This window comes from Tyto alba, unplaced genomic scaffold (genome assembly GCF_018691265.1).
Source record: "Tyto alba isolate M040663 unplaced genomic scaffold, T.alba_DEE_v4.0 Super-Scaffold_17, whole genome shotgun sequence".
In the NCBI taxonomy this organism is placed as follows: Eukaryota; Metazoa; Chordata; class Aves; order Strigiformes; family Tytonidae; genus Tyto; species Tyto alba.
Genome location: NW_024881279.1, coordinates 7,186,595 through 7,474,952, shown reverse-complemented (window position 1 = coordinate 7,474,952; position 288,358 = coordinate 7,186,595). Strand labels below are relative to the sequence as shown.

General features: G+C 40.1%; 3 protein-coding genes across 14 annotated transcripts in view; 2 read left to right on the top strand and 1 right to left on the bottom strand.

Annotated features, from left to right (window-relative positions):
• Positions 1–202, top strand: part of HNRNPH1 (heterogeneous nuclear ribonucleoprotein H1) — a 17,431-nt gene extending 17,229 nt beyond the window's left edge. For all 8 annotated transcript variants that reach the window (XM_042790536.1, XM_042790534.1, XM_042790529.1 and 5 more), the window contains one exon: positions 1–202. This exon is cut by the window's left edge and continues 582 nt beyond it. The gene's annotated coding sequence lies outside the window, so the exon portion shown is untranslated.
• Positions 203–1,466: 1,264 nt separating this feature from the next.
• RUFY1 (RUN and FYVE domain containing 1) lies at positions 1,467–17,055 on the bottom strand. 5 transcript variants are annotated; one of them, XM_033006083.2, is made up of 18 exons: positions 16,712–17,055; positions 13,250–13,423; positions 12,812–12,929; positions 12,049–12,150; positions 11,603–11,726; positions 11,115–11,173; positions 10,332–10,397; positions 9,636–9,705; positions 8,610–8,711; positions 8,073–8,189; positions 7,233–7,400; positions 5,612–5,709; positions 5,034–5,153; positions 4,136–4,265; positions 3,229–3,323; positions 3,054–3,102; positions 2,787–2,864; positions 1,467–2,197 (listed from the first exon to the last, which is right to left on the bottom strand). In XM_033006083.2, the coding sequence occupies exons 1-18, from the start codon at positions 16,977–16,979 to the stop codon at positions 2,054–2,056; spliced, it is 2,082 nt and encodes a 693-aa protein (XP_032861974.1). In that variant the 5' UTR covers positions 16,980–17,055; the 3' UTR covers positions 1,467–2,053. The 5 variants fall into 5 exon arrangements, with proteins under 5 accessions (XP_032861974.1, XP_032861971.2, XP_032861973.2 ...); XM_033006080.2 differs by having other exon boundaries at positions 16,761–16,869; XM_033006082.2 differs by lacking the exon at positions 16,712–17,055 and adding an exon at positions 13,594–13,733.
• A 73,044-nt stretch (positions 17,056–90,099) lies between these two features.
• ADAMTS2 (ADAM metallopeptidase with thrombospondin type 1 motif 2) lies at positions 90,100–282,359 on the top strand. Its single transcript, XM_042790311.1, has 22 exons — positions 90,100–90,230; positions 91,158–91,519; positions 162,286–162,445; positions 220,785–220,987; positions 232,241–232,324; positions 242,970–243,126; positions 243,979–244,084; positions 245,757–245,900; positions 247,824–247,956; positions 249,440–249,553; positions 256,498–256,643; positions 258,069–258,244; positions 262,259–262,392; positions 263,220–263,343; positions 263,969–264,049; positions 265,497–265,660; positions 266,827–266,986; positions 267,672–267,804; positions 270,099–270,306; positions 271,571–271,700; positions 272,728–272,817; positions 277,150–282,359. Exons 1-22 carry the CDS (start codon positions 90,143–90,145, stop codon positions 277,611–277,613), a joined length of 3,561 nt encoding a protein of 1,186 aa, XP_042646245.1. The 5' UTR covers positions 90,100–90,142; the 3' UTR covers positions 277,614–282,359.
• Positions 282,360–288,358: the final 5,999 nt, after the last annotated feature.

Here is a 288,358-nt window from a genome sequence, read left to right as displayed (position 1 = left end):
TCCTGTAAGGCACGTTAAAGCTTTTTTTTTTTTAAGTTAATGGGGGAAACATGTTGAGACGCAATACGGCTACTTTAGGATTTTGGTCTTGGTGTTCGTATAAAATTCTGAGGCCTTGATTTAATCTTTCATTGTATTGTGATTTCCTTTTTAGGTGTATTGCGCTAAGTGAAACTTGTTAAATAAATCTTCCTTTTAAAAACTGGAACTCATTCCTTCTTGACCTCCAGCTTCTGTGGGGTAGCTGCACCTGCAGAAATGTTGCTGGGTGCCTGTAGTGCTCGTACCGTGCATCTGCCATGAGCGTTGTGAACTGCTCTTTGGGAGAATTCTCACCCGAAAGCTGGCCTTGGGGGATGTTAAAGTGATGCTTTGGTTCTTGGCTGAGTGGGGTTAGTGAAGAAAACCAGCATCTGGGGTGCCCTGTGCCTTGGTTTGGCGCACCCTGAGGCTGTGCCAGGGCTGTGAAGCTGCACTGGAGGGCTGAGAGGAAAGTCGGGGCTTCCTCGTAGGCATCTCCTCTTGGGGGCCAGAGTGCTGGACTTTGCAGTTTACTGCAACCAGATTGGAACAAATCCCACTTGTTAAATACCACGTTTAAAGATGTGGCTTTATAAGCAGCTGAGTTACAGTTTTTGAGCACTGGAGAATCCCCTGAAATAAGATGGAATTGCCTTCCATCTGTTTGCTGTAGTAACTTGATTTGCCCTTTCTAATTAATCATTCTTCCCTAAGGGTTAGAATTGTGAGGTCCCTTTCTGCAGTGAAGAAACCCCCATTGCGTTCTTGAGCTTGTAGGGGTAAAATTCTGAGCACTTTCTCCTCCATCCAGGGTTGGCTTTGCCACGTTAAAAACCAGCTTCATGAACAGGCTGGTGCAGAGCTGGGGGGAACCGAACAGCCCCTGGGCTGAGGGGGCTCTGCCCGGGGTTTGTGCCGTTCTGGGTGAAGCCTGGGAAAGAAACAGCCCCTGCAGCCGTGGGTGCTGCACTGCTGGGTGCTCACGGCCAGGGAGCTGCCCTGGTGCCAGCAGCGTGGGCGCTGCGGGGGACAGCGCTGCCTTCCCCCGCCCTTCCTCCCTTACCCCGGGTGACCGTGCCCTGTCCTGGCACACGCAGCCCTGGCTGCCTGCAGCCTCGCCCGGGCTGGAGCAAACGGGTTCAGCGGCCAGAGCCTGGCAGAAGCCGGCACGGCCCTCGCTGGGTGAGGCAGCATCTGCCCCGCTGCGGCCCAGGAGTGTGTGGGGGGGGAGCCGGGGCAGCTGCTGCCTGGGGAAGGAGTGAGCGAGGGCTGCAGAGCTCAGGCCCTGGTGCCTTCCAGGAAAACACCACGTGCAGATACACGTCAGCCAGTTATTTCTGTGCATTTTGGTATCTCCCACTTAAGGCCTCGGCGTGCACAGCCATACACAGTCTCTGCCACGATCTGTGACTGCCAGCTGTTACAATTCCAACCTTCAAGAGCACTTTCAGTTTTTGCAAAAGGCTTTATTGTGTAACTACCGTACTGTGGTCACAGCGACTTTCAGAACAAGTACAAGGTATAGTTTTTGACTCTGCAGTGAACAGAAGGCACATTCATTAACACTCATAAAACTCTTTCTATAGACAATTCATAAATTGACTTTTCTCTGTACTTGGAGCAAATACAAAACTGTACATGAGCCTGTGAAACAAACTGCAGCACCTACAGTGAAGCTAGAGAAACTGAAGTTAATGTGCAGGACAGCGATGGCTAGAGGGATCAATAAATGTAGAAATGCCATATACAAATTTTAATACAAATATCTATAAAAATCAGAAAAGGGAAGTTGCAGTTTAGTTTCAAATAGAACTTAAAGGGAAATTACAGTTGATATAATTTTCTTATTTATTCCAGTTGGAGAAACATAAGCTTCCATAATCCCTAGAAATTATTTTACACTGCTCTGTCTTACAGTGGAAGATATTAGAGATCAGACAGTCTGCTGCACAGAAGATACCTGGAATTCAGAATTAAAAAAATAATGGCTACTTTCCAATGTTAAAGTGGTCCTGTCAAGGTTACGAAAGCCCTAGGAAGAATTAGATGAGCACCGCTGAAGGAGTAAAGTGTGACAGGTATCGCAAACACGGACAGGTTTAGGGTACGATGGCAGTGCAAGTTCATTACTGGAACAAGTGTTGCAGAAGATGTCCCCGCAGTTTCTGCAGTGATGCTACAAACAGAGAATTACAATAAGCACAGCTGCCTAAAAACAGCACCAGGAAGAGAGAAATCAGCGCTTCTAACAGCTTTGGAGACCACTGCATCAGCTTCCTCCAGCTCCCAGCAGCACTTCCTCCCAGCCCGGGGCTGTGCTGGCAGGTGAGGGGGCCTGGCCGGGCCCTGCTGCCCCCCTGAGCTTTCAGGAGAGCAGGGGCAGGCCCGGCCCTGCCCGGCGCCCCGAGCCAGCACCCCGCACTGTCCCGAGGCGCGGAGCGGGACCCTGGCAGCGCTCCCCGGCACTGGAAGGCACCGAGCACGGGCTGTCAGCATCCAGCCCCTGCTACGCCCGGCTCAGCGGGGAAGGGAGATGAACCACAGCACGAGAGAACACGGCCCGTAGCAGCTCCCTCCCAAGGGAAGGGCCCAAACAGATGAACATTATTTTTAGGATGGTAAATGCCAAATTACTTCTCCCTGTAGTTATCATGCCAACGCCATCTGGCACTGAAGCAGTATCAGTCTTCCCTAACAAACTCTGCAACAGCACAATTTTTGTTTTCCATGGCAAAAGGAAAATCTAATTCCCTGAACAACACTACCTTCCTTCTTGAGATAGAGAATTCCTTTTCACATTGCTTGCAGTGTGTTGCTTCGTCATCCTTCAGCCAGGTATGACCCTAGAAAATTGGAATGAAAACCTCACTGTAGATACAAATAAATTTATAAAATAGAATTCAAAGGCAGTTTACCAACACTGTTGGTATTTTTCAAGAGCCATCTTTTAAGGTTGGACAACTGTGGTGAAATTTGAAGGTGTTAAATGAAATACACATGTTTAGTCAAAACATCCATGAGATGTAAAGTACCTTTAGTGCTTTATTTACTTCTTTAATATCTTCCATCTTCAATTTCGATCTGGAAAAAGAAAAATTATTCCCTCTGCATGACTTTACATTTAGTTGTGTTCAATTTTACCTGTCATTCCACTGTCCAGCCTCTGAATCTAAACTCTAATTCTTACATTCAGTTCCTAGAACTTACTGGCTGAGATGAAGTCCCATCTCTTGAAGAGCTTGCTCCTGCTCCTCACAGACTTTCTCTAACTGCTGCTTTTCATCTTGTAGTTTTCTCAGTTCCTATAAAATCAAGCACAAAACCAAACTTTTTTGTGCACTGTTTGACCTATAACCTGGATAAGTCTGTCCAAACTACCCAAGCACTTCACAAGAATAAGCTCCCTTACAAAGCTCTACCTATTTCTAAGGCTTGATTTTCAGAACTACACGGGTTCTGCACAAACAATGAAATCATTAAACCATATTTACCAGAAGGAGGAAGATTTTCAGGCTTTAAACATCTTGAGCATAGCTAGAATGCAGCAGTCCTATGCTTGCACGTGAGCGTACAGACAGATACTGCTGCACAATTGTGCTGCCAAAATCTAAACTGCTGGACACACAGGAGCAAATTCTCTTCAGGTTAACAAGAATGTTAACACTTAAAAATTAAATCGCATTCAGTTGTTTTGAATGCTTGAAAACGTGTTCTTATTTTATTACACACAGTTGAAAGACCTTACACAGTCACTGAAAGCCCTGAACTTCCCACTTCCTACCTGAGCAGGGGTATCTCACCATGGGACAGCTGATGAGTTTTTTGTCCCCAACTACCCCACCCCGGCTTCAGCTGCTGGCTGCCAGGGCTCAGATGCCCGTGCAGCTAAGGCAGGGCAGGCACCCAGAGGCAGCTGAGGAGGTTGCGGAGCTGTTTTCATTGCCTGAGCCCTAGATTAGCATTTCATGTGCACACTTGTGCCACGTCAGCCAAGCTTTTGAAACCCCTCAGAGGGGAGCAGTCCAGAAGAAATACTCCACTGTGGGTGCGAACACTGCACTGGTTCTCAGTCAGCTTTAATCCTGAACACGGGGGATGTCTGCATGGTGCATACCTTTTTCAGTCCTTCCATTTGTTGCAATTCTGTTTTAAGCAGAGCAGTAGCATCCTTCTCTTGGTGTAGTTCTCGTTGCAAAGTTTGTCTCTGTTCCTTTTCAGATTTTAACTCCTTTTCCAGAGTTGAGCTATTTAAAAGTAATTAATTCTAAAAAAACCCGTAACAGAAAAATATCCTATAGCACTTAAGGATAGCAACAGTATGAGAAGAAGAAACCTTGTCCTAAAGAAGGCAAAAACTAGAGTGGTGTTCTGGTAAAGGAAAGAACAGGGATGTTATGGCAGCAGACATCAAAAACTGTATTAACATTTTCAGGTCATAGAAAACAAGCAGCAATGAATGGCTAGAAGGAAAAAAAACCAACCCCCCTAAGCCCCCAAACAAATCCCCACAGGTACATATCTGACCACCTGGGTTTAGACAGCTATGACACTCTACCCTCAAGTCTGAACAGTGAAAGAAGTATTTTCTAGTTATTAGAAATCTTTAGAGGATTAACATTCCCTAAGAACACACCCCCAAGCCCTTCCAAAAACCCCAGTCCATTTGGATGGCAGTCACTTATATGATCAGCCTACAAGCATGACCATACCTATTTCCTGATTTAGTAAAAAAGCAATTGAAAGCTCCATTGCCAGTCAGAATGGCCAGATTTCTACTGGCATTCTGTGCTCTAAATAGGATGTTCTGGAAAAACATTTCAAAATACTCATGCAAACTGTGCCCTACACAGAAGTGCTGTGCTTCCCTCGCTCTTGCGTACTTCTGTCAATCCACGCTGAACCCAATATAATGCAAGCCTATCCCTCTTTAGACCTTACCACAAAAGGAGTAGAATAGCACTTCTTGAGTGGCAGAAGATGGGAAAAAAAAACCACCTGATGAGATTAAATACCATTTGCTATCCAGTTGGGACATCTGTTGCCGGCAAGTGTCAAGCCTGCCAGCAAGGTCTTGCTTCATCTTGTTGCATCTTTCTTCCGCAGCCTGCTTTGCTTTTTCTGCATGCTGCAATCTACAAAGTAAGGAACATGTACATTTATTGGCAATTCACATACTCCTTACCTATACCCTCTCATTCTGTTCTTTCAGATTTACCACACAGGTCTTTATAAAACCTTGAACTGAAAATGCTAGTGGAGAAAAAATAAAGACTTTTGAAAACAACTGTTTCTGCAAAAAAATCCCCAAAAGTGGGCCTCATACACTTTCTTAAACTAAAGTCAACACATTTTTAAACAGCCTGCTGATGGAAAGAGCTATGGTTTTCAAATGGGTCAATTATCAGCATGTTTGCCTGTGAAAAGAGAACAGGCAAGTGCAGAGGGTGATAAGAAGGAGAAAGGAAAAAGAACATCATGCAGGCATGCATGCCCAAATGTGTATAGGAGATGCATGGAAGGTCATCCTGTAAAGGTTTCAGTTGGAAACTTTCTACTGACTTCAGTGTTGACTTCTTGGCCTTGTAATTACCTCTCTTCCATTTGTTTCATAGAGGACATCATCTCGTTCGTTTTTCCTTCAAAAGAGGATATTGCTTCTGTTTTCTGTTGTAATGAACACTCTGCATTCTGCAGGAATAAGTGAATAGATAGTCCAGGTAATACATTTTCTAAAGCACAAAGTGTTAGTGTTTAATGAAGGTCTGCCACTAGATAATGAACATTCAGCTTGTTACAGGCCACACCTGGGTCTAACTGGAATGTACAAACAAAATGCTGATAATACCAGACTGAGCAGACACTCCTCAACTTGTTAAGAGCTCAGAAAAAAAAAAACAAACGTAACTGTACTAAAGTTTTGACCTATGCCATCAGCTACAAGCCAAAAGTCTTCTCTTTAGAAACAAGCTGGAAGAAAGAAATTAGCACATTAAATTGATAGGGTAAGAATATCAATTATGATTTGAATGCAACAACTGTACTCAGCGGGCACGGGACCAGGAAGCAAAAAAAAAAAAAAAACAAAAACCTGCTTTTGAAATCAAAGGCGTACCTCAGCACTGGGGTTTCACTGGCCATTGCCTTGCAAGTTTCTGTGCATCTGTGAAGGAGGCAAAGGCCTGGATAAAGCCTGAAGAGGCACCAGGAACAGTCCATAAAAACTGAGAAAAATCCCCTTTGGATTTCTGCTACCAGGTATGGGAGGGGAAGTCTAGTTAAACTCTTATTTCATTAATGGAGACAAGCTCTGTATATTTTGTGTGAACACTACACCACTCCATCAATTCCTTGTAGAAATGCCAGACAAAACACCACAACCCATCCGAACAACAACAAAACAAACCCACAAAAACATCCCCATATGACACAAAGGATGGAGAAACGGAACACTACAAACTGCCAGGGTAAGGAAGAGACTGAGGAAGACAGACAGGCCCAGAAAGCAAAAAGTTTTTCAGTTTACTTATCTAACCATCTTATATCTGGGGAGCCAGGTCTTATGCTAAAGGGGGTATAATAAAATATCTAAACCAATCCAACAACTTTTTGGTAGCTTCAGAGGCCAGTCTGACCACAGAATTCCTCCCTCCCCAAATCCAGTGTTGACTTTCCACTGGCTATGGCACTCAGCTGGCCATTTGGGTACAGACTTTAGGAGACAGACAAAAATAACTGATGGTTTTCTTTTGTTTAGAGAAGCTTATTGCTGGTTTGTACAGTAAACAGTGTTACATGTGGTGCAGGTGAAAGGCAAGACAACACAGACAGACAGACAGGAGAAGCAAGACAGTTCTTGCTGTAGTAACTAATTTTTTTAAAGACTAATCATTCTGTGGTTAGAACAAAGGACTGTTGCAAACACCTTCTCCCCTGTGAGAGCTCTCCATTTGCCTCAGCATTTGTCAGATGATCCTGTGGCACACTATGCAGCATACCCAAGGAAACCCCCTTTCTTCCCAAACATACCCAGTATCATACCAATAATGAAGCATAATAAAAAGAATTAAACAATTCCTTCTACAGTTTTAAAATGGATAATTGTTGCATCTAAGTATTACTTCAGATGCATGTAAGTGCATATGCATCCCCAGTGCATGATGAACATGTAAAGGCCACCACCACAACTGCTCTATTCTCTGCTGTGTACATACCTGAGATTTGTGAAACATCTGCAAGTTAATAGCCTTCACTTCTTCTAACTGCTGGCGAAGTGCAACTAAAGTGTCTTGTTTTTCATGAGTATCTTTTTCCAGAAGTTTCATGGCAATTTCCATTTCTGTTTTCATTCCAATTTGTAACTCCAACTCTTTCTCTAATTCCTTACAAAGAAATTTCCTAGTTACTGCTATGTTGTCAAATGTCAGGGACAGGCACTTCCAAAATCCATGTAACCCCATACACAAACTATGTATTACTCTGGGAAAATACCTAACTATGATTTTACAGACCTGGGTCTCAAATAATACATTAAGTTAGTAAGACCAAAATACTACTTCAGCTCTCCAGAGCAGAGCAAGGGTGCAGATCTGCCAGCATGAAGCTTAGAGCTCCTTTGTAACTTAGCAGCCTGTCAAATGAACCATTTCTCCTGGCAGCTGGAGTTGGGCTGATGTAGAGCCATGGGCTTCAGCAAGCTTGGGCAGCCTCTTCTCCAGTCAGTAGTTCACTGTGCAAGCGACTGTTGCGCATATATATCATATTTTCCTCCATAAAGACAGTTGTCTCTCTTTGCATTTTGATCTTGGTCTATGCTATAAGAACCTAACAGCATTATTAAACAGGGAAAGACCTTTTATTTTCAGCATTCCAAAAGCCCTGATTTCCAGTTCTTTATACAGCACTGTTAACAACCAGTGTCCCACATCTTGCTTGCAATTTCTTTATGAATGCTGAACAGCTGAAAAACATACACAGCATACGTCTTATATTTGTAATAAAGTATGCAGAATCCTGTATCTTTCATTTCACTTTCTAGAGTTAAGTTTCCTTACCAGCCTAATTTTTTTTTCTTCTTTCAACTGCTTCCAAACATCACTGTACATTTCATCAAGACCCTGGCGTGACTGCTTGTAAGTATCCAATTCTACTTTTGTGTCCTCTTTTGTTACCTACAATAAACATCAGCAAAAAAGCCACATAAGATCAAAGCTATGCACTTAAAGTATGCCTTAAGTTCTTGAGTGTAACACTGTATTTCTATGTGCTATTTCAAGTAAAAACCTACTACTTTACAATTAATAAGCTGGCAAATGTTAATAAGGTGAAATTTCAAAGAACAAAGTAAAATAAAAAGAAACCGCTCTAATACTTTTAATGCTTTCTCCCTTCTGCAAGTGAATGTTTAAGCATGTAGTAAAGAACAGCAAAATCCAACACCTGTGCATGCTGTACACAAAACCAGTGATCTACACAGTAGCACGCTAAACTGTGCTTAGCATTCCAGTTCAAAGTGCCTTTGAGAGCACTGACTACAGCTGATCATGAGATATCACTTAATTATCCTCATAATTTTTAAGTAGGTGTCCCACCTCTACACTTTTTTCACTCCGTTCACGAATTAATTCATTTTGTTGTTTTAACTGCTGCTGCTCTTCCTGAAGTGATCCAATTCGGTCAGTTGCTGCTGCAAGCTGTTTACAAAGAGAACATTATATTTAATCACTGTACAAACACACAACATCTGGAGGAATTCTAAAGTTAGTAGCTCAGCCTTTGTAGCAGGTGCGCTGCTCACTTCCCCTTTCATCCCTTTCATTCTCCCCAGAAGCTCCCTGACCCTTTTGCAGCCACACTCACTGTACAGACTAAACTAACAAGCCCAACAACAGTTGTTCATTTGACTTCTGCTTCACACTCTCATAAATTGTTTTTAAATATTAACTATGCAAAGAAATGCATCCTGGTGTAAAAGGTTACAATCCACCACAGATCTGCGATGGTGCTCATTCTGGTTCATTCTTGTTCATCAATATGAACAAGTAGTCCTATATAGCAAGTCAGGGTTGACATTTGCTGGTGGAACCGTACAGCATTTTCAAGTGGAGAAACCCCCAAAAGTATTGGAAATTGGACTACACAAATAAAAATGCACCATCACAAAACCCAAAACAACCACTACCATGCATGCTGCTGGATTCTATTTCAGTTCCCAGCTAGGAAAGATTTTCTAATTGAAGTGTGATTCTGTTCCTTTTCTGTGTTCTGTTTAACTCCCATGACAAATACATGCACACATGTATGTGCAGAAGGAAGAAGGATAAGTCACGTTCATTGCAGTAGTATGATTACTTTTGGGTGGAGACACCATTGCAAGACAAAAAACTTGATTAAGGAAGCCCATCTACCAAGTAAGTGCCCAAAAGCATTTTAACAGCTGACATAATGTAGGAGCTTTCCACAGAGCTTTCCACGTGTACCAACTCATGCCAGTACTACCAGTCCCCCACATTTCACTAGTATCAATTCAAATATTTTAGGTCTAAGGAATGTTCTTAGGGTGTTTTATCTATGAGGGAAAAGAGCTACCAGAAATATTTAACAGACCAGACACAAACCTCTTCCTGGAGTTTTGAATTGGTCTTTTCTAAACAGTCTATTTTGTTCTGCAGATCGGCAACCGTGCAACTGCAGCAAGGAAAAGATATGTATAAAAACAATAAAAGAAGTGACAATGTTTAACATTTATTCTTATATTCAATCATACTTTTACCATCTTGTATTTGTTAACAATTAAATACTTCAATGAGCTGGCAAAAATCCCAGAGGAAGGACAACTGTCCCTCTTAAGCGCTGAGAGGACTATGCATTTCCCCACAGTTGGCACCCTCCTGCACTAGTTGGCAGCCCTGTTTTGGCTTAGCTTTTGCTGTCTTAACACCTCTCACATTCAAGTGGGTAAGTGAGGTCTGCTGCTCCCACTGAGCAACCTAGGGGGAAGAGTAGAGACTCTTCATCTGAAGAACGAATTTCCACATGCATTTGTAATAGTTTTCTCTTTAAAAAGTAGCTCCAAAATTACCCCTAGTCAGTGTCAAAAAATAAACTGCTGTTACACAAACTTGTTTTCTGCATTGCATATGCCATCAGCAGATTAAGATTACAAAATGAAACTAAGATTTTGGGAAATAATCAGAAAAGGCATTTCAGTATCAGACAGAATCTACAAAGACTGACAGCAGAGACATTCAAAGCCATACTGGAAAAGCTAAACAGGACAAGTATTTGTACATTAGAATAGGTGAAAATCCCACCTTAGATGTCGGTTAAGTTCTTCCACATAATGCTTCTGGTCAAGGACAGCTGTAATCCTTCCATCTCTAGTTATAAAAGTGAGAATTTATTGATTGAGAAGAAATTTCTTCATTCTAAAGTGTTAGTTTGTACTAGGGTTTTCGGCAAAACTTGCAAGCTGAGTTGAAACCTTTACTCCTTTTCTTATAAAAATACTTGTGCCTGGGCTGGACTGGAAGCACTAGGGAGTTGAAGCAGTTGTTCATCTGTTTCTCTTCAGCAGCTGAACAGTAAATTGCTCTGAAGTGCCAGAAGCACATGAACTATGAAGTCCTCCCCAATCGCTACAGGCCTTCTAGATATAGTGATGCTAACAGTTGCAGTCTGTAATTCACTGAAATTATATTTTTTCCTCCATAACCAATCTCTCCCACACAGACAGCTACTTAATTGAGAACATTTTTGAAACAGTGCTTAGAAACAAAGCAGTAATTTAGTGCTGGGTAACCTGGCAGATCATGTCTCCTAAAACCAAATAAAAACACAATCTAAAATCTTAGGTGCTTTTAATTTGGTCCCAGCTCAAGACACAAACTCTCCACACTGTATTGTTAAAAATACCATGGGCTCAACCTTTGAAAATTAGTACTTTTATGTAGCTATCAAAATCTATTTTGGATTCTCTTCTTTTGATGATTAAAAGAGTCTGAGATCTCTAGCACTCAGGTGCTCCTGCAGACTGTCTGACAGGTTTGCTCTACAAAAACCGTAACAATTTAGAATCACAAATTCACCATACATACTGTTTTCCATCATTGTCCTGTGTTTCCTTAAGGTACAAGGAAAAATCAATCACTCCAACCTGAAAAATAATTTAAGATTTTAACACACCTTTACAGTGCAATTCTGTGTAGCAACAGGCATTACTTTATATTTTGGAAAAGGTAAAATTCTGAAGATTAAACTAAGTTTAGAGAGTCAAGTAATGCCTATATTCTTTCTAGCTGAAGCAAATGTGCAAGCTTGTGTTTGTCATAAAAGCATCAAAATAACCACTCAGTGTGGTCAGTTTCCTAGCAATTACTAGTTTTGACAGTTATTTCCATAAACTGCTACTTAAAGAGATGGTGATTTATGTACTTTCTTTTGATTCAACATGGGAAACATGACAAGCTTCAACAGAGGACATTCTGGACAGAATTCTGGACTCATCTTAGTAAAGTACTTCTGGATGTGCTTAATTCTTCTAGAATCTCATACTGACTGATCTTATTTACACTTTAATCTTCACCTGGGAATCCAAGTCTTCTCCTTTCAAGCAAAGGTTTGCATCAATAACATTCAGTCCAACTAGCAGACCCACAATGACTGCTCCTTCCTCCTCCATCATCAACGCATCAGGTTCATAAAATTCACTAGAAGAAATATAAGGCATCACTGCACATCAAACAATTACAATGGTACTTGCATCACTGAAATCATATAAACAGTAATGCAGCCCTTTTAAGCTCAGGTCATCAGCCCCTTTCACTGATTTACTGCACAATGCAGAAGATGCAGAACTCTCACAGAAAATACTCTCCTTGTTCCTCGTCAGGTTCACTGCAAAAACACTGAACTTGCTCCTCTGCAAGTTGCAAGAACAAGCTTAAACTGGTCAGTTAATGACCTCTTACTACTGCAATGCAAGGTTTCAGTGATTCAGTGAATAAAATCGAGATATGTCTGTATTGTTACCTTAATAAATGCTTATGGTCCAAGAGTACTTTGAGATAATCTGCCAGTTTCTTTTGCATGAGTGCTAGATAAAGCCAAGCCCTTCCTCTTCCCACAGCAGTCCTAAAATGAAAAGTTGCATGTTTTGGTAAAAACAAAGACTTTTATTAAATAGACTTGTGCAATTCAAAATTTTCTCTTTACAAAGGGAGATGAAGGTTGTTAGGTTGTTATCTACTGAAAGAACAAAAATAAAAAACCCTGGGGAAATGCAGTGTTGTCTCCAGAATACAGAAGCATTTAAGCATATTTCATTGCTTCAGCAAAGTATATTGTCAAGTCTTCTCAACTTGGAAAGACACACGTATTTTCAGCTGCCACCATAAGTCAACTAATTGATGTATCCTAACATTAAAACTAGTCTCTTTCCATCATCCTGAATTACCCAAATTAAATACTACTAGCACATGCACAAAATGACAAAACGTGAGGGACAAAAGAGGAAAGAAAATATCTGTGCAGACTTTACAGTTAATTTTAGCAAGTTTATAGAAGTTTCCAAGTGCTGTTTTTAATCTGACAGCATTGTCTGAATCAGAAGCACTGAGTATTTTGAGAGATCCTCCTTATCTCTTGGAGAAGTCAATGCCTCCTACATACCACACTATGTACCAAATTTTTCTCTTTGGGAACAAGATCTCATTAAGGAAGGTGAGACACTACACGAAGGATTCTTTTTCCCAGCAGTGTAAGCGAAATGAATCATCCCCAAGAATCAACTTACTTCAACTCTGGCAGATTTTTAACACTAGTTGCTATATCCGATGCTTCAGGACAAAGTTTTTCCACTTGCTCCAAAGGACCAAAAAACGACTTGTTCTGTCCAATAAAAGTCTTCTTCACTAAAGGGAGTATACAGAGAAGTTTGTGACGAAAAGCGACAGGCTTCCAACTCCAGAATTACACGTTAGTCTACATCTGTCTTATCAGCTCCTACTGTGTCAACGAAAAGGGAGCATTAAAAATACCTTGACAGTTTAGGAGGCACAAAATATAGGGCTTTTGAGAAGGTAATCACATAGTTAAATCGGTAACACTGATTAGCATCATGCAGTGGATGTGATTAATATTAACGTCATACAGATGTCAGACTGGAGACACAGCGAGACACGACACAGACGCATTTCTCTGCCTCTCCTCAGCATGGGGAGCGGGCGCCCACCTTTCAGCCCGTGCTTGAGGCAGTGCTCCAGCACCACGAAGAACTGTTGCAAGGGAGGGAAGTCCGAGTCCAGGGTCCGGCCCAGGCTCAGGGCCGACTGGATCAGGATTTTGATACTGAGCTTCATCATGTTCATGAGGTTGGCGCGCTCCTCCATGGCGTGGTATCGCACAGCTGGGGGCGTGGGTGGGGGGACACGGGTGGAGGAAGAAAAGCAGCTTTTAGAAACGCAGTGCTCCCGACCCCTCGCAGCGCTGACAAGCGCGGGGCCTTCCCCTCCCGGTCTCCATCTTGCAAACGGCTTGAGAGGAGGTGGTTGTAAGACACTAGTGAACCGCCCTCACCTCCCCGCCCCAACACGCTGCAGGTGCGGATGGCGGCCCGGCGCCGGGGGGAGCGGGGCCGCCGCCCCGGGCCCTGCCGCTCGCCGGGGGGCCGCGGCCTCCCCGCCCGCGTTACCGCGGCAACCGTCCACGGAACTCTCGCGAGAGACTCAGCGTGCCGAGGGCGGGCCGCGCCCGGCGCCATTTTAGAAAGGGTCGGCGCCGTGAGGCGTGGCCGCGGAGCCCGGCGCCGTTCGGCGGGCGGGGCGCGCGCTCCGCCTTCACACCTGAGGGGGTGCGAGGCAAAACGAGGCTGCCCGCCGCCGCTTTTCCTTCAGTCAACAACAGGTTCTGACAGATGCTGCCAACCGCAGGCCAGCTGGCACTAAATGATTTTTTTTTTTTTTTCTTGAGCCAACGTTGTTACGTTAGGAGAATCCTGCTGTCACCTGTGGATCAAACATGCTCATACTTGCTTGCAGAAATAATAGTTGCAGAAGATCAAGTCTAACAGGTAGAGCCCCTGTGTTAGCCACATGCAAGATTGTTAATGCTCTTCCTAACACCATGCAAAAGTCTCTTTCTGTACTAATTTTCATTATTACCTTCCTTTCTGTGCACGTAATCCTAAATTCAGGATTAAAAATGAGCAAAGATTATCAGAAGTATCAGAAGAGTGAAAACAAGTCATCCTAATCAAATTGATCTTAATAATCACAAAGCACAAAGTCCTGTTTTCTCAGCAGCCTACTGTATCAATGACTATAGTCAATGTGGATACTTCAAAATTGCATATAATGTCTTGAGACTGAGGATTAAAAGGCCTGTAATATCTTGAATTTTGAAGTCAATATGGTCAGGTTACACATCAGGAACAGGAAAAAAAAAATCTGACTGCAGAAACAGAAAATCAGTGACTTTTTTGGGTATCAGGGTCTTTCAGTAGCAACACCAACTTTGATGGTTTCCTGAATTTAAATTTTCACTTTGTCAGGAATGGTTTGCTTGTAAACCTTGAACAAGATACATACATTGTATTATCTACAAGACTTAAAAAACTAAAACAAACAAAAAACCCAGAAAAAACAACCTGTGAATGAAACGTACTTTAAGAACACAAATTTAAACAGTGTCTTAATACAAACTCTGATGTAATTAAATAATTACTTGAACAATATTTTTTAGACTGTTGCAAATTTACACAGTCAAGTACATATTTTGCAAAACTGTGTACAGGTTGGTACATTCAAAACAGGTATTAGACACATTGACAAAGCCAAGCCTCAGAGATTAGGAATCAGGTTACCTAAGTGCAAATGATCACAGACATTGTGCTGCAATCTTTAGGAATGCAGTCACAGTCTCGTATCTTACTCAACAGATCCCTTTTAACATCTTTTTGAAGCCCAATGCCTTGTTTACTGTAATTATTCAGCACACTTTCAAGTCAGGAAACACTGAAGCAGGAAGAATAGTTTTCATCTCTTAGTCTTGAAGACTGCAAGTCTTTCTTGATTTGTATTATTTAGATTTGTAGCTCCTGGCCTCTGCAAGCAGGAAATAGTTTCTTCAATGGCAGACACTGGTTTTATGTGCCTTTCTGTATGTCCAACTGACTGCATACTGTGCAGCACAGTTTACATGTGATCAACAGATCTGAAGTAACAGGTAGAGGTTATAAAACCTCTGGAAAAAGATGGCAGCAGGGAACAAGTTGATAGTTTTCTACAAGTGGTCTTATGGGCCTCAGGTTATTTCTTAAAAATACCTTCTTTAGATTGAATTTATAGTGCTTGGTCAAAGGTAATAATGAATATGTAGAATAGGTGATTTAGAGCCTGAGTTACGAACAGATTTTTCTTACGGAATTTTCCACGAAAACTCATCAATATATCCAAATACTTTCAACAATTTAGGGAGGTAGTGTTGTATTCCCTTACTTTACAAATAAAAAGCTGAAAGATGATGGTAAAAGTTCCATTAAGCACGGGAGCTCTGTTTCAGGCAGGAGAACATTTTATTCCCCACCCCTTGCCAAATGCTGTATGTTGTTTTGTATTACATCCATTCACAGCATTACTCCAAAATGCACCTGAAGAAAATCTGATATTCTGCCCTTTGTCAGGTTAGATCCCAGGTACTTAAGATGGACATTGAGGAAACCAATCTGTGAGAAGCTCGGTGTGAGACTTAAAGATGCAGAGAAAGAAAGACAAGAATCTATTTTTTTTTTTTCAGGACAGAATTAATCTTAAACTCTGAATATGCAACACTGAGGAATTGTCACAGAAGATAAAAAATGTCCATCAGCAGCAACTTATTTCACCATGCGGACACAATTCATCCCCACAGAACTCCAGCTTGAATACATAATAGCATTAAAACCAAAAAGGTCAGCACCAGTTAGCAAAACTGAGCTCTGCTGCTCTGAAACAATTAAGCGCTTGTCTGAGACTCTGGAGTACAAGACTCCAGGCCTACTTACCGCTACATTTGAATGTTTTTGTTTCCATGTTATGAATATCACTGAGATTTAATTTCCATATGAATTCAACTAAAGCCCTTTTAATTCAGTTCCCAGTGACCTGTTCCATAAATCTGTATGGTTGCTATATCTATGAATACAGATGTTTAATAAAGCAAGCTGTAGTTAATTAGAAGGCATTTTTAGTGTAGTTAAAAAGTGAATTATAACAAATCTGTATCTCAGTTCATTTGCCCACTTTCTGACACGACAGCTATACGAGCAGCATGGTATAGTTCCTTCTCTGAACCAGCACACCCAGGAAGCACAACAAATTGACTAGCTCACCGAGGAGTGCAGTCAGGTGGCTGCTGGGATCAACTTCAAGGGAGAGGGAGAAAAGAAATCAAATACAAGCTTACTGCACCAAACTAAAGTAAATTTTCCCACACATATTAAGAGTTTAGGATTCTTCCAATTATAATACATTTTGTTAGGTTCTACATCTGTGTTGTTTTTATAATTCTGTTTAAATAAAAAACCCCGCAGCATCAGATTTTAAAAACTAAATGCAAAGTGATAACTATGCACTACTGACACTAAACCACAGCACTTACGGGAGCAAACTTATTTGCGCACCATAAAAGCAAGTTTACTAAATAAGCATAACCATACTTGTTTTTGCTGTGCTGTCATTGCTGACTGGTTTGGATATGAATCCTACCAAAGCTGCAGACTTCAGAGCGTTGCCATAGCTCAGCGCTAAGTTTTCCGAGGCTTTCTTGGCCAGCGACAAGATAGGAGCAGACCACCGCGCATCTTCCGTTTTCTCTTTTTCCTCGCTTTTCAACTCAGTCGTATCAGGGATTTGTTTTTTGTCAATAATCTCAAAGTCTTCTTTTATTTCCGCGGCAGATGCAGTGCAACTCTCCCCTTCAGCCATCTTTAATGTGTCATATGACACTAGTCATGAGCAATCGAGTCGGCAGCTCCCCGCCCCGCCCCGCCCCGCCCGCTGGAAGGCAGGTACCGAAGAGCCAACTGAACGATTTTAAAGCAGCTGCACGCATAAGCAGGACTACAAGACAAGCCTTTTCAGAACTGAGCAGTTTGCTCGATGTTCTGAGTTAAGAACTCGGGGCGGGGCGAAAGATGAGGACAGAGTTTACTTCCCACAGAAGTTACAAAAGTAACAACAATACCCTTTAAAGGTTTCTACTGCTGTGTTCCCAAACAGAATTTTTAATTAGAAAATTTGTAGTGTCTTTTGACATCCCAGATTTATGCAGATATGTTGTGACAACTTAGAGAACTTTATTATTCTGCCTACAATCCAAGTCATCGTAACTTGATTAAAATGGTGGATTGGTATGACAGGTTCACTGCTGTGAATGTTGTTTGCTTGCATCACTGACATGAAAAGATAACTGTAGTCAGTAAGCTACTTTGTTAATGTATTTGGGCTGTGTTTGGCAGAAAAGACCTATTGTGAAGGGGAACTGAAATTACCCTAATATGAAAATGTGACCTTATTGAGTGTCTCAAATATTTATGTAGTCTGCTGATGCATGCCTTAATATCCATTTTTTCATTCAGCAACTGTATGTGCTTGGGATACATCACTCATTTAGTCATGAGACTGTAGACGCTGCTTATTAGCTTTTTTGCTACATAGAGGGAAGTGAGTTTTTTTGTTGCTGTTTTTTTTTTTTTTTTTTTTTTTTTTCTTTTTCCTGAGAAATGTGAGAAGGAGGAGGGAGAAGAAGAGTTGAAGATCAATTTCAGTAGTCTTGTAGCAAAATAAATCTGTATCTTACTTGTTCTCCTACTATAAACTACTTTAAGATTGATTTTGTCTTATTGGCTTCTCAGTCACTGAAAATTTAACAACTGTTCTTCCAGAAAGCACAGAGAAGCTCTTATATTTTTTTTGAGAATTCAGAGATCATCAGCCTCTTGTTCACCCATGATTCATAAGAGCGAAGTACAGGCTTTAAGCTACATTTGCTAAGAGGTTATAGAGATAAATTTTACTCCATCTTGTGGAGTCCATCAGTATTTGGCTGTGTTTCTAAGGAAGTAGTATCTGACAGCTTTGTAGGTTGCTGTTTTGCAGTTGGCTGTATGAATATACCTCTGTTTGACTTGAGTAAGATTTGACATTGATTTTCTGCCCTTTACTATCCACCCAGTATTAGAGACAGGGCAATATTTGCTAGAGAAGCAAATCAGAATTCTAAGCATTGAAATAAACTTATTTTTCAATACATCTGAAGAATAGGGCATAAAGCTTTTGTTACTGAGGAAATAAGAGCAAACCAAGATTCCTGTTTACCTCTCAATATGTTGCTTCCATAAGGTAATGATGCATTAGACTTTCCTTTACAGCCTTGAAATTAGCTACTTTGTAAAAATATTAAGTGAAACTATCACAAAGACTGTGATCATCTTTTCTTATGTTACTATTAAAGAAACATTTGATCATTTTATTTTAGGTTTCTGCTGAGATAAAATAAGAAACTTTATATTGTGTATAAGAATTTGCTAAATTTTTTACTACACAGCCATATAATTTAATTGTGCTTCACTTACTACTATTTGGTCAAAATGACTTAAATGTTATGAAGTCAACTATTGAATGTGTTAAATGGTCTGTTTCCTCACACTTCTTATTTTAAAGCAAGCAAGTTCTGTAACACTATAAGTGAGTCCTCAGTCAAAGAGGTTTATTTTGTATACAAAGTACAATTTCCCAAGGAGTCATTTGGGGCAGCCAAGGAGGATGTAGTTTATCCGGGATATAGCTTTAAACATATTTTTTTAAAAAGAGAAAAAAAAAAAAAAGTGGTGTTACTTTGGTTTTGATTCACAGATTTATCAAGGAAGGGCACTATGCATGAATAACACTATTTACTTTTACCTTTGAGAATGGACTTATTTTTATCTCTGTCTTCTGCAGATATTTCACCACTGTAGTCTTTACAGACCACTAGTCCAGCTCTTGCTACTCATGTGAAGAACAATGTTTTCTTTTGAAAGACCATTATGTGGCTTGTCTAGGTCTGCCAGAGTACATAAATGTCAATTTTGTGTAATCACAAAATTACTTAAAATTATTAGGGCTCAATGAAGAGTTAGTCAGGGAACTAAGGGATCCCCTTACTACTTTTTGCTTTTCCTAACCATAGAAATCAACAAAGTGCTTCTAAAGAAAAAATGTCATTATGAAGCTGTCTGGGCTAAGTGAAATTCAGTTCCTTCTTCATGCAGATCTTGCACAGCCTTGTTTGGTTTTACTGTTCCCCCTCTTCTGTCTTAAGAGAGGGGAGGGGAAATCACATTTGAAATATTTAAATAATGGTGAATTCAAAGTACAGTAAAAGATTATTCCCGAAGGATTCCTATTTTAATCAGAAAACTGTACATTTAAGACAAAAGTCTGGCTAGCTAAAATGGAAGACAGATAATTTTAGAATAGAAGCTACATTATTTGCATTCAGTGATATTGAAAGGAGTATTAATTTTCATGCAATGATACTTAGCAAGACAGTTTATGTGGTTAATTCCTCTTTATCTCAGATTTATTGTTTTTGGGGTAATGTTTTAAGAAACGTTTTTGCCATTTAACATTTCAAGTGAATCACACACTTTAAATATTTAAAATCAGCCAAAATGCCACTGTATGTTAAAAGGTGAACTTCCATGATTAACTGTCAGTTATACCTTGCATTCCTATATAATCTTCAACAAGATTATGATACAAATGATCTAGTCAAGTTTTTGACCTTTGAAAGGCTCGTAGTAATAAGTATCAAGTGTAGCTGTAGTTGGAATAACATAAAAAAACCCAAATCACCCGAATGCATTGTGTGTTTAGCAGCATATTGTAGAAAATTCAGAGCAATACAAATCACAGTATTTAGTGAGAAATATTCAATAGTTGCTAAATAGAGCTGGATACAGCAAGTTCTGAGCAACCACTCTGTGCTAGCATGATGGCAATACGTGTATGTAGTGCAACAATCAAAAGTCATCTTCCAGTGGCATCAAATACCAATCAAAGGTTCCATGCTTGTATTGTACTATTCCCCCCCTCCCCATTCTTCAAACCACTAAGTCATTCTTCCCCTTGTGCACTGGGGTAAGTGAATACCAGTTGAGGAAAAACAGTATTAGGAAATGATAACATGTTTCCTTTAGAAAGTCATCCAAAAAAATCCCCCAAACCCAATCCATCAAAAAATTCCACAGCACTGAATAAATTCCCCTATTACAACAGTGATTATTAGAGACAACAGTTTTAGCTGTTGAACTACCCTAATGCAGCTAATTATCTAACATCCTTTCCCATCACTTCTAATCAAAGAGTGATTTTGTAAAAAAAATCTTATTTCCAGTTTTCTTAACACTTGTACTGAGTCAAAGCAATCATTACTTCTACTGTACCAGATAGTGGCATCCTTGAAAAAAATCCTCTTCACTACTGAAAGAATCAGCAGTTTGAAACTAATTTCAAAGGCCATTAGAGTCCCTGAGGGGAAATGGAAATGTGCGTCATTGTAGTAAATATGTGTTGTTGTAGTAAATAAAGGAAAAAATAAGAGTTGTCTGGTCAAGACAGACAAAACAATGGTCGAGACAGACAAAACTACAAAACAGATTCTTCTTCAAAGCAAGTTAACACCAAAAGCCCCCCCAAACCCCCAAAAGCCTTTATTGCTCTCCTCCTTTTTTCCTTTATACTTTTTCTACAGGGTGTACAGATTTTCCGGACCGCCTACTGAAACGCCCCTTCATGTATGTGTTCATACATCGCATGTTCATGGAAATGAACCCTGGCTCTTGCCAGGGCGGGGAAGTTAACATGCATAAGCTCATCACGCAAGCATAGTAAGATGAAAAGTTCAAAAGTTCGGGCTCCCAAGATTTCTAGTATCTCTATCCACCTAAAACTAGTTCCAAGTACAGGGTTATCAGTTCTTCCGATGTGACTCTTTTCTTATTGGTTCAGAGTTGCTATGCTCTCTTACTGCAGTTGATAAGCTTGCTCATCTTGCAGCTCCTCCTGTTCTTGTTTGCTCTCTAAGGGGTAGTTTGGAATCCTTTCAAGGTCAAAGTTGCTCCTTGCCAGGGCCTTAGTCCAGCTGAGGTCCCCCACATAGACTATTGAAGAGAAACTTGCGTTAAGATATTGGCATGGAATCAAAAGAACAGCAACAGAACTCAGTGTATATTTAATCAGCCAGTCAAGACCAAATACTCACCATATAGATATTAAATGACAGTGTGAGGGAAAGTGTAGTATATATATTGTTCTACTCTGAACTATTCTCTGCTTTTTAGTAAGAAAAAAACCCAAACAAACAAAACGCTTTTAATAGCAGTGTAGTGGACTGGAATGTGAAATATCAGAAAGCAGGTAAAAACAGCACATCAATTTTCCCTTTTGTTATTTAATATGTTATTTGTTGGTGCTCTAAAAAGCGAGGCAGCAAGCAGAACTTCCCACTAGGTGACACTATGGCACTACTTTATTCACAGAGCAGCCTCTAACATACACCAAGAACACACAGAGACCAATTATCATGTGAATCATGTGAAGCTACCCGGGAAAAAACAAATAGCTCACAAGGTGTCTCCTTCCCAGCAAGCACTGTAAAAACCAGATTTTTGTGCCAGCCTTAAAAGACTACATGGATTTTAGAGACGATGTTTAGATAGTTTTCTGTTGGGAACAGAACTGCGCAACAGCACAACAATGCCTCTTTAAAAGCCTTACTCTCTTGGAACAAAGTTTTTAGAATAGGAAAAGAAACAAGCTAAGATGCTTATCTGAGCAGCTCCTGAAGTTGTAGTGCCCTGTGATATAAACTGTGCTAATAGAGACCATCTGGGGAAAAGGAAATAGTTGCTTGGCTAGCTTTTATGGGAGGTTCAACTTGTGACTGTTGAATATGTGTCCAGGAGTATTCTCTAATGTAATCCTAGCTGTTAATGAATTCAGGGTCATTTATCAGCTCTTGAGTTTCATGTGGGATTATGAAATGATTAGTATTTTACAAAAGATTTTGGTCTGTTAAGAGTTGTTATATAATGTTCCAAGCACTTTACAAGAGTTGGAAAGTTTGGATAAACGTTATAATTTGATCTAGCCTACAGACCAAATCAGAAATCAGAGCACATCTGTTTGCATCATGTAATTTGTAGACTTTATGACCTGTGTGGTTTTGGTTTACATTTTTCATGTTGTTTTTTTTTTTCCCTTTCCTTGGCTCTTACTAGCATGGCTTTTTTCTACTATTGCATGCAGATAACTTTGGATCAAGCCTAATTTTGAAGGTTTTATAAAAGTATTCTAAATCAACTCAACTGAGGGGCATAGAGTCAAAGGAATTTTAAATGTGATTACAGGCTGAGTCCTCATAAGATATGAATGCAGTATCTTTGAAACATGCTGACATTTTTGCTATTTAATGCAGTTTTCAGTTAATTCACATAGGAATACTTATATGTGACTTAATTAGCTGAAGAAATGGGTTCATATTGTTCTATTAATATAACAACAATGTTGCAAGTTGCAGAAGAAAACATTGTTAGATATTCTATGATGAGCCAATGAAATGCATTATATAGTCCCTAGACAAGTCTAGAAAGACACCTTTATGCTACACAAGAACATTGTTAGTTATTTTAGTCATATATCTTAAAAGAAAATATTAGAAGTTCATTAAAAATTCAATCTATTATCCATGAAGGTTGAAAAAAATTCAGAGTTCTACTTAAGAGAGGATTCTCCCCCCCTCTACTAACATGGCATGATTTGCTATATCATGGCTACAAAAAATTGTGAGAGAATCACTCTACATGAGGTGAGAGTTTCCCAGTACTTTTTTTCTGCCAAGTACCCTTTTGGCATCCAGCTACACTTCCAGGTTTCTCTCCTTCCTTTCCTGCCCAACTGCAGACACAAGTTTGGTTATTCTAGGCTACACAGTTATTTTCTGAAAAGCTTGTAAATTTACTGGACACAGTAGAAATATATGCAAAATTATTTTAAAATTAATAAAGAATGGTATTATAAGAACAACAGAACTCTGGAGGAGTTTAAATTTTTGTAAAGTACTGCACATAGCAGATAACAAAGTGTTTTTTGGCTCTAGTAAAAAAGGAAAAAAGATAAATTAGGCAAATAGTACTAAGTTTCCTGCAACATATTTAAGTAGTAAGCTTCTTCTTCAATAGGTATACTAAAAGAATTTTTTCTATTTAAGATACTAAAGAACACTTAGGTGCTTGCATACAATTCTAGTGACACTGCACTTATGCACTTGAGGGCAGAATGTGGCACAAACTGGCTAAGTCTTCTCCACAAATAATTGTGGTCTTATAACTGAGTCACTTCTGTAAAATACAGTAAACAAAGAGTTGAAAAAGATTGCAACAGATAGTGTGAGAAGGGCAATTCCTTTTTTTTTTTTTGGTTGCCTTTGATTTTTTTCAGTTTTCTGATTGCTTTGTGAATGATATTACACACTAATTAGTAAGATATCTAGAGAGTCTAAACCAAAAGTGAAGTCAATAAATCTTTAGCTAGATTTTTTGTTTTGTTTTAAATAGAAACAATATCTTCTCTCTCTTCTTTCCTTTCTTACCTCAGAGTTTTTATCCTTGCAGAGTTGTAAGCAATAGTTGGTTTGACACACTTAAGTATAACTCCCAGACTCTTTGATTCAATAGGAATTTTTATGGGGGGAAAGAGGGATAAAATGAACTAGGTGTTTTACAGCTGTGCAAAAGCACCTCAGTTATTGACAGAATCAAGGGGAAAACTAAGCCTTTAGGTAATGCAAGTGTATAGCTCAGCTTCACTGTTTTTCTGTTATCAGTTCTCACATTACAAGTTAGGCTGATTTCTCTTTAAGTCATTTCCATGCTTCAGGAGTAAGATGGAAACTTGAGTAGACAGGTTAGATGTTAACAGTGAGATTGCTTAGCGATCTTTCACCAACAATCCTTTAGAAATACCTTCGCTACTCCATTTGAGGGAATTAATCATATATAAGCATCTCACCTTTGGAAACAGAACTGAAAAACGTAGGACACTAGTGACTCAAGTGGTTTAAACTAATCTAAGCTGGGCCACTGGAGTGCTGCTGTTCTCCTTTTCCTCCAGCTGTATGTTCCCATTTCCTTACAACAGCACTGCTCCCCGTCTGACCTCTTGATAAGCCAATCAAAGGTAAAAAATGGCAGGAAATTAAGGCTGCAGCTCTCTAGCAGCCTAAGGCAATCTAACTGCTGTCTGCCTTGTCGCTAGCTCTTGCCTCTGGCCAAACCCTTTCCGTGACTCCCTTGGTCATTGGGTTGCTGAGCCATTTCAGTGCTCTGAGTTGGCAGAAAATGAATACAACAGAAGTGAGTAGTTTTCTGCTGATTTAATGCACCAAAACAGCTCATATTTTCCAAATTGTGTGTTGGAATAATTGCTCACTATATGGAAGTCCTGTTCAGCCTCCAGTTTTCTGCCCGCCCTGAGTTCTTCACAGAGACTCCACATAGCAGATCAGCAAAACAGATGACAGACTTACTACTGAAGTGCTTTACCTTAAACATCTTTCTTCCCATCTTTCATCAATCATAGGGGCTCCTGGCATCATACCAGCAGTAAATGCATAGGGAAAAAAAGACCAGAATTAGAAAGTGGAATCATTGCCTTGGTAAATCCCAAAAGCTTCTAGTAACCAATGAATTAGGGATTTTGTGATTAGGAGTTGCATCTGAAGTAGCCATCTTTAGATAGAATAAATAGAAAACATGATCCAAGTGTAGACTGAAGGCTTGTATTCCCAAAAGTAAAATCTCTCCAGAAGCCCTTAAGTGATTATTCTTTCAAATTTGTTCAATTCAGATCCTCAATTTATACTGTCCTGACTTATACTTTTAATCTTGAATGCTGGTGTTTTTTTCATATGGGCATATGTAACTTTCTTCATTAAAGCCTGAGTAACAGACAGAGCAAGGAAGCATTACAAATTTTCCAGCTAGAAAAGACATAGAAGGGTCTAATAATGCCAGACACATTTAGTGTGCTATAGGTGGCATTAACTAGAAGTGCATACCATGGCAAATTTCTGTTGACACCTCACCTCATGTAGTACAGATCTCTTTAAACTCTTTCACGTGATCAGGAGAGTTCCTTTTTACACAGAAGACCTCCTTCTTAGGGTGAACTTTAAAAGCACACAAAGATAAAAGTTACAGAATTTATCAAATGGTGAAAGAGCCATAATTTATAATAACTGGGGTTGCAATAAAGAAGCATAATAATGGCTTCAATGAAATGGAGAACATTAATCTTTTTAGGTGAAACTTGTTTAAAATTTTGAGCTGTGTGAAAGGAAGAGACCTCTAATTGAATTGCCACTTTGTGCAAGTGGGGAGGCAAAGACACCTCTGGTAGATGGCTGTGTTTTGTTAACAGAGAGTAGTAATTGGCATCCAGCTGTTAAGATACAGTATGTTGCCATCTTTCCTTTTCCTCTTTGTTCTATTAATTCCAGAAGATTTTACACAGTGCACTGACTGCTGCTAGGAAATATGGTGTCAGTAGCTGTAGCAAAATTTTCTAGTCCTGTATTTGAATAATCTCCCTCTTTTAAGTATCAGAACAAACCCCCTGAACCCTCATCTGAAGATGCTCCTATTGACTGAAGCAAGGGAGAACAATGTGAGGTCCTAAAATAGTAATAAGTGCTGAAGTTAAACAATGCTGAAGTTTTGTTGGTTTTCTAATAAACATAAACCAAACATGTTCATTTTTTAAGTATAATAAGAGCAATAAAAAAATCCTGTTATTCTCTGCCAATTACCATTTCAGGTTGTGATCTTGGCAGATTTCATAACCTCCAAACTCCAGTACTGCCAGGATATGTTGATATTGATCTACCTTGAGTCAATGTTTTATAATGGTTTAGGGCATAAGGCCACCCAAGGCGCTAACTTTTACATAATACCAAGGCCCTGATTTGGTCTTTAACCTTTTCAGGGTTGCCACCTGCAGTCTGTAAATAATGAAGGAAAAGATCTCTTTTGTTTCACAGTATTGTATTAGTGTGTTACCACTGCTGTGTTGGAACTCTTAAAAAAGGATGGCATTTCAGGTGAATCTCCAAATGTTCCAAATCTGATGGTTCTTTCCAGTCAGGTGTTTGGTCCCAGGATGAGCAAATCTCAGTCTTATTATTAATGTTTTCTATGTTTCTGAAAATTCCACAAGGCGTTTCAAGTAGAGGAGAAAACTGGATATGCTGCTGAAAAAGATTGAGTGAATGAGATATAAAGGCAGTCACAGGTGGCTGCATTTTAGTGTAAAATTGAAAAGTCATTAAAGAATTGCATGGTGTCAGAAAAAATAGTTGGTTTTGCTTTTTGGAGAAAGTGTTATGTTTATATGTAAGACAAATACTACTTAATTAAAAAACTGCACAGTCCAATACTAAGTCATACTGCATTTTACTCATAAGGAGAAGCCTTATGGCTAAGGCACTGGAGAAGGATTTAGAATATTTTTGTTCTGTTCCCAGATCTGTGGTAGTTTATGTATGTCCTAATGCTTATAATGTTTATAATTCAGAACTTTGCCTTACTTTTCTTTCTACAAAATAGTTGCTATCTTCCTTCATTTTGTCTACTTAGACTGCAGGCTATTTGGAATGGGGACTTCTTATTGTATTACTAAATGCATATATCATGCCTGGCACAATCAGAGCTAATGTGGTTTGGGTAAGTAGATATATATTTAATGCTACTGTTTTTAAAAAAATATTGTAAAGTGCTGCTGTTGAATTGGAGTTCTTACAGTTAAGGTTACTTTTATGTCTGGTTGTAGAGAAAATGTTGCGCAGTGAAAGCTATAAATTTTCATTAACAAAACCAAATACGTTTGCCACAGGCTTCTAATTTCAGTTCATGACATGTCTTTGAAAGGAAAGTATCTTAGTTATTTGTTATTTGTGGAAACTGAGCTGCAAAATCCACATGTGCTTGAGAAATTATGTAGATATAATGGATCCCAAAATAAGAAAGAGGAAGGAAAGAGCAAAATTTTTTCCTGAGCAGACTGGACGTGAGAGAGGATTTTGAACATATTTCAACTTTTTAATAGTGCAACTGTAGAGGACTAGGACTGTATGATAATAGAGGGAAGTCCTTATGTGTTTTCCTTATATGACTGACTTACTGTGTTTTCTCACCACTATGCCCATATTTTATAAAACCCAATTAAGGAAAAAACAGCTTGATTCCTAATATAGGTGTTGCCACAATTTTATCATAAAACTGGCTTTTCGGTCTAATCTCTGGTTAGTGGAGATAGAAAAAATAATGGAACTGTGGATCTACGCGGCAAGTTAACTATTTTTAAAAATAATTTCTGCTACAGATCTCTTTTCATTTGACTATGACACTCTGTAGAGCTTCCTAATTAGCCAGCTTCTTTTAAAATTCAGTTTTAGATCAGAATCAGAGCAGTGAGCTGTTTGATTTCTGATTTTACTCATTACATAAAATTTTACTTCTAGAGTGGCTCTGAGATGCACTGAGGGCAGAGTCCAAAGGAAAATACTTGCTTTGTGGCTAAAGTGTCTCTGGAATTTATTAAAACCAGTCTTGTGGTAGACTGGAGGTAGTGCCTATATCTGAACTTTAGGCCTCTGTGTATTCTGTTCTCAATTCTTCTTTTTCTCTCTATCTTCCTCCTTTATGTTTCCTAAGTGATCATAGTTGATGGTATCATGATCACATTGCTTTCTTAGCTAAAAATTATATTGCTTCATGAAAATGAATTTAGCTGGCATTAATTAAAGATGTGATTCCTGCTTTTGGAGAAGGAAACCATAATGTGACCAAGTGATTTTAGATCTTGCTAATCGAAGTTTCAATCTCTGCAGTGATAATTGATAGGAGATCTGAATCTCTGTGAAGTAAAAATTAATTTATACTTATGAACAGGCCAGAAGACACAGAAAGCTAGTAAGAATTTGTTTTGGGAAGTTTCCTCAGGATAGGGACCATCTTCATGATCACAGTTGTGAGGCTTATTGGTACTTTTATTAAAAATTCCAGAAAAACTTTATTGTCCAGGACAGATGTGGAGCACACAGATGCTAGTAGTGAAAAAGTAGAATGTGATCAAATACAACATGCACTGTTCTTAGGGACCATAGGAAGCAGAGATGGAATTAGGGCTGATAATCAATTGTAAGAAACAAAACCCCCTTAGTTGGAATTTTACATTATAGTTTCTGTTTTTAGAAGACCATCAATTCAGTAATCTAGTCTTTGTGAATCATATAAGCTGGCAAGCACATCTTCTATATTTTCTTCAGTTTGAGAAAGCAGCATTCTGTAGGTGGCACTTAACAATATACTTAACTTTAGCATATGCTTAATTTTGCTGATTTGAATGATCTCACTTAGGAATAAAATGGGCAGAATTTGACCCTTGATAACACAAAAAATGAGGCATCTGCAGAAATGCCATGCTCCCAGTTTTTTCATTAGTTCACATTCTGCTTAGCTGGTTAGACCTGTTAATGAACAGTCTGATTTGCATATAACTGTCTATGCAGACAGTCTTTTCCCTTTGACTGTGATAGTTTCCTACCTGTTATTCTGCAGAGTTTGATGAAAATTCAGCTGTTGTGAGAAACATGTGGCACTGAGACTCTGCTATGACTCAGTAGCTGGCAGGTAGCCCTACACATTTGCTGAGTAAGCTGTTATTCCTTGAGTTTGCAATTCAATGGCTTATATTTTGTTGGAAAAATTAATACAGTGATGTGATAGTTTTTGTGGCTTCTTTTTACTTGGCACATTTCTACTACCTATCATATTTCTGTTGTTTTAATATCAGCCTAACATGAATTTAAAAGCAGTGCTGTCTTCTTCAATATCTGAGAATCTCATACACCTGTTTCTCTGAGGTATTTCTAATATGCTGAATTATAGAGGACAAAAGAAATAACCTGATGTTATGTTCTTTTGATGATGATAATAGGAAATATTAGGAAATAGGAACTATGCCTTAATAGAAGTAGCAGTTTTTCCTGCACTGAACTTTTGTCTCTCAAAATTCCCAGACCTTTCAGTCTTAAAAACATCAAAAACTATTTTGTACCACTTGCAGAAACATTACATTGTAAAACAGGAAATAAAATACAGAGTTTACAAGGGATTATGTTTTTGTTTACCCCGATACATTCTATGTTTATCTTAATTTTGAAATGTTGTAACAAGGCATGGAATTATTTTAAAAAGAGCTCAGTCTGCTGCTACCTCCACATTTGCAAAGAAACTTAGGAAACCCAACCTAGGAAACCTTATTTTAATATAATTCTGAGTATACAGTTCATTACTGTCACTAAGACACTCAGATTTATCTTGATTTAAATGTCAGAAAATATTATTCAAGTGTGGAAGACACTAAAGATCACATCTAACTGGTATATTGAATCTTAATTAGGAGGGAGACCATATAAAACTCAGAAGCTTCTATGAACTAAGAAAACAACCCTGACATTCTCTGTTCGGCTCTGGGTATTTGTTGCTGACTTTGATCTCCAGTAATAATCTCCAAAGAGCTGTGATTCTGGCTCACCTAAAAGTTGGTTTTACTTTCAAACTTTACATGGTAAGTCATTATTGCCAAATTACTCTGGAGGGACTAGAACCTCATAAAAGGCACTTTATTTCCCATTATGAGAGTTAGAGATTAGGCAACGCTACATAAACCAAAGCTTGTTTCTTCTCTGCTGCTCAGTTTACTTAGTGTTAAATATATTCTGTACATTGAAACTGTATCCTCTTTTTTTTTTTTTTTTAAACAATTCCTATTATGTTTAGAAAATATCACAATATTTTTAAAAGATATCAAAAAGTAGTTGTGAAATGGACTAATGCATTATCCTTTGCTTGAGATAAGACCACAGTCCACATCATAGTCAATGGACTCATCTGGCAACTGGGGGGAAAAGAAAAAGCTTTTTCTGCCAGCTTTTCTTCTCTGATATTTGTTCTTGGCAGGATTATTTCTAATTAGATCGTTCCTTTTCTTAATCTTAGAAGGGACACATGCAGTGAGTAAACAAGCAGACTTTGTAGCTCATGCATCTGAACTGCAGCTAATAAAATGCAGACTCTCTTGCTGAAGCTGCAGCTAATTTTAAATTTTTAAGTCCATTGTCATGACTAATTACACAATTTCCCTTTGTTATATGAGGACATTATGGGGACAATCTGTGATAGACTCTACATCAAACTTCAAATTATTTGGACTTTTACTATGGTAAAGTTTATGAATTTACACTGTGACCTTGAAAAATACTTAAGGCACTCAGAACTCTGAGATGAGTTTAGCTTTTATTTGAGAGAGCCATGTTAAATGTTATCACATACTTATGTTGTAATTTTATTGGCACCATATCACGTGTTATAAAAAACTATTAGGATACCAGAATCTGTTTCTTTCTTCCTGACACTCCCAGTGTTATGAGAACCAAAGCTGAAATCTCATATCAGAGAAGTTGGAAAATATGCTCATGTTTAAACACAAACAAAGCAACTCAGTCCATTTTCTCATTTCTACCTTGAATAAGTAAAAATGATTACTGGTATTTTCTAGGTGGATGTCTACCAAAATCAATGAACTAGTAAACAGGTTTGCATGAAGTACTGCAAAAAAAATGCCCCAGGGAACCTTTCTGAATATTTACATAAAGACCCTGTTGCTATGCATTCTGTTGAAATGTTATGTTGTGCTGGGACAAACATAGTTAACATTTGTTGGATGCTGAAAGTGATTCTTGGAGAGGATGAGATCAACTTATCATTATAAAGTTGGTTGGTTAACTTTTTGGTTGGCTGTATCATACAAAACCTGATTGTTTTGTGTTGCTGAAACTTATGCTTATCATGGTACAGGAATAGGTGTAGGAGATATCAGTCAGTGCCGAATTGGCATTTTTATGCAGAATGGGGCTGATACAAACTTGTAATTTTCAGTCTGTAGGAAGTTCTGAAATCCATGTTTCATTTTCATCTCAGGATAGGAAGCAATGCACTTTCAAAGGCAAGTTCTTAATGCAGCTTTGTTTAAACTGACACATTGCTGGCAAAAATTGTCTACGATAGAGCAACATAATTTTTCCAATGGCTGGTTTGCTATGTAAGACTTCATTCTGGTGTATTCTGGGTATCTTCAGGTATGCAACTACATGTCAGCTGTCCTTTGGGAAACAAAGTAATAACATTGTCACAAATATACAGGACATTACAAATACTGTTCGGTTTACTTCTAAGGTAACGTAGTTGCAAAGAGTCCTTTTACCTTGGATTATTTATCACTTTCTAGTGATAAGAGTCTATGCACAAAAGTGTAGATTGTTTACTGACCAAATTCCTTTATTTTCATTGCCATTTTTTCAACATTTGCAGGAAAAAACATATAGAAGTATAAATCTTATATCATAACTGCATTCTGGTAGGTCTGCTCTAAAACTGAAAGAAAATAGATCTTGTCCCACAACTCATCATGTCTTTGTGAAGTTGTGCTATGCTGTGGCATCAGTTTGACAGATAATGATCAGCCACAATGTTCCTGTTATAGCTTAACTGGATTTATAGATTGTCAGTTTCTCTCTGGGCCCAGCTGTGTGTCTGCAAAACGGGCTGAAAACTGCTGCCCCCTAGTATTTCTCTGATAGATTGTCATGTGTAGCTCTTCAGTAACTTGGACACACCTTGAAGCCTTATGGTTTGAATGACTGTGGCGGAGCAGGTAGAAATAAGTACTAATGATTTGCATTTCACTCAGCTCAGAGCAAACACAGACTGGATACTCCAAAGGCCTCTAGAGAAGTGTAACATAATTGTTAATGACTTACAGAAAGCTTTGTTAATTGTTTTCCAGTTAACTGATTCCAGAAGATTCTGAAAGATAAGAAATCACAGTCTATGTATTTGAAGACCTCAGCCACTTTCATTGTTAAGGGAAGAGGCAAGCAGAGAAGACAATTGGTTCTTGATCAGAAAATGAAATTGTGTGATAAATACTTTTTGTATCTCTGTGTCAATATTGCAGCTCAATAGTTTCACTTGCTAGTGCATGGACGCTAGTTTTCTGTGGACTATTCTAAGAATCAATGAAAACAACCTGTTGTAGCTATGCTGAAACTCATTCTATTGGAGTCTACACCTCCATTGTGAAATGTTTCTATATATGGAAAAAAGCTGAAAATCGTTGTAACAAATCAATATTGGAGTGTTATCAGTGGGAAGGGAGGGTTGCCAAGGGGGGTGCCTGTAAGAGGTAACAACAAAGAAAAGACAAAAGGAAAATTACATGGAAAAGAAAGCTAGGAACAAGCTTGACAAGAAGCTGGTAGTCCAAATCTGAGAAAAGCCCAGAGGAAGTGTTCATGTATCTCAGTAGCATGTACAGTAACTCTCAAATCTTGCTCTGTTGGTTTCTGTTAAAAAGAAAAAGAAAAAAAGGAAAAAAAAAGCCCTTGGTAAACATGACAGGACCAGATGACTTAGGATAAAGGGAGAATGAGCGGCAGAAGGATGCCAGGTGTGTTCTCCAACTCTTTGGACTTTGAATACATTTTCAGCCAAATAGACAGTCTTTTGAATTTTAGTCTGAAAGTTAGTATCTTGTATGTGATATTCTATGAGATCAATCAGATGTTCAAATGTCCTTCAGCAGAAATCGTGGCTCTTAACACCTCATGGAATTTCCTTACTGCTGGCTTCGACAACTCCCTGGCATTTTTTTTCCTGACTTCTGCCACTGACTGAACAGAACAAGATCACAGTGAGGTTAGAAATACACCCAAGCCATCACCAGTACAATGTTTAATTTTCTTAGATTATTAGAGTAGCTGTAGTGCTTGACTTTTGCAAGAATTCCTGAACAAACTTTCAGAGATACTTATGAACTATGTACACCAGTAGTGTAATTGAGGGTGATTATCAAATGAGAAAGTCTATCTGTATTTATGGACACCTGAGCTGTATGAAGGTCTTGCTGCAGTCCTTAGTCATGCTTTTCTTAATTGTAGACAGTTGCAAACAACTGATTGTTTGTATAGAATTAGTAAAGAATGGACCCTTAGACATTTTAATCATCTAACAATGAAATTTTCATGAGGCTCAAACACCAATACTTAATGGTATAGATTACTCCCTATTGACTTTGGTATATACCAAGATATTTTAATTTTCTTCAAGCAGTCTGTTTTTGCTGTCAGTCATAATATAGCTAGAATTACCACTATGATTTCCAAGCAGGTGTTTGCGGGAAAGCTGCTTGTTTTATTGATACTCTGTAGAACTGAAATAGATTTCTATATATATTTTTCCCTAATATGCTGTTGATATGCATCATCAGCAATCCCTGTTCTATGGAAGTAATCAGGAGAATGCAATAGAGATGGTTCAGAGGAAGTTAATGTAACAGGATTACGGACAATGTAACACTGTTGTAAAGGAATGCAAGTTCTTAGAGTTACAGAATTTAAACTTAATTAAACTAATGACTGCATTGGATTCTTGTGATCAGATTCCAGCTAATGTTATTCCATGTCATTCTGCTGAAATTGATAGCATGTGCCTTGGGATGCATCTTCGATCCAACTCAACTAGGCCAATTCTACTGACTTCCCCAGAACCAGTGGTTGCATCAGCTATGGAGTGGCCCATTCGTGTGGCTCTGTTAACTATCTATTGTCTCTGTGCTTCCTTCTCACAATGAAAATAAAATAGCACAGTGCTTTAAAATTAACCACATCAGTCTGCAAGATTGCAATCTATAAACCACAAGAAGTGAGTTAGCCAACACATTTGATACAATTATGTATGCAATATTTTGTTTGCTGTACTATATATTAGGTAAAGAAATATAGCATACACTTCACTGTTATTTGTTTGAGGCTTATATAGCTTGAATAATAGTTCTGACAAAAGAAAATTGGTTATAAACCAGAGGTAGTTATAGGCCAAAAATACATGGTAAAAGACACCACCTTGCTTAGATTGATGGGTTTCTACTTGAGAGCTTAAAAAAGATTGTTGATCTTGTAGTCTTTAACTTCTGTTTATCTGGATCAGACTTCATGTGCTTATGTAGATTAAAATAATTTTGTATGATTTTTTTTAAAAAAGAAAAGAATTCCTTTCTTAAAAGCTTCCTATATAATTGGATAACATGACTTATTTTAATGGTGGGAAATAGAAACAAGAGGAGAAAAGAAGCTAGATATGCTGACTTCTATGATTTTTTTTTTGCCAAGGCAATGATTCAAATTAATTTATAATAAATTTTTATCAGTAAACATTATTTGAAAATTTTTAACAGCTCATTCTATGGCACTATACAGTAAATACTGTGACTGCCCTGGCAGTCACTGTTAATTCAACTGTACCTTAATTCAGCTGTGCTCAATAGGTTTTGATGAGAGCATAGTATTGTATGGGTGGTGATTTTTCTAAAAGTGCAGGCACTTTCATTCACTGATCTGTGTCTCAGCCTCTCACAGGGTGCTATAGGAATAAATGCCTGTGAAATGTTGATGGACATTCATCAGTTGTCACGATGACCATAGAGACAATTATTTATGTTGTGAACTTAAAGAAGATTTGATGCTCATCACTGTTTATCATACTCCTATGTTAAGACTGAAGAGACGTAGTATCTCTAACATCTGTTTGTGCTAGAATTTGAACTTTGAAAATTAGATCAGTGACAAGTTTTTCAGTGACCATATTTGATGGTAGGATGGGTTTGCAATATTTTTTTTTTTCTCATGACTATTGATTATCTTCTGGTTCTCATTGATAAATATTAGGGAAATGGAAAATAATATTTGTTCAACTGGTGTGTGGGGTGATTTGGCACATCCAAGTAGCTGTTAGGTGGTAGATGCTTATAAATAATTACCCAAGGTTTCCATTAACTTAATTTTACTTTATTTAAGAAACAGTCTAAAATGTAAATACTTCGTCAACTGGCTTCCAAGGAAGACAAAATATAGGGCATGTACTAATACTTTACATTTAGAAATCCATAGAAACATGGCTTTTCATTACAGGCTTTGTTTTCCTACTGTTGCCTATATAAATTCTTTATCTTTGAATTTCTGCTTTTTATTCTGTCTATATTTATAGAAGAGGTCATTCACTTGTAGTCAGTGACTGCCAACTTTTCCCTTCCAGAATAGATTATTGGCTATTTTCTAGTGCCTTTAGTATTATAAAACCTTTTCTTGAGCTTGCTGTCAGTGAAGAAGCCATTCAAAAATAATTTTAGTAGGGTTGGCTAAAGCCCATAAGTCACATGCTATTTTAGCTTTTTATCTTATTGAATTCAGGAGGTGAAAGTGACATAGTAATGAAAAGTCAGAAGGGGGAGAAGTGGATCAATATATTGCTAAATTCTTATTGAAATTCTCATGCTTAGACTGTTCTGGGCGGTTTTATTTCTGCTTAACATTTGCTGAGTAAAAGTCATTGCCCTAGAGATGCAAGATTTATTGACACACAGAGATGAAAATGATTAGCTAAAAGGTTTCTGCACAAAGAGAATCAAAATCAGCTGAAACACTACAGGGTGGCTCATATACAGGAGGCTGAGCTATTTCAAATAAGTTATTAATATTCAAAGCTAAAAGCTGAGCTTGGTAGTATTATACCAATTGTTTATTATTTGCTTCCTTTGCAGGGATCCTAAAATTCTGAAAAAAACTTTCATTTATAAGTATAGGTTTATATATTCTATACATGCACACACTTTGCTTGTTCATAAAGGCATTGGTATATTTTCATAGATTTATTTTCTAATTAAGTACGTGTTCGTTTATTTGCAGATTCCAGCTTTTCAAGAGTCGAATTTGTGGAATGTTCCTGCAGTCATGACACAGGTAAAGCTCTATGACAATACATTCTGATTCATTAGGAATCATTCTCACTCATTGTCCTTTTGATTTCATATGCCACAAAATAGGTGTATTGGTATAATATATTTAGCTTTTCAAACATCTGAAAGATGTTAGCATGATTTGGCTTACAGTGCATGTGAGTCTGCCAGAAGTACTAGGCAGAACTTCTGCTTTTTGGCCTACTGAAGAGCAGGCTGTGTCTTCAGACTTGACTTTCTCTTGACTTTGTACAGGCAGAGTATAGCAAAGCCTGGAAAATGTAATTGTCAGATCAAATTGAAATACAGTGTGGTTCAGTGCTCTCTGAAGTCAAATACAGAAAAAAATTAATTCTCTAACTAGGTGGCATTCAAAAGAATTTACTAATCTCACTAATGCCACTTACAATTCCAGTGTAACTGCACTCTTAGTAATAAACTCTAGTAGGCCACATCTTTGCTTCCTTCATCCAGTTGCTGAATGGACAGTCATCCTTACACATGGTCCTGAAGGAAATTTGTGCTACTCTATAAGAACATGCTGTTTCCACCCCAGCATGCCAGCACAAATGCTGCAAGAATACTTCTTACCGCAGAGCCTGGGATAAGCACAGACGGTGCTTGAAGCTGTGTTAGTGTCCTGGTGGGCCTCAATCAGAACTGGGTTTCAGGAAGGATATATCTTGCTGTTCAGCTTGTCTTGACCAAAGGACAGGGCTTTATATATCTTGCTGATTCTCCTTATTAAATCTGGAATGTTCTAAGCAAAAACTACTGAATAAAAAAGATTAAATACAACTTGTAATTCATAGAAAATAAGATGAGAAATTACTGAACACCAGACAAACCTGGGAGTATTGAATAATTATGTATCTTGTTGCAGGAAATGTATGAAATTTAATTCTAGGTTTCGTGCAGGTTTTAAAGCTCTGAGCAGGTTTTATTTTCCAATAGAAATGGTTAAATATAATTTTTCAATACTTTTACATGATTAATGTAACAGGCTGATCTTTCTTTGAGTACATCATAAATACCGTCCACATTGGTGTGCTATATATGGAGAGTTTTATTGCTGCAGCAGTTTATGAAATTATTCTTTGGGAAATTATAGATAGTCAATGAATAATTCAAGGGAAAAAATAAAACAAAATCTAATAAACTCTGTGTATGATTGAACTTTGACATCATTACAGTAATGTGTATATACAAACCTTGCTGTTATTCTGGAAAAATGATTCAAGTCAAGCTTTTTTTAATAAGAGATGTTTTCACACTTAACTTGTCTGAGGAAAAAAGTGACAATTATTAACTAATTGGTAACCTGAACACCAATCATACTTTCTTCTGTTTGCAGAGAAGTAAAGAGTAAAAGATATAAAAGATAAATTGTTGAGGAAATACTGGATTTTTGCCAGGGATTCCAATCTTTATAACAATTTCTCAGAGTCTGAAAATACTCCTGTAAATCAGAAAATGAAAAACCTTGAGGAAAGGCACATCTTACAGGATTATAACAAAATTTCTGTGCTAGGCACAAAGAAGTCAGAGCAACAGACATGGCAGCAGGTACAGAATGGCCCAGCTGGAATGAGAAAAATGAGTAATATCACTGCTTAAAGCAGCTGTGCCCTTTTCTCCCTTTGCTGCTCTGGAGAAATTAATGAGGTGAGGCAAAGGTGGTTACAACAGGTAGGCAATGGGAAGAATGGTGTCATTTTGACTGAGCTGGGAAAAACTGGGGCAAGTAGTGAGAGAGACTGAGGAGGTATCATATCTGTGTTTTCTTTTGTGTACGGCTGCAACACTCAGTTTCCTGTCTATACTAAATTTCTGGGCTATGAAAAATACATCATAAACTCTCTAATGTGTGCTTTAGACTGGTATGGTAGAGTCCCTGACTCTCACAGTTGAAGGAAAAGGGAGCAGGACAAGAGAGGGACATTTCCTAGTTAGCACCAGACTTCTGCTCTGAACTGCCCTGAGAACTTTGTACTCACCTCCTCCTAACTGCACAGGTGTTCTGTAGAGACTGACTTCCTAGCTTAGTATAGGGGCGATGTGAATGCCTATAGCGTCTTCATGTTATGCAAACTTTGACTTTGGAGACAGTTTTAGGCAAAGAACCACATAATTTCAATGGTCCTTGAGCCTGGGAAAAGGACAGAGGCAAAATCAAGCCCACCCTGTATTTCAAATGGCTACAGCAGTATCAGACTCTACATGTTAAAAATAAAGTCTTATGGTTCCCCTCCCAGCAATTTCCTACAAATATATCCAATTTTTCTATTTTATTTGGTATATAACATGCCATCACTTCGGTGGCTGTAAATCAAAGTAACCCCATTGATTTTAGTAGGAGTATATGAATTTACTCTAACTGGTGGTCTCGTGATTAACTTCAGTGGTCCCAGAGAGGTTTATGTTAGCTGGAGGTCTGATCCATGGATTTCAGTGGAGCTGTCCAGCTTACTCCAGGTGGAGAGTTGTCCAGCTCCTACTTCTATTTCTTTCAAATTGGTTAAAAACAATTGATCACAGGATTTAGGAGAAAAAAAAAAAAAAAAAAAGTGACCTTGATGTGTTGATGACTGTCATGGAGTTTCCTTGAGATGAACTGATCTTTAGGCTTAGAACTGAGTCTTGCTTTCTCCTTACTGTATAGATCCCCAGCTCTTAAATTTGTCCCTAACAAAGTAAATGAACATTGAGTGAAGCAGAGTTAGACATGTGCCATAGTGCTGTGATGCTGTTAAAGACCCTCCACTGAAGGCAGTTGACACGGTACTCAAAACTAACATCAATGAGAGTAGGACCAAGCCTTTTTCTGTTTTTATTTCCTTTTATTAGAAAAGAAAAAAATAAAAAAAGGAATGGTGAAAAATCAAGTAAGTAGCGTTCTCATTTGTCTGAGAATTCCATAGTTTATGGAATTGCCTCTTTATTGCAAAATGCTAAAATTTTTATATTTATTTTATTTTCATATCTAATCACAGTTTCACAAATATGGAAATTTGGAAGTGTGTGGGAATTGATGTGCACTAATTTTTGTTCTTTCCCCTGTTCAGTCTGAGGATCTGCATGCTGATGTATTTCTTTTGAATTAATGTTTATTTCAGTAAGCCAAGGGAATTGTTACAGTTATTATGAAAGGGCCTGGTATATATGTAAATGAAATGCAGTGAAGTAGGAGAAAGGAACTAATTTGCTATTGGAATTTGAGGATAAGTTATCTTGACCAAAGCTTCTAGGTAAATATTATTTCATATATCAGCCTTGCTTCCTCCTTGTCTTTATGAATTCTTGTATTGTAAATATGTGTAAGGGAAATTGATTTGGAACACCAGCATTAGTTTAATCACAGTCACCTTATATGTTACTGGAATATTTTCAGTTACAAGAAGTGTAACATGAGTCCACATTATTTTTAAGGAATCTAGGGAAGCAATTGTTCTTGTTGTCAGTGTGTGATGACTGGATGTTTTTAGACTCCTCTCTACAACAAAATTTGGGTTATTGTCTAGTCTAGACATTCCTTTGTCTGCAGAGAAACATATACTCCTTTTTAAAGAATTTTCAACAGTTCTTCCATTGTATTGGGACAAGTAATAAGTAACACTGAATGGAGAGTATTCATGAGGCAATGCTGTATTTGGATTTGTGTCAATTTAAAAAAGAGAAACTACCTGTGATTGTATCAAATTCAGTAGCATTGATAGCAGGTCTGAGGAAGGTTGATACTCTTCATAGAGACCAATTGTATGCAATAAAAAGTTATTAAATACATTTTTAATGAAAAAATTATGTCTATGTGGATCAAGGTCTTGAATGTTTGAGGATACTGTACATAATCAATCTGTTTCCTTCCGATTTTTTCCTGATTCATAGGAGGCAAACCGAGGCAGAGAAATGACAGGAGTTTGTGGTGTACCTGCCTGTCGGGAAACGGTGAATTCAAGTTTCTTTTGCTAAGTTATCTAGTGTGCCATTTCTCAGAGTAAAAGTAATTTGAATGCTGGGAAAAGACTTAAATATTCATTAGGCATCTCTCTTAAAATGTTTAAAAGGTCTCTTGAAATGATGTTGGGTTATGAGAGGTGGCTGATTACTGTTAACTCTAGTGAGCTATGATAAGTTAGATAAAACAGAGTTAATGTGATCAGCTGAAGATCCAGGTTTAAAGTGCAACTGTTTTTTATTTCACTTTATTTTGCTTGCAAGGATTTTACTTTGATAAACTGCTTAGAAACGTGGTGTTCTTTAGTTATAACATAGGGAAAGTGTATCTTTTTTGGTTGAAGAAATCTTGCTTTTATGTGAATTCCTTTGATACTTGCAGTATATACAGTGGGATCAGTTATCAAAAAGGTGACTTTCTAATTCAAGTTAAAGGCTGAAATGATGAATTCCACATCTGTTAAATAGACTTAATTTCTGGTGACATTATAAACTGGAAAGGGCAACAAGCTCCTTTTTCATCACACGCAGATCTCTCCAAAACAGATTACAATTTAGAATGTGTTCAGGATTGAAGGTAAAACATCCCTTAGTCACTGCTGAATGATTTGAAGAATGCAAGTTACTCTGTTAAGGGAATACTTGCTGCTGACATTTTAGAATACATTTTGTTTCACTGTCTTGAAAGATCTTGCTGGATTCAGTTCTACAATTATAAAGATGGGCTCTTGCAGTAGGTAATTGGTATCATCAACTTTCTGTGGTAACGTGAATTATATCTTACCTGATAAAGGTTAGTCTCATGTTCTGATAGGTTAATCCACTGCACAGGTAAAGAATATGAACATGAAAAATATCTATTAATCACAATTTAGCACTGAAGGACATAGTCAAATTCTGAATCTCTTATCCATGATGGGCTATGGAATTATTGCTGGTGTAAAATTTGAAGGAAGCATTGACAAGTCATAACTGACTCCATTATATTTTATACATCTGTGTTCAAGATCTAAGAAAAAATTTACAGAATTAAGTTTGTAACGCAGCCTTTTTTTAAGGATGCTGCACATTAAAATACATGCAGGTTTGATACATTCTGTAATAATTAATTTGAAACAGGACTTCCTAGTGCTTTATGATTTCTTTTCATGGAAATCTGCCCCATCTGTTTCACAGATACTTTTTTTAAGTCCATTTCCCTCCCAAACCCCTTTCTTCAAGGAAGTGATTCTAGATTTACTGTTTCTACTTTTCTGATGAGTCTGTTGTAGAACACATCTAATCTTTTTCCTTTCTTTTTATTGCTTACAAAAGATGAGATATATTCCACTGTTGCAGCTAAAATGATTTTGGAAGATAGTTTTTATAGCTGATTATTATTACATGAATTTCTAAACTGTAATCCATGTGCTACTGGTTAAAATGCTTTGTCATGGATAGACTTCCAAGTTTTTGGTTTAGTGATATTTTCAAAGAGATTATGATTGTTCAAAAGCCTTCTAGCAAAAAATACAGTTATGGAATAGGCTTAGACCATTTGTTTATCTTGTGGTTTATATAATCTGCACCAACTCTGTTCTACATTTTCAGATGAGTTTTTTCTCTTCCAAAAAGAAAATGTTTGTCTTAGGTAAGAGCCAGCTCTAGACTCTGAACCACTGGGAATTAACAAAGTAGTGTCTGTGAAACCACCACAAACCCTCTGCAGTGCATTCATCTCAACTGGTAGTTACCCTTTCACTGAACTTGGGGAAACACAGGGCAGGAAAACGTGCTCATAAAGCACCACACAACTACCTTTCCAGAAATCTATAGCTGAGAAGCATAACAAAAATTTGCAGAATAAATGTTCTTTTAAATACATTTCTACTAAATAAAAGTACACTGCAAAGTCAGGGCTAAGAAAAAGATAGAAAGAAGACCTCTACTTACAGTAGTTTACTTATTTTCCAGCATTGTTATTTTGTAGTTCTCCCACTTCATCTCATCTTCTTCTGAGTTATAACTTAACTCCACATCTTCACAGTTCCTTTCATAAATATCATCACTGATTACCATTCAGTAAAGTGCAATTTTTTCTTGACATATGTAGTTAAGGGCTCAATCATGGCATTGTTCTGCTATAAAAATGACTTCAAGCTGCTTTGAAGATTGCAGTAAACACATCCCAACATTTTGAAAACAAAGATTCAATAAAATTCTAATATCATTTAGAGGAATGTGCTGAGATCTTTGTGCCTTTTGAGAGTGGGAATGTCATCTATGGGGAAATCTGAGGGGTCAAGTCTTCAGAATGGTATTACTTTGATCATAGATTTTTCCCTAGGAAATGATTTCTTCCTTCTATTTTTTTTTCTCCTGAGGATATAATTCTGCCTTTCACCTTACACTTGTGCTTTGTGGATTTTAATTAAAACCCCTTTCCCAGAATGGAAGGGAAATGATAAATATGAAATTTTAATGAACTGCTTATTTTTATGAAATATTTATCCATTTTCATTCTAGTCTACATTTTTCTTTGTCATTTTGGGACAGCAGGTGCTTAAGGGTTTCTGCTTTGTATTTTCAACAGAAGTTTGATGCTATTTGATGTAAATAGCTTCTGACAAGCTAAGGGTATAGCTGGGTCATACCAAAGGTACTCACTCAGAGGACAGTTTCTCTGAGAAGTGCTGTCAGACTTGTTTCCCATGCAGCCAATCATTTAATAGGCAAGATGATACCACTCCTGTTTAATAAAATGAGTTTTACATTGGAGAAGCAACAAAGAATCTTGCAGTATTTGATATCTACTTTCAGGACAGAGAGAAGAGTAATGCAGTTGCATAACATCTGTGGTGTTATCCCCAGATGTCTAAGAATCAAATATTATAGCAACAAGTTTTTTGCTCCATCCTAATAATTCTTTTTCCACAGCACACTGATGAGAAGAAGCTAATGTCCTTCTGTTCAGGTGCACTTTTTAGAGTCCTGCAGAGCTTATTTCTGAGAAATTGTCTCTTTTCTGTTTTCTGAGTAGGCTGATAAAATTTTAGGCAGTTATGACTTTATAACCCATATAAAGTCATATATCCACTTAATCATACATCTGGGAGGAGCAAGGAGGATTTTTATGTAGAATGAAACGAAGCAAATTATTGAAGAGAGTCTTTTTCAGGCCAGCTGATGGGAAGACTGAGGTCTTTGTAGCCAGCCCTATATCTTGAGTTCTATCCTCAGGGTTTGTGAAAAGAAGTACCTTTACACTGTTTGTTCTGTATTTTGCCATAAAAAACTCATTAGTGTTAGAACTGACCAAGGCAGAGAATTTCTCTCCACTTTGTACTGGATTGTAAATTGTATGTTCTGAGTTGTTGTAATTAATGGAGGTGCACTAGTAGTCCATCATACATGGGGACTACAGTATGTGTTTGTAGTAACATATTCAGAGATACTGTCATAAAATGGCATTGTTTCCAAAATCTGTTTTTTATAAGCAGCCTTACAAGTGACTTCTATTGTGTGGGTCTCTCTCTCGTTCATACAGGTCTGGCTACTCAGTTTTCCAAGCACTAAGTCTGATTCTGTCAAATATCTCTCTTTGCTGCTTCTTAGACCCTGTCATGCCTTCTATCATCTAAGCAGTCTCAGTCTCTCTTGCATTTGTTCTCAATAATGTCCAACATTAGTAGAAGGGTTGGCTGAGTGAAGAGAGATATGAAATTAATTTTATGTGGAAGTTTTAAATGTTCAGTAAGAAAGAATACTATGGAACATTTACCCAGAGTGACTTCAAAATGAAAATTCACAGTACTTGTCTTTTAACCAAAAAAGGGCTTGCTGCTCTTATCAGAAAGAAATGAATGGGAGAGATGCTTCTGTGGGACCAAACCAAAGGTGAGGCATGTACTGTTTAAGACATTTTCTCCTTTGAAAGCATTGGATTTCCTCTGATCCAGGAGAAAGTGTAGAGGTCTGGGTTCTTAATCAGTCCACACTTTGGCAAATACTCATCCAAGATAGTGCCAGAACTAGTCTTCAGCCGCAAGATTGCTCTCAAATTCTCATAAAATGCACTGCTTTTTTTTTGCTCATCATATCATATCAAGACAGTGCAAACATCAATACTATTTAATGAAATGTGATGCCAGCTCATTGGTTCCAGGCAATAACTTTTTACTTAGCTCTACTATACAAAGATTAATATTAGCATGATCACTTCATCTGATTATTATTTTCTAAGCTGTCCCAATTTTATGGATGCTATATGAATAAATTGTATTTGTTCTTCTTCTTCCCCTTGCAAGCACAGTTCCCTAATATTAAATCTTCCAACATCCTGCATCCTTTCTATCAGGGTGTGCTGTTGCTGAGCAACACCAGATTTGCTCTTTAAAATTATCCAGGTTTCTTTAGCCAGCTTTGTGAGTTGGTGCAGCAGGGAAGCAGTGATATGTCTTAATGCTTTAAAAATATATATATTTTTGTGTTCAAACTATTTATTAACATTTCTTGTATTTGGGATATTATACATGGGTATGCGGCTATACATTTTAAAAAAATACAGTTTCACATAATTTTTAAATTCTGCTATGGGCATTTTTGTAATTATATAACTGTACTTGTATAACATACATTAACTCCTTATACATAGGTGCAAGAAGAGAGAAAACCTAAAACATACATGTAATTTGGAAAGTTCTTATTAGAATTTTTTTTTTCCTAAAGCATATATATATCTGCTTTCTGAATGGTGTATGAGTGTGGATTCCTTATAGTTGGAGCTTTAAGATGATTCACCCTTCTCTTTAACCCTGCTAGACCCCAACTGTCCAGATACCATAAATGTTGGCAGAATGTTCCTTTTGACCTTATAACTGAGTGCTGTAGAAATTATTTTCCTGTAGAGTGCTATTAACCATTTCAACATTGGCTATAATTTTAAACCTTGACCATAGGACCATGTAAATCCCAAATGTTTTATTCTTCAGTGTCAGTTTTTAATGACAACAGCAAAAACCTTCACCTGCAATACTTTATTGATCTGATCCTGTGAATAATATGGCCATTGCTAGCAAGGTGATAAAATGTATGTGTAAGATTTGCACATATGGTCAACAGGACTCTACTGACCCTTTAATTCAGTAAAGATATATCTGAACTTTGAGACTCTGAGCTCACAGTGTGGAGGTATATATAACTTCCCTGGACTTGAACATTTCTATAGAATGAAGCATATGCAAAAAAGGAAACTCTTCTTAACTGGACCTAAAATTCTATAGGATTTGGCATTGCAGACTTGATTTTGCAGCACTATGGTGGAGATAGTTAAAGGAAGAATTTTCTTTGACTGTAATGGGAACAGGATCAAAATAATTGTAATGGTAATATTTACTAATTTTGACAGAACAAGTAATTGCTGTCAATTTTAAAAGGACTTTTAGTAAATATGAGGTCATGGATTATCCTTTGTTATTGAATCATTTGCTCTGATTCTGTCGAAAGCAGGATCCTGTTGATTTTTATGGGAGCAAACAGGGGTTCTTTCTGACTGTTAGAAGGATCTTGCTATTGTTCACCCCTGTTTACAGTAGATGAGTTTTCTGATGAAGGGCTAAATCCAGTTGACCATTTGCATTTGCTCACTTATTTAGTTGTGAAAGTGGTATTGCAACCAAAGTCAATGGTTTCTGTGCTCTTTCTTTTCTAGGATATCAAGACATCAAGGTATATGTTATAATATCATTAAAATCAAATAACACTGTCAGTATATTTTCTTACGGATCAGTTTTTTGTCACTTGCTTAATTTTCTTGGGTCATGGGGTTAGTAATGTCTTCATTTTGTTGAGAAAGTAGCTAGGAGTCCTCACACTGAAGAAAATGGGAAGTTAATTTAATGCAAACTTCTTAACCAGCCATCTGTTGAGACTGTGCCAAACCTGTCAAGCCTCATGCACCATGAGGCACATGGCTTGGCTCCCTTGTGCTGTTTTACATCTAGTTTTGTATCTCAACCAGAACTGATGACTCTTCATGGTTCTGTATGGCAGATTGGATCTGTTTCACCTGACTCAGCACTTGCATCTGGCTTGTGGGGTTGCAAAGCAGGAGAGAGGCTGAAGTCTTTGCTTACATGGTGGAAGCTTGGGCTCCTAAGAACCCTAGTGAATATTACAAACCTCAGCTACAGTGAAGGACTGTGAGTGCCTTCCTCCTCCTGTTGCAGGACTGAACACATAGGAACGCTTTGAGAGATGAGTTTTGAGTAGTCTGCCATGATTGCATATTGCTTAGAGAGCTGTTTACCAGGAGCCAAGTCTGTTTGAAGCATGTTCTTTTGTGTGTTCAGCAGAAAGTGCTGTTAGCATGAGTCCAGACTGTTAGTACAAGGAGCTGAGAGAACAAACCAGTGGCAATAAGCTTGGAAATGGAGCTGCACTTTCAGACACAGAAAGGAAGAGACTGGGCTGCAGCTTCATACTTCCTTTCAGTTGCTTTTCAGCTCACTGTTACTAAACAGAGCAGTATCTTCAACCTCTGCACTTTACTCTCAGCTGCATATGTCCACTGTTCTCCAGTGTTAATGCTTGTAGAGCTATGCAATGAGTTGGATCAGAGAGCTAATTTGACTGAAAATGAATATTCAGGGTGGTTTTGCTGGGTTAGTTTGCAGTTACATCAGTTCCCTTATGAGACTCGTTGTGCAACGTTGAGAGAGCTAAAGACAGCATTAGACAGGCAATGAGAAGGAGTAGTTTCATAGAGAGGGGAATTTATAAGTACCCCATTTCACTGGCAGACTGGATTTATGCTGGATTAAAGCAGCTGTGTAACCATGGCCACAGATCTCATAGGATAGCTAAAGGGTTTTACAGGTGCTCTCTGTGCTTTTCTGCAAAGCTTGTAAATACCTGCTTTGCAAAGGAATAGTGCTACAAGAACCTCATGTGTGAACTTCTGGAGGTTTATGGGACTTTTTCATTGTTTGTATGATAAAGAAGAGGGAGTTCTGGAGAGGTGTCTTTGCATAAAGCAACAGTATAGCAATCAGCTGAATGTGTAAGTGGAAGAATCTACCCTATTCTCCATCACAGCTTCCTTCTTATTGGTGCTCTTCTTGTGTGCTCAAGTCAATATAATGATTAGAGATCAGTTTAAATTAAAAGGAAAGAATATTCAACCTCCAGAAGATGAAAAGAAGTAAGTGTTTGAATGCATGTGCAGAACACAGAAAGCTAGAGGAAGTGCTTTGGCAGTCATTGCAGATGAGGCAATGAAGAAGAGCACAGCAAATAATGATCAAAATGTTGGTTACCACATTTTTAAAGCTGTGAGAGCTCCTTGAAAATGTTGACCCAAGCAATGATTACACCTAGGAGAAACAAATGGTAAATACTTAAGAGCTAATAAATCCAAGAAGGAAGACAAAAATAGTGTCAGGGGAAAATGTTAAAACGATGTGCAAAGGATGAAAGGATATTTTAAGTCTAGACGTTCCTTTATGAATTTATGGGAAAGGAGCCTCCTTTTGAATAGCACTTTGAAAGCTCTCCAAGGAGAAAAAAAATGCATTTTTAAGTTCTGTAATTCTAATATAGCTGGAAGAAGTCTTTTTATTAATCAGGTCTCAGAAGGATGCCCTCAAATACAACTTTGTATTTCTCTTTAAGAATCTCATTTCCAGTGGTGCTTGTAAAAAAAAATTAAAAATTGTCTTCAATTAGGTTGTTGACAGCACAGTTTATGACACTAACAGGTAGAATTGGTATGTGCTTGCTTCACTGTGATCTGCTTGTGATTATTTATATTCACCTGTCTCCTATCTCTTTGCATGGATGGTAAGTTCCCTCTGGACAGAGATAATTTTTTTGATTTCACACATTGCGTAGCTGGGTCCTAGCCCTTGGCTAAGAATCCTACTTAGTGTCACAAGAAGGATAATGCCATTCAAATACTGCAAAACTTTACCATGTTCCAGAGCCTTCTGACCTCTAACCTGTGCCCATTACTGTGAATTTCTGCTGCCATTTCTGTGCTAAGTTTGGCTGCTTAGGACTCCTGACCCTCACTGACCCAATTTATCAAATGGAGTGACAGTAATTCCATTGAACAGCTAGTTGGAGAAGAGAAGTAGACTAAAAAGTGAACCGTAAAGACTCAAAAAGCATTAAAGCAAATTAAAATAACGCAATGTTTATTATTAAAAAGAAATCTAAGGTTTTTTAAGTCAATCTCTTTGTAAGATATTAAATGTAAGCAAATGCTACATGCTTTGCTGAATCACAGCAGTGTGAGAGAAAAAAAAAAAGCATAAATCCATGCAGTGGACCTGAGAAGTGACAGTGGTCTTGTTCCTCAGGATGAATGGCAAAATTTAGTATACTCTCTAGGTTCTAAAAATGTATTTACAAGTCAACTTAGATTTAGTTTCCTTCTTACCAGAGCATTGAAGGTATTTGTATATGGCCAAAATCTCAGTCAGTGACTTTCAAAAGCAGATAATTTTCTTGGTGTCATTTGTCTACATTTTCACATTATCAGCATACAGAGTCTTGAAGAAAGACCATGACCAGTTAATTAGCAATTTAGTAACTGGAAGAGTTAACTGAGAATGAAGGAAAAGTTTTTTTGATAGATGAGGCTGTTGGTCTTTACTAAGTTGTTAAAGGGATTTGAAGCTTCTGGCATACTCATGCACAACCTTCAGCAGGTCAGAAGAGTAGGTCACCAGTTTTGTCTAGTGTACTTCAACTCTTATGAAATCAAATTGCATCCACTCAGCTAAGTGAACTTATGCTTAACTTAAATCATATTGCAAAGCATTCAAGAAAACATCTATTTCCCAATTACATGAAAATGAAGCTAGCAAAAGTCTTGAGTAATGAAGGATTTTTTAATGATATGCTTGATATTTCAGAATCTTTAATTTCAGTTTTTGAAAGTCACAAGTAGCTATGAATGCTGCACATCATTATCTAAAATAAACACTTCATGATTTCCCTGAGCACATCCTGGAAATAATGATCTGTTGCTGCCTACAGAAGATAACAAACAACAAATATTGTACTGTAGAAAGAATGAAATTTTGCACTGACACCCTTACCCTATGCCTCTTTTAATTTGCACATTATTCAGATGGTATCTAAAAGAATATTTATTTATACACCAAAAGTTAAACTCATTAAAAAGTGCCACTACACAGACAACTCAAGATGTATATTTATTTTCCAAAATCTCATTAATCTCAGGTACTTCTGCATTTCCTTTCATAATAATGAAGCGCATAGAGAGTTTCTTTCTGTTAACACCGAACAAGGAATTTTTGTGTACAATTCTTACAGACAAAACAGTTAGGACAAATGTATTCTGACTCCCCTTCTGCTTTTGCTTTAGCGATCTGCCAACGACTCCCTTCAACACCCTGCCTGGCTCCCTGCTTCAGATGCAAGTACAACTTGAACATGTTGTAAAAGTATACATTACTAGTACTTGGAAGGGAGCATAAGAAACAACAACAAAAGCTTCAAAGTATAAAGCTGCTACTTTTATTAGTTTCTTCTTAATGTGGAGTGTTTTGGTGGTTTATATAATTCAAAATGGCTCTAGATCACAAAAAAGCAGGGTGAAATTTGTCAGTCGTGTTACTTCCTCAGCAACATCACCATTTCATCACCCTGCTTGGAATGTGTGTGTATTTGTCCACATGTGTAAGTATATGCTTAGTAGTAAACCTGTAGAAACAGCGCTCCTTCACACTGTGAGTTCTTGTAAGTGAGTCAGCTCATAATGAATTAGCATTGCACTGGATGGCGAAGGGCTCAGAGTTAAGTTTCAGGGCCCAGAATCCTCATATTCTTCTTTGGGAAAAGAGTCCTCACTGATACACCAGCTGAAATTGGCAAAGTAAATGTCCTGAGGGAGGCTTCCAGATTCTGTCCCTTATTTTCTGCTGCTTATCTTTAGAAATGATGAAACATTTGTTAGATTTTGAACTTCTAATTGTCATTTTGAGTATGTCTGTTAACCACGTTCCCCTTGTAAAGTAAGAGGGAGTTTAAACCGTGTGAGAAGTAGAAAATTTTCTGTTTGGTTGCTGCATGCCCTTTACTCCTGTTGGAGTAAATAGAAGATAAAATTTCTAGTGCATTTATGCAAACAATTTTTAACATGAAGAGGATCAAAATTACACAGAGGAGATTCTTTTCCTGGACCTGACTTTTTATCCACTGTCATCAATCAGTGGCAAAATTCCCTTAGCAGAATTTGGCTTCAGATTTCCTAGTCACTTATTATTCTTAAATACTTTTTAAAAACATCACACAAATCCATGAGCAATTGAAAAAATGTATGATCTTTACATACTTGAGTTATCTAAATGTTTTGGCCTATCCTCAAAAGGCTATCATTTTTCAAAGTTGTTTTAAACTGGAATGACATTTTGAATTCCTTTTAGTATGAGCAACCAGCCTAAAGCCTAGCAAGTATTTGTTACATTGCAAAAATGATAAATAAGGGGTGCAACTTCCAAGAGTTCTTTCATTGTATTTTTCTCCTGGAAGATTCTGTAATTTAATACAAAGAACAACATCAAAGAAGAAAAGAGTTAAATCAATCCTCTCTCCTCACTTTTAGAGACTTGTTAATGTGATGGTAATATTTATTTTTGGCTTCTTGAATGCTCTGCAGAATCACCTTAGTGTTCATTTATGATAGTCTTTTCAACAGATGTTCAAAATAGAGATGTTTAATGGAAATGTGTGATTAATACCCATATCCACCCAAAATGTCCTGGAAAAAGGTCTATTGTCTGTAACTGGTTCAAGTATCTCTAAGTTCTATAGCAAGTTTGCCAACCTCTGTATAGCTCAGTCTCCATTACAGGGGGAGAGTGGTAGATTAAGTAGTGGGAGTTACACTTCTTTATTTTCATTATTGTAATAAAATATAAGTATTATTTAATAAGTATGTGAGGATGAATTCAGTACTAGGGCTTGAAAACTAATGAAAACATTAACTTTATAATCTTCCTAGAATTGCCATTTCCATATTCCAAGAATACTTAATCAGGACCATTATGGCAGCTCTTTTCCCAAGGGAAGTACCACTAGTTGACATCACTTTCTGAAAAGTTATGGAAAAAGTTGTGTCATTATGTAACATGAATGTCCTTTATCATGTCCAGCCCAGCATCTGTGCAGACGTGATGAAAGTGTACTTCAGCTGGTGAGTTACACAGAATATGATGAGGCATCAGAATATTAACAGAGGCGAGGTCTGTTACATGCACAGGAGATGGCTCTTTCTCCTCTATATTTTACTCCCTACTAGAATGAGATACTTAGTTTTACAAAGATCATCAGACTATAATAAGGAGTTAGTGTGCAGGGCTCATGACCTTTGCTTTAAAAAATGTTATTGAGTTTCTTTCTAGTGATGAAGTATTCACTGCTAAGAAACAATCCTGAGCATGATGATAAAATACTGCAAATGCCTAGCTGGGGATGTACATCTCTAAAGGTGGTATTTTTTACAGCTGGAATATGTTATGCTAAAATACTCCCAGTTGGCCTAATTAAAACCGAGAAGCAAATGAATGCCATATTTGCCATCTTCATGTTCTTATGCTCTTAACCTACATGACGTGCATTTATGCTTCAATAAAGTTCATTAAGGACCACATAACTTAAAGATAAATGGCAGAAATGGTAATCATTGGATTATAAACCCATGACAATATTTTACAGTAGTTATAATGAATTTCAGAAAATTCCTTTCAGTAACTTTGGTTTTAATCCAAGGAGTATCATAAAGCATTAAATGGTTCTTTATACTAACAAATATTGAGTTTTCTCCCTGTTGTATAAGTGGGGTACTGCATACAAACCACAGCAACTACAGAATCCTTTTCCCAAAGCATTAAACTGGAGAGATTAGTGATCACACGTCTTCATCTGTCTGTTTTTCCTGATATGATTGCTCTGTTCATAAGAGAGGTCAGTTTAGAGATGTGAAGTTTACCATTTCCTCTTGTGGGTCTCCAGCTTCTTATGACCTCATAGACACATCATTTAAATTTAGTTCTGTGACATTGCAGGAGCAGCATGGTGGCACAGTATTACAGGCCAGATGTAAAATGAAGCAGAGATTGCCGTTTGCTGTGCTGTGTCATTTGATCTCGAGTGGAGAAAAAGGATGCTCATTCAACATTTCTCAGTGATCTATATGTTTTGCAGTGAGGTGCAGTGGAACTGAGCACAACAGCATCAATATTTAGAGACTGAAGGAGCCAGGGCAGGGCACAGGACAGTGTATGGCTGTACTATCATCCTAAACAGACCAAACTCTACTTTTTTATCTCAGGAGGAATGACTTACAGAAAATCCCATAGAGGCCTTTCCAGAAGAGAAATGTCCTTGTTCCTCTGTCTTCAGTGCAGATGACTGGAGGCAATAATCATTGTTCTTCTGTTTGGTTTGAAATTGGCTTTCACGTTTCCAGTTTCAGGACAAATCTTACTGGATGGTGACACAAAACTTAAAGCCACAACCTTTATTTTTGTTATATCCCTTGTACTCATTTAAGGCATTGCTATCAGATTCAGATCTTTTGCTGAAAGTATGGCAAAGTCTATCTTTCAAAGCTGCAAACCACTCATCAGCTCACTGATTTCCTTCTTAATTACGGCCTCTTAGCTCTCAAACAGCCAGTTCATACAAGCCTGCTTTCCTGTTTCAGGGGGATCAGGCTATGGGATCATGTAGTCATTGGGAAAAAGATTATTTCATTCAACACAATTGATAATTATTCAAGAATTAAAACTCAGCGTTAAAAAGAGAAGCATTTCAAAAACAATACTTCTTTGGCTAAGTAGTTTTCTTAATTATAAGACCATCTATTCAATACTGTATTGGACGTTTAAGATAATTGTTATATTCTAATAGATATTCTTTGTTTTTCCTGATTATTTTTCAATTTTCTACAGAGCTTGTATATCAACATTTTTTTGTTGTTGTTGTTTTAAGTAATGGCTTTTATCCTTACTGTTTATTAGGCTTTAAAATGCCTACCCATTTGTGTACATTTTTGTAAGATGAAATGTAGCTAATGGTTATGTCATAAGCAGGACAGTGACCTCTAATGGCAAATAAGCAACTCACATGATGAATTGCAAACTTTCTTCATTACAGTTGTAATAAAACTGCATTTTCTGTACCTTTCTTCAGGGCCCACATTAGGCAGAGGCAGAGCAGTAGTAACCTAAGGCAGCAAGACAATTAGGGGCAGCAAAACCCAGCACCGACCCACTGCCCACGCACTGCTGAGCTGGCTCTTGCTGCTGCCTAAGGAGAAGCCAGTGTAAATAACATGATCACTTCAGGTGTGAGTGCAGGAGACCCCTTTGAAAAATCTGTCACCCCATGTTATATCATATCATATCATATCATATCATATCATATCATATCATATCATATCATATCATATCATATCATATCATATCATATCATATCATATCATATCATATCATATCATATCATATCATATCATATCATATCATATCATATATCTCATCTCATCTCATCTCATCTCATCTCATCTCATCTCATCTCATTCCTTTGAATAGTGTCAGAAGCAGCCAAATTTTGCTCCTTTCCCAGATTTCTAGCCAGTTTTTCCCTCCTTTCTTCCCCTTTCTGGGAAAGGTGTGACCTGGTCACTCTCTCTTCAAATGCCAATATTTCTTGCTTGTGTTGCTGTGATGAAAAGCGCTGGGCAGTTTTGCCTTCACTAAAGAGACGCTGCAAATGTTTTACAGGAGCAGGCACTCTCTAGAATACAGCAGGGAAACATGAGACAGACACTGATCTGTCTGATGCCAGGGAGTGCCAAGTTGGGAAACAGCTCTGATAGCCTTTTTTTTATTTTTTTTTTTTTCCCACTTAAACATGGCAAAAATTTTACCCTTCTCTATGCAATAATCTTTCCTAACACAAATTCAACTCTGAATTTAACGTATAGAAATAATGTCTTGGTGACAATTTTGAACTTTATATATAATATTTCCCTTTAGTGTTCATAATACTAGGTAATATTGCAAAGTTAACTATTCCTATTTGAATTGGATAATGCTGTTATGGTAGGTCTTGTACAGATGTACTACGTATGGATCTTTCAGCACCAACTGCAACCTGGTACAGACAGTATTTGGCAGTGCCAACACTAACATGGTGTGTGCTTTGCACTTGCAGGGTATAATCATCAGGACAAGATGAGAAACATTTATTAAGGTGGAATCAGAGCAAAGTAAACTAGCACATTACTTCTCCACTGTGATCCTTAGCTTTCTGGGCAACAGAGTTTGAATTTTTCACTTTTAGCTGTGTGGAAACTGGAAACGGTTTGGCCAGGAAATTTCCCAGAACACTCCAAACAGGACTGCTCTGCTCTTCAACTTCTTTGGTGAAAGTTACACTGTTTCTCAGGAATTTCTTCTTTTTCTTTTTACTGCATTTCACATCTTGATTATTCTTACAGTTGGTAGAGAATTTATTTTGCCACTTGGTGTATTACACAGATATAGGCTGCAGATTTTGAAGGTTCCTGGGAACTCATTTTTTTTTTCATATTTATTTCCAATATTACTGTAGTTCTGTGTGTTTCAGTTTTTTGTTTGTTTGTTTGTTTGTTTAATTTTCATACTATTAACATCTGTTTTGCCTTCATTTAATACCAGGAAGGCAGCTGTGACAATAATATCAGTATTGACACCTTTTGATTTCATCAGTGAGATTTTCAAAGTCAATTTGAAAATCTCAAATCTGTCCCTGAATAATTGATTCTGTGCTGAAGTGAGAGGGGTCTTATTATTCAAAATTCTTTTACAATACCTGATCTTGAAGATTGTTAACATTCCAGGTCAAAATTTTATGAAAAAATCTGTGATTTGAACCTTAATTTAAAAATGGATCTCAGAGAACAGTTTCCTACACATGACACTGTGTTGGTAAGTCATTGGGAACAAGACAAATGCTTGCAGTAATATTTAAGGCTGATACTTTAAATATAAATAAGGAACCTAGATGCATTAGGAACGGATATTCAGTAGACTGAGGAATACTCATCAAAATAGCTAAATTTCTATAGTTTATTTGTTTTTGTTTTTCTGCAGTAACAATAACAATGTTATAGGTTGTTGATGGCCTCCAAAAAGAAGAGACTAAATTATGTGAAATAGTCTATGGCATTCCAGATCAGGTTTACTCTGTTTAGATTGATTAAAAAGGGGTGCACAAGTGTGGTGTGAGATTCCGAAGAACAGGACTGAAATGTGGTTAAGTTCATATTTAAGCAGTCTAACTGTTCCAGTTTGGAGGAGTCTGGATGCATAGCCAGCCTCTCCTAAATATCCTGACCATGGAGTTTCAGTATCTTCTTACTGCTGATTTTGAATTAGTACTGTTTGATTTATTTCAAAGCACTCTTGAGTTTCACCCCTCTTTCTCCTGATTTTTTTCTGTCTGAGATTAAGGATACAAAGACACTGTTACTCTAAAATAATTCCTTATAAATCTGACCTGTTAAATGTGATTTTTCTCTATGTTTTCATGGTGCCTCTACTGCTACAGGCTTTATAATTGTTTGAATAATTGTATCTCTGGGTGTTCATCGATGTCAAACTTCCTGGTGCTATAATGTTCTGCAAAGTGACCGTGATTTAACCTTCCTGCATTTAGAGTCTTTCTTATAGATTAACAGATTTTACATTTTAAAGTATTCTGAAAGCAATGGTTCTAAGTTATTTTTCAGGTTTAATATGGTTATGAATTTTTTTCTGTGATAGTAACACAGCATAAAACAAAATTAGCTAATAAAATATATCTTATATTACTAGAAAAGGTAAAGGAAATGAACTATATACAAATACATTTTTGGTGGGTGCTGTTTCTGGAAGCAGTGTTTGTTTAAGAATCAGTTTATACAGTTTTAAACTGACATATTCTGCAGAACTGTAGCTGACTTTGTAACACAGCCAAAGGAGAAGGTAGCAGAGTTTATGAGTTCCTAAAGGTATTTCTTGGTGAAGCCAGAACATAGAATATTTTAAGATTTGTATGGTGGCAGAGAATAGATTCTAGGTGTGCTGAGTGTTGGACATTGGACCAGAAGGGATGGATAAACCCACATTTTTTTAACTGTTTCACTAGTGTTCAAAGCAATTACTGAATTACCTGTGATAGGGATAATGAAAAATATATTATTATTTCAGGGTTAGTTGGATTATTTATTTTTTTTCAAAATTGCAATAAGACTACATCCTACTTCAGGCTAACATTATAAACTGAGGTTTAAGTTAAGGGAGCACAAACAGTGCTGTATGGGTGTTCCTTGTCCTTGGTATAAGCATATTAAGCTAGAGCGATTAGCTCTGACTTTTAAAATCTACATTAACTGGATTGCTTTGGGATAGAATGAAAGTTATTTGATATAATAATTAAGTCTCACAAATATATTTTTTTCCTGAAAACTACTGGAAGACTTAATTTAACAAATAAACACTCCATGACAATTTCCCAATTTTTTTTTTTTTTTTAAAATCCAATTACTGTTTCATAATCCTGTGAAAAAAATTGCAAAAGGTTAGGTTGGCAGACAGTTAAGCGGGGTTTCAACTTTAATGTGAGCAATTACATTGAGTGCTCTTGTACAATCAGTAAATGAAGATAGAAATATTTACTATTGCTCAACTGTTGTAATGCAGTTGCTTATAATTTTCTACTCTTTTTTGCCTGCAGGTTTCCATATTTTTATATGGTGTATGTATTTATTTCATATAAATACAATGCAATAGTATATAGGAAAATATTGGAAAGTAATGCATGTATTTCTATGGTGCTGCTTCTGTCAGTTCATATTTAATATTTCCTGCTTCCTGGTTTAAATACAGAGTGGACTTTAAAACTACTTGCTGAAATGGATTGTTTATACCTTGCCTTTAAAATCTGATGTGATACTTAGTGATATGGAGTATAATACTCAGTTTCATAAAAAAAAATCTAGTTTTGGTTCATAGGGTTTTTTAGATGTGACATAAACGAATATATGTTCCAGATTTGAGTTTTCACATGTCTACAAATTAGAAATTATTATGTTTTATTAAGCCATAAACAGCTAATAATACAATAATAACACATTTCATCTATGTTAGGAAATGGCAATCAGTGAAAAATCTGAAGCTAATAACTGTGTAATGTATTTGGAACATCATAATGATTTGGGGATTTGTAAAGTACCCATGGGCTTCTTTGCAATCACTTCTGGGGACACCAATGTGTGTGCTCAGCAATGACACAATGAAAAGATAAGAAACTGCCAATTATTAGCCTGTAAAAACTAATATACAGGAATATTACAAATATTCTATGTGACCTGACCAGTGAGATGCAATTATCCACTAACTGGGCTGGATTATTAGAATTTCCTGTATGACTGTATCGATCCAGCTTGAAAGTGGGCAATGGGAAGAGCAAACAGGAAAGCATGATGAGAGGTGTAGGTACGGATGCATGAGTACGTATTTGAAAAGCTATACGGAAATAGTTGGCTGCTTGTATCCTGTCTCTGTGGTGCTGCAAGCCTTGTCCCGTGGAAGCTCAGAATGTGGAAAACAATAACCCTCACCCAGTTAGCAGATGCAATTAATGAGAGCCTTAAAGGGCTATAAATTTTCAGAAGGTATCTATACTTTTCAAAAGCTGTTTACAGGAGCTGCCACTCATCACAGAGTCTGTTCTGTAACTGCAGTGGCCTATCCAAGAGGCTAGCTAAAACCCCAGTGTGCTCCCGGACCCAGTTTCATACATCCCTGTGTCACAGTGTGGAACACTCAGTGTAGAATGGTGGAGCACAGCCCCAGTGTTAAGAGTGTGACTCATGTTCCAGCTACCCACAGGTCCCATCTATTCTCACAACTCACAAAACTGGGACTATCTAGGAAGGTTTCCACAGATGAATTCTGGGGACACCGTGCCCAGGATATCCTCCTGTGTCCTCTGTAGTAGCACGAACACACAGTTTTCTCTCCCCACTTGAAGAGGTGACCTGCTGCAGTGTGTGTACTCCAGAAAGGTTGCTTCCTTGTTTTGATTTTGCAGTCACTTTGATATTAATTATTATATTGTCTCATGGGTGGCCCGTTCTTTGGAGCTTGGGATGCGTGTGGCTGGAGAGTGGGTCGTGGGTGGCTGCCGTGCTGCAGCTGTGTTCAGGAACAAGCAGTGGAGCTGTGCTGATGCAGGCTGTGCTGTTTAACCCTGATCTGCCTGCAGGAGAAAATCAGCAGTTGGGTGGCTGAGGGTACCGACAGTACCAGGTCTCTTACAGAGCTAGTTGCATGCCTGCCTCCTGTCATCTCTTCCCTTGGTTACCTAAAATCAGCCACATGAAGATTGTAATACAGAGTTTGTAGGGTTGGCTAATTTCCAACCCCCTCTACATTCTTCTCAGAAAGGTCTTCCCTGTATGGCAGAGGGCTTAAGCATGTTTCTTCTGGACAGGCTCATAGGATGGTTGGTCCAACTAAGTGCCTAATTCCATGGAATCTGGAGGAATCATTCAAACTGAACTTTTCTCTAGGTTTTTTTTTTTTTCTGAAAATAAAAGTCCTGGTAAATATTTGTTGTGGACAGTGACATCTGATTTTTTAAAATCTTTGCTATGAAGAAACTTAGCAGAGGAAGCAGTCTCCTGCATTTGTTCTATTAATATTAGAAGTTCTACATGTATCCCTGACTTTGTAATAGATGATGATCTCCTGTAAAGATTTCATAACGTGGAACTTGAATTTTCACAGAAGGTATCTTCTAAAAGAAAATTTTAAAAATCGCTAAGAAATGTTGTGACTTTGATTACTGAATTATACAACACTCTAAGACACAAATCAGTCACACAAGATTATTTAGGCAACAGGACTTCAGCATCTAAGTTCTTGAGTTTGAAAGTCTTCTATGTTGCAAGCACAGATATGTACTATTTAAAAGACAGAAAATTAATTTGTGATAAAACTTTTGTGTGGCTTATACCTTCAACCACAGATTCTGAAGACAGCATATACTTTTTATGTGAAAGGAAACAGTTCAAATTTAGGACACTAACCACTTGGAGGCTTAAACAGTCTAGATACAATGAAACTCTGATATTATCCTTAAAATCTGCTTCTGTAGAACTGCAGATTTATCAGTCTTATATCCCAATCAACCATGAACAAACAATATAGTGCATTGAACAAAAGAACAGGAGATTTCAGCATAGCAACCAGTTGGATTCTTAGTGTATCTGTAACAGGAATTTTAATCCTGTAATTCCTCAGTGTCACTAGCTTGAATCTCTTGGTCATAGTAAATGATCCCCAAGAAATTCTTCATCTATTCAAAAACCATATGAAATAAGACGGACATAAATGTCTTGTTTGACAAGTATATATTATTTAGAAACACTTTTTACTTAACTGTAAACATTGTATGGAACAAAAAGGAAATATAATAGCTGATTATTACAGAGTCACTGATGGGTTGGAAGAACTGTCAAATTTGTCAAAAGCACTCTGAGGCACATTTTAATTTTTATTATTGGTACATGCTTCCAAATTTCAATTGGAACTGAAAGAGGGACTTGTTTTGCTGTACTATGGAATAGTTATACATGCTGCATTGTCCCCATTTCTGTCATTACTCATAAAAGTAGCATTGGTCCACAAAGAAACCAATAATTGTTTTATTCCTCACAGTAACAGAAATTCAGGAATGATGACTGAGGACATTCAGAAAGGTCTTTCTCATTGTTCCCATTCTCTTATTTAAAAGTTTCTTTTATATAAATGTGCAGAGAATAGTGAGACTAACAGGAGAAAGTTTACAGTTTTTCATTAATGACATCTAGATGCCACCTAGCATGAAGTAAATATAAAACACAAAAGGCAACAGTAAAATAGAGGCATTAATATGATTCTGCCTGAAATAAAGTGCTGATGGAGATGTTCCAAAGAGTCTTTCTGTGCATTTCTGGAACCAAGCTGTGTAGTTCAGAAAAGGCAATTTGAAGTGAAGTGTTGCAGCCTAAGTACAAATACAATAGCATTCTGTTCATGGCAAAGTTTTTCTACCAGTTCCCTCAACAGCCTAACTGGTGGAATTACACCCATGGTTGGCAAATTATGCCTTCTAGTAAAAAGCATATGTGTACAGAAAACTCTAAATACAGTAGTCTGCTTCTGATCTGCCCCATCTGTTAGTACATCTGAAAGCCCCATTGACAAAACAGAGGGAACAGAACACCTAGTAATCCAAGTAGATTAAAAACTACAATTGACAAAATGGGAAAGATTTTATTTAAAAATAATTCCAGGAAACCATCATAAAAGCTGCAGTTTAAAATGTATGCAGATAAGTGCATTTTTATATACTATAACTTAAAAATTGTATTGAATTTGGAGGTGATACATTTAAGAGTTAACACTGTTCAGCACATAATGTCCACTGTGGCTCTGAAGTCAACCAAGTATGAATTTGTACATTTCATGCTGAAGGATAAGTGTGATGTGATGTAACTGGTTTTCTGTCTTTCTTCTTGAAAGAACCAGATTTACTTGAAGTGGGCGACCTGTTACATTCAGCCTGTTCACAGTAGCTCTCTTTCCTACTTCCTACTTATCTGTCATTAACATACATGGGAGGTATGCACAGAGAGAGGAAATTAAGTGTCTTAATTTTCTTGCATTTGATAGACAGCTGTACTCTAAAAGCACACCATACAGGACAGTGAGTAAAGAATAGCACTTCTTTTATATGATGATGCCTACAGTAGTAAATACAGGCTAGGGAATGAAGTATTACAATATCCAACTACTGAAAATTTTAAAGCTAAACCCCTGGATGAAATGTTTGACAGAAATTAGCTGTACTGTGTCTTCAAACCACTATCTTTTGTTTCATTGTACAAATTACTGTTCAAAACTCACTGTGGACGAATTCAAGTAGTACATGGCAGCTTGGGAACATCCCAACCATACAGCCAGTCCGAGTTATTCTGGGAAAAGGTGTTCTTTCTCTAGTCTGAGTATATTTATGGTGAATGCATGGTGTTTACATTTTTTTTCTGAAAGTGAGGCAGCAGCATCATTTTCCTAAACCACCTCTGTACCCAAGAATCTAAAATTAGTTCACCATTTTTAAGCATTGCCTGTGAGAGTATCAGATTCATAGCACCAGTGATCAAGCCTGCTGGCTCATAGAGAAAAACAGGTTAAACAGTGAGCTGGTGATGTTATAAACGGTGACTGATCTGTCCACAGTTCATTCAGAAACTTTTTCTGTATGTATGCATATTCATGCAAACACGTATTTTATGACCAAACACATAATACAGATCACAATACAAGAAGTTAACAGAGTGATCTAGAACCCATTGAAGTTAGTGTTTACTACTGATATTGGTGAATCCAACATTTTACTCAAGAGGCATTTTCATGATCAGATTGAGGTGATCTCTGTTGAATTGCCACTGATCTGTTTTACTCTTCAGCCAGCCCAGGGCAGGTGGGACAGCCCTTTTTGTTGACAGTGCAGTTTTAGATTGGCTTAAATTGATTATGAAACCACATCTTTACACTGCAATGACAGTATAATAGGGATATAGAAAGCAATTTATTACACTGTCATATGAATGAACAAATTATTTTATTCAGTAAAGATACTAAACTTCAGTTTATCCTAGCACATGTCTTTCCATGTCCTGCAGTCTGTCATTCACTGTAATACAGTTGCAGCAACATTCTTAACAACCCAGGTAGTAAGGATGTATAATTAAAAATTGTCTTTTACCTGGAAGACCCCAACATCTGATTAGGTAAAAATAAGCTTTGACCTCAAGTAATCCTTTTCATTCAAATCCTCACTCAGATTAATATGTGTAAATTCCCTCACAGAATCCCTAATTGCTTCTAAAATTTTTCATCTGTGGATACAATTTTCTTTCATTGTTGTTTGCAGTGGTAATCTCATGTTAATGTCTGCATTTTCAGTATGCACAAATAATCCTCATATTGTTGCCAATTTAGAAGTGGTCAGTCAGACTTTTCCTTCAGACAGTACTCAGCGTGTGCTATCTAGATGTCTGTAATCTTTTTTTGCAAATTATACTATACAAAGATTAATCTAAAAGGGAAAGTGGGCACTGACAATTCCTCAGAGTGGTATGTGGTTATTTTTGCTTTGGACTCAAATAGGCTGGTCCCCAGCCACAGGGGCAGATAGATCCTTGTAGTTACATAATAAATTTGTCACTTTTAATTCTATTTGGGAAGAGTCATAGAATTTAGGGCTTTATGATTTGGGACTCAGTCCATACATAGTGTTCTTTTCACACAGAGGGAGGAATAAAGGGTCTTAGTGTAAACATCTAATTCTTCTCTCACATGAGTGTCAATCAGAATAACTCCAACGAAGCTGTAGTGATTCAGATTAAAAAAAAAATATATATATATATGTAGCAGCATCAAGTTTTTGCTCTTTCCAGTATGATGCTGTGTATGGTGGGGCATGGTAAGTGATATGTCAAATTTAAGACTTTGTGTGTAACAGCAGTGGGTAGTCTCAAGAACTGAATTTAAACAGAAGTACAGCCCAGAAATGTCTTCTTCCATTTGAAAAATGGGATTATTAGTGCATTTAAACTGGCTGTGCAAAATCCATTTACTGTTAAATAAATGTTTACCATAACAATTTTGTTGAAGCCAGTTTGATCATCTTTGAAGCAGTTCTCAGTTGACTTTTCTCACTTCTCCTTGTTTGCACCATACATTTTATTGGCCCATTTTATCTTGTGCATAGTCTGAGAATCACAGTCAGCTGACAGAGATTACTGCTATAAACATTTTTTGTTTTTCATTGAGTTTCCAGCGAGTATAGCACTTCACTGCAGCAAGGGAGACCTTCCTAGAGAACAGGGCACCGCAGAGATCAAGAATATAATTGCTTGGCTGCTGAGCACCTGAATGTTTCTACAGGGATTTTGAATGCCTTGACATAAGGTGGGGTAAAACATAGGTCATGTTTACAGGGTGTTATTATTCCTCTGTAATGATGCCAGTGTGTCTCTGCTTTCCTGTGGGAATGCTCTGTTCTAGAATATTCCTTTAAATCCTTTATTTTAAAATGGAATGTGTGCAGAAAGGAGATACATGACAATACTTAGGGTCTGATACTTGTTAGTCTGTAGTTATCCTGGTCAATATAACCATGCAGACAAGATTTTAAACAGTGCGGAAAAGCCAGAAAGGTTTCTCTGTTTTGAACTTATATATCTGAATCTTACAAAGATTTTATCCCCATGTTAGAGTACGTGATGTAGTAGGTAATGCTCTTTTGAAAAATACCTTCTTGAATTCTCTCACATGCCTAATTACTTTTCTTTTTTTAATCTTACTATGAAAAAAAAAAAAGCCACATCATTATATCTGCCATCTTATCTCTCTTAAATCTCTCAAAGATTCTTTTCAGCCTTGATGTATCTTCTGGGCATCCAGAGCCAGCTGGTGAGATTTGACTGTCTTATTCATTCTTTGGTTTCTTTTACTTTTACCGCATACTATCACCTAATTCTCTTTGCCAGCTATTTGTAATACATCCCTATCAAGGAAAAAACCCTAACAGAACAAGAAGAGTACTTAATACAAATATACTCTAACTTTTCATGCTGTTCATTTTCCTGCATGCCATCACCCTGTACTTGCTTCTCTGTTCACACCTTGCTTGACATAAAAACCTTCCAAGCCAAGACTGTTTTTTATTCTTTGTTTGCATAGCACAGGGATAATTGTTCCTTGTGCTCCCAACTACTGCTACCATATGTATTTTCACAATAGTAATGAAGAAAGGTTCTATTACTCCAGAGAATAAAGAGGGAAAAAATGTAGTTAAAAGGAATGACTGTATGCAGGATTCATACAGACTGAAAGTAGAAAGATGGAAGAATATGTTTTACTTCGTAAAACTCCGCTGTTACATAACTTCATATAAATTCCAGAGGAGTGTGAATTTATGTCCATATTATTATCAGATCATTCTACTTTATTAGTCACTTTTAATTTTTTTTTTTAAAAAAAAAAGCCCCAGAAAAGCATGTTTATCCCTGCAGAGATCTTTCAATAAAATAAAAAGACAGGTAACAGCTAAATCAGTATTCTGTATCTATCAAGTCTATGCTGGTCAGAAAAAGAAAAGGCAAAAAAGGGATAAAGTAAAACTCTATCTGATCTCATTTTACACTCAGACCCGATGAAGGTTTTACATAAGATGATAAAAGTCACAGTCACTCTACACAAATATAATGAAGTTGAAGATTTTTTGTATGAATAATAAAGAGACTTTTTAATTTATATTGCAGTCAAATAGCCACTCTTACTAAAAATATCCCTCTGTCTGAGATTCACTAATACCAGATTAAAAGCTGAAGTAAAATGAGTGAAAACTAAAATAAAAATAATATTTATTGCAGTGGGATGGGACAAAATACAGTTCTTTAAAATGGATTGAAGCTGCTATAGGGTTGTGACTTGTTCTGCCAGGAACAAGTGAGCAGTGTTCATTTTCATTTGACTTCACAAAACACACTGGGGAGATGATTTAAATCAGACGAATTCATCTGAACCCAACTCTCCTTTTTATCCCTTATGAAGTTAGAAAAAAAAAAAGAGAAAAAGTAATGGACAGAAATGAAACATTTTTAATATATTTGCTAGTGTGATTCATGCCAAGCAAGTGCCACAGAAATAAGAAAGCCCTTCTGCTGATCCCATCACACTTTGGAGGCTGGAGGTAAAAGTCACTGGCCATGGTCAGCAAGATTTCCAGGAACATCACCGAGAAATTGATTGAGTTTGAGATAAAAAAAGTGAGGACAAGACTAATTCCATAGGAATTCTGTCACTGCTCACTAAACTGAGCAAATAGTAGCAGTCTTTCAGTTGACTTTCATTAAATTTTGGATCTGGCCTTATAAAAACATAGTGTTTCATCTGGGTATCACAAAACACTTAACTAGATCTGTCTTTGACATGATGTTTATACTGCTTAAAATACACTACTGACAGAAATACAGACTGAATTATAGCTGGCATAAATGAAAAATTTTCTGCACCTTATCTCTTTCATTCTGGAACCAGTTTACAACCTTAACTGAAAAGTTAACTTCTAAAAGTTTTTGAAATATCTTACAAATTTCAGTGAGGAATTATATCCCTATCAAATTCCATAGAGAAGTGAAAAGGCCCACTACAAATGTAGAATTCTCTGGCAAAATCAATAGTTCTTCAAATATATTCTACAGAGACCAGTAAAATTTCCATGGAACTTCGCTGTTTCATCCTACTTGGAAATTTTTGGTTGGTCAATTAAGAGAGCAGAACTGTTTTGCAATGCTCGTCGTCTTTCTGGTAGCTGCAACCTGTAACAGAAACTGTTGAGTTCCAAGGCAGAAATAATAGCATGTGTCCTGGTTTTGGCTGGGATAAAGCTAATTTTCTTCCCAGTAGCTGGTACAGTGCTGTGTTTTGGATTTAGTGTGAGAATAATGCTGATAACACACTGATGTTTTAGTTGTTGCTACGTAGTGCTTATCCTAAGTCAAGGACTTTTCAGTTCCCCGTGGTCTGCCAGCGAGGAGGTGCACAAAAAGCTGGGAGGGAGCATGGCCAGGAGAGCTGACCCCAACTAGCCAAAGGGATATTCCATACCATGAGATGTCCTGCTCAATATAGAAGCTGGGGGAGTTGGCCAGGGGGGGCAATTGTTCAGGGACTGGCTGTGCATCGGTCAACGGATGGTGAGTAATGGCATTGTGCATCACTTGTCTTCCTTGGGCTTTATTTCTCTCTCTTTTTGTTATCTCCCTTTTCATTACAATAATTTTTATTTTATTTTAATTTATTTTATTTTATTTATTTTATTTTAATCATTAAACTGTTCCTATCTCAACCCACGTGTTTTACTTTTTTTCCAATTCTCCTCCCCATCTCACCAGAGGAGGGGAGGAGTGAGCAAGTGGCTCCATGGTGCTCAGTTGCTGGCTGGGGTTAAACCATGACAGTGTGAAATTCTAAAGGCTCTCTCTTACAGTGACTGTCAGACTGCAGGACTCAAGTAGCTTTGAAAGCTGCCACTCCAGTCTTTAAATCTCTTTCTTCTGTAGAAACTATACCCAACTCCCAATATACCTAATTTAGCATTTTTACATGTTCTTCTGAATTGTTTCACTGGCCATTTCAGGACAGGTCTCCTAGATCACAGGCTCTGATCCAACTACTTAAATTCTTAGATTTTTCTTACAGAAAATTTATTTCTATTCATACAACTTTCCATCACTATAGCTGGAGATGCCAGCATTGGAGTAGAATTTTGCAGCACTTCTCTAGGTTTGATAGATGTTGATTTGCCCAGAACTGAAGCAATGAAAGTGGCTGCATATAATATATAAAACTAGGCTGTGCTATACTGCAGTTTTGAAAATCAGGCAGTAAAAACCTATTCTAAGAGACACTTCAAAATTGCGATTAAAAGTTATCTCATTTATTTAGTTTTTGTACAGGGCCAAAATACGGTTATATCTGAGTGTGACTATATCTCTGTTGTGATACTTACTGCAAAAGTAGTTATGGATCAGTTTAATCTCTGGTATAATTACATGGTATTAAACTCTGTCAAATATGCTTAGCACACACACACAAAAAGACAGGAGGTCATCTGTGGTATCAAAGCTTTATAACATGCAATCCTATGCAAGGGGTTGTTATTTTATAAAAGTGGTAGTTGTTACTTCAGTAGCTCTTCTGTTTTCTAGACTTTTGGCTGAAGCATCTGAAGTAATTCCTTGCTGGGCTCAGTGCTGTTTATTGACTGGGGCATTGAGTGAACATGCTGTTGCTGGGAAACTGCGAGTGAGAGGCAAAAGTGAAACACGGCAGGTGGAAGCAGCATGTGGAAATGGTGGTGCTCCCTTTCATTTTTGACAAGATCTCCCTGTTTTTTTATTAATTTATACATGTCTTAGCAGTCTATCAATAGACTGAAGAAGACGGTGCTTGGCTGTCATTGGGAAGTTAGAGTGTGGTCAAAGCACAGTGAAGTGAGATTTCAAATAAAATATTATATCATTGCCAGAATATTAGGGAAGAAAATGCTGTATGTGTTCTAAGAGCAAGAGAACTATCTAGCTAGTGATTTTATATTTTCTCTGCTTATTTTGAGTAAAGATGTGCCCTTTTAGTGGACTGTGATGTAGCAAAAGAACAAACAAAAAAAAAAGAATATACTAACTTGGGATGAAGGACCTCAGTTTTTAATGGGAGGTTGTCAAGAAAATATCATGACCGTCATTTCAGACAGAGGTCTGCAGATGCTACTGGTGCATAAATAAAAAATAATAGAAAGATAAAAAAGAGGGACAGAAGAGGTATTGAAAACTACTTATGTTATCAAGAGAAGGGCATTGTGTTGGTGCATCATGTTTGTGCTAATGGAGCAAACATTTTAAAAAAGAAGATAGTAGGAGATAAAGAAGGCAAGAATTTTCTCTTAGAATAAATATGTATACGATGGATGGCATCTTGCTGTGGACTAAATCAAGGTCCTCCAGAGAAAAGAAACTGGATAAATTTGCCTAGAAGACTAAAACACTCTGCATGAGGTTGTAGGATTTATATTCTCTACAGGCTGGACACCAAAGGAAACCTTTAATATGTGTTCCTCATTGTCAGAACCCAACATAAAATGGCAAATAACATTTTGAGGTTAGAACCAGCTGAGTTTTGCTCTCATGCCCCCAACTAATGAGGATCTACAGGGAGTATGTTAAACCTAGAAGTCAGTACATTTGTTGCTGCATTTGGAATAAAACCAGCAGAGAACTGTAGGAATGATGAACTTTAATTTTAGTTATCCATTTCCAAAGATAAAAAGATGTACTATCTTCCTAGCGACAAACTGACCTAGGATGTTATAGAAACTTTCCTCCTTTTTTTTTTTTTCCTTTTTTTTTTTTTTTTTTTTTTTAGTACTTACATAGGAGCAAATGAAAAGTTCCCTTTTCAGTGGTGGAGATTACAGTAAAAGAGCTGAGAATCTTCACATGGGAAGGAATATGTTAGAGCAGTTTAAACATACCATGACTTCCTTTGTGTACTGTCAAAGAGGTAGGCTGTTGTTTTTTGTCTTCTGAGAATGGTGAGGTAGTATGGGGTAAGCTGGCTGCTGTAACTCATTGCTATAGTCAGATGATCTGAGACAGTACTTATGCCAACATGTAAAATATAGTAGTATGTAAGAGGTATACACTGAACTACATAATTAATACTGGAAATCAGGGATGTGACACTGAAACTGATTTAAAATTACTTCCCAAATTAGTATGTGCATCAGATGACAAAGATGAGTATACATCTAGATACTGTATTAAGTAATATTGGAGGTACAATTGACTATATAATAGGGGAGCAAGGATCATAGCAGCAATAGATTTGGGATTAAAATAAAAACAAAAGTGAGGAGTGTGCTGCCAAAAAGTAAAACTTGGAAAAGAAGAAATATGCCCTGGAAACATGCTGTGTTTTATACTGTAGAGCTTTATTAGAAGGAAATATTTCATTAATGAAGTCTGGGGCAGAGAAATGGTGAAATAGGCAAGGGCAAAACTCTTCCTCATGGAAACCAAGGAACTTTTGCCATTGATTGAGTGGGATCAACATTTTCCAACAGATGTGAGTGGGAAATAACTAGGAGAGATGTCCAGATTAGATGCACTGAGGAGGTTTACGTTTGGTCTGAGAGGAGACAGACCCTTCTTTAAAAAAAAATTGTCAAACAAGACCCAGTGAATATAAATTAAGAAAGGAATTGCTTTCCATCTGCGGTTGCTAAGTCCCCATTCTGCCAACCTTATTCTGAACTAAAATCAATAGGACTATTCAAAGGGCAAGGTACTGCTCACCATAATGCAGTAGCTTGCGTAAATACATTAAAAACCATTTTTGGGAGCCTGTTTAACTTGTGCAAGAGTTGATGACAAATAACTTAGTGAATAAAATGTCATATTACATACATTTACTTGAAATTATTCTGGTTTTCAAGCTTCACTCCTTATGTAGAGTTTCTATGAGTCCCTTGGTGTATTACAAGTATGACTATAGCTTAACTAGTGTAGGTACTCTTATTCAAACTTTCCATTTCTATACACTAAGAATAACTGCAAAACAAGTTATTGTCCAAAATTCATGAAACCTTATGAGGTCATATATATTTGGAGTGATGCCCAGCATATGTATTGCAAGCTTTCAGTATGTTGGAAGTGTTAATACATGTAAAATATATTCCATCAGATTCAGCCAAGACATGCCTATGAGCACAGAATGATGCAAAAAGAAGTACATGCCAATTAAAGCTAGTAGCAAGTCACTTCAGTGTAGGCAGTGTGCTGCTTTCTTCCAGGTGAAAACCCAGCTGAATGACATATCCACAAGTCATCTGCTCGTTAGAATGTATGGCAAGAGGAAATCTGGCTTGTGTTGTGTTTTATTGGCAAAATGTCTTCAGAAAGTGAATCAAAGTGTCATAGGCAAGCATTAATGGAAACCTTTTGAGTTTCGTTTGCTTTGGCTTCTGAAACAGTGCAGCCTTGAGCCATGTCAAGGGAAGCATGTCAGAAATGTCATCATAAATGACATGGGAGTGGATATAATGCTGCGGTACAACCTTTCTGTGCCATCTAGCAAGATCATTTGAAGAAGTGGTTCCAATAGAAGTTGCGGTGCCAGGCTCAGTGCTGTGTCCCCTTCCATGTCCCGTGACCCAGGACACAAATGTGACTGGCAGATGAAGGACACAGTGAGTCAGAGAGTGGGAGAGAGGCTGTGGTACCAATTGCTTGGAGTTGCCCGAGCTATGGGACAATCTTGTTGTGAGGCTTGCACTCAGGTTAGCTGACAGGCCTTGGAAACAAAATTTTAAATTTAAATGGGCAGATATTTGAATTGCAAATATCTGCACTCTATTTTGGGAATTGAAACAATAGTATATAATTTTACCTGTCTACTTTAGTGATGGCTGTTGTCCTTTTCAGATGTAGACAGCAAATACTTGCAAAGAAACTTCAATTATTCAGCTATAGGGAGTCAGAATAATTGTCCCCCAAACTTACAAACAATGAGTTAGAGAAAGTCATAATCTTTCTAGAGAATATTTTCAAGTAGTAGAATTTTCTACCATGGTTCATAGTTTCTTGGCCTTACATTATTCTTTTAACTGAGAATTCCACCTAAAAGCTTTTGTAGGTAAAATGTGAGAGAGAAAATATCACTATCTACATTTTGCAAATGGAAAATGAAAGAATAGAGCTCTATGGCTATATTTGCAAAGTTACTTAGTTAAAATCCCCTGGAGTCAGATGTCCAGATGCCCATAAAAATCTTGCCCTGAGTGATGTCCCTAAGGTCACAGGGGAATTCTATGACAGAACAGAAATTTAAATCAGCTCTTCTGATTTCCCTAAACAACATCATATTTTCTCTGAAGTAAGCCATACTTTTTCAGCTACAGATTGCTAGGCATTTCTGGTTTTATGAAGACCCCAATTCTACAGTAAAATTCATGTTGTCTCCAGCTTTCTATATGGCCAAATCAAGAGACTAAGGTTAACCTGCTCACACCATCCAAATTTAGTTATTTAATTCAGTTGCCTGCAATAGGATCTCTGAGTCTGTATATAATCAGGAAATTATACTGTGAAGAGAGTTAAACACTAAGGATGCTCTGAGTTGCCCTTTCCAGGCTCCATTGACTGTACTGAGTGTCCATGCTACTCAAGTTGCCTAACATTAGATAGTTGCCTAAAATGAAGAGTCATTGGAAATGTGGGAGTTGTTATCTGGGTCTCTGAAGAAAAGTGAGTCAGGAAGAAAAAGAGATGAAATCTTAAAGTGAAATACGTTTTTACTCAGCATATTTTGCAGGAGCTGCCTTATCTGCCACACTCACTGTTTAAAAAGAAAATAAAATAATTAATAACTTCTAAGAGCTAAAAGAATTTTGTGAAGTCAGGCTAAAAATCTATTAAAAGTAAGGGCCATTTTTATTAAGTAACTGTTCATTTAACTTAATACTGATTAGAAAACAATTCATTTAGAGGTAAACATAGTTACCATAGCAAATTACCAAATACAAATGATGGGAAAAAAACCTCAGGGAAAGCCCTTTCAGTACTACAAAGATATTTATTCTAATAGATAAATATACAGTTCTATTACATATGGATCATTTTAGGATTTGATCTCTATTCACCACCTTTATGTATAGATATGCCATACCATGTACTGTACTTTAATTAGAGTAGGTGATTCAGTTAAGTGATCAGTCAGATAATTTATTTATAAAAACTGTTAGCCCTACTGTGAAAAAAGAAAGACATGAACAATTAGAGCTTTTTTTAGCTATTCCTTAAATGGTCTATTTTTGGATGAGGACTCTGCCGTTAAGGGAATGGTATAATTTCCTCTATTTTGTCATTAAAGGGGACATTTTACACATAATCCTCAGTTCTTTAGTAGTCTGATTCTAAACTTATTGTTGTCAATGGATCCACATCTTTGACTAATTTACTCAGATCATAATTGCAGCCAGTGTAAAGAATAAGGGAGGGGCCCTGTGCTTATTGCGGGGCTGAGAAAGGGCAGGGCTCAGGCTTGTCCATCACAATTACATGGTTCCAAAAAACGCTCCTGACAGGCATTACTCACAGCAAATTCCTGCACTGAAGTTTGTTTTTTATAAATCTAAGGTTTTAGAATGGAAAAGATGGCAGCTAGAATGACAACTGATTAGAAAACTGATTCAGTAATCAATATTCCTGTTTGGATAAATACAATACAGAAAAGTGGCATAAGCCCCCAACTGTTCATATTCTGAATAAAATGGACAAATGTAAATTTTTGGAAAGACATCTGTGCAAGGCAGTATCATGAATGCACTGAAAAGCCACCTCTCTTCAGAGAGAGCTAATGTGCATGTTTTAAACTGTCTGACTTTCCTCAAAGTTAAGCAAAATCACTGCACTGCTAGGTGGGCTGCTGCTTGCAGCCGGTTAGATGAAGTACCCAGTTAGTCACATGTATAGAAACTCAGTGCTCCCTGGAGGTACCTGTCAGTATTAGAATTTAATCACCCTGGGATCTGCCATGGGAAATAATAAGACATGAAGAGAATAGTTAATTCTATGTAAAATGTCATGGAAAAAATGAACATCAGGTGCCAGATAAAAGTTAAAAATTCACAAAGTAAAAGGAATTTCTGTACTCAGTGTGAATATAATCTCCCAAACTTTTAATCCCCGTGCTTCCATTTTAGAGTTAAATAGCACTGGAATTCAGAATATCAATACCAAACTTACAGGCTTTTCCATTTTTTTTAAGTCCTAAGTATCATAAAATGTTTTAATGTCTACAGAGGGAAAAAAAAAAAAAAAGAAGTGTGCTTGAATCATGGCTTCAAGGAACTGTCTTGTAATTCAATGGTCCCCAAAAATGAGACAGTGGAAGGATGCAGGGGCATACTTATGTTATGGGCATATGCCAACACCTGGCAGTGTTTCCTGGGTAATGGAGAGGCTTCAGATCCCTCCTGTCCCAGTAAAATCATACTTGGGCAACAGCAGCTACTTCAGATAAAATGATGGCAGCAGCCACTCTGCGTCTCTGAAGCCACACTGTGTTCCCTTCATCTGCAGGCAGATTATTTGTAGCACTAGCTCAGTTACACATGTTCCCGATGCTTCCTCTCTGCCATGGGTACATTTCCAAAAGTTTAAGACCCAGTATTGCTTGGAGTTTCCCTAGGGCACTGTGGCATTGCCTGCCCTGCAGCTGCCCTGCTTTCTAATGATCCAATCATACTCCAAACTGGCAGGTGTTGCAAATACAAGCAAGAAAGGAGAAATAATAAAAAGGGATCTAAAGAGCTCAGAAGTATGTGCAGGAAGCAAAATGAGATTCAAGCTGGAAAAGTGCAAGCTAATATATCTGGAGGAAATAATAAATTCAGTTCTGGCCAGCTCAGTAGCAGAAATGTGAAAGGAATTTAGAGACAACCAACAAAAATAATTAAGAGGCATGACAGAGTAGCTTCTGCAGAAAGATGAATAGCACCAAGTGGGCAGTCCTGAAGCCCTTACTCAGCTAATGTTAGGTGATCATGGTATTCCAGAATCTATTCCGGTTCACAGCCCAATACATAATATAATTAGTGTTCAGATGAACAGGACAACCCAAAGGGAAGGAAGGTTGAAAGATAGGAACTGACTAAACTCAAGTGCGGGAAGCCATGGGAGACACAGTATTTTCCATGGAACAAGTCTGTGTTGGCATCAGGTCAGTCTTGAAAGAAAACCAGAACATTTTATCTCTAGTTTCTGATTCCATAGGTGTTTGGTCTGCTTGTGTGTTTATTACCTAGAAGTGACTTTGTTTCTAGTGGCTGGAGGAGATAAAGGACTGTAAGTGCTCGGGTGAAAGAATGGGAGGGAAGTGTGGGGTTTTGAACCAGAAGGTGGAAGATTCTTTTGCCCATGTGATTAAAATGGCATATGTTTGACTTTGATTGTAAGGTATTGCTTGTATGTGAAGTGGTCTAAAGAGATTACCACATTTATATTTGATCTCAGATTAAAACTTGCATAAATTCCAATTTCTCATATTAGACTATGTTTATAAAATGTTTAATGAAATTGAGCACAATAAACACTTCTATAATCTTGTATACTGAGTAACTCCTTATATTTTAAAATTGCATATGGACAGTAGAAAAGTTTAGCTGCCATGGTCATTGTGTAATACAAGATAAAATCTTGGTGAATTGAAACAACATTTTCCAGGACACCTGAGCCTTGCAGGTTATTTAATTTCGAAAATTAATTTATAGCTGGGACTTTCAATCAATTTTTCAGCACCAGTGTATTGATACATGATGATAGATATATATATTTCAGAATTATATATATATATATTTTCACTATGATTATATACTTTGTTCTTGACATTTTTGTCCCTTGTCATTAAAAACATCAGCAATTCAATATACTTTTCAAGAATTTCTTTACTAAGCACATAGATAGAAAAGTAACAATTACCATCCTGTGTGTTGTGAACTATTTGAATCTATTAATGATTCCACTGTCCATACACAATGTTTTAAATACAGGCAGTGAGATATAAAACCTGCATTCCTGGAGCATGATTTTAGGTGACTAGGAAGCTGAACATCTGTTCTGTAGGTGAACAGAATGGCAGCTAATCTCATTGTCAGAAAGGTGGTGTGTTTATTCCCAAACTTTTTGTTTGATGCTTGGCTGTGTCTCAGTATGGATGATGCAAATGACATCTTTTGAGAAGTAAGTGCACACAAGTATTTGAAACACAGGCATGTCTGATTTAAAATCTTTTGCCACAAGTTGATCATGCCAGCTGTTGGGAAATGCTCACCAGTAACCATATGTTGCAATCAAGATAAGCAATTACTATATGTCATATGTGCTTTAAATTGAACAGGAAAAACTCGTGTTTTTAAGGTAGAACTCATCAGTAAAACTACTATACCACGTACTCTACCTGTACACCAGCTATTAAAGGGCACTCTTGCTAATAAATACCAGCAGCACTATTTTGCAGTAATACTTGTAGTTTGTGAGAGATCACTGAGCCAAATAACAAAATGTCATTGCATACCCTTGGGTTACAATTCCATTTCTCTGCAGGAGTAACTTACCCCAGCAAGAATTGGATGGGGTTCTGTTTGTGTTATTACTATTTCCGCTTCACAATTACTGTTTTAATTGTGAAAGAGACCTCAGCCATTTGTTAACAATTTGGTTTTTTTTTGTCAGAGGTGTGGCAGTGAATGTGAGTTGTTTTGGAAGAAAACAGTTGGAACAAATTACTTTGATTGCTCTATAGAATTAATCAAGATGCCAATAAAAACAAGAGTCCAGATTCAGACTGTTCCTGCAACAGTGGGAGGTAGAACCAGAGTGTCTTTGTGGAAGTTTTCTCCATGTTATTCTATGAAGTTGGTGAGAGCTGTGTGGCTCATGCTGTTGTTCCACCAGCCTCCAGTAAAATGAAGCACAGGCTTGCTGAACAGCTGATTCCTGCTGTTTGTGAGACTCCAATATCCTTCACCTCTACATGATTTTCAGGTTCCCTCTCTTGCTTTCCTGACAGTAGTGCACTTCTGATAGATAAAAGGAAATGTTTTAGTGCAGAAGGAAGAAACTGTACACAAATCAAATGCAACTAAAAAGAAAATCAAACTTAAGGGTGTGTGCACATTTTTAGCCAGTCCTCACCTGGATCTCCCTTTCTTCTAATGCAAAAATGTATATTGGCTTCATGATAATGTTCTAAAGAACTTGAGTAGCCACTTCCATGTGAGAAAATATGGGGGAAGTAATATTCTGCTTGCTTTTAATAAGGAACATAGACTTGGGATTGTAATGTGGGATATTCTGTATTGTACAGGATACCTAGCAACCTTCTCAGTAGCACAGTTTTTACAATAGCTTCCAACAAACAGTAGAGACTCTATGAACAAATTGTTTCTGTAGACATTGCAGTATGGCCAATACATAGATTTAAGAATCACTACTTGGTTGAATGCTGTTGCTAACAATTGGTAGTGGAAGTGGCTATTCTTATCCTCCAACCATGTACATATCTCCCTTGAGCTAAAGGAGAACTTCCTCCAGTTCATATGCAAAAGCAGGCACACTGCAGAGTTGCCTTTATCTTGTGCAAGGCCATGGATCTGGAATAGAATCAAGGCAGTACATACAAGCTACCTTCAAAGAGCTGACTGACTATATGATACAGTTTCAGCTACTAAATTACATTCAGAAGACGTATCCCTTCAGAAGGTGGTTTTATTTCTATGTGTGTGCTGAAAGAGATGTACAAATTTACCTTAAATGGAATAGTGAATACTCACGAGACCTTGTGGTCCATGGGGAAGACTGTGAAACCTCATGTCTTTTTATTTTCATAAGTGGTGAACATTCCCCCTGCAATAACTGTTTTTTGCATTTGGTATATGGTAAGTTTGGGACTTGTTTGATAAACAGCTCACAGAGCTGTTGAATTTTGCATTTTGCATTCATAACATTTCTTCTTAATTTTGAAATAATTACCTTAGATATTCAAATGGATTAGGGAGGAAACAATTGCTTTTCATACAGTGAAACTCTTTGAATGGGTATTTTTACTGGAAGAGATTGTTTGCGGGTTGTAATCAGTCAGCAATGCCTGGATTTGTTGCATTTTGCTTAAAAGGAATTGGATTACAAAGCACTTTGCCATTGCCCTGGAGAAGGCTGAGAATGTCAGGGTGCTGGACTCTTCAGAAAACATAGCTATTCCACTCAGACTGAAACAGGAACTGAACTATGCTGAAAATCCAGTTGCCTATGTAGATGCTATGAATTCCTAGAAATCAGTGCCAAAAATGTCCCCAGAATGTGGACACATTTTAATCACAACACACTGAACCCCAGCCATGATCAAATAATAGACTTTTGAACTGTTGTGTGCAGCCCGGTGCTACTGCATCCGACTACATTTTATTTTGTGGCTTCAGATAAGCAGTAGCAGAACAGTTCAGAATGAGAAGCTAAAAATGCTTGTATCAGGGATATCTCAAAAATTTTTTTTAGATAGTTGCAGAAGAAATTCCTCTCCCACTCTCCTGAAATGTGATCATTACAACAACATATATTGCAAAAGAAAGCATCTGTATCAACACCTCCTAACATAAATGAATGGAAACACTGACTTTGCCTATTATTATTATGAAGATTGTTAGGACTGCTAATAAAATGTTTCTTAAGCTCCACAGCTAGATGGGTTTCCTGTGGAATTGTCTAAACCCTTCCAATGCTAACTGTTTTCAATATTAAGAAAAGTATTTGCAGAACTGCTGTACCAGAATAAGGCCACCTTTCCCAGGAAATAGAGCTCCAGTTACAGTTGTATTGAAAAAAGGCCAAGAAGGCCAGAGCAGAGCACTTATAGACACATTTCCTTGTCATATGTGGAATGCTAAATTATTGCTGATGTGCAGCACTTGTGTTTAGAATTGCATTTGCAATGGGAAGCTTACTGCAGCAGGACCAAAAAGATGCCAGAAAAAGTGAATGAAGGCAGACTCCTACACACTTTTGCCACTCAAAACCTTTCTGCCCCACATATACACAGCACTTTATTTGCTCTTGGGTTCTTGTCTCTTTTCCAAAGCCCACAGGCTGCCTCGCCCTTCATCTTCCTGAATTCTTTACCATTTTCTGGCAGCCATCTGCTGTGTCTCAGTCGGAAATGTCTGCTCCTCTGTCTTAATTTAAAAAAACCCAACATTTTCTTCCAGTTCTTTGGAGAGGAGTGCACATCATAGACTGTTGCTCACAGTAAGCTGTATCTTTGTCTCAATAGCTGTAACAGTGTGCGCAGAGAGAAAACAGGCAGATGCAAGATCAACTTGCAGAGTAAAAAGTGGATGAGCCTCCAAACAATCTTGAATTCAAACTCAAATTGATTGCTGAACTTTCAGCTCAATTTTAATTTCCCTTGATGCCATATTTTAAAATAAATATGCAGGCTTTTTTTTCATTAGTATTATCCAGCCTTCTATTACTGCTGTTGTGATGATGATCCAAGCAGCCATGCGGTATGTGTGTGAGAGGTCTCAATATCTGCAGATTGGTTACAATAACAATCTCTCTGGTCCCTCAGTTTAAACAATTTAAAATGTCATGTCAGGAATGAAAAAATATTAATCACTGCACAGCTAAAAAGAGTTCCTAGGAAGAAGACTGAAATTGTGGATTCAGAAGTCTGTTGAGTGAGATGAGGATGGTGCTGAGAGGGAGATAACCTTTGCCTTGAAATCCCGTGTCAAGTTAGCATGATGTGAGATCCTGTAGCTTCTGAGTGCAGCTCCATGAAACTCAACATCTCTTTTGTTTTGAAGGGAAACACCACGTAACATGCAGGAGCATTTGTACATAAAGGGTAATATATGGATATTTTGGGATAACTTAAATATAAAACTAAGCAAAGTAGTTTATTTTGATTATGACATAAGTGGCAGTTTGTCTAAGCAGCATTTAATGATTATAATAGCAGGGATCAACTTTTTTCTTTCGTAATTAGCCATATTAGATTAAAGACATGCACATGGTTGACCTTGAAACAAAAATCAATATTTTTTTTGCTTTTCTCAGTGTATAAGTATTTAGCATATGATGTGTATGTTTTTCCTTTTTCTTTTCTTGCATCATTTAAAGTACTGTTTGATAAGCATCTAGCATGAAGTAATATCTAAGAAAGGATTGAATGCAGATGTTTAATATAAGTTGCATGTTCTTTCATTGTTCTGATGTACCAAATTACCAAACCTTGTAACAGTGAACAAATGTTTATCCAAGTGTAATACAGATTCATTATGGTGATGTTAGATTATGTTCTGAGGTAATAATTACATGGTCCATTGAGACTTGTGTTCTATTCTTGATTTTTCAGCTGACCTGCTGTGAATGTAGGCAAGTTATACCCTTACTCCCTGCCAGTGATTTTCTTACCATGTTTATCATGTCTTGTTTATGTAAACAGTAAGATGTTTACAAAAAAAGGAAGTAATTTAGTGTATTTAATAGGATTTAGCACAATATGATCTGGTCTTGTTTGAATCTGCTTGGTATTACAGCAATTCAAATAATTACTTATAATCATGGCTCTTAATTCACTGCAATCACCAACTGCACATTTTCTTTAGGGAATCTGTACATTAATCCTCTCTTATACTGATATTGTCGTAATGATATTAAAGTTGTAAGAGGTTGAACTGCAAAATTAAAATCTAGTTATTTAATGGCCTCAGAGAGCTTTGCAAACTATTTGGTTTAGGCCCTAGTAAAGATCAGAGGAATGGGAATATCAGTTTATGTAGTAACTCTGGTCAGCAGTAGCTCAGGTTGCACTTCAGTCCTCCCTTCAGTTTGAAGGCAGAATTTTTAAGAACTTGACAGATATTGCCCACCCTTTAGTTTCCATCAGATTTACATTCTGTTTTGAAGATTATTTCCCTTTTCCCCTCCTCCTTGCAATGTCCAGTTAAAAATAGGAGAATATCAACTTCATGAGAAGTTTTAAGTCTGTACGATATCATAGCAGTGTCTGCGCTAAAATTTCATTTAAGGGATGAAGCCAGGTAGAACACCATCAGTAAGCAAGACAGGTATAACACTGGAATACTGAAACTTCTAAACAAACTTGAAAAAAAAAAATGAAAAAACTCTTTGTCTTACTAACTTTGGAAAAGATAACATTTTAGAAATACTTAGCCTGGTCGTAAGGAGCATTTGCTTTTCTCTCCCATGGAACATGGCATCCACTAGCTACGATGCCATGCCAACTGGAGGAAGAAATACTGTAGATTTCTTGAATATACTAAAAAACAACTGGTTTTCCCTTGTCCCTCAAAACCAGAATTGCTCATATTTTTGATACATACATATCCAGTAGCAAATAATGTTTGAGTAACAACTGAGAGTGAAGAGATGAAGGAGTCATGGAGATGGTATTTGAAACTCTCTAGGAAGAGATTCTTTTTCCATGTGAACAAAGTCAGATTTGTGCATGGTTTGTGCTACAGCTGCATTTCCACTTTTGTTCATGATGTAACATATTTTATAATCACCATAATTTACAGTCAGAGCTATTTTTTCTTAAGACAGTGGGTCATAAATCTAAAAAGCTATTCAGAGACTACCTGTAGTATGGATCTGGGATTAAGCAAAGAATTGCTACTAGTGATAGTGCCTGAATGTTGTGTAAGATCCCTGAACTACAGTAAACTAGGGAGAAAATTTTTGAAAGTGTGTGCTTTTGATTAATTTCTGTAAAACAGAATAGAATTTGGGCTCTACCATTATTAGAAAATGGCTACAATACTGAAAACTATAAAGATCTTACATACATTTTAGCACTCTATATGGATATGAGAAGTCCCATGATTACCATCGTACTAAATTATTAATTTAACTACAGCCAGTTGACACGGGAAACATTACATTCCTATAGAATATTTCAAATATATTTCTAAGAGAGGATACTATTCATAATAATATTTGGTTCTTGTTAAAATATGTAACTGGAGTCACTTTTAGAACCAAAGGAGTTGATGTTTGTTCCTTAGTTTGTGCATCTGTATTGTTGTGTACACAACTGCAGTGGAGGCAGGTTTTACAAATGGAAGGTACAGAGATTAAAAACCAATTAGTTTAAAGAATCGTCCCCAGTATCATGTACATCGGTACATGCATATTCTACAGAACATGTACTTCTTGCAAAACCTGCCAGGCACAGAATGAAATCCCTTTTATGAGGACAGCTGGAGAGTTACGCAACTTCAGGAGGATTATGCAGATGTGTATATGCTGTGAAGTTGCCTGATGGATTATGAGCCTGTGTAGGTTTGATTTAAAAAGAAAAACAACTTAATTCTCTTTCATAGTGAATGGAATGTTTCCAGACAGGGCCAGAAGCCTGGAGTCTACAGAACTGATAGTCTGACTGATGCATAGGCCTATTTTGGTGTCTTCAGTCTGACCAGCAATGAGAGACTGACCATTTTTAGGTGGGAGGTGTGTTATTCTGTGCTCTATTTAATGGAAATTGTGTTCTCAGTCTCTACAGAACTTGCCCAGAACTCAGTGTAGAGAGATTATTTGTAATTTAGTCCTGTTTAAATCCTTTTGTAATATACCATCTAATGATGATGCATATGTTACAGTTTCATTAAACTGTAAAACATTAAGTAGACATGTTCTATCAAGAATTGCACCACTTGTAATTAAGAGGCAGATGTCATTTTACCTGTTGTTCCATTGGAAGAGTTTGATCATCTCCGTACTTAGGCACTGCCCTAGCAGAACTGCATGCAACAATCTTCAACATTTATAAACAGGAATGCTAGAAGCAAATATGCAGAGTGAAAGGTGCAGCTATTTCTGGTGGCTGATGGTTCTGTCCACTCAACCAAAACATGCCTTCTAGCTGGAGAAAGCTGCAGGGAGCGCTGCAGGTCTGCCGTGCTGTTTTCAGAAGTGCTTTAGAGAAATTAACAGGCCTTGCACTTGTGAACACAGACAGATATGAAATTAAAGAGTTCCTGATTTTAAAGAGTTTGTCTTTGACATAGACAAGATACACAGACTGCTTTTGAAGTTCAGTAATTCATGTATAGCACTGCCTAAAGAAGAGAGAACCTAGAAGTTATTACAGGTGGAAAAGGTTGTCAGGGAATGTGAGGCATATGCACTTTGATCATTGATACAGTATCCCTTATGTAGTATCACATCATTACTGTAAGCATGAAAACAGATCAATAAAATACCACACTGCAATTGGTTAACTATTTGATACTCAAGCAGCCCCTAAACCCCCAAATTGCCACATGATGGCCGAGGAAATAAACTGTAGGATATCACATTAAGTAGACATACTCCATGTTTTCCACCTGCTTCTGCGTTTAGGGTTTCTTTGCTGTCTGACTATAAAATGCACTTTAAATAATTGTCAAAAACTACATGTTAGAGGCTGGGACACTATAAGCACAGCGGGCTGGAATAAATCAAAAATGTGTTGCCAGTAGGTGATTCTGATTGTATTAACATCCATCTCACATGAGGGTCACAGCTCTGAGTTCAGTGAATTTACTCTTGATTTATATGTCTATAAAGGACAGAAACAATCATAAGATACTCCCTGTGATACTTTGAAATCAATACAAAGAACCAAAGAACAAGGAAGGCTGCTAACAAGCTTTCAGGTCATGGACTGAGCACTGCAGTCTACTTGTTAGCCATTGGTTGAAAGTGGAGCAAAAAACAGCTATAAATTTGCTAAATATTAGACATCTATTTGAAAGTGATTTTATTACATTTGTGAAATGAAGAAGGTCATTAGAAACATCCAGATTTTCCCTTTGTTCCCTTGGGGCACTGAAATGCTGAATGTGTGATTTGCATTTGCTGCACCAAGCCGGCTTTCTACAGCTTCGAATTTTCAGGTGAAAATTGTTTCTTATTATGCCTTCTGAATGTGTTTCCTTACATTTCCGCTTCTGTGAACTTGCTTTATTATTTCCACTAAACTGGACTTTCTTGAACTGCGACAAGTTTTTGTATAACCCAGGTTTTATTAGTCCTGTAAGGCAAACATACTGTGTTCCTACCCAAGTTAGAGCTATTCATATTACAGACTAGACCCTAACCTGTCATTTGAAGAATAAGCTGAAGAACAGCCAGAAACATTCAGTTGTTTTACTGCATGTGTTTCAGTAACAGCCCTGGGCTTACTAGAGATTTTCCATGCTATTTTCCTCTGATGCTAGTGTGACACAATTTTTGGTGCGCTCTAGGAGTGCCAGCTCACACTCAAGTAAATTCTGTTCTGGGATTAAAGAGAAGGCAAGGATGGGATACAGTTTTTACGCTACAGAGGTGAAGAGGGATTATTCTAGTCTTAGTCCTTGTCTTGAGTTTTTCTTAGTGACAATTGATGCAAGAGGCTTGCTTTCAAATATTCTGACAGAATCCTTGCCCTCATTCCTTCATCTGAGTGAGTGAGGTATTAGGTAGAGCTTCCATGGGCAATGTTGCTTAATTTGTCAGGTTTGGAGACTGGAGCTAAAAGAAAAGCACAACTCAAGTTCAACAAAAATCTCCTTTTGTAAGGTAGAAAATGCACATTCCCAAAAGTTTTGCATCTCCTGACTGCTTGAGAAGTATTTTCCCTTATTGTTTAGGCACTGTGATTGTGACCTTCCCCCTGAGTTGGCAGTTCTGACTGTGTCAAATTCCATGAACCTTCAGAGCTTGTTTGACTTGAGGCTGCAGATATTCCTTATTGGACAGGATCCCAGTAATCTGCTGTGTTTTTCCTTCTGTGTTACTTATATGCTTAAACAGCAGCTACAGAAATTCTATCGTTTCTGTGACTGATGAAAAACCTCTTAAAATATAGGATCACAGATAATAGTAAATTTTCCTTAACCTAATTTGTAAGGACTTCTCTGATCAAGCACAGTGCAAGCATATGAACTCAGAATTTCTGTCACTGCTTAAAGCTTAAACTCTTCTCTGAAGATGCAATTATTTACAGTTTTCTCCCTTTCAGCTTTATGGCTCCCAGAAACCATGATTAAGGAAAAAAAAAAAAAAAAAAAAAGGCTAAGTTGCAAATGCCTGGCATCTCTCGAGGTGGTAGTGTAGGCGGTGAGAAGGGAGAAGGGAAATAGCTTGAGACTTCTGTTGTTAAAGGAAATAATTATTCAGATAAATTGTTGTAAATGTACTGAGTAAATTCTATTTGAAAAGTGGGTTTACAAGTAATAGATAAGGATTGCAGGGAGGACTTTTTGAGATATTATGCCACCTGTCAGCATTTTGGGATGGAAATCTTTATTTTTCTACTTGTTTCACTAAACTGCTGTGTTGAACTTTGTACTTAGGCAGGTCACTTTCTTCACTGTCTTACTAACTCAATAGACCTCAGACTCCACTGGGCCTTCTAGGCATTACTTCAATACAAATATACAAATAATGATTCTAAGGCTGGAAAATCTCCTGGTCTACTTTAAATGGGTATTTGTTTTTAGTGAAGATATAAATTACTAAGATGTCCTATTATCAGAGTTGCAGCTGTGAAACAGTCAACTGGAAAGTAGAATGTGTTTTATTTGAAGAGAGAATTGAATCTGAAGATCTTGATAAGGCTTAATTTTAAAAACTTCTCATGTTTCTTAACTCTATTTTGGAGAAAATTCTGCTTTTTGTCTGTACTCAATTAGAGTTATAAATAAATATTTCAGAGGCATTTTCTAGTAGTAGCAATGAATACTTGTGCTTTGTTTCTTAATATATACTCTTTATGTGTATCCTTATTCACTAAAACAATGCCTAGACTGAACAACCAATTAATGTTGTCAGCAGTAGGTGAATCAGTGAAAATAAGTGGTGTAGTTTTTCTGGAGGGTGAAGAAATCTGCATGGCTGAAATGCTTCTGAGATGACTTCTTTCTAGCAGAACAATTTGTAAGTATAGCTGGTTGAAACTGCTCCATCAAATTTGTTTCTCAACAATAAATTAGTATGTTGACTAGAAACATGTTTTTCCTCCAGAAATGTTTCTCCTGGAAGATGTTGATTCTTCTCTTTTTAAAAAGTCACGGCACACAATATTTCACACAAAATATTTCAGCCAAACTTGCAAAACGTTTTTCAGGGAAAATTATGTTATAGCTAGATTTGTGCTGGGAAAAAAATCCCAAACCCTTGCTTGGGGCCTAGTTGCACTAAGCTTCCTTTATAGATAGAGCTGATAGTGAAAGTGATGCCCCATCTAACTTTTGTTCAGTCTCCCAGATCTTGCACAGTGACTTGACCAAATTTGTGTCATAATAAGATGTTAAATAAGGTCTGTCTTTAAGGACTGAAACATGTTGATGGGAAGGATAGGAATGTTTTATTGTCACTGCCTGTGTGTTTGATGTTTCTGAGATTTCAGACCTAGGAGAGCTATTTTGGCACCAGATTGACATGAACAATATGAAGAAGGGTAGAACAGCATTGAAAAAGTGTCTGGTATGTTCACTCTATTTCTCCCCTCAAAATAGATATCTCATAAACTGGAAAGGAACTGGTTAGTAACAAATGAGAATTCTTCAAGAGGGAAATCAAATGTCCCAGTACTAATTAGTTGAAATTAAGATCATTCAAATATTTATATAGGGAAGGCAAGTATTCTGGGAACATGCTGGGATAAATCACATGGCTGGAATATTAATAGCGAGGCAATAAATCTGCACAGAAAGAATCAAGGTGAAAACATAGGGGAGGGATTGTACTATTTATCAAAAGATAATTATACTATCAGTTAAATACAGATGGTTAGTGAAATAAGTGTTAACAATGAAATTTTGTTACGCTGGCAAAGAAAATGTAAAGGGGAATTAAAATGGAACATTTACTGTGGGCTACAAAGTCAGGACAAAGTGTTTGAACCAAATACAGAAGAAGGTGAAGGAAACCTGGATCTATCTCCCTAGTTCTGTCACTTCCTTCCCTGCATCTGAGTGCAGACTTGTGTGTGCGTACAGTTCAGCTGCAAACCTGCAGCCAAGTAGGAGCTTTGGGCCAGTGCAGAAGGAATTTGAACCCATGCTATCAATGAGCATAGACCTGAGAAGGTGTCCATGGCTGGTCCCTATGTGGCCAGCATCTGGCTCATTAATCTCGTGGCCCGTGCAATTTGCAGGCAGCCTGACCTTTTTACTGTCTCAGGCTGCGGGTGTCCGACGTGGGGAGCACTGACACGGAGCGAAGGTGGGAAGAATGCCTGCTGCTCCATTCCATCTTGGAAGATTGGACACTTGAATCTTAGATAGCTGAAGTGAGAGTTAAGTCCTGTAGTCCAACAGTGACAGGCCTCAAAACTACAGTATAACTGCGGACGTTCTTGTCAATAAATTTCATTAAGCCCCTGAAGTTCTGGGGCACATCCTGCTGGGGCCTGCTGCTCCTGTCTTGGCGGAATCAGCCAAATCTTCCAAGGACCTGCCTGCCTGGGCAGTGTGAGCACGTCTGGTAAGGGCTGAGGAGCTGGTTCTCAGAAATCTTAGGATGAGCAAGCAGAAGAGATGCCTCCCTTTTATACAGTCAATCAGTAGCTCTCCTTTTGTAGGCAGGATTTTATTAGTTACCAAGTTAAGATGTACGTATTTTTTGTACTACTACCTGATTCCTTACTCCAGGAATCAAAGTGACTAGCCTGGGTATTACTCCTTTAATTTAGTTTCTTGTCACTTTATTTTTCTTAGAATATTTATTTGGTCCTTTCTTTCTTAAAAAAGGAGTGGAAGTGAAATTATCAAAAAGAGTTTGATAATTTGGTAATTTATTAATTGTTACATTGGTCTGGTTTTTGTGTGATGGATTGATTTGTTACTGTGCTCAGGTAAAGGGGGGGAAAAGGCAGGACTGTTCCAGTTTTAGTTACTGCTCTTTAGCATACACTGCTTCAAAATCAGCATTAAATACATGCATTTTCTTCTAGGTAGTATATAATACTGCCATGTAATGGCAAAAGGGTTCAAACAATACAGACCCTGGAAATTTTAAGTGTGGAGGAAATGAACCGGCTGACTATTTTAATTTTTTTCCTTTTTATTAATCTTTATATTGTTGCTTAGCCACAAAATCTGCATACCACTTAAGGGTGAAAGCAAAGACAATGATCTGCATAAGAAACATAATGCAGGCAAGAGACAGTCCTTTTGCAGAAGGGTATCATATTCCCATAAGGAGGTCAGAAATGAGAACCCTCCTTTCTGGGAGCCTCTTGCGTAGGAGCCTGGACTCCTTTGAGTCATGGGGGCTGTAAGCAAAGTTTCCTGCCCAGGTGATGGTATGCCCTTTGGAGAAGACACAGTGGTGCAGCCCAGCATCGCCCCTCACAGCCCCAGAAACACAGGGAAAAGATTGATTTTTCCCTTGAAAACAGCAAGAGATCTTAGAAATCTCACATACAAAGTTTCTTGTTGCAGTGTGCAGTTATATGTATTTTGAACACTTTCATATCAGTAGCTGGTGATTTAAGCTTAGGATCTTTTCATTTTACCAAGCAAAATTAAATGTTGAGAGAACATCTCCACAGGGAAGGTCTGACTGCAGTTTATACAGATGTACCCTAGCTAGAACAGGAACTGATAGACCAGACTTGGTGCAGACAGGAAGATCTGTAAATCCAGGTAAATACTCAGGTAGCCTGTACTCAATTCCATATTGGTTCAGTTATGGTGCTGTTCATAGCTCAGCCAGCTTGTTTAAAGCTACTTTGGGTATTTCAGCATAAGCTGCTAGAACACCTTTCCTTCAGACTGGGTATTTGTTCAGGACACAGATCATTTTCTCCTTTCTGTATGCCTGTTTCCAGCAAAGGCAAACATCTGTGTGATTGTAGTCATGTTTGGCAGCAGCACAGGCGTACCCTCAGATCAAACTATCTGAGCACAGTTGCAATATCTAGTCCTCCTCCCTTAATTCCAGTAAAATAAACATGATGAGACTTCATTTACACCAATTAATGTAGAGGTTTGTGGACTATGAGTAATGCAGCAGTACATACACTTCATACTGAGTTTTTCTAGTTCATGCTAAAAAAAATTTGAAGCATCCTGCTGGAGACAGCCACGGCAAGGCCCTGCCGTGGAAACCCAGGCAGTGACCTTGTCTGCCCATGTCAAGAATCCTGAGCAAACAGTTTAGGAAATGGGGAAAAACTAGTTTTGAGGAGGGTGTTCCCCTGAATTTCTCTGCTATAGTGGTGTAAGGTCAGGGATGTTAAGAACGCCTCTTCTTGAATTTCACTCATTCAGGCTCTGTGGTGGTTGGCATGCTTTGGACCACCTCCTCAGGGTCAAACATGGATTCATTTTTTCTCTGAAAGGATAATGGGCCCATTGCAGTGCCATGTGGCACATCCTCAGTTGGTCTAAATTGGCATCATGAATCTATTGCAGAAAATCTTGGCTCTGTTGAAGTCAATGGCAAAACTCTCACTGACTTCAGTGGGGGATTAGGATTTATTCCAGTGAGTTCAGTGGAGGCAGTTTTTACCAACTGCAGATCTGGCTCTATTGTTTGACACTTGTTCTTGGTTTGGTTTTGTTTACAATTTCAAAGGAGGTTGTAAAACAGCTGCACTAACCCCTGGAGCCCATGGAGCTTTTGGGTCTTGGCCCCATGTGATAAGATAATAACATGTGCACATAGAACTTGGTTTCTGTATAGAAATAAACTACATGAAGGCAGTTACTGATTCTTTTTGTTTATGTCATTACTCTGAAGTACAGCTGTTATCCATATTAAAGCATATTTTCTAACCTCCAGTTTATCCAAGAATAAAAATCCATCTTAATTAGTAGAACTATTGGCTGGGTTGTTTTGTATTTCTATAATATACTCTGTCTCCTTATTTTTTTCTGGATGCATTATATAAAAAAAGGAACTTTGATTTCAAATATAGGGCCAGCCCCTCTTCTTTTCAAGTTTATGAGCAGAAGTTATTTCAATTTGAGCAGGATGGGACGGATGGAACATAAAAAAGCCACATCATCAGCTTAAAATACAAGTCCAATAAAAATGAAGTTGGAACTTTACCAGCTGTGTACCGATGAAAGTATATGAGATTTTAAGTAAGAGAAGCTGCTCAATATGGACTCACAAACAAAACAAAACAAAAAATGAGCCAACAAAAAAACAAACCAAAAGGAAGATCAGGGAGAAACCCAGTACAGCAGCAGTCCCAAGCAGAGGTCATTTGAAAAGGTAAGTAAAAGGATGTTTGAAGATAATGTACAAATTGATCTACTCCATTACTCAGAATAATATTTCCCTTTTTATCCTTAACCTAAAAAATGGGAAAACCAAACCAGAACAACAAACCAAGCAAGCAGAAAATCATGTCCTGCCATAATTGATCGGGCCTGGGGGCCATAAAACCTAGTTGCTGGCATTAAGAAGTACTAGATAGTTGTTTTTCTTCTATACCCTTCACTTGTGTGCATAATATAGGGGTGGAAGGTAATAACTGGACCTTTAGTTGAACAGGAGAAAGAATAGTCAAGGATACCCAGGAAAATTCCTTGGCAGAGGACCAGCTTCCCGCAGGAAGCCATCGCATGCAAATTTCCAGAGGGCTATAATACATGCAGGTACATTGCGGGTCAGCCCGTGGTAGGTAAGGCTGTGGACTGGCGAGGACAGCGAGAGCATGAGAGGGGTTATTAGGATTCTGCAAGGTTAAAGAGTAAAGTGATGAAAACAGCAAATGATCCTGGTAATGTAACAGCTGAGTAAATATATACATTATCTGAAGGGAATAAGCAGTATGGCATTTATCCTGGCCATATGGAAATAAATATAACTTTTTTTTTTTTCCCCCATAAAGGCCACTCTTAATTATTTAATTATTTTTTAAAAACTTCTTCTATATCATATTTATAGTATTCCTGAATGCTTTCGGGGTCTATCTCTCCATTTGCAGATATTTAACGTTTAAGGTGGCTTTGCAGCAAGCAATCTCAGTTTTATTAGCAAATAGTCCATTTTTTCCCGTGCAATGGCTGCTTAAAGTAATTTATTCGATCAGATGAAGATCCCTCATCACGGTTTGCCAGTTGTCCTCCTTTCAGCAGGGTGGTGTTTGGCTGCCGGCTGGGTTTAAACCGCGACACCGATGTTGGTGGCACTTTTTCCACTCGGGTCCTCGCTTTCAACGGCAAACCCAAGACTCCAGCAAAACTCATGCCGAGGTGCCTTAAAGTTTGCCTAGTCCGACTCTGGTTTTCTTTGACCACCAGTTTCCATGTGAATTCACAGACCGGAGGCGGCACCGCGGCAGCCCGGGGCCCTCCGCAGCAGCAGGACTGTGCCCCAGCGCCCCGGAGCTCCCCAGCCCGGCGGCGGGGTGCGTGTGTGTCTCATGTGCGTGGATGTGCGTCTGGCGATTCTTCTCGCTGCAAACCGCTTTCGGCCAACTCCCACCCCCGCTCCCACAGCCCGGCCCGGCGCGGCGCGGCGCCCCGGGCAGCGGGAGGGTCCCGGCGGGGGGAGGCCGGCGGCGGGGCCGGGCCGGGCGGCCCCCGGGGGCGGCAGGGCGGGCAGTCCCCGCTCCCCTCGGCCCGGCTGCGCCGTGTGGCAGCGCCTCTGTCAATCAGCCTGACTTCACTCCTGCACGCCCTGTGTTTCCAGTATTATACCCCCGCCGCCTCCTGGTGTCTCTGCTTCGCTGCGAGCCGGGAGCGCGGCCGCCACTGCCGCTGCGGCTGCGGCTGGGCGAATGCGCGGGCGGCGGGGCGCGGGGCAGCGCTGAGCGGCGCGGAGAGGCGCGGAGAGGCGCGGAGCGGAGCTGCCGCCTTGGCCCGCCCCGGCTGCGGGGCGGCGCGGCGCTCGGCCGGCTGCGGGCAGCCCGGGGCGCCGGCCCCCGCGTCGGGCCGGGGCCGCCGCGATGGACCCTCCCGCGGGCATCGCCTGCCTCCTGCTCTGCTGCGCGCTCTCCCTGCCCGCCGGTGCCCTGCGGCGCCCCGGGGACAGAGGTAGGTCTCGCCGCGGCCGCCCCCGCCGCCTTGGGGCTGCTCTCTTTGCCCCGCCGCCGCCGGACGGTGCCTCGCAGCCCGCCCGTCTGAAGTGGCGGCTCGTCGGCCCGCGGTTTCCCGCTCCCCTTGAACTTCTTCTGCGGCTACTTTTGCCGGGTTTCCAGTTGTTTCCTGTAAGCGGCAGGCAGGGACGGGGGCACCCGCATCGCCGGCGCGGAAGGGACGCGGCAGTGACAGCGCTGCGCCGGTGCCCGGCAGCCCCGCGGTCGCTCGCTGCCTGCCCCACGGAGGGGGCGAGCCCCGGCGGGCCGGGCTCGGTGCCTGGAGTTCCCCGTGCGGGATGAAGCACATGGCAGCTCGTCTGCCTCCTCCTCCTCCTGCCCCGGCCATCGCCGCCGTCCGAAACTCCGGGGCTCCCGCTGAGACCGCTGCCGATCGCTGCCCGTGGCGTCCCCATCACCGGTCGACTCATCCCCGCCGCACCCGGGGTAGTTGGAGGGACGTGCCTTTCCCTTGCAGGCTTGCCGCCTGCAAACCAAGCCCCTACCCCTGCCCCTCCGCGCAGTCCCGAAGTGGATCAGCGCCCTCTCATCATCGCTGGCCACCCGGGTAGCCACAAAGTCCCTGAGGCGACCCGGGCACCGACTGGGTGGGCAAACGGTAGTGGGACCCCACTGCATGGGCAGGAGCGCGGGGTCTTTGCTGGGTGGGGAGGCTCATGCTGCCGTCTGGTGTTTTGGGGAGCAAAAGTCAAGTTTGAATGAACTCTGCACACTTCATGTTGGTGAATGAAGTGCCTGTTCAGAGTGCAGTGTCCATCTGCCTTATGTAAGTGTCTGCTGTGCTAATGAATAATGGAATAAAAATCCCGCGGCATCAGGATATGTTTAGTTCTAGTATCTCCTCTCTTGTTTTCTCCCTGCAAAGATCCAATTCTGAGGAATATAGAGGAGTACAGCCTTGTCATCCCCACCAGCACCGATTCAGAGGGCAAGTTTCTATCCCACTTGGTGTCTGGACCGCCAAAAGCACGCTTCAGGAGAGCTGCGGAGGACTTGCAACATGAAGCAGCAAATGAGCAAATATTTTACAATGTCACTGTTTTTGGAAGAGAGTTTCACTTCAGGTTGCGGCCAAACTCCAGGCTCGTGGCCCCTGGAGCAACAGTTGAATGGCAGGAGGACTCTGATGAGACTCACATTGAACCTCTCTATGGGAATTGCCTCTACGTTGGGGATATCACTGATTTGCCAAATGCTTCAGTCGCTATCAGCAATTGCGATGGGCTGGTGAGTTACTTTTGTTATTATATCAAAGATAATTACATTAATTTCCTACAGTCTTTAAATATAAAATGTGTGGACTGTCAGAAACTCACACCTCATATGGTAACTGTGAATGCAAATTAACTAATGTTCCCTTGTGTGGGAATAGCTGCGCTGCACCAGGCACTTCTTTACAGGCAGTGGCACTAGAAGTTTGAGCACATGCTCTGTGGTAGCTACTCTGGAACAGAGCAGCTGAAGCCAGGATTTGTGTTGATTTGTGGTAAAGTTACTTGAGGTGTCTGATGCTTTGAAACAGAGGATGAAATGGCATGTTCTCAGCATCCTCTTCCACTTTTCACTTCCAGTCTGCAAAGGGAAATTTTAGAAGAGTTAATCCCAAGTAATGGGCTGGACTGCCCTGGAAACAAATTTGATAGGTAAAATATGGTTTTGCCCTGGAAAATTTTAATTTATTCAGAGTCTTTTCATGGATCTTTCACTCAGAGAGTTTCATTGCCTAATCAAGTGATTGATGGAAAGTTGCAAAAGAGTTTGAGTTTTACAGTCAAAACAGCTCCCTGTGATACATTTTGCAAGGCTGTGTGTTTTAAAACTTGCTGCAGCTTTCTGTTCTGGAGTGCATGTTCAGCAGTCAAATTGTAACTGTTTGTCTCTAACATCCTAAACTGTCATACTATCACTTGAACAGTAATTGCTGCACAGCAATTTGCTTAGTGAGAAAAGGGCTATATTTTTGATAATGAACAGTTTACCCAGCCAATATTTTCTTGCTATAGCCTTTAGAGTTTATAATTTTGAGATTACTTAATTTTAATGTACTCTGCTGTCTGCATAAAAAGCCAATATGAGTCAGTTGTATTTCTATTTATTTAATCATGGGAAGTTGTTCATTTGCTGTGCCAAGAAGATAGCATGTATGGAGACAGTATGTTGGCTGTCTCCAATGGAAGGGAATCAAATACTTTTCCCCTTACTCTTTCCTGTGGTTTCTCCTAGCCATGTGCATTCCTGTTTTGAGAAGCATGTTTTAATGTTGTTGTTTGCTGTGGACAGCTGGCTGAGGGCAAGAGGAACACCACGACTGAGCAAGAAAAGCAATTCAGACAGCAGAGTATGATCCTGCAGGGCTACCTCTGGTGGAGAAGCAGAAGTTAGAATCCTAGAATGGTTTGGGTTGGAAGGGACCTTAAAGGTCATCTGCTTCCAACTCCCTTGCCATGTGCAGGGACACCTTCCACTAGACCAGGTTGCTCAAAGCCTTGTCCGTCTTGGCTTTGAACACTTCCAGGGAGGGGGAAAAGTTCTTTGCTCTCCCCGTACCTAGCACAGATCATTTTGTGTAAGGCAAAATTTGCTTGCTTTAGGCATTGCAGAGCTTGGGTGGAGCCAAAGCTCTTGTTCATCTGTGCTGAAAGGTGAAGGAAGATCCAGTTGACGGCTGCTGCTTGCCTTGTGCTCATCAGCCCACGTGCTGACTGTAAGGGCAACGGGGGAGCTTGTTCCTTCTTCCTCCCAGTATTAGCCAGAGTGTGGACTCCTTATATTTGGAGAAGAGAGTTGTGATAAAATATAAGAGAAGCTAACGCCAAAATATGGATAAGACTGTAAAGGTCCAAGGCCTCACGTTGCATGTGTAAATGACAAAGTGTTTATAAAATGCTGCTCTTTTCAAATTTGTAAGTAACTTCTCAAATGCAAAGGAATGAAGCCAGGCCTCAATTCAATGGCACGCATAAATGGCTAGAATCCAGAAAGGTACCAAAAGAATTTTAGTTTTCAGCCTGTATCCACAACCTGTGTGCCTGCCTCTTTCCAGCATTCTTGTTTTCATTAGAAGAAGCTGGAGAGTTGGTCTAGCGTGGGAGCTGCTGTATTCTAATCTGGATGTCACGCTGATTCCCGCATGGCACTACAACTTCTGTGATTCTGCTGATACATTTGGAAATGGCTTACTGTTTCCTCCAATGCATATCTACATTGTAAATGTTGCAGGGCAGAGCCCACGTGTGGTTTTGTCCAGGTCACTGAAGCCTTCCTGCAGGAAGAATCACCTCAATACCTTTAAGCATCTGGCCATAATGATTTCCTTGAGATTGTGCAGTAAATCTGTTGTGGAACAACAAATTGAACTTGAATCCCTTGGGTACTATGTTCCATCTCTACCTATTCCCTCCATCTCAGTTTCTTTCCTTCTTGTGGGGGAAGAGTTTAAAACATATCAACAGAATTACAGAAACTCCAAGAAATTACACTAGTGGTTCCCCAAAAGCCACTGGCCCATGAACAGCAATAATGAGCAGCTAACTCACTGAAGTTAATACTGCACTTAACTATCTCTCAGTTTACTTTTTTATGTTTTGTGTTTGCAAAGGGCATTGAAGAGTCTCTGGAGTAATGTATTGCTAGCAAGACATTTTTAGAGACCTCTGGGCTATATGTTATTCTCAGGTTTATTGGTGTTTCAGATGTGAATGAAGACATGGACAAGGCTATTCTCAACTGGTTTTCTATGTCCATTTTTTTCTTTACACCTAGTTTACCTGAATGGACAATTTCCATAGTATCATGTATTTTCTTTCAGTTGCCTAACAATATACACGCTATGGCCAGTGTTCCTAACATACTCCAAGTAGTTTCACCTTCTTTTCTAGATTACTCTGGAGATAGGGATGGGAGAGCTCTCTGACAACTGAGTTGTCAACTGATGAGTGTTAGAGTTGTTTGTTATAAACTTGCTTCATTTAATTCCTAGTATTTTCTTGAAGTGCTTGCTTTTGAAGGTGGTTTGACATCTGTCTATGCTTCTGGTGGGCTTCCAGCTTTTGCATCCAGACATTAGGGCTGAATTAATATTTGAATTGAAGTTTTGTAGTTTGATCTTTACATTGCAAACTTCTGTTGACTGAATCTGGTTCAAGTCAGTGAATGCATCTGCCACCTTGCCAACTTCTGATGTTATTTCCTCTGAACATCCCCTTTGGTTTGCACTTTACTGCCAACTTATCTTATTTTCCAATTATTGTCTGAGAAGAGTCTGTCTGGTGGTGTTGGTATTGCCAAAATGAGAAGTTGTTGGAAGGCATTTACATGAAAATAGTAGATCTGCGAACAGATTTTTGAACTGTACTATAAATGATGAAGGTTTTTAATCTGCAATAATTGTAAAAAATTAAAAGGTACAGTGAATACATATACAGAATTATCTGCTGACCTGACTGAGGAGATACACCGTTAGTTTGGGTATTCCCAGTTGTCTGTAACAGAAGTCAATGACAAAATTAGTTTTATTGACCTAAAAATCAAATCAGAGACAGATGAAGAGAACTTCTGAAGTATGCAATCTAGGTGTGTTTTCAGAGCTGAAATGGGTCTTCACAAATCGTTGGAAAGTTAAAGCTAATCAATGACTTTTTTAACAGCTCTCTGAATTATGGAAGTGATTTTTACCATATTAAAAAAAAAAAGAAGTATTGTGAAAGCTTTCCCACTTAAGATAAAAACACTCCGGACAACTTGGTATCATCTTGGTTGGCATGATAGCATTCAAATTACTTTTCCACTGAGTGGGCAGAACCAACATGGTCAGCTGTCTATGGCCTGCAGGCTGTTGTGGAAGATTGCACTTTGAGTACGTTCTTGGTCCTTGGCCAGCTCCTTACTTGTGAATGCAGTTGGAGGATGGGGGAGCTGGCTGTCCTCTCCAGGGGGTAGCTGTGAAGGAGAAGTGGTTGGGGGCTGTAAAAATGCCATAAAACCCTAAAGAGTTAGAATTATGGTAGTCCTTCCAGATTATTGCCTTAACTATGTGAACTCCCTTTCTTCACCCCAGCAGATGAATCTGCTGTTGCAGAAGAACTCTTTATGCATCTGAATTTCTTATTTTGGTAAATACTTTTGCAGTGCTTGACGCAGATATGCCAAAAATGTCTTATTCAGGTTGACAGGATGGCAGTATTTGGTTGTGGAACTTCAGAGACATAAACTCTCTCCCAGTCTCCTCATAACATTCATAGTCTGTGGGCTAGAATATGTGCTTAAACACAAGCAGATACAGAGAAACACAATATGAACAACACATCTGGTATGGATAATGAGCATATGATTAAATTAGGCTGCAGTGCAGAGTCAAACTTACTGACAGGATCCTAAAAGACTAAGGATCACAGCTACGTGTCGAATAATCAGTATGATCTAGCACCCAGTGAAGCAAATAAAGGAACATCAGTTTCAGTAACATGACAATTTCTTAGCTCTTCTTCATTAGTATAATCCTCTTTCTTTTTTAAAAGTTAAAATATCAGCTGTCCAAAAATTATACTATATTGTCATTAAAATGGAAAGTTATTAGACACATAGAAAGTAAGCTATTCAGGACATCTGTTGTTATATTTTTTACTTATGGAAGTGTAAGTATTATATGTGTTGGAGTACCAAGCCATAGTCACCTTACTAATATAATGGACATAAGTGTTTCTTCTTATGTGATCAAATAGGCAGGGTTTTCTCTACAAAATTTCAGTCTTTACTGTATGCTGTAATAACCCTTGCAAACCATTTGAGAGAAGCCTAGTGGCTGGCTTCTTGCCCAGATGCTATTTCTTCTAGAAATGCTTGGGACACCAGCAGTGCTTTCTAGACTCATGCCCAATACTAACAGTAACTGGGCTGACCTGGGTGGGTTTGTGGTCATTCATCTGCTTTGCTAGCCTGTCGTGAATCTTCAGGAATTGACTGGTGCTTTGGCTGCTGTCAATGGAAGCGTGTGTCTGTCAGTTGTCCCAAGACTTTCTTATGTATTATTTGTGTTATTAGTATTTTCTGCACTGTTTTAAAATCAGATAATGGATTTTTTTTTTTCAGTCTTTATTTTACATGGGCATAATCATATGATGTAATTTGTAAATTGAAAGTGTAGGAGCTCAGGTGCCAGATTCAGCCAATGTTGTTTCCTAAGAGCAATTCTAACTACCCATGTGCAATGCCCACCTTTCTCCTTCCTGGGGGAATATTCCCCCCCCTTCCACCTGCCACATTCCCTGCATACCTGAAGACATTTAAAAACCTTGTAATATATATCCTTGTTTAGTATAATCCCGTTTCACTTTGAGCATGAGTTTAAGCTCTTTGAAGTCAGTGAATTTTAAGGTTATATTCTTAAATACCATCCTGACAGAGATGCTTTCTTGGAACTGGCCACAGAGCTAAAGTTGAATCTAACTCACCTTTGATGGATCACACAATTTACCTGGATAAGAGGGTGATGGATCTGCTCACAATGAATATACCAGAAGACAAACATGCTTATATAACTGTGTTATTTTCCCCTTTTAGACATCCATCTCCTGCTTTCATATGGATTTACAATTTAGTTTTGTTGCTCTTTTATCTGGTTTTTGGATTACACTGGTTTGTGATGTAGCAAAAAAGCAGAACTCAAGGTAGCACAATACTGTCTTCAAAGTCTGGTCAGGTCGAGTGCCTGACAGTTAAAACAGATGCCTGCTACAAATAATTCCAGTAATTCTTTTTTGTATGCTAAGTTCTTAGCATTTACATTATGATCAGGTTGCATCCAGTTTTAGTGGATTAAAATTTGGCATGTATAATTTCTTTTTTTGGGAGCATTTTCTCATGAAAGTAAAACAAAATCAAACCAAAGTTCCCATCTGTTTTTTGTGTAATGGCAAAAACCATTGTGGGCCTTTTACTTTTTGGACAAGTAGAACTAGAATAAAGTGGCAGAAGAAATGCAAACAGTTCCTGTGACACTGTATAGAACAAAATTTAAAAGCCATTCTCTTTAAGAAAACAGCTGCCCTTTCTCTGAAGATGATTAGAGTGGGATCCCCATTAACCCACATGGTCTTTTGAATTCAGCTGGGATTTCTACGTGTTTAAGCCAAGCATGTATATAAATTTTAGCACAGCCAGAGCCTGACTGCACATCCACATCCACACAGGTGATATAAAAGACCTGCATTGCCTGACAGAAAGCAATGGAGCTATTTTGATGCCTAACACTCAAGCACATCCATATCTTTTCACATGACAGAGACTTGGCTTCATAATCTATTCTTTGGGTTTCTGCTGTTCATGTCCCTGGTCAACACTAGCCTAGTTGGACAGCCCCTTCTACTGTATGAATTGCAGAGACTTTCCCTTTTAAAAGTTATAGTCTGAATCATAGAGATTGTAAACACTATGATTCAGCCTCTAACTGGAGTAAATTATCCTCATTTTGCTGTCCTTAAAAGAGACTCTGTCATCAGTAAGTACTATTTTTTTTTTCTTTGCATCTTCTGTGGATGGATCATCTCACCTACATTTTATCTGAGAGCAGAGTAAGTAATTTCCTACATCATACAGGTGGACACCATCTGGGCATAATATCCTCAGGCAATCAAAACTGGTATCTTTGTGGTATGTTGTAGGCCTTTGGATAAAAGATAGGTATTTCCTTATGTCCTATTTGACCTTGTGTTGCATTGTCCTCATTGTAGTAGTATCTCAGCTATATTATTCTCTTTGACCACACAAGAACTAATTTTTCAACCAGAATATTAAAGCATATACATCCAAGAAAATGTGCCTAATGGCTCCTTCTACTTTCCATCTTGAAAGACCCAAATATAGTAACTAATTTTGATAGGTCATAATTACTTTCTGGGGTAAGCAGAACATCTATTTTGAGAAGTCTGTCCCTCATCAGCTTCCAAAGGTGTGTCCCTCAAAAAATGCTATTAGCTTACTTAGCTACTAGCTCACTGATTCCTCATGGTGCACCAAGGTGTTCCAGTATTCTCTGAGAATTTAACAGTACAGACTCCTGCAAATGTCAAGGCATTCCCAAATTTCGAGTTAATTACATGTTTACCTTTTGCTACAGAAGGTTGGAAAGTATTTTTTTTGATCAACCAGTATTCCAGCTGTTGAATGGAACAGGACCTTTTCTCCACAGATCACACTAGTATTTTGTTTGACCTACTTCTGAGCACTTTTTATTAATGATGACTGTTGCTTTGTAAGCAGGTCATGCCATTACTTAATTGCACACTAGGACATTTCTCATACTGGATCTGATTAAAACAGAGAATCGGGGAGTAGGTCTTCAGTCTCTTGTAGGGGCTTGCACAACCTTGCATTTGCTTCCCATTAATAGCTCTGATGTGTACACACCCTCTTTTTCAGGTCACCTTCTCCCTTTATTGCTTTACTTCTTCCAAAGTTTCAGGAAGTTCTTTAACACATCACGTCTGGTTTCTTTAGCCCCTTTATCTGTGTGTGTTTTAAATTCATCTTTGTTTGCCAGCGTCTTGACACAGTGGGTTCCCAGTTTTAATAGTCTGCAAAATGAAAGGCCCACATTTCACATGCTATTTTCAGCACTGTTCTATTAAACTGTAACACTGAAAAGAAGACTGTCCGCTTCAAGTGCTGAAGAGCATGTTGCTTTCTCATATCTAAATTGAAGTCTCTGCTATAGATCTTCTGCGTTATTCCCAGGTCTCAAAATGTCTGGTATTTTCCTGAAATCTGGAGTTCCTGGAGTCATATGTGCAAATCTCAGCTTTTATTTTTTCTTTTTCTTCTAAGTAACTATTTTCTCTTTAAAGTAAGTGTTTTTAAGTAAGAGTTTCCCTCAAGGAAAAGACAGAGGGATGGAAATTGTGTTTCTTGAAGTCTCAAAAATCACCAGGCCAGTGAAAATCATCCCAAGTATATTGTTTTGAAGGTATCGCTTTACAGATGCATCTCTCTTAACACCTCATTGCTGCTGGGAGGAGTAATCCTCTTCCTTGGCTGCTCCCTGTCCTGTGTTCCCATCCCTCTGGCACCTTGCTTGGCTTACTCCACCATATGTTAACCCAGCAAGTGAATGGCCAAAACCAGTGAATTGCTTCCTGCCAGTTTAGCTGCTTGAACTGGTTCTCTGTGGGAGTGAGATGGACGCTTTTATAGGCAAAGGGATGAAAGCGGGAATGCCCTCAGCTGGGCTTGAGGATGAAAGTGGGATTACTTCTTTGGTAACAGTTAGACCCAAACTGTATTGTAAAACCACATCCTTATTATCATGTTTTTGAAATGGGTCTATTTAAGGGAGCTTGAGTTGTGCCTTTCAGCATCAGAAGTTTGAACTTCAGCTTTGGACAAACTTCCTGTTCTGCTCAGTGGATGATGGCTTTCCACTTTGTAGCTCTGCTTGATTTTTTTTTGTACTTTGCAATAAAATTCCACCTTCGTTGGAGGGGAATGTTATGGGATCAGAGAAGGGAGTGGAGTTTGCTGCTGTGGGGAGAAGAGTCATTCTGATGGTAGAAGGTAGAGTGAGAGAAGCAGAGGGGAGGGAAATGTGAGTTGCTGAATAGTAAAAGCAAAGCAAGAGTTGGGGATCTTTCCTGTGTTATGTGTACTGAGAGAGCTTCTCCGCTGATGTGTTACGTGGGCTGGCTGCCCTTCAAGTGGGGGAAGTTCAGTCACTAAACGTGGTAACCTCAGGATCATTTTAGTCTCTCTGATCCCACAGAGAGGACCTGCCCTGACCACTAATTTGTATACTTGCCTTTTTTTTTGTTGTTGTTCTGTGTTTTTTTTTTTTTTTAATTTTTCTTCATGTTCCTTATAGGACTGTATCTACTGCTCTATTTTCCAGAACTTTGTCTGGATAAAATTGAAGTCCCATTTGTACAACTTGCTGTTATCCTCTGGTCTTGGTGTCCTAAGTGTGTTATAGTTTATCAGCATTCCCTTCAGGTTTATATTCTTTCTTACTCCCTCTATATTGGTTTATGTCAAATTTAATATTTTGTCTCTTTATTGATGCACTTGTGACCTTTCTCTTAAAAATAAATAAAAACAATTAAGTCTTCACTTGTTCAGCTCTCCATGGAGAATTCACAGGCTGAAATTGCCCAGGGTTCGTGGTACTTTCTGACTCTTACACCTGCAAAGTACAATATTGTCACTTTTCTTTTGATGTGGTGAGCTATAAATAAATTTACTTTAACTTCCTTTCTACTGTCATTCCCTTTAACTTTTCCTGTAGTTACTGCCTCTGTGTTTGAATTTCATTATATGATCAGACCACTTTTTCCCAGCATTTAACCTCTAGACTGGTGGACCTCAGGGGACAAATTACAATCTATTTTCTACTGAAATTAAGCATGAAACCTAGTAATCCTGTAATGAGAAAGAGTCAGTGAACATCATTGGTATATTTGTGGATAAGAAGAGCTCTTTCTACCTGTAACTAGATGAAGCTGATTTAATGCATTTAAGTTATTTCTCTTCACTAGGTGTATTGACTTTAGGTAGCTGCTGTTATTGCCCTTTAATGAAGGTGAATTATTTCTACAAGATTTTTGAAGCAAGAAACTAGAAGGAAATACCTGGCATATGGTCAACATTTAAACTGGTCTTTAAAAGATATAAAAGCAAAATACCTTTCTGAGATTTTAGGGTGGCACAGTGCCATATCTTGATGTAGGCCCTGAGTCTTTAAGCCTTAATTAATGTGTTTTCTGATTTACTACCACTGTAACAATAATGAAGTTGACATGTGTGGAGAAGAACCTACATGGCTAACTAGCAGGCTGGCCAGCAGCTCTTCCTGACCTCTTTTCCTTTACCCCTTCATTCACTGTACTTACAAGAAGCAGCCCACGAAATGTCAGGAGTTATAGAATTCATATGTATAGAATTTTGTATCCAATACAGCATGTTTCTACAGGAGCTCTGAGTGTAGATCTCTCAGCCTGCTGTTGTGCCGGCTTCCCTCTGTTGCTGAGTAGTCCCTCCCTCTGTCCAGCATGTCCAGTGGAGCTCTGGGCATGTGTTAGGCCCTTTGGGCAAACCCATCCCAAGGCACCTTCACACTGTGCACCCAGGACAGGGACTGCAGATTCAGTGCCACTCTTGCAGTTTGGCATGTAGGATGAGTTTCTTTTTCAAGTTGTGCTTCTGAACATGTGTTTTTTTGGCATAATATAATGAATATTGTACAGTATAGAGAAAGTCAAAATGATACGGCAAGTGCACCAGGAAAGAAAAGGCTTATTTTCTTGGGAGTGAAAATAATTCAGGAGCTAAACACAGTAATAAACTGTCTAAATTTTAATACAAATACAGTAAAATGATAGAAATTGGAGGGGAAAGCACAGATTTTTCTCCAAAGACTTGCTAATTTTGCTGATGTTTCCCCCCATGTGCAAAAGACAGAACTAACATCCGATACCTGCCTTAAGCAGATGCATCTTACCTGTTGTCCCATGGTCAAGCATGCGGCCCCCAAGGCTGGTACAAGGGCCAGTGTCCACAGCCATTATATCAGTTGAAGGGCAGACCTGTTTGCAGGGCAGAGCCTATCGTTCTGAAGTGGAAAAAGAGCCTGCATGAAATGCAGAGATTAACTAAGGATAGGTGGCAGCACAGGCTGTGGTTACTGTTTTAATAGTGGTTTTATTTGTTTTAAATCCTGGCTTTTGGGTAAATCATGTTCATCCAAGTCATATCAGAAGAATATACTTCTTGATTCTTCAGAGTGTTAAAATTGCTAGGCATTTTCTTTCCCCAAGCAGAGGAGCTGTGGAAGGAATGTGAGAGATGTTGTTTGGAAAGCATTCTGCAAAGCAGAATGTATTTAAAAAACAGTCTTTGAGAAATAAATCACTACCTGATGATGAAGACAGCTGAGCTGGGCCAAGAGTCCTTCACGTGCCAACACTGTCTCATGTGACAGGAGTTATATTGGAAACTGGCACGCTTTGAAGCTTGCAAGGCTGAAAATGTCTAAAAAATTTTCATATACTTAAACAAAGTAAGTAATAGCTAGATAAAAATTTGTTTTTGAAACTTTTCAAAACACAACTCCATAGAACAGTGTGAACCTACCTAAGGTCACAATCCTTTACCTGTTGGGAACAAAATACCCTCAAAACCCAGAAGCACAAATTTTACACCACCTCAGTTCAACACCAATAAAGAGCTTAGGGATGAAGAAGTTTTAGGGATGATTTTGTATTGATTTCAGATTTCTAACAAATCTTGAGATCAGAGTTTCCTATAGTTCTAGGTTTCATTGTAAAGATGGCAGATCCACCATTCATCAGTAAACCAAAATATTTAATCCCCAAATAAATGCTAGAGGTGTCTATCAATATTACATTTGTTGGCAAAGTTACGGCACATTAAGGCTGACATAAGCAGTTAAGTGTAAAAATGTGATTAATCAAAGCATGATTTACCACTCTGAAAGAGGAATATGAAGCTCAGTCTGGATAAGTAATAGACAAGCAAAGAAAGACAAGACAATTTACAAGATGTTTTGAATGAACTTAAACTCCTCAGTGAGAAAGGGTAATGAATTTATTATGAAAATAAAGTCATTAGTCAAATTAAGGCCAACAATAATCATACACATCTTATAAAATAGAATAAAAATGCTGAACCTGTGAAAATATAGTATAATCTTGCATTTATAACAGAGAATCACATAGAAAAAGTAGATCTTTGTCAATTTTTATGTCATGGTCCAGCATCATTTTGCATAAAGGCCTGGGAGGTCCTAGGGCAAGTAGCTGATGTTTGGTTTTGTTCCAGAACTGTTGAATTGAGCGTGTTTAGTTTCACTGGCTTCATTTGCCTTTGTATAGGCAGGTTGATTAGCAAAGAATTTGGGACAAAAAGCAGGCCATGGAGCACTCCACATCATAACCTTGTCTTTCACCTTGTTCTCTGTCCCCTGGTGCAGTGGTGTTGGTGAGGGAGGTGAGTACGAGAGGCTCGAGTGCAGTTTTTCCCATTGCTGTTTATATCCCTTATGCTGGGTGGAACAGGACAGAACTGCATGCTTCTAAAACTGAAATAGCTCTGCTGAACCTTTTTCCCCTTCTGCCTCACACCACATCCCCACCACAGAAAAGGTGATGCATTAAGCAAGGGGGAGGGATCAGGAGAAATCCTCCTCTTGTCCATGCCAGGAAGATGAGGCAATTCCAGCTGCCTTCAGTTTGCAGGCTTATTCTGACAGCTCTTCTGTCTCCTTCTTCCTATGAAGATGGGGTCAGAAAGGAGAAAGATTTTTCTGCTTACTGAAATTGCCCCTCTTTGCTTCTGCACTGCTGGAGGTGTGACAGTGGGAAGAGCTTTCTCTGCCTATCTAAGATTATTAGCTCTGACCTCAATAAAACTAGCATCACTTGCAAAAAAACCCCAAAATGCAAACTCCAACCCCTCCAACCCAAAAAAACCCCAAGTCATGAGAGACAGCAACATGAGAAAAACTCTAATTGCACATCTGTTCAACAGACTTTTGTGATAACTCAGCAACAGCTAATTGAAACTCCTGGATCATAAATATGCTTCCAGCCAAACTGGAGTTTACTTTCTCTGATGCAATCTCTTTTCAACTCACTATTGCCCTCTGAGATTCTGGTGGTCAGGATTCCAACAATCTGTCACTAGATGAAAAAATTAGAAGTTGGGTCTATTCAATTATAATGAGCCAAATCTCTGCTAATCTGCATCATCGTGTCTCCATGGATTTCTGGGAGCTCTGTCACTTTGCATTAGCTGAGGACCTGGCCTTATGTAATTAAATGTTTTCACACTCTTCTGGTGACATGCCCTCCTCTGACAGTCTGGATTGCAGGTTACCATGGTTTGCAGAAAGAGATACACTCATTCTTGGGAGGTAGCAGGACACACAAGATCTGTGAATGTGTATGCACTATTAACATGAGATTTTGTTAAGTAATGTATTCAGGATTTGTTTACATACTTGGAAACAATTAAATGCATTAGAAGAAGAGACCAGGGATCCCAGTGTCTTTGAAGGTTCTTAGAGTCCTTGGTCACGAATGGACAGATGGGTTAAAGACACAGCTTTGAGCAGTGCTTGTTCTTATACAAAAGTTTGGTCTCACGGAAGGCCTCATGGCTTCCTGTCTCTGGATTGCCATTCTGACATAATTTTTGTGACATTTTCATGTTACTATGTAAGCCTGTAGAAATCATGGTAGCACTGGCAAAACTGTTGAATAAATACGATGTTAGTAATGTGAAATTAATCTGTGATGGATATACTTTGGTCTTTGAAGGGTTTAGCTGCTTCCGGCAATTTTCTGTTCCTTTGGGGTGACTGAAAGAGGTGGTTGCTTTGACTTGTGGATTTAAGAAATGTTTGTGCCTAGGTAACGTTTTTACAGTGCACTTCCAGAATGAACTCCATGCAGTCTTTAGCCCAAGAATGTAGTTTTGGAATATTGAATCACTGCTTGCACGTCCTGCAGTATGTTCTAGCTATCCCACTGTGGGAAACAGTTATTCTTTTCTCTTTTAATTTTATATTTGTTTATATTAAGACCACTTTTCACTGACGTCAGGGACCTATTTGGTCAAATTTAATCCTCCGTATATCTCTTCTGCACCACTGAGTCCATTGCTTTGACTTAATACAGTGTCGACATTTGCAACGAATCTACCAAATCCTTAAGTTTAAATTTTATTTTGTCATTAGACAATCACATTCTTAACTAAAAAAGACAGAGTCACAGGCAGAACCTCATATATGGAAGCTGCTTAGTGACCTATATGCTACTGGTGACAAATCGTGAGATGCTTTAAAGTATCCTTTGACAGAACGATGAAGATAGACTGACCCCTGTCTCCTCTGAGGAAGTTCTGATCTCTCGTAGGCTGCTTTATGGAGGAGTTGTTAGCACTCAGAGAGGGCAACTGAACATGGATTAGAAAGTGCTGGAACATTTTATCAAACTGGAAACTCAGAGAAGTTTTGAAATTGCATTGGGATGTTTCAGTGGAGTTGCACTTTTGGTTACTTCTAATTAGTAGAGAGTGACCTTACAGCTTTTCTGTGATGCTGCAGTGTCATCAGGGAGCAGAACACAGTGACAGAAACACACATGGAGCATCTTGTCATAAAGCTGCCCGTTTGGCTCTGTGCTACCTTGCCAGCCTTTTGTCCAGCCTTTTAAAAAAGCACTAGGCAAAATTCTGTTAAACCTCAGGCTTATATGGTGAACCACCTAGTGAGTATTTCTGGGGGGTGTTCTGTCATACTGATCAGAAAAATATCTGTCACGAGTGGCATTGGCCATAGGAGGAGTGCAGGTTGCCTGAAGTTTGATACAGAGTCCTGTTGCTATTCAGTAGCTGGTCTCCATAAGCTTCTTTAGCATCCGTGCAAGTTGGCCCTCTCCATGTTTCCCAGCCTTGTAAAGTGGTGGCAGTGGTGGCAAAGCAGAGAGACAGAAGTGGGCAGTCAGCTAGCCTTGCTCCAAACTTTTCAGGTATTGTTATAACTCAGATATCACTAAGAATCTGTCTTAGTCCCTAATAAAGAGATTTTTTTTTTTTTTCCCCCTTCCTGGACTACTTTATCTGCTGCATTTGGCCACAGCTTCAGAGGAAAGCTACAGAGAACAATAAAGTTGATTCTGGGAATAGACTTACTCTGTGAAGTTAATCAAAACACACTATCACTGGTAATAACTATACTCTCTATAATTTTTGGTGCTTCTTGAAACATGAAAGCATGAGGCAGTGCCAGAGGGCAGCATGGTGCACTGGCTAGAGTAGCCTTAATACTTGTGGTTTTTATCCTGTGTGGAGGCAGCTTTCTCCTTGTGATGGTGTCCTCCCCCAGACCGGTTCTAGGTAATGGCTGAGCCTGTGGATTCTCACTCCTCGACTTCACAGAGCCAGGGACCTTCTCAGCATCGCTCCTTTGCCGAGGAATGTGGAGCAAATGGCCATCTTTGAAATTGCTGCCAAGAGGTGGTTAATGCGCTCCACCACAGTTAACAGGTTTGAATTCCAAAGCTACACAGACTGTTTGAAAGTCTACCTCCCGACAGGCTGCTGCTGGGCTGGTGGGCAGTACTGCTCTCCTTTCCACGAGCTGGAAATATTTCCTTCACTGGAGAAAAATGCAGTGTGGTTCCTGCGGAGGAGCATAGTGTTCGGAGCAGCAAGATGACTGTCTCTACGTGTGTTTTGGGGAAAAGGATTCAGAAAAAAGGCCAAAGGAAAGAGCAGTTAGAAACATCTGATCAGTGTTAGGAGGGCAAGATGCTGAGCCCTGGCACTGGAGTGCTGAGGTGATGAGAATAGCTTATGAGCAGCCCATGCAGCAGCAATGATCAGAAAACACTGTACTTATTGGCTCTTCACAAAATCCCTGTTCAGTGAATATTGTCCTTTAACAAGTACCTCCAAAAGGCAGAATGAAACAAGAAGTGATGTCCCCCTTTTATCCTCAGTGCTAGTCTGCAGGACAGAGCTGGAATACCGACTCCTTTTGAGAGCAACCTGAACTTCTTGCGCTGACAGTTAAGTACACGTGATGGTCGGAGGTGAGTCAAAGCTGCCCAGAGGCACTGGGCAGATGGAGCAGAGAGCTGGAGACGCGTGCGCACATCACCAACGCGTCCAGCGCGCTGCAGGACAGTCCCCTCCAGAGCTGCTGTGATTGATTCCATGGGAAGTGTTCACAGTTCCAGCCCAGAAGGGACTGAAGCACCTCTCACCCTCATCTTGAATATTCTTCCTTCTCTATTTACATTCTGCCAAAGCTGTTTTCAGGGGAAGTTGTCTCCCAGCCTGCTGTGCTGCCAGAGCAGACTAATGTGAAAAAAAAAAAAAAAAAAAAAAAAAAAAAAAGCTCAAACCAACAGCACAGGTTTGGTTCTTTTGTTAGGGCTTTTAGGAATTTAAAAAAGTATTTTGTGGCTCTGTTGCTGCATCAGCACTGGTGGGATGTGATTTCTGAATGTGATTTCTGTGGTCAAACTTTGCAAAAAGTTTTGATATTTAATGTGCCAGTCAATTAAAGCATGCTGCTATGTAAGAAATGATGCAGTGGCTTTGTGCGGCTTGGTTAGTAATGCCAAAACGGGTCAAAAGTATCAGAAGAAGGTTTAGTATTCCTGTTTACATAGTATCATTTTCTTTCTTTCTGGTTCATTAATTTCTGCAGCGACTAGGGTATAGTCTAGAGCAGAAAGCCTCCTCTTTCTCTGTATGATAAAAATATCTGATACTCTCGCCAGCTAATTTGATTAAGGTGGTTATGGAAATTCAGCTGTGTTACATACAATACTGACTGCACCACCGAACAGAGCCTTCCTCAGTTGGACATTGACTGTCTTAATGCCACTTGGTCAGGTTTAGATGTTGTCTGGCCAAACAGCCTTCATGGGTTAATCACATTGGTGAAGTTTTCTTCAGAGCAGCACAGCAGACACCTGTGTTGGCACAACTAAGGTGGTGCCAGAGAAATAACAAGTGTCCGGGGCAGGACCTTTTAAATACAATTCTATTGCTAAATCTATCTTCCTGCAGGGCCAACCTTGACGTACTTGCACAATTTAGGACCCACAGGAATAGCTTCAGGAAGATGTAACCTTTTGCTGTCCTAACTGTGGGAAGGTTTTTCATGGCAAAACACTGCATACATTTAGATTCCTTCTGCCACTTTAATCAGACTGGTAAAAAAGGGCTGTCCAACTGTTTTTATGAGATGTTCAATAATGAGATTTACTTTCAAGCAAGTAAAAACCTTAGGAAGGTTTTAAGATTGTACTTTAAAGTGTAAGATGGGTGTATCTGTTCTTTTCCTAAGGGTGTTTTATTTGATTCTGGTACTAATTCAGGAGTTGGTCCAAAGCCCATTAACATAAATGAAAATACTTTTATTGACTTTGATGGGATTTGGATCATGCTGCACTAATTAAATAGTAAAGTATCCATTAGCAGTGAAGAAAACAGAAGAGAGGAGAGCCAAATACTGTTGTGACATACCCTGTGAAGTTGAGTGAACTGTAGCCAAAGTCTCAATATCTTTACAGATGAGCTTTTCTGTATTTCTCTGCCTCAGTGCTTTTGAAATAGATACAACTCTGGATTTTTAAGAAAAATAAATTTATAAAGATCCTTACATTTATCCTGCCTACTTACAAGTTTCCACAGACACATTTATTCAATAAAGGAAATAATAAGAAAAAAATGGGAAGTGAGGTGTGACAGAGGAAAAGATAGGCTTTAAACAATATTATTGAAGTGGGGTGCTAATAATTTACCCTTACTTTTCTTGAATATTCTTGTAAGGTTTTTAAGGAACCCAGATTTTCAAGATTCCAAAGAAAAGAGAAACAGTTTTTCAGGGCTACTGATGCTTTAGGTAGAAGGGAAGGGGAAAAGTTCATATACTACACATCTGGAAAGACTACATAAAAAATGGGTTTCATTTAAATTTTTTTTTTTTTTTAAAGGCTATTATGGAACTAACCACAGAATCAATCATGTACAGACAGATTAAAAATACATAAATGAATTCCTGTGTGCTGCTGGATGGATGCAAAAACGATCTGGTATTTAAAACTCAGAAATGTTGTTCCCCGTTCCTTTTTCTGTGACCCATTTTGCCTGGGTGGCAGCAGTAGCCCTTGAATTCAGTAGCCTGCAGCACTGTTGAGACACTGAGGTCAGCACTCACAAATGCATTTACAGGAGTTTCCTTACGACAGTGGGATGGTTGGAAAAAACCCCGCATTTTAAACAAGTTGGATGTGTTACTGTAACCATGTAAGCTGAAGTTTTGAGGAGACTAGGTGCCCATCTGTGTTTGGATGTCAGTTCTCCTTAGGCGTCTTTGAAAATACAACCCTAAATGAGAAATTTTCTAAAAACATCTTTCTGGCACTGTTTGCCTGCTGATGCATTTACAATGAAGGGTATCGCTCTTGTGCAGTTCACAAGGTTATTTCCATTTCAGATGTTTGTCTTCAGGCTTGCTAGCGTCTACTGAACATCCTCCTTCTTGAACTTATCAAAAAGGAGGTTTTCCCTACCTTTGCTGCTCAGTTATTTATGAAGAAATATTGTCTACAATTTGTTGCAGATTTTTATTAAAGTTATCAAGAGAAGATGTTGATGATGACAACATGACACCATGACACCATCTTCTGTGTTTGTAAGCGTATCTTGGCCTCCTATTTGCAAAAATGAAGATTACATCAGCTGCAGATTGGAAATATTTAAATTGAATTGTAGATTTGTCACTTTTGTGATAACCAAAATCCAAAACAAGTAAGTGACCTAGTAAAATGACATTTCCTAGAATACTCAAAATAGGAAATGATGAAGGAATCAGTATCAGGCTTAATAACTCAAACTTTCTTCTGTGCTTCCAAAAAGAAAGTGTCTGAAGTAGAAATCCACCTCCCCCTTTTTTTTCAGTGGTTATGTGATAGAAAGTTTCCAGAAAAAAAATTATTCTGGCTATATGTTTTATGTGAGAAAGATTAATTGGAAAGAATTTTTTTCTTTTAAGAAATGGGTGTGTGGGAATTGTGTCTTAAAATCAAGCTTTTCATGAAGCCTGCAGAGTGAAACTGTTGTTTGGGGAATTAAAAATTGTTCTTGTGCTTGTTGAGAGGTCAGGGAAATGAAGCAGAAGAGATTGTCATTGAAGGATGTATGGTCACACTCAAAGACATGCGGTCAACGGCTCGATGTCCAAATGGAGAGCAGTGACGAGTGGCGTTCCTCAGGGGTTGGTGCTGGGCCTGGCGCTGTTTAACATCTTTGTTGGCAACATGGACAGTGGGATCGATGCACCCTCAGCAAGTTCCCCGACGACACCGAGCTGTGTGGTGCGGTGACACGCTGGAGGGCAGGGATGCCATCCAGAGGGACCTGGACAGGCTGGAGAGGTGGGACTGTGCAAACCTCATGGGAGTTCAACAAGGCCAAGTGCAAGGGCCTGCCCATGGGTTGGGGCAATCCCAAGCACAAATCCAGGTTGGGTGAGGAATGGATGGAGAGCAGCCCTGCGGAGAAGGACTTGGGGGTGTTAGTGGATGGAAAACTGTCTGTGGGCCAGCAACGTGTGCTTGCAGCCCAGAACCCACCCGTGTCCTGGGCTGCACCCAGAGCAGGGTGGGCAGCAGGGCCAGGGAGGGGATTCTCCCCCCTCTGCTCCGCTCTGGGGAGACCCCCCTGCAGTGCTGGGGCCAGCTCGGGGGCCCCCAACAGCAGAAGGACACGGAGCTGCTCAAGCGGGGCCAGAGGAGGCCACGAAGATGCTCGGGGGGGCTGGAGCAGCTCCCCTGGGAGGCCAGGCTGAGAGAGTTGGGGGGGTTCAGCCTGGAGAAGAGAAGGCTCTGGGGAGAACTTAGAGCGGCTTCCAGTGCTTAAAGGGGGGACAGGGAAGGTGGGGAGGGAGTCTTTATCAGGGAGGGCAGTGATAGCATGAGTGGTAGCAGTTTTAAACTGAAAGAGGGTAGATCTATATAGATGTAAGGATGAAATTCTTTCCTGTGAGTGTGGTGAAACACTGGCCCAGGGTGCCCAGAGAAGCTGTGGCTGCCCCCTCCCTGGAAGGGTTCAAGGCCAGGTTGGACAGGGCTTGGAGCGACCTGGGCTGGGGAAAGGTGTCCCTGCCCGTGGCAGAGGGGCTGGAAGTAGATCTTGAAGGTCCCTTCCAACCCAAACCATTCCATGATTCTGTGATGCCATTGCTCAGCAATACCCCAGAAGGGCAGATGTCACCTTGAAACAGTGACAGGTTATAAAAGGGGTCTTGTACAGCAACCGAGAGCTGCTTGACTGTTCAAGGATGTAATTCTGTGCTTATCTGATCAATTCTATTTCTACATTAGATCTGTTGGCCAATGTGACTACACAGATAAGTGAAGTTACAGAAGTTACAGGATTAACTGAGATTCAAAGTTCATGAGCTTCAAAGAACATGACTATCCATTAAAGTGATTTCATTACTTATAAAAGGAAAATTAGATGGAGACTCTAGCACATGGGAATATAGAGATGGATTTGCTGTATATGGACTGCTCCATATAAAATTACTCTTTGTTCTGAGGCAAGGGAAACAATCCAAAATACAATGTAAATGCTTTCATCACATTTAACTTCATTGTTTCTAAATTAAAATATTTCTGCCTGAGAACAAATGACAAACTAATTTTTCCCCACCCAAATCCTAATCTGGCAACTGTTGGTCCAAGTTTTTTTTCTTTTTTTAATGTAAAATGTTGCCTTATGTTCCAGGCAGTACAGCATGTGTTTCCATAGCAACCTCTTCTAGTGTCTTGAACTTGTCAGCATCAACATGTGACATTTTAAACTATAAAGCATCTACATATACTGCTACCTCTTTGGACCTGAGTGAGACTTGCCAATGACTGGGTTCTTGCAGATAGTTGAAGTTAGGGAAAGGCACTGGAGTTAGCTATGTTTCATCCCTCCTGCTTGTTTGCAAAGAATAGAAGAAGTCCTGTTTCACTGAACTCAAAATAAATCAAGCAATGGGACACAGATTCCTGCTCCCAAATCAAAGATTGGTTCACCCAGGGCTAACTCAAAGTCAGAGTTTTTTCCTAGGGCTGTTTGTCTGTGGATTCTGTGTCTGATTCTCTGAACTGTGTGTTTTTGGGCTGTCTCCTTGGCTTTTGACACAAGTACCTGCTTCTCAAGCTGTACTACATTCAGCAGAGTTGTTCTTGACCATGGATGCACATAGGCTTTGGACAGTGATGTACACCAGATCTCTCTCTGCTTCTGTGTTGCTTCACCAGTAAATGGTGAACCATTTTCAGGTTAAGTGTGGTCTAATCCAACTGTCAATGTATTTGCAAAACATGAAATAAAAGAATGAGGAAGGGCAATGGAAAAGACCTAGTTGGCTAGGAGGGAATACAAGGGACGGTATTCCAGTGAGTAATAAAGAGGAATTGGTTTGACTAGCCAGACAGAATTGTAAACTTTCTCTTGTAGGTAGAAGACAGCACTGATATAATTCTATGAGATGTGCTTTTACTGTCTTCCTTTTTCTTTATGTAGCATGGTTTGGCTGCTTATTTGAGCTTCTAAAAAATGTATTTGCAGATATGGGCAAACTGCCAAAAATGTGAATAATAAAAAAATGCCTATTGATCTCTTTTTAAATCCTATCTTAACATTGCCCTTTGGAAGATAGTAATCAGTTCTCACTTATTGTAGTATTTATACAGACACCCTCCTGAAGGATAATTCTGTTTGTTCCAACAGAGAGGAATACTGCTCTCCTCTTTTGGCTGCCAGTGTGTATTTGGATTTATCTTTCACATGATTACATGGGAGAGAGCTGATTTAACCAGAAGTACTTGTCATGGCTTTAAACCCTTACTTCAATGGTATATCTCCACATTAAAATAAAACAAGGTTAACTGCTTGCTTTGACCTGATTTGTGACTTTATGGCTTGGAGCAGGTGACTCCTTTCATGGGTGGCCCTTGTGCATTCAGAAGATGCTGGTGTGGATTCTTTCCTCTGTCTTTATTGAAAATAGGTATCACAGTGATGTTGAACTAGTAGGAATTGTTCTCAAGCACCCACCCATACACTGCTCCTTACAGTTTGTCCCTGTGCCATTAGCTGGCCCACTGGCACACATGCACACACAAATCCTGTGTGAGCTGTAGCCTTGCAGTCCTCATTAGAGGTGATGGTATTTCAGGTATGGAACAAACCTTTCCCTGGGAGACCTGGGAAGAGAAGTGGTGGTGTAATGAACTTTGGTGATTTGTGATCTAGGACTGGACATGGACTCTTGTCCAGAGGCAGAGCAGGTATTGTTTGTGCTGAAGGAGTAACAGTAAAACAAAAAACAGGTATAAAACTATCTGGGCAAGTATATGGCCATATATTACATATCCAACCTATGTTTGCATGCCTGTGTTGATATCTTTATCAGGAGAGATGAGAAGTAGATGCTTGAATTTCTCCTGGACTTTCTCAGTAACTAAACTGGGTACAGTATGTTCTTGGGCCAGTGCTTTGATCCATCTGGGATATAGCCAGGGGGAAAATAATTTCATACTTTTAGTTTGCTAATCAGGAAATGAGATAATTCATATAAAAATTCTCTTTTTGGAAAAAATAAAAGCCTTCTGGTCACTTTGCAGACATTAATTTTCAGATAAAGAATTTCTATTCTGCTTCTGAACTAACCAAACCTTTAATACAAATAACATAAGGCTTTGTGTTTTCTGTGTTCCTTAAATCCAGCTTTAGACAAGAGAGTGGCCTTTCCTTCCGTTCAAAATACAGCTGGTTCTCTTGAAATTCTAGGTGTGTAAATACCCATATTGATCTCCTGTGTTAGTTTTCTGCATCTTTTGCTCACTGAGGTGTAATCCAGTAAATACCACCTTCAAATCCTCTTTGGAAGACTGGGAAAGTTCTGTTCTATTGTTACTGAGGGAATTACTGCCCTTTTTTTTTTGGTCCTGGTTGGAAAGAAATGTTGCCTATTCTCCAGAATTGTCCTTACATAAACTCTTCTAATGTGTTTGCCCCTTCTTTGATTCATCTCCTTATTTAATCTATGCCTCTTCTGCTTATCGAGTCCCAAGCTAAATATAATATAACCCACTGCATTCATTGATTCCAAGTGGAGGAAATCAGACTGCCTCTTCCAAAGGACTTATGTGTCCCAGCATTTGTGTCTGTTAGTGTGTGCCTGTTACCCTCCTTTCTTGCTGGTGCTGTCATCCCCTGAGCTGCTGAGGAACTGCAGTTCCCCAGGTTCCTTCTTCCCAACCATCAGTGCTGCGTGGCAGTTCTTGCAAGGCATTGGTTCAGCCTCCCTACAGAAAGAAGGGGTAAAGTTGGGGCTGTGGGAAGGAGAATTTTTGGGTCACAAATGGCAGGTGCTTCAGAAATGGCATATATACCTTCCTCCCTCAGTGACAGTGTTTTATCTCCTTCTTTTAAGCTTCCCCAGACCATAGATAGGAGCTTTTTGAGGAAGAGTTAGGTAAAGCATCTCTTCTTTTCCCATTTGTAGAAAATCAGTTAAAGTGGCAATGCAGTGCTGGCTCAAAAAAGTTAGCTTGGATGAGTTCAGCAATAAGTGACTGTAGTATTATTTTACTTATATAAAATAGCAGTTGCATCAATTCTGAAATTGAGAATTGTTCAATTATTTGGGCCAGTACAATTAAAAACTAACAGGTGAAAGTGAATATAGCAGTAATTTTCTTTTTATCAAGTGTCAAGTTCATCATTTTCTTCTTGTATTTGTGGTTGCCTTGGGTCAGTACTCAGATGGTTTTTAGAGAATGCTATCAGAATAATTTCATGTTAAGAGAGACCAAGAAGAGCTTAAGAGAGCATTAAAGTTCCAATTCAGCAATGTATTTGCATGCATCCTTTATTTTAATCCTCTGCATAGTTACCTTACCAAGTACATACTGCTCTTTTCTTTGGAAAAAAAAATCTTTGTAGTTTCTGGATTAAGATTTATGGAAACTACTGGAAAAGAGAGGTTTCCTGGAGTAGTCTGTGTATATCATTATATTTCACTATACTTGTAACATTATATTGTATTTTCAAGATAGTCCAAGTACCACCTTTTGCAAAAGGCAGCCGATCCTTTCTGTGGAGCTCACAGAAACTGATCATAAAATATTGATTAAATGAAATTTGGGCTGAATAGTTTAGATTATTGTATATTCAAATTCCATGAAAAACTTTAAAAATGGAATAAATTGGCAAATGGTGCTAATGCACTTCTAGACCATATGGGAAAAATGTGTAAAATAAGTAAATCTTCCTTCTTTCAGTACTTACAGGGAGCATAATATCATTAAGAAAGGAAAATGTAAAACATGTGATAGCAGATGCCAGACTAACCACAGTACTCAGGCTCTCACGAGAAGCCCCCTTTTCAAGCTGTATGCTGACTTGGCCAAAGCATTCTTTTTGGACTGAGAGTTTTTCATTCCTGGTCTTAGGCCAAAGGTAAATTCTCCTCTGGGAGGAAACTTTGAACAAACTAGTTCAATCATTTTTTGAATTCTCCCTCTCATCGGTGCTCCTGCCACTTTGCCAGCGCTGGGCAAATGGAACAGCAGCTGGGAGAGCTCTGGAGAGCATTAGCTTCTTCTGTAGTGTTTATGGTGATCAGCTGAGGCTAGTTCAGTAGTTTAAATTGTCATCAATGAATGGTTTTGCACATGTTCACAAAAATATTGCTATGGTCCTTTGTATTTTATTTTTAATATCACTAAGAACATTTATGATGCTGATGATTGATCTCTTGTACGACACAAACTGCAAAATCTCCTGGAGTTGTGCCAGTAGCCAGACTAATAAAGTGTCTGAGACTCAAAACAATTTTCTCATTAAAAATAAGATTTTCGAAACTTCCACTGATACCAAAAACTATGGTGTATTTTCTGAACTACTCCATATATACCTACCCTCTCCCTAATCCAGTCTAAAGTGCAAATTTTAGTAGATTTATGTAGGGAACTAAAAAAAATACGAGGCACCTAGTGAAACTTCCACATACACCTGAGCTATGGTTTTAATTTGCTTGACCTCCAACAAGTCTTAAGTATCTAACTCACTGGGGCTGGGGGGCTTTGCTTATCCTGCTAATTGCCTCCTTGATATGTAAATACATTTGGGTACATAACTCCATACAGCTGAGTTTCTGAAGTGTGAGTTGTTGGCTTTTGTTGGATCTATTTTGTAGACTCCTGAGTAAGTGAAAGTGTGCTGAGCTTTGCTGTCCTCTTATGAAATTGGTTCCAGTCCTTTTCAAAATGCTTTGGAGTTGTTTTAGTGCTTTTTTTTAAAAAAAGATTTGATTCTCCCCTGTGCAATAGCAGTGATGAGTATCACAGTTCTGGCAAAGAAGGAAAAGTGGAGCCAAGGACTTTGAAGTGGCCAGAACTCTTGCATGAGGCAACATGAACAAATCAGGCAATTGAAGAGGAGCTAAAGTACATTTCTAATGCTGTTTGAAGGTAATTTTCAGATTTATTAGGACTGACTTGATTGAAACATGTTCACTTGTGACCTTCCTTGAGGTTAGGCATTTCAGAGCTGTTTTCAGTTGCAGTTTTATTTGGGTGACTTGATACCTTGTTGTTGTCTTTCTGTTACGTGGACCTTCCCCTGTTTGCTTCTCTGAGACCTTCCCTAGAAGTTCAAAATGAACCTGTATGACCAAAAGAAATTCCTTTTGCAGTTTACCTTTTGGCCTTTGCTTCTCTTTTTTGGCTTTTCTTAGCAACATGCTGGCTTTACACACCTGGCTTTTTCTAACCAGGCAGGAATGGTGGATGCAGAATGGGTCAGTGTGGGATCCTTGATAGGCTTAGCTGTGTATGAGGCTGAATCTAAACAGTCAATTACTTGCTGTGGCTTACTTAATTTCAATCCTTTTTTTCCTCTCCTGATGGTTTATAAGGTATTCATACCATGTTATGCCTAATTGACTTACTCTTCCTTTTCCAAAAGGCAATATGCCAAACTATATGGTTTCAAATGAATACTGTAGTCACATTGGCATTTTTGCCGCATCTTGATTACAACATTTAGTACTGGAAAACCTGCTGATAAAACTCTATCAGAGTTTTAAGGAAGACAAAAGCTGAATGAAGCTTATGGGGGACAAATCTGGCCACCAAAGCAGTTATATCTCATGGCAAGTCTCTGCAGTAATCTAGGTTTCCATTCATGGAGTGGGTAACACAGGTAAAGAATGTTCTCTTATTCTGTGTAATAATGTGGGTGTTCATATTTTTTTTGAGAGTTCAGGTTCAAGTTCTGAAGAAATAAAGTCTTTATATCATTTTGACTGGATATTTTGGAGGTTTTAATTAAAAAAAAAAAAAAGCACCTTTTAGTCTAAACAAATAAATGCTGTCTTTCTACTTGAATGCAAAGAGACAAATGTAGTGTTGATTTTTCTTTGTTTGTTTAGTTTTGGATTTTTTTTTTTTTTTAAGCGCTTGTCTGCTGCAGGCTGTAATTGGCTCTAGAGAAGGCCTTTTACTTGTGTTTCCCAGTCGTGGATGTCTGCACTGCACTTATCTCATTCTTGGCATCCTCCCATTTCAAAGTAAGACGTGGCAGTAAAGTATTCTGAGGCTGTGCCAAAGAGCAGATTGTTGTAGGAAAAAAAGTGTTTCTTATATGTTATGCTGAACTCTTAAGCTTCTAAGGAATTGGGCTAACTCATTTTCCTTATAACATTAAAGAAGGCAGTTATCACCCAAATAACAAGCTGCTTACTGGTGTCTCTAAGTACAGCACATATTTGGGTGGAGAAAAACTTTGGCCTGTGCCTCTTTACCTGCCCCGTTCTCAGAATGTGGCTCGGTTATGTTAGAAATGCTCATGGCAGGATGCAGGGAGATGTCTGACATCACCCATGTGCGATCTGGTCTGCTTAGACTCCAAGACAGCTCCTCATGTGAGGAAGGTGGTCACCCTGTAGGAAAGCCTGTGCAAGTCAGATTTTTTTTTTTTTTTAATTTGATATTTTTGTTTTTTGAAGGCTATATTTATGAGGTGGAAGTGAAAATGAATGAGGGGTAAAGGAGGAGGAAAAGCTGCTGATTTTAAACATGTGGTAAGTGTAGATGAGCTTTCCTTACCAGCCGGCTTTGCAGAAAAAGAATCTTCTGCTAGTTTCCTGTGGAATGGATTAAGGCGGTAATTAATGAATTTGGAAGTAACTATATTCTAATGTAGTTCCTGTAGCTGAGAATATGGACTGTGGTGACAGAAAGAGAGGACGAAAGGAGGAACTTTTCAAGTTAAACCTCCTATGCGTTGATGCATAAATCCACGTATATTAATCTGTGGGAATCTACTTTGGAAATGGAATGGACTAAACCATATTTTGTTAAAGTGTTAAATCTGGGTTGGAAAAGGAGAAAGTGGTGGAAAGTCTGTAGCTGTCAAAAGAATATTTGCTTTGCTTCAGTGTCACATGGGCTAACAGCAGAGCTGGGTGTAATGCTGCAAGAGGGCAAAGTGGGACCATCTACTCAGAATTAAAGCAAAAGATGAAGGCAGAACAGTATTTTTAATCGTGTTTCAACTGAGGCGTATGTTCATTGTCTCAAGACAGATTTTGAGATTTTGTCCATATTTGAACTGGAACAAGAAAACAGTTTTTTCTCAAGCTTTGGATCTGACTTGCATCCAAAGCAGATTTGGATGGGTGCCCCACCTGAATTGTTAAGGACTTGGAAGAAATGTTTTAGTTTTGGCCTGTTTCTGGTTGAAATACATTCTTCTGCAATGGAGCAAAAGTATTTTTTTAAAAAATCTTGAAACAGACAGGAGAAGGTTATAACCTCAAGAGATGAGATTAAGATTTTAAATGTCTTTTTAAACTGATCTACCTTTTCTAGGCAGACTACTAAAACTTGATTGTTGGGCAGGTTTATTTAAACTCAAGTAGTCTGTGGTATTGAGAATACTGTACGATCAATGCAGGGAAATTTGAGTATGAACACAGTCTTTGCTTGGTTAACTTGAAAAATGTGACAGTGCACCCACTACACAAAATGGTTCTCCCTCTCATTATGTGTTTCCTGTTCTGTTAATTAGGATGTCTCTGCTCTTTCATATCTCATTTCTTGAAGTAATTACTTAATGAATCAGTTGAAGTTTTTTCAGGCACGGGAAGGGATGGGAAATTTGGTGAACTGGCTAACGTTTTCCTCTGGTATCTGTTTTGATATCAGTTATGATTCAGCTTCCAATTAAGCAGGTCAGGGTGCGTTAGCAAGCCTCCTTCCTGTTCATGGCTAAATATTACATAGAGAGATGGCGTAAGGCTAAATTCAAGATTATGCAAAATAATTAGGACAACAAATTATTTAGTTTGACTTGCTGGAAATAGCCTGACTTATTGCTGAAATGATGCCCACCTTAGTTCAGTTCTCTCTGTATTTCCAGGCAGAAGAAAGCCTTTTTCAGCAGAATGTAATTTTTAATATGGCTTCATTATGCAGGTATGTAAACTAGGATGGGGAAAGACTGGAGCAGAACTCCCTAAAATAGTATGGACTTAAAATGCGAAAGAGATGAGCTTGCAATTAAAAGGCCAAAATTACAAATGATCTGTTGGACAATAGACTCTGAAGTTTAAGAATGGTGTCTAAGAGTATGGTTTTGGGGAAAAAAGACATGTCCTATATTATTGAGTTCACTTACATTGAGTTATTAGTGTCTATGTGTTTTACCTTAATTTCTAAATAATTCTAATAGCACTATAGGCAACATCCATCCTTGTCATATTGACTTGCCAGGACAAGTGAAAATGGTATTTGCTAAGCTTTATTAGACTATGTTAATTTGGCCAGGCTGTGTAGGATGTGCTTGGAATGTAGCAATTCATACACTAAGGAAAAAGATAATTTTTTCAAATTAAGTTATGAAATTTGGCAGCAAATCTTAACATAAAATGTATGCTGAGTTGGATCTAGAACGAAAACATTACTTTTAATTTGAAAAAAATCACTTTGCATTTATCAGAGGTGCTTCATGCATCTGGTCATTATCAGAAATAATCAGAAACAAAAAAATCTAAAAAACAGAACTTATACTGTAAAGTTCCAGAGCCTCCACTGTTTTTTTTTTTTTTTTTCTGGCTTTTGTGATGACTAGAATTCTGCAGGATCAATCATATGCATTAGTATTACTCTTAATAATAGTATATATCTTTGGCTCAAGTTCTTCCAGTGTGATATAGAGCTCTTCCCCCTCCTCTCATATGAAAAAACAAAATCTGTGTCTGAAAGACTGCTCCTGTTCTTTTCTCTCACTATATTGTAGCTCTTCAGACCTTCCTTGATCACTGATGTCAAGTGAGGCTTTCCACAGTTGTCTCCAGGCTTTGGACTAGATCCAAAATCAAGACAGTGAATTTCTTGACTACTTATATAGAGGTTTCATATGTATGATACCTCTCTTTTTGTGCAGTTTTGAAAGCTGCCTTTTAAAACCATGGCCAAACATATCCAATTATATTGCCTTAAAAGCTAAGGCCCTATTATGTCCATAGTAAATTACTGGATGCAGTTCTACCAGATGTGCATGCACCAATTTCTCCTCTTTTGGAGTCTGTCTGTCTTCCTGCACATCTGACAAAAATCTCTGGACCACAGCCATCACTTAGCACTTTGAAATCAAACCATCTTTCATTACAGTTATTTCTGACCTTTAAGACCAAAATTCTGAATGTGCCCCCTTGTCAGCATTGGGTTTTATGCTGTGCTCTAGGCAGTAATTTGCTGAACTGCTCCTGTGCCTTCCAAAAGCCATTTTCCTTCTGTAATTAAAAAAAAATCTTCAGAAGAGATAGCTGCAAGGAAAGTACAGTATACAGTAGACTCCTAAGACTTTTGGCTTTTTTCTGAATTGGGTTTTCTGAAAGGTTTTAGAGAAACTTTGACTTCTAAGGCTTAAACAACAGCAGTAAGAAGTGAGATAAAATTTTATGAAAAATTGGTATAACTCATGAGAACCATGTACTAAACAAGGTGTTATCCTTGATAAAGGAAACAGTTCCTATAGATAGCACAACTTGATGCTCTGTGTAAAGTCCTTGTTAAATACATGTCACCGCATTGCTTAATTTTCATGTTCTTAAATGATGATGTGCTAGAGCTTTCTGTGATATATCCTGGTGGTCCTACTTAGCAGATATACTCATGCATAGCATATTGATAACTGGCTTTGCTTGGTGTATGTTTTGCTGTGTGAGATTGGGTGATGTTATTTTATGGAGGGATAAAGTGTCTAAGGTATTCTTAACCCCTTCTTTAATTGTCTTTGAATTAGAAGTGCTGCCTCAGATGTGACATGAGGGCTATAATCTCTTTGAGCTGATGATACTGGTAGCTGCAGTTAATGTAATGTCTAATCCAGCTCCACAATTTCAATGGAATAAAGGTAAGTTGGGTGTTCAAGTATCTTTTGGGATCAGGTTTTTTTTGGGTGTTCAAACAGGGATTTGAAGAGCCAAATTTATACACATACAGTTGAGTGTTTCATTTTGTTTAACTAGGAGTGATGGCGTTTGTTTTGTTTTCCTCACAAGATTTTAAACCATTGCTACTGTTGTGAAGAGGGTAGTAGGGGTGCTCAGGACACTGGTATGAAGACAGAAAAGAGAGGTGAGCAGGGATGTGTACAAGGAATGTAAAGCCTTTGTTCTTTTCTCTAAGGATGAATCCTTCTGGACTTAAAAAGCTTTTTTTTGTTTCTTAAGGCAAACCTTTGCTCAGATGGCAACGTTATATTTTTTTGTGCTAATCTAAATCTTCTATGATTTTCCCTGTGCAGTCTCTTTGCCATTGAATTTTTATGTCCCCCTAAGTAAAAGGGGAAATTAAAAAGCATGTATTTGTTTACACTAGTCCTGTCATCTGGAATAAATGTCCCAATTTATCCCAAGCCCTGCTTACACTAAGAAAGTTCAGTTAGATGAAGGTAAATGAACCTGGGTCATCGTTCATTAGTCTCCCTAGCTGGACAAAGCTTTCTGCTCTACCTTTTTTTTTCCTCTGACTTTGATATTTAAATGTTCTTTCTTAATCAGGATGGGTGTTTTTACTCTGTCCCCTGAGGCCCCTAATGAAAATGAGATGTTGCATCTTAGAATATCCTGTTAAGCAAAACTGCCTGTATAAAATACAGATTCGTGTTTTATGACAATAGCTGACTGTGCAGCGGTGGGGAACATGGGTCCCTCAGGACTCGCATGCTCCTTTACCTTCTCCTTTGATCATGATGAAACAGATGAAAACTTCCTTTTATTTTTAATTACCCTTCCCTTGCTCTGCTGTAGTTTGAAAGGAGATTTCAGAAAGGCTTTAAATAAATGATATTAAAAAGACCACAGAGAGGCACTGCCAAATCCATGTGTCCCTCCCATTGCCTGGGGCTGTGTGGAGCATCTGTACTATTAGCAAAAGGAGCAGGAGAGCCCCAGCTCTGCGACCTGCGTGGGAGGCACCGACAGCAGAGCATCGCTGGAGATCAGTGCTGGAATTTCTTCTCTCTCTGCTTGGCTCCTAGAGGCAAGGTCTGCCTCTTCTGTGATGATGATGCTTCCCACTGTCAAAGCCACGAGCAGATGAGAGCCATTTGCTCCTTAAATGTATTTGCATACCCTGCAGATATGTATTTTTTAAAAAAAAAAGGGACACCCAGGAGTATGGGAGGAGCATGGGAACTGAAAGCTCTTTATGTTAAGACTAATTTATGACTAGGGCAGAGTTGTGGTAGTAGGCTTAGGCAGTGGGCCTGCTGTCCCAGCTAATAGATTTGTGCCTAGAGCTGTTCTGATATATTCTGTTGCTTCTATCATGGCTACAAACGCACCATCTCTTTCTTCACTGCTCCCAGCCTACAACTTAAGAGAAAGTCTGCCTGAAATTTAGGAGAAGATGATGAAAGAAGGAAGGATTCTTCTCTCTCCAGTTATCCATTTTTTTCTTGGCTTTGTGTCTGAGTTTTTTTCTTTCCCATTGCACGGAGATTTAGTCAGTTTCTTGTCCCTGTTCCTCCTCCTTTGATCTTCCTCCAAAAGCAAAAAAAAAAAAAAAAGCACCATGCTTCTTAAAATGCTCATTTGTAATCCAATTGTAAGAACCTGATATCTTAATATCCATAAGATTCACAAACTGAGATTTCACAACCTCCAGCATTACCTATTTTACTGTACCTGCTAAAGTTTTCATCTCCAGATATTTTCCTTTGCTTCTGAATTTTGAAATAACTGCTGTTATGGCCAAATACTGCATATCACAATGCTGATATCCCATCCGTGCAGATTACTTGCACTGCACAGAATGTTCTCTTGTGTTTGGTGTTGTCCTCCAGTGTGACGCACGGAGCTCGGCTTTGCTCTGCGCAGAGGAAGTTTCCTTACAAACTACAAGAACTTCTGAAACTGGATTAGCCAAAGCTGAAGCTGGCCCTGGCTTTTATAGGAAAGCCGCTGAAGGACAGTGTTTACCATTTTGTCTAAATTTTAACTTCTCTGTATAGCTCAGCTTACTGTGGTGGAACCTCACTGAAAACTACGGACATTAGGAAAGGCTTGTGAAAGGGTTGGAAGTGGTGCCTGGAGTAATGACAGGCTGAAAATATATTCATCTTGGGTTTGTTTGCTCTTGTTTTTTAGAGCTTAATCTTTGTAGTCACAGATTAGTTTGTATGCCTACACTTTTCCACTGCAACAGAATACATATTTTACTGGTCTGCTTTGAACAAGGTAAATCTGGATAAAGTTAAAATAGTAAGAACATTAGTCAGATAATTTTTGGAAACATTAATAAGAATATAATTTGCTTCCCCTTTATGCCCCATAGGGAACTGATGCAAAATGCCCTATAAAAAGCACTTCAATTAAATAATGTTTTTAATTTAAGGATCTCGGAGAACATTACACAAATTAAATTTTTTTAAGAGCATGGAATGGAAGAAACCTCCTGAGCTGCTGTGTGCCTTCTGCTGCTGGTGTGGGCACGGTCCCTTTCCTTGCAGCACCCGTGTGAGGTTGTCCCTCTTTTTATCTCCACAAACCAGCCATCTGTGGTTTTGTGTTGCAGTTACTCTATGCAGCCCTCTAAGCAGGATATTCACAAAGTGTAGAAGTCTTCATAGTTGTTCTGCCAGTTTCTATGATCAAATATATGTTTTGACCATGGAGCGTACAAAAAGCACGGAATTGAGTTTTGCCAATTTTTTTTACTATGAATTTCTGAAACAAATGGAATAATTCAACTGAAATTCATGTTGTGATACATATATTTGTCTTAATTTTAATCTGAAAATGTGTGCCAGTATTTTAGGATGAAGACATTAGAAGGTACAACTCCCTGCCATGTGCTAAGGAAAATAGGCAGTAACTCTGCTGTGGTCAGTGGAATTGTTACATGAACATAAAGAGCCTAAGGGCTCATTTTACGATCTCGTGTCTGTTTAGGAAGCCTGGGGAGCTGGAGGATAGAGTTCTGTCTCGTAGATGTGAAGCCACAAGTCATTATGAGCTTCCTGCTCATTCAGAAACTGCAGTAACTGAAACCTGCTGATTCCAGTGCTGTGTTGATTTTTGCAGACTGTGCATTGCAAGAGTCTAACAGAAAGAGAAGATTAAATAAAAGTGGCATCCGTTCTCCTTACAGGTAACTCATTGTTGAGAAAATAGCAAAGAATAAATATCCAAATGCAAAGTAAGTGTTGACAAACATCACGGAAAGCTGCAGAGAATGAAAATGAACATGCAGTAATCATTACTGGCTGGTGTCCTTTCAAGCCAAGAGATTTACTTCTTAATTAGGAGGCTGCCTCTTGGGCTGGGGATAATTAGCAAATTTAAGTGCAAAAGAAGGGGGAGATAAGAATCTTTTGTAGTTCATTTGTTTGTTACTAGAGAATTTGAAAACAGCTGAAAACTATAATAAATTTTTGCAAAGCATTTAGTAAGTAATTTTTCTGATCAACTTTTTTTTTTTTTTGCAGCTGGTTTACCAGCATGTGTATGATTTTTTAACAGTAGTCAAAACTATTGGTAGAGCTCCTGAAGGGTTATCATTCTGACTTGTGACTTTAAGTGGATTGCTAACTTCTTAGTACAACACTTGAGTAGCATGGAGCAGGCGAGAGGAATTTCCTTAGTCTCCAAAGGTATGGATGTTGACATTGGACCTGATTTTTAGGAAGTGTGAAGCATTCTGAAATCCCATGGATGTTAATGGAAAAAATATGGAACAAAGTTTATTCTCTTCCTGCAGATGGTCAGTCTCTGCTAGAGTTGTGTGGTGCTGATTGGAAATGGGACTGGGAGGCGGAGGGGAGAGTATTGCTTCTCCAGTGTTCTCATATTAACAGAAACAGGCATTTTCAGATGGCAGTGTGACACAGTCCTCTTGCTTGCCTGATCTCAAAGGAAAGATGTGATGAAAACCATTGATTTTAAAATCCGCTTGGATAAGATGGAAGTGGTACTGAGGAATGAGTGTTTCATGTGGTCAGCAGGTAGGAGGTATGAGGAGAATTAAGAGCTCTGGAGGGTGTTTGCTCTTTTCTTTGTGGAAGGGTTATGCAGGTAATTTTACATAGTGTTTTGAAACTGTTGTGGTTTCATTTATCATGTGGTACTAGATGACATGGGAAGAGAGAGCTAAGGTTGCTGGCCCTTGAAAACATATGAAAAGATGTCTTCTCTGAGACTGATTTAACCCTGTTGAAACCAGCAGGGATGTCACTAGTGTAACTGATGTGAGTTGAACCTAGTAAGCAGGTTAATGGCAGGATATGACTTTGAATCAGTTATACAGTTGTAGAAGTGCAGTTGTGCCTGTGAATCTCTGTCTTGGCTTTTGTAGCCAGCACACACTTTTCAGATAACTTAGCTGTGTTTGCAGTGTGCTGTGTTTTGATTTGACTGGTGAGGATGATCGTCATCTGTGCCTCCATGAAGGCATATTTGCTTAGTCATATGTGAACTCCAGATCAAATCTGTGTGTGCCCTCAAGTATGCTTTCTTTCAGCTACAAGACTGAGCACAGTGTGCCACAGAAACTGTGTATTTTGAGCTCTTTTCTGTGATCTGATTTCACTTGCCAACTGATTTTTGATTATGTCCCTCTGGAACAGTAAGTCCATTGAAAATTTTTGTTGTATATTGTAAATTTTTCAGTTTGGATCATTTACTGCTATTTTAGTCTTAGAATTAAACCTGCCAGACGTGTCTTTCTGGGAAGTGTGCTGAGATCTGGACAGGACCTGGCCTACTGTCCCTTGCAATCAGGCATTTCCATTATGTCTCAGTTTTGAAAAGTAAAATATTCTCAAAGTGCAGCACTGATGTGGCTTTCTCACTACTGTTTAACTGTAGCCCAAGCTTGCATTTCTCAGTGTATCAAAATGGTTTATAAAATAGTATATAGGCTTTCCATTTTCCCTTAAATGCTACTGAGAAATTCTTGAGGGCTAACAAAATATTAAAGAATCACCAGAGGCTGACTGTATAACACACAAATACTCAGGCTCAGCAAAAGCAATCTATAAAATGAAGGGTGTGATAACTTATTTCAGATTTAGGATGAGAATCAGAGACAGCCTTCCTGAGAAGCAGTTGCACTGAGATGGTAAAAAGTAAATGTGGTTGTGTCAGTATAACAATGTTTATTGAATAAAAAAGTGTTTTTGAAGTATGTGTCAGAATTATGATGTAAGAGTATAATATACCTGTGAATGTATACGTATAATAAGCAAGTGGTATTGTAAATTCTAGGGCATGTACAGTGAATTATCCCAGTGACCTAAATAACTTTCTGTCAGAATGCTTCTCCTCTTTTTCAAATAGTCTGTAGTAAATCTTCAATGTGTTTCACTGAGATTTATTCTTAAATCCTCATACTATTTACCCCTTAAGGTTGAAAGCTTGAATTTAAGATAAGCTGCCACAGAAAAATGTGTTTCACTTTCAAACATGCAAGCTGCTCCTACTGTTTACCTAACTTTATGGGGAAGGATGTGGGAGACGTGATACTTTGCCATTTCGGCTCCATTAAACATACATACTTGATGCTATAAACAGGATGTTTAAAGATGTTCTCGCTGCTTACAGTTTGTTGTGCCTTGGCAGGTGTATTTGCTGGAGTTCTTTGTGCTGTAACCTTGTCGCCAAGGAAGTGTGAAAAATAACTGATCAAAATTGCAACACAAATGGGTGTTGTGAAATAAGCTTATTGTGGCATGCTGGTGGTATTGGTCTATAATTAAATATTCTTTTAAAGTATGCAGTTTGCATAGGGTAACAGGGGTCATAGACAGGAGCAAATTTAATGTGCATAAGATATTCCAGTACTCAAGCAAAGCATAAATGAAAAAATATGCTTAAACAGTCATTATTTAGTTGCAAAACAAATGGAATGATTAAGATTTCTCTGCTTTTCTGGCACACTGTGAAATTCCCTAATCCCTTTGAAGAACTCAAAAAAAACTGCCTTAACATTGCATTATGAACATGTTTTATAGATATCATTACCGTTAACGGCTATTTTGCAGAGATTTGGACAGAACTGGGTGTAGGAGAGGTCCTGTGTGTCAAAGTACAATGTGGCCTCGTGATATCTTCTGTAACCTTTGATCCAGACAGCTCTTGGGCTGAACACCAAGGCTTCTGGTCTCATTTGCTGTTTAAATACTTCTGGAGATGTGCTGCAGTAAAGCCAATTTAAAGCATTCTGGCTCAGTCCTACTCCCCGGTCCCCCAATTACAGGATCATGTGGAAAAAAAAAAAAAAATTTAGTTATTCACATTCTCTTTTTGTTTCTTGACCCTGAGCATGCTTTTTCTGTTGTATTTTGAAGTTATTTACATATTGTGATTGCTACTTTACTTAAATATTTTTCTTAAAAGCTCACCTTATGAATATGATAGTATATACTTAAAGATAGGATCTGAAACTTAATCCTGTCAGGTTTCTGATAAAACCAGGAAACTAAGCGTACAGTTGCTTAAAATTGAAAAGACAATAGATCTCAAATACTTCAATAATTAGAAATTGATTTAGGTCTGGGAGTCTATTATATTCCTTCTGTACCATATCCTTGTCCCACTGAAAGCAGGAGCAAGCACTCTGATACTCAGTTCCTCAAAATACTGCTGTAATTTGAATAATCAGTAAGGGTTGTAGAAGAGTTCCTTCGAGGTGATCTCCAGGGTGTGCTCCCACCACGGGCTGCCAAACACTGCTCAGTGCTGCTCAGTGCTCGACCCTGCAGGCAGGGTCCTTGCAGCGGGAGTTTCTCCCTGTCACAGTGATCTGCCAAGCTTAGTGCTTTTTAAAGAGCTCATCGATGGACAGTGACATTTCTTAGCCTGCAAGCAAATATTTGGGAGGTGGTAGGATTTTTCCCTGAGTTCTCATTTGTTTGCTGTGAATGGACAATACACAGGAAGTCCCACCATATGTTGTTTAAATATTTAATGAGGTGGAGAAAACTACCTGCTTTTGAATATAGGTGTTTCAGTTCATGTTGTGAGCTCAAGGCAAGAATCCAGTCTGATTTAGGATTTTGATTGCCTTCAAGATCCAGGGTTTGGGGATCTGTGATTCTGATCTGTCCTGATTTAAGCCTAAGATTTTCTTGTAAAATTTAGTGCTCAGAGATAGTGGTGTGTTAATCAGCAAAACCTGATTTAATGGTGGGAGAACAGAATGGCTTCATACTTGGATCTATCCCATAAATGAGACATAGAAAACATGTTTTTTTTGAAAAGCACTAATAAGTGTTGCCAGTATAAAAACCATTTAGAGTAGATACAATAGAGCTGTAGGGTAGTTAAGAGCTAGGCTCTGTGTCTAGAATTGTGTGGTTTTGTAAATGTACAGGAAAAGTCTTTTTCTCTCTGCAGTCTATCATCCATTGGGATCTGTGACCTGTTTTGAAGAGGTTCACAAAGATATTAAAACTGGCAAACTATGAGCAGCAAGGTTACTTCTGTGTCATCTGACCCCCTGTTTTCCTGGAAATTTGTTAGATGCATGCATCGGAAAATATATTGATAATAATGGTAAAACAAAAATTAATAACCCATCAGCCTTCACCAAATACTAAAATAAGCATTCTGTGCTTTCCACTGTCCTTTGCTTGTTGGAATTGATTTCCTGCTGGATCGTGCTTGCTGTGTAGCATTGGAATGAATTCCTGTAGTTTTACAAATTGACTAGATTAGAAGGTCCAGCTTTACATGTCAAGAATTATTGTCAGATTCTCCAGATAAATGGGATACTGCCTGTCTCAGGTTTTTGGCTGGTTCTTAAGGCATGTGTGAGGGTTTAGGGTTTTTTTCTTTCTTCTTTTTTACTTACAGACTTTCATGTAAATGAACAGAAACTGTCAGGGATCATAAGTTTTATCTGGCTGCTCTGGACAGATGTCTAGATTGCTTTGACTGCAGCTTGTGCAGCTACCAAGAGCTTCTAGGTGATGATATGCTGATACTTAAACCAAAGCAGTAATCCATAGGAGTGTCACTGCTGACATTTGTGGAAGATGGATAGGAGAACTCCTCTTCCTTTGGTACCTTCAGAAAGGCACACCAGGTTGTCTTTAGGAAAAGATACTCCTTTCCTTGTCCTCTCCTATCCAGGAACATGCCATTCTCCTTCAGAAAGACCAAACAGGCTTTAAAGGGGTAAAATTGAAGAGTAGACTTCCCTTTCCAAATACCAGTTTCCCCTTGACATCCCATGAAAACATCTTCATGTGAACTCTGGGAGTGGATGCAGAGAGCAGCTGTGAAATGCTGAATGCCCCCCCTTGTCTGCTGGGGAATATCCAAATGAAATGCATTTGACTGAATACATGTTGTACAGCATAGCTTTTTATAATTTTCAAGAATTGGTGATAGTATGAGTTTGGGTGTAGTATGTCAGACTGAGGATCTTTTACTTGTATGGGGGATGGCAATTTTGTATCCTGATCAAATGGTTTGGTAGTCCAGTTTCCTTGAAGGTGGGCTGTTAAGATGAGGTCCTGTTTTCCTGTACATTTAAAAGCGCACGTGATTATCCATCAATCACAGGACCTGATTAAGGATGGTGGTGTACTGTGACCTTACTTTATGAAGAACCAGATTTGAACAATTTGTGAAAGTTGCATTTAATGCCACCTCTGACCTGCAGCATTTACTCATCAGCTCACTTACTTTAATAGTAATTCATTACATATTTTTTCTTGGAGAAGTTATGGTCAGCTTCCAATCCAGCTTTTATTTTGACATCCTACCTGTAAGTATGTATACCTAAAGACTTTCTTTAGGTTATATTACAAAAAGTAAAGCAGTCTCCATCAAGTAGTGGAAAGTCTTCCTAAAGAGTTGTTTTTGTTTTGGTGGTGGTATTTTTTTGTTTGTTTGTTTTTATGCAGTCTTAACTGCTGAACATTTTGTGGCTTTTCCTGGTGAGCTGCAGGTGGGATGCAAATTTTCTGCACAGCTTAGAGTTGGTTGTGGCCTGTGGTTTCATCATGGCTTTCTTGTGTCTAGGCTGTATGGTCAGTGAGGGATCACTGAAGTGTGTTCAAGTACACAATGTTTATATTGAGGGGGGAAAAAAAAAAGCCTTTATTTTCGGTGGAACATATAGAATGTAAAAGCCTGGCATGAGAATAGGAGCTGGACAGGGTTGTCTCCTGCCAAGTCACAGTAGAGAAGGGAGGCAATTAAAATAAATGATGTGGGAGCAATGTAATGTGATCTGTATTTAAAAAAAAAAAAAAAAAATTGCTGTCTCACAGATGGAGTATTTCCTCAGAGAGCTACCTTGAAACATCTGAGGGAATTTTGCAGTAGCGTTTGTGAATGTGTTCAGACGTGGCTGGAAACCACTGAGGCCTGAATGTGGTGCTGGGGGAAGCATGTCAGTGCTTGTGAAAGTAAGCAACAGGCTGAGTTTGCCAACTCATAAGCCAGAAACAAATTAAGGGAGATGGGTAGGGTCAGTTCCCAGAGCTGGGCGCGAAACATAGCTGGTGAATGTACCACTGATCTTGCTGAGAACAATTGTAGAACAATTTTATAACGCTGTTTGAAGCTTTTTATCTTCAAACTGTGTTTTTTTTCATTGCTGTAAATAAGTTCTGTACATGCTGAGATTGTGAGATAAATGCTTGCCTGATTCAGATAAACAGGTATTTAGCTGTCTGCTAATCCATTTTGTTCAAATGAGTGCATATTGCCATTTATATTCTCAGATTGAGATGATGGATGTGAAATCTGACTCAAATTTAACTCTGTCTGTGATGAACTTTTTCAGGACAGGGAATGTTGTTCATACTTATAAAATGACCTGTATGTTTTTAACAATGTATAAAAGCTGCTAATAATAATTTGGAGAAGCTTTTGGAAAGAAATTCTGAATTAAATGTAAACAAAGTGAATACCAATTTCCTAGAGCAGCTCTTACCATTTCTAGGTTCCCATCTTATGTAAGGACTTAAAATATATAATGATTTCATACAAACAGGCACAATTACATGGAAGTTGGATACTAATTACAACATGAATTTCAGAGTACACGTGAATTTCTTTTGTAACTTGGTTCGATGTACAGAATGGAAAAGATGCTTCAGTTGTGCTCTGGGCTGCTAAACGCAACCTGGAATTGTCCTGAACTCAATTTAGGTTTATAGCCGTTGAGTCAAAGGTATGATTGCAGCTTATGTAGTCTACATGCACTAGCTTTAAAATAATTGAGTATTGGTAATGGTATTGCTGAGGCAGCAAGAGCTTGATGGAGATGCTGCAACACCCACAAAACAACCTGTAACTGCAACCTCCCCCCTCTTAAGAAGGGTGATAAGCCCGAGCTGAGCTTCATGATGAAATGAATACCCCAGGAGCCTGTTTTGAACTTACTCAGTCTTAGCCTGCATGAGCCATAGGCATGTTAAGAAGCAGACAGACAATCCGTAGTGCGTAGAGTGAAGTTCATGCGCTAGATCCAATTGCTCAGAAAATGAGATTTGGTTAAAAATCCTCAGATTTGTTGTTTAATTTCTCATCGTGTTTGGGTTTATATCTGCTGCCTCCTCTGAGCTTTTAAGATTGCATTAAAGTTCAAACATTTATTTGCAACCACAACAGCTAGAGCTGTTTTGTTTTAAATGCAGGGAGAGAATCACAGGGAGTTATGCTCCTGCCAGAATAGGCTTTAAAAGAAACCCCTGCTGGTATCATAACAACGGAGATAAAATTGTGAAATGAGTTCTTTCCTCTAAGCATGAATTGCTTGAACTTTATAGTGGTACAAAAAAGACTTCACTGGGATAGAAGAGACTGTGGTTGTGTAGGATAAACCACTAATTTTGCTGTCTGTCACTTTTCATCAACCATAGTGTTCTGTCACTGAATTATAACTTGCAAATCTTGTATTCAGATTGGAGCTTAACCTTGATTTGAGACTAAACATGTAGATGGGATCTTTGTAGCTAGTTTGAAGGAGTTATGATGTGCAATACCAAATAATACAAAACAAAGCTATGAAATGCAACGTTAATACAGAATTTAGCATGTAGAGAGGAACAGCTAGTGAGTAGCAGTGATAATACGTAGCATTTCCACAAAACTCTTCTGCATCTGAGCCTCTGGAAGGTCTGACTCTCTGTATGGCAGTATGAGAACTAAGTGAAACTGTGTTCTTGGACCCTGGGAGTGGAATGGGGACTGCCATGTACCAGTGTCCTTTTAGGACAGTTGAAGAATGATGCAAAGACCAGAAAGTTCCAGGGGAGGGGAGGCAGAAAGAGATACTGAGATATTGGGGTCTATAAAGTCATGAGTGGTCAGGAGAAAGTAAATAGATAATCACTGTCCCATGTCTCTTCCTATGTAACAACTAGGGGACATCAAATAAAACTTGGAGAAAGACATTTCAGACAAACACAAGAAAGCCGATGCAGAGCACAATAAAGCAATGGAACAATTTGCTGAGTGATACTGTGGATCCTAAAGTGTTGCGTGAGTTCAAAAACTCGTCAGATTCATGGAAGAAAAGTTAAGGACTGGGAAGGATCCAGTCACCAGTGCTGATTCAGGATCTCCCTAACTGGCACTTTGGAAGTAGGAAGTACATTCTGGACAACATAGCTACTTGCTTGCCTTACTCTTATCCTAGAATAATAGAATCATGGAATGGTTTGGGTTGGAAGGGACCTTCAAGATCATCTACTTCCAGCCCCCCTGCCATGGGCACGGCCACCTTCCACCAGACCAGGTCGCTCCAAGCCCCGTCCAACCTGGCCTTGAACCCTTCCAGGGAGGGGGCAGCCACAGCTTCTCTGGGCACCCTGGGCCAGTGTCTCACCACACAGGGAAGAATTTCATCCTTACGTCTATATAGATGTACCCTCTTTCAGTTTAAAACTGCTACCTCTCATCCTATCACTGCCCTCCCTGATAAAGACTCCCTCCCCACATTTTCTGCACCCCCTTTAAGCACTGAAAGCCGCTCTAAGTTCTCCCCGGAGCCTTCTCTTCTCCAGGCTGAACACCCCCCAGCTCTCTCAGCCCGGCCTCCCAGGGGAGCTGCTCCAGCCCCCCCAGCATCTTCGTGGCCTCCTCTGGCCCCGCTCGAGCAGCTCCGTGTCCTTCTGCTGTTGGGGGCCCCCGAGCTGGCCCCAGCACTGCAGGGGGGTCTCCCCAGAGCGGAGCAGAGGGGGAGAATCCCCTCCCTGGCCCTGCTGCCGTCACTGCTCCGGGTGCAGCCCAGGGCACTGTTGGCTTTCTGGGCTGTGAGCACACGTTGCTGGCCCACAGACAGTTTTCCATCCACTAATACCCCCAAGTCCTTCTCTGCAGGGCTGCTCTCCACCTGCTCCTCGCCCAACCTGGATTTGTGCTTGGGATTGCCCCAACCCATGGGCAGGCCCTTGCACTTGGCCTTGTTGAACTCCATGAGGTTTGCCCAGTCCCACCTCTCCAGGTCCCTCTGGATGGCATCCCTGCCCTCCAGCGTGTCACCACACCACACAGCTCGGTGTCGTCGGGGAACTTGCTGAGGGTGCATCGATCCCACTGTCCATGTTGCCAACAAAGATGTTAAACAGTGCTAGTCCAAACACTGACCCCTGAGGAATGCTACTTGTCACTGCTCTCCACTTGGACATCGAGCTGTTGACTGTAACTTTCTGAGTGTGACCATACATCCAGTTTCTTATCCACCCGGTCATCCATCTGCCAAATCCATGTCTCCAGTTTAGAGACAAGGATGTCATCCAGAACAGTGTCAAAAGCTTTGCATAAGTCCAGATGAGATGATGTCAGTTGCCCTTCCCTTATTCAGCATTGCTGTAACCCCATCATAGAAGGACACCAATTTAATCAGGCATAGTTTGCCCTTAGTGAAGCCATATTGGCTGTCATCAATCACCTCTTTATTTTCCATGTGCCATAGCATAGTTTCCAAGATAATCTGCTCCATGATCTTGCTGGGCACAGGGATGAGACTGACGGGCCTGTAGTTCCCCAGGTCTTCTTTTTTCCCCCTTTTTAAAAATGGGGGTTATGTTTCCTCCTTTCCAGTCAGCAGGATATAGCTTCTTAAGAAGCCATTACCGGACACCTTTGGAAACAGGATATTGAGCTTTTATCTTGGAGTCTCAGTGTACTGAGAATATTTGTTCTTATGTTATTGCAACTGGGGACCCTTGGGGCTTTGCAGGCAATCAGTAGGCTCACAGACACTGCTGTTGTATCTTTCTCTAGCATCATTTATTTAGACAGAAATACTTGCAAACTCTGTGTCTGTCTGTGGCCCAGTAAGCATAGATGTTTGATCTTACTCATCATATATTATGAAAAAAACCCCAAACACTTGTTTCTCCACAGTGCCATCAGCTTACCCCATTATTGCTGATAGGAGTGGCTTAGAGCTTTGATGTTAATGCAGTTCTCAGTAGCTTTCCTGTATTATATTGTCCAAATATCCCATCACCTTCCATGTATTAACCTTTCTCAGTTTCTTGTTATGCTACTTCTCTCATCTTCTGTTAGTTGGCATCAAAGCTTTTCAGACATTGGAGAAAACGTTTTCTTTTTCTAACTCACCATTTGCTTTAGCAGTATGGGGTTTGTGTTCGTTGTGATATTTTTAAGATATTTTCTTGGCATAATGACTGATTTGCAAGAAGTCGAGAAGACACAAAAAAGCCCAAGATGGGAAATTAAATTTGGTTTAATTTCTTGGCAATGTGCAGATTCATTTTCCCAGTCTCTCTAGTTAACAGTGCAAAATTTCAGCCTATTCCCAAGATATCAACATTCTTGGGTCTTTTTGTGGCTGAAAATCTGTTTCTCACGATCCATGTCATTGAGACAGGGCAAGGAGTGACTATGTAGGCTGCTCCATCCCATGCTTTTATTGCTGCTCTGACTAATGGCTGTTCAGAGACCCCTTGCTAATGGGATGTTTTGCTTATTCATAAAGTTTCATCAATGCCAATTTCTGAAGAAATTTCTTGGTCTACGTGCAGTGTTGTACCCAGAGGCATGAATTTGGCAGGCCTGATAATAAGTCTGAGTATTGAGGATTGTTATGTCTTCTTCATCAATATGTCTAAATAATGGTTCATAATTAACTCTGGCAATCTCTCTTGTCCAAGCAAAATTCATCATTTTTAATTCTCTGGGGCTTTTGCCAGCTTTCCCGTGAGGAGTGTTTGGACTGTGTGTGAAGAGGTTGTGAGGCCAGCTAAACCAGCCAGCAGACGATTCTTCCAATTAGCGTATAGCGACTGAGATGCCCGTCCTTGCTGGGAGTGTGCCTTTTCCACTCTGGCAGTGGGGCAATCATCAAAGAGCCCCTGTTTGTAGTGAATATTGCTTGGCCTCAGTGGAAAATGAAGCCATGAGGCTTTGCTGATCTTGTTTTTTGTCACGAGTGAGGCTTGAAAATTCAGTGGAGGTGGATATGAATATTTTCCTTGAGGAATACAGACCCTAGATGAAATCCCAACATGGTCAGAATTTGCTTCCCATCTTTCTTACCATCTTGTGGTTGCAGCACAGACTATGCTATGTGTTGATGAGTACTCCCACCTTTATTCTAACCCCTGCACTGGGAGTAGAGAGGGTAAGATCAGTCACCATTCTGCAGGAAAATACCAAGTGCTGTGTTGCAGGCACATTGGCCTCAGACTGAGAAGATACTGTGTGTTTCTTAGGACAGTTCATAATAGCTATATATTTCCATCTGGTCTGCATTTTTCCCAGGCTTGCTCCTGCAAAACAAAGTTACCAGGGCAGACCAGTCCCACATGTCTTTAGAAGGATGGATTGAAAAAAAGATTGCAATGTCTTAGAGTTTCTATCCCCCTTCCTGGAAATAGCCATTACAGGAAAATGCTGGACCCAGGTTCTGACCCAGGATGGAAAATCCTATGTACTTCGATCATATGCAAATGATTTGTGAGTCACATGGAATTTACACGTCACTTGCTGAACTCAAACCTTGGAAAAGACTAATCTTCTATTAATTTACGTAAACAGGAAACTGTGTTCAGCCATTCAGATGTTCTCAAGCTGCACACTCTACCCTCTTATAATGTTAGTTTTCCCTACAGAATAGCAACGTCCTGTCAGCATGCCAGTCCTACTTTATATTTCATACCTGTACATTGACTTTGCCTGCATGCCTAATTCTCCTGCCTAGGTTTGTATTATTTTATCTTTCAATTTGAAAACTATGTACATCTGTAAAAACAAAGTGTAATATGTGGTAGTGGTATGCTACTGTATTCATTTGAATTAATGTCCCTTAAAGTGCAAAGGCTGCAGAATTCATGTATTGCAGTATGGTAGAGCTCTGTGCATTTAAAGAAAACAAATCCTGTTTTCATAAAGGCCAATATATAACTGGCTCCAGGTTCATTTAATTTTGGTGGTGCAATGAGAGGAAAAGTGGTGGCAAAAACTTAGATTATCAGTCTGGATTCACAGACTGTACAATCTTGTTTTTGTTGCCTCTCTACCAACAGGAATTCTTCGTGTTCGCATTCTTGATCCTTCTCTTCTTCCTTGAGGAAACACAGCTGTGGAGCAGGAGCTGTGATTGTACTGTGTTTTTGTGGATGGCAGGGGGAGTTGGGTTACACTGTATGTAAATGAGATTGTGGTGTTTCTGCGTGTCAGGAATAAGTGCTTTATCATATCAGTTGACATCTGTTTTTCCATTAGTGAGTTTCTCTGCCCCAAAAATGGCCAAAACCAAATGTCCTAATGGCAGGTATGTGAAGATTAATAGCAAGTGTAAAGTCATCCCACTTTGAAGCTGTGAGTGGTTGTTTTTTGCCTTGAAATATGATGATTTATTTACTTAGTGTAGTAGCCTTAAATGTCTTTAACAATGCTTGAGGATTGTTTATTTGAAGAACCCCAAAAAACTGATCAAAACTCACTAAAATTGTGAAGTTGCTGGGGCTTAGCTAGAGCATATCAAGTGTCTGCCAGAATGGTCTTGTCTGGCAGTGAAGTGAGTGTAGTTGCTGTATGTTTGGTTTTTGGGAAGGATTAAGTTATGACGAACAAATGCCTGTTCCAGATGAGCACATTCCCCAGGGTTTAGTGAGCTTGAATTTACGTGCCTCAACTTTGTGGTGCTAGTTGATGCATTTACCTCTGCTTATTCTGCTCACCCTTCTAGCTTTGAATGGTGATGTCTCCTTACCTGGTAGGAAGCCTGCTGAGCTATGACTTTTTTCCAGACTACTCCAAGTACCTCAAACACCTCTCATAAATTTTCCCCCTGCATGTGTTTTGAGATCTCCTTTCATGATTGGTGCCTGCAGCCCTGTTTTTAAATCAGCTGCAGCAACATCTACTTGGTGCAGTGGAGTGGTCCTCTTGCAATGCCTCCACACTGCCCAGTGTCCACTGTCCCCCTTCTGTTGGGTTGTTGGGGCTTGGAGCCTGGTTATCTAGGGGAAGAAGGCATGGCTCAATCACAAATCAGAACACACAATTTTACGTTCTTCTAAATCTGGTTTACAAAAAATGCTGGCCCAGATGTGGCTGATGGCTGTGAATGGGGTTGTGTTGGCCTCTCACTTTTCCGCTCCTGTGATCACAAGTGAGAGTCTCCTCTCGGTTAGAAGCCTTCCCTGCCCGCTCCTTCAGGTAGCACAAAACTCGTTGCCAGAGAGGAGATAAGAACTTCATCTCTGATATGTGAAGCTTTCCAGGTAATCTTATTTTGTATTGTCAATAATGTAAGTTGACTGACTTACAGATGGTCTTTACCTCTGTCTCTACATGAACAAATAAGCCATCGAGTGTCATAATGCCCAGAGCAGATGTGTGTTAGAGCGGGAACGGTGACAGTGGAGAGTATTGACCTGAAGTTGTGAGTTACAGAGCTGATAAATAGCATGAGCTGGTGTATGTGATACATGTATGGGATCCCGTATGTGCTTTCAATTTAAATGGTAATTTTCTTCTTTTTATATATATAAGTATATAAATTTTTCTTCTCTCCTTTTGCTTTCTGTCACTATCTTTTAAAGTTCCTGGAAGAAGGTAGACAAACCATTTTCTTTGGAGCCAACAGCAATACCACGTTATTTTTTTTGCTTTTGGCAGTCTGCTAGCACTTTGGATTTCGATTTCCTTTACCTACTAGATATATTTATATATGTAGATATTAAAATAACACAAAATATATTTTGTCTGTTTCTGTTCATTTTTAAAACAATATGCAGCTGTTGAACTGCACATGAGTGTTCACTTGCCGCGGGTCATTCTTGCTGGATGTGTTTTAATGCTGCAGCCAGGCAGTGATCTTGGAGACCAGTGTGATAGACTTGGTTCTCTCTCCCTCTCCTTGGGAAAAAATAAGAATAAATAGAAATAATTACAGGAATATATGTGGTGAAGAAGAACCTTTGAATGATGTTCTTGGCTTGTTCATTTTTCATCACCTTTTATTTCCTGTGATATAAATTTCTTGTTTCTAAAAATTCATTGGTGTCAGCTGGATAGCAAACCACTTGTGACTTTTCTGTTGAAACCCTGTTTTATTCGCTGCTCGATCCTTTTCTGTTGGACCTTTTTGCCCTCTACTGTAGGTTCTGCTTTCTCTCCCATTCTGCCTTTCCTATCTCTTTTCTTTCCTCCCCTTTGTGTTTGAGTCATGAGCCTTCCCATTCCATCTTCCTTCCTGCTCACAGCAAATAAAAGATTTATCTTAAACGTTTTTTAGCTGAAAGTCTGATGAGACTCCAAGAAAAATGTTTTCTGGGGTGTTAGGTTGGCAGGGAGTGGACAGAGCAGTGGGGACCAGGTCAGGAACTTGTGGGGCCTTTTGCTCCTCTAACTAGCCTCTTCAGCCTGTCCTTGTTCAAGAGGTGTATAAGCTGTTGGTAGGTCAGAGCGTGTGCCATGTTCAGGCCATACAGTGCTGCCCTGGGAGGTCACTGTCCAGAACTTTGAGTCATCATATTGGTCCTCCAGCACATTAGTCATATTTCTTGGATGCAAACTGGAGGCTGGGGCTGCGTAGGGTTGGGGTGGTGACGTAGCAGAGGGAACACAGCTGTAGATCCATTAGCATTAGTTAGAAGATTTTGGTCTATTTTTTTATCTGAAAAGAAAGCTTTTCCTCCTCTAATCTCCCCCAATTTTCTCAGAAATGTCTATGTAAGACTTAGATTTTCCTTAAAAAATGAGGAACAGCAACTTTTTTGAGACTTGTAGAGAACTCAGACATTGAAAATGTTTTTATTTACTTGAGAACCGCAGCAATTTATTTATGCTGGCATATTTCTCAGGAAGTGGATGGAGTGCCCCTTCCAGTCTTTCAAAGAGCCACCCTTCATCTGGGCTCTCCCCTCCTCTGTTTCTCTGTCGCCTATGCACAGAAGCAGCGAGCACAGCAATCTCACTCCACTCCTCTGTGAGCACAGGCTTCTTCCTCTGTAATGGTGACCTGGAGGGACAGAAGTTGCTCTGAGGGACATCACTACCTGTCCTGGGCCCTCTTCTTTGTTCTTGGGTAATGCAGAATTGTGTTTAATTTCCTTCTTTTACATACTTCCATGGGTTTACTTGAACTGCCAACAAACCATTGACAATCTGGCTAAAATTCTGGGAAAGAGTGTAAATACTAGATTTGCATTGTGGGTCTCCTTCCTTCAGTGCTGCCTGACATTTGGGATCCCAGTGTGCCTCGAGCAGCACACGCTCAGCTTCCCAGCAGAGCAGAAGCCTCTCTGCTGACGTACAGTCCTGTCCTCTGGTATGGTACTGTATTTTGTTCTCAGGGCTGGGACTACAGCGATGCTTTGTAATGTGCTGATTTGCAATTCTCTGACATATGCTAGTTACAATGATACATTAGGTTTTGGGAAAACAGCCCTCCTAATATACATGGGAGATAATACAGCAGATGACTGTTATGAGAGAGATCTGAGACATCTTACTTAATATCAAACCAAATGGAGAAACTCTGCAGCAGTGACTGCCAGATTATCCTCCGAGGACCACAGCCTGGCTATTTGGCTGCCGATAAAACTACATATTTTTCTATTTACTAATGGGGGAGAAGTGAACTCTGCGTGGTGAGTAATACAGATAGTGGCAGCTCCAGTTCCTCTTCATTCGTCACTATACTGCTTTCCCCAAGCAGAGGTCAGTGAATATATTTGGTTTGCTTGTCTCTGTTGAAGGATTTACATACATTAATCACCAGAGGGTCTCTGATTGCATCCTGGCAGTACGGACTGAGAGTTGCTGTTCCAGGAGCCGTTATGCCTCTTCCCTGCTCTTGGAGGACAGACCCAGGTGTTGGTTTAGTGCATAGGGAAGGTCAGGAGATGGAAAGTTTACTCCCTTAGTCCATGATTCATCTTACCTTAGGCACGTTCTTTTACAAGGCAAGGGAAAAGGTCTATGATCATGGTCTTCAGCCTGAGATTTACAGCAGCCAGCCACTGTCAGGGGAGAGGCAATGTCTTTGCAGTTTGCCAGTGATTGTCTTGAAGTAGGTCAGTAGGTCATGCCCAGATATCTTCAGTTCCTTTTGAAGGATAGCACTTGTAATCCAGGTATCGGTATGTCTTTTAAACCACAGGTAAGATAATACATTCTGCATTTGTGTAAAACAGGAATTTCAGATGCAGAACACTTAGTTGTAATGACTGATCCTTGTATGCTGTCCTTCAGGGTTCAGTTACGTTAAGTTTATTTTAATGAATATGGTATTGAACTTTTCACAGTAGGGTTTAGTGAACGGATTGGAAAGTCTGAAAAAGATATTAGAACTAGGTGAATAATTCATAAAGAGTAATTTATTTTAGGACTGTCACCTTTCTCTATTTTGAATTTTCTGGGAATGAATCATGACTTCCTTGAATTTAGTTGTTAATTAAAATTATGCACCAAATAATTTGTCAGCAATCCTTACTTTGTAGCTCATTCACAAGCAATTTGTTGTGAGCAGTTGATATTCAGAAGCTCAGCTGTTACACTGGACACAGAAATTCCAGGCTTTATTTTTCCATTTTTTTTGATTAGATTATTGTAACTTGCTGATTTTTGTTTTGATGAAAGAGTTGACTAAGATTCCAGTGTATTCTGATTCATCAGTGTACAAGAGTATTGTAGTATTTGCCAAAATTTGCTGTTCTGGCCAGCTGTTCTGCCAAAATATTATTTCATTAGAAGGCAGATGAAGCAATTTCATTAACAAAAATAAACTGTTAAATTTGTTCCTGTCTTCCACCTACTCTAAAACTTAACTTATGATTTTCATAGTAACCAATATACAAAGGCCATCTCCACCATGGCAATGTTACCAGACTCTAGTATTGACTTGTTCACTCCTAAGTTTTCAGAACAAATGAAGAGGTACTCTGACTTTTTTGTCTGTTTCTCTGTTCCTAATAATGGGTCAGAACAAGTCCATGTCAGGCCCAGAGATTATAAAACTTTATATAAGTAGATTGCTGGTTTATGGGTTGTTTTGTTGGTTGGCTGTTTTTGTTTGTTTGTTTGTTTTTTTAAAAAGCGACATTGACTCAGTCCCAAAGTAGTAAGAATTAGTTACCTTCAAATATATTTTCTGTAATTTCACAAAACTCGTCAGCTAATGAGAACCATATATCTTTGCACTTTTTCAAAACTAGAAGCTAATGTAATTCTTCCAAGCACACTGATATGGAGAAATTGCTCCAATCTTTCTTTTGCCCATTATAACAGGTTTTATTAATGCACCATATTGCAATATACAAAATTAAAGGCATTAGACATGTATACTGCTGCTTATTTGACAAGGTGCTGCATATTGCCTACACCAGGTTTGCTGGCTGTAATTGCTCTGGCTGCATGTTCTTGATTATGCTGTGCTGAGGTTGGAGACTTCTGCAAGCTGGGAAGCAATGCTGACCTTATGAAACACTCTGTTTTGTTGCCTGTCTTTCTAGTCTGTCTCCTATGTCATTATAAATGCAATTTAAAATCCTGTAAGAACTTCAAGAAGTGTGTGTAATTTACCCCAACTATATTTTATGCTGGATGAGCACTGAAAATACAAGTTCAGGAAAGCAGACTGGCAGCCCACGCTCCTGGACTCAGCTCTTCCCCAGCCAGGTAGACATTTCTTGAAATAGCATTGCCCACAGGGATCATTTGTCACATTTGAATTGATAACTGGCAATCTGTTGTAACCCATGTTGCTTTTTCATCATTTTTCGCATGGTTATGCCCTCAGCCTGACATGTGCGTCCCATATGACGCCAGCCTCTGGGGCTCTGTGCCCTGGATTGAGCATATTACTGTTGGGCTCGATGATCTCAAAGGTCTTTTCCAACCTAAATGAGTCTGTGATTCTATATTTCTATATGCAGCCTGCAGCAGGCAGGTGCCTGAGCTGCAGTGTCCCGAACTCATAGCAGTGTGTAGTTGAGTGATGCAGCCTCTGCCACGTGCACCTGGGTAACTACACTTGACTTATGCAAGCTCAAGTTCTCCAGCTGCTGCATATTGGCAGATCATAATTCTTTCTGATTACCTGATGTTTACCCCACTCCTGGTTTGATTTTTTTATCTAGTCCTTGTGTACAGGGATGTAGTTTGATCATAAAGAATCTGTGGGTTGTATATTTATGCAATGCCTAACTCTTTATTCCTGAACTACTTTAGTAAAAATAAATGATAATACTGCATGTTCAATATTTATTCTCCCTTTTCCAGTGCAACAGAGTTAGAGCAATGTAATAGGATCTACTTAGCATTTGCTCATTTGCTTTGCAGAATTCTTCCTGGTTTTTCTCTGTTTATGTAGATGTCTAGTATTGCTCTTAGCTGTGGACTGCAATATGTACATTTTTGCAGAGTAAACATATACTCAAATCTGTACAGAAGATTCTTGGTTAATAATAGATGATAGGAATATAACCTGCTTTGATTTGACATTATATATCCTTAAATGGGGTAATTAGGGGAGGCACATTGTGCTGTCTGAAATGCACAAAAAGACAAAAATACAAGTATCTATATATTTTTTTCAGAGCACGGTTCCTTATACCTGGGTCAAAGGAAAGAGGAAGAACAAATTCCAGTAAACATATGTGTATTATTAATGAGCATTAGCTCACTCAAGAGGACCTAGGTCTTATCTGTATTGCTCAACTAAAAAGGTGCAGAACAGGTCTGTGGAGAACAAATGGAAAAAATTCAGCCAATTAACTTGCTCATCTTCTTCTGTATAGTAGCAGAATGAGATTGGACACCCATAGGTGTGTACTGCACGAAGGGACATGGGTTTTTAAGCACCGTGTCCAAGGTCTTTGCTACAGCATTGTCTCTTGACATTAAGAATGTTGGCTATTCTGGATTAGGCATTTCCACCAAGAATTAAGAGTATGGTTATTCCTTTCCATGCTAAGAAGAGTTGCAGGCTTAGCATATCTAGTGAGAGAGACTAGGAGTTACTGGAGGAAAAGGTGGCAGATGGGGCAGTCACTTTCTACACTTCTCGATCCATGTGTTTTCCATAATAATTAAATGCTTTTAGAAAACATTGTACTGACATTAGATAGTGTGATCACATAGTCTATGCTGATCTGTATACGCATTTGCACTGTAAAGTTGCTCTGTGGTACTGATCTTCTAATTTTTTTTTTTTTCTTCATTAGATTCACAGGGGCATCCTAATATCAGGCCCTGGCTGTTGCCAGATACCTGGCTGTTCTTTGCATGCATGCTTCACTGAGGAAAGAGTAGGTCCAGATTTGAAAAGCAAGTTTACTTAGTTTTTTATGCGTACAAATATTTAATTATATTTCAGCTCTTTTTTTAATGAGGTGTAGTTAAGAGTCCCTGCATGTTAATTTTAGCCCTCCATAAAATTTGTACAAGTACTCAACAGAAACATACAAAAGCCTGCGTTTACCTTGGCAGAATGCAAAAAGGAATTTGAAAGTAAATTGATCTTTCGGCAATTTTTCCCCTATGATTCACTTGTAAAATCGGAAAACCCTCTGTTTGTGCACACATTTCACTCGTGCCAAGTGTCTTGATTGCTGCAGTCACATGCAAGTCTTTGAGAAGAGCAGAGTCCCAAAGACTAGTTGCTGCTATGTGAATTTCGTAGTTCTTGAGGTTTTGCATTCATAGCCTCATGACTGGGCACAGGAGCTGAGCACTGAGACCTCTGGCCATAGTGAGTGACTTTGCTTTCTGAAAGGAAATGTTAGGAGAATTTTTAAGGTGTGATTTAGTTTCCTCCATGAGACAGAAGTGATAAAGAAGGATGGTGCAGAAGCTGAAGAAATGTTTGCTTCTTAATTGATTCCTTTCCAAGAAAGTTAAAAAGGAAGAAAACTTGAATAGCTGCTGAAAGGAGAGTTCTGTTATCTACTGTAACCCTTATTTTCCAAGGTTTGGCCAGTATTTATACATCTCTCTGCTGAGCTGTATTTTTGGCACCAAAATATTGGTTGTGATTTGCGTAATCATGTGATTCATTTCAGTAGCTGCCTTCAAGAAAGCCAAAGTTACTCTTATTTTAAAAATGCAATTAATTTTAAGGCATTTTGTGAATTCTTAAAAATCTCTGCAAGATGTGGAAAAAACCAAAATTTTGTTCACTCTTGAGAGATACATGAAGGGACTTGGAGAGAGTCAAGTTAAAAAAAAAAAAAAAGAATTTTTCAATTTCTGTGAGATTGAACTAAAGTAACTTTTTCTTTTCCTCCAATAAACTATAAAAATTAAGTGGAAACTCTGTAAGAAAACCCTTAAAAAAAATTGATAGGAAAATGTTGACCTTCACTAGACTGCTCTCTTTTCTTCCTCCTGTTTGCCTAGGGTAGGAAGTAGCTACCAAAGATTGTTTCTATCAGAGCTGTGGTTAAGTGTCATTGCCCGTAGTGACCAGTTTTACAAATACAACACACTTGCGAGTGTAGAAGTTAGTGAGTGGGTGAACAAATTAGTTCATGCTAAAATCACTTGGTTTCCATGAACATACTGATGGGTTTATAACTAAGGATGCGTTAGTATGTTTAAAATTTTGTCTGTATTAATGTTGGCTAATAAATTGAAGGCATCCCAAATGTAATATGTTGAGGATCACAAGTCCAATGTAAACCCAGGAGGAATCTGAGCTCTGGGACCACGCAGATGTTTTATTAATCCCTCTCTTCACACGCTATGTTTTCTTCCAATGCAAGACCTCAGGGCTAATTAACCTTCCTTATACTTCCTCTCTTCCTCCTCTGACATTATCCCATGGGTTGAAAAATGTCTTCACATTCTCATGGTAACTTACCATATTTCTAAATGAGTATTAGGCCAAATGGAAACTAAAAATGAGTAACTGAAAATTCTTTAATGGATCGAAGTAGGCTAAAGTACTTCCCATTGGTCCCTCTGAAATGAGCTGGTGATTTTGTGGAGAAGGAGGAAAGGCTGATAGCCTGGAGTAAGAGGAAGGCAGATGTCGCATCTGAGGGCTAGAAGAATTGCCATTTAATTTTAAGCCTTTGTAGGAAGACAAAGCAGAGGTGATCTGAAATGGTCTCATAGCCTACAGCTCTTTCAAATGCATGTGTGGTTACTGATGTGATCAGCTGGAAGTATGAACTCATCATCATCTTCCCTCTTATGAGGTATTTGTGCCCAGAAGAAATCTGGACCACTAACTGAGGGATGCCCCTGGAGATGCCACTGTGGGCCCTGTATGTTTGTGCTTTGTGGACACATTAAAGCCCACTTGAAGAATGAGTGGAGTACTCTATATAAGCATGATGTGACCTAGCCATACCTGGATTTTTTAAAGACTGTTTCATCCATCACCAGTCAAAACTTTCAGGGATGTCTTGCTGCATGTGTCTGCCACCACAGGAGAGCACTTGGCAGGCCAGGGGTTAATTCTCACAGCTTCTTACTCTGTGCAGGAAGCTGGGTCTGATCACAGTCTGCTGCCATGAGACTAAGTGGCCTCTGGCTTTCCAAGATGGAACAGGTTCCTTCCACATACTGTAATTCTGACTGATGGAAGGCTGCTTAAGAGGTTGAAATATGGCTAAAAATGACAGTACTTGTCCTCAGGCTCTTCTGGGAGAGTCAGTGTATCTTGTTCCTTTGTGCTCCTTATTCTCCGTACCTCCCCTTGTGCTTTAATGCTTTCCCAAGGTTTGTTATTCCCGTAGAGCTGCGGGGACAGTGGCTGTTTGTGTTTGGTTCTGGCGCTCTGTCTGCGCCCACCCGTGTGGCCCGAGTGCCAGTTCAGCTCGGGGAGATTCCGCGAACGCCTGGTCCTGCATCGCTGTCCTCGGCTGCTTGGCTCGCAGAGGCAGACTTCACTGAGCGCAGATCCGAGGGGATTAGAACAAAGCAATCACGTTTGTCCGTTTACTAAAGAAAATCTAAGTGTTGTGCTGTCTGTTCTGCAACTACATGCAACCCAGTGAGCTCTTTGGGAAAGGCAGAAAATGTGTTCAGAATCTGGGGAAAAGATGGATGTGAAAATAGAGAATTGGTAGAAGCTTGGATGACACCAGAACAGACCAAAATAACAAAACAAAAACTTGAAGTAAAAAATACAAGAAATAAAACTTCCTTAAAATGGGGAAAATCCAACACTCATTAGATTTTTCTCCTCTATCTTCTGCACTACCTTCCATGCGTGTGTTTGTTTTTTCACATTGATTCTATTCAGGAGAGCAGATCCAAATTGGTATTTAATAGTTCAGAACTGCTGTGACGCAGCAGGAGCCCCCACTGCTGCACCCCACCGTGCCAGTGAGGAGGACCGGTCCCTCCTCGCTGACAAGAAATGCTGAGTGGCTCAGGGTGATGCTTGCTACCCCAGCCTAGCATCGGGCCTCCTCCGCCTGCTGCCAAAAGTCACAGCTGTGATCCAAAGCACAGCTGTGTGTCATTTTTCAAAAGCCAGGAAGGAGAATTGCAGACTGTGTGAAAAATGATAAAATCTGGAAAACTTTTTAAAACAACCTTTATAGCTTTGTGAAATTCCTGCTTCCCCAGAGTTCAGATGAATCCCATGAAAGTCTAATTGTGTTAAGCTCCTCATTGCACTGCAGTAAGCAGCCCGGGCTGGTGGCCGTGCTGGTGGCAAGCAGCTGGAAAGGAAGGAAGTCAGTTCACCGACTGACTCTTTGCAGCAGAGTAGCAGAGGGATGGAGCGTGTAATGACGCATCCCTTACGGCTCATGCTTTGTAAACTGAAAACTGCAGTATGGTCAGAAGTGACTCTGATGCTGAGAGCCGCTTGGAGCGTGAGGTTTTGCTGGTAGGAGAGGAAAAGGTATCTTGTGGATCATGCTCTGGACTTGGCCTTCAGGACATCTGGTTTCCTGCCTCTACCACAGAGCTCCTGCATGTCCTTGGGCAAGTCATCCAGTTTTCCCGCACCCCATTTCCCCAGCAGGGGACGGGGGATTGCTTTCCTCTGGCACGGTGCTGTGAGGCTCCGTAGGGTTGACAGTTACCATAGAGATGAGGTACCTAAATAGAACTTGAAACCTGTTGGAAGGAGAGCTATGAAACCTGACGGTGTTACCAAAAGAACAGCTCAGCTTTGGTCATGTTGCGTGGGGCAGCTACAACAGGTTGTAAAACTGTCACAGTAGGTGTAAGTACTGTGAAACCAGGGTCAGCTGGAACATAGACTTGTAAAAATAAAAAGTTAGCAGTACAAACTCAACCTGTAAATATGCAGTAATATTACTAGTTAATCAAATAAACTAAAAGAGATTTTTCTCTTTAGGATCCTCTGGGCATTTTCATTTAATAAAGTCTTTTGGTCTGGCAGGAGTCCAAGACCAAGAAGTCCAGACCTGCTTCTGTTCTTTCTGGGGCACCCTGGAGCTTCTGAGGCTCCTCACTGTTTGTATTGAAGGTCTTTAATTTGCTATAAGATGTCAGCTGGAGCATGAAAACTGCGGAGTTACTCTGTGATTTGTTTTAGGCAGAGGGAGGCAGGGGAAATAATGTTTTAATTTAATTGATGCTCTCTTTTTATTGTGAAATGAAGAGATGGCTTTCAGGTATTCCTTACTGAACCATTAATTGTTTTCCTCTGTCCTTCTCATTCATATTAAAACAAATATTTAATGTCTTCAGTCTTCCTACTGAAATGAGAATAGTTTTGAGGTCCTGGTCATTCCCATTCAACTTCTGTGGAAACATTTCAGTTTGGTTGTATTTGCAGGCATTCTGAATCCAGTGTTTTCAGTGCAGCTATGCCAATGACTTGTGCAACAAAATAATAATGCCATCTGTCTTGCCTTTTTTTATCCTATATTTAAACAACCTTTTCTCTCTCTCTCTCTTTTTTTTTTTTTTTAAATTCCTTTTTTGGTGCTGGTTGACTTTGACTGTAGAGTGAGAGGAAATCTTCATTGAACTTGTAATAGTCATCCATCCTCACCTGAGTTGGAAGTAGCTAATGTAGGACTTGGTAAGATGTGTAGGTTGGTTAAATGTTCCTGCCAAAGCATTTTAGTTTTTTGTCAGTGTTAGCTTCCATTTGATAGTTTCCTGTGCATTCATTCCTGAATTATGTCTCTTGGGCTCCTGATAGTGCTATCCCTAACCTGAATTGTGTAGTTAGCAGCAAGTTGAAAGTTGAAAAGTGAGGTTTTTTGTTGACCTTCTTTGTATTGTTTCAGAAATGTTCAAGTTCATTGTGAAGCTCAGTAGCTCACTGGTCATATGGACATGTCTTACCACCAGCGTGTTCATCTGTGTGATCTGGGATGCCCATGGGTTGGTTGGAATCTCTGTTTTCTGGATGAGGGTTGTGTCACTGTCAGGCCCTAGATGCCCCCATATCACCAGTGGGTACCCTCATCAGCGTTCTGGATGCTGTCAAGAAACACAGAGCAGCTGTTTTGTCCTGTATTGGATATTTGTTCCTCCTCTAGGCAGGATTTAGAGATATGATTACAATAGCTGATTTTGGTTTGGGTGGTGGAGCTGATACAGATTACCTGATAATTTATTTTGAAAACTAATATTTTTTTAAATTATAAGGAGAGATAATTTACTTTCTTACTATAATATTTCCTTTAATCCAGATTCCTGGCTTGTAATTCTTGTAACTATATTTGGACAATTGGCTTTGAGAAGTTTGTAAGCACTGTTGTTGGCTTAAGAGCTACTAGTGTTTTTTTTCTCTCTGCCTAGTAGTCTAAATGAATAATGTCTGTTTAATTCTAAATCACGAGTTTTACAGGCAACTTTAAATAAGAAAGCCACATTGTTTTATAGAAGACATGTAAAGAACGGAAACTGCCTCTTGAAGAACTTCCTTAATATCTTTTGTGGTAGTAGTATTGTCCAAATAAACACATGCCACTTGTAAACTTACCAGAATGTGTGGTGGTGCTAACCCAGCAATACTGGTGTGAATATACTAGCCCACTGACATATGGTATGAAATTTGATTTCTAGTAGTTCTGAAAGATTTACAGGCTGATTTATGCTTCTTTCTTTGCATTTATTTTTCATACGCTCTTATTTTCAGGGAATGCATCCTTTATAGGCTCCATTTGACTCAGTGTATGTTGTGTCTAATTTCTGACTATCTTGTTGCTAGTTGCTGCAAAAAGCTTCAAGCTATATTTCTGTTTTTTTTGAGGAAATGGTCACTTTACTTTTAACTTTTGCCTAAGAGTATAGGCGCTTTTTGTTTTCCAAAATAAAATGTTATTGATAGGCTACTTTAATACTTAAGCTCTTGCTAATTTTTCATGTTTCTACAGTTATTACCTTACTGTGGTTTTATCCTTTAGAGTTTTGTGTCTGCATGTGAGTACTTTCAGTTCTTTTGTGCTGCTTGGAGTTTGGTGAAAAGTTTATGGTTACTGGAACCATAGTGTACGGAACAGGCAGAGGGAACATTCTTGTTCAATTCAAACAATATTAAATTGTTTTATTAGTAGCTGCAGCCTTGGAGGGAGTGGAGGAGAAAAATATCGAGAAAAGCACAGACAGCAAAAACCATAAAAAAATGGAGCGGATCAAGAATAAGGGAAAGACAAAATCACATGAGCCATACTGCATTGGACTAGATGTCCGTGTAAGTCCTTATCTTGTCTTCAGAACTGGCCAGTAGTGAGTGATCGTCATTGGTATTTTAGCATTAGTAACCTTCTGTTTTCTTAGTAGACACTTCCTATGGCAAGGGATTCCAAAACTGAAGTGTGTGGTAAGAAGCCATGCCCCCATTGTCTTCTGCCAGGTGTGTTGGTCTTTGTACCCATGTTCTTTTTAGGAGCTCTTCTTAGAACCTGGCTTTTAATTTGCATTCAGTCCTTTGTTCTGTATTGCAGTTTTGAGCAAACTGTGACACATGCAGTATCTCCACTGTTTCATTTCTTAATTTTGTCAGAATGAGTCCTGTAAGCTCTTTATTGTAGATTTTATTCTATAACCTCCTCTTTTGATTTTTCAGTTTGAGGCAGATCCTTCAGTTCAACCTTAGGTGTGGAGAGCTCCTACACAGGGGCGTCTTCACGGTTCTCCAAGGTGAGCATGTTTTGAAGAATGTCATTTAATTTTGCTGCTATGGTACTGTCTGAGTGCTTCTTTAAACCTATATAGTCTGCTGGCCTTACAGATAACCTGATGAGTTTTCAGCTCCTGATGTATTTCAGAAAGGTTTTATGATTAGTTTTTATGATTTTTGCAAGTTATTTCTCAGACTGTCTTTTGGCTTGCCTTGTGATTTTACCTTTAATCTGCCAGTTTATGACCCTTTCTGACCCTTTCAATTTTCCTAACTTGGGATCTTTTTTTTTTTCCCGTTTCTCTTTTTGGATGCTTCCAATAACTGTCCCTTACCTTGCTGTTTATCAGTGCTGGCTTTCATTTGCTCTTTGTGAACTTGTTTGGTAGATGGAATACACTTGCTCTGGGCCTTAAGTACATTGTCTTTAAGTTCAGTGCTCCCTGCAATGAGGTTCTCTTTTAGGTGCCCATTTAATTCTTCTTTAACAAGTTTGTTTATTTTTACGTAGTCATCCTTTCTGGGAGTAAACACTCCATCAGACATATTACAAGTTTTATTGCTTTTGCCAGAACATCAAACACAAGCATGATGTGGTCAGTGCTACTGAGTATTCTTCAACGGCAATGGTTGAAGCTCTTGACTTGCTCACGCAGTCAAGAGCTGCACCCCCTCTGCGGGGCTTGATCTCAAGAGCTTAATGAAGCAATCATTAGTGATACCTAAAAATCCATCCTCAGCACCACTCTCCAAGATGATATTTGCCTCATCTCTGTAGAGGTCGTAGACACTTTCCATTACTATGTGCTTCTCGCACCTGTAGTACTTCTGTTCTCCCTTAGTGTATCTCAGTTGCTGTTTCTGTCCTGGTCAACCAGTTGACAGTATCACCCTATACCATGCTTTTCCTATATATATGTATAAATTTAATCTAGAGGGATTCTGGATTCTTCTTTGTCATGGTTAAATGATTAATCTGAGTTAATTCTAGGCTCTCTTGTCCAGTGGCAGGCTGGTGTGTTCCTGTGTGCTTCCTATCCTGCTGCTACAGTGTCCCCAGACTGTCTTATGAAAAGAAGTGAAAACCATCTGATATGTTCTTATCAGTACTTATCAAACTTGCACTTCTGTACCCTCTTCTCCTTTTATTTAAAGTACAGCCTTTCCGGTACACAGTACAGTGATAACATGGAAGAAACTGATCTCTTCTGTACAGACTTTGTCTATTCCAGAGTTTTCCCCAATGCCTGGTGAATGCAAACTCTTTTTTCCATATCTACTGAACCCACAGCTCATTTCCTCAGCCATGCACTGTGTCTCTGACTCGTCCTTTCATAAGACTGGGAACATTAAAACAATTGCATGATGAAACTTCTGGTTTCAGCTTGCAACTTGAAATCCAGAACCTCTGTCCTCATGCCCACAATGGTCATGAGCACCAACTCCTCCCCAGTGCTTCCCAAGAGACTTCTAGACATGCTGTGAGATCCACCACATTTTCATCAGCAGTCAGATTGCCATATGGATGCATATACATTTCCCTTAAGGAATGGTATTAATTTCTATGAGAGTGTATTTTATTTCACTTGTAGCAGTGAGGAGGTTGCTTCAGGTGTCTCTGGGTGGTCTGTCTGGCTTCTGTTTTGGGGGATGGACTGTGAAGTTAGGGATGGAGAGCCTCCAGCTTCTTTCTAGCTACAGCCAAGCTCACAGTGCCTGAAGCTCCCATGTGCCTTGTTGTCTCGGTCAGGACAAAGCAGAGCCTTGGGTCAGGGTGGGCTCCCTTTGCTGGAGCAAGGGGCTTGCAGAAGAGGCCCAGCTCATGTTTGATTTTGCTTTTCCCAGGGACATGGATCACCAGCTACTGCCTAGTTCCCTGAGCCTGGTTTGGGCTCAGCTGATACTCTTTATTTTTTCTGCAAAAGTCTGTTAAAATGTGTTTGTTACTGTGCAAAGCTTAAATCCTGTTACTTGAACTGGAGGTACTAGTGCAATGTAAAAAATAAGGAATGTTAATTTAAAGATTTTTAGGAACAAGCTTTTGTTTTGTTTTCTTTATTTTTTTTTTTCCTAAGCCACATAAGACTACCTGTGACACTGCAGGTTAAAATTTCTATCAGAATTTCATTTTTTGTTGTTTGTTTGTTTCCTGGTATGTCCAAGCTTTTCTTATCAGCAATTTTTATTCTCTCTATAATTTCAAATCTTGGAGAGTTATCATATGCCTCCCTTCCTCTTTGTCATATAGACAAATGGTTCACATTAATTCTTTGATTTAATCCTTCTTAATAAGGCTGTTCCTCCAGGGATTAATTATTTTAGTTTCTGTACTGCGTCTTGCACTTTGTACTGAATCTTGCACTTTGACGTTTTGTACTGGGAGCCTACAACTGAGTGCAGTGTAAAATTGAAAGCTCATCTCTCATTAGTGTTTCATGCTCTCATTTGGACCACTCCTTTCCAGACTCATTCTTCCAATACAGGGTAAGAGAAGGAAGGTTGAGATAAACCTGTTTATAGGATGTGCAAAGAAAAACAAGCCCCAGCTGTAGCAAACTCGTGGTGCTTTTGTTTTTCCTCACCTGTATGGGCATCCAGTTTAAGTAAAACTTGCATTTAGCAGAGACGGACCCTGTCTGATTTCCAGGCCATGAGTAACTGCATTGGTCACCCTTGGACATGTGGCTGGATTTGGATTTTGAGCTGTTGCATGAACAGTGTGACGTGGGTGTGAGATGCTCTCTCCCAGGTGGGAATTTTTACCTGCTGGGGATCTTGCTTGGAGTAGCTAATGTCAGAAGCTGCGGACCAGGGAGACCTGGTTCTGCCAAGGTGCATGTCTTTCTAGGATGGTGATTTTGGGGTAAGCTTCCTGAACCTGCTCATTGTGTGATTGTGTGGGCACTGGGCTACTGTGCAAGAAGGGGTGGTGGAGCACAGTGGAGGAGGCAGAGGTGGGAATGGCCCAGGCCAGAGCTGGCTCCTGCTCCCCTGCAGCTTGCACTCTGCAGCTCACGCACTCCTTTGGAATATGAAATGTTGCTGCAGTGACATCTTCTAAAGGGAAGATTCAGGATTTCTACAATGTAATTTTAGATAGCTTTAAGTGCTAAGTTTGAACTCAGATGATTTTAATATATTAAAATTTTTTAATATAGTAAACATTTTTCTCCACTTTGGTCTGGATCCTTTTATCTTGTTTACCATAGCAAAGACCTAGACTCCGTTACCTACCCATTAATAGATTTGATCCAGTCCTGCTGAATTCAGGATGAAGACTGTTTTTGGGAGGCTGCAGTGATGCTTTGGTGAAATTCTTTGGCCTGTCATATATAGAAGGTCAGATTAAACTGCTTTAATATTTATGAATCCTGGCCTTGAGATTTATGAATGTGACATCCATTGACTTCAGTGGGTGGTGATTTGTGCCTTAAGCAAATACATTTTTGAAAAGAAACTTGTGTAGCAACCATCCCATTTTGTGAGTTTGAGTTGAAGAGCTTTCCAGTTAGACTGGTTTTGTTTTCTTGCAGAATGTCAATTCATTTTTATTGCTGAGGGTAGGACTCAGCTATGCATTTTGTCACAGTGACCTCAGAAATGCTTTATTTCAGATGGTTCCTTGTGTTAAAATTGGGAAAGTTAATCCTTTTGGATCTTGCTGTTAGCAAATTCATGGACTTGATATTCATGCTTTTCCTCCCTGAAAGATTAAAATCGAGAAGCTCTGTTGCAGGGAACTGCAATTATTATTCCCTGCTTGCAACAACAGCAATCAAGTTAACAATCCCCTGAGTCTGCAAGATCTGCCACATTTATCATTTTCATTCTTAACAGCTATTTAATAACTCACCTCTTTCCCCCTTGGAATTACACATACCTGTGGACATCAAGCCTAGAGACTTTCCAAAATGTTCTTACTTAAGCATCATTTTAACTAAAAGAACTGCTTGTGTCTGTTTAAAAAGCTACAGAATTGTAACAGCTCTTGCAGCTGAACTCTTCAGAAACGAGGTTCTTGCTGGTGGTGATGGAGGCATCCGGAAGGTGGAAGCCAACCTGGCAAAGGTGCGATGCTATTTCCTTGCATAGCACCTGCAGGGAAGCCTGCTCTGAATTTGCCCACTCCGAGGTCTCTGTTATACTTTTGAAGGCCATACTCTGTATTTGCTGCAGATACTCATTTTGCAGAAAGCCATGGATTTGTGTATTACCTAAACCTGTTGAAAGTGAAATTTCCATCTTGATTTACCAGGATTCAGAGGTGGGCGGCTGCTAGGATGGTGCAGGTTGTAGGGTACAGAGGCAGAAGATTTACTGAAGGGACATGGTTCTCAGGGCCATGGCCCTGGTCTCCTGCACTGCTGCTGGCCCTAGGCAGGCACTGAGTGGCAGAGGTGAGAATTTGGTAATTTTCTTGTAAAGGCATAGAAGTTGGAAGCAATGTTTTTAGTGTTGTCCACTGCTAAAAGCCAGACACTCTGGCCCGGATGCTTGTCTTGAAATCTGCTGGCACTGCTTTGTGAAATCACTTTAATTGTTTCTGTTTTCTTGATGGTTCAGTGAGAAAGAGACACAGCCTGTCTCACTATTGTGTCTCTTACAAACCACAGAAAACCCTTCTGAGTTTCTAAAATGAGTTATACCATACAAATGTTGGATTTGGGTCCAGATTCTCATCTGCTATAAACTAATGGAGTTCTCTTAACTTCAGGTTATATTGGCTGCAGATTTGTCCCACTGCTATTATTAATCACACCTGCAATTGTGTAGTGACTAATCTGGGCTCCAGGGACAAAACTTTATTTCTGGTAGCTGTGGAAGTGTATAGATACATGAATGGATGGATACCCGTCCTCCCGTGAGCTACAAGGACTGTAGGAAAGCAGCCTATCATGAAAGCACTCTTGGTACAAATAGCTCTTGTATGGTGCTTTTTATTAGATCTCAAAGTGAATTAAAAACGTGACCATATCCCCATTCTGCAGAGGATAAATAGGGGCCCTAAGTAGCATACAGCTTTCATAGGGTTACCCAGCAGGCTCTGCCTCTTTGTCAGTCTGTCTATGTAATTCCTATGTGTATACATAATTATTTCCCTCTTTAATTTTTTAAGGATATGTGAAAATAACGTAACTCTATTGCAAACTGACTTGGAAGAAAGCTGAAAAATACTCCTTTAGACTAACAGTAATAATATATATATACACTCAATTAAAAACTTTTTTTTCCCCTCTTCCCTATCCAGCCTGGGACTGAATAAATCAGTGTAGCTTTAGGGCAACAGCAGCACACAGCACAGTAAGTGGCAGCATGTTCCAAATGTTTGCTACGATTCCTTCAGTGCTTCTGTTCACTGTAAAGAAAGATGAATTTGCAGCACTGCACAATTCTTCCTCTGCAGTGCTTCAGTAGTTCAAGGCATGTTCTCAAGGAATCAAATGCAAATATGACATAAGATTTTTCTTGCATTGTTATCTATATGAATGTAGCTAAATGGAAATAAAATGCCAAACTCATCTGTTCCTGAATCAGTGTACTTTCTGATTGGGAATGAATACATTGCAGAACTGAAAAAGTTGAGAGATCCTATGTGGGCAGGAATGAATTTGGAAGGTCTGTGTTATGTCCTTAGTTCTACTGCAGGCTTCCTGGGTGATCTTGCTCCAGCTATCGGAGCTCCTGGTGCATCAGGTCCATTCTAATTTAATTGAACTAATAATATTTCCATACTTGACTTTAGTATTGGGAGGACACATCTATTGTTGTTTGGAAAAAGCATCTTCCTGTGGTTCTAAGATGTAGAGAAGGATCATAAATAAAAATAACATGTGGAATTTGCTTTCAAATTCTCTGCTATACTAGTGCCAGTTTTGGTCAAATGTATATAGTAGTTGTGTATTTACAGTACAGGCACATTGATATAAAAATAGAGTAAGACCTTTTTCAGTATGCTGCCCTGAAAATATAAATATTTTCTCTTTCAAATCATCTGCAGAGTATTTTTTTGGCAACTATACAGTGAAATGCAAATCTCCTCTCTCTGTTTCTCTGTGAATTGATTGTTGGGAGGATCCCATGTTGCAGATTTCCCCCTGGAGGCTTCATTGACGCAACAAGAAGTGCAGGCTTCTAACCCAGGCACTGAAGTTAAATATCATATAGTTTGAACCTCCCTTTGGTCTCAAAAAAATCACCTGAAATTCAGGACTGTATTTGGGGTTTGTTCATGCACAGGTGTGTCATGTGGCTGGTTACCTTTTTCACAATCAAATACTCCAAAAAAACAGACCTCTCTCTATTTACAGAAGTACCGTTTCAAAGAGCTTCTAAAACACTCTGTATTTGTAGGTTACTGTTTTAATTAACTAAGCAGATACTTGGATTTTTTTTTTTTTTTATATTAATTTCAGGTTTGTTCACATTTAATTTTAGCTTCCTATCTATATCCTGTGCTTGGAGATTGGGAAGTAAATCTGCCTTTATATGGCAATGAGAAACTTTGTAAAGCTGTACTAATGAGGAAGAAAATGAACATTAATTAAATGTGTGGTTACAGGATGGGCTGAGACTCTGGAGTCCTGAAGCAGGAGCTAGATGGGTTGCTTCATTACAGCCTAGAACAGGGAGCTGTGATGGGAATGGGAATGAGGAGACAATTAAGTCGCTCACCTAGTGCAGAGCCAACGAGACATTTAATTATCCACAGGAGCTAATGTTCTAAAACCTGGAGTTTTTTGTAGATCTAAATATGCCAGATAGTTTTTCTGTCAAATTAGACTTTTGAAGAATGTCTTTAGAAATGCAAGAGGGGTTGGGGATGTTGAGGAGACTGGAGAAGAGACCTGCTTTTCAACTGAGCTCTGTGGTGTGGTGGCAAAGTGTCTCCTGTGCTGGAGAGGTCTCCATCATGGTGGATGGGACTGGTGTAATTACCTTGGGCAGAAAGCCCATGTAGTCACTGCCATTGCCAGTATCTGTAGGTCCTGTGGTCCTTGAAAGCCTTGGAAGCAGGTCCTCAGGGATGCACAGGAGCCCTGTTACCCCCAAAAGAGATTAGTGGAGCTCTAAACCCCAGCTCTGTGTATTGCAATGGACTCATTTGTGGCTTATCAATGTAAGTCTTGTCATAATTAGACAGGACAGTCACTCTCTGCCTTCCTTGTGAATTTTTTCCCGTGTGGCTTTCACTTCTAAATAACAGCCTTGCTAACCTTAGCAGAGGTTTTGATTCTCTGAACTGCAGTTTCCTTTTGATTAAGTGTCTTCTGCTCTAGTCTTTAATGCATATTAACAAGTGCTAAGCAGTGCTTGACTTGAGTAATTTGCAGCTGGGATGTAAAAACCCTTGGAAGGAAAGGCTGGGGATGTCCTGCTTTGGGAAATAGTGAGATACTATAGGCTCTTTGCAGTTTGGTGCATTCCAAAGTCAAACATTTCGTCAATTAATTTATATTTTTATTAGTTACAGGAAACAGTTACTGCTGCCGTCGTTATTTAGCAATATTCCTGTATTCACTTTATTTTCAAGTTAGAAGTCCCAGAAAAGGAGGGCAAGAGGCAACAGCTCAGTGTTTTTTCCAGATTTGGGAGCCCTTTCCATGGAGGTGCTCAATCCTAGTTCTGAATTACACAGCGTGTGTGTGGCTGCAGGGTGGTAGTGCGGGGGAGGCACCACTAATCCGTAACTCCTGGAAGTACAGCGGTCCAGGGATAGGCAATGAGCAATGTAGGGTAGAAAAACACTGTTGCTAGCAATTACTTTTAAGCTCTTAGTTCATGAAAGTAACTAGTGTTCTTCTTTTCAAATCTTGGGGAAACTAATAATTGAAAGGCTTAATTCTGCTTTTGTATACCCTGCAGTAAATGTCCAGACAATGGCCCAAGGATTTTCTGAAGTCCTATTTTAACTTGTGTTGAAGGCAAGGCACAGATTTGCATGCCCAATATGGCATTTCTGGTTTAGCCATCCATAGCCGTTCTCCAGGAAATTGCAGCTACTTTAATGCTTTCTGTTGTCCTCATAAACTTGGTGGTTATCTGACAGTTGTCTTGGCATGTCAGGATGGCACAAGGGCGATGCCGTCCATGGGTAAGAACAGGACTGATGGGTGCAGGGCATGAGCAAATCTGTGCTGCTGAAGTGATGCCTTTATGTTGCTTGTTTGGCTGTGCACAACACTGGTGTTGAGTTGATGTCTAAAAGCAATCTCCTGTTCATGGTGGCTTTTTGAGGGTGTTCTGAGTAGTATCAGAAAGAATGCATTAGGCAATTCATCTTGAGCTTTTCATGTTCAGAGCACTTGGCAAAAAAATAAGAAATCAGCCATTGTAATTATCCTGCAAGACTGTTATGCTGGTTCAGAGGTGGAGAAATGGAAGTAAAGAGGTTAAATGTCTTGCTTAAAGCAGCAAGGAAGTGTGTGGTGGAGACATTCAGGAGCCCCGCATATTTCTTAATGAATCATTTATAACTGTGTGTGTATTATTAGGCAGATGGCTTGAACTTTGGATTGCTGTAGGGACTCTGCCTTGCCATCTAAATGAATTTTCTTCTTAAAGTCTTAAACAGTAATTTTTTTCTTACTTTATTTCATGAGAATGTTGGCTAAATCAAAGACTGTGTAGGATATACAATATATAAAAATATATAATTCTTTTACAGTTCAAACACCCAGTAACTCTTTCCTAATAATTCTGACCAAAAATAATTGATGTGTCTTTCAGGACTAAAGGAAAAGAGAAATTCAAGTGTAAGAGAGAAAGTTATTTTAGTCCAAGATTAAAATGAGAAAAGAAATATTCAGCTGTGTTTGAAGCTTAAATTCCTTCCTTTCTACACTCCAGCAGAATTAGGGAGGATACTGCCATGGAGATTGACAGAGTGGTGTTGTGTCTATCCGAGAAGCAGAGTGTGAAATAAGAGCACCTGATGGATGACCTGCTATTTGGCAGTATTCAGTGCCACAGGAATCCCCCTGCACACAAAGGACCAGCACCAGGCATAATGATCCGCAGGAAGCATCAGCATCTGACCGCTGGTTTTATGTCTTGGGAACCAGCATTCAAATATTTCTTTTGTTCGGTGTTACAGTCTGTCCCAGCGTGTTGCCTTCATCCTCTTGGAGGGAATCTTCATTCTGACCATGTTTGCTCTTCCAAAAGGCCACTTTGCCCTGGAAGCTAAAGGTCACCTGTAAAAGTTGTTTTTCTGTCTCATCAGTTCAACTGCTGATTGTAGAAGTTCCCTATCTGTTCATTTTCTTAGAGGATCTAAATTCCTCCAAATTCCCATCAGTATCTCCTACTGCATACAGTGTACAGCAGCCTTTCCCCCATGATCCTGAAGTATGGTCTGCATTTTAAACTAAGATCTGGCATTAGCTGATTAATTAGTAGTAGGTTTAGTAAATCCAGAAATACGTATGAACATGTGTGCAACCATGCAGCTTGCTTGCAAGAAGCAAAATCACATTTGTTTCATGTGGCAGTCAAGCTCTCTGTGTATTTCTCAGGGGCATATGCATCGTACTTTGTGCGGCTGAGCATTCAAATGCTTGCTCCTTCTTGATCTTTAGTTGTGCATTTCTCATAAAAAGGTTTCAGAATTTTTGGATATAATATTTAATATCCAGAAGATGTCTGTATATACAATTAAAATATACATTAAAAGGAGAATAACATCAATTCTGAATTTTTCATGTATTCCTCTTTATAGTAAAAGATCAGTTGCTGTCTCTCTGAGTTCAGCACTTATTTTTTTGGTTGTCTTAGCTTCCTTGAGCTGCTGAGCCTGTCTCACCTTTTTTTGTGTCTGATGTAGAATCTAAATTAGATAAGAAGAAACAGGACAGGATTTCAAATTCAGTTTCCTCTATACAGGCAGGATGGCATCGGTTTAAATTGCTTCGATATAATTTTGCTTCTTTAGTCCTTCCCCTTCAATCTGTTTTTGTATACATTTTATATATGAAATCTGGGACTGGAAATCTTGCCTAATATAAGTTAAGACATGACAAATGAACCTGACATTTTTCCAAGGAGGGAACCAAAGAACATACTGTATTTATAGCAGTAGGAATATAGTTTGCTGCTTGTAGAAGAAAAATATGCGATGTACGAGAACTTTAGTGCTGGGATATAAGTGTTTAGATGACACTTGTTTCAAGTGAGGATACTGGGTTGAAAGGAGCCAAACTGGTTTTCCTGGAAGCTTGAGGTGGGGCTTCACCCAGCAGAGGAGTTAGGTTTCCAGAAACTCAGATACCAAGGTGAGGTGTGGCAGAGTGTTGAGATGTTCCCCTGTGCCCAATCTGAAAGTGCAGTGACTCCAGGGTCATCAGTGGGCAGAGTGGGAGAGAGCATGAAGATTGGATCTGGGGATTCTCAATAATAATCTAAACAATTTCTTTCACATTAATAGTAAGACTTTCTGTTTACAATCTAAGAGTTCATTAGTTTAAATTCTGAAACACAGATGTGCAAACATATGCAGAAAAAAACAATTCAAGCCAACCATCTCTGCAAGCCAGCTACTGGCTGCTGTGACCTTCTGCAACAGGGCAAGACTGCGAGAGGATACAAATGCAGGTGATCCAGGTGCCCAAGTTGTTTCATCTGCATGAAGATGATGGAAAGACTTTTTCTTTTTAAAGTTTTCAGCCCTTATGAGGGTTTCCTCTGAACATAGTGGGAATTTCTTGGGTGATGTTCCTTTGAGATGCTCTGTACAAGTGCAAATTTCTCTTTTTCATACCAGGGTATCTGGTCCAGTCTGAGTAAGTTGTTATTTCTTAGAAATGCTTTTTTAAAACTACTTGTGACTAATTCTTGAAAGAGTATTTTGTCACCTGAATCCTTTGTGTCAAGGGAGAAATAATCACAAAACTTAGTTGCCTGCATATAAGATGTAGTACTTTTCCATCTTGCTTCTGAACAAAAAGGCTGACTGTTTCCTGACTGTTGCACTGCACATCAGGACCAGCTAATCGTGCTGAAGTGATCCTTTATTTAGCAGAGGTAGTAAACACTGGGGTGGTCTGAGCCTGACAGATAGCTAAGGTCATAAAAACTTCCATTGTAGCTGGTTTCTAGTGGGCTGTGTATTTCCTAGGCAGATTCTTAGACCTGTACTTCACTCGTGGTTTGAGGAGAAGTCCTTTTGGTTCAGGGTTGTATCTTTTGTCCTTTCTTGTCAAGTTGGGGAAACGATGCTTTGTTTTGCTCTAATAAAGAATTCACCTGGTTTCCACTCTGCATCGTAATTGCTCTCTAGAGAGCACTAAAGTGTGCTTAAGCATATTGTAACTGTTTACTCACGTTGTCTGCTGTATGTGCAGTAACACAAAATGTTCGATCTCTGCCCTGTTGCTGCAGGCTGGCATGATTCGCACGGACAAGGACGAGTTCTTCATTGAACCTCTGGAGAAGGGGGCCCAGGAGGAGGAGGAGGGAGGAGGCAGAATGCACGTGGTCTATCGCAGAGCAGCTGCCAAGAAGCAGCTTCCTACTGAGAATGCGGATACCCTGTATAAAGGTAAGGCAGAGATGTTAATGCCAGCTGATGTATGAAGTGTAGGTGAAGGCATGTAGCCAATGTGATCGCCTATCTGGCTTTTTTTATCCTTGAAAATTGAAATGCATTCTGCCTCTGTGGCTGAAAAGGTAGGGAAGGAGTCGAACGTTTTACTTGAGTAAACAATCATTGTAGCAGCCAAAATCATATCCAGGATGGTGGAACTGTGTATGCTTTAAAGAGTCTCCTTGGCGATGGAGATAGCTAGCATAAAGTTGTGTGTCCCACAGAGTCCCTGTGTCAGAGCAGAAGGAGGGGACGGTGGGTGAAGCAGCAGTGCAGGGGTGCCTGTCCCTGCTGGCGCTCGGTAGCAGTGCTGGCTTTGCAAAGGCTCTGTTGGAAGGCTGCAGGAAGGTCTCCAAGGCTGACCTGGTACGTGGGCTTCTCCTTGATGGTATCTTCTGTGGGATGGATTTAATCCCAACAGGGAAATAATGGTATTTTCAAATGTGAACACAAACTTTCTTGATTTATTTCTTTGTTTCCAAGTGTGGAATTTAACATATTAAATACGTGACAGACAGTGATGGAATAACAGGAGCTAAACATAAACCCCTGTTCTATGCCGTATTTTCTATTTCTCTGGTAACTGCTTGGGTGTTGCACATTTTTTTCTGGGGAAGTAAGGGATACAAATCTGGTAAGTGGATGTTTTGACAGCAGATGTTAACACTGAGATTAACTGGGTCATTTGAATAGAAACAAAAAAATAGCTACATTTTTGTTCCAAATGTGTGTACCAAACTGCAGAGTTATTTGCCACTCATACCCTAGTATTATCCTATTTCAGTATAATAGATTTTCAAGTATATTGCAGTGTGTTAGATTGTCCTTTGTAGAAATCTTCCCAGTGATCCTCATCCCTCTATTGTGCCTTAATAATTTTCAAAAGATATCTTACATATAGAAAGCCCCAACAGGTAGTCACAGAGATGAGGCACTGAAATTAGGGCCAAGTGAACAGTATAAATTTCTCAGTGTTCAAGTTGGAACAGGAATTAAAAAAGAAAGCAAGCAATAGCATTCAGCTAACTTTTTTCTTCCACTTTGGCCATCAAAATGACCCATGATTTTTTGTACTGATGCAGTACTGTGTTAGGCTCTTCTTGTTGCCTTTGTACTCGTTCTGGAGCAGAGCTAGAGGTGCAAGAGTCTGAGTGCCACAATTTCAGAATCACAGGATGGAAGTTCCTCTGTTAGGGGTTTATAAAATTATTGCAGTGTTGGAAGATATCAGGCAGTCACTGTGTTTCCTCTTAAACAAAAGAGACTTGATTTTATTCACACCTTATGGCAGTATTTTTGTTTTTGGATGGTAAATATTTCTCAGGAGTAGGAGTCTGGTACACAGAAAACGGTAAATTGTAGATCAGCTCCAGTTATTGGCATGCGATACCTGCTAGTGGAAGGCTCTGACAGCAGTATCTGAAAACACCTCGCTGAAATGCAGCACTGTGCTGCGTGGTTGCTTGTGCGCTGCCCACCGTGACTGGCAGCAAAGCTACATGTGGTGTGTGATGCTACCAGACTTCTGCGCCTGTCACCTCGCCCGCGCTGTGCGCTCGCCTAAGGACTGACCTTTGTAGGCTCTGGTACAAAGGCGCAAAGTATTAACAGCCATCAGCTAGCACTGTGGGATTAAAAAGCAAAAGCGAGGCTGGACTCGTGCAGGCCAGGCTGAGACGTAGCACTGACCATGTCTGGAACAGCAGGTGTCAGTGATAAGTAGGGATACTTGTGATTTTTTTTTTTCATATTTCAGATTTTAAAATAAGGAAAAAAATGCGAAGAGTAGTAATCTTCCCTTCCATCCACCATATTTTGATTTGTAAGATTGGTTAAAGATTAGTTTTTATTTTGGAAGAAGCTCCATTATAATGTACAGGGTTTATTTTCCATGAAATTCTCTTTGCTTTTAACAAAGGGAGTGAACGGCTGCTCCAAAACTTGTCTGTTCTCCTCTACTTTTTATTAAATCTGGCTTCCCACCTATGATTTGCTCTAGGCAACAGGCATGGAAAGGACATGCTTTCAAAAATTGTAATTTCATTTTCCAGTTTGTCTTTTTCCAGAATGCATCTAGTTTTGGGTAACAAACGTCAAAATATTTAGTGACTGGGCGTTGATAAGCACGCTGTGCTGCGTGTTTCCATAGCACTCTAAATTAATCAATGGGCTTATTTAGGAAATACTTAGTGGGGCACTTTCAGCATGCTGTATCTATTTAAAAAAAAAAAAAAGAGGTTAACCAAGAGCACTCCCCTTCTTCCACCATCCCTGGAGACAACTGCATTGTTGCCAAGTCCCATAAATTTCCATGTGATGAATTGTAACACTTGGACTATTTTTAAAAGTCCAGCCTCCAGGAATCTTATGAATATGTGATGACTTTTTTTTTTCTTCCCCTAGGTGAGCTTCTGGCTCTTTTAACTGTTAATAAAAACTTTGTAGTTTCTGATTGTGTAACTATTTTAAAGTAATGTGTAACACAAAGTATATAGCATTCTATAATTTTTAAGACAACATCTTTCAAAATCCCATGATATGTTAATTTAATCCCATGATTTGGGAGGAGATTATGAGTCATGTTTTTTGAATGTTTGGGTTTGGATAGATAGATACAAATTCCTTATAAATATTCCTATCTCTGGCACTCTTTTCACAAGAAATAGGGACAAGCTGTTTTCTCTCCAGTGAAACAGGAGTTGAAGGAATTGAAACCTCCATGAACTTGGAGTTGGGTGGGTCAGTCATCATTTCAAGGATTTGGGATTTATGCTGGGCCTGTCATGGCGTGAGGGCTTTGGGATTTACTTCCACAGTTGGAGGGTCTGTTAGGATGCTGCTGCTAGGGAAATCTCTCCAGGTTCTCCCTTGATGAAGTGGGGCTGGGCTTGTGGAGCAGAAGATCTCAGCTGGGCACAGAGGACCTCCTGCAGTGCAGGGCATGGGGCTGTGCAGTGCTAGGGGGGCTCTTCACGCCTCCCATCTCCATGCAGAAGGTCTTCATGCCCAATGTGCTGCCTGAGCAGATGGTCTTGTTTAGTCATTTGAGACTTTGGGGGGCAAACTTACTCTAATTTTTGTAATTTTTGTAATTAATCTATACAGCGATGTAGGGCATCACCAACAGAGATAAAGGAGTCATTATCCCACTCTACTCAGCACTTGTCAGGCCACACCTGGAATTATGTGTTCAGTTTTGGTCCCTGCTATACAAAAAAGCTGTGGACAAGCTGGAGGGGGTCCGGAGAAGGGCCACAAAGATGATCAAGGGACTGGGAAGCCTGCCATGTGAGGAAAGGTTGAGAGAATTGGATATGTTCAGCCTGGAAAAGAGGAGGCTTAGGGGAGACCTTATCACCATTTTCCAGTATTTAAAGGTTGGCTACAAAGAAGATGGAGGCTCCTTTTTACAAGGAGTCACATGGAAAAGATGAGGGGTAATGGGTGCAAGTTACTGCTGGGGATATTCTGGTTGGACACAAGAGGAAAATTTTTCACAATGAGGACAATCAGCCACTGGAATAATCTCCCCAGGGAAGTGGTGGATTCCCCTACATTGGACACTTAAGATTCAGCTGGACAGGGCATGGGGACGTCTTGTCTAGACCATGCTTTTGCCAAGAAAGATTGGACCAGATGATCCTTGAGGTGTGTTCCAACCTGGGATTCTGTGAAATGCAGTTCTTCTGGATGGTGGTTTCTTGGAGATCTCAGTACCCCAATTCAATGTTTATGCCTCCATGGCTGCCCAGGCAGAGAGCTCCATCATGGAGCTGCAGGACAGCAGGAGAGAGGCCCCTGAAGCTGATGGGCATCTGCTCTTCCCCAAAAGACAACTGGACTAATGGAAGATTCATCAACTGGTTGTGAGGGTGGATTCATGCATAAAGAAAAAGAAGTTGCATTATCTCAGCTGTGGAATCAAATTCTAGGTTGTGCTAACACGTACAGTGAGGTGGACCTGACAGCAGGGTTTTTCTAGCACTTTCCACACACTATTATCTATTTTATTATTGTAAGGGAAATTTTGAAATTGAGATTTTATTCAGTCTGTTTGAAAAATATGCACAAACAAAAACACAACCTCCTAAGCCTGGAGAGATCAAGGTACGCATCAATTTTTATGAAGGCTCTGCTAATGTGCTGGGTTTTAAGAAGTGGAATGTGCTGGGAGTGAACAGATGTGAAACGAGTGGCAGAGCTCTAGTCGGGTTTCAGACTGTACCAGGTTTGCTTCTACGTTTATGTAAAATGCTATCAGAATATTGGGAAAAGTAGATACTTGTTTTGGCGGCCTGAATCATTGTGTTTTGATGGGTTTAGGATTATCTGGTGTTTGTGAGAATCACAGAGTAAAGGGTGTAATATTTCTACCTGGTTTTCCCCTCTCAAACAATACTATTTGTTAATATACTGGAAAAATGTAAGCATCGAATTTTAGACAAGTAATAATCTGCAGCAGAGTAGTATTGTGAAAACCTGTGTGAGCTCACTACAAATTAGGATAATTGTTTTGGAAAGAGAAATATTTTCATGTAGTGGTTGATGTATTGCAGGTATGGTGGGAATAAACCCTATTTTTTCTGGCAACTGCTTTTACTACTTGCATGCATATAATAATTTATCTTCCTCTAGATAAAAATAACAGCATGTTGAAAATATTTTAATATTTCCAGTTGAATTCCTTCTTACAAAGATGAGAAATGTTGCTTGACAGCAGTAAAACTTCCTACATGATAGAACTAGAATTATATAGGCAGGCTAGAGGAGGTTGTTTTTTTTTTTTTGAAACTGCTGGGTTTTTGCTTAAATGTTCTTTAGATGTTAAGTGAAGAGTTGGTAAGTATTTAATTAATGGTTATGGTGAGGTCTGGAAAACCAGCTTGATTTTTTGCCTCTAAAGACAATCTGATTATTAGACTTGTAAGCTTTAATATCACATTTCCCCAGCTAAATTACTGTGTCTGTTATGTTTATCAACTGAGAGGAAATGATTATACTAAAACTTCCTTAAGCGTTGCCTTTTCTCTCAAAATCATTGTCTAAATATGGTGCTCTGAGTTTTATTGTATTGCTTGACTGATGAGAAACAGAAACTCAGCTTTAGTTGACAGTTTTATTTACTGTGCAGATGAAAGATGACCTTAGCCAAGAACAGTTTATTACTGAGGAAGACAGCAAGGTAGCTCTCCAAATGTGCTTAAACCGGGCAGATTGTTGTTTCTTTCACTGGGTTTGGCCATTCCAAAGAATTTAATTAGCAATCTGACACAAGTCCTATCATGAATGTACTCTGGGCTGACAGGATGGACAGACTCACAGCCTAAGCTGGAGACTGGTGACCCCTTCCCATGGCAATCCTTGAGTTTGGTCTGACCTTCAGAGGGGTGCTGAAAGATATGATCATTTTGTGTGACCCTGTGATTTTGTATGACCCTGTTCTTGGGGCAAAAACCAGCCTTTTCTTTATGGTTTTTAAATTCTATCAGTGTTCCCTTTTTTTCATGTTAAGGGTGGCCAACATCCACCCAGCTGTAAATGCATATTAGTTGGGTAGAAGGACAGAAATAAGTTGCTGCTTCTACTCAATAGAGGCAACCAGCACCTTTCTGGGAGATACCCAAACCTCGTCGGAGCAGAGCTGCTCCTCAGTCCTGTTACTGACATCTCCTGCCCCTCTGTGATGCAAAAGGACAAAAGCCTTTCCTCCTCCTCACACTGAGGGGAGGGCTTGGGGGCCAATTCAGCAGGAGTGAAATCCATGTCAATTTAAGCTGAAACAACCAAACACTAGAAGTTGTTGAAAAAGATGAAAAAGTTAAAAAATATGATAAAGTTGTAACATCTCAGTTGCCAGAGCTTTGCAGGTTTTTAAATATGATATTTTGGAAGAAGACTCCTCTATCATAGTCCATCAAACTGTCAATGCCATTGATTTACTAATGTATTTAAATTACTTTTTAGAAACCAACGTGCATCTGGTGTATATTTTTTCTGGATTGCCTGAAACAACACTCAGATTGGCTGCAGGCTGGCTGGTTGCCATTCTAATTTACAGAAACTTTCCTGGTTACCTTTGCAGGGGAACAGTTTCTTCAGGAAACTGAAGTTTCTCCAAATTCAATCAATATTTCCTCTCAGTATGTACTCCTGCTGATTAATTACTGTTCCCTTATTTTGCAGTCAGTAAGGCACTGATGACAATATTTTTTGTCTCCTTCCTACATCATCTGTGCATGATAAATACATCTGTCTTTCTCTCCTGTCTTGGGTTTTCTCTGAATTTCACATTGCAGATTCATGGGGCTTTTCTGGGAAGAGAAAGATTGAGAATTCAGGTGCAAATCAACTTTTGAATAAGCAGCAAGGTTGTGCACTCATGGAAAAACCAAGTCTCCAGAGAGTGGTGTTAGGCTGTTGGATGTCACCCTTCCCAACCACAGGCACAGCTGATGAGGCAGTTCTTTGCTAGCAGAGGCAAATTAGACCCTTGAAGCAATTTTAATGTGAAACTTTAGGATAAATCTAAAGGTTTCTATTTTTGTAACAGTGCAATATAACATCTGTGATAATTAGGTGAAGGCTAACGACCAATGCTCTTTACGTGTGTTTGGTGTGAAATACAAGGAATAGCCTCTTTTTTCCAGTTGATGGAAATTTCTACCATAGACCTTCCTGGCAGGTGGCCTTAGCTGGACCACAGAAAGGTCTCAGGTAAAAATTCAACCCTTCCAGTGCTTGTGGGACAGTCAGTTTTCTTTTGCTTGGAAATAAAATTATTAGTAATTGAACTTTTTTTTTTTTTTTTTTTTTTTTAATACTAGTAATTTTGCTGTGTTTTTTCAGAGGGGAAAGGAAGCGTTTCTGTAACTAAAGATGTGTGGTGATGTGCATGCATATCAGGACCACACTAAAGCTGTGTGGGCTACTTTCACAGTGGGCTGCTTCGGATTTTTGAGTGCTTTGCAAAGTATATTGCATCTTCAAAGAATTTTTGCTTTTAATTAAGCATCTCCTTTTTCCAGATGCTTAAAACTGCTTTCAGAACGATTGCACGTTCATTAAATACTTTCTCATTATTATTGCTTCATGACATCAAGTCTGTAGTAACTACAGCACCGCTTTGTTTTACCAGTAACATAAATCCTCTTGTAGGGAAGTGAGAAGTGGTGGGGTGGCGTGTGGCGCAGGGGAGCGCCGTGCTGCACGGCGGTGCTGGCACCGGGAGCAGGGAGCTGCCGCACGGGCCGGCTCCGCCGCGGGTTCCTGGCGCTGAGCTGTCATCTCCCTCTCCCATGCACACCACAAAACTGCAGCCATTCCCGTAACAAACTGTCGCTAAACATGGAATATGGGAACACAATAATAGTATGTTAAGAAGCTCAGTCTTTACGTTTGTCCCTGCCTTTTTCATTAGGTAGTGTGAGATCCATGTAGACTTCAGGGAAACACTGAAGTGCATGCTTAAGTCAAATGGACTTGAGTGGGATTCAGGTATGTACATTAGGCTAAATTTTTGTTTTTTCCTGAATGGAGGTGGGTTCCTGTTTTGGTTCTAAAGCGAGTTACCAGAGCAAGTTACTTCCATTCCAATATGCATGAATTAAAGGTGAACAACTTAATTATTTGTGCTTATTTAAATATCACTGATTTGCATGTATGACTAGCTAATGTAAAAAACTTAATTTCATTCTCAACTGATTAGTTCATTTTAGCCTCTCTACTAAATTCAAGTATAATAAGGCTCTCCTAAGTGGCTGATGTGAACAGCTTACAGCTGGAGTTGAATATTACCAAGTGTTGCTAAATATAACAGAATTATAATAAAGCTGATATTGGTCTATAAAACAACAGTTTCCAGTTCTCATACAAATACTCCTGCAAAATTTTTGAGAAGCTTTGATGAAAGCACGGGGAAAGTGCTCATTTTATTTTTCATTCTTCTATCAATTCAGCACTAGAAGTGTGTGAAACTGAGCTTGATTAATCGTTTGTTTATATTTACATCTAGTTGACACTTGTTTGTTTACAGATATGTTTATAGAGACAAAACATTTTACAACAGATTTCATTAAGGTTCATTTTTGTTCTTCTTTATAATATCCATTGATCTCACAATCCTTAATGAATTTATCCTCTCAGTCTCCTGGGAGGAAAGAGAGAACCAAATATTTGCCTTTTGGACAAGAGAAACATAAACCTTGTTTTTACTGCAAGCTGATCCTGTTTCTTGCTGGTAAGAGCAGAGTTCATCAGAGCAGCAGTTCATAAGTCAAACCTTGCCTTCAGAGCCCATGCGAGGGCTTGCACGTGTCAGGGTGTGCAGCCGCCCACAGGCATGTGAGGAGTTTTTGCTTATGAAAATGTATGTGCACACCCACATGGTTTTTGCAATTCCACATTTACTGGTGATTTTTTCCGTGAAGTGTCATCCTATTGGGGTTTGTTTATTTACAAGCTGTGTTCATGTTGTCCAACCTGCTGAGAAAGACAGAGAATGGCAATGATCCAGCGGGCTCTGATATCTCTGCCAGGCACAAAGAGGGAGAAACTTGTTCACAGAAAGACCTTAATACTCTATCCTGACAAACTGGAAGTGTTCTGCAACCCATCTCTCCGTTTAGGAAGTGGATTCTGGAACTGAGAATTCAAAAATATGGGTAGCATGTAGTGTTTGCTGTTTTGTACCATGGGATTCAAACTCTGTGTTTAATAACAATATGCAAAATAGCATCTGGTATGCATCACTAAAATAAGCTTTAGTAGAAAACGCCGATAAACATTTTCTGTTTAAAATGTTTTCTGACTAAGAGAGGCATAAATCTTGTCTGCTGCCCATAATCATGATGATAAAATGGTTTGATCAGGCTAAAAGCTCCAGGCATCATCAAATGAAAGCAATGGGCAAGCCCAGAGTTGCAAGGAAGAAGGATATTCTTCAAATATCTGAATTTCTGTCATTTCTTACAACAGAAGAGCCACATGTGAGTCCTTGTGAAGTGGTCCAAGGATTAAAAATGTATTCCAGCTGGTCCTGACTGTTCTCAGCTGTGTGAAATCTGCTCCTCTGTGGCCAGTCCCTGAAGAAGTTTGTGTGCTGCTGGTATCCCAGTGCTGCCCCCGGTTGCAGAAGAGGCACCAGAAGGGCCACTGCATTTACAGCAGTGCGAGACCCAGCTGGAGAATGAGAAACAAATCGCTTGGTCTTTCTCTGCACAAATTTAATTCATGGTGGCTACTGCACACCAAGCACGTCCCTGTAAGCAAACACTGTGTTGCTCATGAGCTCAACGCCGGTTAAAGGGAGAGAACTTCAGTGCCTCAGAGCTGGTGCTGTGTAGACAGATTCATCATTGGGCACGCTCAAAGTGAAAGCCCAGGTAGCTAATGCCTGAGCTAAAGGGTGGTTTGCTTTAGCTGACTTTGTATATCATAAGTGATGATATAATGCATTTAAGCACTGTGTCACTCACTGTTCCCTTTTAAAAGCTGTTCTTTCTAGTGCCCTAAACCCATCTCCCCATATAGCCATGACTGCTTGTCCTGCTTCTCTCCCCTGTTGCAATCCCAGGTCCCACGCAGCTCAGAGAGATGCAGCAGTGCTGGGAGAGCTTAGTGCAGACAACTACTGCTTGCCACTACTACCTGCTGGGTGCTCAGGCCAGAGGGAGAGGATACAGAGCATTTCACCTGCCTTTTGTAGATAGGGTGAGAGTGGGATGCAGCTCTTTGGGCCTGATTCTTCCCCTGGTGTGTGCAGGTGCAATGATGAGCAGGGAGGCACATGCTTCTTTGATGCTTATGCTTTAGCAAAGCATGTGTTACGCTCGGCAGGAGGCTGGGGAGTACACCTGTAGTAGCCTGGTGGTTGGTATGAGTTAGGTGCCTGGTCTACAGAGCCTTGGTTTATAGCTAGAGCCTGTGTTGGGTAATACCTTTCTGTAGCCCTTTTGTAACTCTTGCTTATTTTATTTGTGGTCTCTGTGTTTTTAATTCCCTAAGCAATGCTTGGGGCTGCCTGGACTTTTTAGGTAAAAATAACTTTCACTTGAAAAGCAAGCAACAGCAGTGATAACGTTCATTTTGGCTAGTGCAAATCTCCTTTCCCCTGTGTTTTCTTGAAATTATAAAAGGTGAGAGGATCTTAGCCCAGGAAAAAAAAAAACAGTAAAATTTCTGATTTCAGTTGCTTTGAATCTGTACTTTGGTACAGTAGTGAATTAATTTATTCTTGAAAATTTGTGCTTTTCTATAGAGCAGAAACACGTTTTGAAACAGTGCGGTAAGTGGGATAAAACAGTAGCAGAAACTATGTTGCTACATCTAGGAGCACAAATTCTGATTTTTCTAAATGATCATGTTACAAATTTCTTATAATTATTTTCAAAATATTTCATCCCAAACTGCGTATGGCACAAAGTCCCATGTGCATGTTTGTTGGTAATAGTTTGAATTTAATTGTCTTTGCTTATTTGAATATAAACCTCAGGGGTTGTGTTACCTAACGTTTACATATTAGATTTAAAATGTTCTATCTGCAGGACTGACTTGGACCATGATGTGCTCTTAAGCCAAAGAATGATTATTTTGTTGATACAGAGATGCCTTCTTGGATTTGCACCATTTCTGTTAAAGGCCCACACGTGAGCAATAGCCACTAGCTGCTCACTGACTTTCCATCGCATCCCAGACGTGGTGTGATGCTCTTGCTTAGTTCAAGCCCTGCAGCACTGCCTGCACAGACCTGTATCCAGATTCTCCATTGCTGAAACTCTGCTGTCGTAATAAGAACAAGGGCATGGCTTGGTAATTAGTGTAAATTGATCTAACACTGCTAATGACAGACTAGTCCGGCTCTCTTGCAGGCTGCACAGTCCCTCTGCCAGCTGCTGCTACCTGAGCCGCGTTGCTGAGGGGGATGCAGTCGCCGGCTGGAGGTTATTGGATGGTCCAGCAACGCCAAGGCTGGTAACTGGATCATCATGTTGCTTCTTCCCTCAATGCCCGTGGAGGCCCTGCTCTCCGCTGGCTGCATGCCTCGAAGGAGACCCTCACAGAGTGGCAGCTGGTTCCGTTGTCCACTTGTCCCATCCCCATGCAAAGGGTGAAGTCTCTTACAGACCAAGAGGTTTCTCTTTTACTATGTGATGTTTCACGGCTCTTGGAACTGCAGTGTTTGTTAATGGGTTAAATACCATGTACTTTTATTGTTCAGCAGGTTCTTTGATTAAAGGCCCGGTATGCATCTTTGCTCTTTTATCTGTGAGTTTTTGTGCAGTCACATACTTGTTCCAGCTCTCTGTGTGTGCTTGGACCATCTGGCACATCTCGCCTGCCCATCAATGTGTAGTGCTTTCAAGGGGAAAAATTACTAATCACAATCTGGATAGCGAGGAGGTTAGGGATTGGTTTTATTTCAGCTCCAGAGCTGACAGTTCCACAGGTATGTACCTCTTCAGAGAAGGTTTCTCAGCAGCCTTTTGCACTACTGCTTGATGGGTGTGTGAGGAAAGGCAGCCAGAAGTCCCGAAGGACCAGTGGCAGGGAGGAGTTGGGAGCAGCGGTCCTTGGCGGCTCAGCCTCCCCAGGCTCTCGCTGCTGGCCCGCTCGGAGGCTGCCGTGCTGCAGGAGCCTCGCGGTGCTAAGGATCGCTTTCTTTAGCACTGCTGGGCTTCAGGCAGTTGTCCTTGGAACAAAATTCACTCCCCTGGGCTTTGCTCCATTTTGCAAGCTTTGGCCACTACAGACTGTCAATTTTAAGAGACATGGATATTTTTTAATTTTTATTTTTTGCTGGTAACCCCAATATTTTAACATTGCTTCAACAATCGTAGCTTTTTAAAAATTGGAGCGACTATTTATAGAACGTTTGAGGAAGGAGTCTTTTACCAAAGAACGAGTCGCACATAAGACATGCTCAGTCCTAAAAGTACCCTGTTAAGAAAAGTGTAATAGTGGTTTCTGTGAACTGCCACCTGTGGGAGTTTTTTAAACTTATAATCTTGTCAGATATCTGTGCACTTTGTGACCATGTCTGTTTGCCTGTCAAGGAGATCTTTTTTCCCGTTGTACATGTGGAGGCATATTACAGTTGCTGAAGGTGCTTGCTGACTGTGAATGGTGAGAGACGCTGAGAAATGTTTTATGCCTGAAGCAACTACCTCTAAAATGGTCATCCCTGCACCTCTCTTCAAAAACCACCCCGCACACTTAGGGAAGTCAACAGAGAAAGTTTGCCTTAGTGGTGTAGAGATTTTTTTTCTTTGTTTTTAACTCTTAAAGAAATATGAATCATTTTTCATGAAGTATATTCGGAATAAATTGGCAGCATGGTTTAAGTGATGTGGTGTTTTGAGTGGGCCTTTGGATGTGGGAAGCGGTGACATTTTGGAAACGTCATTCTTCTGTAGGTCAGCAAAGCCAGGTCATTTCATGGGAAAGCATCTGATATGGCTGGTAGCGACAGTAACTAAATAGTGACATGAGGAATTGCTCTTGACTGACTATTAATATATATGAAATTAATAGGCACTGAAAATTGCATCTTAGGAGCTGTGTTTTGTATTGCTGAGTGGGCAGCAATCCTGGTTGTCTAATTGAACCTCACTATATCACAGTGTTCAGAGTTCATTCATCCTGCTGCGTTTCTTTCTTTCTAGGGTTTTCCTTTTTTAGAGAGCCACTGTTATTTATAGTAATGAACGTATCACAGTCATTCATATGTTTCTCGCTGTGGAATGGGGCAGAAGTTTGGTCCCACTTTACATCTCAGTGCTTTTGTACCCATTTATTCATGTTGAAGCTGGGTGTGCCAAACCCTAGATATCTGGGGCTAGAATATATTTATTCAGTAGCTTTTAAAGCAGATTTTTTTCAATACATCAAAAAATGGATTTCATGGGGATTGAGGAATCAGTTCTTTTAGGGATCTGAACTTAAAATGATGTATTGTGTAAAGCCATAGATAAAATCTGGGTTTGAATCCTTGTTCACAAGCTCACTGGCCATTCTTCCAGCCAGTTCAACTTTCCTTTTTCCCAGTCCCTCCTAGGAAAATGCTGACTAAAGAGCAGGCTGAAAATCATACATTTTAACTTTTATATTCTACTTGCAAGCTGAAGTATTTTTTGCTTTTTCTTTAAGCATAGGCTCTGGAGACTTGTTAAACTATGAAATAGCTAGAAAAAGGCAGCCCAGAGGCTTTAGCTAGGGGTATTAAATGTCCTAGGCAGCCCTAAAATGCTGCTCAATCTCCAGCATAAAAAGTAACAAAGGGGGAAAATCTGATTTTGAATCATTGTAAGATGACTTGTATATAATTTCTAAATTTCCAGGTATTTTTCTTGGATATCCCAATTACATGCGTGCAGAGAAACAGATGATATTGACATTTCCATGGCAACCCATTGTAGCATTTCAGATACTGACCTGCAGGTCATAAATTACCGACGCAGAATTTTTTTGAGGACTGGCAAAATCTATTAGTCGTCTGCAGAGTGTATGGGCAACAGCATAGCAACAAAATTCAGATAAGAAAGCACAGGCTTCAGAATAAAGTCTGGTCTGACAGTTAAGTGAAAGTTTTGTTTAATACTCTACTGACAGTGAGTACCATCAAGTGACAGCCCTGAGGGGTTAGTTTCTGCCATTTTTTGGCTGTGGATCTTGTTTCTATTTGTGGCTGGATGTGCAATAGAGATAGAATGATTTTAAAAATTTGTAGCAACTCCTATTATGCTTTTATGAGAGGTGCTAACAGATTTCAGGAGAGCCTCACCTGGCTGCCTTCATGCTCCTGTTATGCTGGCTGTTGGCAACGATGTTGGGATGTGGGCGGGAAGGGCACATGGCCTGAATTTGTTAAGCCTTAGGTCTGTGTGGAGGTGTTTACTGGTCCATAATAACTGATTGCCTGCTGTCCCATTTGGGACCCTCTTATCAGGTGTCCTGAAGAGAATTAAATGGTCTTCTGTGTTGCTGAAACCCTGGTGGAAAGCACAGGCAAAGGGCAGAGCGTTCCTTGCAAGAAAACTGATATGTCTGAGCTCTGAAGATTTGCAGCAGATAAGATTGATTGCACTAGTAGGATTTACAGTCCTTATGGGTCTCAGGTCAGACAACTGGAAAGCCTGATTGTCTCTGAAGTGATGGTGGGGGCATTTCCTAGAATCTCTGGCAGAAAGAATCCCTTCGCTAACAGGCCCCATATCTTCCCTAAGATTATTTCTTTTCAATTTTTAAAAGTTTTTTAAAGGAGAGCTCAGAGTCTTTGCAGCATGAGATGGAACTGTACTCCCACCAAATAAACTACAGTGTCTTTCACAATCCCTGTAGGCACTGCATGTTATGTGATAGCTAGTTCTCACAGACCTTATATGCATATATTTTCTGGGAACTGCCTTTGTAATAATAAATTACTGGTTTGGCAAATGGATAGGGTTCAACCAAGCCATGCACTTGATTCCACTCACACTGATTTTAGTGGAAAAGTTCCCAGCGAGTTTAGTGGGGGAAGACCCGGTGCAAGGCTGTGTGAAACTGAGTGGCTGAATTTCCCTGAATTGTGAAGTGTCTTTGTCTGCTTCTGTTTTGATTAATTTTGTACCTTCTGGATTTCGTGATTTACTTTGAGATTCATTTGAACACATTGAAACTAATCTGTGTAACTTGAGGTTATATTAAGAATTGAGCATTAAGAGTGTGAGCTGTGTATTCCTAATGATGAAGTGTAGGTATGGATGTGATGGAGTGGACCCAGGTGTTCCTAATGAAGCCATACCACACGGTTCTTTGTTCTCTGGCACCCCTTGTATGTCTGTCAGAGACAGCAACATCTTTCATTGTTTGTGAAAAATTATCAGAGCCCCTTGGAAAATATTTTTTACTGTTTTTCAACTGTAGTGCTTGCATAGACTGTGTGCTTTTATGTGCTATGTTACAGTTGCAACAGATGTGCTTTCACCACTTAGCACACAGGCTTGTGACAATGTCATACACATTCACATAATTTTCTCAAAATTCAGGCAGTCTTTTTCTGCTTTCAGCAGCTTGGCCACTATGAGATGATTTCTTTTTTCTCCCCACTTATGCTTTGTCGATACCCTTCCTCATGTCAAGAAACACATCATTAGTTTCAACCAGTTCAAGCAATTTGTCACTAATGAATCTGATAAGAAGCTTGCAGTTCATAAGCAACCAAGTTATACGTCTTGGGATTTCAGTGCAAGATGTTCCTTTTTCTTTTTAATGAGTGCAGTCTTTCTTCCTATCACCTGGTCAGGTACGCCTCCCTGCAGTGTTTGTTACAGATGCATTCAGAGCTGGGATGTAATTTTGTTAAAGTTCTGTCAGTAATAATTGTGCCTCCATTCCTTCTGGTGCTTTCTGATTAAATAATTTTCTGAATTTTCTTTGTACAGCCTTCTTTTGGGATATGCACTTATGTGCTTAATCTCATTATTCCATTCATACTTTGTTTTTAATGCAATTTGCAGGATATACATTATTCATTCCTTTCCTATAGACCATTCCAAAACCTGTTGCTTTTGTGTTCGTATAGCAGTACCTTCTTCTCATCCCTCTGCTCCAATTTTCTGAAAACTGCTCAAATGTTTTCAATAATTGATTGAATTAGCATTGGGCTGTTCTTCTGTATTTTTATTCAGTTCACCAAAACTATTTCAACTCTACAATGTAACTGTAAGAAGTCTAAAATTTTTACTCCTTAGTTCTGTTGTTACTGGTTTGTTCTTCAGGTCTTCTCTTTTTGTCTCATCCATCTGAGCCATTTAATTTTTTTTTTTTTTGTTTTAACAACAGTTAAGTGGTCTAATTTATGTATCTAGGTGATGTTCTTGGTGAGTTCCACTTTTCTCAGATACGCTAGTATCTTTCAGCCTTCTCATCTGCATTTTTTCCAAGGAACCAGTTGATAACCCCTCAATATTTTGATCGCTGTGTACTGAGATGTCATGTTGCACAAGGCCTTTGCTGCTATCATTTTATTTTCTTCCAACTGATAGTGAAATTGTTGGAAGAATTTGATATCATTGTGTTAGCAGTTAGGAGAATTTCTCATTCATGGGTACATTTGGCTTGAAACATGAACCAAAAGGCAATCCCTGCTCCCCAAATACTAAAATACCCATTAAACCTAAGCAAAGCACCTCTCAGTTCCGTTATAGCTGAAAAGGATAGAAACACACTTCCCTGTGCAATAACTCCTAAAAGTGTCTTGCAGTATTGGTCTCTCCCCATTCTTGCAGAAGTCACTGTCGTGTGCAAATACCTTTCTCACTTCCTTTATAATATAAATAGTTCAAGTTTTTCAAAACAAGTTTCAAGTTCTTTAGATACTCAGGAGAAATTGCTGTCTTCAGCCTCTATAGAAAGGTTCTCAAGAAGGTAATTTTACTGAATTACCTTCTCTCTGAAGGCAGAGTCAATAAGGCACCTACACACTTTGAAGCTCCTGGCCTGACCTCTGTGTGCCTGTTAGCTGCTCTCTTCTTGTTTCTCCCCCTTAGGCTTCACTTCATTTCACTTTTTGCTGGTAAAAACTGCAAAGGGATTAACAGGATGTTTCAGAAATGTTGCCAAGAGCTCAGGGTGAATTTCTTTCCCTTGGAAGACAGGGGGCTGCTGTGCAAACCCAGGATGGGATCTGCTCTCCATTTGCAGAGGGGTCTAAAGACACATGCTACTGCTGCAGGTGCTTTCATTGCTCAGTGCTGTTGCCCTTTGCCAGGAGAAAACTTTCCTGCTTATAGACACATAGTGCCCTGTCCCTGGCGGGTGAGGGGCTCTGCTGGCTCCTGGGCAGACTGGATGAGGGCAGCAGCACAACTCACCTTACTCCTGGGGAAGAGCAGCTCTAGTGCACGCTCAGTGCACGATGGTTCCCTGCCAGGATGATTGGTAGGCAAGGTGGAACGGCACGTAGCAGAGTGAGGAAGCGAAGAAGGAGTGCCATTTAGTGTCTGGTTGTAGAGAGAACTGTATGCTTGCAATATGTTTTGCCTTCTGCTGGCAGTCCTGGTGTGAAAAGCAGCATAGCTTAATTAAGCAGTGTCAAAAAACTCAATTCTTCCAATCTGCTTTCCAATCTGAAGTGTTGTTCTTTGCTGATTTAGCTGTATCTTGCAAGAAGTATATATCCTTATGGCTAAATGATCAAGTTTCATGAAGAATTTCAGTGTCACCTGATTTTTGATGCATTTTATATAGGACTTGGACAAATCTGTTAGGCCCTCTGGATCATAATTCTGTCCAGGATTTTCCAAACAGGGCTCTATGTGTGCTTGGACCAGAGTGAATCTGCAGTGTCCGATTTGTGTGGGACTTAATATGCAAGGCGTGTGGGACTTGGTGTGCGTGTCCTGCACCACTGGCCCACCCACACACTGTAAACCCAGTACATACCAGTTGCATCCTGCTTGCTGCATGTGCTTGGGAAATTTTAGAGCATGCTCTGCACATGTGAGACAGTGCTAGAGGACATCTCAAGTTTACTGGGTACGTGTGTGGCTTGCTTGTTCTGGTACATTGCAGCTGCACTAGATTTATTGCACTTATGGAGTTGGTTATCTCATGACCAGTGCTCTTCCATGGAGTAGTCGTCGAAAACATCAGTAGCTTGGTCAAACATCTGGACATCTAGAAGTGTGAGACAAACAGCCAGTGTTCTCTAATTCCACCTGGGCAAAATTTTTGAGAAGATAAAGAGAAGAAGTAGGAGGAAACCTGGATGAACAAATTAACGTTGAAACCTTAGTCTCAAGGATCTGCTGTTCTCAAGAGCTTTGTTAGGATTGTGTTTGATAAGAATCAAGTTTCAGTGGTTTTTGGATTGTGTTGTTGAACAAGACAAAGCTTTCTTTGCTAAACTAAAACTGAAGAATACAAATGACACTTGTTATTGGGTAAAGATTTTTTTTTCTTACTAGAACCATCTTCCCCTGAAATATGAAAGATCCTTTCCAAATGCAAAAGTTATGCAAACATGTCTGAATATAGAAGTGAAACTGGAAAGCAGTGGGTTTCTTTTGCCAGTTTTGCAGGAGGCCACCCACAAAGGTATATCTTCTTTTTTTCCTGTTTCTGGTTTTGTGTGTTTTTTGTTTTTTTTTTTTTTTTTTTCTCCCCTTCTGGAAAAATACAATAAATTTTGGCCAAATTCAGAGCCTGTTTTGATTTTATAACCATTCTTATCAAAGCAGGAATGAAATGTAGTTTGAATTTTCCAAGCAATATATAATTAGCTGAAGGGAAAAAAAAATAGAATTAAGTTGAAAATTTGGTGCAAAAGATTTATCACCAAGACTCTGAGTTTTTGATCAGGCTGGTACTTACCAGCCTTTTTCTACATGAGCGTGGAGAAGCGTTCAGTCATACTGTTTGGTTGAAGGCATTTTCCTTGCTATTAGTTGGTTTTGGCTGTATTTTTCTCCTAGCTTTGAGTGTTTGATAATGGTTTGCCGAATTAAAATGGAAGTCCTGTTTTGACTTGACATTTCCAATCTGTTTCTTGACTGTTGATATTCTCAAATTTTACTTGTCTTGAGAGGCTGTTACTTTCCATTCTACATACTCACTCCCTCTGACCAAATGGGCAGGAAATGCACTTAATTTCTGTGCAACCTCAAGAAATGCAGGATTTACCATGGAGGGATGCTTTGCAATGGTTACAAATGATTCTTCTCTCTTAGCATCTGTCTCTCTGCCTCACACCGCTCTGCGTACCATCTGATTTTTCAGTGTAAGCAAAACTGTAGAAATGTAGTTAGGATGTGAGATTTTTATCGTTCTCTATGATTCAGAAGCCACATACTCCAGATCTTTGAGGTCACTTGTATAGCAGTATCAGTATCCTCTGTCTACTATGGAAATAATCTCTTTGGTCCTTGGGTGCACCCCAAGCCCGTGTACTGCCACTCCCCCCTGTGCACTGTTCAGACTTATTTAAAAGAATTCCAGAGAAAGAAATTAAACAGTTTGCACTTGGAGCCTACATTGTAGTCTAAATGACCTCACTGCTTAAAAATGTTTTCTTGGGTCGAGGTTTAATAATTTTGCATAATCTATCCTTTGTAGCTAACCTTCCCCCACTTTCTTCTTAAAAAAAACCCTTCCCTTCCATGTGCCAATGTTTTCTAGACACATAATCTGTTATCAGGTTGTCTCAGCCATCTTTCAATCAAGATGTACTTTTTAGTTCCTGTAGCTGATTATTTTTTTTTCTTCATCTTTATGTAAATACAAAAATCGTACTAATGTAACCTCCTGTAGTTAAAATGATGCAACCTCAGTTCTGTCGTTGTGTAACTTAGTTCTGTGGGAAGACAAATTCTGCTTGGGATAAGGCACCATTATCCCAATACTCCCACTGTTACTTGTATTGCTAATCATCACCCAGAAGGTAAGTGATCTGGGACAATAAACCAGAAGGATGCCTTTAAGTGAACAAAGATTTCCACACCCTTGAAAAAGAAAAATAAAGCAAATGGGTAGGCAGCTTGGCAACACAGTCATCAGCTGAGTAAATGTGTGTCCTTGAACAGAGTTCATGTTCTGCTGTGGTTTGGTGGTGTTTGGAAGGAGGAATGACTCTTATGAATAAGTTTGTATTCCCGAATAAGTCTGTGTGCTTAAAACTTTCTGACTGAGCAAGGCTGGTTTTTATAGATTCAGAATTGGCACAAAGCAATATTCAGATATGGAGGATACTGTTAATCCTTCAGGGCTGTCCTGACATTGGATGTAGTTAATTTCTTTAAGGGATACTTTTCCAGAAGTGTTGTGGCTGTGTGGTGTTGGAATGACATCACATCCTGACTTTGAATTAGAAAAGGTTTCAAAGATAATAAAATATAATCACAAACAAAAACCTTAATAATGCAGGTGTTGAATTCCTAGATCTGTTTCATACTGAGGCTTTTCAGGAGTTACTGAGTCGATAACTTCTCTCAGCTACACTAGTGATGGTCCAAAACTCTCCGAAGACATTGACTTCATTGAGATTGCACTAAATATCTACTGGGACAACTGAAAGTTGACTCTAGTCCCACCTTTTTATTTTCCACTTGCTAGATGATTTCAAAAAAATGAGGAGAGTATTGTTCTTTGCAAAGAGGAAAATAGATCATGGAATGTCTGTGCTGCTGTATATACTAACCGAAACATAGGAACGAGTGCCAGAAAATTCCTAGCTAATATATCCAACCTATTTCTTTAAATGGATTGCTCAGCAGTTCGCTGCAGTCCTTGCCAGTTAAATCATGAATGTCAGCAGGGACTAGTGGGAATTTAATGTTATAAAAATGTAACTCCACCATTCAAGGTAATGAAAAATCCAGAAATGAGTGTTTCTTGCTAACATTTACACGTTTTCTCTCATCCAGCATTGCCGTGTTGCGGCAGTTTGGCAACAGAGATAAGACTGAATCTATGTGAAGTTCAAAGCATTAATGTTATTCACCCAAGTGATTTGGAAATAACTTTTTTGCTTAATAAAATTATTGGAAAGTCAAAAATTGACAGTCAGAAATGCTGCAGTGCCAAATGCACTGATATACCCAACAGCTATTAGTGAATTTGGGACAATCCAACCTGAGTGAAGTTGTGACTCCTCTGAGATTACTGGGAACTTTCCCAGGGAATCCCATTTGGTAGAGTGTTCTGGTATGCTTCTGGCATGTGAAAGTGCATCTCATTAATTTTGCTAAGCTATTCCCTCATTTGCTGCTTCTTGGTGCTGAAGTGACACTGAGTCGCAACAGGGATGGGACTTGTCAAGGACTGGTGAATTGTCCAACAAAATTGTGAAGGAAATATGAGGCACACAGGGAAGTGGTGTTGGCTGTGCATCTCCAGAGGTCTCCAAGGGCTAAGGGAACAGAAGCAGGTGGTAACAAAGCAGATGAAGATGCTTGGTACCTCACAGTACCAAAATTTCTCAATCTTTTGCTTGTTTGTTTGTTTGTCTCCTATTACTTATTTTCATGGCTCATCTTTAGCAATGCCAGAAGTGTTCTTGAGGTTGGCATACAATAACCATGCCCGAGAGATCAAGGTCAACATCTCAGCAATAGTTCTGCTGTCCTCGACCATTCCCACAATATGGAGTTAAATTAGTGGGGCTTCCATAGAGAAAGAAAATAGCAATAGGCTTCTAAGGGCAGGGAATACCCCAAAAAAGGGTGCAAAGTAATAAATCCTTTATTGTTTCTAGAAAGGTCACAGTGAAAATCTGTGTTCAGTACTAATCATGTATTAAGTTTTACATGTTTTGATGTAAGTACCTTCTGGTTATCTTTGACTACCCTGTAAATGGCTCTATTACACTGACACTGAGAATCAGCCGTCTGTTCGTATAGTGTCTATGGCCTCAATTTGATTCATCTGAGAGTACTTTCCAGTATAAATATTTTTTATTATTATGAATAGTAAAAACAGAAATACAAATATGCAATAATACTGTTAGACAGTGCTACATCTGCATTTTCTCCCTGCTAAATGTTTTCACCAGAAGCTTTTGCCCGAGGGCAGGGCAGGCTGGCCAGGGCAGGCTCTGTGGCGCTACTTGGGCAGCTGCTGCCTGTGTAATCCTGGAGAAATCTACCTAAATCCCCCAAATCAGAATTTCATGCTCCCTGCTTGAGGCTGGGTGTGAAATTTTAATTTGCACTTGTCAGTCTGAAGTAAGGGGGAAAGGGAAAGCAAAAAGAAAAGGCATATGATAAATTTCACACTTTCCCCTGAACAAAGCAACGTGGTACTTTCCTCCGGGCGTCTCAATGAATCTCTATGTGGGCAGTTTGAAGCTGGCGGTTTATCTTGAGAGATGGCAGAGTTGTAAGCAGAGTGGGTAGTATCAGCTATCAGTGAGTTTACATGATGTTTCCTATTATTGAACTCTGATTTAATTTTGCTAAAAAACTGCCAAACTTTACTGGTTTGGGCTGAAGTTTTGTGTCAGGTGTCTGCCAGGTCCAAGTTCCAGAGTAGTCTTCAGCCAGAGTGGCTTTTGGCAATGCTATTCAGGTCCTGCTTGATGAATAGGGTAAACAAGGCTCTCCAGGGGGAGCATCTGCTCAGGATATTTTTTTTTTTTTTTTGAGGGGGTCCAGGTTGTCTCTTCATGCCTTCAATCCTGATCCCTTTTCAGACCTGACTCTGACTGAACTTCCTCCAGGATTTTTCCCTGATGCTAATCACTGCTCTGCCTGAATATTTCACAGCCATTAATGCATCTGTTTTCATAGCCCTCTGCGAGAAGAGAGTGGTTTTCCCACATTTTACAGAGGATGGAACCGAGGTTCTGTTTGGCCCATCTGAGGCACCTTTTTAAAAGTGATTTAAACATTCAGAACACACTGAGCAACTGTAACCTCCCAGTTGCAGATAGAAGACCTTGAGGTTTTTGAAAATTGAAGGCTGATGTTTCAAGCCAGATGGCTACTAAATAAAGAGCACATACCTAGTGGTACCTGCAAAGGAAGAGCTGTGTGGTGTGTGCAATAGAGCAGAGTTCAGTTCTCCAGCACATTGCGTTCCATCCTTAGACGCTTTTCAAGACACTTCTCATCTTTTGCAACATCTGATAAAAGAAATTCCATAGAAGATTATTCACTACCCTTTTCTGATTCATGTCTACACATACTTATAGTTTGTGTGGTCAGGAGTTCAGTGGAAAAAGAGAGTATGTGAGCATTTCATTACAATCTTCATCATACTACATAAGTGCTGGGGACTGGGGTTAAGGTTGTACAAGCATTAATTAAGGCATTTCCAGTAAGCAACCTTTGTAGCCGAGACAAGCTTTGACACTGCTGCTTTAGAAATGCTATTTAAATGTGGAATTTCTATTTTTCTGTATTAGAGAGCTGAAAGACAATCTGTAATTATTGCCGTTTCCTACTGGACTTGCTATGTTCCAGAATGTTTTCTGATGGATACTTGATTCCTGAAATTTTTCCAGTGGGAGTTAATCCAAAACTCAGTGAAATCATTGGTATTCTCTAGCACTAGACTGCTGGAGAAGGCCTAAATAATCTATATCTATGCTACGGATAAGTGGTATTTAATAAATGCCAGTCTAGGCTTCTTTGACTGATCTTCTTTATTTCAACAAATGTTGTTCTTTAAAAGGTAATGTCAAGAGGCTATGCAGTAAAATATTTAGGCATCGAGGTTTTTCTTTGCCCTGATAAGTTTCTAGAAATTTTGGTGAGAATTGCTGCTGCAGTCCTAGGGTGGGACAGGTATTTGTCTTCTGAGATTTGAATTATACCAATTTGCATGAAATTTACATGATTTTAACAGAGCCTAGAATTTGCCATAAGATAGAACTTGCTCTCCACAGCCTATATTTTGACTGGTGTGATGAAAATATAAAAATAAATCATGTCTGCTGTGCTGGACAGAGTGAGGCATGTTAGCATTCAGTCGTTAGCTAAAGGGCACATTGCTAACTAACCAGTAGTTTCAATCAGTTGAAATTTGCTGCAGTTGAGATTATGGAAACATCACTGAGCAGAAATACAGATACTGGTTGAAAGTAAGTGATACTTGAATCTTTATAAATATTATGGATTTTGAAAACATACTTAAATGTCGTACCTTGTTGAAAAGGGCAAATTTTGTTTTCATAACATAACGCTCTACAACCAAACACACCAGTTAAGGCCCTCAGTCACACTTGTGAATGAAAACAATTGCAAACTACTAACGTCTATCCAGTAAAAACAGACATGGGCTGGATAGAGATCATCTGTTCAGCTTTACTACTTTCTACCTCCTGTTTTGTTGCTTGTAAAAACTGGGCAACCATTAGGTGGTCTAGTGCTTACACAGAAGTGGACTTAGTTGTTCATTGAGAAAATGCTATTAAGTGAACCTTTGGGTGTAGGAGAGGGCCTTGGAGAAACTTCTCTTGTGTGTGGGAAGCTGTTGAGGCTGTAGTAGGGGATGGTGGGAGTCTGTTTTAGTCAAAGCAGTGTCTGTGGCAAGGTTCCAGCACAGCCCCAGCCACTGGAGCGTTTGGGGGCTGTGGGCAGCATTGGCCAGCAGTGTGGATCCTGGAGGAACTGCAAGCCTGTGAGCACAGTTATTACATATAGACTCTGAGTTTTGTTTTGCAGGAAACTTGACCTTCTGTGTCTGTCCCCAGGAGTTTTAAATGGAAGTTAATAGCAGGTCTTTCCATCACTAAAGTACGAAAGCACTCTGCATAGTGCCCAGCTCTGACACACAGTTGCCCACTCCATGTCCCATGGCTTCCATCTTACACAGTCAGTAGACACAGAGGAAGTCCACTGGAAAAGGACTCAGAGCATCTAGGTTGGTGTCTTTTTCTGAATCACTATCTGGAGATGCCTTTTTTCCTTTGCTGACTATTTATAGGGTTTAAGGTGAGTAGATTCCTAAACAGCTAGCTGCATCAGATGCTAAAGTTGGGCACGATGACTCACTCCATGGATAGTGACCTAGTTTAAGTTGTCTGCAGGGGAAGGTGTGTGAGAGATGCAGGGAGTATTGCAAGGATAACAATAGCCATGGAGCTGGGCGCATCAGGGAAATTCTACTATATCTACATAGTATTTTTACAGGGTAAAACCTTTCATACAACAGATTCCAGGATGGAAAGGTGCTCAGGACAGCTACGGTTTTGTAAATTGTACATAACTGACTTGACCTTCCTACTGGATGTACTGGGTAGATGCTTCTTAGGGATGGGTTGTGCCACAAATATACAAACACAGAAATATAGAAAATGTTTCTTACTGGGTGCATGAAGTTTGTGCAGGATTTCAACCCAAAGGCCAGTTTCCTGGAACAACTGATCAAAGCCCATTGATGGAGTATTAGTAGAAAGACAGAGAAGTCAAACAAATTACTAGTCTCCAGAAAGGAATAAAAGCAAACCACCCCATCTCATTTTCCAAGTTAAAAACATGTAGCTTCTCTTTCTTATTCCACACAGCTAATGTCAGTGATTTATGAAAGCTTACATAGCCAAGAACGTAGTTTCCTAAATGCTTGTCATATTTACCTGTAAAAATCTACTGAAACGCTAACTGGTGAGTCTCTCTTGTGTATGGAAGTGAGGAGGCTCCTTACCCTGGCACCAGGGTGGTTTTAAAGACCTACTCAAAGCACAGCTCACCTGTGATGCCGCTCAAATAGTTTTACAGATCTGTTCTCTTGTGTGCATCCTGGTGAAACAATGAGTTGACAAATGGCAGGAGCCATTATAAATAAGCCCTTATTTTCTGTTTCATTTTGCCAGAAATTAATTTCATTGGCTTTGGTTGTCTCTCTTCTTAACCTGTGCTTTGGGAGATGCAGTGGATTTCTAAGGACATCAAGCCACTAGTTTGGAAAGTAGAGTGCATGTTGTTATATCACCAGAATCCTTTCCTGTGTGCACGACCTTGGTGAGACAATAATCTAGGTCTACTCAAGCCTCCAAATAAGTGGTGGTGTTCTGCTGACTTGTTTTGTCATGAATTTCAGTGAAGTGTTTTGACTCGGGTGATGCAAGTTGCAGGAGGATGTTCGGCTTTATGGGAGGGCTATGTTTCCTGTGGATATGGGAAAACAAAATTTAATATGAAACACTTTTTGGTTTATTGCTAGAAATGCCATTTTTAATAAAGGTGTAATCTATATTCCATCATATTAATTTGCTTTTGTGGTCATTTTTCTAAAGTTAATCTAGTTTTTCCACGTAAAAAATATTTCCAAGTGAAGCAACATGTGTCTAAGAAAGGAGAGGCAGTTAAAATATCCATATTTTCTGTAGTTTAATTAGTGAAAACGGTGTATATAGAGAGAAGAGATATTGTTGGTTTTCATGAGTATTAGTAGGCTGCAAGATTTGACAGCTTGAATGTAGGTTGCAGAGTTTCAGTTCATTAGTGGTGCCAAGAAAGCAATTACAGTTTCTGGGAGACAGGTAAAGTCTCCAGTGGCAGAATTTTAGGTAGTTGGCATTTGTCACTCTGGATGGGTGAAAGACTATTTCCTCAATGTGTATGTGTGTATAAAAATAGAGAGTGTCTTCAGAGAGAGGTAAATGCACAAATTGACTCTCAGAAGAAGACATAAATGACTGCTTTGGCTCCCTTCATTATGGCCACTTGCAACTGCTAACTTTTTAGTGTGATAGTTGCCATTCAAGGAATAAATCTGAACTCATAATCTTTCCCCACCTTCCCCACTATGGAGTACAACTGAAGTGTGGTGGTTTTTTGTTTGTTTGGTTTGTTTTTTTTTTTTTGTTTTGTTCTGTTTTTTTTTTTTTGTTTGTGTTTTTTTTGTGTGTGTGTTTTTTTTTTTGTTTCGTTTTGTTTTGGTTTTTTTTCTCCCTTGTTCTACATTAGAATCACTTTGAAATGTGTTTGATGGGAATGGAAACTTTCTTATGCCTCACTAGAAAAAGATGTTTCCTAGCTGATCTTTCAGGCACTGGTGAGCTGCTGGACTTTTTTGGCTATGTACACCACTTCAGCTTGACATCCTACATCTCCTACACATAAAACTTGGGCCAATCTGCAAGGTGCAAACACGGGCTTCCAGCATTCCCCCGTGCTGCTATGGGACAGCCACAGAGTATCAGGATCCTAAGTCTGGCTCAGACTGCAAACACTGGGGTAGACAACCATGGTTTTGATTTCAGTGGTCAGAATCTCATTACAGTCTCTCAAAGCTTGTGAGTGTATACACTGATCCTGCATTTTCTATTTCATCTGCTGCCACAAAATGCCAAGATGCATCATCTTAACAAACTTTCCCCCCCCCCCCTTTCTCCCTTCAGCCCCTGAAATAATGCTGAATGCCTCTTCAAATCTGAATTCAGGCAAAGCAACTTTTCAGTGAAACTTGCGGGTTTGTCCTCTGAAGCTGTTTGTAGTGCAGTCTTTCCTCACAGGACAAACTTAAAAACTGAGCGTTTCTTACACTAGTCATTTGAGTTCGGCAACCTGTGGAAGGGAAACCATATTTCATAGTCAGGTTGACTTGCTTGAAGATTTGAGAACAAACATCCTGATTTATTTTTTTACTGAATGCAACAGGTGGCCTACGTTTTTGAAGGTAGTTGCTAAGTTACAATTTTTAATACTTTTTCAAAGGCTTTGTTTTCAGTAACTGCTGAGCCATCCTTGCTCAAGAAGTCAGGCTTATCAAAGACATTGAAGACAAAAAGCACTTGTTGCCTGAGAGGATCCTAGCTGCTGCACTTGTGTTTGGATTTGGATAGATAAAACTGTTTCACCAGACAATGGTGTAAGACACCAGCAAGGCTATAAATATAATTGCTTTAAGACTAAATTATAACATCATACTGTTGAAGCTGACTGTCATTTATCACAAGAAAATTAATTTTCATTTCTGTTACTAATCAGACTTAAATCCGTTTTGGGTCACTGGAAGGTTATTAGGTTTTCCATTTAGATGTTTCCTAAATGAGTTTTAAAGTGCTGTAACTTTATACTATTCTTAACTCTCTGAATTAAAAGTAGGCACAAATCAAGCCTGAATGGGCCCTAAATATACACTAAAAATAGTCTGGGATGTGTCTGACCTTTTCACAGTGGATGAAAATCTGCCTGGTGCCAACTATTTATTTATGTCCGCAATACTGTTTTTCTAGAAAAGATACCAGAGGTGTAGGTAGGGAGAGCTGGCAGGATTTCAGCTGTAAGCGTATTAAACTGGTGTGTGGCAGGATGTTACAAAGTAAATAGCAGCACCTTTCAATCATGAAATTTTTGATCCCTGAAGAAGATTACAAGATTTTTGCTTGCTTTCAGTTTGGGTGCATGTGCCAAATCCAGGCTATGTTACAAAAGCAGCTGAGCCCTTCCCCTTGCACTGCACTCGGGTGATCCTGAACCAGACAGGGAAGAGTCCTCCTGTCCTGCCTCCTAGTATTTGCAGGAATGATGGCACCTGACGGCTTTAGGCCTTTCAGCAGTATACCTCTTCTACATTTGTAGGAAACCTTATTTTTTGGCCTATATTTGAAGGCTATTTGACCTATTTATCAGTGAATCAATTAAATTTTCTGCTGGCTTTAGTAGGAACCAGATTGATTTTTAAAACTTAATAAATATGCTGTTTTATTAACTGAGTGTTCCATATTTTTTCCCCCTGTATAACAAACAATAAAATTAAATGATGTTGATGAAATGATAATGATGATAACTTACGTAAAAATGAGATGAACTGCATTTGACATTTTCCATAGTGCCTTGCAGTTCTGAAATGTTATTTGCTCATGAATAATGACATCTGAGCCTCTGACTATATAAACCTTTAAGTATAAAAACAGAAAGATCTCTAGATCTCTGTATGTGCCTACAGATAAGCATGTTAGTGAGCACTGTGTAGTTTTAGACCACAATATGGCAAGAAATCCACTTTAGGATTAACTTTTTCCTGTGGAGCAAGTTCTGTGCTCCACAGAGCCTCATTTTAGGCTTTTTGAGGTCTCTGATAGGTCTTAGTGTAGGTAGGTCCCATCACAAATATATATTGCATGTTGTATTGCATACTGTATATTGCATCTATGTTCATTAGAGAAAACATTGTGCATGTACACAGTATATCAACCCTATGATAACCATTAGAATAATGTACAACTATCTTGCGGAAAAACTTTGCAACTTCAAAAAATGTGATCATTTGATGAAATTAGCATTATTAGAGTATCCTTTATCAGCATTCAGATTTATATGAGCAAATTGAAATTGCTGAGGTGAAGAAGAATAAAGCTGAATTCAGTTTTCTGGAAATGTGGCCGATCATTGGTTATGTGTGCTGAAGTTGGGTAAACACTTCGTGTCTTAGAATTGACTTCAGAGTAAACAAAATGTTTGTTCCTTCTGGAAAACCTTTTTGGCCTAAGGTATGATTCACCTTATTTCAACTCAAGCTCAAAATAATCTTGTGGGCCTGTTGTTGTTCTTGGAAACTAATAGGGAAGAACATATGCTAAGCATTGGTAATGTCAGTTAAGCCCTTAATTAGTAATGAATGAACCTCAGTTTTTCCCTGTGGTTCAGTTTGTATACTGCTCAGATCAGCGATTCTCCAGGTTTTAACAAAGTTTTTTGAAGCATCTCACGTTTTGCAAAACTGGGTTTGTTACTCTAGTAAAGGTAAGATTTTTTTTTTTTTTTTTTCCCCTGGCATTTCTAGATTGGGGCCAAGCTGTAAAATATTCAACCGTTCCCTGGCAGTGTTTTGGCACTTTGGGATGAGGATGAGGAAGGTAGAAACAGGTGTGTCAAAGACAGAAACACGTTTGGATCAGTTCTGTGCCAGCTCCATACACTCTTCTGATTTCAGGAAAATCTTAAAATCAAATTTAGAGAAGATCAGCATTTGCCTGTGCTCCAGCAAAGCTGTATTCCTCTACTTTGAAGACAAGTAGATAAGGGTTTGGCTGAGCTTGTGTGCCCTTCAAGAAGGGGACCTGGGCTGTAGGACCTGCACCGGTAGAGCACCTGGGAAGGTTTGTACCTGCTCTGTAGCAAAGCAATAATGACCGGATTTCAAATGAAAAGACACTCTTCTTGTTTTTTGTCTTCTTAGCAAGCAAATAGTGGTCAGTCAGGGCAGTGAGCAGCTTCTCAGTAGCAGTAGGTATCTGGTGTCTGGTGAGTAACTGCTTTCTGAATGTCTTCAGAGGTGGAACAGGGTGCTGGGATGAGAGGCAGGATTTGGTCATTTGTCTCTCTGCTGTGTCATCTAATTAAACATGGCGCCATAAATAGCACTCCTTATGGACAGGGGAACAGACTTGCCTCCGTATCTGGAAGAGGAGTGAAAACACATCTTCACAGAGCTGGGATGTCTGAAGAGTTAGAAAACTAAATTAAAGCCTTGGTTTACTAAAAAAACCCCAAAGTATTTCAGCTTTGTTTCAGAGCTTTTCTGTGCTATGTTTTTAGCAGGGTGCTTTTTAAAGTAGGACAAAAGCCTTAGGTTTGGATTGAGACAAGCAGAGCTCCCAGCGCATGACTAGGCCCCTTTCCATGTTACCTTGGCTGGCCTTTGCTGCAATGTTTTTTTCACGTCTTCTTATAGGCACAGAATTAAAGGTTATTTCCATTCCTGCTTCTTATCGCTTTGATCTTTTGCCAGCTTTTAACATCTCCAGCAGATTTGCTCTGGATCTGTTATTCCCATACCTACCCTCTGCCTGCGACATTCTCTGACATTTCGATTTCTGCACCACCCCTTAGTTTCTTTCTCTTCCCATTTATTCTTTAAGTTTTTTTTTGTTTTTTTTTTTTTAATTTATCTATTTTTCACCTCACTGGAACAGCTATATGAAATTATTGATATTTGCATACAATTGCTACCAAATCCATGTGTCTCACCCCAGGAATTCTAAAGCCATCAGACTGCTCACAATATTTTTGCATTTTCTGTCTGCTTAGCCAAAAAAAAAAAAAATTTAAAAATTCCGGTTTAATTCTTTCTGCAATACATCTTCCAGGTGTCTTTCCTCTGTAGTTTAATTGTTTATTAGCTTTGGGATCTTTTCTGAAATTATAGAGAGTCAGACCAAGGACTGGCAAAGATTAAGGCTCAGTCATGATGGTATGACTTCTTTCTGTTTTTATCTGGGGAAAAAAAAACAACAACAAAAAAAGGGTGTGTAAGAAAAAGGAGGAAAAAAGAAAAGCTTCTCTGTTATTTTAAAGTTACTGTATATCTGTTTCTCTGTTAAATCTATTTTTCATGGATTAAACAACATAATGGAATGTGTCTGAACCTGTTGTAGCATAAACCAATATCATTGTCTAATGATCTGCAGCCATGACCAGGAGGTAAGAGTCCCACACTATTCATTATCCCACTGTTTCATCCTGCATGTTCTCAGGCCAGTCATTAATGGCATTTATCACTCTTCTTCCCCCGCATAATATTCCTTACGGTGATCTGGGTCTGATAAATCATGTTTGAAGAAGACAGTACCCAAAGAGATACAATTTACAGCTTTTACCCTCTGGTGTTCAAAATACAACACAATGTTGTATCAGAGTCTTTGAAGGAGGTCTGCAAAGATGGTGGAATTAGAAATTAGTAAAACGAGTTTTATATTCTTTTCTGTGGGGAAAAACAGACTGTAAACTTTTGATGATGTTGAGTTTTCTTATGCCTGTGTTCAGAGTATACCTGAAATGAATGAGATGGAAGTTTTACTGTTATTAAAGGTGGAGAATAGCTAGTGGGCACCTTCAGAGAACATGCAGTGGTGGAGATGGGGATGTTGTGGTGCCACTGGACTGGGACATCTGCTCTTCAGTCAGTCACCTCCCCTCCTGGGGCTGCATTTTCTCTTTCTGTACCATGGTGTAATGATACAAGTCTCCTGTAAGTGTTTTGAGATCTGTAGAGTAAAAAGTTGGCTGCTGCTTCTGGTTTTGCTGCTGCTGCAGATGTGCTTGTTAAATCCACCTGGAAGCTCAGGCAGAATGTCACCGACTCCTTGAAAACCCTCCCGATACGGAATCATTTGCACAGAGCATCTCTGCTGCGGGGTGGGACAGGCTGTCGCCTGCCCTTGGGGCACAGAGCTCATCTTTGTGGTGGTGTTTGGGGACTCCTCCTCACCGAGACTTGTCTCTCACCCGGCATGACGGCATGGCAGGGATGGCTGAGCTGCAGCTCAGTTGATTTAGGAGTGAGATTTAAGACTTGCTGTCTAGACGTTCTCTGCGGTGGATTTTCAGCTTCAGACTTAATGTGTTCCCTTTTTCCAAAGTCATTCAAATCGACTGACCTTTGGGGCCTGTTGGGGAAAAAAAAAGTAATCTATCATTTTTAGAAGTTGTAGTGATATTTCTTTTGTGTGTTTGTAATAAATGGCTTTAGCCTTCTCTTCTGTCTTGTTTATTCTCATCTTAATTCAATCTCTTAAATTTATGCTATCTCCTTCTGTAAAGTCAGTGTTAAGGATATTTTTGAATATTATGATGAATATAAAAATCAGTTGCTTTTGCAGTGCTGTTTTTAACTGATACACGAGTATTCAGGTCTTAGAAGAATTTATCCCCTGATTCTATAGCAAAATAAAGAAAAGTTTGTGGGCACATGGGTTCGGATTCAAGTATCTGGCTTGGGAAATGGTGCAGAACGTGAATTGCTGTTGGTCTTTGGGTAAATGCAAGTTTTGTTGGAATGGTCATTAAACAGACTGAGATCTTCCACAGGTCTGCTTGCTGACGAGTCAGTCTAGCTGCCTGGTTTTGGCAGAATGAACCTGTGGCTTTATGAAACATGTTTTAATGGAAATGTCTCATAGCAGAGATTAACAAACTTTCGCGCAGACGGTTTTGCTTTATGGCGATGGCTGTGTGTGTGCCTCTCCCAGGACTCGTTACCCTCTGTGCAGAATACAATCTCTGTTACTGCACTTAACTGTAGGCCATTCCTACGCTAAACAAAACAAAATGCTTATGCTATTACTGAGCCAACTTTTAGTTAATATATGGGATTGGGATAGCACAGGATATATTCCTGGTTTTGAATAGTGTCTCATTAGCCCTGCAGACAGCATCTTTCTGTGTTTCAGGTTAGAGAAATTTACCCTGGTTTTCCCTAGCACCAATTTAACTGACTTCAGTTACTCCCAACTCTGGTAGAAAAGAATTAGAGTAATCTTTGACTGGTAATAACAGATTACCAAAAATACCTATGTATATTGAAATTTCAGTTGGGAGTTATCTAAAAAGGTAATATATTTTAGCAATGATGCAATTATCCCTAAATTAGGAGTAACAAAAATGAGATCTATCTGATATTGAGATTATACTCAGAGAAATCCTAACAAGTGAAGACACAGAAATGTAAAGGAAGAGTAAAACATGTATTTTACCTTGGAATAGTACTTGGAAAAAACATCAGAGATTTCTGTTGTAAGGTGCCACCTGCCTCTTTCCTTGGTACTGCTGCTCCAACTCTCGCCACAAGCAACAAGATGGGGATGGTTCTGCAAAGCAAACCTGGTGTCCTGCTGAGCATCCGCTTTCCAGGTATCTGAAGGCGGCCCAGTACACCAAGGACTTTGTCCTGGGCAGTGGTGAAGTGTTGGGCTGGTGACAGGATATAGTTTGTGGTGCTTGATGAACTGTCCAGCACAGCCAGGGGTATGTCAGAAATTTCCATGCCATAGGGGAATGCAGTCCTTCCTAAGGATGTGGGTTTGTCTTGGAATTACCTGCAGCAGCAGCGGTGATATCCATAATGCTGCTAATCAGTCTGTCTAACCACTGTATAAAGGAGGTCAGTGTGATGGTAAGTGTTTGCTTTAGTTCTTCTATGAGGAGACTTTTGTCTTTGAAGAATAACGGAGGAAAATGTCCGTTCATATTCATTAAACAAAATAATAAAAGTGGCACAAGATGTGAGCTCTGTGTAAGTGGGAAGACTGAAGAGAACAGCTCCATTGTTTAGTGAGAAAGAACAAATATCTGGTGTGATGTGTGGTGCCAAGGATCTTGGAGGGCCAAATTTTTGCTTAATTTTAAATTGTAAGTTAAAAAATAGATTTGCTTCTACATTCTCAGGGCAGGATGCTATTCCTGGAGATTAAGTTCTGTAACTTTGGTGGTGACATGCTGTATCCTTCATATGAGGATGGCTGGAGCTTCGCTCCAAGTTCCAGACTTGGCTCAGTCTAACATGTGGAATCACGACTGTGACTTCTGAAACATCCTCCAGACTGTGCAGGTATGCACTCAACTCACACAGAAAACCCCAAAACGATTAATTCATTTACCCTTTGCCATGTCTGGGAAAATTGCTTACCGTTTCCTTGTGCTGGGAGTAAAGCATCCATATTGCCCGGGTTTCAGAATTTTGCTGAAAAATCCTTGTAATGGTTAAAGAACAGAGAAGCTTCACTTGTTTAATTTACTGACTTGCATTCCAGGATTCTGAATGTTCCTCCAGCTTCCAGTGATTAAATAGCAGTGCTGGTGTCTGGACAGACCCAAGGGGCCCGGCTGTGCTTTTATGGGCACAAAGTTCTCTCCTACAATGTGCTCTGATAAATAGCCATTGTGTTGCTTGCTCTTTTCCCATTACCAGGAGTTCCACAAGAGCATCGCTCTGCAGTGAGCTGGAATCAAGCTTTGAAATAATCTGCTCAGAGAGATTTGAAATGGTGTTTAAAAAATAGTGGGACATTGATTGTGAGCTCTCTGCTTCTTCCTAGCAAGTTAGAAGCAAAGATCATGGTTAGAGTTTTGAGCTGACTTGTCTTTTGAATTTGAGACCAATAAAATAGCATGTCAGTGGACCTAATGATATCTCCAAGCATACTAACAGAACACTATTCTGGTGGTCTTGGAAAGCAAAAATATGGGGTAAATACCTCACAGTCCTCTCAGAGACAGGATTATCTCTGGCACAGATGATGGCTGCTTAGTAATGCTTATGTTCTTAGTTGCATTTTGGTTATTTTGCAAAGATTAGGATGAAACTGTGGCTCTCTAATTCAGTGGGAAAATCTCTTGCTAGTGTCAGGAGTTGAAAATGTGCTTGTAAATTTTGGAGCAGAGATTCTGTTTAAGGACTAGCACTGAACTGGGCGCACAAGACAGGACCTTGGCAAGAGGAAGGAAGAGAAATATGAAATTCCTTATGGGAACCAGAAAGGCTGAGCAACCCATGAACATCTCTGTGATGTTGTCCCTATATACTTTTCTACTTCAGGAAATTTATTTAATATATGGCTACATGTACATAATCAGCTGTTACATCTTTCTTTTTAAGTCATGCAGTTTTATCCTGCACATTAAGCATCTCTCCAAAATCTCAGTCTGTTTAATGTTCAGGATACCAGATGATGACTTAGATCTCTACATGAAGAATACTCAGCTGTGTCTGCCTGCAAACACTTGGGTTACATCTTTATTAGTAAAATAAAAGGATGGGTAACAGAATTGTGGGTATTTTCCACTGAAACATAATTTCAGTGTGACTGCAGCTCACACAGTATGATGTTTGAAATGGCTTTGGTGTGTTTTTCTATCTCTCTTGCTCTGATGAGCACATACCCACTTCTCAGAACTATTGACAAGGTTACTTCAATTCACCCACATATTTGGATTAGTTTTTCACTGGTCTCCATGGTAAATAACAGAACTAAGGGCCTTGTCCTAATGGAAGCTGGAAGAACAATGCAAGAATGTCTGTGCTGCTTGTACACGTTATTTGAAAATCTCTTCTGTCTAGGTATCAAAAATTTGTGACAGCTGTGAAGGTCCTACAATTCCTTCAGTGCAACTAAAAGATTAAAAACTCAAAAAGGCTGGAATTGTATTTAGAGCAATCACATCCAAGAGACTTTCTGATGGCAGCTGCTGTGGAAAAATTTTAAATGCTTTTTATGATATCTTATGGAACAGAACTAGAAAGAAGTTAGGCTGGGACTTTGAGAAATTAAATATCTCTCTTGCTTGCCATGGGTTGTCATCCCAACACCTGGCAGTCCCTGGAAAGATGCTACTTTAAACGCTGCTGTGCTGTGGGAAGAGGAGCCAGCAAGGCAGAGGAGGGTTGAAATCCACGCTGGTGTATGGAAGTCACTGCGGGATATTGCAATTGTCTGGGCAGTTCAGAGGCTTTCATCTCTATCCCGGACAATCAGAAATACCATGGGGAACAGCTGCTGAACCGCGTGCTTCTACCAACGGGACAAATCTCCTCTTGTCCAGTGAGGCAGGTCGGACTCTTGTGTGGCAGTTTGGTGCATACAGGAACGCACGAGGCAGTGTTTGCCATATGCCACCTGACTGTGGAGGACCCTCAGGCGGATCGCTGGGCTGGGCTTAGGAGGCGGCAGGTCCAGTGGATACCACCTCACTAGAGCTGATCACCTGAATTACACCTTGTGCAGCTTCTGTTCCTTGTTCCTAGTGTGGAAGCCAGGTGAGAAAAACATCTGTTGAATGTGACTGCTTCCGTGTGTCACTGAATCTTACGCTTTTGTAATGGATTGTGTGTGAATATGGCATAGATAAAAATATACAATAAAACCTGTGTGATTTATGTGGGTTTTTTCTTGATATGGGCAATAAACTCACTAGAAGATGGGGTTTAAATTACCCATAATATCCATTAATGCAGAGAGCAGGATAAGAAAGGTAACACTCAAGCCTGTCTGAAGGCTTGTTGGGGCAGGGGGTCCCTGGGATGTGCAGGGAGGGTGCTTGGTGTCCTGCTTAATTTATTGCTGCACTAAAACTGGGTGAGGGCAAGGCTGGGGCCACATCCACAGGCGCCGGGGGAGGTCTGGGAAGGCTGGTTTCTCTGTTTTGAGTGCTCTAGGTGTGATCATCTGGCTGCTGGCAGCCTGTTTTTCTGAAAGGCCAGCTGATTAATGTGAAATCTGCTGTTATTTGATATACAGCATCTTCTAACAAAGTCCAAAGAAAGATGTGATGAAAGGTTTATATGTAAGTAATTATAATGCTGCAGTATTCAGTGCAGGCAGAAATTAGTATATGAGGTGAAAATGTCAAAATAAAAGGTCAAGAAAGTGAATTACAAAGAAAGTTGAATATTGGCTAAGAGGCAGTATGTGTTGTCAGAAGCTCCCTCCTGTATAAAAAAGGTTAGGCAGGGGGCTTATAAAGACTGAATATTTCACACACAATTAAAATTCTGTATTGGTTATCTTGAAGAGTTATGTTGCATAGTTAAACTAGAACAATTAATATAATGAAAAATTCATGTTTATAGCTTCTGGCTTTTGCCTGGGGTTACTTCATAAGTGAAAGTGACCCTTCCTCTTAGAGGTGATTCCAAGAGCTCCACAAAACACAGGTGGGGCAAGGGAAATCTGTTCAAAGAAAACAGAATTTTTAAAATAATAGGCACCAACTATAAACACAACTGAGAGATGTTTAATAACAATGTTCTTCACAATAAACCAAGCTATCCCTTTATATAAGGAGGGCAGCCATGCAACATTAAATAATGATTTAGTAGGGCTGAGAGTGGTGGAATCACCGTTTCTATTTTAGCAATAAGCAATAATAATAAATTGTTTAGGAGGATGCTACAAAAAAAAAAGTGTTGGAGGAAATGCACAATGATTGATTTTTCAGAATTAAACCATACAGATGTATTGAATCAATGAGCATTTTGTGCTTAAAGCTTTACCTACTCTGGCTACTGAAATTAGAAATTTATGTTGTCAAAAAAATTGTAACAGCTATAAATTGCTACACCTGGTGTTTTTTAAAGTTAATCCACTTACTTCCAGTATGAAACTGATTGTTTTCTGGTTTTCATAAGTTGCCTTGTAGATTGAGTTGTCTGAATTACTAGTTTTCCTTCCAGGAGAGATTTGCTATTAAAGCTGTTGTCCTACGGTATGTAGATTTCAAGGATTATTCATTCATTTACTCAATGTATTGTCCCAAATTACTTATGCAAAGTAATGCAATTTGATGGTGGAGTTATTGATTGTTTCTGCTTTTGTAAATGTACTTTAAGGCAGCAGATTAAGTGAATCTTAACAAAATCTCAAGTTAAGTACTAACAGGATTTCTGTTTTGGCACATTTCTGTAGGAAGTGTGCTCTAGACCTTGCATTACCTGGCACGGATCGATGGCATCTGGTGATGCACTGACTTTTGGGGATGCTGCAGAAGCAAAGTAACCATGTGTGGTATTCTGCTTGAAAGACTGAAAGTGACTCAGGTGCACAGAAACCTCTTGCACGTAGTATTCACTTTTGTCTATCTTTATTGATAGCTGTACCCAAGTCTTCATTAATTTTTAACACAGATGCACTGTATACAATGTAAGAAAATTATGTTTTCTAGCTAGATGATCTCAATAGGTGTTCTGGCTGCAGTGAGTCTGCATCCTGCCTGTGTAATGGAAGTGCTGCCCACAAACCACGGATGTCAATACTAAGTCTTGTTTGTGGTTTCACACCAGTTGCACATACAAGGTCCAAATCCAAAATGGATGTACCCATGCATTTACTGTGGTGTAATTCATTTATCTCACACGGAGTTTCCTGTTCTCTACACCACTGTGAATGACCATAACTATCCTCTTATTAAATCCATTGCTCTGTAAAATAATATCCCCTGATTTTTTCATCTATTTTAAGGAGGCAAAGTTTGGCCATGTGTATAACTCTCCTCATCCCACTTTTCCATCATTTGCCTCTTGTCTCCTTCCCCAACACCGTAACCCTCTGCCTCACATTGGTGTCCTCAGCCAACTGACCACAAGCAGCAGGTGTAAGAGCGGGTAGTTTCTTGAATTATTAAAACATTAGTTCTAATTAAAAGCTTTTCTTTTTTTTTTTTTCTCTTCAGCTACTCCTATGTTACATGAAGAGGATAGCTGTGGTGTGACCAGCTGAGTTTTTATTTGCCTGACATTCCCTGGGCTAGGTGGCAGTGGAGGAATTTTTGGATGGAATGGTTCAGTTGTGGGTGTACTTTTCTCCTGAAAAATGACTTTGCAGAGATGACGTTGTGGACTTCCATATGCATTGCTGTGGAGATGCTGCCAGATTTCATTGTGCTGTTAGAAATAGAGCATTTCTTTGAGTGCTGAGCTATGTAGAGTCAAGCTTGGATCACAAAGTCAAGTTGATTTCTCTCCTGCTCACTCATCAGCAACAACAGTCTTGTACTCAGAATTTAGGTAATAATCTTGTTGCATCAGTCCAAATACTACCTAGATCTTTTTTTCTGTACGTATCTCCATCCTGGAATAAAACAAAACCCCAGTGTTAATTATGAACAGAAATAGTTCAGCTACAAAATACAGCTAGAAACAAAGGCATGACTTAAAATATCTTTTTAAATCAGGCATGGGATAAATGTAAATCCTAAATCTCCTTAAACTGTTTTTTTGACAGAATTAATAAACCTGTACCTTACATTACCTTGCTCACCTTCTTTGGATGTTACATGCTCTGTGTCAGGCTCCTGGGGCCGAGGGTGCTGCTGCTGCCAAGTTACAGCCCCGCTGGTGTGACTGTCAGCTGGAGGTTTGGGGAGCATGGTTCAGTCTCTCCTTTAGCCATTCTCAGTGTTAGAAAATCATCATTTCCGGAGCAGTTCGCCTCGAGAAGAAAGTGTTTCCTTCGAGTGCTGAGGCAGTCTGTGCTGAGCTCTGCCTGCCCCTCTGCTTTTGCGGAGCTGGGTGCACTTGGTGGCTGCAGGATGCTCCTGCGCCCGCTCAGACTGGCAGTAGATCTAACATTGATTTCAGGGGAGGGGACCAGTTTGGGAAGGTGAGTGGGCTCGTTAAGGGTTGTTTTCTTTTAAGCTTTTTATGGAATCTAGAACATCGGAGTCTAGAACTGTACCATAAACAATTAATTTTCAAATGCCTTTGATATGAGTCTCTTAGTTATGAAAGCTGGAAATGATTTAATGTAAATACTTTTATTATTTAAATCATAAACAGAATCAATATTTCTGGTCCTTCTTGTCTTTTAGCAACTTACATTATCCTTCTTATGATAAGACCTGTTCTGAATGCATCTTCTTTGGATTTTACTCCATGTTCATTACCACAACATTTGGAAATCTTTTACTTCAGTAGGTGTAGCAAAGTGCTCAGCAACTCAGGATCTCTGTTTGGGGAGAGGCATGGTGGCCAGTCTAATAACTGATTTCTAGTTATTTATTTTTTGTGTGCTATCTTTCCGCAGATACAAAACTATTTTTGTCTTTTTCATTTTGCTTATCATTCCTGCTGTTTAATGATAGATGATCCAAGGGAATGCACAAAATGAGGAAATCTTGGAAACCTCTCCTCAGGGTGTTATGGAGAGTTTATGTGGGAATGCACAGTTTAATTAAGACTACCTGGCAGACATTCAGGCAAGGGAGGTCATGCTTAAATAATTTGCTGGAGTTTTCTGAGGATATAACTGCCACAGAAGATAAGGGGAAGTCAGTGGATGTGGTATATTTAAATTTTGAAGGTTTCTGCATCCACAATGAGTGTCCATGCCGTGGCCTGGCAGGAGGAGCTCGGGGCAGCGGCAGGGAGGGCACCGCATGCAGGACCAGGTCCGTGGGGAAGCAGCGTAGGAATAGCAATGATCCCGCTAACCTTACGCACTGAGTCCCACCTGTATTGCTGTGTGTGTTGAGGAAGATGCTGTATTGGGAGTAATGCAGCATGAAGTGGGCCAGCTGAGGAAGTGGAGAGCATCTGTGGATGTTGTTGGGAGAAGAGGGCACCAGTGGAAGCCACGTTCAAGGGAGCCCAGAGACAAGGGAACCCACTAACCATGGCATGCTGCCTGCTCCCCTCCTGGTGTCTGCTGCCTCCCCGTGCGAGGAGCTGGGGGGTTTGTGTCTCATCCTGGTGTCCAGGGGCTGGTCCTGCTCGGTGGCTGTCAGAGCGCCCTGGGGAAGGGACCCGGGCAGTGCCACCCTGCCTGGGATGTTCACAGGTGGCCAGGGAGGGACCGGAGCCCTTCCTAAGCCTCTGCCTGCAGCCAGGTGGGGAGGGAAGGATGCGTGATGTACAGTTGGAATTATTTGTATGGGAGCTGGAAATCCTGGCCTGTTTCCATGCTGTGCATCGGTAGTATGCTAACACAAAATGAGTGATTATGGATTCTACACAGCTTTGAGGTAGCAGCAATTTAAGATTTATTAGCACTATTATGGTAAATCACAAGATTAGGTTGTATGATTTTTTAACAGTACTTAATCATCAGCCAATTATCAGAGTGATTTAATACAAACCGCTATAATCAACACAGCAACTTTAAGATATTGAAAATGGCAAGCTTCATGGGAGACTTACACACACACACACACATATAGAGGTTAACTTATGATCAAGATTTTTCTCTCTTTGCAAATTGTAGTAAATTATTGGTACCAAATGATCTTTGAAATCTCATGAAATCTAGTTGTATTGAATTGTACACTATTCTCCTTCATCAGCCTTTGTCAGCAGCTGATCTCTGAAGTCGTCTTCTTCGTCGGCATCTATCAGCAGACGATCTTGGAAATCCTCACGAAAGTCTATTCTGTGAAATTCTTGGGAAATCTACCCTGAGTAGCATCCCAACTCAAGGGGAGATACTGGGTCCCAGCCTGCTGTGATCCCAGAGAGCTCAAAGGGTCTCCCTCGCTATTGCTATTTATAGGATTGTGAGATGATTGACTTTGGTCAGTTTTTTTCATTTTGTTCACAATTCCTGTCAGGTACTTCCAGAGCGGGCAGGAGGAGTTTTGGGTACGGTTAGGGAGCACGTAATTGTCCCAACTTACTGTGCTTGTAACCAGGACAGGAAAGTATCAGATTGCCCCAACTCACTGCATTTGTAGCTCAGACAAGGACACAACGTTGGTTGGTCCTGACACCGCAACGTGGCCCAGGGGGTCAGCACCAGCACATAGGCTCTGACCTGCCATGTATAGGTGGCTATACAGGAAGATGCCAAGGTTCACATGCTGAGAGCCAGTGGTCACTCCCGGTCAAAGTCAGAGTGATTAATTCATGTGTGTGCAATGCAGACAGACAGGAAAATCCCCTCTCCCTTGCAAAACAAGGAATGAAGCCAAATGGACAGAGTAGACACACCGTGGTATATATAAACTTTTAATCCAGGTGTTTGAGCTACATATATATGGAGTAGGTTTAATCATACGTAGCAGGGAATTGTATAAGAACTATGCAGGAGGATTAACCTTCATTTAATGGGAACAATTTTATTTATTGCTTTTAAACAAATTGACAGGTTAGTGCTGGCTCCTTAGACATGGCAGCACTCATGCTAATTCTGAATGACAGAAGATTTGAGTGGTTTCAACATTAAAACATCCAGAGAGGCTTTTCACAGCCCTGGACCCAGTTGACATGATGCTAAGAAGCCCCCAACCTCCCAAATCTCAGAAGGGCTGCAAAATTAAGCACCGGTGTTCCTCAGCTTTGAGTTCAAACTTCTAAATCCCAACTTGCAAGGCAGTCAAAGTGGGCTTCTTCTGAAGCTCAGTTACATTTAGCATATGGTTTTATTAGATGAGACTTTTCTCAGCCATGTCAGGCATGAAAGACTGAGTATAAAGTGTTTAAAAGCTGCATAGAACTGCTGTCTGTAAAACAATGTTGCTCTGAAATTGCCAATTAGAGCTCCTGTTCATTTTGTTGTGGAAGGTGCTCTGATAGCTTATCCTTAGTTGGTTTTGCTTTTGTGTTTTGTTGTTTTTTTTTTTTTTTTAAATTAGGAAGTAGAAAATCCTGGTCATTTCTCACATGTCTAATTGACATTCTAAAGAGGCACATTCAGTGCAGAGATGTGCATGAGTTACTGAGTTTTATTGGGTTTTAGTTATGGCTAATAAAACCCATTTTCTGCACAATTACTTAATTTGCATCTGTAAATGCTGCAGTTGTACATTAATTAGACATGCAATCGGAAGCCTAATTCAGCTTGTCTGCTCCTTATGCTACATCCATAATTATGGAGCTGTGCTAACTTCATGTTAGGAGGCAGAGATTTACAGAGGTTTGAGAAAGCAGCCGGCTCCAGAGAAAAAAATGTTTGTTGCTATCAGTTGCTTACACAATGGTTATACCCAAAACCCAGCCTGGACTGGAAATGCCTCGTGATAATGCAGTGCCAGCACCAAGTGGGGGTCACTCCCTGCCCTGCAGAATTTACAGTCTAAGCAGATCTGGCATGAGCTTTAGCAGCAGCCACATGTCATGGTGCAGAGAAGCAGTGCAGACCCCGGCTGGCTGCGTTAGCTGCCCTGCTACGAGCTCAGTCCCTGCCTGGCTCTTCCCGGCCTCTTTCTCTTTCCTCCCCGGGTGCCAAGGGGGAGAGCTGGGAAGCAGAGGACACTAACTGGGATCTCATACTCCTGTATTGGCTCCCTGCTTTCCCAGGGAGCCGTAAATCTGGGGAAACTCTGTAAACTGAGAGTTGTTACTACTTACATGCACATTATTCCAAGATACAGTGTGTCAGGAAGGCAGGGGTAGGACAAAGGCTGTGCTGGTGCCAGCTGAGCTGTGATAATCCCACATGCATGAAATGGCTCCATTTGGCCCTGTCAGCTGGATCCTTACTGCCATGCGGGTCTGTTGTGGTGGTCTCTCTTTCAAGACATTTGTGTCACCACCTGCGGTCCAGCCCCTTTGCAGAGGTGTTCCTGCTGTGCTCACCCCAGCCGGGAGCAGCCGCGAGGCTTCAGCCAGTGCCAGAGCCTGCAGCCCTGGACACCTGCTTCGGGGGCAGAGGTTTAACATGGCTCCTTTCTTTACGACTATCTGCTACTGCACCAACTGCTTAGGTTTCCTAGATGAAATTTTCATCCCTAGAAGTTGTTTCTACCCTGCATTACCCAGAGCCTCTGAAAGATGACCTGCTTGTGCAGGAGAGTGTAAAACCACCACTGCTCAGCAGTCCCCAGTTCAGGAGCTGGGTGTTGTTCCTTTGTCACTTGGTTCTTTCCCTCTATTCAGTCCCCTGTTCCTCCTAAATATGTGTTTTCAGACCCCTATTCTTTTGTTCCATCAGCACTTCTTTTTTGCCTCTCTTCTTGCAGTTCTTCACCAGCATTTCAATCAGTGGTCCAGCACTTGAAAGCAAATTGAAATATCTCTTCCCAAAACCCTCTGGTTCCATCATCATATTCTGCATCTATCTGCCAAACAGAACAACTCTTCTTCCCATACCCAAACAACCCTTCTTCCCCCTCACACACATGTTTTGGCGTGAACCCTTTCCTTACCCAGATGATTATCTGCAGAACCTGTTGGGGTTTTGCCATGACTTGTCTTTGGGGAAGGGTGTTGGTTTTCTGGAGGTTATTCTGAGTCTCATGGAGAAGGTGTAAATGCAGCTCTGTTGAAGTTAAGCCTCTGATACCAGTGGGGCAGGATATTTCTCACAGGCCACTGGGCATGGTTTTGGCCTTGATGAGATAGATAACTGTTAGTAATGTCTGGATTGAGTGAGACCCAGGCCTGGAAGACTGGGAAACAGAGAGAGGAGCTGCATTTGTAGCTGGAAGAGCAAGTACATTTTTTACCCTCTCTTTGCCTTGACTAATGGCAACAGAGGGTTTCTGCAACAGGCATCGGTCTCCCTGGGTGAATTCAGGACATATTTGCTAGGCCACATGCTGTACTCTATAGGATTTTTTTTTAATCTTTTCACAAGGAAGTTCAATCGGTTGCCTTAGTTTCTCTGTTGTGAGACTTCAAATGGACCTGAAATTTATGATGTTAAGAAATAATCCTGGCAGGTTAATGCTTCAGACATTTTGTTCTTTGCTGACTTTCCTCATACTTTAGGTGATCCAAATACTGACGTTCTCTTTTTGTATCCCAGAGCATTGCTTTGTTTTCCAGATGAGGTTTTTAAACATAATTTTAGTGGAATTGTCTGAAAATATATAGCCCCCCAAACATAAAAACCCCAGTGTGGAGCCCACAGCTACATCTTGGTCAGAAGAGGTAGCTGAAACTCGTGTGATGTGTAATAGTTGCTGCACTAATTTCATATCACAGTTTGACACTCCCGCTTCGTGGTTTCACCTTTAAAAGGTTTTTCCCTGTGCTTACTGCTTTGCTTCCCTTCTTTTCATATTGTGATTTTTTTTTTTTTTTTTCATTGTGGTAGGGTTTGTTTTTTTTTTTTTTTACCCCCACAGCTGGCTGCTCAGAATCAGTATTTCCTGATTTTTAGCAAGACTGAGAAATGTTGCTAAAGATTTGGATAACAATCTCCCATTCAAATGGCCTTTTGGGTCAAGAAGAAGGTAATAGCCTGAAACTAAACGGTCTGCAAAAAAAAAAGCTCTTGGGCTGGAATGTTGAGAATCTCCCTCATATTGCCTGGTTGTGTCTAACTCCCACAGATTCCAGTCCTTTGACAAGGTGCAGCCCTTTGGTTCTTTCTGTGAACTAACTCCTTTAATACACGTTATACTTCAGAGAACTAAGGCATGGCCTTTGCAACATTTGCAACTTCACAAGCTAGAACTGGCTTCTGCATTGGAAGATAAACACCCCCAGGTGCTTGCATGGTTGCATGTCCTCCTCCTCTCTGCTGTAGCCTGAGTTGGTTGGGCACTTTCATATTGTGGAATATATGTTCACTGAATTAAAACGAATCCTTGCTCCACTTTTCCACTTTTTTTTTTTTTTTTTTTTTTTTCAAAAAGTCTGCAGTTCAATTTGAAAATCATTTCAAAATGATCAAAACTTGGTTTTGTTGAACCACTTATTCAGCAAAATGTAAGAGTTGCCCAGCTGCACTGCAGTATTTCAGACTAAGGCACCTTGGACTAAAACCAGAATGTAAGAAACCTTTCTGAATGCTACAGAAATTTTAGAGAAGATTAGCCATAAATAGATTGGAAAGAGTAAAAAAGTAGTAAATTAAAATTCTCTGATCCTAAGAGAAGTATAGGAAAGGTCAAATGTAAAACTTTGCACTGAAGGCAGCCTGGAGCTCAGATGAAGATAAGCTGGAGAACCAGGCAACGAGAGCACCTAGATACCATCAACTTTCTGCTTTCTTCTGAAGCACAGTGGGACAGTAATGGCTGTTGATGTTATTTTTCTAATAAAGTTGAAACCAGTGAGAAAGTGATGGGTATTGATTAGTGTCAGCTTCAATAAATGCATGTCCAGCTCCCACACTGCAGAAGATCATATACAGTCCTGCAAGTCCAAAATAATTGTTGGGGACTCATGGGGGCTTCCAGGGCACCAAAGCCAAGCGGAGTCTATTGACTGTGGTACTTCCATGTCTTTTTCTTACTGCATCATTGACTAGCACTGTTGTCAGACAAGTAAATGCTATTTTGTCTGACTTTCAAAAACATTCCTTTTCAGCACTGATTCATGGTTTCAGATCTGTGTGAACAGATACTATAGGAGGACTGGAGGAGACAGTATTTGTGGTGCTCGTGTTGCTGAGGAGACAGGTAGGAAGCTATGCTCTTAGGGTGCAATAAACTGTTGAAGAGACCCTGACACCCAAAGCGTGCCTTCTTCAGCTACCAAAAGATATTACTTTTCCCTCCAGCCTTGCTTCCCCTATGCTGCAAGATGTCACATTATTTCTTCAAAGTAAGTTCAGTTAGTGTTTAGCTTTGCTGTTTAGCTTTGTAGACTTCTCTTCTTTTTGGGGTAATGGGAAAATATAAAGAATTTCTCCGTTGAGCAACTGAAGGAGTAATGTTCTCTTGTTCAGTGTGAACTGAAAGAGGATAGAGCCTGTTCTGACTTCAGATAAGGGGACAATGTTACTACTTCTGTTAGCACAGTATGTGTTAGTAATTAATGTTTTCAGTGTTTGTATGATCAGTATTTTTATCTAAACATTTAGATTTTTGGAAGAATAAAGATGATGGATATACTCGTGGACAGCTTTTTCCCTTTTGGTTCCTAAAATGAAACATAAACTATGGTGTTACAGCTGATGATTTGTGGATTTTTTTTTTTTTGTATTTGTTCCATTTCTTGCTGTTGTCATTGCTTAACTGATCACAGGCATTTTTGTAGTCAAGTAAACTAGGAGTGGCTTGGTTAGCCAATTCTTAACTAGGTAGAAACAGATGATAGAATTCAACTAATCGAAATCCAGGATTTGAATAACACCTCTAACTCATTGCAGAAATTCACATCTTGAGTGACTCCATTTTTACCAGTTTTAGATGGAATGTGTTAATTATTGCTAGTCTTTACTATTTATGTCAGCAGAGCTCTCAGTTAACTACTTGATTACTCTAGAAACTGCTTTGTAAGGTAATTTGAAAAGCTTTTTTGATGTTGGCTTTGACATTTCCCGTTTAGTCTGCAAAAGTAGCGGGTTAGAGGCTAAATGGTCTTTATACACTGTTCCAGTTCAGGAGGCAGAAACTACTTGAAGCTTTGGAGCAACTGTCTAGTTTTAACCTTAACAGCTTCTACTGTTTCTCTAAAAGCCATTGACTTGTCTAGCCTTTTTAGCATCAGTTTGGGTTAACACCATTTAAACAGAATTTAATTGAGTTTTTAAAAATTCAGTATCTCGGTTTGGTGTTGTTTCTGATAGTTTTCCAATATGTTTGACTTCTTTTAAAAACGTTTCTAATAGAAATGTTAGCAAACAAGTGACTTGTCTACCAGCCCTCCAACCACCGTTATACCCTGCTAAAATACTGAGTTCTTTCATTTTAGCAGTTATTACACGTGTGTGTACCTATATATCTGTGTTCATCTGTATGTAAAGGGTTTCCAGCCCTTCTTACTGGACATTGTGCATTTGCTTTCCAAAATCTGATTTCCATCTCTGTTGTAAGAGCAGAGTAGTCATTAATACTGAATCAATTTTATAACACTCTGCAAAGTGAATACAAATGCAATTTCTGACCACTGTAAGCCTTATTTACACAGACAAAGATGATAGGGTCTTTAATTCAGGAGATAAATTCCTTGCTACATAATTCTTAAAAGGCTTTTATTTTGAGTTGCGATGGGTCTGATTTGTCCCTATAGGAGAGTTCTCAGTTGCCTGCCAAGGAGCATTGCATCCTACCAGCTACATCTAATTTAGTAGACAAACGACCTCAGTTTGATTAGGCTGCAAGCCAGCCTGAAGGACAAGTCAGCACTGAGTAGAGCTTGCTTATAAATATGTGAAAAACCCCACAAAAAATACAGAGGTCCTGAAATGGTGATTGTTCCTTTGCGGGGGGGAAGGAGGGATAGATGGTGGAAAGAGGCAAATGGAAACTCTCTTTAGTCCTGGCACTAGCAATTGAGTTGGGTGAAATTTTTTGTTGGTGATAAAAGATACCGAATTTTCACTGAACTTCACATGTAAAAAAAGAAAACCTCCCAAAATGTTGAAGGGTTTCATGGCAGTGGGTTTTGAAACAAACCATTTCTCTTCTTTCCTTTGAAAAACCTTATATTTTTAAATGATTCTCTGAATTGAGACTTGAAGTGCTTGATTTCACATCAAATGAGCAAAGCATGATTTCAGATGAACTGATTTGTTTGTTTCTTCACTTTATAAAAAAATTTAGTATTTGAGTCCATTTGACCCAAAAGGAATTAAAAATACTTTAGACCTGCCAGAAAACTAAACAACTGTGTGTTGACCTGCCCCTAATCCCTCTAAAGCCCACAGATATTAATGCTAAATTTATCTTGAAAAAGAAACATTAAAGCCCTGTCAGTGTGCGCTGGGGAGATGGATTGCCTTCCAAACCTGGGCTCTCATCCCTGCGCTCCCCGAAGCTCGGAGCTCGCTCACGGGCCGCAGCTCTCAGGGCTGGGGAGCGGGAGGTGGGAGCGAGCCCTGGCTTCACCTGCCTGGAGGCACTGGGGAACCGAAGCAGGAAGACCAGCCATGAGTTCTTTTCACTTTCCCCTTTTGCATTTGTATTGTTCAACTTTGGCCTCTTGATTTCCCCGCTCCCCAGAGAGTTTTGGTATCTGTGCATCCGTCCAGCTTCTTTCCTCCCTCCCTTTCTCCCGCCTTTCTCCATCCCTGGTACATGTTCATGAAGAGTGCTGCATTTCGGAAGCATCTCTTCCCAGTCGTTGTCGTTGGGTCCCCATCTCCCACCCACACTGCAATAGGAGGGGCAGCGTTGAGCCATTAGCCTTTTGCAGGGCCTGAGAGATTCAGAGCTCTTGTACAAATGACAAAAGAAGCCTTTGCCCTTGATTTTGAAACGCCTTGGGAATAAAGCTCGTGCGCTTTCACTGGAGCAGAGACTGGCTCTTTCTTTCAGGGTTTCTTACTGTCATTTTGAAGTTTAAGAAATTCCTGCATCCTCCAAGTTAGCTTTGTCTGTCTTACAGTCTCTAATCAATTGCAGCTGGTTTTGTTATTGCAGAAAGTCCAAGCAGATTTAGCAACAAGGATATTTTCAAAACATAGGTAGAATTATAACTCCTTCTTGCTCTGATTCAAATCCTGCCAGTGTAAGTAGCCAGGGCACTGTAGGTCACATTGCCATTGCTCAGATGGGCGGGATGATGTTTTCTTTTTGTGAAACTCAAATTAAGCTTTTTTTCTGCTAATTTCTGGCATAATGTTCTGAGATGTGCAAGAAGTTCGTTGACCTTAAAGGTAGTTCAAGTTGCACATATTTTTCACCCTAGAATTTGGAAAACTTTTTTCCTATGTTTTTCTTTACAAGGTGAGATGAGCAGAGTGTTTACTTTGTCTAATTAAAAGATCATTATGATTACAAAGAAGAACAGGGGCTATTTGCATTGTCATTTGTGTGATATGTTATTTACACTGATGAGAATTATATTATGTCTGTTATACTTGACATTGAAAACATTTAATTGTATAATTTATAACTTTTGGGGACTTTACGCCTGACAAAAGAGCTCCACTTTTAAAAGGATGAAATAATTCCATTTTGAAACATTACCAAGAGGCAAGATTTGTTGTTCTGTAGCAATGGCTAAAAAGCATTGGAAAGATGCATAACTGCTTCAGCCATTATTTTTTCAGTAGTATCTCCAATTATGTATGGTTATTTTATTTATTTCTTTGTCTTTTCTTCCTCATCTCAGCCCTCCTGCCCTGGCTAGGAATTTTACTTTTTTTTACCTGTGGGTTTTTTGTGTTGTGTTTTTTTTTTTTTTTTTTTTTTTTTTTTAATTTTTGTTTGTTAAACTGTAATTAAATTTAATTTCCCCTTCATGCAGAATAGTTGGCTTATGGAAGGATAACTGTCATCCTCTGTAACCTGTTGTTATTCAGGTTGCGTACCATGGTTTGGCATTTCTTTCTGTTAAAAATGCAAGCGGGATTGTTAGACGTGTCACCTACAAAGCCAGGGGGTCAGCTAGGCAGTTTACTTAATATGCTAATTTGCTGTAGCTTAATCATGTTTGGAATATGGATTGGATGTTCAGGTATCTTGGTGGCAAACTTGGACTCAAATAACCCATAAACATTTATTTAAAGTCTGGTTGGGAAAAGTAAGTTGTGGGTCAGGTCCTGATCCTTGGCTGAAAGGGAAGCAAGAATGCTTTGTGTTAGGGACTTCAGGTGGGATGTCTGGGGCTTGAACAGCTTCGTGGAGATGTGGCACAGCGCTGAGCACCTGCATGGAGGTGTGGCTGAACTCTGCAGTTTAATTAATTATGCACTAGCTGCAAATGAGACTGAGAGCATCGAGCTCCCTTTGTAGCTCTGCAAGAGTCACGTACATCAAAGCCCACTTCACATGGGTGCACACGTGTGCTTGTGGGGGACGGAGCCCTTTTCCTGGGGCAGCCGTGGGCTCTCTAACTGGGTGGGATGTGGTAAATCAGGCAATGTGTTTTGCAAGTCACAGGTTCTGCAATACAGGCCAGTTTACAATGACTTGTCAAAATATTCGCAAGATAAGCATTTTGCAGATGCAATCAATTAAGTCAATGAAACTTAGAAGTTGGCCCATAAATTAATTTTCTACAGAGTAGCTTTTTTCCCCCCTTTTTGAGCTCATTTTTAAGCACTGAGTTAGAAACATCTTGCTCATTCATTATTTGGTGCTAAATTGTGAAACCTGTGTTTGCATTAGTAAGGTTGGTAGCTGAAAATTTTCCAGAGGATAAGTTTTGCTATTGGAAAAAATTTATGTTCAGTTCTCAAAGAGCTCCATTTCAACCAGGTCACACAGATTGGTTTGCCTGGCTGGTTTTCCATTCCTTTCATTTCCCCTTTTTGACTATTATGTTGTAATATGAAAGTTAAAGTTGTAACACAATATGTTTCACCATTTTGCAAAAAAAAAAATATGTTTTAGCCCGGGGTATTCTATTACTTCGCTCTCACTTAATCTTTTAACAGTGCAATTATCTCGCATCTTTATGTTATTCATTGTGTGACTGTGGCCCTGGTGAGATCAATTTAGTTTTCAACTTTTCTTTTTAGTATTGTAATACCTTTTCTCTTTGTTGTGACATGCCAGAAAATATCTCCTTGGCAACATCTAGCTGTAGTTATTCTTAGTGCCTCTCGCCTGGCCGTTTGCCATGGCATCCACCTGGCCATTGTCACTGCGCTAATTGGTTTATCCTTCGAAAAAGACAATTTTTTTTTGTCAGTTTTGAAAGTTCACCTCTATTTTGCCACTTTGGTAGGCTTCAGCTTTGTTATTCTTCATAACTCTGATTCAGTCAGACACTTGAGCATGTCCTGAGATTTAAAGTCACTGTGCTGTTACATAGGTGACAAGAAAGAAAGGGAACTATGATTATGCCTGTGTGTTTACAAGAATGTGCATTCATTCTGCAAATATGGGACAACTGTTCTGCCCTATGAAGTTTACAAGAATTTCTCTATACAGGCCTGTGTATACAATATTTGAAATGCTATTAAGTATTTTGAACTTGCTCTGATTTCAAATGCCATGACCAGATCATTCCAGCAGGAGTTCAGCTGCCATATCTTCTGGCCTTCCTGCAGCTGCAGTCTGAGACCTATTTTTGAGAGCCCAACCCAGTTTACCCCAACACCCGTGGCAAACTTCCCTCGGACAGATGAAAGGTGGAGCAGGTTCTGTGTTAAAATGTGATTTGACTAGAAATGGCATTACCGTAAATTAAGAGGCAGGGAGCTCATAATGAGATCATATGGTTAGCAAGGCATGCCGCCCAAAAGTTTCCATTTTAAATTACTGCTTCTTTGCAGATAAGGGCAGGATGAGGATTTGTAACCTCGGTGAGGATGCCTGGTGCATGCCTGGTCTTTAAACTACCAGTGTGGTCTTGCTTTTGGTTTATATAAAGAAGTGGAAGAGGAGGAATTTGAACACACACCCAAAGAGAGTTCTGTTGCAGTAATTGCTCTTGGTTAAGGATTTACCAAGCAGCAGCCACTGTGTTAACCTGTAATTCAAGAAATCACAAGAATCCTATGAAAATGGAGCTCCAAGTTAAAATTGTGTTGAGGCAGTGTCCTCCCAGGGATGTTTTTAAACAGGGCTAACTTTGTATCATATACCCAGTGCACGGTGTGTGATTTGCTTCTCTTGCTTACACCATTTTCAATTTGCTTTCACTTCACAGGAGCTCTCTTCCATTTTAATTCACCTTGCTGGATTTACCCAGTTTTCTTATGAATGATCTATAGCAGAAGGGTCCAAATGCAGACTGTAGTATGGGAAAGGGATTTATAAATTATGAAAGACCAATGTAGCTGAGCGGGATGGTTAAGGGGGAGAGGAAAGATGAATAGAGGACATTTAGAAAACAAACGAGAAAGCAGAGGAGAAAAGGGTGAGCAGGGCTATAAAACCAGCAGAAATAATAATTAAAAAAAAAATCAGAAAAACTATTGATTAGCAAATGAACAAACCACATCACAATTGTGTGCAACTGGAATTAAAAACAACCCCAAACTGAGGAACTTAAAAATGGGCGAAAAAATTGCTAGAGGATAAAAAGCAAGATGTGTTGACTGTTCATTGTTGCCTCCAACCTCCACAGACTGGACTTCAGTTTACCATGGAAGACAAATGAGGATTTTGGTAGAATACAAGAACAGGCTAATTGGGGGCTAATTGGGAAGTCAGTTGGTCACAGAGGACAGACACGACAGAAGCCTACAGCATATGAGTGGCAGGGAGCATTACAGAAAGATGACTTGTGATTTAACGTGCAATTCCCAAAAGAGCAGTTCTTTGTCAGGCTGTCGAGGGCGTTTGGTACTTTTCCAGAGGTGCAGATGTACTAGAGCAGTGGGAAGCTGAGAGCTAAAGCAAGTCCACCCTGCCTCCTTCTGCTTCCCTACCACACAGCCTGCTCCTCCTGCGTTTGCAGCACCGAGTGATGGATGGCCTCATGCCTACGCTGTGATCGCAAGTCCCAGGCTCGGGGTGGCATTGCCACCAGCTGCAGTGCAGCTGAGCAGGGGTGGGTGCCCTGTGCTTCTGCACATTTGCAGCGCCGCACGGGCAGATACGCTTGCCACCGCAACAGAACGGGCTCCAGCTGTGCTAAAAAATAAAAAAAAACAACAATCCAACAAAAAAATCTGGTGGTTTGCAGCAAGCCACATGAAGGGATGGGAAGCTGGGAGTCCCTTCAGGAGCATGTCCCAGGAATGGAGATCAGCGGCAAAACAGCACGTCAGAAGTGCTGATCCTTGTGAGGCTGCAGAGAAGGTGCTCAGCAGTCGGCTCAGGTGTTTGTCTGCTCCTGCTGTGACAGATGAAGTGTCTGCAAAAGCAAACAAGCTGCATTTTGAAATGGTGGCTGGCTGGTCTGAATCCTGCACGGTCATATTTGAAAAGAAATTCCAGGGAGTTGCTGTGCTGACAAGCCGCAGATGATGGCTGTGAACATGACATGCAGCTGGGTCTCCCAGAGGCCTGTCCTGGTCTCTGCTCTGGGCTTTCCAGAAAGTCCCCTTCCCCCTAACAGAAAGAGGAGGTAAAAAATTAGAACAATATTGCTGCTGTGAGATTGGAGAACCCTAAAGCTGGTACAATTAAAGTGCAGTAGCTTCATAAGGGACTCTTTAGGAACTGTAGGTGCAGCTGTATTTCCCTGAGACTTTTGAAAGGGATCATGAAAAAACAAAACAGGATCATAAGCCAGCAACTGAGCTTTTGGTGGATGTCCTAAAGGGAGTGACAGAAAACACAGGGAGAGGCGATTTTCATGGCAAGCAGCATGTTCATGCTTCAGCAACTCACAGCATCTGTTTGAGCTTTGCCTGCCACGATGGGTAAGGCACAATCAGGAGATGTCAGGTAATTAGGTTTCTGTAAAGCACATGATATCAAAGATTAATGTGCAAGGCAAAAATTCCCAGAAAATCAGGTCTTGTCAGACATCCCAAACTGATGGAGAATTCTTCTGAAGACCAGCAAAGGCAAAGCTGATGTTTGTGTCAATGTGATTTTTTTTTTTCCCCTGTCCTAGAGATGGGGATTGGATTCAGGCTGTGTGATGCTGCCATGGTACTGGATGTTCAGACATCTAGTCCCAGGCAATATGGAAGCTCAAGTAGACACCATATACAAGAAGTAAAACACCAGATTGAAAAGTGAAGCAGTTTAGGTCAAAGATTGGGGTATTGAACATTGCTCAGGAGAAGGGAACAAAGGAGAGGGGTCTTGTATGACCTATAATGCTGTAAGTAATTTGCACCTGCATGGTATAAAGACCTGTCCTCTTTAGGTTTCAATATACTCTACATATATTGATGCGTCACTGTGACTGTCACAGCTGCGGACATTGTCTGGTTCTTGAGTCAGCAAATGACCAGGACTTTGCTCCGTAGGAGCAGTTAGGATCACTTGCCTGCATGAACTGCGAGCAAAAATAGAGGACAACTAAAAAAACCCCAGGCTGCAGCACCAAGCTGGATTGTGCACACACTTTTCCCTCAGCACTTTCGCTGCCCAGCTCTCCTTCTGCATCTCCCAGTACTGCGGGGAAAGTCTGTGTCAGAGGCAGGAGCACAAGCCAGGCTGCCTGGCTCCTGATTTTGTGCTTAAGCCAGAAGCACAGGTTTCCCTTCTATCAACAACTTGGGCACTTTTTATTCCTTCAGTGTAAGACAGTCTGCAGTGTTAGGAGAAAATCACTGAAATCTCAATGAGATTTTGGCTGGCTTTAGAAAAAAGATGGGGTTTGAGGGATTTTTGTTGAACTGTTACATTGCTGCTGTCCTTTTGGTTTATTCTGAATGAGCAGCACGAGAGAAAAACACAACTTTGACTCTCAGTGGTTAATTTTCACAAATGTGAATTTTTCTTAGCGGGAGCAAGGAGATTTCAACACAGGCTATTGTTAGCCCCTGCAAATGCCAAGTGTCTGCTCTTGGGAGATGGAGAACAAAGTTGGCACTAATAATTAGTGGCTGATGCACTGATTTGGCAAAAGTTGCTGAAAATGAACATCTCATGGAGAGGTTTTGGGATGATTTAGTAAAACACAATGCAGTTTGAGATGACTTTTGGGATGTTACTATTCAAAGTGCAGGGGTGATCAGAAGGAAGGTAACATGGAAAATGTGAAGGCGTTTGGTGTCTTCATTCTTGGAGTTTTTCTCTTGAGCTTTTCTAGCATATTGTTAGTAGAACAATGATGCAACAAAGTTACTGATGTTAACTAAGGAAAGCTGAGATGCCAAAACATGACAGATTTCTCTAATACAGATGCAACTTTGTTTCACTTCCTCTGCAGAAAGATACAGGTATTAATCTGATTTGGATGTAACAGTCATTTAGGAGCAAATACAATGTGGGTGTAACACAGCATGGGCCAACAAATCCAACAATTCATCATCCAAGAGGCTGAGAGACAGAGCAGAGCTGGAGGAGGGGTCCGTGCAATGTGTGGTTAGGCAGTGTGTGGAGGCATCCCTGGCTGTCCCATGAGAACATCCCAGGAAAGGACACTTGGTGGGAAGTTGGGATACGAATCAAAAGTCTTGCAGCTACTGCTGTAAATGTTTAGAGCTGTGCTGCTGGTCTTGGGATGCTACCAGCACCAGCTGGAGCTGGTTTGGCTTGCTTTTCTGCTGGGAAGAACATCGAGTCGGTGCCTCAGAGGTACTAGTGCCCACTGGGCATGTTGTCTTGAGGGGATAATGCTCAAGGAGTGAAGGTAAGTGTGGATAATTTTTATGCTCCAAGCAAAATTTAAAGTGGTTCGTTGGCACCCACTGGCAACGAGATGACTCTCAGGGAACCTCCTGATAACTTTTCTCAGGAGTCAGCAGGACTGTAAGGGCTGTAGTGTGACAGTGATAAAGTGAGGAACAGAGAGGGAGAACAGGGAGTTTTCACTGCAGGATGGTAAATGCAGGATGGTAGGATCACATTTTGCCTCTGGCTGATTTACTCACAGCAGGAATAAATATACCGCACTAGGGGTTAGTTTGACTTTGACACATAAGGGAAAGAAATGAAAGCACAAAATCTTTAGATATCTTGACAGCCGACCATCCGCCAAAATAACAGCACCCCCAGCCAGCAGAGCTGCCCGTCTGCAGCCACAGCGCAGGGCTCTGCCGCTCCCCGCCTGCCTGGCACTGCTGTTCTGCTAATAGCTTTGGCCTTGCTGCTGATTACTGTAGGTTTTTTTTTTTTTTGTGAGCAGCAACAAGAGGACATGACCTGCAGCCCCTGCCAGCCTAGTCTTGCTTTTCTAGAGAGCTTTTAAGATTTATGGTCAAATTTTACAGTAACTGTAATTTGCCTTATAGATCATGAATGTATGATTGTCCCATGATCCCATATCAAATCCCCTGAGACCGCTGCGATAGCTGGGTAATTACTTCTGGGAGCTAGCAAGGATTAACAGTGAAGTTTCCTTGGTGGAGTAAAACATGAGTTAGGGCTGGAGCTGCCTCCTTGGCAGGTTTTGAGCACTGATAAAGAGCTGTCTCCCTTGCTGCAAGGCCAGACCCGTTCCCCTGCCACGGTAAAGCTGGGAGTGACAGCTGGGCTCTGCGTGAAGAGTGAATTTTCATGCTGAATCATGGATTCTGACCAGACTAATTTTAAAAACTTGCGGCCTCAGGAGCAGAAGCTGCTGGGAGCCTTGAGGCTGGCAATGAGAACATGGTGGTTGTGCTTATTAGCCGCAATAAATGCTGCCCTCCCAGGAGAAGGACGTTGTGGCTCCATGGGAATGTAGGACCACCTCATGGGGCCTTCTGTCTGTCCAGTGAGCAAGGGGAGCTCTGCCAGTGCAGTGAGGTGGCCTGCAGCTGTGGGTCTCATGACAAGCGTGTCCTTGAAGCTTGAAGGAGAAATGGTAAGAAGCTGCCTAGCCAAATGTGTCTTTCAGGGACTGTCCTTTGACTGGAAGCCTCTTCTAGGAGGCGCAGAGACAAGCGTCTTACTGCACAAGGCACAGCCTGAAGTACAGGGCAGTAAGGGGTGCTGTGGTGGAGGCCAGGTGTGCATCCCTCCTGGCAGCTGGAGGCTGTACAGGTCAGTACATTGTTGTCACCATGGCAGAGAGCTGCGGGATGTTCTGCTCGGGCTGCACATTACCCAGGACCTGCTGAAATGGCAGCCTGAGGCAGCAGTCTTAAGGCAAGAGCACAGACATTCTTGTAATGAGCCCCGTGATCTGGTGACTCATTCATGCCTTCCCAAGCAGCCAGTTTTGATGTGAAAACTTCAATAAATGAAGATGGAGAATCCACTTGTGTAACATTTGCAAGAGTTGTTTCTTATTTCTGCTTTGAAGGTGATAGCTTTAGCTTCCTCCCTTTGCTTCCTATTATGTTGCTATGAACTAAGCACTGGGAGCCTTTAATCAATCTGTAGCGCTCTCGCTGCCTTTCTTCACCTCTCTGAACAAGTCTTTTCCTGACATTCTATGAAATCAAGAGGTTCTTGATGGGGCTTCCAGGGCTCTTGTAATGCAAATGATGATAATGATATTAATGCCAGTTATTTTTATTCTATAGGGTGAGATGTCAGGATTCCATATTTTCATGTTAATTTTTAGTAGGTAGGTGTCACATTAACTGTATCCCATCCTGCCAGAGAACATGCTTTTCAAATCACAGGACTATTAGAAATTGTTAATAAAAAAGTTGGTGGCTATTGTGCCTGATGAATTTGTCTTTGATGTACAATAATGCAAAGTGACATGGCAAATTGGGAATGAAGGATGAAAGGCTGTTAAAAAATATGTGAAGATAGCTACAAATTAATTAATATCTAAAGTGTGTTGCAATGATAAAGAGAGTCTGTGTTGCTACTGTTGAATTGCAGGTGTGTATCTAGGAAAGGAGCTAATATGTCAAAGCGGGAGGGGTTGTTTTGTTACTACCTGGCTGGATAGAAAAAGGCTATATTGTCAACTGCACTTGCCTTGAAATAAGATTCTGTGGGCAGTAAGATCAGGTTTTGAAGTATGGTGTCTATCTGTAATTGTTCTGAAATGGAGGATACTCTTGGTAGCACAAGACCCCTGAACAGTGTGTTTTTCTTACAAGTACTTTCAAGCAAAAAGTATTTTACTGCAAAAAGCACCGTTCTTCTCATCAAGACACTGGTATGACTTGCTCTCCTTTTGGCTTTGTATTTATTATGCAGTATTACTCTGTAGAAAGTATTGCTTTTACTTTGCAAAGTAAAAATCTTTTGCCTCAGATTTCTCTCTCATTTAGGTCATTTTTAATTGACATTAAGTGAAACTAATGCTGTTATATAACACACAGAACATAACAAATGCTGCTACTTCAAATTTATACCAGCTTAGCTGAGACCTGAGTCTGAACCTCTCTTGGTTGATAACTCGTTTGTCTGTTTGGTTTCAGTGGCTAACCTCACTAATTTGGATAGTCTCGACAGCGCGTTGAGATTTATCGAAGACCGGGTGCATAGATCGAGGCAGCGCTATCGAAGGCATGCGACGGAGGATGATTACAACATTGAAGTCCTTCTGGGGGTTGATGACTCAGTTGTTCAATTCCATGGGAAAGAACATGTTCAGAAGTACCTGCTGACCCTGATGAATATTGTGAGTATAACCCTGCTAACTTCACGGTGGGAAAGGAGAGCGAGTGTAGGTTGGTTTAGCCATTTGAATAAGACATAACAGATTTTTCACATGGCAGGAGATAAAATAACTCTAGGAGGAAAATCCAGGCCATTTTCAGAAAAGCCAAAAAAGGAGAAGGAAAAGGAGAAAAAGGGGCCAAGGAAGAAGCTGACTGTGGGACTCAAAAAATGTTCAAAGTCCTGCTTATGTGCTTTGGTGGCTGGGGGCACAGGGTTTGGGGGTTCAGGTTGTTGGAAGTCATTATGTTTTAGCTCTATGTTCTCTTAACCTAAGCTCCCTGCTGAAAAACATGGCTTGGAGAAGTGTCTTTAAAAAGGTTCTATTAGAACCTGCGATTGGATCTATACATTTTTAAAACTACTCAGTTAAGTTCTTTGATTTCTCAACAACCACTTTAGGTCCCAGGCCACCTACCTACTCCTTGTTCACCCTGCAGTAAAATGTTATGCAATATATCACTGAACTTTCTTAAATTGATTTAGTATTTACTCCATGACTGACATCTTTACGTTTCCTTAGTTAAATATTTAAACTTCAGAACCATAGTCTGTGCAACAGGCTATATAGTGTGGTAGTGATGAAACGAGATGCTAGAAAATATTATATCTGAAAGAACCATTTTTTCTTTCTAAATATCAGTACAGCAGACACATCAGTCCTTTAGTAGCCTAGTCAGTAAGCAAGGACTCTATTTTGTGGGAAAAGAATCAAGTTCTGAAAAATCATCTCTATTATAGATCAAAATCAAAATACATTTTACTGTTCTGGCCAAAAAATGGGAGTGAGTGGTAGCCCCCTTCATAGGAAACTCATTTGGGGATTACATTTTTCCTTCTTGTTCTCATCTGGAACAGAAGTCTCTTCTCAAATAAAACACACTTATGTGAAAAATTTAGGTTCAGTGAATGTGTGTTCTTAGCGAAATATTGTTGAGTAAAAAATTGTAGGTCTGCTCTGTTTTTGACAGAGTATGACTGCTGAATTTTACAGTCCTGTCAAGAGGATGAGTGTCTGTAGGTGACTTCTTGGCAGTATAGACCATAGAGGCAGATATATGGACAGAAATCCAAGCTATTAGGTACATTTGCCTGGGATGTACTTTTTTTCAAAGATGTATTTTTTTAATTACGAAGCTTGTTTTTTTCTTTCGTTATTACATAATTTTAACAATGTGTAGAATGTCACTGTTTTTCACTTTAAATGAGAGGTGAAATACAATTTAAGAAAATCCCTTGTGTGATATAAATTCAGTTGCACTGACTTTTTATAACAGTATTGTAAATAGTTAAAAACCTGCACTAACATTAGAGTTATAGGGTACTTAGTGTCTGTTCTGATGGCTGTAAATATATATATTCTAACAGAAATGACAGTGAATTTCATTTATTTGTGTGGTTTGTTTCTTCTGAGGCTTAAAACAAAGTCTCCAGTGAAACAGATGGTTTTATGCATCTCTAAATTAACAAGCCAAACAGGCCAAACCAGGAATGTGGCAAACAGGCTGAAATAGATTAGACAGGACTCTTTACTTATCATGTCACTTAAATCTATTTTTAAGAATTAAAATATACAGTAATGGTAAAGAAGCCATAAATGTCCCAGCTCTGGATTATACTTTTTCCTAATTTTAGCAAACCATCCAACACACAAATTGTAAGAAATAACAACTCTTAAGCATGCTGTCTCTGCAAGTGGTTTAGAAAGTGCAGCCTGTGTAACCGTACCCACAGGGCTGTAGCCGCTCTTGGCATAGTCAGTAGTTGTTCTGTTGGGAAGTCTGAGGTAGAAACATGTCTTTTGGGGACTGAGGATGTGTCCCTTGCCTTGTGTCTAAATGCAAGGGGATGTCTGCAATCCATGAGGCCTCTCGAGGAGGCTCTGGATAGTCTTTGACAGTTGTCCTGCTCTTTCCTTCTTCGAAATTCAGCTGTTTTTTAGAGTCTGTATTTTGGCAGAGGGATGGGTGATGGTAACCAGTTCTGTTTCCACCTGTCCAAGTGTTTATCCAGTATAGAGACAAGAGGGGTTTGTTACTGCAGATACCAGGTGATGCTGGGGACCTGTATCATGTTGAGGGACATCACAAAGCAGAACTTCTCCTTCCGCTCGGCTGTGTAATTCCAGCTGGCAGCTCCTCCCGCTCTTGCTGTCATTGCTAGGTGGATGCAAGGTGTATTTCTGTGTAGAATGTTGCTTTAGTCTCCTCTGCTGACATGCACACAGTGACTCCCCCATTGTCCTTTATTCTACTTCCTTGAGTAGGCTGTGTGTGTGGGGTGGGTGTTTGTTGTTTCATTTTGGCTTTTTTTTTTGTTTGGGTTTTGGTTGGTGGTTGTTTTTTTTGTGTGTTTTTTTGTTTGGTTTTGTTTTTTAATAAAATGGGCCCAATATAAAAAGCCTCGGGGTCTCTAGCTGTTAGGGGTCACATGTAGGCAGCATGTTTCTAATGAGATGCATAGGTCCAAGGGTACATGAAAAAGAAGAGACAGCTGCAAAATATTCCAGCTGTCTTTTTAAATCTGGTGGAAGATATTACCATAACCATCAGATTGCATGTACCCTGCTGGTTTTATGGATGTAATCAATTAGCTTCGTACAGTAACAAGGCAATAAGCATAAAATCAAAGAATGCATAGAAAGCAAATAAAATAATAGTGGAAGAATTTACTGGAGATAAGAGTGTGATCAGTTGAATTTCTGTGGCTCCAAAACTGAAATAAATACCAGGTGAATCCTCCCTAATTCCCAAGATCCCGGAGGCCTGACACTTTCCCAGGAGCAACTTCCAGCACGGCTGCTTCTCCCCATTTTGCTTGATTTCACTGCATGTGATGGTGTGAGCAGTTGTCCTTAATTAACTTTTCCCAGGAAACTTGGGTGGAACCCTACCACCAACCCAATCACAACAAGGTATTTTTTTCAAGCCCAGTGCAGTAACTTACTCAGTAAATCTGTTTTGTGGTGCTTAAGTGATGTGTTACAGTCCACACCTAAAAGCCATAAAGTGAGAAAAAACAGGGGCCGGGTGTCCTGGCTATCTTGAATGGCTGTGCTAATATTTATCCCAAAGTTTGGAAATGAAGTCACTCCCAAACAAATGGTGATAGACGCCAGAGGATTTTTAACGCTTTGGGCTGCAGCCACGTATCGCCTGACTGTATGCCAGCCGTTTCACCGCAGTGAGCTCGGCCTTTTGCCACCCCCTTTTCATCCTCCAGTCATTTCCTCAGACAAAAACTCTGGTTTCTCTTGACATCCTCTCTTTTCTCTGCTCAGCACCATCGGGACATTCAGTCCATCATTGGAAAATATGCCATTGTTTTCTTTTTAGAGACCCTCGGCTCCTTCTTGCTTGCACCATTTTCTTTCGTGCATCATGCTGTGTTTTTTCCTGGGAAGGATATTAGCTTGCACAGTCCTCTGCATTTCCAAGCGTGAGCCCACACATTGCACAAATTAACTTTGTATTTATAGCATGCAGGAGCATTGCTACAGAGGAGAGATATTTGGGCAGTATCTTGCAGCTCTGTAGTTTACTCAAGAACGTGGAAGGTAACTTAATTTCAGCAAGAAGGCTAAAAACCCCAGGGATTTTATCTACTCATACAAATGTTTGGAAATATTAGAAAAGGACAAGGCTAGAAGTGGCACTGGAGAATTATTATGTTCCTTGGGAAACAAAAGGATTTCACTGCAGGACACTTCGGGAGGAGGAGCAGGGTGCTGAATGGGCGTTATTGAGCTAAAGTGGGTATTGGTGGTAGCCAGCCCTGGCCTGAAATTCTCTGATTGTTTCATAACTCTCTTTAAAATAGTTTTCAGGACTAAGCAGGCCTTTTGCTGCCCTGCTGTGGAAGAGCAGCAGACCTGAGACTCACCAGCACATTTACCTGTCTGGGCCTGCAATATTGATTAGGGTGAATATTTCAGCCTCTATAATCCTGTGTTTATGATCACGTCCAGGATGGATATCTTCCAAAGAGCTTCCTAAAGAACTGGAGGTAGAATATGTGATCTTACAATATTTCGGCTATTCCAAATAGCAAAGTCTCATGAAATAAGCTCAATTGCAAATGGTTTTGAAAGTATTGGCTTCTCTGTCTTGACTTCAATTCTTCAGCTTTCATGCCTCTTTTCAAATTGTGGTGGGTTTTTGCTGTTTTGTTTGTTTGTTTGTTTCCCCAGTGAGGCCCCTGTTTTAGCTTTTTCTTGTGTCCTTTGTCTTTCTTCCTCCACAATATTCCTCAATTCCTCAACTACCTCATATTCCAATTCTGGCAATTGTCGTCCTTGTATATTTTTTAGAAGAATTTGTCTACAAAGTATGGACATTTTTAGATTTTTGGACAATTTCCAGGAGCAGAAAAATCTTTAATTTCCGTTCCATTCCTTTATTGTAAAAGATGTGATATTGCAATATTTAGGGGTTAGCCTCTGTTACATCCATGTAATGTATATACGGCCAAAATGTTTACGATGCAAAAACCCACCTCCTCAAAGTACATGGCTGCCTAACTGCTATTATTTCAATGGGAGGTAGACCCTAAATGGGATTTATGCTTCACTCTGGGCTAGATTTATCTGAGTATTTAGTCATTTACCTGCCTTTGAAATCAGTGAGAATCAGTTTTAAAAATTAGCCCATGGGATTATGTCTCTCCCAGACTTTAAATGAAACTTCAGCTCCTGAACAAATACATTAAACAAGTTTTCATTTGAATAACTGAAATCAATGGGACTTATGCAGCTGGGGGCTTTGGAAAGTCCCTGCAGTCTTTCACCTGCATCTTTCAGCACTACACATGTCTTTGAAATTGTGGCCCTGAGGCACTTCTGAATATGTTACCCATCCTCTTTAATAGGATGTACATGATACTGCTATTATAGATGAGAATTCTGCTTTCGTATCTCTGGCTGATGAGGGATGAAGATTTGCAGGTACAGAACAGCAAGTCCCTAATGAGAGGAAAGGGCAGAAATGCCATCAGTTTCTAACTGGCAGTTGGATGCAAACCTGAAAGTATGTCTAATTCAAGCTGTTAAAAAGAAAGTGATGATTGAATACTTTGAAATAATGGTACACCCTGTATTCAGAATTGTGCTTTTTAAACAAAAAAGCTTTTTTTTTTTTTAGAAGAGAAGGATATTTCAGTAGTATAGAACTGCCTGGATTTAAAAATTAAATAATTCATAAGCACCAATACTCATTATTTCAAATCAGTTTATTTCAATATGTACACTTCAGATCTGAACTAACTCTGAGAAGTTCCACAAATAACAAATGCAAGTGCAGCTCTATTCATCTGAGGGACTTCAGCTGTCAATAATTAAATTACAGCTTGTTTGAAAATGTAAATATATGTATGTGAGTTAACTCCATGTTTAGACTGTTCATTATAAACCTGTAGCTGTGACTAGTGAGAACAGTTTCTGACAAGTCTTCAGGAGGTTATTTTTGTTCATTATCTTGATTGTCACACTACAGTGGAAGTTGTACTTGTGGTTGGTTGTTCAGGAGGTCCTGAAGGAAATAACCTCTCTGAACTCTTACAGGTTTTATTCATTTTCCCAGGGTTAACATTTCCAGTGTCAATTAGATGAGCATTGCTCGTTATTGTTAACTGGAATGTGCCTTGCTGCCCTGTTGGACATAGCACAGAGCATTGCCCAGGTTATGGTACCATCCTTGAGGTAGAGGATAGTTACTGTTAAAGGATTTTTCCTTTACTCCAGATACGAACATGAACTTTAGCCATAAACGTTGCAGTGAGGGACTTTTGAAATGTGACGGTGTGGTTTGTGTGATGGAGTATCGATAATTAGTATCAGCTTTTGAATTTTGGATGTTCTTCTTAACCAACCCACTTAGATTTGAAGAGGTCACCATATTTATTTCATTGGCACCACACCCCTATCCCTTGTAGCAATATAATAAATTAATCTGCTTAATTATTTTATGATACTGTAGTTAATTTTATAAAAGTGACCTTGAGACAGTAATTAAGAAAAATACTGAGTCTTTTGGTGCAAAGATAATTTACAGTGTTTAGAGAAACTTCTCAGAGCAGTGGTTTGTGGGCAAGAATGATGAGATCCAAGAGCCTGAGGGAGGAACTAAGAAAAATAAATTAGTCATGAAGTCAGAAAACAAAGTCTATGACCTTTCTAAAGCCAATGTTACAGTCGAAGATGAGATAGAGACCCGTAACACAAAGCTACCTAGTGCCTTGCCAGCACATCTGCTCTGGGGAATGTTTTTCATTTTGATCAGAAGCAGCTAACTTGGACTTGGTAACATCTACTGACTCTCACACCAGGGAAGGTAAATCAGGACTGGGATTCATATTTGCATACAAAATGCCAGATTCTTATCTGCATTTTGCAATGTACATTGCCAAGCTCTTCTAAAACTGCCTGTTGCCTGTGGTTTTGAGCGGGATGATAGATGTTTTCCAAATCTGAGATCACAGTTTGACCTTTAAGTTTCATGTGTGTTGTTGCTTTCATTATTCTTTTTTCCTTGTGATGCTCAACAAAGATTTCAGAAAAAAAAAAGTTCCTCTCTGAGGAAATGAGGAAATGCCTTGTAAGGACTAGAAGGGGAGACTGGAAGCCCTGGCTTTTGCCTGGTGACTTTCTATGTGACCCTAGTTTATCCACTCAATGAATTGATGTAATGTTATTCCTGTGGGATTAAGATGAAGCTTTGGGAATGTTAGAAATATTAGTTTGGGGTCTTCAAAAACATAAAGGAGGTGATGAAAATTGAATAGGAAAGTGGTGTTTGAAGTGGGAACACAGAAAAATAAAGTGAGACGGGATTGCTTTTGGGAGGGTCAGATTACAAAAGTTTGTGCTCAGTATCCACCATGACATTTCTGGTTCCTATTCTGTAATTCAAAACAGCCTTTTCTTACAGAAATAGACAATCACTGGATGCCCACCAGGCACTGAGGCTTTGCTGCAGATAATTATGATCTGATGAATGAGCTGCATCTCAGGCTAGGCTCAAACAATGGCTTGCCAGGAGCTCTGCCATCCCACGGGGAAGGCGCTTAAGCTCTCCAGCTCCTCTGCTATCGCTCTGGCAGAGATCCACACACGGTCCCTGCTCTGCCTGAGAGCACGTAGCTATCAGTAGTTTCTGCAACAGTAGTTACGTAAGGATGTTGGGTGATCAAAGCACAGTCTAATTGAGTTGGATGGATCAGCAATTTGTGGTGGCTGAAGAGGCAGAAGCATAACCTGCATCTTGTATTGTGCCCTCTCCAAATGGTTAGATATGCCCTCTGATGGCTTGCTGTAGCTGGGTCAGATCTGTTTGAAGCTGATGGTGGCCAGAGGTTGAAACTATTAGATGTCCATCGGGGACGTGTGCCGAGGGCGCCCGAGGAAGCAGTGCTTACCCAGCCATACGGGGCAATGCGTGGAGCCACGGAGGGCACGCCTCGGGATGAACTCAGCCGCGATGATTTATGGTTCAGCAGGACGGAGCCGTGTTGTGATGAAGTGGGCTGTCTTTTGCATAGCAGATACTAATAAACTTTGCAAGGCTGGGAACTCCTTCAGACTGCATGAATGAGTTGGCCGATAATTTGCCAAAATATGCAGATTAGTCTTTCTCCTACTGCACATTGGTTTAATTAGAGATTCGGGGAACCACCTGACTTCCCCTAAAAATCCTGCCAGCTATATCAGCAGGTAACCCACTCTGCACCAAAACTAGCAAAACTGCAGGCTGCTTATCACTATTTGTGTTACAGCAGTTTTCAAAATTCCCTTTTAGGACTGGGCCGCGCTCTGCTCAGTAGTAAAAACTTTGCAGTGCTGCTTTTATAAAGCATGATGCATCTCACAGATGCTTAGCTTGTCTTTAGTTGGGGTCTTTTGATGTATTCTGTGTGCTTGCTATGCTGACTTGAAACTTGCTCAGGGCAGAAGAATTATAAAATAAGCAGTGAGGGACAGAAATAAAAAATAAAGTCTTTGTTTTTCTTATGTAGCACCTATCTGCGCAAGCCTGATTTCTATCCAGAAGCTTTAAATAGAAATGCGTGTTTTTCTTTGATTGAAATATCCCAGAAAAATAAACCAAAGTTATCCCAAAATAGTTTGTGAACTACAATAACTTGATGAAAGTCTCTTTACAGCATTCCACCATGCTTTGAATTCCTTGAGATTTACCCAACTTTCTTCATCACCCTCTATAAATGCTGAATCACTGTAGGACATCTAACAAGATTTAATGCATTCACTGCCTTCAGTTCAGGAGCTGTGATTTTGGGATGGTCCCTGTGTACTTTCTTTTTCTATGCAGCAACATAATTTTAGACTTACTGATCTAATAACAGCAGGAGATGACTCTGATTCTTCTTGTGTTGATATGAACCAGGATTTCTTACTGAAGTACATGGAGATACAGTGCTGTAGAAGTGCTATGTAGTAATTTTCACATGTGTGTGTATTTATTACACATACATCTGAACATATATATCCATTGTTTGATTATCTCTGCTTTGAAACAAACATTTCAGCAGTTGTGTTGGATGAGAGCCTGCAGCTTTCCAATTCCACAGGTTGGTTGGTTATTTTACTCCCTATACAATCAACTGCTTTAGCTTAAATCTGCTTTCCTGTTGAAATAACAGGTGGAAGTTTGGAGAATCTGAGCTAGGGATTGTGGAGACCCTTTCAGTGTGTACGCTTTTCATGAACATTTGAGAACACAACATTCAGTCGCTTGTATCTCATATCTTTAATAACTTCCTGAAACAAACAGGTGCAATTTAGGCCATGCTGAAAAAAGCAAAAGTATCTATTTCAGTGTATTATCTATGTGCAGTGAGACACTACTAGTAAAGCCACAGTTTTGCTTAGAGAGAGACGCAGAGGGTTCAATTCAGCTGCTGTGTGAAGAGGGGTTGAACTCTCCCTTATTAATGAAACCAAGACCCAGAGCTTTGAATTGACCCACTGTCTTGCAGAAAATCCTGTATCCCAAGAGAACCAAGCAGCTTTTTACTGTGCTTGTGCTTTTCTGTTCATTCACAGTTTGTTTGTTAGATGTCATTTGCATGAACAGTCAAACAGTGTTTCAATTCTGTTCCATCAACGTTTTCAAGCCAAGTTTCATTTTGGCACACAACAGCGATACGGTTGTTCTGTTACTCAACTATTGTTAAAAGAGGCTTAGGTTAAATTCTAGAAGTTAATGAGAGAGTGGTGTGCAGCAGTTTGGATTATGCTTTATGAACTAATTAATTACTTATTTACATGATGTGTTTACTGTCCTCTATACACAGGAGTTTATGTTCAGTACTCATTTCATGTATAGGTAATTTACAGTTTATTTCAGCCTCATATCCCTGATGCGTGTGCTCTCTTTCCACTACACAGAGTGAGGCAAATTAGTATCCTTGCCTCCCATGACACCACGCAAAGCTCTTTTTCTGGGGTGAAAGGATTTTTGTGAAGCAAAATGCATTTGTCTTGCCTCTTTATAATCTGTGTTCTGTAATGGTCCTCAAAGTAAAAGATATTCTAAATGCAAGAATATGAAGTTAGTCCTCTAAAGTCTTATTTGGACATGTAAATAAATTATCTAATTTCCAGAAAAACTGTTTACAAAGCAGTTCTGAACAGATCAGCTACTTCTACACTGCAATGAAAATAGCAGCCCTCGAAGCCAGTCATAGCCACAGGCCCCTCACCCACCATCTTCCAGCCAAGGATGTGCTCATCAACTGGTAATGAGCCTGGATCCTGGGCATCCCACAGCATGTTCCCCAGGTGCCCGGGCAGATGCCCTGCAGGGTGTGAATCTGCTCCCGGAGCTGCAGTTCAGCCACGCTGTCTCCTAACCATCAGCACAGGACGCTCAGGACTTCTGAAAACTTGGACTTTTGAAAACTGGGACTTTTACCAGGCGTAAAATTAGGCTTTTATATCCAGAAATACTGATAGAATTAATTAAAATTCACTCGAAAATGTCAGTGAGGATTGCTTAGCAAAGCCTGCACAGATGTATTTAGTATTAATGATTTTTACAGATATAAAAGATGGGCCATTAAAACATTGAAGAAGCAGGACATTATTTACTATGTTTCTAATGAAAGATTTTCTGAAAGTTACTTACTAGCTTGCAGTAATGAATCTGTTTTGTAGGAATACATGAAATTTAGGTCCAATCAGCAAAGCAGTCCAGTTTGGTGCAACCCTTACCAAGGGAAAAAGTTTTAGGAAAGACACTTGCCTTGCAGGGAATCTCATCTTCCTCTTCTAACTTGTAAAACTAAAACCATTTGGCTGAGTCTCATGTAGTCGACCAAATACCTAAATCAGCCTCTTTAACCGTTAATATTTGCTTAGCTTACTTGTAGCAGTGTTTCCTAAGTAATCTTTATACATCCACATTTCATTCTCCACTGCAAATATTTACAGTTTTCTTTTCAGTGTTCCTAGGGTGATTTCCCCATGTGCATGTTCAGTTATGTAGCTCTAGTATAAAAAAAAGACAGTTTTTAATTTACTGGCATTTTGTAGCTTTTGTTCTGCTTGCAAAGTTTAACATTGATTAGTTTTGACACACAATAAAGCCAACCCATGTGGCTGACCGTGCTTTTTGAGGGAGGTATATCCTCTTGTCAGTGTGATGTGATGGGTCCCAGATGGAAGAGTTGCAGGGTGCAGCTGAGCCAATCCAGCAAATGGTTCACAGGAGAGAGGTCCTGTCCCTGTGCTCACTCACCCCTTCCCCGGGGATGGTCTTGCCCAGCAGAGAGCTACTCAGGATTTTACTTGGATTACTGTGCTCTGGGCTCCAGCAGACACATTCAGCTGGCATGAGGTAGGAAGGAGCTGGGAAGCTTCCTTCTTAGCAACAGTAGCTGTTAGATAAGCTCAGCTGCACTGTATATGTGCACCATGATATGTATAGATCTGTTTGGGCTGGCACTTAAATACCTGTTAATATGAAGTCTCTGATGATGTGTTGATTTTAAATGATTTCCTGAATTATGGCATGTTGGGAGGCTAAAACAGAGTTTAGAAAAGAAAACATTCCCTCTCGCATTGGTGGAATTTTTCCTGTTTTATGTATGATCACAAAGTGATCTTTGGCTTAATGACAGTGCATAAAAGGTACTGCTGTATCACTGCTTTCATAGTTACTTGTTGCCAGCACCGTGATTGAAGTGCTGAACTCTTTTGCAGGTTAACGAAATTTATCATGATGAGTCCCTGGGTGCTCACATTAACGTTGTCTTGGTGAGGATAATCCTGCTGAGCTATGGGAAGGTAAGTAAAGGTTAATTTAAATGGAGGATATCAATATCTATGAACTTCATTCCTTTAAGAACAGTGTAGTTACTGGTGACATGTATCATTTTTTTTTATTTTAATTCATACATTGTCCTTACCAGTCTATGAATATAAAGAACTTTTATGTATATATGTATTTGTTTACCATTTGAACTTCACATTTCAAATAATTTCAATTTCTTCTGGGTTTTCCCTGTGCCTTTTTAAGTTGCTGCTTAGCTCTGGCAGTCTATCTTTTCAGATTTGTTTGGAATAATCCATGAAACGTAGGTGAACATTTTGGTTCCTGAAGAAAACACAAGGTGTTGTGATAGAACTGTAAGTAAGTAACAATAAACACAAGATCAGTTCTGCAAGATGTTGAGGGCTACAGCTTCATTCCAAGAACTAATTTAAACTTGAGCTTAACATTAGTGGAACTACACATGTACTTAAAGTTAAGTGTGATTTCTGTGGGATAGGGGCCAAAGGCAAGAGCTCTGCAGATCAAATCTGTAATTAAGAATACCAAGTGTTCTTTCTCTCACTGTTTCTATGGAAGAGGTTACTCTACAGGCAAAACCTCAGGTAAGGAGGAATGAGATACTAAATTGTTTTCAAAAGTATCAAACTCTTCAGTACCTGTGTCTTATTTTTGCCAAATCAACATCAAATTCCATGTAAACATTAACAGGGCATTTCAAGTATGTTGATAAATGCTTAGGTGATTTTAGTGCTCTCTAATACAGCATCGTTCCCAACTGCTTCAGCCAGAGTGTTAAAATCTAATGTACCTTTCTGTGACTGGAGTTGCTGGCTTGTTCATGTAATAAACCCAGGTTTTGGAAGACTCTGTATGTTAATGCAAATTGCTGACGTGCTGTCAGTGAAGATCCAGCAGAGACAATGTTGGTGATGAAGCTCCACTGACATTCACCAGTTTACCCTGCTCAACACCAGCTAAGAATCTTCCTCCCTGGTGCAAATGAGGGAGCTCTGAGTTTGTCTGGACTCTTCTGGAGACTGGTTAACCGGATTTGGGATAAATTGTTCTCTTGGAGCTTCCCTACCTGAGAACTAAACACACCAATCGAGCTCTGTTCTTCTTACAGTGTTGTAGATGATGATGTAGTTACATGTTTTAGATAAGTTTAATCAGATGTGTGCCCTAAAATAAAAGGTAAAAAAGGTCGTATTTGCCATTTTGTAATCAAAAGTTCATGGTGTATGTAGCTAACATTAAATTACAAAATAAATTAAATATTCTTGTGATTGCTGTAATGACTGCAATATAAGGGATTGCAGATTGACTAATAATCCTCATAAAAATCTGATATTGCAGTAGTGGTAGAAGCCAGAAGAATTAGTACATGGGCTTGTCACTTCTTTGCTGTCCTTATTTCATAAGTATTTCATAATTGTTATGCATGTCCATCTTCAGCTCTGTAGATCTGCACCAGTCTGAACTCTGATAACTTCTGCCTTTTTTTCTGGTGGCAGACAATAGCTACATTAGACCTCATTTTGCCTTAAGAATCTTTATTTTCCTGTGAAGAATATAACATTGTCCATTGATAATTTGGAGGTTATCAATTTTGTATTAATCTTCTTTAGAGGGGAGAATGGGGTGGAGTGCAGAAACCTTCACTTCTTGATGGGTCTTTGGACATATCAAAAATAGCCATTGCAGGTAGCACTACATAATCTGCATGTGGATAAGACTATCCACTTCTGGATTCTAGATCCATAATCTGCAGTGTATGATGTTTTAGTTCCTGAGATATCCTGCTGGTTTCAACAGGGCATAAACCGGAATAATTCTAGTATCACAAGCTTGCCCTAAATAGCCATGCAAATATTTTTTTCTTGCATTTCAATATTTTATTCGTATTGACATGAAAGGCAATTTATGGCTTTCTGAAAAAGTAAAATTAATGTAAAAGAGCTCCTCCACCTGACGGTGTGGGGGCCTGCATGCCTTAGCTGTATGCGAATACATTTCTTTATGTTCATGTTTTTAAAGCTCCTGATCAGAGGACTAATATCAGGGAGTAGAAGGTGAGGAGGTTTCTCTTTGGAGAGTTGGGATTATTTAGCAGTAGAAAAACAGAGAGAAAAGGTATATAGTTCTTACTTTCTGAATCTGTTCAGAGGATTTAGAACAGAGCCTTCAGTATTTTACCATCCCACACACCAGTGCTAACAACTTTTAGGTGTATATATTGAAAGTACCTAGTAAAAGGAAGGATGCATGTACAAGTTAAGGCAGTGCATGAATGAAGCAGACTAGTTGGCTTTACAATATGAGAATACTATCCCAGTCTTGTTTGAGTAAGCATTACTTTTGAAAGCATGTAGCTGGTATCTTTAGATTCATTTGCTTCATTGTAGGCAATTTATATGTATGATCAAGGGGGCCATTACAATAATCATAATAATTACATTATGGTTCTGTAATTGATCAAGTATGTACCATCAATGCCAGGTTTATGACAGCACTCTAAGGTATTGTCAATTCTCCACCCTTGAATAGCCTTCTACTGTATTGTGTTTCTTTGTTAAAGAGGATTATATTATTTTATACAATGTCATCTGTTGATAAGAATAATATGGACAATACTTGAGTTGCATAGCAACCAGCTTTTCAGTGATTCTTGCTTGAAGATACCCTATTCCTTAAAATGTACTTATTTTTTAATATTTTCAAGCACAGACAACTGTACATTCAAAAGTTTCAGTAATTTCAATAATTGCCTTCATTGACCTGGTAAGATAAAAAATTGAAGATGTTCCTTGATGTTGAAATTACTTTGGGGCAAATTCAAAAGATCTGACACGGTTTTAATGAATTAACACTTTGTGTCGGTTATCACCTCTGGACTTTGAAGGTACGGCAGGTCTAGATGTGCCAAGGAGCACCAGGATTGGACGTTGGCTGGGTGGAGTGTTCGAGGAGAGGCCAACGTGTGCCTGTGCTGTGTCTCGGATAGACATGCTGAAGCTACCGGCCCTTTCCTGACTCCCCCACTTTTCTCTTAGTACTTCAAACAAAGGAACAACTCTATCTGACATACCAGAGGAACTGACGTGAAGGCTTTGACCATGCATGGCTGCTGCCTGCTCATTTAGCAATTCCATCAGTAGGATAGAAAAATGTGTTTTGCAAAGGCTGCTCCATATCCACAGTGGCTTCGGAAGCTACCATGCATTTCTGTGTGTTTTCTTTACATTGACTCAGGCTTTTTTGATATGATGGGATACTGCAAATGAGTAAACAGGGTACATGCAGTGCATTTTTCTTCAAATGGGAAAAAGATGGGCTGGCTCACTTCTGCCTTTTTTGACTTCAGTAGTAGGAAGATTGCTTCAAAATTTTGGAAACTGTGGATACATTTGAGATGAATATAATTCAACGTTTGGGAAAACTATTCCATTTAGACCTATTTTGGTTGTAACAGCTCTGTAATCCAGCTAGCTCTAGAATACTCAGGGGAATAAGCAAAACAACCACTATCACCAAGTGCAGAGGAGGTGGCAAGAGATGAGCTGAGAATGGATTTAAAAACCCTGACTGGTTATTATAAAATTTGTTTGGAAACATTTAAATCCTGAGCACTGCATAAAATCCTCTCATCACCTCTTTGAGGTGGATGAATAAAGATTATTATTCCCATTTTACAGCTAAAAAAACAAAGATGTTAAGTGTTATTTTCCAGGGCCACACGGAAGGCCACTGGCAGGCTGGGGATAAGACCTCATAAATTCCTGGCTCCGGCTCCATGCTCTGTCCATCGACAATGGCGACTTTGTGTGCAGATGAGCTGCCCTTGCACAGCGGCAGAGAAAAGCATACACATGAGCTGGAATGGGTGTAATTAAGATAGTTATTAATGAAAAAAAAAAAAAAAAAAAGTCAGACTTTTGCAAGAACTGCAGGGGTTTCAATAAATGCAGCCACCTGAGGATTAACGAGGGTTATTTCTTGGGAAATAATGTGACAGTGCAGGACACTCCTGAATTCTCCTTGGGAGCAAAAGGCACAACTGGAGTTCCCTGTATTCAGACTGGAACAGAGTGGGATGGGCTGGTGGGATGCTGTGTCTGCTCTGTGCACTTCTGGGATGGCAACCAGTAGGGAGAGAAAACCCATGTTAGCTATAAACCAGCATTGGCCCCAGAACAAGTGGTTGTATTCTGGCCATGTGTTATCTCGGTCAGATTGAAAGAGGAACCTGACCACCAGGGCAGATTAGGGGAGGGAAGAAAACCCAAATAGCTTTAAAATGGCAATGCAGGAAGAACATAGTATGGGGTGGGTGCCTACAGTCTCATAGGACGGGACTGTTCAACTGAGAAGGATTTTTCAATTGTGTATGTCTGAAATATTAGGAGAGCTCCTGCTGCCTTTATATGAGACAAGATTTTACGTTCGATCTTTCCATAAAATGGTGCTGCCTTTCTCACTGCCATCTGACCTTTTCATGTCTAAGTTTGATGCAAGCAGGTAAGATGTTCTCAGTTCAGCTGGGAGGAAAGCAGTGGTTCGGTCTGAGGCAGGTTCTGTTTCCCAGAGGGTTGCACAGCTGACACAGCAGAGATAGAAGGACAAGCCAGGTCTATCCCTTAAATCTGGTGTTTGTCCTTATTGTTTTTCTGTTGACCCTGGTTTGAGGGAAAGGGATCAGTGCTCCCCTTATCTCTGCTTGTCCTGGGAAGACACAAATCATCTGAGAGCAGTTGTGGCTGGCAATACAACGAGGTTGTTAGCTGTCCGTTACACCACAGAATAGCTGTGCTTGGAAGGGACATCTGGGCATCATCTAGTCCAACCTCCTGCTCAAAGTATGGTCACCTAGAGCAGGTTGCTCAGAACCTTGTCCAGCTGGGTTTTGAATATCTCCAAAGACAGAGGTTCAACAATCTCTCTGGGCAACCTTTCCCAATGTTTGGCCACTCTTAGGGTAAAGCTACAGTAATGATTTTACAGGGTTTTTTCTTGCATTTAAATGGAATTTCTTGTATTTCAGTTTGTGTTCATTGCCTCTTGTCCCTTTTTTGGATACCACTGAGAAGAAACTGACTCAGTTGTCTTTACTCCCCTCCCGATAGGTATTTTTATATATTGATGAGATCCCCACAAGCCTTCTCTTGTCCAGCCTCTCCTTGTATTAGGTCACTAATGTGAGTTGAGTATCTTAATTTTCCACTGACATTGGTAGATGCAGAAGACCTGAAAGAATCTGCAGGAATCAAGCCCTGATCTTGCATCGTGCTATACAAACATGTCTGAAGATGGAGTTCTTGATCCCAGGCTTTGGCTATCTCCTGTAACCAGTTCTGCACAGGCTGAGTTACAAGGCCAGAACCTACATATTATATAGTATTTTGACTGCTGTTCATATTTTTGCACTGTTTTCCTATGTTTAAGGGTGGGGATAAAGATGAGAGGAGATATTGTCCCTCTTATTTATTATCTAGGCAAATTGTTGAATTGCCTTATTTATATAATAATTGCATATCTTATAATTTCCTGGTGTATTTTGTTGGGACCTTGAAGAGTGTAGAGCTGGCTGATAGCATAAACAGTACATTGTATTCCTAATCTGCTTACGTTTATACAGAATTAGAGACTCAAAAATGTTTACAAACTGCTGCCATAAGAAGGCTTTACAAACCCTCTGAATGCAAAATGAGAGTTTGTGGAATGAGCTATTTTTGTTAGTTTGGTTACCATGGACACTCGATAATTGTATTTGTTTACTTTTTGCTTGTCTTGTTCAGGATGAGAGAAGAATATAGAAAATCTAATCCAATATAGCACGAACAATAGAAATGCCAAGTAGAAGCAATGTAAACTGTGTTTTGTAGAAACTTTACACATTCAAGAAGGGAACGTCATATGTTAAATTGTTTCACGAATGTGTACACCGCTATGGTCCAACTTTTGCTACCATAGCTTGAAGCCTCTCAAGTTAAGCATATTTCTGCTCCTTCTGGAGCTACTGAAGATCAGCAGAGCCTTCTCCGTTGGTACTCTTGGAGCACCACCTAATGGATGAGTTAGGAAAGGTCCTTTTCCGGCAAACTGACCAGCCTAAATTTCTGATGTTCCTAGCATCAAGTACCTGTTCATCAACACCATTGCAAAGTTGTACCCAGTTACGCTAAATGGCAGATAAATGAAACAGTTGGTTAAGGAAAGCTGTCATTCCATGTGTGATACCTATGTGTCTTTCACATGTACAGGCAACATGAACATTCTTGAAAAGTCTGGGTAGAATATAGACTAAATTTGCAGTTTTCTTCTAAGATAACTTTGTATTTGAAATTGTTAAAGAAAAAAAATTAATGTATTTCTTTCTGTGAAAACAATCTCCACAAGTATTTGAAGGACCTTCCAGTCAGCTTCATAAATGACTGCTTCTTCAGTGTCTTCATAACAGAACTGAACATCACACTGATAACTTCTCAAAAGACAAGGTGGCCTCTGGATCTATGCAGTAATGACTTTCAACCATTTCTTACTGCCCTGCTTTGCCTCTTTGTATGAATGGTAGTTGCAACTCAGTTGTCTTCTGGTTTTGTTTAGTTTTTTTCTGCTGCATCTCAGAAGGAAGGGACTAGAGAAGAAATGAAGGCCAAATCAAAAAAGAAGGAAAATGGAAGGCATTAGAGGATGTTGAGTTTCCCAGAACAAGGATCTCTTGGTTCTGTAGAGCAGGTTGTCCTTGTAACCCTAACCCTCTGTAGTGTCTTCTTGCATGAGGGATGTTCTCCCAGCTGAGGCCTTTCCACTTCCTGGCCAACATCTCCATCTGTTTCCATCAGCAGTTCTCTGAAATGCCCACAGATTTTTTGCTTTTCTTTCTGTGAGAAGGAAAGTTTCTCTTTCCATTGGCAGTTTTCCTGCTGATCAGCTGAGTAATGCTCTCCACAGGCCTGTTGTCCTGTTTGGAAAGAGGTCCTTCCCAGCCAGCTGCAGGACCTGCATGTTCCTGGCAGCGTGGGCCCTTTGCTGGCCAACAGTAACACCTACACCTCTTCTCTATAGGCAGCCTGCTAGCCCCCAAACTTTCTCTGTTTGCAGTATGATGAAGAGGTATTTTACCTTTACTTACAATCCTCATTACTGTATACAGTTCATCTCTTTTCCTTTTTTTTCCTTTCACTTTGCCCGCTTAATAAGGGGCTGGGCTTTTCAGAATCAGATGGAAGGTTCCCATTGACTTCCAACAGAAAATATTATCAAGTGTTATCTGATATCTCTAGAAAAGTAAATTTTTGGACAACATTCTTCCAAAACATATTACATCTTCCCTGTCCAGTAACAAGCTGTGCCTGGTCCCATGATTTCCTAAGCTCCTTTCTTGCAGGACAACAGCATCTATCTGTAAAGGCGAGACATCTGGAAGGGTGAATAAAAGTACAATATAAAAATACATGTCTGGCTCAGGAAATCTCTGGTCCAAAGACTACTGGAGCCTTGGAAGCAAATGCTGTGCTATACTTGTGCTCCTCTACTTCCCTTCCCAGGGCATCCCATTGTCTTCTATCAGGAGAGGGCTGTGGCTTATGTAGTTCTTTGTTTTGAACCAGTGCAATTGCATAGCACAGTGAGGTTGACTGAGACCCCAGATCAGCGGTTCCCTGGCCATGCAGAATTCACTGTTAGTACTGTTGGAGCCTTTCTGATTTGGAAGTCATTGACAAATTGCAGAAAGCAGGAATTTGGGTGAAAATTTGCTAGGAATCAAGTGGATTTCTCCTTTCAGGCTGCTAAATTACAGTGAAGACAGACAAGGGGTTGGGGCTACATGATTTGAGTGCTCAGCGGACTTTGAGTACTTGGCAGGTAGACTGAGGTTTTCCTCTTACTCTTTGGAAGTCCTCCTCGCTGACACAAGACTTTGACTTGTTATTTATACCTGTAGGATGTGGAAACATAAAATAATTTACTTCCTACTGGATGCCTCATTTCCCAGCTTAAAGAGCAGTAAGGCTCAATTTTACATGTGCCACATTTCTGTCATTGACAGAAAAGTTAGGCCATCAGCTGTAATGTGTTTTATAGACTCGTGTGTTCTGTTTTCCCACTTATGCCAAAGGGATTTCCTTCATTTTTCCCATTGTGTTGGATGCAAAAAACCCCACAATGCTCCACATTAACAGTTGGTCCTTTTTTCATGTGTCTGAAGACAAATTCTAAAATCACTGTTTTGATCAATAATCATTGAGATGCTCTTGGACTGAGTCAGTGGTTTTGCTTTTGGAGTGGACTTAGATATACAGTGAAAACAGCTGCCGACTCATGCCAGATGCCAGCGCAGTGCCCGAACCATGGGAGCTGCTGGGGATGCTGCAGCAGACTCAGCATTCATCAGGAAAGTGCTGCAAGCTGCTGTGGTAGTTCATTCAGAGGCTAATCTTTTGCTTTTGTGCTGGAGTCCATTGGCAAGGCTTCAGTGTAGTGAGCAGGGAAGAGGTGACATATGACAGAGGAAAGCTATGAAACAGTGGTTATTTGGAAATTACTGAATTTTTAATATTCTGTGCTTGTTTGCTGATCATGCAGAGATTTCTCTGTAAGTTTTCAGATACCCTTAAACAAAGCACATGTTGATAGTGTCATTTTTTTGTTTTGTTTTCTGATCAGTGTATCTTGGAAGTTGTGATGGTTGTCATTTAGTAGAATGTACAGAAGGAGGTCATTATGAGACAAAGAACTATTAGCAAATGATGCACATGACTTGAGATTTTTCAACTTCACTTTAAAGCATTCTTTGCTTTTTGAATCTTGCAGTAAGATTTGTTCCTGAGTTCCTTGAAGGAGTTGATTTCTTTTGTGAAGCTTTGGAGAAATAAGAACAAGGTGGAGATGATGTAGATAGGGTTTTGTTTATTTGCTTGTTTGTTTTTGTTTTAGTGCTGATGGATGTTACTAAAGACCTCAACAGTGGTCAATCCTTGTTTAACTGAATATGAATTTTGCTTGAAGAGCCAGGATTTTACTCTGCAATAGTCACTTAAAGTTTGTTTAAGTCTGTTCTTATAAATATACAAAGACGCAATAAAGGCACCACAACTGTCCCGCCATTTAAATATGGTTATTAGTTCAACTTCCAAGGGAATTATGACTGGAAGCAGTATGATCCAGCGTGGGATTATATTGCAACTTTTTCATTCCATAGTGGTATCAGAATCCAAACTGTGCCTCTATTTGGTTTATTAATTTGTTTTTCTGAACATTTGCAGAATTGTAATATCTCAGTTTTGCCAAAATAAGACCTCAGTTTGGCAGACTTTTATCAATTCCAGTTGTTCTTCCACAACCCTTTGAGGATTTTCTTTTTCATGTAGTCAATACTCTGTGTACTTCATCATGCACTCAATTAGAAGACACGTCAAATACATCTGTATTTAAATATGAATTATATTACTTCACTCTTATTTTTGGCCCAGGATAGGTTTTGCTCTGCATTAGGTATTTTGGAATGACAAATGCTTACAGTACAGTATAGCATCTAAATTGTAGTGGTTTGTGTTATGATTACAGTGTTGTCATGGTAATATAATTTTTGCAAATGAAAAATCCAGGGTTCACATATGTAGTGCTTACAAATTCTGGAAGGCCTGGGATGGGTCAATTAGTCATATGTTTTGTAGCATACAATAAACTTTCTTAAGTCTTAGTAATACACAGTATTAAGTAGAAATAGCTAGGAATTCTTAATGATAGTACTGTTTTGAAAAAGGCAAATGTAGTAGTTGGCTTTTAAAATACCTTTCTCTTTCTTGTTGAAGAGAATTGTCCTTTGCACCTCACTTAACACATTAGTTCATCTGAGTTGGCTGAGCCGTGTTGGTGCACCACCCATGTGACGTGGTTTATAGGGACGATGGTGTACCTCAGTGACAAGTTAAGTGTGCTACCTTCTGAGTGATCTTCAGATATGGAATGGGATAAAGAAAATGCACTTTAAAAGACAGTAATTGGGAAAGTCTGTTTCTGAAAGTAATCATTCAAGTACAGCTGAAAAAAGTACATTTAGTTTTTACACTTACAGTGATCCACTAGTGTTCAAAGGTCTGAAAAAACAGTCCTACAGCTCGGTTTCATGACAAAAGTGACTGATGAACCAGGGCTGGGTGCTGGCTCTCTGCCATTGTGATTTGCTTCCCTTGGCCATTAGACATTACCCTTCCCCATGCTGAGTTAGTCTCCTCTGGCCAAGAGCTGCTGCAGTTCCAACAGGGGCATGGGCTCCATCAGAAACTCTATATCCCGACTGGAGGTGATGGTGCAAGCTGGTGCCAGGGTGACACAGAAATAATAACACACAGTGCACAATAGAATACCAGTTTTGTCATTAAAATAACCATCTTTTTTCTTCTATTGTATCTTTTAATTTTTTCTTTTGTTGTAACTTATACCTCATTAAATGCAGAAATTGCACTTAATCTAACCATGAACTTTAGCTATTTTCCAGTAAAATTTGTTTCTGAAGTGTAATTGTCTCTTTATTAACAACAGACTTCTAATGAAAATGGAATGTTTAGTCAAGTGCCTGAACAAGTTGGGAAAAAAATTAACCAAGCTTTTAATAAATAACTATTGGCGTCTTCTTTTCCTGCTCGTTTGCAGTCTATGAGTCTGATAGAGATTGGGAACCCTTCACAAAGTCTGGAGAATGTGTGTCGTTGGGCCTACCTGCAACAGAAGCCTGACACTGGGCATGCAGAGTATCACGACCATGCTATCTTTCTCACAAGGCAGGATTTTGGTCCATCTGGCATGCAAGGTAAGATGTACGGCAGGTTTTGTTCTGCATTTGTGTTTATCACTTAGCAAAGCTAGTCATCCAAAGTCTAATTGTGTACCTTTTGCTTAGTTTTGATCAACGTTTTCTTGCCCCAGGAGCTCTGCATAGGGCCACTTTCAGTTGTAACTGCTTCACTTACTATTTTATCCTTTCTTACTGGTGGGTTTATTTATTGGATCATTTCTTTGCTCTTTCTGAAGCCAAGAAAATGGGATCCATACATAAACAGTCCTGAAAGTGCCCAAAGATTAAAGAATAGATTTTGTCTTTAAAAGTCTCCAAAGCTGTTGCTGTGTTCCAGCAGGATTGCCAAAAAATATTGTTATGGAGAGGTCTGGAAGAGCAGGGCCAAGTGCTGTCCACTTTTTCCTTTTTTTCAGGGCTCTGCCTTCTGTGAGATCAGATTAGTTCACTGGAGAGGATAAATCTTAGAGCTTTCCCATTCCTTTTGGGTTGTCCAGATCTGCTTTTAACACAGGGCTGGGGCTTCACTCGCGCCTTCCCTGAGGGCTGGAACTGCACCGAGCTGCTCATGAGCGTGTGATGTCCTTTTCCTCTGTTGCCTCATGTACTTAGAGAAGGCAGTTGCAGGATGGTCCTATAGGTGACAATGGTTTTCTTGGTGAGCCAGGAATATAGTTTTAGTTTGTTCAACAGGCTGATTTCATCTGTTTCGTAGAGGAGGGAGCACGTTATTAAATGTTTGGGGACAGAGGTCTCTTGAGAAGACCAACTATATTTGTGTCACAACAGAAGACAGATGTTTGTCCTAGAGCTTCTCACCATGTTACATTTCCATACTTGTTCATTTTCTGGAAATTCTTCTCACAGGTTACGCTCCAGTCACTGGAATGTGTCATCCTGTTCGAAGCTGCACTCTCAACCATGAAGATGGTTTTTCATCTGCATTTGTGGTGGCTCATGAAACTGGACATGTGTGAGTAGAACTGTGAACATCCTGTGTCCTACCTTAAAATGTCTTTGGTACTGACAAATACAGATGACACTGGAAAGATGCAATTTATGTTAAGAAACAATATTCAGGGTTAGCTCTGGCTTCAGGTCTCAGCTCTCTCAAAGTTTTTTCTTTATGATCTGAAGTAAGATTTATATTTCGGTGTTTTCAAATGGAAAAAGGAACTAATACCAAAATATCTCCCTGGGCTGCTGTGAGAGTAGATTGAATGATGTATTATAGTCTCCTGGTGGAAATGTAAAGTAGTCATAATGGTGAAATATGAATTCATTGAATCAGTAGAATACATGATTCTTGAAAACAATCCATTTAAATAAGCACATCATCTGTATATGTTACTGCTGGTAAAGGATGCAATACTGTAGAGAAACAAGGTGCCAAGCACCAAGGTTACAACTGTTCTATATGTTTCATATAAAAAATGCAATCTTTTTAGTTAATGATGTGATTAGAACCAGTGACCAGGCATCAGTTGTCAGAGCTCTGGTTTCTCCCACAGTGTTTTAATTTCCCTGTTTGTAGAGAACACCCACTGATTTGCCATTTTCTCTTTGGGAGAACAACAGTTCCCAGAAGGCTTTTTCTGAACTGTTTCAATCTGTTCTGTTTTCCCTAAGAAAGCCTGCAGGTCTTTTTCTCTTTGTTGTATCAGAATTATTAAGGGCTTTAAAAAAATTGCCAAAGTTTATTGAAATCACTGTAAACATATCTTAATTAGACAGGGACATAGAATTGATACCCAGATGTTATTTTATTCAAGAATTTTTGAATTAGGATTAAAAAGAATACACAGTGAACTTTAAAAGAGGTACCACTGAAGAATGTTTATAATCCCTCAAATCACATTCATCCCCAGTGTGTTGATTTGGTTTAAATTATGGGCAGGTATCGCCCGTTAGTCAAACAGTGCTCATAAAAATAAATGCGATAGAAGATGCTAACAAAGGAAAGGAGAAAGCATATTAATAATAAAGCCAAAAAGAAATTTAAAAATATGTGTAACTTGGGGTAATTTTCTAGAAAGCACCCAACACTTTCCAGGCTGTTTCACATTTAAACAATGTGGGATTGCAACTGGGTGATAGCAGCAGTTAGTCTAAACTAGCTCTCAGTGTGGTGTCTTTTTTTTTTTTTTTTTTTTTTTTTTTTCCCATGCAAAGGACTTGTCTACAATTGCAAATTAGTTCAAATTAAGCTAAGGTGTGATTTTTAAAAAGTTAGATAAACTGCTGAATAGCTCCAGATTGGAGTATGAATAAATTTGTTAATACTCCCGGAGGGTGGACCAGATCCTTAATCCAGAAATGGATTAATTTAGCCATAGTAATTCACAAACGTGGATGTGCACAGAAGTGCAAAGAAGGCATTTCTAGTCTATTTTGAAAGTGGATTAAGCTAATCACATGGAAGTATTCTCAAAGGTCAGTGCTTCTATGTGGGAGCTACTAAAGACTAGCTCTTCAGCTTCAGTCTCACCCTGTCTGATTTCTCATGTCTTTGCTCATGTGGACAAGGGTCATGGGGCTTAACCTTGTTGCAGTCAACCACTGGTGACATTTGGGATGTTGAAGCACTTGGGCACTCAGAGGTCACCTGCGATGTAACTGTGCTGGCTCTCTCCTGTGCGGGGCAGTTTAGGCATGGAGCACGACGGCCAAGGGAACAGATGTGGGGACGAAGTTCGCCTGGGGAGCATCATGGCCCCCCTTGTGCAAGCCGCGTTTCATCGCTTCCACTGGTCTCGTTGCAGCCAGCAAGAGCTGAATCGATATCTCCAGTGAGTAGCTGTTATGCGGCCTCTCTTCTTTGATTAGGAAGCATGTAGGAACAGTTCTGCATCTAGCATTTGTGCTTTGTCCTTTTGTTAGTTACTCAAATGGGGTTGAATAAAACAAAGAAACCCCCCCCCATCCTATTGGGATCGAGATGCTTTCCCATCAGCTTCAAATAATAATGCAAGTTCTCAATCAGTACGATTTCAGTCCATTTCAAATTGTTCTTATTTAATTTACATCTATTAATTTTCTGGACATTGATAGTATATATGCTGTCCTCTCAGGGTTTATGAGAAGACACTATTACAAGTCTCACTTCTAACTTTCTCCCCTCCCTAATGTAACCTCTAGCTGGAGGAGTGCCAGTGCTACCCAGCAGCGTGGTGTCTATCTTACAGATACCAAATTTGGCTTCAAGGGCCATTTGTTGCTTATGATACCTGTCAAGATATGATAAGATGGTGCTGCCTAAAGAGGAAATTCTGCCCTTTAAGTACTCAGAGCTTTTCTTGACTTTAATAGATATCTAAAGAGTGTGGTTTTAGAATTACTTCTTCAGTTGTTACTTTTCTGTTAAGTTACCTAAGTACAAAAGCTATTTAAACAGCTTCTTCCATGTCCCTTGCCTTCCCTTTGGACCTGACACTTTGGACATTAGACCTGCACTGGTGTTCCCTGACAAACTATGATATTTATGACCATGCTTTTGCCCCTTACAGAAAAAATTTTCCCCTTGTTGTTACGTGCAAGTTGTACAAAAAAATATGGGGAAACTAGTAGGATACCTATCAAAAACTGAAAATGAGTAGGAAAAATGCAGCAAGATGCATGAAATAAACGAGTCAGTCTTTCTGTCAATATTTTTATTATCTTAGGTATGGCAATAAGGAATAAAAATATTGTGAGGGAAGTGTGATAGTTTCAATTAGCAAGATCCTTTATAGAGCTTTAGCCATTAAATAAAAATCATCTGGCCTAGAGGGATGCTTCACAGTCTTTTAAATACAGCTATTTTAAAATATCTTCTAACAAAGCAGAACGATGGTTTGCTTTGAAGTAGATCTAACCTCAAAATTCTGCTTTCGGCTGTTGATATCTTCAGGACAACCTGAATGATTGCCAGAATAGACTTGTGTATGGTGTCCTCATGTTTGTTAAATAACCCAGAGACATTTCAGAGATACTGTCGACCATGTTAGTATTGCGAATTAATCAATGATTATTCCATGTTAACCATTCAGTGATATTAACATCAGTCCTTTGTCCTCCACATGACTTAGATCTGATTTTAGTACGTTACAAGCTGTCCTCACTGTTTGAGAGGAGAGGAGAAACTCCCATATTCATCACACAGGAAGGAAACTTTGTAGTAACTATGGATGGAGGTGAGAGCTACCAGGAGAAATATAGGGAACAATCTTGAACATTTAATGCAGGCAGGAAAGTATATGTTTGTAAATGAGTTGCTGCTTCTCAGCAAGGACACAGGAAAACTGCAAGCTTAGTGGTAGTCTCAGATGGTTACCCTGGCCTCTGCTTCTAAAACTTCACTTGAAAGATAGTTGCAGGCAGTAAGAAATTCCACAAATGGAATATTAATTAAATTTTCTTTTCTTCTTGGTCTCATGTGGATTCTCCCTTTGATTCCTTTCACATAAGAAACCTGGAAACTGATAGGAATTTACCTGCAAGCTAAATGGAAATTACAATGGAAGTGCTTCAGAAAAAATAGATATAGAATCCATTAAAGGTGGATACAGCATGATAAAGTTAATGTGAGCGTAATTGCAATATTAGCTCCTCTTCGAGACCAGCATCTGAGAAATCGTAGGCTCTGTTTTGTTTGGAACAAAAAGGCAATGAAACCACAAACACTGTGCAAGTCTCAAAGCCCCATCTGTTACTGTAATTTTTGCCTGTTGCAGTTCCTATGATTGTCTGCGTGATGATCCCTTCGAACATGACTGGCCTTCCCTTCCACAGCTGCCAGGAATTCACTACTCCATGAATGAGCAGTGCCGTTTTGATTTTGGTTTGGGCTACATGATGTGCACAGCTGTGAGTACTTAACTTTAGCTTCTGCTATTTCTCATCCAGGAGTGTTTTAAGTGTCTCTGAAATGTCCTTAATAGGGACAATGTAGTGAAGCCCACAAGGAAAGATGTTGTGCCCACTTAGCTGTAAGCAAGGAATAACAACTGAACATTGACAAATATGTTATTTTAAGTATCTGTTGGGTTTTTTTGAACTGGAGTTACAGAAATAATTATTCTGTAGTTTCATAAATAGCTGTAGACTTCAAGCAAAGAAGCTTGCAGCATTATTGAGCCTCCTATTCCTGGCAACTAGTTACTTTGCTACAAAGCTTCCACCCAAATGTGAAGGAGATGGATTTGGTGGCACATCTTGTAGTGCTAACATGGGGAAGTATGCTTTTATGATCCAATTTTATGCAACGTATGATGCATTTTGATGCCTAGTATGAGAAAATAAGCATGACATTGACTAGAGCTACTTGCAAGGACTCTTGTTGACATGGTTGGCTCTCTTGTACCAGGAAAACAAGAGACAAAGTCTAAATTTAGAGCAAGGCAAGATTAGTGCAATTCTTGGTGGATTGGCCTCAGAAAGCAGAGTCTTCTGCAACAGGGCTGTGCCCCCCATCTCCAGCTCCTCAAGTAGGACAAAATACTAACTGGAAAGAGATGTTTTCAGCTGGTGTAGCAGCTGCTAACACATAACATTTCGGCTTTCGTTACCATCTGCAGGAATATGTGTGCTGAGCAGTGTCTGTAGATAATGGATGAGAACCTTTAAAGCATCAGCTGTAGTATTGCATCTTGACACAATTCCCACTTTTGCTGCCTTGGAAGAATGTCCCAGCCAAAGAGGGTCTTTTCTTACAGCTGTTTTTCAAAGCCTGGGAGACGGAGGCTTCTTTGTTCAGAAGAGCCAAAAGCACATCCAGACATCATGTTTTAGTATGCTGTATGGTGGGTGGTTCTCATCCTGTCCTATACAAGCTCTTATGTTGTAGGTAAAATGCCAATTTATTAATCGGATCATACTCCTGAGCTTAAATTTCCATACTCCTAAGGAGGTGATCACAACATCTGAGCTTCAGTCTGAGCAGCTCATCTCCCTCTCCCATGAGTACTCAAGGATTTTTTGCTTTGCCAAATGAAGCAGCACCATTTGGGAAAGCTGTAAGAAAAGGCAGTGTGTGTCTTATTGTCTGGGAGGACTGGTTTCCCCCTTGCCCAGGCTGCCTTTGGTCACTAGTGTAAAACTGTTTTTGCCTGACTTTATTCTGTCAAATGCAGGTGTGATATCACTTCAGAATCACTGATGATTCTGCATGAAAGCTCAGATATTCTCCTCAATCCACAGACACCGCAGTGTTCTTCAGGAATCAGTGATAACAGCTGGGATTTTACAGCTAGGAAAGGAAAACCCCTTCCATGCTGCAGCTTCTGTTGCCATTTCCAGTGGGAGCTCTCTCGAAGCGTCATCCACTATGATTTTTTTTCTTGTGTTTCAGTTCCGTACATTTGATCCCTGCAAGCAGCTGTGGTGTAGCCACCCCGAGAACCCGTACTTCTGCAAAACTAAGAAAGGGCCTCCGCTGGACGGGACCATGTGTGCACCAGGAAAGGTGAGGGTGGGTGCTGCAAGTACAGCACGCTCACTGTGTTCACATGTGTTTGTGTGCAGTTGGGGATGTTCCCCTTAAAATCAAGGGGAACAAGAGAAGAACCTGTCTGGAGGACTTGAAATCTGCTGAGATGTTGGGTAAACTCATGAATGCAAGTAAGGCTGCTGGGCAGCGTGAGGGGAGGAGGCAGGGCCAGGGCTGGTGTGTCTGGCGTGGCAGCTCTGTGACCATCGAACCCCGTCCTCACACAAGTCATGGAAGTATCTGCAGATTGCCCTGTCTTTGTGGCAGAGGCAAAAATGGGGAAATTTCCACGCGCCCGCAACTTGTGTGAGGTCAGGGGAGTTGTGTTTGTATCGGTGATGTTGTAGAGATGCTGACTGGCCTCCCTGGTGCTTGGGGTGCGGAGAGCAGTGGGGTCCTGGAGATGGCTGCCAAGCTAAGGCCGCTGTGGCTGCCCTGAAGGAAGGGATGGATGTGGGAGGCGAGTGCCAGCTAGAGAGAACCAACATGATGGCAGAGAGGGACTGTGAAGAGAGAAGGGCAGATTTGTGGAGGTGGGTTTGCTGGCTTGATGAGAGTCAGGGGAGGCGTGAGGAACTGTGGAGGGAAGGTGCGAGGTGGCAAGAGCTCAGACAGCTCCGACCCCTCAGCCACCATGCTGGACCTGCTCCAGGTCTCAGTTGTCTTTCTGGGGGCGTCACGCCGTACTCATAGCGGATCTGAACTCCAGGTCCTTTGAAGTCTGCTGAAAAAGTCTGGCTTCCCCGGGCTTTGGAGGCAGTGATTGAGGGGGTGAGGAAGGTGTCACTGTTTGGAAGGCTATTTTCTAAAACCCAATGGATGACATCATTTATACGATAAATGAACTGTATTAGCAGCTGCTGTTATAATTTGAAATGTCTTTTTTCTGAAAACATAATGTAATGCTAAATTAATGCCCTAGCAAGTCATGCTCTATAAAAACCACTCCCTTCTGGTTTTCTCTTCTTTAGATTATTCCTGTTACAACAGCTTTGTTTCTTGTTTAAATATATATATATTTAAATTAAAATCCAAAATCTTAGACAGTTTCTTTGGATTCACTTTCTTCCTATATCTCGATCTTTGCATTAAAAATATTCATGAAACCCACAGAAAAATACAGCTATATTCCATTTTGTTGCATCACCCTCCTCCCCAAGCCATTCATTCACATTAGTATCTGAACAGAAATGAGAAGAAAAAAGGAACTTGTAACCATGCAGTTAAGGATCTGTCAGTGCTTCCATTATAAACAGTTTGTCAGGATATTATGCAACTCAGCTGTAAAAATTTTCTCTGGACTGGAACTTGGGATCCAAGGCTTCAGCAAGCTGTGCAGACAGCCAGGCTTTTTAGTTCAGTGGAGATGCAAGAGAGTATATGCACATTCTGAAGTTTCAGTAGATGATAGGACTATGACTGTTTTATTCCCAGAGGAGCTGTCCCAGTTTTTTTGATAAATAAACTTATTGCAACCTTTCAGGATAACCCGAGAAAATAATATAAAATGAAAACAATTTTGTTAGATAAGGCTCAGAAGTCTGAGCTAAACATTTTTAAAAAAATAGCATGAGTTATGAAGGTTATACAACTGACTCTGTATATCTGAGCTCAGCATTTGACTGGTATATTTATTAGCTGTTGGTGTTTTTAATACAGACACATCAGAACAGTCCTTTTCCATCTGTTCCTTTCCTTTCATCCTTGCCTTTGATTTAGCCTTCCCCTGTTCATGCTCTTCATTGATTTGAACAATACCAGAGACTCCTACCTGAAAAGGCCGGGGACTGTAAAATGCATATATCGCCCAAAGCTGGGACTCAGTTGCAGTATGGCAGTCTCCTTTAAGATGCATCTCCCATGATACCTCATCAGCACATGAGGAAGAGGAAAATAACTTCAAACTTGATCCACTGTTTTCTTTGGAATAATGCCAGAGAAGAAAAGAACAGAAACATAAGCAATTAAAGATGTTGATTCAAAAAGATCCATTTGTTTCCCACTTTAGAGACTTGCAGTTTTCATGATTTCATACCACTAATTCCCAGGGCCTATTTTAAGCTCAAACCAATCACAACACTGCTGATGTGTCAAAGAAACATCCTGGCTTTGCAGCAGCTGAGGGGGCCGAATGCCAGAAATGAAAGCGATGTTCAGGAGACTAACACAGCGTATGGTGCGTAGATGTTCTCACCTAAGCCTGGTGTTCAGATAACTGATAACTAGTCTCTTCACTTTCCCAAACTTAGCAGATGCTATTGAGGAGAATCCAGTCCAGCTGCCTCCTTCCTCACTGCTGATCAAGGGGCAAGAACACCCATGGGAGACACGAGCACATTTTCAGCAAGCATGCTGACAGGGGCCGTGTCTCCACAAGCCCGGGCTGTGTCTTGGCCCTAGGCACTGACCCTTAGAAATGTAAGGAAGATCAGACTTTCTAATGCTGTCTATATGTGTGTATGTATGCATACATATAGATGTATATTTAAGTAAATATATGTAAATGTATGTAAGCTCTTCTCTGTGTGTGGTTATTTGAAATAAGTTGCCAAAAGAGTGAGGTTCTGCCATTTCAAAATCTTAATAAGTCTCTTTGTGCAAATGGAGACATTGAACAACCATTATGTTAATTGACAGCAAACTAATAATTTGCTGGGTTTAGGAATAGAAAAAGAAAATATTCTCTTGGAGCTTCCCAGCCAGAGAAGAAAACTACCATTTTGGTAGAATCCTAAAGGAAATAAAATATTTCATATTGCTCCCAGCCTGATTTTTTTTAAACTAGACTGAGTTTTCAATAGCAAGAGGGAAGATCCTGTCAATTTTGTGCAGCTTTGATGATGCAGCAACTTGCAATTACTTCTGTGTCTGAAAGGTCACATTAACTTCCGTGAAATAACTCCCGTGTGTAAAGTTAAGCACATGGTGGATCAGAGTCTTAGTGTGAAGTCAAAGACACTCCATAAATCGCTATAGTAAACCATGCAGATGAGGTGTAACTGTGCAGAGCTTAACTCTGCATAGGATTCTGTGGATTAAAAGAAAACATATGCTTTCAGCTGATAATTTATTTACTTGTATACAATTCTGTCAGCTCCACCATTAGCCTCAGGCTTCTGAAGCCAGGCAACCTTCAGAAATATATCATCATTTTTTGTTGTTCCATTTTTTTAAACTATTACTCTTCTGGGGAGACATTTATATCGGCTGAAGTAGCTAACTGCTCTCCACAGGATAGAAATAAAACCCAAAGTCATTCATGCAAGCAGATCGCATGCTCGAGTCCATCTGCTTGCTGCAGTGACTAACATGAAGGTTTGCACCACCTGAGTCTCTTTGTTTCTTTTATTGGAGAGAGGTAAAAGCCTGGTACCTACCCCTGCCAGCTGAGCTGATGTTGCTCTTGGATTTGATTTATGTGCCAAGGATCCAGCATAAACTTAGCAGGTATTCTCTTTGCTTGTGCCATGCTAATAAGATGATCTGAGTCAAACTTGGAATGATTTTTTTAGTCCGTCAGGAAAGGAAGGGAATTATTAAATATTGAAATAAATAGATATTATTGAGCAGAAAAATGGACCAAGAAAAAAGGTTTCTGAAAACACTAATGTGTACTCAAAGCAATCCAGATAATTTCCCACTGAGAAAGCTGACCTCAGCTTCTCTCGGAGACAGGAGACAGATGGGTAAGTGTATGCTGTGTTAGTCACCACAGAAACAGTGAGAATACTTGATTCTCCACTGAAGAAACTTTTACTGGCTCAGGGTAGACTTTAGTGTTAGAGCTTTCAGTTTATCCCTTGCAACTAATTATTCTCAAACAGATGGGGCAGAGCCGGCCAGCCTGCATGTAATGGGAAATACAAATAAATAAGTAACCCTCTCCTGATACAATCTCGGGAGAGCAGGGAGAGCTGAGGGCCACCACCCATGGTGTAGTATAAGGGGTTACCTGGTAGATAACTGGGATGTCAGGTGAGGAGATAAGAGAGTTGCCAGTTGCTGCCTGATATAAAATAGGTAGAGATACCCACAGAACATCTGCAAGTCTCTTCTTGAAAAAATTAACTTGCAGATGCATTAAGCCCACAGGAACACACTGGCTCTTTTTTTGGCATCCACAGCAGTTGTTTCAAAGAACTGCTGAAAACAGCAGTGGAATGTTTTACTGCAAAAGATTTAAACTTCCTCTCCTGGAAATTGCACTTGTTTTGGACTGTCCTGTTTGCCAGAAAAATAGGCGAGACTGCAAGAAGTCATCTTGTCTTCCACTAAGAAAACAATTTGCATTTACCCATGGGGTTTTTTTTTTCCCTCATTTACAAAAAAAAAAAATAAATACTGCTTTAATATGCTTCACTCTTTAAAAGAAACCCCTTGTTTATGAAGGGAATAGTGATTGAATTTGGCTCTTTTCCACCTCATTATATAGTTAATGTAGTAGCAATAGGAACGGTTGGCTCTAGCTTCTTTTATTACACTGGAGGTTGCTCCATCTCTGGCTTTACCTTCTCACGCATTTTCTTGCATGGGTCTGCACAGAGTAAGACTCGATTGTGAATCATTTTGTTTTATGTAGGCTTCTTTCTTTTAATCTACAAACAAAAAGGCAGAGCTGGGGATGACTCATTTTACACAAATGCTTGTCTCCTAACAGCTCTGCCTCAGCTTCCCGACAATCGGTGTATGACCAGCTTCTCCAGTAAAAATCAGTGCTGCTCTTTCCTTTACGCGGCAAAGTCAATAACACTTTTCCATGTTTGTCTTCCAGTTCAGGGTCCAGTCACAGTGTCAGATAGGCGGTTTATTAGTGGCTCTTGCAAACCCACTTCCCCCTGTTCCTGGCTAAAACAGAGAAAAGGGATTAGAAAACACAACATCACATGTCTCTCCCTCTCCTCTGCGGAGTCCAAGTGCTGGATCTTGGATCATTGCATGATGAACATATGCGACGTGGCTCTTGAAACGAGTTCAGTGATTGCTGTGGACCTTACACCTGAGGGATGCAGAACCCTGATAAAAGAATGTTTAAGCAAGCACAGACCAGGAACTGTCACATCTCATCTGCTTCCAAGCCCTACTGAAATTTGCATTGACAAGCAGATGTGTTGCCAGCTTCCCCTGCATCTCTGAATGGTCCCATTGCCACACAGGGCCTGACGACTCAAACTGTTCGTTCAAGCAAACCTCTCTAAAGCCATAAGTAAACAGTCCCTGAAGGGTACAGCGCTGAGCTTCAAAACTGAAGAAAGCAAAGGACATACTAGCATTCTGCATTTTTTTCATGCTTTGCTGAATTATCTCTTGTTCTGTCAAAGAGCTAAGAAAAATCTGCCCTTTACAGCTCTGGAGCAAGATTGGTATAATTGGCTTTGTGGTAACTCATCTATTTCATAGGTTTTGACTTTGAATATTTGAAGTCATGAGAAAGAATGAATAGTTGAAACCTCATTTCTGTTCTCTTTTCTACTCCTTGTCCAACCAAATCATGACCAAAATAAATTACGTGACTAAAGAGCCAGACACTGAGCAGATTAGCAAATCAGTAAGCTGTATCTTGTCACCATTTTACTAATGATTCTCTCTTTAAATTCAGCATTATTAATGATTATCCATGACTTTTAAATTTGTCTTCCAGATCACTAATCGCTCTATGCTTAAGAATGCTCTCCTGTTATATATCTTCTGATTTTGTTTTTGCTGGCAGCATGCATTTAGCCATATGCTCAGCTTGTGCCGCCTGCCAAATTCCTGCGTTCCAGGGCTTGTTAAGCTGTGTAAAATGTTGTTGTTGACTTGAATGCTAAGGAAAGTAAGTGACTGATTGCACTTGTTGTTATAGCCATCTGCGCGCCTGAGCCAGAGCTCTTGTCCCGACAGTAACCGTTAACGCAGACAAACTGCAACAGTCTAATGCAAAGTCATTTGTTGGGCTGGAAATAATTTCCATCACCCACACTTAATCAGTAGACTTTTATGAAAGCAGAAATAGTACTAGCCAGGGCCAGAATCTGTGATCCTTGAGAAGAATTCATTCTGACTTCAGCTAAGAAAAGATTCCTTGATTAGGGACTGAGGAAATTGATGGAAAGTCACTGGCAGGTTTCTTTAATGAGAGGAGACAATAGAGGCTATCAGTACTGACACTGTGAAGGCCCTTAAAGAAATGTGTAAATACCTTATAGGTTTGGGGAATGTAGCAAATTATGTGTTTTTAACCTCTGTAGAATGACCATATTAGAAATTAGGTAAAAGAAAAGAGAAAGCCTAGAAGGGACATGATTGTGCAGAAGTGGGGATGTCCAGGGCTTCTCCCTGATGAATGCTTCCTGGTATTTTGGTCAGGTACTATGGGATCTTCAGGGAGACTGCAAGAAATTCTTTATTTAGTAGCACTATTGTCTAAAATGTGAGTCGGCATCAATTTCATGCCACTTCGCTGATCGCATTTATTTCAGGAATATGTATGCTGAGTTGGGAGCTGCTAGGAAGGACGGTGCTGCAGCAGGACCTCTTGCCACTGTGGCCTGAAGTGGCTGCATGCAATAGCAGAGGCAGAGTTTTACATTTAGCCTTCAAGATTTGGGATTCTGCCATTCTCCTTAAATGAATCTGGATTAGTTATGTTGAAATCAGCACTGCAGACATGTGATGAAAGAATGTAATGCTGAGAGCAGTTTAATAAACTTGGTAGGCTTGAATCCTGCAAGCATTTATATGCATACTTAACATGTAAATTTATAAAAGCTGAGTGAGTTTGGGATCATGGGCATGATCTGACAATAAGTCTCACTACTTCCTGCTGGAGAAGTGAAAAAAAATCCAGAATTTGTGCCTAAAATTAAATCTGTTGTGCCACAGCTGCTCATATGATACAATTTAATCATCTAATTGTTTTGACATCTAGTTTTCTCTTTTAGCATTGCTTTAAGGGTCACTGCATCTGGCTAACACCAGACATCCTGAAGCAGGATGGACACTGGGGGGCATGGAGTAAGTTTGGCTCTTGTTCTCGCACCTGTGGCACCGGGGTGAAGTATAGGACACGGCAGTGTGACAATCCACAGTAAGTATATGTACACCCATATGTTTTTCTGATGTGGAGCAAATGAATGATGAGAATCCTTGCTAAATTGCTAGTACAATAATGCAGTAAAGGATGTTGAGTGGTGCTTGCTAAATATGGCCTATAGTATATGTTGTCAGAAATTCTACTTTTGGCCCTTAGCAAACCATGAATCATTTTTATTTCTGTTCATCCATCCGCTAAGCTGGTTATGCAGTTACAAGGATCTTGAAAGTGCTATTATGCTATTGCATAAAGCTTAAGTAAAAGTTTAGGGTCCTATGTATGTCTGTTTTAATACGTGAGTATGAAATAATGGCAATGATTTGCTGGATTTTTTTTAGAAATGGATATACTTTTTAAAAATTTTTATTTAATCCACCTTTTAGGATATTTCAACAAGAAGGTCTTAAAATCTTTTCAAACTGTTTTCATTCCAGGTTGGAACAAAGCTCCAGAGAGCAGAACCTTCCCCAAAGTTAATTTTAGTAACACTGAATTGTTTTGCTTCAATAACTTATATATGGCTCATCTAGATAATGTAGAATGATTTAATTTCAGTAACACTGGAAGTACAATATATTTCATGTAGATTGGCATGTATAAGTGACATGAAATGTGTAATTATTACTATCTTATTTGGATATCATAAAATGTCAAGATCCTCACAGCAAGAACTGAAATAATTGTCAGAATGAAATTATTTTACTAGCCAGGGTATTTTTAACATTGACTTTCTCAGTTTTTGATGATAAAGTGATTGAACTTGACTAGTGTTAAATAACATGTTATCATTGTTTTAAAAAACAAATAATCAAGTTTTATGAAGCAGCATTTTGTGATGGAAATTGTTCTGTTAAGAAAAAATTTACCAGTTCTAATTTCAGCCTTTATTACATTGGCAACATGAAAGTGACCTTTATAATTGTGGGCACAGTTTTAGCTGTAAAATCTATTTTCATGTCGGAAAAGCCTAATGTACTATTGAAAAGGTTTTCCATGTACCTGGAAGAGGGTGCAAACCCAGCTACGACTCCTGAGCCCGGTGTTGCCAGACCTGATAGTGCTGTGATGTGTGTCTGCCTGGGGGATGCGGCACCGAGCCGGGCTCTGCTTCTGGATTTGCTACTGGTTTAGGGAGTGATTGTGAATGATTCTCTTCATCTGCTCATGCTTTCCTTTCCGGGGTTGCATGAAGAAAATGGCTTTTCTTGCCTTTATCGAGCTTGCAGAAATTGCTTTTTAAGAGCTAAATAGTGACAGCGGGTTTTTAAAGGAAATATTTTCCATATCAGCAATACATCACTGGCTTCATCAAGTGCCTACTGACATGACTGGGAGTTAAGTTTTTCCTTAAAGGATTTGATAGATGCTTGATTCATGCATTAATGGCAAAACTAGCCATGGATTTCTCTCCCTCCGCAGTCCTGCCAACGGGGGCCGCACATGTGTGGGGCCGAGCTACGAGTTTCAGCTATGCAACACTCAGGACTGTCCTAAGGACCTGGAAGATTTCAGAGAGGAGCAGTGCCGGCAGTGGGATCCTTACTTTGAGTACCAGAACACGAAACACCACTGGCTCCCCTATGAACATGTCGATGGTAAGCGGTCCCTTTTTCCTATGAAAAGTAAAATCAGTTGCAAACATGAGTGAAAAATATATAAGGACGGGTAAAACTTCTTCTAGGGAAATCATGCCTCACAAATCTGTTACAAGTTGTTTGGAGGGATCAGTGAGTGTCAGCATATGATGGATCCAATTCATATAATGTACTTGGATTTCCAAAAATACTTTGGACTCTGTTCCCCAGTAACTGCTCTTAAACTGAGTTATCGTGAGATAAAAGGGAATAGTCTTGCGTGGGGGTGTGGGTACTGGGAGCTGCTGAGCATGCGTGGCAGTGAGCAGGGAAAGGGAGCGAATGAGGTGACAAAATCTGCTTAGGATACAAAATTAGTCAGGCTAATTAAAATAAGAAGTCCCACTGTGAGAGCTGCAGAAGGACCTTGTGACACTAAGTGACTAAATGTGGTAAATGAAGTTTGGTGTTGGTAAATGCCAATAATTGATATGGGGATAAAAAATGGTAAATGTGTATGGGTCTGTACCCAAGGTGGTCTCTGAAGAGAAAGATATGAGAGTTGGGGATAGCTTTAGGAAAACATCAGTTCAGTGACTGTGGAGAGAGGGATGGAGAGCACTGCTCTGCCTCTGTGTACCTGCATGGTGTGTCTGCATTTTAAATACTCTGCCAATATAGCTCAGGTTGTGCCCATCTCGCTGCTGTCCCCATTGCTAAAAACCCCACCGTTGAACTTGGAAAGGCCTGAGTAAAGCAAACATAAGCAATGGCTTCTGAATGAGGAGAGTTTAGATCAACTAGGACTTTTCACCCTGAAAAAGTGATGATTTAGATTAAAAAGATAGAGTTACAGAATTTTGAGTGACATGAAGAGACTGAACACGGAATGATTATTCAGTTTCTCATAACACACAAGCCTGGGAACATCAAATAAAATTATCAGGTGGCAGACTTAAAACAAATAAGAGGAAGGACTTTCCCACATTGCATATAATTAAACTGGGATTCGTTGCCACAGGAAGTTGCAGATACCAGAAAAATTTAAAAATTGTCTACAGAAATTCTTGAAAGTTCTATGATCCAGTAAGAGCTATTGAACACCAGGTTCTGGCTATGACTTAGGAAGTCACCGAGCTGCAGTTTATGAGGAATTTGGAGACTATTCTGAGAAAAGTATCAGGTTTGTTCTTGCATCTCCCTGCAGACACTACTGGCAGGTGTTGGAAGCAGGTGTTGGGTTGGATGGGTGCTGGATCTGAACCAGCATAGTCAGTCTGATGCTCTGGCATCTCGGTAGAGATCGCCTCTTAGAACAAAAATGTTCAAAATCAAATGTTAACACCTCTGCTTCGGAGGCTTCTCTGTCAGTGAAAGTGCAGCTGGTTGATTTGGGCCATGAAGGCTGTTGCCGTGCTATTGCCACACTGTTGGAAACATGCCAAGAAGAGGTTTTACCAAACAAAAAGGCAGAGGCAATGATTCTCAACTTGTTTGACGAGCAGTGTGGACTGCTCACTATTTTTAAACCTGGTCACTTAATTTGAATGACAAATCCTTCAGGGCAGGGTTGGCTGGGCAAGGGGCAGGTACTGGGCACCCAAGCTGTCCTCAGCCAGGCACCCATCTCTGGGAGGGGATGGGTCACTCTGGGTGAATCATTTTTGCATTCCAGTGAGAGGATACTCTGCCAGAAGTTAATAGCAAATTCCTTGTAATTAATTTGCCTGACTTTCTTCCCAAACAGTTCTTAGGATTCCCTCATTCTTTTCATGCCATCTTGTGCAATCTGGGATTTTCAGAGGTGCAGACGCCAGCCTCACAGCTTAATTTCATGAAATAGCTTTGCTGGCACAGGGAGAGGGGATGAACGCTGTGGCCTGCAGGACCTTTGCTTCTGCTTTAGCCTTTGGAGCAGTCTGCTGCAAATACCACTGAAACTAATCAGATGTTTTTCTATTAAATTCAATGGCTTCTGGGTCAGAAACCAGCTCACTGATGTCTGAGCACTGATCATTGAGCACTGCTGGTTTCCCATATATCTATGGTATAACTGCAGCCACGTTTAGAGTTACGTTTACCTGTGTAGGTTTTTAGAGGGAACAGCTTTTGTGTGAAAATAAGGCCAGAGGGTGGCTTATGCTTGAACTCCAGCATATTTAAAACTCCCTTTTGTAAGGATAAGGCATATCAGTGACATACTTTGTGCAGATAATGCGATCATGGCTCAAAAGTGACATAAACCCTTCGCACGCAGCTCAGCTGGACATGTCTGACACATTGTGTATGTGCTGGGGACAGAGAGGAGCATCTCATCCCATGGCCAGAGAAAAGCCACTGAGCTGGGGTACACCCCAGTGCCATGTCATTACGTGGCCTGTCTCCTGCTCCAAGCCCCCTGAGCACCCCATCTCCGGGCCCCCACTGGGCTCACATACCCCTGTGCTGTGCATCTGCCCAGGCAGTATAGAATGACATTGGCTGTTAGCTCCCAGCCTCAATTAAATGAGAAGGAAATGCACGGGGAGCAGGGAATGGACAGGCACATGGTCACGTCCATGCTGCTGCACCTCTACTATGTCCAACAGCAATGAATAGAAATAAAATAAGTATTTGCAATTAACAGAGTCCAGTTTAATGGCACTTGCACATTTACTGTTCCCATGGAGCAATGGGAAGAGAACCCTTTCTAAAATAAAGTACAGAGTTGTTGGTACCCAGTCAGACCTCTGATATCTTCATTTAATCGTGTACAGTGAGCGTATGGTATGTATAGGGTGGGTGTGGGTACGTACCCAGGGTGTGTGTCTACACATCTGTCTTGTGCATAGTTTAATGTTTCTAATACATTAGGTCTGTGGTTATTATGATCTCAATAGTCCCCTACTAAGAATCTGCACAAGAGAAGTAAAGTACCTGTTTTAATAGTCTAGACCCTATGTTTTTAGCGTGACATCTCTGCATTGTTTGGGAGCAGTAACAAAGGTCTCTGATGTACCAATACCCAGTGGCCATGAGGACATCAACAGCAGTAACAAGGACTTTATTAAAAGAGGGCAAAGGCCATGGAACTGTACAGGGAAATAATGCAAAGGGCCTGTGAAAGTTTATTTTAATTGAACTGCTATAATGGAAAGGTCGTTATTGTTTTAAATGGTGGGAAAAGTGTCCCAACTTTTAATCATGTTAAAATACCAGATTCTTTGTTTCATCTAACAGAAAGGCCATCTGTTCTTCACTGCCAAGGAGAGTGTAATGAGTCCTGTTATGGGGCTGGGGACAGCAAGAGAGATGGATAAAATGAAACACACTGGTGGAATACAACTTTATTCAGCCACTGACTAGTCATTTCAGCTTTATTTTTTGTTCTTAACTCTTTGGAACAGATTAGGAGAAAGAGGTATGCTTGTGTGGCTGTTTGAGCATGTGTTAGCAGTAAAAAATATTGTTTTTTTCTGAATCCCTTTGTCATCTCATCTTGTTTAATGATTTAAACTATCATAAATACAAGTACAACAATGAAGGAGAGTTAACTTCATGTTTAGGAGGAAATAGTATGGTCCAGCTGTCTCTGAAGACGTTTTGGGTGCCAGATTCACTCAGTGTCGAACAGTTGCTTTTAATGACAAAATGACTTTTGCTTTTTTTCATATTTAAGTGCAGTGCAGGAAAAGCTTATTCAGAAACCTTCATCTCTCCCAGGTAGTCATGTAGCAGACTGCGGAAACCTCTGCCAGATTGCATCATCCAACAAAGGATTAAATAGAGGCCCCCTGCATCAAAGTAAATGATCTGTTATTTTTAAGACTGTCTCCTAATGATGACACATGGGTGCTTTATGATTCAGCAGTTTCCAAATGATCACATAGCCTTTGAAAGGGGATAAGCATTGATGATTTATGGAGTACCATATTGTGTTCTGTGATGTATGCAAGAAAGAAGAGAGAGCCAACACTACTGAAAGTGCTGTTCACAAAGTCAGCAACTAAACTGGTAGAGCTGAACACGCACAATTTGGGTCATTTTATTTTTCAGCTAAGGAAAGGTGCCACCTGTATTGTGAGTCAAAGGAAACGGGGGATGTGGTGTATATGAAAAGGATGGTGCACGATGGGACCCGCTGCTCCTACAAAGACGCTTACAGCATCTGCGTGCGGGGAGACTGCTTGGTAAGCTTTTGATGGCTTGTTTCAGAGCTTAGTATTGTGAAAACAATTAAAATGGTAGCTTGAGTGTTTCTTTCCAAGAATGACTATTTAAGTAAGTATAATAGAGCTTTGGGCAATAAGGAGATTTCATTAGGATTATTGTCACAATATTATGTGTGATATTCACTGTTCCCATCACATTGCATGTGACTCAATTCCAACAGTGCCTACCTACACAAGTAATATTTAATGCAGTATTTTAAGATGAACTGTTGCAATTAGCTTTCAATGAAAGCTCTTCCTGCTGAGGTTTAGTGGGGGTGGAATGTACCATGAAACAGGAACATGCAGCAGCTTTCAAGGAAAGTGGTGTTAAGATATGACTGATGTGCTTTCTCTCTGTGTTTGATCATGCTATTTTTAAAAAAAATCAATGACAGTTCCTCTAAGTTGGGATCTGCTGCAGGTCATCTTTCAATGGAATTAGAGGCTCTGACTTAGCAAAGCACAGGAGGAGGTGCTTATCCTCACATAGATGCCTTGATTCTCCTGGAATTTAAGCATCTGCTTAAAGATAAGCTGAGGCTTAAGAGCCTTCCTTAACCAAGCTGCTTTCCTTCAGTAAGAGGGCCATTGTGAAGCATAATATAAAAATATAATCACCTGATTGACAGCTATTATAGGAACTGGAAGTATTAATTCTGTTTAGATGTTGATCTTCCATGAAAATACTACAATTTGTACTTATTTGCTGAAGCAGAAGTCTGGGTTTTGATATCTGAAGTGAAGGATTATTTGAATTGAAGTGTGGATAAATAAGAATGGCTGGTTTTCTCCTTTGTGCACAGAAAGTCGGGTGTGACAGGGTCATTGGTTCCACGAAGCAGGAAGATAAGTGTGGTGTTTGTGGAGGAGATAATTCCCACTGCAAAGTGGTGAAAGGAACATTTTCAAGAGTACCAAAGAAACAAGGTCAGTGCATTCAGTGTATTTTTGTCCTGGGGAATTCAGGGTATTTTTGTTTGATCTCTTCTGTTTCATAGAAAGTACTAGAGTAATCACAAATCATTTACAGCATCACTAATTCCAATAAACTCTCTGGACTTTACTTTGAGATGTGCCTGGAATTTGAAAAAAAGATGTTTGTCCAGTGGTCAGTTAAGTCTGCTGATATCAGGGCCCGTGCATGTATAGAGGAAGGCTTCATTGCTCTCCTCTATGGGCTTGTGCTGCTGATGTCACTCAGCTGCTCTGTGAGTCACTGTAGCGCTGCAATAATATGTCATCATCACTCATTGTCAGACAGGAGCTTGCATTGCCTCCCTCTGGGGCACATGGCCCTCAAAGCCCATTTTAGTCTGAAGCAAAGTCTGTTGATGATACTTAAGGCATTTTTCTTCTGACCCAAAGCCCTTGTTCCTGTTACGTTCCATCACCTGGTACAGAAATAGGGATGGGAATGTTGCTGGATTAGGTTCAGCTTGCTGTAATACACCCTGCTTTCAGAAAATAAGATTTATTTTAAAACCTAAGAGACAGACTCTTCCTGTTTGTGGCATACTAACCAGTTACTATCTTTTCAAATACTACAATAAAGGGCACATTAAGATGTTTGAAATTCCTGTTGGTGCAAGACATTTACTTATCCAGGAAACAGACGCCACCAGTCATAATCTTGGTAAGTATGTAACAAGTAGGAAAATTTTCAGTCGGAATATTTTTTTTTCTGCTGTTTACTTTTGTCTCTGGAGCCTGACAATGTGCTTCTGCCTTTATTTACCCATTATCCTCTCACACCACGTGCCTCCTTTAAGTATGTTAAATTAGGAAACTTGTTTGGCAATTTGATTTCCCTGTGCTGTATTCCCCAGTGTCCTAGCCAGAAGATCCCTGCATTGGCATGTGCATGTGTAAAAGCTGCTGGAAGAGGAGCTGAATTACATTATGGGGTGCAATGCATTATCTCCATGTGCATCTCTTGTAACGTGCTTCCCATCCTCAGTCATTTCCCAGCTCCATCAAAATCCATTTCAGATTCTGCCCCATTGCTAACAGTATTGACACAAGCCTGCCCGATCAATCCCGCAGCTTAGAAAGTAATTGAAATCCTCTCCTCGTGGTGCCCTGTAATCAATGCAAAGCGGTGTCTAGGAGGCTGTTATTAATTGGAAGTAGATTCACCGCGAATGGCCTGCTAATTGTATCGTGAGTCATCCCAACTTCTCACCAGCTAATGCTTCCCTTGCTGCTCAGTGCAGCCTGGCCCCGTGCATCAGGAGAGCGATCACTTGCCGATCCAGCCAAGGCTCTTCTTTTGGTGTGGGGTAGACAATAGACAGGGGGCATGAACAGCTTGCTCTCTGTCGAGCTGAGGGAGCAGGATGATCAGGTAGCTGCTAGAGAGAGAAAAGAGTTAAAATCTGGTGTTAAATAACAAACAGTCCCTGCTTCTTCTAATGGGGAGAGCAAATTTTCCATCTATACATTCCTAATACAAAGGTGGCTGAAGTCCCTCCAGGTGAAGGATGGGGCGTTGATGACAACTGAACCAGAGGAATCGGGTGCTGTGTGCAGTGGCAGGCGCCCGCAGAGCAACAGGAGCTTAAGCAGGGCTGTGTCGGTGTCCGGGCTGGATCTGAGCAGGAGAATTAATAGAGTTTCTAGCGTCTCTCTCTTGCTGTGGGGACCCGCTGGGGGTTAGCCCAGTAGCCTTTCTCTCATGGAGCAGTAACAGCCCCCTGAGCTGCTTTACAACATGTGAAAGAGCTGAGTAGCTGTGGGTCCCCCACCGGCTCTAAAATTGGCTCGGATTTGGCCAGTGGATTCAGAAGTTGTTAGTCGGGAGCAGGCAGACGGACACATGCGGTGCAGTCGCACTGGCCTCATTTCTCTGGCAAGGCAGGCTATGAAAAAGGAAAAAAAAAGGACGATTGATGTTTCTGGAGCTGAGCAGGAAAGCATTTGGCAGTTCACTGAAACACCTGAAAAAGTCTTTCCAAACCTGTGAGGGAACAGAGGGAAAAGGCACACTGGCCTTTTCTGCTTCTTCCACTGGGACAAGAGCAGAACAAAACTTGAGATGAGAAGCGAACTTTTTGTATTCACTTTTCTTATGTTGTTCCTAGCAATTAAAAATCGTGAAACGGGGAAATTCATTCTAAGCGAAGACAACTATGTGCCAGACTCTAAAGTATTTATTGACATGGGTGTGGAGTGGGAATATCGGAATGACGATGATAGAGAAACTGTGCAGACCATGGGGCCACTGCGTAATGGAATAGTTATTCTGGTAAGTCAAATGAAAACCATCTTCCACAGAACACAATGTCAGGGTTACAGAGCCATAATGTGCTATAATATATTTTAGATTCCTCTTGTGAGTTGCAAGAAGACATCTGCTTCAATTGTAAGACAATAGAAGACATATTTTAATTCCTTTCTCCTAATTCATTGCTCTGTACAAGAGTTGTTATAACTCAGGGTTATATGTTGAGCAACCAGCTCTCCTGATTATTTCCTGTGACGGTCTAGCAAATGGCCAATGTGTAAAGACTCTCCAGCTTGCTTACAATATCTGACATACAAGCATTAGTTAAAGAAAGGTCAAAATGGTTCATATCTGATAGATCTAATAGCTCCTCCTCCCGTCCATGTTTTGAAAATATATCCTATGAAAGCAGATGCAGAATTCTTGTGCTTCCAGGCTCACTTTGTCAGGGTGCAGCCAATTCTGCAGTTCCCAAACCCGCTCAACTGAATTCTTTTTTCATTGCAGTGACAGACGAGTAGGGGTAGGTTGATTCAGAATCCCTCTGAAAGCAGCTGTAGTGTCTTGATCTAGGCCAGCTGAACGTCAAAGGAGGAATAAATATTATGTTTTCAAAGGACCAATATTTTGCACTTTATTCACGTTGAGTTCTGTTTTCTTGCAGTTATCTTAGTGCAGTGTGATAGCAAAACTTTTTCCTAAATAATTTATATTTCTGTCAGGATTAAATAACAAGCTTTAGAGAATTCCCAGGATTATCAGAGGAATATTTGTGTTTTATCAGAAATAGAAGCAATTTTCTTCACCGCTTTCAGTTATCTGTGCATTTGAATTTGCCTTGTCTTTTAGTGGAACTATCCATTATCATTTTAGTACAACATTTCCTTCCTTTGTGATGGGATATGGAAAAAATTTAGCATTGTGAAGTCAGTCCAATGCTGGCAAGAAAAATCAGTCTAAATCAACAACAGTCTTTCTTAATATGCAGTTTAGAAACTCTGTGTCATAAGGATAGAGATACTTTTTCATCAGGGAAAAAAAATGTGTTGAGTGCAGCTAAAAGGTTTAACTGCCTCTGGGGATGTTTTTATATCTAAGCCATGATGATTGCTATTTCACGTCATCTCACATAGCTTCTGATATCAGTCTTTTGTATCTTTTTTCCCTACATCTGTTTTGCTTACCAGGTGATTCCTCACGGTGGTGCCAAGATATCTTTGACTTACAAGTACATGATCCATGAAGATTCCCTGAATATAGATAACAATAATGTTTTGGAAGAGGACTCGGTGTCATATGAATGGGCTTTGAAGAAGTGGTCTCAATGTTCAAAACCTTGTGGAGGAGGTAACAACAAAACCCCAGAGCATTCAAAATTGATTAAGAGAAAACTGAAAGAATGAACACCACGTGCAGTTCATTGCCACAAGACATTAGGGAGACCAGGAGTATGGGAGGGTTTTATTTAAGTTAGGAAATAGATAAATAAATAGTGGATGGAGTTAAAAATCTGACTTAAGTGGTTTTGGAGGCAGATCTGGGGTGGCTCATGTCTGATTTAGATTTATGAAACTGAAAAATTGTACAAATGTGCAAGATTTGGATGAGGGACTCCAAGCTGTGAGGGTGCCAAACCTCAGGGTGCCATGGGGCAGCTCTTAGTAAAGGTGCATCCTGTGGTGTGGACCTTGCAACGTAAGGCCCTGCCTTTGGGGCCAGATGGCTGCCCTGGTGCTGTTCCCCAGGCTACTGGTTAGGTGGCAGTGCCGGAGTTTGGCTGTGCAGGTTTGCAGACTGTTTTTGAAATGCTAGATGATGTTGTTTTTTCATTATAGCCTGTAGTAAAAAATAAAGGGGGTGAGCAATTCTGGGTGCTAAACCTACATGAATAAATGTTTATTCAGTGCAGTTTGTAGCGTGTTCATCTGTAGTTCCAGCTGCAAACTTTGACAGTGTATGTGCAGTTTGTTTGAAACCCAAGTCCTGTTTAAGATCTACCAGTGCTGAAAATAAAAGAAGCCTCTTTCTTCAGGCTACCAATTCACAAAATACGGCTGCCGGAGGAAGACAGACCATAAGATGGTTCATCGGAGTTACTGCGAGTTGATCCAAAAGCCTAAGCCCATTCGCAGGGTGTGCAACCTCCAGGAGTGCTCCCAGCCCATGTAAGCATCACTGCGGCAGCTGTGAGAGGCTTTATACCCTGCGGGCACTTGTCACCTGAAAGAAGGTGACTTAAGCTTCACCTCTGTGCATCACTGCAGACACCCAGGACTGTGGGAATATGATGCTATATTCTGCTTGTAGAAATACTATTTCTGGGGCTGCTGGTTCCTATTACTTCTGAAATAAGTTGGATTAGAAAAGAAGTGCTGTCTTGATCCAGACATTTGTGTTCAGGCCATCTTGAGGTAATAAAAAATAGACATAAATTAAATTTATACAAGTTGATTTTACCCAGTGTGAATTAACCATGTAAGAGCAAATTTACAGAGTGCTACATAAGAAAACCTATGTCATACAGCCTCTCAAATCCAACTCTTCCTTAAAGTTCACAGCATATTTTTTGACATTTAAACACAGAGAAAAATATTTGACCTGTTAGATGTCTCTGGCTCGTACAGCATGGCATGCCTGTTGTACCTTCCTCTTTCCTATACATAGTCAAGTGTTCTGTAAAATTCACGTTTTACAGATGCTTTTTTTGACTGGCAGCAGGTTACTCCTTACACATGTAGGACTCGTATATTCTTTGTGTTATTACTGCAACAAGAAATTAGGATGTTGATCCCAGCTTTTATCTCTGGGGACCAAGTGTAGATTCCAGGAAGCACAGCAAATAAGTAAAACATACCACACAATATTTCCTAACTTCCTCTCAAAAAAAGATTTGAAAGAGAGAAAAGTCAAGAAACTGTGCCCCATAAACTCAGCATGGGTCAGGGTTTAACATTTATTTATTGGAAAACTGAAGTAATGACCTAACCATATCTCAGGCTCTCTGGAAAGGACTGTATTCTTCTTTCAGCTGCAAATATAATTGGACCCATGTACCACAAAGACTCAATAGGATCCTAAATTGTACTTGGATTCCTGAATGTTTCAGTCACCTCTGTTTCCATAGAATGGCATTGGAGCATTTTGTACTTGTACATGGGAGAGGCAATTATTTAAGAGATTTTATGAAGCTCTGTGACACCCACTAAACTAATATGCTGCTGCTTCACTGCTGTGAAGAAATCATCTTTGTCTCAGAAATCACCTTGGGATTCATGGCTTTGTGTTCCACAGCACTCACCTTCCTCAACATCTGTGTAATTTCAATAGGCTACAAAGAGAAAGTTGGGTGAAATTGCCACTTTTTGTTTAACTCAAGCATTTAGTGCAATGTCTTGTGCCCATGCCATTTTTTGACTATTTCTAAACCCAGGATTTTATGAGTACACTAGGACAATTGCTTCAAACTCAGGATATTTCTTCAAACTGTCTATATTTTTTGGTTAAGTTTATCCCATGAATACTGTTTACATTGAACAATATTTCCTTCTTTCAGATCTCTGCATTCTGTAAATATTTATAGAGTGCTGTACATCTTCACTTACTTGATTATAACCAAGCTTTCAGCAGTCTACATAAATTTCCTCTGGTCCTGTCTGTCCTTGTTGCTCTTCTCTAAGTTCCTTAAAATTTATACCTGCCATTCTTGAGCCAATTTGGATGATCAGCAGAGTTTTCAACTGTGCTGTAGGTTTCATTTTTCAGTAGCCAAACTGATTTACACATTATGAACTCAGACATTCTGATTTTCAGTGGAGTGTTGCCTTCCCCAAAACCAAACGTTGATGATGCTGAGGACCCCAATTTGCCCGAGCTCAGCACACACAGCACTGATGGTGTAGCTGGGTCTGCCAGTGCTTCAGCAGATGGTGTCTGGCATGGCCAGGGATATGGTCTGTGGATTGTCCAGATGTGGGCCAGGCTGGAGCTGCATTTATAACCCAGATGTTTTGGATTCATTCCCATGGAAACTGGCTGTGGGGATGGCTGGTGCATGCTACATTATGAGACAAGGCACAGCTCATGCGCCAGGACCTGGGAAGCTCAGCAGCATCCTTGGGTGGCTGCTTTTGACATAAAAACTACCATACTTTTATGTGCAGCCTTGGAAGGGACAGCTTAAAATAAAAGCAAATGAAGCAAAGTAAAAATAATGCTTATCTCAGAGAAAGAGTAATTTTAAAGATCTGGGTCTAATTACTGTTTTTTCAGGGACACAGTCAAATAACCCTTGCCATGACTACTTATGATTTTTCATATATTCTTCTTTTTCTATATCAGAACTAATATTCACATCCTGTTAAAACCGTGTTTAAGAGTTACGGTTCAACAGACAGTTTGAATTCACCTAATTTAGGAGAGAGGGAATTTTACTCAGCTTATTCTCTTTTCACTAACCCAGATGGGTTACAGGAGAATGGGAGCCTTGCAGCAAAAGTTGTGGGAAAACAGGATATCAAGTACGATCTGTCCGATGTATCCAGCCCCTACATGATAATACAAATCGGTCTGTTCATACCAAGTACTGCAACAACGACCGTCCAGAAGGCAGGAGGCCTTGCAACCGGGAGCTTTGCCCAGCGCAGTGGAGAATAGGACCCTGGTCACAGGTCAGTCTCTTTCTGGAGGTCTCAATCAACTAATTTCTTATAATGCAGGGGTGAAAATCTTGGCATTTGTTCTGTGCTTTCTATTTCAAATGCATTGCCACAATAAACTAATACCTACGCAGAGAGTGTATTGCTTCCACTGCTACTAATGCCACAGAAAGTGAGTTAGATGGAGAGATGGTGGTAGTGAAACAGCCAGTAAAGCCATCCTGCAGAGATGCTGGATGATCCAGATCCCATGAGCCACCTGTATAAAATGCCCGCATCAGGAAATCTGACTTCTACCTGCTCTTTATTCTGCTCACAATCATTCACCTGTTGACTTAAGCTGAGAGAAAGGCAATGAATTCTTTTATCACTGTTTTCTTTCAAGTAAAGAAGACTTTAAAGTCTTTGGACACTGTGATTAAGGATACCCAAGGAAGTAGGGCATCAGCACTCGGGGAGATTCAAAGGTGTGAGCCTTTTTGATGTAAAGGCCTTCAGCAGATTTAGCTGCTCAGCCTCATAAGGTTCTCTCCATAACCTAAAGGACAGAGTTTTTCACCTAGTTTACTATGGAAATACAGGGCATGATTGGTGAACCCTTTCTGTTTGCTGTTGCTATGGGTTAAACAGGATTCAGTCACTCCCATAACAGGCATCAGGAACTGGGCATTTTGTGCTTTCCATCCCTGGCCCTTTGGCTAACTCACTGTGTGAGCAAGAAATGAAGTGCCACTGTAAAGTATTTACTAGAGCAACAAGAAGCTCCACCTATTCATATTTGCAAACCTTTGCAGTCAGCAGAAGGCAAGAAATATGAATGGAATATTCCAACATTAAATTTCTCTTACAGTTTTGATACACGGAATCCTTAGTCAGTCTCAGCATTTCTCCATTAAATTCTTTAAAAAACGTGGCTGCATTTGGAGATACAATATTTTATTTTAAAACTGTGCCACGCAAATAAGTACAAACGATTTTTATGCTCATTGGGTTGAATAGGTGTCACAAGCAATGCCATCCCTGGTGCATCTCACATTTACAATTGTTTCATTACTGCTCAGACTATAAGCTCTTTCTTGGAGTGTCTCACAATTAATGGTATAACACAAAAAGCAGTGGTTCTCCGTCTTGCCTGTTTTACTGTAGGTATGCGGTGGTTCAAATAGTGTACCATGCCGGCTCAAATCAAGGACAGTGGTTTAGAATTTAAAAACTAATTTCTAATGCATTGTTTCCAAGGGCTGGCTGGGGGTCTAACTGGTGCCTCTCCTTTCAGTGCTCTGTCAGCTGTGGCAACGGTACACAGGATCGCCCGGTCCTGTGCCGGACCAAGGACAACGCTATCGGCCTTTGTAAAGAAAATAAACCAGAGACTGTAAGGATTTGCAGACTACCTCCATGTCCGAGTAAGTGCTTCTCTTCTCTAGCCTGTATTACCTGCTGAAAAAAATTTATGTTGATTGAATTTATATGGAATACCTTCATCAAATTGATACTTGTGTGCTACATCTAGAGCCTGGGGTGGCAGTTCTCCATAGCCCCGTTTTTGAGCAGACTTTATGACTGTAGAGCTGTTGTGTGGCCGATGGGCTTCTTGGGCACGTGGTTGTTCTCTTTTCATGGTGGAGAGCACCGCTTGCCCCAGGACAGAGTGAGAAGCTGGGGCAGACCTCAGCTCAGCTGTGATGGCTGGATCTGGCCAGCAGACGACAGCTCCTCTGCGCCCCTGAGACGTGCTGGGCTTGGGAAGAGGCTGCTGGGTTGTGGCTAATCAAGGGCATCGTGTACAAAGATGCCTCTTTGCTTTCCCCATCTCCAGCGACTGTTCCAGGCTTCTTTTCCATTCTGTCAAGCACAGGTTATCTTCAGGGGTTATCTGACTCAGTTTTTTTAAAGCTGTAATATATTAGTTCCTGCTTAATCCAGGACACTAATGCCTTTATCCCTGTTACCTTTTCAGCTGTTTGCAAATGATACTTGTGAGATCATTTTACATATTCCTATTTTAAGTAATTTATTTTTTTTTTATTATTATTCTTGATGTATTTCCCAAGGTAGCTTTTGATTCCTAATTAATTAGAACCAAGCTGTCAATTATGGTCTCCAGTACAAAGATGTTAAAGAGGCAGTAGTATAACTAAACTAGACTGTATGTATCTTAAGACATAATGCTGCTGTGAGAAGTACTTCTGGAGAACTGGCCTTCAGGCTGTCTTCAGTGTTGGCTGTCCAGCACTGGGCACAAGTTGTAGCAAAGTGGCAAAATAGCACCTTCTGCCCAAAACTACACAGCCTGGTCATAATCCTTCCCCAGGCTCCTTCACCATCAGATCCCACTCGCTCTCTTAGCTTATCCACATCTGACAGGTCAGCTACTTAATACTAATATATCTTGTGTTGCATCTTTTTTTTTTTTTTTTTCCTCTATTCAAGGAAACGTTTCTGATCCTTCAAAGAAAACCTACATGATACAATGGCTGTCAAGACCTGATCCAGACTACCCCATCCAGAAAATATCTTCAAGTAAAAGACCCATTTATAACTCTGCCTTTGCCCTTAAATGCATGCCACATCGAATGTGGACTTTGCCTTTTGCTCTCTTCTTCTCTCTATGCGGAAAATTCCCTTGACTTTGCCAAGTTTAAATCTTGGGCTGAATCTTTTTTTCACACCAGGCACTTGGTGCTCGGTGTCTTTCTTCTCTGGAGCTTGCGTAGCACTGGTGGTGGAGGTCTTGAAGTGTTGGATGTGTGAAGTTGGATCTCCACAGTATGTTGCAGTCCTCTGAAAGGGAGCTGGGATCGGTTTGGTTGTTGCTTGGCGATGGTGAAAAAAGGCTCTTACTGGTTCATGATGTTCAGTTTGGTAGCAAAACTGAGAACTTATTGTGAATGTGATCACATCACAATAATGACACCTTGTAGTGCTAAAGTTCTCCTTTATCTAAAAACCCTAAATCTTACAACTCTCTAGTTTCAGTTTGCTGACAGGGTAGTCTGATTAGTGAAAGAATTTTTTTCATTCCATTTTCCTTTGCGATGCCATTGCTTCACCCTCACCCTTGATGCTCATTTTTTATTCCTGACCCTCACATTTCTGTTTGTAACCTGTGGAGGGTTCACTGGGAAGCAGAAGCTCAGTTTCTGTTGGTACTTTCCGTGCTGCTATGATGCTGTCTGCTCTTGCCAAACTCCTGGTGGTGGTTTGAAATACCCTTGAGAAAAGTTGCATTAATTTTTCTCATTGCACAATTTTTGCCAGTTTTGCATACTTTCACTTTAGAAACAAAACTGAAGCAGAACAGGCATGGTCCATGTTGAAGGTTGCGTGGTGGTGTTTTTCTTAACCTGGCGGAGGCAATATGATGTTTTCATCAACTACGATGTCTCCAGCTGCTCAGCATGGAGTTGTTTATACTCATTACATCTTTGGTCTTTTTTCACCATGTGCATGTCTGACTTGACTGGTATGGTTGTATGTGTGCGTGTGTGTGTATGCTCTATAGATGTGTCAACTGGCAAACATAACAGTGTGAACTACTACAGAATTACCTCAATTTTTATTGCTTTTTTTGCTTAGAAGAAGAATTTTAGAAAAATGCCTTAATGTTGAAATGTAAATGGCATTAATTTACCAGATCCAGCTTTAAATATAAACAGTACACTGGTACCTTGAGTTAATCTTCATATGGAGTGTTTTTACTTGAATGATAACTATTAGAAGGCAGTAAATTTAATCTGAGGTTAATTTGCACAGTGCATATCCATATCTTCATCAAGACAGGATTGTGACCTGACTTACTGAAATTTTACTGGCATTCTTGCTTCACCTTCCGTGTTTGTGTTGAAGGTTTGGAATTCACAAGTCATAAACCTGTTTGTGACAGTCAGTACCAATAGTAGAAGTGTATAAACTTTTAAACTGCAGTCTTGGAGCAAATTACTACCTTATTGCATTGATCATATTCTTTGGAAAAGTGGCATTTTTGAATCTTCGGGTTGTCAACAGTGTAGCACTTCAAACTTGTCATTATCATGTGATCACATATTTAAATTTTGCTGTTAATATGATAATTTCCTGAAACATGTTAACAATTTACATGACAAGGTGAAAAAGCAAAGACACGTATCTGGCACTGAATACTGTTATGTAAAATAATTGGTGTTTAACTGTATAAATATATTCATGACTGTTACCTTTAAATAGACAATGTTTAGTGATGTTTCAAGAGATGGGTGGCTATAGAGAATGGTGCAATAAGGTATCTGGGCATTGTGCACTATGTCTATATGCACTTTGGTTTATCAGGGATATTTTATTAGTGTTTTGTATGTATTTAACATAATATTAAAGATGTGCCAATTCAGTTTGCTTTTCAATATTTTTTTATGAGACTAATGTGTACCAAAGTGACTGTGAAACTGATTTATTTTTTTCTTACTGATGTTTTAAAGATATACTTCCAGTCTGTCATGCATACTGCAAGTAAAAATAAATAAAAGTTAAGCAAATCTGGATATTTTGGTCTGGATAGAGGATAAAAATTCCATTCTGACATTCATAAGTTACAGAGTTTATTTATATAACTTATCAGATGACACTAAACATATTACATAATGCATTTTTATTTTCATGTATTTTTAAACTTGACATTACGTGTTTTTGATAGGAAAAAAGGCATTTTTCTAAAGGTGCTTTTAGTGATTCTTACGAAGCCAAGAACAGATCTGCCTTGTTGAAACTACATTTAAATGTTATATCTGTTGGCTTTTATTTTGCAAGCCATTTGGAGAAGCTTGCACTAAGGTCATGCAACACAAGGCAAAATGTTCAAAGAGGACTCTACGTGGTATGTAAAAATATATGTAAAGCTCTATAGGCACATGCAGTCCTTTGTATAGAGTTGTGCATGCAGATATGAACAGTTCCAGCTCTTAAAGACTGGTTTGAAAATGTCTCCAAAACCGAGGTACTATTCTTAGGTTCCCAAGGAAGGAGTTGTTCTTTATTTCCAGCAGCATCTCAGTTCAGCATTTGAAAAATATGAAAATGAATTGACGCATTTGGAAATAGGAACCAGAATTTTGATTTTCTGCAACAAATGCAACAATCGGGGCATAAATACCATGCAGGGAAGGTGTTTCCACCTTCCTCAGCCAGCACTAGCATTTTAAAGCAGCAGCAACAGTTACTAGTTTATTTTAGACTGATATGTTTGCCAATTAAACACCTATAATGCCCTATTTTGTTAACTGAGGATGAGTGAAGAGGCAGCACCTACGCTTTCTGAGTTCACTTGATATCTCTGAATCTGCTCTGGTTCTCTACTTTGCTGTAAGGTTGCTGACAGGGTAAGTCAGTTTGTAGCAGGATGGTGAAATACGAGCTCCAGTAACATGCTGACTTGAGCACGCTGTGTGCCGTCGGGTACACTCGAAATGAAGGCGAGTAATTGGAGTTACTCATCCTTTACTGTAAGAGTAGGTGGAAATGTAGTAAGGGCGGGGAAAGAGGCAGAAGTGGTTTCATCTCTGTCTCAGCACTGTTACAGAGAAAATGTTTGGTTACTGATTATGCCAAGTGTTGGTCAGTCTGCCTTTCTCCTCAGCCCTCTCCTCTCCTACAAGCCCTCTGACTCATCTTTCTTTCAGCACGGGCTGCGTGTTGGGATTTTTCCTTCACTGCTGTTCCCGATTGCTCCTGGCTGCATCACTTCAGCCTGGAGGTGTGGGAGCTGTCGGGCCTGTATGTAGGACAGAGGACAGGTAGCTTCCTCTCCAGGGAGCCTGCTAACCCCTCACCGTCCATCTGCCACCAATTCATATAGTCCTCTACCTCTTCTGAGCAGAAATTACAAGGGCTTGAGTAATCTCTGAGTAGGCTTCTGTTTATGTTTCTCAGACTAATACAGTTTGACCAGTTCACCTTTAATGCCTTAGCCTACATTTTGCAACCTGTATTTCAGCAAGATCAGGATCTACCATAATACCTCTGTTACAGTGCAGATTGTCATAGCAGCTATCGACAGTTTAAAAAACCTATCAGTTACCATTCTTTCTCTTTTATTACAGTTTTCCAGTCAATGACACAAAAATTGGGACTTGTTACTGAATCTCCCAGTCATTAATGGACTGGCTTGACTCCATCGGACTGGAGTTTGTTGTTCTGAAAATACCACCTCCCTTCGAGGAGGCGGAGGAGAAAAGTGTTATGCTAAATGCACCGCTTTTCTCTCAAACAAGGGATGTGCTCAGGCAGTGCTGCTGTTTCCAGAATAGTGGTACCTGGCAAAAATATCACTCCAGTGGGAGATAGATTAATTCTGAGGGTTACACAGTACACATTGAAATAAGACTTGACTTTCTTGAGACAGATCAGATAAATGTAAATTACCTCGACTGTGGTTAGTCACTGAACACAGAAAAGCATTAAGAGAAGCAAAAAAAGGATTTTTCAATATAAACCTTGATGTCTTTCTGGGGATTAAATGTAGCATTAGCAACAACACAGTACTATCAGTGTGTTTTGAACTCTAAGGCAAGTCAGGAATGCAATTCATCGTGGCTACATGGTCTTCAGGGTAGCACTCCCAGAATGCAAAGTCCAAAATTAGAGTGTTATGGTCTATAGTGTGGATGGGGCTGGTACAAACAGTGCAAAACAGCTTTTGCATCCCTTGAAGTGAGTTGAGTTTTAATATTAAGCCTGCTTCTGCTTATAGAAAGCTCATTTGCCAGTTTTCCATCCCACTTTAAATACCAAACCCTCTGCCCACTGCCAAAGCTTCAGCTGTGTTTCTTTTTCTGATTAATGTGAAGATGCTCTTTATTTATCTGTTCCCTTTTTCTCTTTCAGAAGATCATTGTCAAGGAGACAAGTCAATGTTTTGTCGCATGGAGGTTCTCTCTCGTTACTGCTCGATTCCCGGTTACAATAAGCTGTGTTGCAAATCCTGTAATATGTACAGCAACATAACAGAGGATGCCAATGTAACTGATTCTAACATAAATAAGAATAATGTCATTGAGGAGGAGCTCCTGACCACCCTCAGCCCTCCCATGGGAGTGTCCACCACACAGTCAGCCACCAGCCCTCCTCATGTTTCCAAAACACGTGCACCTCCTTCCAATGCAACTGAGGAACACCCAGAAATCAATGCGGTGGATGTTCCCTATAAAATCGATGGGTTGGATATCGAAGTATCACAGCACAACATCATTACACAGAGGAGGATACCTTATGAAAGGACAAGGAATCAAAGAATTCAGGAGCTGATTGCTGAGAAAAGGAAAAAAGAGACTCTTAGGAAAGTAAACTAAAATGGAAATATGGCACAAACAACATTTTTCTCTTATAGAGATGTTACCAACATCATAGTATTGCCCATGTCATAGAGACTAAAAATGGGGAAAAATCAAAGTGGTGCTATGGCAGAAATGCCAAATTCTAAAGCCTACTATAAATGGAAATGACAGATTGTTTTGTAAGTGCTAATCTGAACACTTTGACGGCTAGGTTTACAGGGTGCAGTAGAGTATTAGTGCAATATCATTCTAGCGTTTCACTGAATCCAAACAAACTGTAACACCTAGACCGGGTTAGCAGTTTTCTTGTTTATGGGCTCTTTTAAGTCTATTATGCCTGTGTAAAACTGCTTGGGAACAGTAATGGGAGTTACATTTAGGATGGAGGAAAACAGTTCCAAGACATAATAAATCCCTTTAACACCGACAAGCAGGTGGTCAGCCATCCTGTGATGCTTCTGTGCATTGCATACACCCGGGCACTAACTCAGCCCCCGGTTCAGCAAGGGACTTAAGGACATGCCCCACTAAGTTTAGCTGACTTTGGTAGAGCTGCTCCTGTGGTCACTGCGAGGCATGTGCTTACAGAGCTTTCTTAACCAGGACTGCATAAGAAAATATAGATAAAATTCTGTAGCCATATATTTATGTGTAAATTAAAAACTGGCAAAAAGTAGTTTACATATTTCCATAAAAAATTTCAAAGGATTCTTCTAAACTTTTGAATACATGCAAGACGTTTAGTAGGGTAGATCCGGCCAACTTGGACTTACAACATCCTAGTCTTTCTGTTTACAATTATCCATGCTTTTGCTAGTCTTCAAGTTCCTGTAATGCAACAGCCTCAGTGATCTTTGTTGGTTGGTGCTTTTTTTGTCAGTCTGATTTTTTTTCTACCCACATACTGTTTAACTTAAAGATGACTGGATTCTTGTTGCCTTTTCTTTGGTGCTTTGTTAAGAAAACATTTTATTTTTCTCCTGTAGGATGAGGTTATTTTGGAGGAAATAATTTTGTATTATCTTCCTTTCCTTGGGACAGCTTTATTGGTGCAGAAGTGGACAATTGCTTGCTGTGCCCTTACATATACATGTACATCCACACACACATATGTGTACTCACAGTACCAGGTCTGCTAGAAACTTTAAGATGTGTAACCTGACAACCCTTTGAGTACTTCCTTTCCCCTCAGGGTCATCATGGTTTTCATAGGTCATTTTCAGTTCCTGGTTGGAGACTAGAAGATGAATTCAGCTTGGCTCTAACACTGCAGAGATGGGGAGTGTGTACCAGTTCCTGCTGTGGGTGGCATCTGAGCAGTTTTTCTCCTGTCTCGTGGCTTGGACTCTTCTGTTTGTTTCCTCTTTGCTGGTAAACCTCCTGCAGAGCCCAGGGCTTCCCTGAAATCCCCCCTTTACCACTAGGTAGGTCAGATGGCTCCTAGTTCAGATTTTCCAGCCTGAGAGTAAGATCTTATCCTCCAGCCTGAGCTGGTCTTAGTTGGAAGCAGCACCAGTAATAAGCCTGTATATACAGTTACAATTTTTGGACATGTGCTGAGTTTCCAGCAACGTGTGAGCTCTTCTGTGGCCTGGCTGCTGACAAAGAGCATCATTGCAAGGTGAACCATATGTGGCTTCCTGCAACCCCGCCTTCTGCCCTTCACCACCATGGCTGAATGAGCTGCCCAGTCACCTCTTGAAAACAAGCCAGTCCTGCTGGAAAGGAGGAGGGAGCCTGCAGGAACAGCAGTCTTTGCAGCACTGAGATGTTGAACTGTTCTGGCCTGAACTGTGCCCAGAAGTCTTTGGAAGACAAGACATGGTTTAAGAAAAATACTTTATGGAGATACTAGACAAAGCTGAGAAGGAATGTTTTCAGCTGGTGTGATGGCCTGAAGAGTCACTTCTTACAGAGGACCATGGTGATACACTTGGGTGAGTGTTTAGGGGCAGCTCAGATAGTTCAGAGATGGGAGTTACACTGAAGACCATGAAGACCGGGAAGCATAATGGGCCTGGAAAAAGTCTAGAGCACTAGGAAACATCTTCTGCACCAAGCAGACGTGGCTGCAGATGTGAAAACAGCAGCCAGCGCAAGCAACAGTCATCTGTTCTGGTTTTGAAAAGTAAAACTTAAAGCTTCACAGTTGGCAGCATTGAGCAGTGGTTGGCTGGAGCAGTGGCAGAAGTCTCACCTCAGACTTTCACTCATGAGACACTACACCTTTTCCTGCAGTTGGAGGTTGCTTATCTTTAGTTACCTGTGTGGTAGCCTTCTCTCGCCCCAGCCCTGCTGCATGGCCTGCCTGCTGTTAGAGCCACGATGCACAGGCAAGCCTGGCTCTGGCCCCGGGAGCCTTGTACCAAGGGATCTGTGGTTGCCTGCAGACAGGACAAGTTTTAGTAACGGCATAGGGTCAGGTCACATCTGTGCAAAACAGAGCAATGTAGTAATGAGCACTGAAGAAAAAAAAAACAACCAAACACCATGCTATTTATAAGCAAGGAAGATGTGTCTAAATCAACATAATTCCAGCTGCTGTGCCATGAGGGACACAAGCTGTAGCTGGGCTCCCTGCCTGTAGACATAGTGAGTATTTCTTGCCTTCCACATTTCCTTTACACAGATGTGGTTAGTGTAAAACTCATCTTTTCCCCTTCAAGTTATTATCCTGATTTTTGCTCTGTGGACAATAAAAATAAGCCACAACTCCCAGTTTTTTCATAGCCTAGAAGCACATCCAAGCATATGATAAACTTAGGAAAAACCCTCACAATCCTGTGCGTAGAGAGGGGTTGGGGCTTGAAGTTATGCAGGTGGGGAGGTAGAAGTTTGCTGCCTGGATGGTGCCAGTCTTACGCTCTGGGACTTTGTGGAGACCCATTTCTCTGACCTCCAGAAGCCTGAGATAACCCATCTAATTTTAATAGCTTTTGTTCTTCCTTAGCTACTGGAATAGGCTTAGTCAACCAGGCAATGTGAAGAAACGTCACAGGAGGAAGCCCACAGCTCAAAATGCTTTCTTACAAATAGCCTCTTGTGTCCAAAGGACTTCTAAATTGTGTCCCAATAGCAAGTGGGGCAGGAATTTGGTGCAACTTCAAGTGACCTTTCTGCAACCAGCACGAGGAAAGGCCTGTTCCAGTGTGGTGACGCAACATTTGAAAAGGACAGGGTGGTTCTGTGCTGACCATTTCCAGCCGTGTCTCCCAGCGGCCAGGACTGCTGTAGGCTGGGCAAGATCAATTCGCAGGGGTTCGCTCGCTCACGCGCAGCATGGACACCCTGGCTGAACTTGCAAAGCTGGTTTAAAGTTCAGAAACTTGACGACTTTATTCTTTCTATAGAGTGAGTCAGTGTACAATCAAACAAACCAAAAGCATGTTTTCCAGATAAAGTGGAAACTTCTGCTGCATCTTGGAGCAGGAGCAGCCTCCCAGAAGGCTGGTGTGGTCCTACACAAGGTCTGGTGTTCATTAGGGACCCGACGCAATGCCTAGTGGCATCTGCATTTAGGCAATTTGCATCTGCTCCCTTCTCAGTCTCACCTTTTGGGAGATTTAATTTGATTTATTTCTTGATGGGTTTAATTCTACTGAATATTTCTCTAGCAGTTATTTGGAGAACACTGAAATGATATTTGAAGAAGCAGCTTCAGTTTAGATTGCTCAAGACAGTGAGATGCTGATGGACACAGACTGGTCCATGTCCTTTTTGGAGTAGAGCCACCAGCTGCCTTCTCTTTACAGACTAGCTGTATGAGGGGGAAAAAACAAAGTGCCTTCAGACCAGGAAAGATGCCGCCTTTTCAATCCGGCATGAGTTTTTCAGAAGGTGTTTTTTTCAGCAGTTCACCACGATGGTCATTTCCTAAGAACATGTACTTCACTTCTACTGGAAAACACAGAGCAGAGCTCTATTGATGAAGAAAAGGCAGCCCAAGGCAATAGGTGGGGTTCTGCTCTTAGTTGATCTTTGTTCCATGTCATGCAGTGGAAATTTCGGTCATTTTTTGGTTAGTTGAACTTTGACAACCATTTCCTCTTTTCTACAGTGCTGTAATTGGTCAAGAGTGTCATCGTAGTGTGTCTTCTGTAACCATTTTGCTGTTGCCCAGGTACTGCATTTTGAGCCATAATGAGCAGAGAGTGGTATTTTAACGTAACCTAATCCCGAGAAGCTAAAGCAGATTTATAAGTAAACATATTCCTGCAGGGACCATCTCAGAGAACTGAGAGCTAAAGCAATGTGCTCCCATTAAGCAAAGCATTTTGTGATCTAAACGTGCAAGTTTACAGATTTCTAAATTGTCATTTTTCTGTTGGTCGAAACTAAAATCCAAGTGACAGCCCCTCATGAAAATAAAAAAAAGATCCCAAACCAATTCTGCCTCCTTTGGCTCCAATCTACTGCCATTTTTTTCACCAACACTCCTTTACAAATTTCTGTAGTCTATTATGAATGCATCACTTTTTATATTCATATATCCATTCAATATTTAGAGTCTCACAACATTTCCATAGAATGCTATCAGGTATTTTGAGAATTCTAGAAATGGTGCTTTACCAGTACTCAAAGGGTTTTATGTTTTATTCTATTACATAATGCATTTAATGTCTTATTTACTCACCTACAATGCACAGTATTAGCTATGTTCATCTGAATATCTATATGCAACTTCCATTCACTTACATATGCCTTAACAGAAATTGCAATAAATAGCCATTTCTTGTATATTAAAAATGTATATACAAATTAGAATCTTTAATTTTATAATTTATTAAATTCAAATGTCTGTGTTCTTTTGCAAAGTGTTTGACTTTTCCCTGTGCTTTTTTCACTGAAGTAATATTATACAGAGATGCTGGGGGAGAAGGAACCAGCATCTTCAGACTCAAAACCAATTCAATTTCTAAAACTTTATCTTAATGGTGGGGTTGGGATACATGTGCTGCCAAAGTCCTACATCCTTGTTACAATATCCTTTATCCAAGACCAAATATCATAAAGTCACTAGACAAAAACTTCAGCTGATAACTGCACAGACATTAATCAAACTCACTTAAACCTGCTTGAGGCTCTCAGCCTTAGCATTCAGCTGAAATCCATCCTGGTCCATGTATCATCTCCTTAAAAGCCTCAGTTATTTGGGCTTCTATTCAGGACTGATGAGCAAATTTCACTTTGTGATAAAATAATTGCTCCTTTCCATGAAATTCTTTTGCATACATTTTCCTGCCGTATCATACATGCTTGTAGCCAGAGTCCCTCTAAAGCGTAATTGAATCTCTCCCATCTAATTGAAGTTTGTTGCTTGAGGATTTGAATAATCCCTGCTTATCTTGAATATTCAGCTAGCACCATGCAATGCATTCACATCCAACATGTTCTTTAATCAGGTAACAAACCACCTCAGCATTTTCAATCTGGAAAAGACATGCCCTAATAAAACAGCAGAGCAGCCAAAACCTGGGTTTCATTTACTGTGACAATTCATACAGTATCTAATTTACAGCTGTGACAAGGGTTATATTTAATTGGCTTTTGCTTTCTCAGCTCAAAGATTCTGAGATTTTTTAGAGTGGCCAAAAGGGTCTCATGTCCATACCCCAGACATGAGAAACACCCATGGTGGGGTCACACATGTCCGGCACCCCTCCTTCCCACCCTAGTCTTACTCTCTATGTCTGGAATGCCTAAAGATGACAGTTACAGGAGTCCACCTCTTCCTCTTCTGGCCTACATCAGCTTTTTAGCCCCTTTGCATCTATTCTTCAGAGTTGGGCAACAACTGGTGCCCATGTGGGAGCCCGGACAGAGGTACACACACGGCCCCGCGGGGGCGGCTCTGGCTCCTCCAGGTGTCAAAGCTCCTGATCATCATTTTTCTGGCATGGGAGTGCTGCCAAATGCAAAGGGAAGCAGCAGAATTGTTTTCACTTAAAAAATCTATCTCACCTCTAAGGGGAAATATTGCAATTGGCCCCTGGCCCCGCTGGGGGACTCTCACTGCTTCGGAAAGCCCATGACAGCTTAGCACCTCTTTCTCCAAGGGTATTTGAAGAGGGAAGCAGGTAACTGCTGTAGGGCTGGATGAGCCTGGGAAGCTTTGGGAACAGCCCTGTGAGCGTTTGCTCCAGGAGCCTCATCCAGTTGAAGGCATTATGCTCATGGCCCCAAAGTTGAGTGGCCCAGCTTGGATCATACTGCAGATAACAAATTCCTTCTAGGAAGCCTGGCACTGCAGGGAGTGCAGAATAACAGCGGGTTAAATAGCACTGAGTACATCACTAGCTGGGATTCATTTACCCAGCTCAAAGCAGTGTGTGCATTAAAGCAGAAGCTCCCTGGCAGTGGAAGGAAAGGAAAAGTTAACCTAAAAGAGAGAAGCTGCAGGGAGAACGCTCTATCTCATTTGCATAGATGATGTCCGTACAGTATCCTACTCCCACAGCATCCACAAACACCAAACACTGGTGTTTTGCCTGTTCCTGGCTCTGTGCATCCCCACAAGAGCGAATCCACCACGTGATATATTGGCAGCAAGCTCTAAGCTAAATGCCAAAACCAGGCATTGCACTGCAAAATGGGTCTCAACATTTGCAACCTCTGCCTTCTGTGCCTGAGGGCCCCATCCTGAAGAGGTGCTGAGAGGACATCCCACTGTCCTCATGGGAACCACTGCTCTGGCCCTGGAAGAAATAAAATTGGCCTGTGCACTGCTGAGACTGTCAGGAGTCTGGTGCTGGGCATTATCATGAGTATCAGCTTTTTCATACACAGCATGAGTTAATTTACGGTGTGTGTATTCACTTTCTTTCCTTGTGTGCAAGAGGATCCCTTGCTTGTGCCCAGGCAGTCACAGGCACTGCAGGATTACCTGCAGGGCTGCTGGTTCAATGAAGACAGGAGGGATTGGCTAGGGATAGAGTTTCCCAGTAGAGACCCTCCTCCAAATCTGCTTGCAATCCCACTAACACCAGTGAGAAGTAGTGTAGGCAGACCGAGGAGCCTGTGCCACTAAACAAGAGCCTCCCTGGACAAATATTCATGTCTTGGGAGAAGGACTTACAACTTCGTGATTCATAATTGAACAAACGGTCAGAGAACCCCATGGCAGACTCTGCTGAGCACTCTCTGAAAAAAAAAAAAAAAATGCAGTTCAAGGAGCAATTTCAGTCCAGGAAAGTAGTTACTCAGGTTATTCTCAACCACATCAAGCAGAATTTAGCTCATGCAACATGCCATGCAAATATGACTGGCCCTTCACACAGTGGGGAGGGGCACAGGATGGTTTCCAACCTCCCACCCCAGGGATGCTGGATAAACACTTGGCTTTGCTCACAGGGCTCAGAAAATGGTGCAGAGCCCTTCTGGGGGCTGGAGGCCTGGAAACCCCACCAGAGCTTCCAGGGTGTGTGCATGTGGATGTTGGTGTGTGCATGCATCGCTCTCCTGTGCTCTCTCCCCCACCCATCCCCCCCCACCATCCCTCCCCACCACCCTTCCACCTTCCCTCCCTCATTAGCAGCTTTCCAAAGCTGAGCAGGGACAGAAGCGATGGACCTGCAGAACTACAGCAAGTGCAAGCACACTTCTAAAAACTCATTACAGCGAGAAGCAGAGCAGGATGACACATGTGGGAGAAACCTCACCATAGTTAATCTGCTGATTTTTATGCTTCAGCAGCAGAGTGTGCCCACCAGCCTCAGGCGATGAACTTGCACTTTGCATCCGTGCTACCCCAGCAGCACTCGGTTCCTGGCAGGCTGGTGATGGACGACCCGCTCAGGCTGCATTGCCTCTCCTGCTGCAGTTTATAGTTGAGTTACCACTAGATGGTGGCAGGGTACAAGAAGTACGATTATGAAACAGCCACTGGACTTTGGCACCAGGGTGAAAAATCCCTTGATCTGGTGAGAAGGGCTCTCTGCGTCCCGGGGTTGCAGGAACGACCAGATGGAGTAAAACCCACGCAGCTCAGTCCCCACCACAGCGCGGATGTATTCGAAGATGCTTTTGTACTGTTCTGAAGAACAAGCATGAAGCCTGGAGGAGAGAAGGAGAGACAGCAGCAGCAGTGGAGACAGAGAGATGTGATCAGCCCCACCACACAAACCACAAAACCACAAAATAGTTCAAAAATTATGTTATTTTCTGGGAGTGCTAATTCTTAGGACATCTAAACACAGCCCAGCTCCAGCTGATAACAGAAAGTTTAGAGGGTAGTAACACTGGTGGTTACCATGAACTGGTCTTGCAGGTTTTTTTAATCAGGCAAAGCTCTTTTATTAAAGAGATGTATCAGCTGTGGGAAGATGAACCTGTCTCAGGTGAGTTAGCAGCTTGCATTAGCAGCCAAATACTGAGCAGCTTGTAACAAATCATTTGTTCAGCAAAAAGGGGTCCATTTTCTGTTTGCAAGTGACTGGGATGTTCCTGCATTTATTCATGATAAAACAATCTCTCATGCAAGTCATTTATGGCAGGTTTACTTGAATTGTTTGGGTCCTTTGTGAGCTGTGCTGGGGGGTTCTGCAGGACTGTCTCGCACAGCTTCCAAAATAAAATTGATCTCTGTATTTTAAAGATGGAGATCCCAGGGCCTGAAAAATGAAAGCTGGACTTCTGTGCCCCTGAGATCATCAGAGCAAAGGGAAGCAAACGTGGCTTTCCTGGGAGCTGAGCTGTCACCCACTCTTCTGCACAGCAAGTTTGTGCTCTGACCCTGGCGGGTCTGGGTTTGTTTTCAGCAGGAGGAGAGCTGGATCGTTAGCAGGGCAAGTTTAGAGCCCTTTCCCCCCTCCCAGCAATGCCAGAGTGGCGTTGGAAAAGAGCTACACAAGTGAAGTGGAGTTCTCCTGCAAGGCCTGACCAGGAGGAAGCAGATTGGTGCTTGTAATCCGTAACGGTATTTGCATGGCTTGCTGCTTCCCTTGGTACAGAGCTCTGATTTTCTGGCCATCGCCGGCATCCCCAGGGCCACCCTGCAGGATCTCGGCTTCAGGCAGTGGCTGTGAGCGACCCAGTACCCCGGGCTGGTGGTGGCAGGGGGTTCACTGGGACCCCGGTGGGAGAAGGCTCTTGAGTGATGGCAGCACAGTGTCCCCACCCAGCCCTGACCGAAGCACTCAGCTGCCTGGCCTCTTCGTGGGGCACGGCCAAAAAGAGACCAAACTGCATTGGCATTCAGGCACTTTGGGATGGCCGAGTGTTTTGTTGGAGTCCGGATGTGCATTTCTGTAATCTAAAATTATACAGAGAAACTGCATGCATCCAAAGATACAATGTAACCTTATGCAGACCAGTAATAATATAAATACCAAATATTTACACTACTTGAAATAGATATCCTGCGCTAGATTCCCAGTTGAAGTTGCCAGCGAGCAACCACCACAGTTTGTACTTTCTGAGACTTCAAAGTACTTTAAAAAAAGTCTGCACCGGTGTCCTTGTTTTGGCTGGGATAAAGCTAATTTTCTTCCCAGTAGCTGGTACAGTGCTGTGTTTTGGATTTAGTGTGAGAATAATGCTGATAACACACTGATGTTTTAGTTGTTGCTACGTAGTGTTTATCCTAAATCAAGGACTTTTCAGTTCCCCATGCTCTGCCAGCGAGGAGGTGCACAAAAAGCTGGGAGGGAGCATGGCCAGGAGAGCTGACCCCAACTAGCCAAAGGGATATTCCATACCATGAGATGTCCTGCTCAATATAGAAGCTGGGGGAGTTGGTTGAGGGGGGCAGATCACTGCTTGGGTGCCAGTCAGCAGGTGATGAGCAATGGCATTGTGCATGACATGTCTTTTCTTGGATTTTATTTCTTTTTTATTATACTCCCTTTTATTACTATTATTATATTTTAGTATTATTTTTATTATTATATTTTAGTTTAGTTTAGCTATTAAACTGTTCTTATCTCAACCCACAAGTTCTTTTTTGCAATTCTCCTCCCCATCCCACTGGGAGGGAGGAGGACTGAGTGAGCAGCTGTGTGGTGCTCAGTTGCTGACTGGGGTTAAACCACTACAACCAGCCCGGAGCATTCTGCTGACCCTGGGCAACCAGCACCAGCGAGAGCTGGGCTGATGGACCCCTGACACCAGCACGGTCTGGAAATTCCCAGCAAAGGCTCCCGGGACTAATTTTCTGAGCTTAATTGAACTCCCAAGGAAATGGAGTGTCTAAATCACTCTGAGCCTTTTCAAAACCTCCCAAAAGGATTCCACCTGTGTTCCCAGCAGGATGGGGGCTCAGCTTCTGCAGACAAGTCTTGTGCTAAATGCTGAATGGCTGCAGTAACCCAGCCCTTGCAGCAATCGGTTAGTCGCTTGCAAGAGACCCAGAAATACCTGGGAATTTCCAGAAAATCCATGTGCAACAGTTACAGTGTTTGTACAAGTAGTGGCCACCAGTTACCCGTGTGAGTTGCAGTCAAGGCAACAGCTCTGGGTGCAACATTTCTAACCCCGCTCCATCTAGTTAATAGGAAAACAGCTCATTAATGTTTCACGGGAATCTCTTTGCTGCTTAGGGTAGAGGCTGCTTGATGTAATGCATGGGAGGTTAATGGGCTGGGGGATAATTAGAGAACACAAATCACCTGGAATCTGGCACAAATAGGGTCAAGCTGTTTTCCTTTCCTGAACTTTTAATGAACAAACATGGAAAAGAGAAGCAGCTCTCTGCAACGAGGTGTGGAGGAGCTCAGGGTTGCATAACCCTGTCCCCAGCAAGATCTACAGCAAAACCCGGCATC

What these genes read in the sequence shown, in the direction of transcription:
- RUFY1 (XM_033006083.2), bottom strand. Translation starts at nt 16,979, where the DNA reads ATGGCTGAAGGGGAGAGTTGCACTGCATCTGCCGCGGAAATAAAAGAA. An exon ending in GGAGTGAAAAAAGTGTAGAG is followed by an intron (nt 8,190 to 8,609) that starts GTGGGACACCTA and finishes TGTTTATTGTAG; the next exon opens with GTAACAAAAGAGGACACAAA. An exon ending in AAATGGAAGGACTGAAAAAG is followed by an intron (nt 3,324 to 4,135) that starts GTATGCACCATG and finishes TTGATTTTATAG; the next exon opens with GAACTGAGAAAACTACAAGA.
- ADAMTS2 (XM_042790311.1), top strand. Translation starts at nt 90,143, where the DNA reads ATGGACCCTCCCGCGGGCATCGCCTGCCTCCTGCTCTGCTGCGCGCTC. An exon ending in CCCCTATGAACATGTCGATG is followed by an intron (nt 258,245 to 262,258) that starts GTAAGCGGTCCC and finishes TTTATTTTTCAG; the next exon opens with CTAAGGAAAGGTGCCACCTG. An exon ending in AAGAGTACCAAAGAAACAAG is followed by an intron (nt 263,344 to 263,968) that starts GTCAGTGCATTC and finishes ACTACAATAAAG; the next exon opens with GGCACATTAAGATGTTTGAA.